This window comes from Colius striatus, chromosome 23 (assembly GCF_028858725.1).
Source record: "Colius striatus isolate bColStr4 chromosome 23, bColStr4.1.hap1, whole genome shotgun sequence".
Lineage (NCBI taxonomy): Eukaryota > Metazoa > Chordata > Aves > Coliiformes > Coliidae > Colius > Colius striatus.
The window spans coordinates 5,556,449-5,818,652 of NC_084781.1; the positions used below are offsets into that span (position 1 = coordinate 5,556,449).

Genomic DNA, 262,204 nt, shown 5'->3' on the forward strand with positions numbered 1-262,204 from the left:
AGAAGCGCGGCTGAAGCCAAGGGCCGAGTCCCGGCCTCCCGCGTCGTTTGGCCCGAGGGCTCCCGCTGCCGCCGTCCCTTGCCCGCGGCCGGCTCGGCCCCGCCGGCGCCCACCCACCTCTCTCCCGCAGCCGACGGATGTTCTCCGCGGCTCGCTCCCGGCCGGACACCTCCTCCTCCCTCTCGTAGCAAGTGGCCACAACGTGTGTCCCCGCGGCTCCGCACAGGGAGGCTGCAAAGGACAAGTTGCCCTCTCCGAGCACCGGCCCCATGATGTTTCCAGCAGACACCACAGCGGCCACGGCCTGTGGGTGGTGTCGGGCCCCAAGTGCCTCCCTGGGTATATTGTGGATATAGCAAATCTCAGTTGAGATGATCACAGGGAACTTCAGCTGTCATGCACACAGGGCATTGTCCTTTCCATCCCCAGCTATGAATGCACCAGAGGTAAGCCTCTCGTGAGCAGCTTCCCCTTCTGCAGCCTGGCTCCTGGTCTTTGCTGCTGCTTCTGAAAAATGCAGGACGGCAGTAAGTCAGCGCTGTGTTCTCTGACGATTGGCCTGAAACAGTTCCACTGCAGGAGTAAAGCTGAGGAATGCTTTTGATTAAACTCATTCTTACTCCTTGTAACTGTGGCTTCAGTCCAGCCCTGATGTTCAGATGGTGAATCAAAAGTCATCACCAAAGCAGACTAATTGGAAAGTAGGAGAGCAACTGCAGATACTTTGGCTTTCCCATAAGATTTAGGATGTTAAGGTCTTTAACCTATATTTAGCCATGTGAAATGTGAGGGGTTTTTCCAGTGTGCTCACTGCTTTTAAACATACTCTTCAGTTTACAACAAAGAGGTGCATGCACAGAACTGAAGCACACTCTGTTGGATCTGCAGTGTAGCTAAAGAGCAGCTTCTAAATGATATTCATGCTTAGAGATGACAAAATTGTTTTCTGTTGTTCCCTCATTGTTGAGTTGTGCTCCTGTGCCACCACAAAACAGGTATTTCGAGTCATTCAGGGAGTGGTATTTGCATTTCAAGTCTTCTTGTCTAGCTAACCTCATCAAATTTACACCCAGTGAGTTCATCCAAAACTCCTATTTCTTGCTCCTGAGTTTGAGCCTAACAAAACCCTGCTCAGAGTTACACTTTCTGTATATGTTCTTACTATTTTGCTACAAGGATACCCTTCAAGCAAAAAGACCCATCACCAGTTAAAGGCAAATGTAACATAATGTAAAAACTATTCTTCCAGCTTTCTAAGGTCTATCATTTGTAACCTGTGTGTATCTCTGACCTTTGTTTTGTCGCGCTGTGCCTTGCCAGTCAAGCCCACCTAATACCTTAACTGGAAGACCTCATTAGAACCAGCTAATGGGAAACTCTAGACCTTGGCAGTTAGGGGGCATTTGGGGTGTTTTACAGTGACTCCACATCCCTGAGTGCTTATTTTAGTTGTCTCAATTAAAGCCATGGAAGAACAATGTCCTCTCAGCTCATTCGAGGTTTAAATGGATCCTTTCTAAAACAGCTTTTGTCTTGGCAAGTCTAAGGAACATAGAAAATAGGTCAGGTCATAACTGAGTCTGATGATGTGTGAAACAGGTCTGTGGTATTCTGTCCTTTTTGGAGATGAATTTTAGAAATTGAGTTATGGTAATGCAGACTTTATGCTCATGTCCCTCTGAAGAGAGATGCGAAACAGACCATGACAGCTGAGAAGAACTTAGTGCTGTTTTGTGTCAGGCAACAGTTACCATAAATCAGATGCATGCTGTAGACCTCAGATGCTGTTCATTGTTTGAAGGACACTGACTGCATAGTTTCAGAGTGATGTGATTTGCAGCATGGGAGCAGGATGGTTTTCTCCTCTTGGGATGTATCTGTGTTTATTGCAGCTAGGCAGTTTTCATCTGCTCTGAATTGGTTGCAGCACTTGGATGCTTCTCTTTAACATCAGCCATTATAGAGATTTAAGATACAGTTGTCTTCCTTTCAGTTGTTATCTAATGGGTTTCAATTGTTGTGCAGTTGTTTTACCAACCTAATCTCCACTGGAGAAGCTTTTCTGTTGCTTCTGAAACGCTCTGGCAAGGAGTGAAAATAGCAAAGTGTTTCTAAACACCAAGACAAGCTCCCCTGGACACACCTCCCAGTCAAGCTGTAAGCAAGAATGATGCCACCTATATTTTGTTGCACAGCAACCTTACACAAGTTTCTTGACCCAACACTTCCCTTGTCCTCAGTGTTCAAAAGAAACAAACAAACGAACAAAAAAACCCCCAAACTGCTTATTCATGTTTTATTTGTTAGTAAACTTACTCAGCATAAATAATAAGCCATTCAGTATAGCTGGCATCCGATGAAAAGCCTCTTGAATGGCCCCCCAGGGTGACTTTAAGTACAGCCTACTTCCTTTGGGTTCCTGCAATGGCAGGCTTCTCTTCACGAGTGATAGGGATAGTGCGCTCAGGGACGTCACTTTGTTTCCTTGGAGCGCTCACAGTCAGGACACCATCCAGAGAAAGTGATGAGGTTATGGTCAGAGGGTCCACATCATCTGGAATCCTGTATTTCCTGATGAATTCCCTGGCAATAAAGCCATGCTCATCCTTCAAAAGGAGAAGAGAAGGAACAGCCCTGGTTAGAAAGGTTTGTGTGGGCCCTTCGCATAAAGTCTGAGATCAGAAAGCTCCAGCTCTCAAAGGAAAACTTTACACAAAGTCAGAAGAGTTTTTATTACAAGATGCCCTTGTTAAAGAGACAAGACCATCTGAAGTGAGATGCTGCCCAGCCTAAGCTGCAGGGGTGTGCTGTCGTTCCTCAGATGAAGCAGCTGGACCTACATGCTGTGCCAACCACTCCTGTTGCTGAGGCGCTCCAGAGCTTTAGGATATACAACTTTCTAGTGAGCTGATCTCTGCTATAGTGCTTGATTATTTTCCTAGACAAAACCAAGAAAATCTGCAGAAGCCATGTCATGATCACAGGCTTCCAGCAGCTACAGGTCATGCTGCATTTCCTGACTGTCAGATCTGTGCTCACAGGAGCTCTTTGAGCTGACAGTTCAGTGACATAGCTGCTCTATCATATGCATTCATTCCTTCTGGCAAGGAGGTAGGGGTAAAGAGTGAGAGGGAGATGGGGACTGGCAAACTCTATTACATATGGCTTTGGACATGGCTTTTGACTTCTGTCTGCTCAGTTGCCACACAGGACTCCAGAGACAGTAGTGTGATGACTACAGCAAAACACAACATGTAAAGATTTTCGGGAGGAGGGAGCCTCATGGTAACAGACCAGGGCCAAGCACTGATTTGTTATGTGGCTTAGCTATTACAGTTCATCCTTAGCTTAGTGAGTGCCTCCCTGCATTCCTGGGCTCTTCCCCGAAAGAGGAAGGCTCAGAGAAGCCCATTTCAAAGATCATTTTCCAGTTCAGTTCACAGTTCATGTATCACCAGCAATAAATCTCCACCCTGTTACTGCCCAGTCTGGAGTGAGCTGGGGGAGGGTTACACAGAGCATCTTCCATTAGCAGTGCTTGATAAAAAAGCATTAGAAGTGTTTGAGATGAGCACAGGAGAGGATTGTTTTGCAGCCTCCTTGTTTAAGGAAGTTCACACTGACTCTATGTGTTGCACAGTTAAAGTACCTGGCGCTCCTCATGTTTCCCATGGATCTCTATCATGTCCCCAAGCACCTTCACTTTTAGTTCCTCAGGAGAGAAATGCTTCACATCGAGATTTACAGAAAACTTGTCCTTCTCCAGCCGCATCTGCAAAACAAGGAGATGGCTTCAGAAAGCAGCAGGTGAGGCTTTCAGCTTAAAAAGGCTCTCGAAATGTAGCAGTTCCAGACTCAGGTTGGTATCCCCATATGCATTGTTTGACCTTCACTCCATCCTGGAATCCTGATCCAGGCAGCTTGGTGCCTTGCTGGCCTGTTAATGCCTATCACTACTGTATCTAACACGTGAATGCTTCCTCGTGGTCACCTGGGGTAAATGTTTTCCTTGGGAGTGAGGGATTGTCCTCATCTGTGTTTGTTAAAAACTGACCCTTTAGTTGCCATACACATTTCACATCCAACCCCTTTCACAAAATGTCTGGAGGTTTCCAGTCGATGTCACTGGATTTTACCAAGTTTTCCAACCCAAAGAAGCCCCGACTGTGCAGATGACTGTGGCTCATGTGCAGCCTTGCAGGCTTCCCCCTGCACCCTCACTCTTCAGGAACCAAATCAGTGTGTCACGGGCGAGCAGTAGTGCCTCGCTGCTCCCCTCTGTTATCTGAGCAACAGGACGTGGCTGAAACTCTGAGTCACCTGCTGTTCATCTCACCTCCCTCCCTTCCATTTTGCACTTTATCACCTCTAACAAACAGTGCTTTTTGCTGCTCCCTGAGGTTGAATTTGCATTTTCCACCTGCCTTGGACATGTTTGTGTAACTTTGTCATATGAGTTGGCTGTCTCTGCCTCCCTTCTGCACTTGTGCATGTGAGCCCTGCTCTGGGCTGTGGAGGCAACCTCTGGGACAGCCCTAGGCTTAGAGGCTTCCACAGTTTGACCTGGGAGACGAAGTGCTTCCTTCTCCTAGATTATTTGTGAAGATTTCTCCACTGAGATAGTCAGATGTTGTTGTCTGTGGTGCTTGTTGTGGCTGTTTCAGTGGACAGACAGACTCTGGTTACTAAATCGAGGGAAATATTATGCAAAGATTAAAAGAAACCCCAACTTTCCTCTCATTCCTTTGGCTCAGAAATGCTCCTCAGATTACTTGTAAATAAGAGCACTGATTGACGCAACAGGCCAGACTGTTTGAGCTCTGCACCTCTTGGCTCAGCTCTTGAAGCAATCAGACAGCTGCTTCATGATCCTTTGCTTTCTGTATCTTAAAATGCTGATCTTCTCAGCAGTGATTCTTTAAAACAGGCTCCTTTTCCCCCAGTAACCATGAGCTACCACATTGTCTGACATGAAGATTCCGCTGCCTCTGCTCGCTACCCCTGTGCTGTTTGCTTCTCAGGAGAGAGGGCGACTGAAAGGTTTTGCACAGCACAGGGAAATTAAAGCTTCCTCCTTTCTTCCATCAGCTCTTACAGTCATTTGCCACACACACTCAGCTCAGTTCGCCTCTGTTCCCAACACTAGGTAATACTTGTGCTCAGTCACAGATGATCAGCAGAGTGCAGAGGCACAAACACCGTGCCTTTCCCTCAGCCTTTTGCTAGTAACTACCTACAGCAGCTTCTAAGCTGTCGGCTCTCACGGGTCTGTAGCTTCAGCCCCTCCAGACCTATCAGGATGTGCACATGGCAATAACAAAGAGCATTAATAAGGGAAGATTACCTCAGAGAGTCCTGTCTCTAGCCAACTGGGCATCCGAAGAAGGGGGGATCTCATCAGGAAGGGACTGAGGCTGGTGGAAGCAGGGAGCAGCTCTGACTCCTGCAGGTGCTCTCCAAAAATCTGGTCAAAGATACGACTCGGTGCCAACCAAGAAAAGAAGGGTCTGCGAATGAGGGGGTTGTGAATGGTGATATCCATGGGAGTGCTGGAGGAGCCTGTCCTGGAGGGTGCTGCAGTGCTCTGCCGGGAGCCTGGGACAGCTTTATACACGCGCAGCTGGCCTGGCCTTCCTCCCCTCCACACCTCCCCCGACGCCTCTTGAATGGTGGTGTCAGGGATTTTATTGTCCCAGTCCTGGGCTGGTCCCTTCAGTGGTGCCCAGTAGCTGTCTGAGGGATTTGAACATGCTGCTGAGGAGGAGGGGGAAGGGGAGAAGAAGAAAAGGAGCCTAATGGGGCAGCAAGAAGCCAAACTGCCCAGGCACCCGCCCTGCTTCCCACGTGCTGTTTGTTTGCAGAGTCTCAGGCAGGCTTGGCTGATGTTCCAGCTGCTTTGGATGCCAGCAGGATCAATGCAGCTTCTATCTTTGGCTCGCAGGGAAAATGACAAGGGACCATTGTTCCCACTGCCTGCACTGAGGCTTCAGCTCCCCACATCACCCTCAGCCCAGGAGGAGCTCTGTCTCTCTCTAAGGCAAAGCAAGCCACGTGCCTGCTTTAGTTGGAGGACAGGAAGGATCCCAGGAGATCTTTGCTGAGATAACCCTGGCAGTGCAGCTCTCTGCAGCCCAGTAAGCTCTCCTGCCTCAGTGCATGCCCATCAGTGTGTGTGTGAATGAGGGATGGCTTTATCCATAGTGCTTCAGCCCAACACCTCTTGTCTTTTGCCTGCTAGAGAAACCACTTTGAAAAGACTTCAGAGTACTCAAGGGGGCTGTGAGCAGAAATAAAGTGAGAACACCAGTGGTCTCCATGGTGCTGCACTGCAACATGCCTTGTCAGGGATGCAAGCTACTTCTGTTTGTCTGTGTCTCTGCAGTAAGCTGATTTCCTATAATTATCTTTCTAATACATCATAATTCACACATTTATTTTAACTCCTGCCTTGCCTCTGAACCATGGGAATGGGTTCAGCCTAGCAACTGTCCTTAAAGGGCAAGAGCTATCCTCTGAGAGCTTGCTAAATAGAGCTATTCTAAATAGAATTACTGGCTCAGAGGCACATCATTCTTACTGCCAGCACCACCAGTCCTTTGCAAAAAGGTCTGACCCTCTTCCTCTCACTTTGCAAGAGCAGGGAGCAGAATTTGCTCTGTGCAGCAGCTCAGGCCATAAATACCTTCTCCAATTCTCCATTACATCAACAGCAGTGCACCTGCTCTCTCATACCACAGCAACCTGGATTCAAGGAAATCTCTGGTTTCAGGGTACAAGGGGCTTAACTGGGCACTAGTGCCCATTGTCTCTCATCCCTCCAGTTCAGTAAAATTGGATCTATGCCAGCTTCAAATCCCTATTTAACTTGTGATCTGTGGTACAAGCATTTCTCTGTGTCTCATCACATTGTGCCAAAGCCCTGGCCAGGGAGCAGTCAGCTTGCAGCAGCACGTTTTGGGATGTGGAGGTGTCAGGAGTGGGATCTGGATCCTATCTAGTCCTGCTAACTATCTGCAGCACTGTACCACATCAGAACAGAAGGCTTGAGCTTCTGGGCAAAGCAAGCTCCTTTGTGTAGGGCACAGGAGGGGTTGATTTGGTCCCTAAGGTGCGGCCTGATGATGACTTCATGTGACTTTGCATGACCTGATCGAGCACCAGCCAGCATTAGCTACTGCCCCATTCCCATGGGGTGCTTCAGGGCCAGCAGGACCAATATCAGGGACTCCATGAACGTGATTCCACTGAGTCTTCTTGCTGGCCCTTGCCTTCAGGAGCACCATAGGCAGCACAGCCTGGGTTCTACTCTGCTTTCTCTTACTTCAGCCTCTCTCAGCTCGCCTCAGTGCCTCCCTGCTGTACTTGACTGCCCAGGAGGCTGGGAGGAGGTGCAGGATTTCCCAAGGTGTCCCTGACTGCAAGCAGTGCCTGCACTCCCTGCTGGAATGCAGCGAGAAGCTTCCCTCGTCACCCTGGCGAGGCATCCCAGGGCCTGTGTGCGTGAGGCTATTTTGGTCCATCTTTTTTCTCACATACTCCTCCCTGTGGAATTCGCCCAATTAAAGCCTTGCAATCTGCAGCCTTCACTCTCAGAGGCACTGAGTGCTCCGAAGGTCTCATTGCCATACGCACCATGGCTGCACGGACTGTTCCCCACGCCTACCCCATGAGTTCGGAGTATGAATTTGCCAACCCTAGCAAGATCTATGACCAGAACTTTGGAGAAGGTAAGAAAGGAGATGAGATCCCCCAGCACCCTTCTCTCCTCTAGTGCAGGAGGACTGGGGGGGTCCCTCTCTCTGGGGAGACTGAGCCTCAGAGCAGGCTGGGGAAGCAGAAACCGAGGACTTTTGAGCAGAAAAGCCAGGCCAAATCAGGAAGGAATATCCAGGGTTTCTCTCTTCAGGTCAACTCCCTCTGTCTATGTCTACTGCTGTGTCTTCTGTACCTCCCTCATGCCCCCAGTGGTCTGGCATTCGTGCATATGCTGTGCAAACATGGAGGGAAGTGCTCCTGGACTGGGGGGAGCTGGGGGGGTCTGGTTTTGCAGCCCGGGGCCATGGAGAAAAGCTGAGCTGCTATGTTCAGCACAAAGCTGGGCAGTGGCTGGCAGAGGGGAAGGAATGTGGGCAGCAGCAGAACCATTCAGCACTAGCACAACAGCATGAAAAGGCAAAAGCTCCAAGGAAAGCCCCCCAGACAATGGCACACAAAAGGCCTTTAGCTCTTCAGGGCGATTTCTTCACCATCAGCACTTTCCCTGCCCATCCCTGGCTGTGGGCTTTGCAGTGCAGAGGGCCCAGTGCACCTACCAGTCCCTCTCTGTCCACCTAGAAGACATGCAAAAGCAGGATGCAAGCCCTTGGCTTGCTGGCAGCTGTATGGTGGGAGGCAGGGGCTGGCAGTCATCTGGCTCTGTCTGTGATTCTGACACAAAGTGGGAACCACAAGAGGTTTCATCTATATTGTGCTGATGTAGTAGCAAGACCAAGGTGTTTGCCAGGTCCCAGCCTTCTCCTGTCACTCTCCTGTACCTGCTGCTGACCATCCTTCTCCGGCTGCTTCCCCTGGAAGCTCCACACTTCTCACCAACTCTCATTTGCAGGTGTGTCCCCATGTGAGATTTTAGCCCCTGCCCTGTACCACGGCTACTACATCAGGCCTCGGATCAACAAGCAGCTGGATCGAGGCACTTCAGAGATCAACCTCAACGAGCACAAATTCCAGGTGTTCCTGGATGTCTGCCACTTCCTACCAGAGGAGCTCACTGTCTGCACCGTGGACAACCTGCTGCAGGTGACGGGGCAGCACCCCCAGAAGGCCGATCGCCACGGCTTCATCGCCCGCGAGTTCACCAGGACCTACATCCTCCCCCTGGATGCCGACCCTTTGCTGGTGAGAGCCACCTTGTCCCACGACGGCATCTTGAGCATCGTGGCTCCCCGCACGGGGAAGGAGGCGAAGGCCAGAGTCAATGAGGTGAAGATAACCCAACAGGAGCCAGTGGGGAAGGAAGAACAGTCTGAAGAAGGGAAAGAAGAGTCCTAAAGGCTTCAGATCTGGGCTTGCACCACAGGGAAGGTCGGGGTGGGGGGGAAGAGGGATGGGGAGTCCACGTTGCCCTGTTTTTCACCATCAGTGTTTAGCAGGGCTGTAAGGCAGTAGTGCAGATGCCAGAGTTCTGCACCTTAAGGCTGATGGCTGGGAAAAGGGACTAGGAACTGAAAAAAGAGGGGGATTAAAGTGTTAGTGTGAGGGACTGCCACACAAGTTTTCTCCTAGGTCAAGTGCTCATTGAGCACCATGCAGGGTACTCTTATCTCACCTCAGATGGCAAGGGTCACTCTTACCCTGAACTGTGGAGCTGTGTAGCAGTGGACTGTTAAACAGCTGCTGTGCTTTAGCCCAGAAGGGTACTGGGAAGAGGGAAGAGATGATCCTAGTACCTCACTTCTGAGCTGGTGGCTGACGTTTGTAGAGATGGAAGGTGCTTGTTGGTCTGGTCTGTAGAGATGGAAGGTGCTTGTTGGTCTGGTCTGTAAAAGCACCTGCAGCTTTCAAGAGGAAAGAGGAATAAATCTGCCTCTGGTCTTCTCTTGTTTGCCTTGGATTCATGTTGCTTCCAGCCAAGCTACTCTGCAGCAGGAAGGATGGACAGTGCCTTAGCTGCTCTGGATGTGGGGAGCAGAGCAGCAGAGAGTTCACACTGCCTCATCTGTGGAAATGGCATCAGTGGGGACATGGAGGGACTCTGTCCATGGGTATCAGAGGGGGACCTCTATGACAGGCCTTCCTGGTGCACCTGGAGTTGCTTGTGTTGTAAGGAGCCCACAGTGGACAGTAGCCTCTAGAAGAAAAGTACAGAGTGATGGGCTCTTGGAGGCTCAGTGTGCGTTTCCAGACCTGCAGCTGGAGTCAGCTCAAGCAAACAAATGCCAGACCATGGTCTGCTTGCTTCAGCCATCTAGTTTATGGTGCATAAGGTCTGTTCAGGCACAAACCTTTTCAGGCACAAACCTTTTCAGCCCTTGTGAGAGGTGTGAAGCCCAAAATGCTGAAGGGAAAGGCTCTGCTCAGATCCCAAGTGCCAGTCTCCAGTCACAGAGGAGACAAATTTGGCACCTTTTGCAGACACTGTGATGCTACTGTCTGAGTGAGAAATGTCTCTGTAGTCTTGTGATGTTAGGCCAAGGATTTGTGTGTGCTGCTGTTGGTGGCAGCTGCCACCTCAGATGGTCCCAACAGCTCAGCGGGTGCTACTCACAATCCTTGTCTTGTCAGAGCCAATTAAAGCAGGCAAAATGCTGTGTCACTGGCCAAATATGGGGGCCCCCAGCATGCCTCAGTCCTCCCAGAGAAGAGACAAAAGGTTTCAAGGTCCCTGTAGACAAAGCTTCTCCCTCTCCCTGTTGGGATGTGACCTGCAGGCTTCTGCATTTTGCCTCCATGAATACATAGAGCCAGAAATGCCCTGCTCAGGAGTCTATCACATACCTCCTTGGTTGCTGAAACACTGATATAAGGCTGCTCTTTCAGCCTTGCCAGAGAAAGTGGGATGCAGACCAAAGTGAACCACTTTGTGCAGCTATTTTCTACTTCTCACGGCCCCTGCCAGCAACGAGGATCAGAGTCAAATTAAGAGCAGCCCTGCCTGTCAGCCTTATGAGTGCAAGCAGGAGGATGGCTCAGCCCCTATTCAGATCAGATACCCACACTCACAGTTCATACTGCTGACTGATGCCCTTACTCAGAAGTAGGACCAGATAAGCTGCTGCCACTAAGTATTTCAGACACTGACAAAAGAAAAATCACCTTTACAACAGGCTTTGTCTAAATTATTATGAATAAATCCAGAGCCAATCCTGCACTAGTGACTTTCAGTCTACTGAAGCAGCTCGTTGTGTGCCTGCAGCACACCTATAACAGAGTTGTGTCCCAGTCCCTTGGTGTCTGAAATACCTTGACAGTATTGCAATAGAGAATGCACAGTGTTAGTAGCCACTACACAGTTCTACTTCCCTTCTGGCTTTTATTAGCCCTATCCTAGCTCTCCAGTGACTTCAGTCTGTATTGCTGGGCACTTGCAGGCTCATCCTGTGCCAGCTGCACAGCTTGTTACCCAGCTGATGTCTCTGTGTGCATGAAGACAGCTGCCCTAAGCAGCGATGCAGTGAGAGGAGCTGGCACTGCCTGGTGTCAGCCACTGGACTGTTCCTCTGCACCTTGGATGGCTTTGCACAAAATCATATAATCATTGTGCTGAGCAGGAGTACTGGAAGCCGTGCTCTCCTTCATCCCAGGCACAGACAGAGACTGAGGAGGGAATGCAGAGTGGCAGCCAAACGCTCTCCAACCCTGCCAATGTTTTTGATGCCTTTCTGTTTCTCTGGTGGAGCTCAAACCAGCAGCTCCAGTATTTTGTAAAGGGGCTGATGGGAACAGGCTCCCAGCCCTTTTCTTCTTTTTCTTCTCCACAAAGCAATAACGCCCAAGTCATGGCAGAAATCAAAACAGACCCTGGCTCGCTACATCAACAGTGTCTGTGGCAAAGCCAGAGACCCACAGCCTGCAGCCTCCCAAGCAGGACAATCTCCTGAGACCACCTGGTCTTCACAGGGCCCCAAGAACATGGTCCTGCTGGGACTAGGACTGAATTGTTCTGCCTGCATGAATACAATCCTGAATTTCCCCCCCTAAATTTGTGGTGCAGGTTGAGCCACGTGATTTCTCCAGACAAGACTCAGGCAAGAATCAGTTTCTGAGCAAGACTCGGGCTCTGCAGGTCACAGTGCAGCTCATCCAGGATTCAGCTAAGAGAGCAGCTGTGCTCTATGCTCCTTCCAAAGTACAATCCTTCTCTGCCACTTCTTAACAGGTACAAGCTTTGCTCTGCACTTGAGCAGAGTCGTGCTGTGAGCCTGGCTGACTGCATGTAGGGGATTAGGGGCACTTCCTGAGATAGACCACCAGAAGGGTGAATTAAAGCTTGCTCAGTTGTCTGCACATCCCATGAGGCATTCTGGCCTGCACAGAACTGAGGCTGCCTGACAAATCAAACTGCAGAGTGCAGTTTCTGCTCCAGGGCTAGATTAACATGGTATCTTTCAGTACTGAGTATCACTTGGAGCTGCCAGGAATCAGCTACTTGTCATTCAGACCAGGAATGACCAGCCACAATCTGAAGGGCTCTCAACAAGGGTAGAGAGGTAAAATGCACATTAATGCTCCTGTTTGATATGCTGAAGGGTGAAGCTAAGAGCTCTGTTGCAGTTCCTTAGTGATGCAAGGTCCTTCATGGGATTCTTTCTCAAAGCACAAGTCTGTACACTTTTGATTAGGTAGGTTTTTTAAAGAAATGGATTCCCAGCAGTGTCCCTGAGGCTTCATGTGCATTTCTGCCTGCAGCAGAGGCAGCAGCACGAGCACTTAGCCAAGAGTAGACCTGCAAGCCTGCTCTCACCTTCACTGGGGCACCACTTCCCTCCCAAGAACACACATTGTCTTTTGCAGGTGATACCAGCCCATGTCACACATTTTTCTGATCTCCTGATTGAGATGCAATGATAAACAGCAGGAACAGCACTGAGAACTCCCACCCTGGAGCTTCTCCCTTTGTTCAGGAAGATTTGCAATCCCTCCTCCATCCTCTTTTGCGTCACTGCTCTCATCAACAAGATGGCCATGGCGGGAGAGAGGGACGGTGGAAGGACATCCATTGTACAGATCATAAAGCAGAATTTCAGCCCCTAGGGCTGGGGCCTTGAGGCATGCTGCTACCTTGCCCTTTGCCCCCTGGGTAGCAAGAGGTGAGCACAGGCCCCGGGGGGATGGAGAGCCCAGGGCAAGCCCTCCAGCAGATGGCACGCACGGCCCTAGCGCTGCGTCACTGCAGATGGAGAGAAATCTGACACTGCCAGACACTCCCTTGCAATAGCCAGGGGCCGAGCAGGAACCAGGAAATACAAGCTCTCCCTGTCCAGAAAACACTTGTGCTTCATGGAGGAAGGAGCGACATGGGCAACCTCTGCAGCTGCGGGCGGCCGTGGTGAGTACGGCGGCAGCGAGGTGTGGCGACGGCAGGCAGAGCTCTGGTCAGCTTGAGCAGAAGTCTGGGTGGACTTTGACAGCGTTGCTGCCTTGTGCTGGGTGTGCCAGAGCTCCCACCTGGCTCCCAGCCCTTGACCAGCTCACGTAGAGAGTGGGAGCAAGCAAGCAGGGGCGTCAGGCTGCGGCTGTGCAGGTGCTGGCGTGGGGCCGGGAGGCTGGGGCTGCCCCTGCCTGCCAAAGGCAGAACAGACGGAGATGAACAGAGTTTGTTGCTTGTGTCCCTCAGCCTGGATGGGCTGTGTCACCTCCTGGGGCTGGCAGCTTGGTTTTCCACAGCCATGCCAGCACCTGAGAATAGCTCCTGTTCTAGGAAGGATCTGGTTAAAATCCCTGTCCTTGTCCCACTACTCTCCAGCCGGGTAGAAACATTAAGGTGTGCCCCTGGCATACTGCAGGGAGGTCCCCTGGGACTGTGCTGGCACTAAGGGCTCAGGGCTCAGCTGTCCCATCCTGCTCTCAGCTCCTCCAGCCTCTCTCCCGACCTGTGTGTGTCTGGGCTTTACTTGTGCTTTGGATGTTGTCCTTTCTCTCTGGGAGGGAGGATGGCAGTTTAGTCCCTCCTGCCTCATGCTGTTCCCTGGCCCTCCTGCTTACAGAAAAAGGGCACAGTGGAGCATCATTTGGTGTCAAGTGGAAATATTTTCAGCTCAGAGTGTGGTACAAAGGGTAGAACCAAGGATATCTGACAAAGCTCCGAGGACACTCTCTCCAACATTGCACTTGTTGGAACGATTAGAAATTCATCAGCGCTTGGCAATAGTTCCAAGAGGCACAGCATCGCCTAGTGGCTGGAGAGGTTGCTTTGGAGGGCAGCCCCCAGGTGTTCCTACCACTTGGCTTAGTGCTCAGGGCCTCTGGTGTGCATGGACAGCAAAAGATGGCAAAATTCAGCAGCCACTGTGAGGAAGGCCAGTGGGGGGCATGAATAAGGCTGGCATTGACACAGGGAAAGGGGGAGACACGATACAGGTAGGTGTGTGCTGTTCTGAAGAACACAACGTGCTTCTAGCAGGCTGTGAGTTAGTTACAACATGTTTGACTGGGTTTTGAGAGGTTTGCCCTGCTCCTGTCTCCCTTGCCACATCCATTCCAATGACCAGAGATCTGAGGCTGGCAGATGCCTCCTCACGCCTGTCTGTGACCAGTGTGCAAAGTCAGAATAGCTCCAGCCCACAGGCTGGCTGCTAATGCTTGCTCTGCAAAGGATGGTAACCAGAACAAGCAAGAGCAGCTTGCAAAGCTGATACTGCAACCCACCTCCCAGGAAAGAGGACAGGGACCCTGCCGATTTTGCCTCAAATGGTGCCATTTTAATGATGTTTCATGATGTGCCTGAATGCTGTAAAACACCAAAATGCTGTAGCTTAGTGCAGGAGGCTTGGCTGGGAGGGCCCAGAGACACTACAAGCTCACAAAGTGCAGGAGGAAGCTGCAGGAGCCAAGTGAGAATCACCACAAGACAAATCAACGCTGCCTTGAGCTAGTCACCCAACTCCTGGGGGCAGTCCCACTGATTTTGTCTGTGGAGGACTGGAGGGCCATTGGTGCCCCTGTGGGACAGCACACAGATCCTTTTGCACAGGCACGTGGCCACGCTGCCTTCCTCAATGCTGCCTTTGCCTTCCCAGGTCTAGCAATGTTGGTTAATGATTAGTGACCATTTTGAAGGTCTCCAAGTTGTTTGCCTGCATTCGTGTTTTGTTTGTTTTGCCATTAGAGTGTCAAAGGCATTACTGCACACACCATCTGGCTCACCTGCCCCCGAAACTGACTCTAAATGCTGCAAATGCAGCTCTGCCACAGTCACTCCATTGTTCCTGCCTGGGGCAGGACTGTCACACAAATGCACATCTTCTGAGACACAAGATGTTTCTTGGGAACCATCTGGTAACCCTGCAGCCCCATTAAAAGTGCTAGCTGCCCCCTTTCAGCTGCTGCCCATGTGAGACCCTCAGCTGCATGCCGTGTGGGATGGAGGCCAGCACCAGATGGACACATGCACACGGAAGGAGCCACACGAAGGCTGGCACCTGCTCCACTCTGGCCCTCAGAGCCTGGTGCAACATTTCCTTCATGCATCTGGCTCAGAATGTGGCACGCCTCTGCCAGACAGCCTGCCAGCACCAGCTTGCAGGAGCTCAGCTCCTAGTTCTGTCGTTACAGCTGCTGGAACAGTTTTTGCTCTTGTTCATTCCATGTCTCGAAGTAGCTGCATTTGGCTTCTGGTCATACAGGTACAGACGAGATTAGGGTTTGGCTTTTCACACATTAAGTGTACAGCTTGTTTGTTTTGCTTGTGTTTTAAGTGGAAAACTGAGAATGGGAAAACTGTCTGAAATATTAAATTAGCATAAGATCAGTGCAGAGCTGCTCCTTGGGCAAGGGGGCCAAAGCACAGAGCACAGGGCTATTGGAGTGTCTGGTCCTGAAAGAAAGGATTCATGCCAATTGTGATCATGCTCTGCACCCTGCATCTTCCATCACACAGCTGTGGAAATGTAGGTGCAAAACTACAGTGCAATTTGTTCTCATTCACTCATACACATATTGGACAGGCAGGCATGACTGAAAGGTAAGACTTGGGGGTGTTTGTGGGTTATGGGAGGTGTGTCACAGATGGAAACACATCCTCACATCTCCCCTTTGGTCCTTCTCCCTGAAAGAGTAACTAGGATTCTGTCTTGGCTCAACAGCTCTTGTCAGAGACACATCCTGGACCTTGCTCATTACTCACAGATGTGGTACCTGGGGTGGTGCATTTGGGTTTGCAGGTTGTAAGAGCAGAGGCTGGGGCTTCTCAGGGCTGACATCTCTCTCTGATTTCAGGAATTGTCCTTCGCCTTTTAAAAGAAAGAAAGAAAAGCAAGGTAAGAATTTGTCAAAATGCTTTAGAAGACAAGAAGAGGCTGAGTAACTGAGCCTCTAGGTAGCTGACATTAGGCAGTGCTGACTCTGAACTGGAGCCCTGAAGCTAAGATGCTCTCCCACACTCTTTTCTACCTAACCTTCCTCAAGGGAAGTTTGGTAGAAGCAAGAGGCAAGACTTCCTTATAACTTAAAGGGGTGTTATGTGCCATGGGACTTGGCAAGGAGGATGGAAGGGTATCTTTAGCAGTATCTTTAAAATACCAGAGACTCTCATCAAAACACATGTGAGTATGCTCAAGTGGCAGCACACCAAAAGCTGCATCAAACTCTTGTAAGAACCACAGACATCCACCTGACATCAGTCCCCCAGAATAAAGTGCATTCCCTAAGCCACCCAGTTGTGTCCTGTGGCCTTTGGACCATGCTGGGCAAAATATGTTTGCCAAGCAGCAAAGGAAAAACAAAGTTAAAACTGGATCTGACTTCTCCAAGGGCCTGACAAGGAAACTCTCTGTGCTGTGTCTGTTCTCTTAGGTCCTGCCAAGAACATTGTGGTCCACAGCATGTTGTCATGCTGGGAAACCTTATTTTTTCCAGAGAAACAAGCCCAGGCTTTCTTCTTGGAGGCAAGCCTCAGAGACATCATTAGGGTGGGAGGGTGGGATGAGATGGAAATGTGATTTCTGCCCAGTGGGGAGAGCCCATGGACCAGACTCTGCATTTTTGCATTCAAAGGTAGAACAATAAACAGTTGTGTTAACCTGATCCACTGATGTTCTTTTTCAGGAACGAATGTGAGACACGAGAGCCAACAGCATCAGCCTGGCAGGACGGTAAACAGCCTCCCAGAGTTGTTTTCCTAACTGTGTATTGAGAAGACAGAGCTGACACCACTTCTTAGGCTAGATGGGTTGGGAGGACACAGGGCAGCTTATTCAAAGCCACGAATTGTCTCATCCTTGTGTAGGCTTTGATGGCTGTGGGAACAATGTGCATTGCTGCATAGTGATATGGGCCCATTTTCTTTCCCCTCAAGTGCAGTGGAAGCAGTAGGATGAAATCTGTCTTTGAGACTGAGGTGTCAGAGGGCTGGATGGTGCTGGGGACAGTGGGCAGGGTGTCTCTGCCTGTTCAGGGGAATGCATGTGTAGCAGCAGCCCAGGGAGCTGACCTGCCAGAGCTCTTTCTCCCCAAAGGCTCCAGCATACGAAGATGTCCCGGAGTTTCCTGTCTATGCCACTGTGAGTAAAGCCAAGGGTGTAAAGCAGGATGACAGCATTCATTACGCAGACATCCAGGTGTTTACCAAGGTCCGGGAGCGCTCCGCAGCAGAAGTGAAGAACTTACAAATACAGAATGCCACGGAGTATGCCACCCTCAACTTCCCCAGGCCTAGGCTGAAATATGACAGTAAGAACGGGACCCTGGTATGAAAGGCTTGATGGCCCTGTCCTCCTTCAGCAGCAAAAGGATTTCACAGCCTCACAGATGCTGTAGATGCAAGCTGACCTCATGGACACATCAAGTCTCCCTGAGACAGTGCAGAGAACTGTGTCTTCCACCTACATTTCTCTTCGGAGGACACATATTTATTTTCACATGATGAGTAGTTTCCTATCTGATTCTGCTGACAAAAAAAAACCCTCTTCCCCTTGGAAGAGCTGCCTCTGAAGCTGGCAACCCATCTTCTCTCAGAACTGTGAGAAGACAGAGCTGCTCCTTGGCTGATGAAGGCTAAAAAGAACAGCTCAGAGCTGCAGTGAGAACGTTCCTGCTGTGGAACAGGACCAGCTGAGTGCTGCCCTGCAGATGGATTGGGGAATATGGCTTAAAGAATTCAGTAATGGGACAAGGGAGATGCTGCCACAGGATTTTATGTCAATGTTAAGAAAATCCTGCAATGTGCAAAATGACATGTGGATGATAACATGAAGAAATGGCATAAAATCTTTATCTACTGCAATGTCTTCCTCCAATACCTGCCGCTCTAACTGCAGTCATGCACTATGTGCATTCCCTTTTCTCATAAAGCAGTGTTCTGTAACCAGGAGCAGCACACTAAAACCAACGTCAGAAATGCAGAATTAAGTGAGGGGTACAGAACAGTTTCTCTCACTGAAGGGTTGTACAGATATGCATCCCCACAACAACATGTACAGAAGTGAGTAGCGAGCTCTTGGCTCTGACTGAAAATGAAACAAGGAAAATTCTCAACTGAACTGTGAGGCAGCCATTTAAAAGCCACTGCCTATATTTAGGGCAGTCACCCAATCCTTTGAGTACAGCAGCTGTCTGTGTGCCTGAGATACTGGGAATGAATCCTGGTCAACTTTAGAGAGAGCTTTGGACTTTTCCTCCATTTTTTTTGTATTTCATACTGTCAGCTTTAGTTGGCAACACAGAGCACACACCTTGTGGTGTTTTTTGCTAATTCTCTCAGGCAGACCTTTGAGAATTTATGGATTTAAAATAGTGTTAATAATGCAATATAGCAGTTGTCCAAAAGGCTTCTGCCACTGGACTGAATTTGTCAGTTGCAGCATTGGCAGTTGAACAGGGCTCCCAAGCAGCATCTTCAGGAATGCTTGGCACATTCTGTTCCCAAATAATGCTAAATGCAGATTGTGGGACAACACTTTTATCGACAGTGTTTAAAAACATATTTCCTGGTACATTTTATAAACACACATCATTTTGCATATTATGTCTCCACTAAATGTAAAAAGCATGAAGGAGTTCATGCTCATTAGAAAAGAATGAAGCTGGTACAGGCAGTGTTTGCTAAGACAGAAGTGTTTTTGAGGACCAATCCTACAATTTTTCTACCTTTTTGCCTGTGTTATCCCATAGACCTCAGCAAGGCTGTTGTAAGGCCAGAGTAACATTTGCAGGAAAAAGCCCCTTTTAAGTAACGGGTACAGTGTGTTTTTCTACCTGAGAAGGGTTTTTTCTGTCCATTCTATCCAGCTGATCTCAATGGGGCTGTCGTACAGTCTGCAGTAGAAGACCCTTCGTTTATAACAGGTATGGGATTATGTTGTTGGAAAGGCTGGTTCTTTCGAGTCCCAGAATTCCTCTTTCTGCTCTTCTAAGTTTCTGTACTCCATGCCTAGCATGAAAACCTGTCCTTTGGACTGAGAAGGATTAAATGGGCACAGGATTTACTTAGAAGAGCGTGTCAGGGAGTTGTGGGACACTCTAGCACTCATGCTGGGCAGCAGTTATGTACCTCCTTGCGCTGAATCCCTGGTACAAGAACTAGAAAGAGATGCTGGCTTCTGTCCTAGTTCTGCATCATGGGGAGAAACTGGATTTTTAAAGAAACACTGTTAAATATGGACTATAGTTCAGGAGATGGGAGGTCTTCCAGAAGGTGCAGACTCCAACAGGTCATTAAAAAAACCCCTATTTAAGTGAAACAGCCCATTGCAATGGTATGCACAGCATGTGGTACTGTTTTTTTCCCTCACCCAGCAGGAGAGCTGGGGTGGGGGACAACAAGCTGCACTAAGGGCATGCTCCTGGGTCTAGAGTGGTGTAACTTTGCACATCCATCAAGTTAAACCAGTTTTGCAGTGGACATAAGTAGGGCTGGGTTTGGCTCTGAGGAAGTTGCTTTCACTCGCTCACCTCACACAGTTCTGCTGGTCTGTGGATCAGCCCTTTTGTAATTCTGAACGAATCTGAGCTATAGTAGATTAACAAGTGCCTCAGAGCCTGGAATGGTTCTTCATCTCCTGCTCCCCAAGGAGCTGGTATTTGGTGTTGTTTCTGGAAGTAAAGCCTATCTTGGAGATAATCAGATGCTCTGCATGGGAACAGGAGTTGTAATTTTGCCTGTTTCCCAAGTCTTGACTAGCTAAAATGTCAGCCATGTGTTTTGAGGTAAGGACTTTTTCTAATGGGTTTGGTTTTGCACTGAGTATTTGACGTTTCTGCCAGCCTGTCTCCTGTGTCCTGAGGTTGTTATGCTCAGGTGTTAAATGAGTGCGAATGTATGAAATGTTCCTTGAACATTAAAGATTCGATTCTTAGTTTTAATTAATAAATCTGCACTTTTTGGGGGAGGCTGCCGCCTGCTTCGCCGCCCAGGGCTGAGGGGCGCGGGAGAGGGCCTGGGGCCCACGAGTCGGAGGAGTCGCCACGCCTCAGCTCCGCGATGCCAGGCCACAAGCCGCGTTCCCGGCGCCTGCCTCCCTGCCCGGCTCCCGCCCTCAGCCCCGGCCGCCCGCCCCCGCTGCGGGCGGGGCTGCTCCGGCCGGGCGGGGCCTCCCCGGCCCGCCCCCGTCCCCATGGCGAGCGGCGACGCGCCGCGGCCGGGCCCCGGGCCCGCACTCTCCCGCCCGCGCCGGCCGCAGGTAGGGCCGCAGGGCGAGGGGCCTCAGCGCTCCCCCTGCCCGGGACCCCCTGTTTTCCCTGGGCCGTCCCCAGGGACTCCTCAGCCCCCGGGACCGCCTTGCTTCTGGGGTTCGTGGCCCATTCCGGAGATCGCGGCCCCTTGCCCGGGGCCTACCATTCCCCATGCCCAGGTCTCCCTCAGCCAGTCCTGCCCCAGGGGACCCCCATGCGCTAGTTCCCCCCAGGCCGACTCCACTTCCAGAGACACCTGGGGCCTCCCAGCCGCTCCCAGGCCTCAGATCCTTGCTCCACACCTCATGGCCTCGCTGCTCACTCTCTCTCAGCCCCACTTTGCAGAACGGGCCCCAAAATGCGTCAGCCTGGGGCAGATTCATTAACTCGCCTTGGTACCTGTCCTGTCCTACCTCTTGGCCGTTGGTCCCTAAGGATGTACCAGGATGACACAGCCAAGATAATGGTGACCATCTGCCTAATCATTACAGTCCTCCCCACCTTTAGATGATTATTAAAGCATGTGATTACTACTGTAATTTAGTCTCCCATTTTCCATTCTGTTGACTCTCCCAGACTCTCCCACCTTTCCTTTCACTTAGAGAGGAAAGCTAAGCAAAGAAAACACAGATTACCAGAATATTCCTAAATATAAATGCAATTATTTGGAATGGTTTCCTAAAATTGTTTATCAATATTTTCTGTCGGGCCTAAATGCACTGAATCAAGTCATAGCTTTAATATTTGCCACTGGGGACCAGCACAGCTTTGGCTGGCGTGTTTGGCTACTGTTAAACTTGGATTCCCTCTCTACAAATGGGGAGAGATAATTAGATCCTATGTGCAGTGTAAGCCAAGGTAATAATGTTTTTTACATGTGTTTCAAGGGAAATTCTGTCCACCAGACATACTTTACATGAGGAAGAAAACACAAAACTATGTAAAATGCCCTGACTGTAGTCCTTGGGTATATTTTTCTGTAGGCAATGAAAGAAGGTAGCAACTTTCCTCCCTTGTTTTAGTTAAAATTCATACACTTTATTGGTTAGTCTGTTCTCCCTCTAAGAAAATTCTCTTTTCTGTTTAATATATTTGCTTCTCCATCTCAGGCTTCAAGGGGGAAGGAGTGCTGGTACATTCCCCTTGACACGGAGCAGAGCTGTGGCATCCAGCATGGGAACTCTGATTGACATGGTGCCCCAACACACATCACAGCCTGCTGCATCCTCTGTGAGTTTCCAGTTTTGTGTCTGACCTCTGTTTTGGATGCTTGATGGGGAGGTTGGGATGGGACACTCAGTGACACAAAGGCATTAGTTGCATTAGGTAGCTCTTTTTGCTGTTAAGGGCAATCATAGCCTCACAGCCTTTGTTTCTGAATCAGCCTCACTTGTTTTTATTTCTCCAACCAAAATGTCGTTAACAAAAGCTGAACTGTGGCCACTGATCTTTCTCTCTTTCTCGAGAGCTGATAAGAGAGACAGAGAATAAAGTGCCTTAAATTTCTTGGATGGAAGTCTTGAAGGAAGGCTTATGTGATGACACTGGTGGTGTTTCTGTGACACAACAGTCTCAGCAACGGGAAATGGAGCAGCAACAGGGCTTTCTCACGCACCTTGCCAGGAATTCAACAGGGGCAAGTACAAGACTTAAAGTTATGCTGAAATTGGCCAGGAGGGGGCAATGGCACCAACCAAACTGTTATCCTAGATGCTTGTTTCGAAGGTCACTTAACACCAGGAACCATTGATATGCACATCCTTTTGGTATCATTGCCCCGTGCCCTTAATGTTGGAATCATCTTCAGAGACAATTATGAAGCATTCGTTTTAGCGAGAGGCTGATTTGTGTACTGCTTGCAAAGGCAACATTCAAAAACATCTATTATGATGTTATAAAGCTGAAAGAAAAATATGCTTCCTGCTACAGAAAGCTTGACATTTAGGAGTGAAGCACAAAGATGGGAGAACTAGCGTTTAATTTTCAAAAGGTATTTTCAGCACACATATGCAGCCCAGATGCACGTGTTACCACAATAAAGAGTGGCTCAGCATGGTCTGCCTCAGCCTAGCAGTCAGAAATGGCCTAGTTTCTATTCTCTGACATTCATATTGTCAAAGTGAGACAGTTCTGCTTCAAAGATAAGAAACCCCATGTCGAAGTAAATCTTTGATGACAAATTCTCAGATGGAAATCGTATTGCCAGCAGGCCTGTACCTGAACCTGCTCAGCCCATGTGGCTGACAGCCCTCTCACCCTCACACTGTGATGTGTCCTGCTGGGAAATGGCACGGGGAGCATTCTGTGACTGAGGGATGTGTTATTTATCTGTTGTGACTGCAAAGCTGTAATTGGGGATAGTGCCACAGAGAGCCTGTACAGGGACTTTGGAATTGGTTTCAGTTTAGATGATCAAATAGCCATGTCTCACTTGTGAAGAAAGCCTGTCTGCATCCTTGACAAATCAGAGATGCCTGCCAAGACTTAACATACAAGGTCTAGAGACAAATGCAGACTGCACTGCAAGCAGTGACTTAATGGCATTCTCTATATCCTGCTGTTGTGCAAAGGTGTTGGAGCCCTTACAGGCTGGAGCACAAGTGCTGAAAATGCTTCATTTTACCTCTTGCTAACACAACAGGGCACCTAATAAATGCCACTGAAGTGCACTGTGATAAACAAACTGGTGTTCTCAGTGTAACTTCTTATGATTTAAACAGCACATTTTTCACAAAAGATCCTGTTTGTGCTGTGCTCTTTATTGATAAAGAATAAAGAATAACTAAAGATATTATCTCTTTTTCTCTTTTAATCCCGTAAATCTGGGTTATGTGTCCAGTGTAAAGTCTGTGGCTGGGAACTGCCTGCCTTTGGCTTCTCCATTTCTCAAAGGACAGGGGTAAATATCTACATCTCACAGGGATTATGAACATAAAATGTTTAATCTACTGTCAAATTCATAAAACACATTATAAAAACAATCAGAGAACACCTAACAGCCACCTGCAACCTCTCTGTGTATTCAGAGTGCATTTGATTTTACTTTGGTACATCTGGAGTTAATTTGTTTTGTTACAGAAATTGAAGTGGTATAGGGAAGGGATGAGCTTGGCATCCTAACCTGTTAATATTAATCCTAACCTGTTAATATTAGAAGTCTTCTATGAATGTATGTTTACTGTCTAGCACTGGAAACCAGTTAACAAATATAACCTTTTTCTTTGTGATTAATGGTCAAGACCAGCATTATAAAGTCCACAGAAAAGGCTCGGAGTGGGTTTTGTGGTTGTTGGTTGTTGGGGTTTTATTTGAATGAGGCCACTTTCTGTCTGATGGGGAAATCACTGCTTCAGTTTTTGTATGAAATATTGTTGAAATGGCAAAAAATACGTGATTGCATCACAAAAAAATGGTGAGAAATATTTATTGCTGTCTATTTAATGGCATTTTGAGTCTCAGGAATAAACTGGATCAAGGTACCAACCACCAGCATTGCCAGTTTACAAGACTTCTGTTGTTTTGCTTAACAGATGTAATACTATAATACATGAAGACATAACATTCTCAGTCACCACTGAATTATGGTAAACATGAATAAATAATTTAAACTTTATGTCATGGAAGTGTGGGGGCTGACTGCTTTCCAACCACTTGTGTGGGGGTTTACAGGGTCATTACCTGCTGCTTGTCTTCCTGTATTTCACCTGTCTCTCCATATATGACAGGGTAAAATGGTAAAATGATGCAATTGTGGGGTTTTTTCCCCAGATGCTTCAATACCTAGACAGGAAAACATGCTTGTTTTCAAATGTGTCTCTCACTTAGGAATGCCTGGCCAGATATTTTGAAACTTGAAGGCACAGTCTGATATCACTGGCCACTCTGTGGGCTGGCAGTCAGAGCCCTTGGCAGAAAAGGTCTTCATCCATTCTGAGAGGGATTTTTTTTTGTGGGTTTCATTTTAGTTTTTTCTGGGCTCTTCCTGTAAGGTGAGATGAAGTTTGAGAGATTGCCTGGAGGTATTTGAGACTTGCCTCTGGAATTAATGCAGTTATTATTAATTTGGAAACTTTGCTGAGGAATGTATTTCATTCCAGTTTGAAAGATTTATGTTTTTTTCTTCTTTTGACTTCACTGCCAGGACAGCTAGAGCAGGGCCAAGTACTGTGCAAATGTTACCAGCTGTATTATTGTCTGGTTTGCAGCTTCCTGTTGTCCCAAGTTGCTGACCACACTGCTGTTTCTTTGGGGCTGCAGAACGCTTGCTGAGAGTTAAAGCTGGCAGCTCTTAACAATCTTTCCTTTCGCTTTTCCAGCTGAGCAAGGCATGTGCTATTTGCCCTTCCTTTTCTCTCTCCCTGCCCCCATGCCATACAGGGCTTGCTGTGTTTGGTGGGTTTGAAAATCTCATCTATGCAGCAGATTTTGCGTGAGTCCAACTGCTGGAAATGGGTTTCAGATGTTTCTCCAACTCAGCCCTGGGCCTGCATCTTGTAAGCTGATGCGTTGCTATAGGAACCGTGTGACATCTCTTCCACTACTCCCCCAGCAGCTCCCTCTCGAGCATGCCCAGTGCAAGCCTTGACTTTGGCTCAACTATCTGTGTGCTGTAACGGGCTGCACATATGAGACTATGAATGCGGTTCCTGATGAGCTCCAACTCTTTGTCTTTGGGAGGAGGAGGAAGAGGTCGTGCCCAGAGCTGGAGGATCTGCCCTGTGTCCTTTGAGACCCTCGCCCATCGGTGGGCTCGTGGAGAATGCTCACGTGTTTGGCCAGGGGGAATTTACTGGATATTCTTCAGGAGGGCTTCACAGAGGTAAAACGCACGTCCCAAGTCTCACACAGACCGTTTCGGGGCAAGCCAGCATGCTTTTGTGCAGCATCTCTCAGGAATTGTTATGTTCCCAGTGCTTTGGGAAACAGAGAAGGATAAAAATGAGCAGGATTTCGGGGCGGGAGAGCTGGGCAGCTCAGCCAGGGGTCTGCAATCAGCTGTAGTTTTTTGAGGAGTCTGTGGCTATTTTACAACTGGTGTTTTTAGCCTGGAGTTTTTATTGTCTTCACAGCACTTTACTGTTGTACCAGTAAATAATGTAAACTCCAGCAAGGTTATGGAGCATAGTTTATTTTCTAGAATGGACTCCTCTCATGAGGAAATGAAATCTCTGTGTCTGAAGGCTGCTGGAAAGCCTGTAAATCTGCTTTGTGGACACACATCTCTTGGGAGAGGCTGACAAAGAGCAAGCTGGCGGGTATTCTTCCCCATCTTGTTCAGTAGGTTGAATTTCTAGGGGATTGAAATTCATCCTGGGCAGGGAAATATAATTTTTGAACTGTTCCTTATTTGCTTATTCTGCTGTTAGGGAGATTAATAAATCATAAAATAAGGAGTGTGAAGTACCAAGAAATTCCAGAGATGAGAATCTTGTAACTGCATGGGGAGTGCAGATTGCTGTCTCCTTCTCTCTTTAGGATGCACAAGGATTAGTTCAGTTGGACTCTTTATGGACTCAAAATGCCAGGGCAACCACTGCCTGGCTGTGCACCATTCAGACTGTGCTGGAGCATGATTTCCCACAAGGAAAATTGTGGAGACTGTGCTGAAACAAAAGAGTCGTTGCTATTTGCTTCCTCACTTGGTGGCAGGGATAGTCTCTTGGTGTGCTTTATTCTTCCTGAGAGTTCATACCTTATTGTTGTTTGTGTTTAGTGGTTCCTTGTCCTTGCAAAGCTCAGCCTCCACCTGACTGTTCTGCCCCCCTACTCCATTCTTCACAGAAAATTAACAGCCTGGGATTAACAGCACCAATCATCACAGGGAAAACAACCGTGGGCATGAAACTTGAGCTTCACTGCTTCAGGCCAGCCACAGGTCTCCTTTGATTGTTCTGTGTAACTGTGTGTAAGTACTCTGTCCCCTCCTCCACAGAGTATCTCAGTGTCAGTTTTAGCTAGCAAAAGTATTGGTTTAGCTCAAGCTTACCCTTCTGTAACAGATCCTTCTCTGACATGAGCTAATAGTAGCCTGTATATTAATAATATAGTTGATAATGGGTGCAAAGAACTGTTTTACGTTCAGTGCTCACCCCACTCTGTCTAGTTTTCCCCTGTGGGCATCACACAACTCCTGTCCCTCCTGTAATTAATGGACTATGCATCCTTGAAGGTGTTTCCCTGCTGTTTATTGAGACTAATCGTACTCTGAGGCAGCTAAATAATTCAGTCCCACAGCTGGATGGTGGCACAGGAACGTATTGATGCTAAGCCCAGTAGTTAATAGTGCAAGGAAACCACAGAGGGCAGGATCTCCTCTGTGGTGACTCTGTCCATGTGGCCTCAGCTTGTTCTTTCTCCTTGAGGAAATGGAATTTATTGAGACAGGCACTCAGACTTCTGTCAGCTCTTTAAAACAGATGGTGTACACAGAAATGTGTCAGAAATGGGCCTGACAGCTCCAAGACTTTCATGTGTCTGCATTTTAACAATAACATACTTCTCTTTTTCAAGTTGCAAGATCATTTTCTCTGGCAATCTTAATTGTGTAGTTATGTCATTTGAAACAGCTATTTGATTGTTGTTTTTTTAAGGCTTGGCCAGAGTGAGAAAGGCTAGGATCTGAAGAACCACCTGAACCTTGCCAGGTAGCCAGTCTGGTCTGCAAGAGACAGCTTGGGCAGCTGCTGCATTGTAGCTCTGCTAAGCCTCAAGTACAGGCATTAGAAAACAGAGATGGGCTTCCCACACCTGGATTTATATGGACATTGACTCACTGTAGCAGGAATTCTTACCAATTCCCAAAGCCCTTGTGCCTGGCCAGCTGTAGGACCATCAGCAAGAGAAGGACCTATTTGCCTGTTATATAGGATTAGAGGTTAGAGCAGTTAAGATTCAATCCCCCACTGAGGTTCACTGTATGTCTAAGCCAGGCTATTGGTTGCATAGTAGTGTCTGTCCTTTGTCACAATGTATTACAGTGCACAGTAACAGTCAAAGATTTATTGTTATTAAAGCATTTTACAAAGAACATAAAAATTAGTGCAGCTGCTTTATAGCTGTAGAACTGAGGCACACAGAGGTAAAGTGCACTGACAGATTCACAGCAAGTCATTGGCAAAGTGAGGAAAATAGGCTGTGTGTGAAATCTGCCTTCAGTGCCCTTCGTCCTGGGCAAGGCAATCTCACTGGGCATCCCTTCCACTTGTCTTCTTATGAAAGGTTCTTGCCTGCAAAAAGCTCTGTTCAGTCATACCGTGTGCTCAGTCTCTGCACAAGGATTCTTTTTCCCTGCCTGTAAAGGGGCTAGTGACTGCATTCTGCTAAATAAGGAACAATGCTCCTTTTCTTTCCTGAAGCATCAGGGAATGTCTCAGTGCAACTTGTTTTGACAGACCTTAGACTTTGTTTGAGTGTAGTGGAACCATGTCATAATTAAGGATGAGTCATGTGCTCTGAAGTACTGGCAGTTTGCAGTAAAGATCTCTTGTGGTTCAGGTTTTTGCCTGTATACTTGCATGGAAACACTGCCTGTGTGAGAAAAGGGCCTCAAAATACCAGACTGAAGAAAATGCCAGCAAGCTGCTCTCTTAGGAGACCAGACACTTGTTCCCTCCCAGTAACAAGTGGTAGTTTATTTAGCCAGGATGTCACAGACAGCTGTCATTTCAACGAAGGCTTGTCTAACTTCAAAATGTGCCATGCCCTAATCTCAGAGGAGGTGTAAATTAACTTTATGCAGTGTAATGTAGATGGCACTGATAATAAAGGGCAGAGAAGTACATCAAGGCATTGTGATCTACCTGTATTCACTGTCAGGCAGACTGGACTGTTGATGGTTGGGGGAGAGAAACGTGAGTCCTAAGCAGTGGGTGCTGAACTGCAATGGTTAAATGAGAATATCAAGGACACCTACAACTGTCAGGAGATTTTCTGTGGAGCTACTGCTTTTCTTCCACCTGCATAAAATACTAGGTAATGACACTTAATTGTAATTATCTGTATGAGATTACAGCCCCTGAGAAAAAACAGCTGACCCTGGAAGGGCATTTTCCTCCTGCATATCACTGTCTGTCACTTGAAAGCACAGAGATAAAGCTATTTTCCTGTATCTGGTAGGTCTGAGGCACTTCTCCAGGGTTTGTGCTGAATAAGTGACACCAAGCAAAATCCTGCTCTGAGATGTGTTGTGCTTATTGAGATGCTAACCTGTAATTTGTCAGCAGAAGTGCCTGCAGATTGGGAACTGCAGGTGGCCCCAAGTACCTTGCTTTGACAATCCTTCCCTGCTGTGCCAAGTCATTTAATGCTTCCAGAGTGACTGGGATATAAACACCCAACAAAGATGTGCCCAGGAGATGAAACCATGTGGGCTCTAACTTTCTTTAGGTAAGGGAGTTGCTCCTCCCATTGCAAGGTACAGGTAAACCTGCCCTTTTTTTGGAACACAAAGCTGTGTTAACTTAAACAGGATTAAGCTTAACTCCACCATAATCCTAACGAGATGTGCTTTGCATAGTAAATCTTAGACTAGACTGGTATGTTTTTCTTCTGAAAAACCTGGGTTTTGAAAGAAATACTGGTACAGGAGTAGAACAGTGTGAGCCCTATCAAGTGTAAGATTTGGCTGAACAAAACCTCCAACCGAAATGTAGGCAGAAACAAAACTGCAGTGCTCAGTGATTAAAGGAGGAATTATTTGGCTAATTATTCAATTATTATGAAGGAAGAGGATAAGCTGGAGAGAACAACAGCTGTTCCCCCTTTGATTGCCCTTAGATGTAGCTGTGAGCCATACCAGTTTATAAACCAAAGGTTTTAAAGGGAGTTAAGGGGAGGGAGTTGTTGAGTTCTGTGAAAGTTGGAAGTTCTGTAGGAAGCTGTAGTACCATAGTTACAGCATCGTAGGAACTGGTGTAATTGGTCTAGTAGGCTCTCTCCCCTCAGCTAGAAAGACTAAAGTTAAACTGGAGGAGTGGTAGGAATTAACTGTCAGTGCAGGGAACCTGAGCAGGTTTAGGGAACTACTGGGTCCAGCCTCCTAGGCACAAAGGCTCACTTTGCTCAGTGTGGTTTGTGTTCTGCTTTGTGTCTGCCTCTTTTTGCTAAGTATTTAGAAGGCACAAAATGTAATGTCCTACACTATTGTTAGGAAGCAGTGTGAAAACTCAGGGGAAACAGCCTTGGAAAAGGAAAGGAGGAGGACTTAGGAGGTGTGTCATTCACCTTCTCCCTTGCTCTTAACCTCCTTTTTCTCCTCTTTGGAATCTTTTTGACTAAAAGGAGCTGAGACTTATGTGTGACTGGCTGGGCCACTTTTATCATTGAGCTGTGATGCCTGAAGCCACAAATGGTGGTAGAGCACTGGGTTTTTGGTTTATTTCTACAGGTAAGTGACAAGCATGGGCTAGGGAGTGTTTTTGTGGGGTGGAATGGGCTGTGTAGAGATGCTGTTCTCATGGCAGCATACATCCTGGCAAATCTTTGTTTCCTCTGTGCTGCAAGATGATACCTGGAGTACTTCAACCAAACAGATGCTGTGAGCGTTGTCCATCTGAGCAGATCATATTGCTGTGGTAATACTTGGGGCTGTTCCACATATTGCTGTGAATTGAGACAGTTGTCTTTGAAACAAGTGTTTTCCTTTTTTTGATGGTTCTGATTCATTAAACTGAATCTGTGGCTACAGATCAAGGCCTTGTGCATCTATTGGAGGTGTAGGACCACAAGTGTGGCCCACAAAATCTTTGTTATTACACAGTTCATGCCAGCTCATGAGGAAGCCAGAAAAAGTGGTGAAGCAGTACATTTTTTTACTTGCTGTCTTAAAAACTGCCATTAGGTTTTCTGCTGAGCAGCTTGGGGGCTTTGTCCCTCCGTGCATTTGATACCACATTCCCATTTTTAGGTCACTTAACTTTTATATCTTTTATATTCTCGGTAAGTTCAGTCACCCACTTACCTCAGCTGCCAGAAGTGACAGCTTACTCTCAGGGTTTCTAGCTTTGCAGTAATCCAAGTCTCTTACTAAAGCAATTACATCTTGTAGTTCTTGAATACAAAATCAGGAAATGCTGATGGTCCAACTGTCTGACCTTCTACGGGAAAACCTTATGCGTTTGTGCGGGGAAAAAAAGGGCAAAGATAACCAGCCACAGTAAGTCTGCTAAGGAACTGTAAGTCTGCAGTATTACAGCAGCTACTGTTGTGGAATGACTTTGGGTGAGATCTATATTGCATTTGCTTATAAACTTGGCTATTTCTATAATGGCACTGTATTACTGTAAATGAACCTCCCTCTTTTCTCTGGTACTTGTTTGAAGACATTAAAGCTTTCTTGAATCTGTAATCGAAGGCATGTGGTCTCTCTGGCTCTGGCATTAGACTTGTGAGACTTAACAGTACCCTACATGATCAGTTAAAAGACAATTGCAAGAATTGGGAATGCTTTTTGCAGGAGGCAAGAGTTAGCACTGCTGTTCTGAAAAGCAGCAGGGAATCATCAGCTTGTGCGAGAGAGGGGAAATCAAGGCTTGTTGATTCTCCACGCTGCCCAGTCACGCTAAGCAGAAAATAAAGACCTCTGAAACAGGGGAGAAAAACTGACATACATGGTTGCCATTACAGCCAAAGAAGAGCATGCAGATGCAGCCTGTGTGACAGGGCAAGTCTGCTCCAGCAAGCATGCATCACATCTGCCACTTCTGCTTTTACTGTTTTTTTTTTCTCCAAAGACACCAGGCAGTCCCCCAAGCTCATTTCCTCTGGTCTGCTCTCCAGCTCTCTGCTGAGTGAGGGGAACTGATTGAATACAGGTCCAGTCACCTTTCTGAAGCAGCAGACCAAACCATGGTGTGATTAAAGCTGGATTTCCTATGTCAGGATAATTAAGAGTCAAGCAGTGATCAGGTTGTGACTTTGATGGGCTGTAAAAGCATAAACTCTGACCGACATTACTCAGATAGTATGGAATGAAGGCTTAAAACCTGCTGCATTGGCAGAATAATGGGAAGCTTAGTGAAAAAGGAGGTAATCCCTTAAATGGATCAGTTTGTTTATCCTCCGTGTACCAAACCAGCCTTGCCCAAAGGGATTTCAGTGTTACCAGCACTCATACTAGCTATGGAAGTGCTTCTGAGAGAGGAATGGAAATGGAAAGGTCACGTGAATCTGCTTTTTGCCTTTCAGTCACTATGCCAGCTGGGTCTTCACACTGACCAGGATTCTGAGTTTCAGTACTCCTCCCCCTGTGGCATCATGCACAGCTATATGAAGCAGGATCATGTATGACCTGCTGGAAAGACAGTGCTCCCTGCTCTCATGTCTTGCAAGTGTTAAGTGCTGTTGCAAGCCAGCTTCCCCATGTACAAAAATAGAAATTGGGTCATTAGAAATGCTGATGCAGCTCCAAGGAAGCGGTGGAAAGGTGTCTCTTCTCTATTACATGAACTGTTACAAATAAGAGATGCTGGAATTGTTAAGGTGGCTGTTGTCCTTTCCAGGAAATCTGTCCTGACTGTTTCTTTCAGTAGATGGCATGGTTTAATGGGAAATAACAGGGTTTCTTGCTTCTGCATTGTAGGTTTTCTACTTTCAAGTTGTGTGAAAGAAAATAATGTGGATGAGACACTAAGTGCTGTGAGGGAACCAGTTCTGGCACCCAAAACTGAGGGGATGACAGCATTTGCTTGGCACAAACCTAAGTTAAATGTAATATAAAACCCTTATCTCAGCTGTGCTTAGGTCATGAGTCCTCTCCTGCTGCCTGATTGCTCTTCCTATCCTGGTGTGATCTGCACCACGGTGTGCAGTGATGTCAGTTAGTGCTCAGCAGGCTTTGGAATGAGACCCTTGGTGTTTGTTTTAAAGGGCAAAAGACTGTGAAGGTGAAAGAGAAAAGGGAGCACTATGCCACTTCCCCCTGAAATGGCAGTGATGTGCAAATGTTTTGTTATCTATTTTCAGCAACAACTACAGGCATATGTGGCCTGGGTGAACTCCCAGCTGAAGAAGAAGCCAACAATAAAGCCGGTCCAAGACTTGAGACAAGATCTCCGAGACGGAGTAATTCTTGCTTTGCTCATTGAGATTTTAGGTCAGTAATGCCATCTGGCACTATTTTTCATCTTGCAGTTCTAGATCTTCTGTAGAAGAGGCTGGCCTTGGCTCTGACATCTGTCAGACGTGCTGGCAGATGTTCATGATGCTGTCGGAGCATGCAGTGGAGACAAAGGAGTGAGTTTAAAAGAAAAATCGTAAAGTAATTCCTAAATGCAATTCTAGTAAAAGCCTCGTGTTTTGGCATATTAAATCCCATGATGCTGGAATGGAGCTATAAAATGATTTACCTTACAGAGGAACAGTGTTAGTGTGTGGCAGTTTTTGCAGAGTAACCTGCTTGCTGAGATACTCCCTTCTTCCTGAGTTCAACAAGGGATATAAGATCAGGCCCTACACCTACAGCAATTTCTCTGATAGCACCAAGTAGCTCAGTTCTTCTCTAACAAAGTTTTCCCATTCTTTTAGCTGGTGAGAAGCTGAATGACATTCAGGTCAATCCCACCAGCCAGCAGGAGATGAGGGAAAATGTGGAGAAAGTCTTACAGTTCGTGGCATCCAAAAAGATCCGCATGCATCAGACATCAGCAAAAGGTGATAACCACAGATGGTTCTGTCTGTTGAAGGCCTGTTTCTGTCTGTTTCATCTCAAACAGATAATGTGTTAGTTTGTGGTAGTCTTCAGTAACTGCTCTACTTTCCCCATGAGCATTCAATAATTATCATGTAATCTACTCGATCGTTAGCTGGAAATGGCTGTAAAAGCTTAGGTCTGTTGAAAGCGTTTAAGCTTCTGGTCTGCAGGTGGCAGTCAGCTTGCTACTCTGTACAAAACAAGCAGAGCTAAGCATCATTACTGTTTTCCTGACAGGGTCCCTGTGGGTTTAATTCCATTCATGCTTGTTGGTCAGAGGCAGCTCTGGTGGGACTTCACGTTAATGGCAATGTCCTTGGCTTTGTTTGCATTTTGCAGATATTGTTGATGGGAACTTGAAATCTATCATGAGATTGATCCTGGCCTTAGCTGCTCATTTCAAACCAGGCTCTGGGAGAGCAGTGAATCATAGCCCAACTGGCACGGTGGGGAAGAGCTTGCCAGTGTCATCTGCCAGTCACAGGCCTCGCTCAGCTGCTGCAGTGGCCCAAGGGGCAGTGGCTGCTCTGGCAGATGTTCGTCAGGATGTCTTGCAGTCCGGCCGAGATGTTTTCCGGCACAGACAGAGGTAATGAGTTTGCCCTGGTTGTGTGAACTTGGGCCATGCTAGCAGATGGACAGTTTATTTTAAAATGAATGCCTTTTTATCTTGACAATTCCTGGTGTAAGGTAGCTCTCCTGTGCAAACAGAGACAAACCACTCTGCTGTCTCACTGAAACCTAAACAGATAGTGGTCTAACAAAGGGACTAGTGGACCTAGCCTGGCTGCCTCATGATGAAGACTGCAGGTATCCCAGTTTTTTATCCAGATTTTACAGCAAAATAAGTGATGAATCTGTTATGTCTCTGGAAAACGACAGTTCTTTATGACCAAGCCAGAGGGAGCTCTGCTGCCTTGTTCTTCCCACTTCAAGCTGAGCACAGTGCCCTTTCTTGTGCTGTTTACTTGGAGACATTCTCATTTCAAGTGAAATAAAATCAAGGTCTTAACTGCAGGTACTATCTACAGATCTAGGAACAGTTAATTCCAGAACTGAGGCATTGAGCCTGTTGTACAAGTCTGTTCTGTCTTATATGTTGCTGTTCACCCCAGCTGTATGCTTACTGCTATGACTATTATCTCCAGAAACAGTGGCATGGATGAGGAGATTGAAAACCCCTACTGGAGTGTCCGGGCATTGGTGCAGCAGTATGAAGGGCAGCAGAACATGCCACTGGAGTCCCACCCTTCCAGGTAAGGAACTTAGTTACTGAGATGTGTCTTCTCATGGTCCTTTGATACTTCCTAAAGTGCCCTTTCTGGTCACTGTGATCTGGTTAGCTCTGATAGAAAAGAGGATTCACAGCATATAGTGGAAAGGAAAATCAAGCCTCAGGAGCCAAAAAGAACAGGTGGAGCCTTTTGAGGGAATGCTGACATGAGGGATGCTGAAATGGAGTTTGTGGCCTGCTTCACAGAAAGCGAGGGGCAGAGTAGCTAGGGTGCAAGGGATGAGTACTCTGAGCTGATAGAAAATATGTGGAAGAAAATAACTTAAACCAACACACCTAGTGCCTGGCAGAGAGATGGAGGTGAGGGGCACGTGGATTTGAGCAGCAGTTACAGAAACACACCAGTCTTTAACGCAGATCTATGGTCCTGGGGAGATCTGCAGCTGTGTCTTAATTGCCATTGTGTTCTCATCTATCACATTTAACAGTATCTAGTTTTACAGATAGCTAATTTATCCTTCCATCCCCCAGATGTTGACCTTCAATCTAAAGTGCAGCATTTAATTATTTTACTGAAAAACCTCCTGGAGGCTGCTGTGAAGCCTACAAGTCAGAGTTCAGTATGGTTTTTGTTGGAGGAGACTTTCACCTTTGAAGTAGGGCTGGGATCCTGAGAAGTATGTGCTTTGTGCTATAAACAACCTGCAGCCTTGACTGGAATTCTTGACCACACAAGTTAAGCAAGGTCAAGCCTGGTGCAAGTGGAGGCTTTCTAAGGAAATGGAAATAATGGATTGGTTAGAATGGCAGCATATCATACATTTACAGATGGAGGTACCACAACTTGCAGCTGCAAACCTGAGCAGCATGTGCCAGTTAAAACACGTTACACTGGTGTCTTACAAGCTAGACATCCACCTTTTTGAAGTGTGGGAACTCCATGTTGAGTCAGTATTGGACTGCTGCTTCCACATGATGTCAGTAGAGAGTGTGCTTTTGAAGCTGTCATTTTAGGGGATTTTAGGGGAGATGCAAAAATTCTGGTCTCTGCAACAGGATTTCATGGCTAATGTCACAGGACTTTGATACTGACTCTTGGATTGTGATTTCAGTAGGACATCAAATGAAACATCCTGCTCCCCCCTTTCATTCTTCAATTTAAGGTAGCCATAGGATTTTATGTACTCTTCTACCCTGTTACAGATTGTCAGGCAACTGCTGTTTGCTTGTATGTGGCTGCATTTTGGTGGTGTGTGAAAATTTCTCTGAACATCCTAAATCACTGTGGCTTTTGCTTTTCCCCATAATATCATGAATTCTCTTACCAGATGGTAATGAGGATGTCTTTTGCTGACACCAGGCTTCATGATGAAAACAAGATGCTTGTTTCTCTTTCCTTCCAGAGAGAAATGTGCTATCTTAGTTATGAGAACTGGCTGGGAGAAACAAGCCACTTTTCTTATGTGGTTAACTGCAGCCATCCCCTCTATGTAATTGTGCTGCTGGCGTGTTTGTCCCAGGGCAGCATCCCTTGCCTAGCATCAGCTCATTTCTGCATGAACTCTTCAGTAAGAGAGCTCACAGCCTGAATAACAGAATTCCCAGAGACAAAAGCTCTAATAAGCAAAGGCAATTTAAATGATTCATGGAAAAATTGCCAAAATCAGATGAATTCCCAGGCCACGGAGCCCCTCACCCATCCATCTCCCTTTCCCCTCCCCTTCCACCAGCCTTCCCTCCCCCACTCTGAGCCAGACATCTCAGAGAAAAGGCTCTGCCTTGCACAGCCTGTGTGACAGCAGGAGGGAGAGGGAGCTGGAGATAGCTAGGAAGAGGAAGCTGTGCATAGAGCTGGGAAGTGCTGCATGCAGTCTTCCGAGACCGCGTCCAAGCCTGGAAGGGCAGGGAATCTACTGCTTGCAGGAGCACCTTCTCTTGGCAGTTTGCTGGCATCTGCAGCAGGTGCTTGGAGTCTGAAGAGGGCAGAATGGGATGAGAAACACCACTGGTAATACAGATCGCAGTCCTTGTGATGAAAACAACTGGATGTGCAGCTGACCAAAATGCAGCAGCAAGAGACAAATAACCTGAGAGGAAAAGCAGCAAAAGCAAATCCCAGGCAGAAGAACTCCTTGGCTCTGGAATCAAATACACGTGTGTGGGCTGCTGATCTGCCATCCTACGGTTTCTTTTAAAGACCCTGAGCTTTGGGGGGTTTTCTGTGAATCTTTCAGCTGATGCAAAACCGTCTGCCTTGCAAATATATTTCTCCAGTAGCTTGACAGGAGCTGGCATCTTCTGCACTGAATTCTGAGCATGTGAAGGGACAAGGCATGCCTGTAGCCAGAATCCCGAGGCTCCCCTGGAAACGGATTTTGTGAAGCAAAAGGTTAAAGTGGGATCATGGGAGGGAAGCAGGTCAAATGGTGAGCAATTGTTGTCGTTGTCATTTGAAATTGAAGGGATGGGGTGTTTATTAAAATTAGGAGAATTCAGACATCACATGGGAATTCAGACATCACTGTTGCCCTAAAGCCTGGACTTTGCAGGCACTGACAATCCTGGGACTCAATGGAGGAAGGATGATATGGGTTAAGAAACCAACTGGTAAAAAGAATAAAACGGAACAGTTTGCATCATAAATCTGTCTTAAATAGCTTTAATTTCCCAGCACTTATTTCTGCATGTGCTAATTGTGAATTGTTCTGTACTTCAAAGAAAAACTTACATCAGGGGGTATTTCATACTCTTAACGGATTTGGTGACCGATACAAAATCCATAGAAATGTTTCCAGCATTAATATGATGACATAATGTATGAGGCAACCTGATGAGTGCTACTGCTTCATGTGACTGCATCTCAACAGCTCTTTCACCATTTGGCATGCTTTCAGAGGATGCCATGTGAATCTACTGGCTGTTTAAAACAGGGAAACTGCCTGGGAAGGGGACTGTGGACATAGGAATGCCTAAGCAATTATCTGTAAAACTGTCTGTGGGGAGGCTTGTTAGTGACCATTTGACCCCACCCCCCTGCCCCAGCTGGGATCCTTTGTATTTGCTTTGGGCTGTGGATCCAGCGCCGAGAGGAGCAGATTTTGGAAGAGGAGAAATATTGTTTCCAAGCTCTGCAGCCCGTTGGTTTTTGTCCTGCTCGTTCTTCATTCCAGGTCCCTGCTCTTGTCCATCCCTCAGTTTTGCTATCCTGTCACCCAGCAGTTTGCTAATACTGTTTTTCTAGGACAACTCTCGTTATTTCATCTTTTGCATGGATGAGGATCAGCCATGCACTTCTCAGTGGGCTTATCAGGATGATGGCACATTCAGAGTATCAGCTGAGAATACGTGGGGGGGAATATCGACCTGTGTTCCTTGAGGGAAGCAGACTCCCTCTCAATTGCTGGATGGGTTAGATCAGCTGGGCTGTACCAATGGCAAAGTTTCACTGTTTCCTCTACCCTAATGGTGCTCTGTGTTATCTTTATTTTTTGCTGTGCATCCATTCAGTGACATGCAGGGAGCTGTTTACAGATGTTGTGCACAAAATGTGCCTAATGAGACTGCTCTAATGGAGTTAGCCTTCCTGAAGGCCAATGCTTGAGCAAAGCCAGATGACCTCGACCCCTTTAACAAGTTAGTGAAGTGGTCCTTTTGAAAGCTGGAGCAAGAAATGAAGCAAGCCAGGGTGGCTTTCTGTTCAGCTTGCAGTATGAACATAAGGCTTGCAGTAAATTGTTTCTGAGCAGACCTTCCAATACAGTGTGGTCTTATCCCTGTGCATGTGAATTCTATGGTGGCAGTCTCAAACTTGTATTCTGCAAAGGAAAGTGAAGGCATACACTGTACTGCTTACCAGTTAGCCTGCTGTGACTTTGATGTAGAGTGATGGAGAAGTTACGTGCCCAGTTTGGCTTCTTTAGAATTCAGGTAATTCTTAGTTTCAACAATCCTGCCTGCATATCCACTTTAATCTTGGATGAGGATGATGTTGACCAGCACTAGAAGTCACTGTTTCTCCTTTTCTCTGCAGTCTTACATCGCCCAGTCCCATCCACAGCGCAAAGAGCGAATCCACTGTAGCCCCGTCGGAGGAGAAGGAAAGACTTGTGATCATCCACACCGAAGAAACAGAAACTAAACCAGGTACCTTGCAGATAATGCTTTACAGCTCACACTTTCATGGAGATTTGTTTGGATTGTGAACTTGCTGAAAAGTTCTGTAGTAGTTGATGCTGATCATCTGTTCACATAACACTAAATCCCCAAATTACAGCGCCCTAACGTGGCAATATCTGTGAGGCTTGAAAGATGATGCAACATCTACATTCCTGGGCTAGACAGTGAGTGATAGTTAACCAGTGATCCAGCCTATGCTATGGGGATCAGAAAAGGCATGCAAGTCTATTAAAGGTCTTTCAGAATTGTGTGTTGTCCACCTTGAGAAAGCCATGTTATTTGGCAAGTCGAAATACTGCTTAATGTTGCCTTCAGTGAGTCAAGTGCAAGTCTTTTCCAGACTCACTTGGCTGTCATGACCACATCCAGCTGCTCTCTCTTCCAGAAGAGACAGAATCTCATTTCCAGACTGAGTGGCATGCCAGGAACCGTGGGTTATATTTAGAGAATTCGTGGGAGGAACAGCTTTTGGAACAACAGGATCATTTGGAAAAGGAAATGGAAGAAGCAAAGAAGATGATCTCAGGTTTGCAGGTAATAGATTTTTCTTCCCAGCCAGCTTTCCCTTCCATGTGCATTTCTTTACCCATCAAATGTAGCTGGAAAACAGATTATCTTGCAGTTGAGACACTGGCCTGTGACTGGAGAGAGCTCAATAAAAATGAGCTGGTGCAGGCTTCTCCAAAACACACTGTTGACATTGAGGCTCTTATGTAGTAGGAAGGGAGAAGGAAAGGTGTGGAGAGAGTGAGGATGATTATATTGCTCTGATTATATTGTTCACTAATAGTAATTTAGGTGGACTGTGAGAGGGCAAAGGGCACACTGGATGCAGGTAACAACATTGCATGGAATCTAAAACAAAGTCTGTGTTTTGAAGGTGATTATGTCTGTGATGTCTTTTGGTTGGAATTCAGATACTAGCTGGGTTCACTGGCTTGGTTTCCTGCCTTGTGATGATAATGCAACTCCTGTATGTGCTGGCACTGTTATGTTACTATGAAAAATAGTAAAGATGCAGCGATGTTTTCCCACATGTTGGGGCTGGGACTCCCCTTCTTCACCAGAGCATTGAGCCTCAGCCTTGAGAGAACACAGCAGGCTTTTCTGTGATTTGTGATTGGAAGTAATGCAGAGAGACAAGAAATGCCAAGGAATTCATCAGGATTCACAGAGCTGATCAGGGGTCACACAGGCTCGCATCAGTCTTCCAGTGAGCTAGGCTGAACTATAATATTTGGCACATTCTCTGTGCAACTGTTTATTTATGGGACTTTTTTCTTGCTGCTCTGTTCCAATCCCTCCCTGACCAAATGATCCTCTGCCCAATGTGCTTGACTCTGCATGGGGAGTAGAGCCCCTGATCCATATGGTAAAGACCCTGAATTCTCTCAGGAATATTCCTTTCTGTTTGTGCTGGGAACCATACTGGCTTTGAATTGTAAATATTTATGTGCCAGTAAACAAAGCATTGATTGTGTGAGAAGCATAGCCGGGACAAGGGTGGAGTGTGGGCTGGCAAGTGTGACAATGGGCAGGAAACAAAAGACTGGGGAGGAAAAAAACCCCTGCTTGGTTCCCTGATAAAATCCGGTTGTGCTACGTGCCCACAGGGAGCAGAGAGAGGTGGCACTGGAGGGACTGGCATGTCCTGTTCCTCCAATCCTGGCTCTTGATTCAGGAGTGAGGGTGAGCAGCTGGCATTGCTGCCCCCGTCCCCCCCCCCCCAACTTCCCTGGGAGTAGGAATAGGCAGCTGATGTTGCTAGCCAAGAAATGGGATTTAATTGATTTTCTCCCTTGTGCTCAATATTTAAGAGCCTCTAGTTCATGAGAGTTTGAAATGGCAGGGACCTGATATATGTCTATCCCATAAGGTGCTAAAACCATGGCAGCTATTTATGTTCCTGTGTGATTCCTGCTCGAGTGTCCTGCTGGGAAGACTTTCAGATACACTCAGAAAACAGTTTTCCAAAGAGCTTATTCATTAACCGAATACAGATTGGTATTCACTATTCAGCAGCACTTACAGCTCTTTGGTGAAAGATTCTGTCAGCATGCAGAATCTGACCTGTCAGCCTTCAAGTCTTCTGGGGCTAGGCTGGGGTATTAATGCAAATAGGACTTTTTTTTGTCTTAGCCATAGAGTTCAAACAGAAATCAGGTAGAAAGCTGAAACATGACTCTTTCTAAGGTGTCCAGTTGTACACAACATCCTGGCACATAACAAGTGTCTGGAGTCCTGGAAGTCAGAGACAGAAAGGTCGGTGTAAAAATCAGCAGCTAGAGAAAACCAATTTGGGCAACAGTTCTGAACATGTCCAGGGTAGAACAGAATTAGGCTTCCCTGAACATCTTGCTCCTAAAGTCTCTTGTAGGTATGTGGTTAGGAGAATAGCTTCTTTCAACATGAGAGTTTCAGTCTCATTCCAGAAGAGAAGCCTTGCAATATAAACCTGGTTCAGTCCCTGCTTTAGACTTCGAACCTGTTACTGTAGTGAAGGCTGCCTTTGGACTGGAGCCTGAAACAGATTTCACTCCCTGAAAGTCTGAGTTGTCCTTGTCTGGTGTTTTTCTGTGGGCAAGAGTGTTGGCTGACAGCTCTCTCTGGGAGAGCTTTTTCAGGGAGTAAAAGTTCTTGTTCATTCCTGAAAAGTTCTGTTCATTTTTGAGGTGAATAAGTCAGCAGAAATGGAGAAGAGAATTGTTTAGAGACTGTTCCTGTGAATGACTGTTAGGCAGAGCTGCAGTGAGCCTGTTTTCCTTTGAAACCCCTCAAGAGGAGGGTTGTTTTTTCTTCACCTTCCCAGGCTTTGTTGCTCAATGGGTCTTTACCAGAGGATGAGCAGGAAGGGTCCTTTGAGCTTTGTGAACGTGGAGCCTGCCCTGAAGAGCAGCTGGTGAGCACATTGCTGTACCTACATTTCTCTGCCCAAGCTACCCTTTGCACTGTTCTGCCACGGGCAGGTGCCTTGCACAATAACATCCATGGTATTTTACATTCAGATTATAATCCGGAGTCGCCTGGACCAGAGTGTGGAAGAAAATCAAGACCTAAAGGTTAGAGGGGGACAGATGAAGAGGAAAGAGGTTTTGGGTCAAGAAATCTTTGCAGATGCTGTCCTAGTTAATGTTGGGGTGGGTGGAGAGGGAAGGAAGCAGGGGCGATGAGGCAGGGACAGGGGGGTGGCCAATACAATGTATGACATGGGGGATATATTATGTTCGGGCTCCAGTTCTGTTCCTATCTTCTCCTGCTCCAGAGGACAGATAGGGGGAGACTAAGCAATCTTTTTCTCTCATGGCTTTGACAGCAGAGGCTTATGGAACTGCTGAACTCGTCATATTTGTAACCCCTTAAAATGGCCCAGGGCCTAACATGCTCTTTGATCTGTGAGCAAAGGTGGGATGTGCTTTCTTCTGAAGCAGGTGTCTGGGGACAGAGAAGACCAACTATGGTTGATCCTGAAGAGGTGACAAGATGCCATTTAATCAAATTGTGTTGCATTTACAGAAGGAGCTATTGAAATACAAACAAGAAGCTCGAAACCTCCAGGGCATAAAGGTAAGGGAAGGGACATTTGATCAAACGAATTAGTAAAGCTTTGAGTCTGCTGCCGCCCACGAGGAAGTCAACAGCAGCCATACACCTCTGAGGAACCTCAGGTTGTGGAGGGAGTTGTATTAGGGAAACTGGAGGTGAGGGATTCTTTGGTCTGTTTCTTGCTCTGTACAGAGACTGTAGTTAAGGCAGGCACAAGGAGTTAGGTCTTCTGAAAATAAGAGGTCTAGGATACCTGCTTCATTCTGTGCCATTTTCCCCCACCCCCACCATCCCCTGTCTTGTGGTACACATGGTAGATTTGGCCCACTGAACTCATTCTCAAAAGCAGAGGAAAAAGAGCACAGGGGTATCTTTGTCCTCTTCAGCTGCAGGTTTTTTTCACAGCTTTTGTTCCTGTTTGCTCAGGTTTTCCCTCTGGAGTTCTGAACTCTAACCTAGTCCTGAGCAGAGGTATTTTTGGAGCTGCATGTTAGGCTTCTGTGAGGGAAGCAAACAGCAGTAGCTGTCACAGGTGGAGCACTAGTCTTCTGGGTAACGCTGAGTGAAAGGTGCAGAATTAGTCCTGACTTTGCCTTCTTCAGAGAGGATTTAATCGCACAATTAGGTCACAAGGAGCCTTGGCGGACGTTGGCCTCTTTCTGCCCTCTGGATACTGCACTTGCATGGCTGGAGACGTGAGCTGTAGGCCACTGAAAGCACCCTCCCAGAGATTGCTGGTTTTTTCCCTAAAAGCAAATTGTCAGACCACTCTGGAACAGGAAGTTCCAGGACGTTAGAAGAACAGAAATCCCTCTGTCTCAGATAGCTAGGATGTTGCCAGGGAAATCACTTGTGGGGAAAAAGAAAAAGGCAGGAGGGCAGATGTCTCTCTGCCTCCTGTACTCTTGGGCCCTTGGCAACACTTAAGCCCTGTGAGCAGTCTGCCTGTGTTCTATTATGGTTACTGGTCTATGTCACTCACTTCCCAGGGAAGGGTCTCTGCCTGTCTTTCACCTTCCTACAGATAACATCTTTTCCTTTTCCTAGGATGCTTTACAGCAAAGGCTGATCCAACAGGATGCTTCAGTTCTTCAGCTAAAGCAGGAACTGCTGAGAGCAAACATGGACAAGGAGGAATTGCACAACCAGAACGTGAGTCACTGTACTGCAGAGGGTTGGATTTTTTCAGAAGGAGGTTGGTGGCCCTGAGGGCTCCAGCAGCCCCAGGGTGGAGCTGCTTGCAGTGTAGTTCTTGGGGTCGTGGGATAGTGACCAACCACCAGCCAAAGGTCTCTGTGTAGTAAAGCAGTCTACTAGCCAGCTGTGAGACTTGCTGGAGTTTCTTGTACTTTGCTCCCATTTCCTGCCCTCAAAGACATTCAGCTGAAACAGAGAGGAACTTCCCATGATGTTTTCAGCATAGTTGCATCCTTCCTTCCTGGCTCTGTTCCCTGAGTTAGCAAGTGTCACTTTGACAGGTGGAGCTGCCTGGAGAGAGACGGGAGAGGAAAGAACTGTCCTGTCCAAAAGGTTGCCATCCTTAGACACCAGCTCCTTTGAACACTGCAGATATTTGGTCCCAGGTCACCCTTTAGCACAAGGGGCAAGAGGCTGTCACTAACTTTTTAGGAGTACTTCTCACCTCTGTTATTTCTGCAGGTTGATCTTCAGAGGAAGGTTGAAGAGAGAAACCGGCTACTGGCAGAATACAAAGTAATGGAACTTCTCTTCACTGGAGGCTTTTCTGGGGGCAGCATCTGGTGGTTATTCAGTTTTGTGAATGTGACTGCTGTCTCCCTGCATTGTCATCTCTGGGAATGGCACCGTGGATAGTGCCTAAGTTGCACCAGGCATGGGTGTTTGTAGTGAGATGGAAGAATCCGATGTTCTTTCTTGTGGGTTTTTTTCCTGTGATGGCTCTCTGAGTATCCAACACTTGTGCAGAAGCCTCTCAGGGTAGGTTGGGTCATCTGGTTGTTCAGTGATCCCTCAGGAATCTGTTTTCTCTGGGGCAGTTGTCTGGCCTCAGTGGTGAATCTTTGCTGGGCAATGTGACTCCAGGCAACAACCTGACTCAATTCTCAAGTCAGTCTCAATTCTAACATCAGCCAGAAGTACACACAATGTGTAGGTCAGCCTGTAGAGGAACCTGATCCTGACAGACAATATAACCTTCCCTGCCATGAGAAGATGACTGTGAGCCTCACTCTCCTGTTGATTCTCTTGATCACTGTGTTGCAGAAAGAACTGTGCCAGAAGGATCGGCATTTACAGCAGCATCAGACCAAACTGGATGAAATGCTTAGGCAGCTTTCTGAGGCCACTTACCAACAGGTATGAAGGTGGGCTACACTGATGCCTTGAAAGCGAGCACTTACCTTGGTGGCTCAGTTTGTGCTGACTCTTCTACTCCCCTCACAGGTAGATTTGGAGAGGGAACTGGAGCACAAAGAGGCCCTGCTAGCTCACTGCATGAAGAGAGAAGATGAAGAGGTATGGGAAACCTTGGTCTAAACATCAGACTGTTGGAGTGATGTTTCTGTCCAGCTACCTCTAGCTGCTGATCTCTAGAACTCATTCACTTCATCCCAGAGAGGCCTGACTCTGCAATCTCATTGTCAGTGCCTTAACCAAGGCAGCCAGACTCCACAAAGCTCTAACTTAGCTTAGGACCCCCTGCATGCTCCTTACTTGAGTGTATTTACCTGGTAGAAGGTGGGAGTTACGTCACTGTTATGGAGTTTTTATGCCCTCTCACCATTTTGAAGTTAACAAATTGAGATCTTTGGGGAGGTCCTAACAGTTTCTTAGTGGCACATGCATCTGTCTTTGAACAGGTGATGGCTTACAGTGGTCACAGTGCTCAGAGCAATGGCTTCCTCCAGACAGCAGGAAAAGGAGCTGCTCCCACAGCTCACAGAGAGGTAGGTGCACCTAGGGGTTCATTTCCCAGCCAGGTACAGGTGAGGACTCCAGATATCCTGAAAGCTATTATTTTGTTAAGAGCTAGTTCCCCTCTCTCTGACCTGTGACTTTAAATAGGAAGAAAGCTGCCTGGAGTTAGTCTGACTGACTTCTGCTCTCTTGGGCAGACAAATGACCTGCAGCTGGTTCGTGATGCCCTTCGCAGCCTGAGGAATAGCTTTAGTGGCCATGACCCACAGCACCACACCATTGACAGCCTGGAGCAGGGCATCTCCAGCCTCATGGAACGGCTCTACCGCATGGAGACACAGAAGCGGCAAGAGAGAAGGGTAAAGGCTTCTTTGGGCACTTGGCTCTTCTCCTCCTCCCATTGCAACCCAGAGCAGCACTGAGAGCTCCAACTGGGAGGTGATACTGTGTTCTCACCCTTTTGGGTTTGCACCCTGACAGACAATATAACCTTCCCTGTCTAGATCCGTGGGAAATCACCGGCAAGCAGAGCAACACCTGAGTGTAGAGACTCCTGGCCTACCAAATCCAGTAAGTGCCTTTTCAGTTCCTGCCCTCCCACTGCAAAATCCATTGCTAACGTTTCCTGAGCAGAGTCCAGGGCATAAGCATCCCTTTGGGAAGCTTCTCTAGCTTCTTGTTTCCTTTACCAGAGCTCACTTTCCTCCCTTCAGTGATTTGCTGTTGAAACTTCACTGCAAAGGGGACGGAGACAACCTACAGGTGCTTGTTTGTAAAGCACCATCACAGTGGGGGTCTGGGGCCATTTTGGTAGTACTGCAGTGCTACTGCAGTATAAATAACTCTGACGCTTCCTCCTGGGATGAGTGGGCGATGTGTTCTTTCAGCTTTCCTGCTGCTTTGCACCATCTAGTGGGCACGGGTAACTGTGCAGTTGCCTGTCATTTCTGCCAGAAAAGTTCTGCTGCTGCTGAGGTAGTGAATAGAGTGTCTGGAGTAGATAGTGGTAGCAAGCCCCTCTGTGGATAGAACAGTAATCCTGAGGTCAGTGCTAGGCAAATCTTCCATGCTAACACAGCTGGATGGTGACCCTACCTTAAAACACGGAGTTTTCCAGGAGGCAGAGGAATACCTGGCTGTTCCCAACAGGGATGATTAGCCACCCTCCTCAGAATTGCATCCCATCACCAGGTTCAAACTTGCAGACATCACCCTTTTTGCCTCCTGCTGTGGCAAGACAGGGGCTGATGGTGCTCTCTTCTTTGCAGAGCTGCCTCATTCTCACAGCACACCTGTGATGAGCACCAGTGCCTGCACCAAAGTGTTGTACTTCACTGACCGCTCCCTCACACCTTTCATGGTCAACATACCAAAGAGGTGAGGTCTGGCATTGCCTTGCTGACACTGATGTGGGAGGTGGGGAAGCGTAAAGCATTAGTGTGATCTCTTCTGGGTGTGGTTGCAACTAGCACAGGTTTGCTGTGCATTAACTTGGGCATTGGATTTCATACCGTTGCCTGGGGAAAAGTGCCTAAAGCGGTCCCCTGGCTGATGTGTTTGGTTTGGCTCCACATCTCTTTTGATTAACTTGGAAGAGCAAGAGAAAGCAGTCAAGCAGCCTTCTTGTTGCATGTTGCAGGACACTCTTACCAAAACAACTGTCATTGTCCATGCAAAAGGGAAAGTGGAAGAGGTTGTTTTGAGGTGGTTCTTAGTAAATCAGGAGGCAATTCTTCCTCTGAAGAGGATCTTGGGGGTGACAAGGCTGTTCCTGTAAGGGTACAGTCTTCACATTCCTGTGGCCAGGGTGCCACATGCCTAGCTAGACCTGTGCTAAAGCTCTGCATGCTGCTTAGTGATGCCTGAGCTAAATCTGGTAAAGGCTTGCTGTGGAATAGTGCCAAATTCTTCCCATGCAGGTTAGGGGAAGTGACTCTGAAGGATTTTAAGGTAGCTATTGATCGTGAAGGAACCCACCGGTACCACTTCAAAGCCTTGGATCCAGAGTTTGGCACAGTGAAGGAGGAGGTAAGTGTGGAATTTGGCTGTCAGCTGCTTTGAGATCAGTGTTGCCACACAACCTTGGACACCTCAGTTCTGAACTAAAGAAGTCTTTGAACTTGCCCCTGAACAGACTATTTTCACAACTGCAGATTAAGCTTCTTTTGTAATGTATGCTAAAATGGGATCTTTTCACTCCCAGCCAGGGTAATTACATGAATGTGATTGCAGAGCCCCTTGGGCAAAGAGCTGGCTGTAGGCAAGGCAGCCTGTGACACAGCATTGCTGAGGGGACACTGGGCAAAATCTCGACTACACTTCTGGCCCTTCAAGTGGCTCTACAAAGCCTGTTGCAATGAGAGAGATCTTGAAACAAACGTGGCTCCTACTTCCTTTTAAAGATTTCCATTTTTGTTGACAATAACTGACTGCATTTCTGACATCCTCTCCTTTGTGTACTGCATTACAGCCCTGTTCATGCTTAGGCTGGTGTCACTGTGGATTGGATTCATTAAGAGTTGTTGGAATAGCTCCTGTTTCATACATTTAGACAAGTGCAAAGGATTACCCTCTCTGGGAGCAGTCAGCTGGCTAGGTAGCCATTCTGCAGAAACAGATGGAGACTTTAGTCTGGGTCAGAAAATGCACGTTTGCTGTCTTTATTTTACCTTTCCTGTCAAAAATATGCTATTATAATCTTGATGATTACTGGTTAAAGGAAAGGCCTAATCTGTACTTTACCTAGAACCTGAAAAGGTCACTCACACATGTGAATGATGGATGAGGTATGCATTCTCTGGGCTGTGTAGTGAAATCTGGGCTAGGATCTTTGACTTGATGCCTGCCCCTTAAGCCATGCACACTGTAGAAAGGTGACGTCCAGACTCCAGACATGTCTTTTTCTTTTTTGTAGATATTCCATGATGATGACATCATTCCTGGTTGGGAAGGGAAAATAGTGGCCTGGGTGGAAGAAGACCATGGGGAGAATTAATCAAGCTTTGAAGTCTTATCACTATGGAAACCTGTAACTGGTTGCTGAGCTCAAAGAATGACCAAAAAGCATGTATGCTGGAAGGAGTCCAGTTCAAGCTGCCAAAAAAGAGGGCTTCTCTGCAAACAACGGGTAGTGCATGTTGTATGCATGGACTCCTGGCATCTGACTTCCCATGCCCAAACACAGACAGTGTTCTGAGACTGAAATGACAGGTCTGTGGGAAATAAACACCTTGCTTTTTTCCTGTCAACTAAACCCTGAAGGCCTTAATGCTGTATTGCTCCCCTCCACCTCCATTCTTGCAATGTGTGGTGCAGACTTTGATCTGGGCATTTCAAGTCTGTGTTTTTGTACATAAATCTGCACTGATGGCAAAAATGTGAAGCTTTGTGTTCAAGAGTCAGAAGAAGCCTGTAGGTTATGTGAAGGTTTGAACAACTTCAGTCCTGGACTTGGACAAGCTGCACAGGAGCACAGTGAACTTTCTGGATGCCCTGGGAAGGGATGACAGTCTTCTGGAGGTTTTACACATGGTCTAAAGCAAAGATCACCAGCTTGGCACAGCTCCCTTTCTCCCAAACTCAGGCTTCCATTTCCTAGTCCTGCTCTTCCCACTTGCTCCCCAAAGTGGTACTCACTTCTGAGCCCCTCTGGGTTTGTTTCATTGCCATGGGGACTGGGGGATCTTGATGCTTGCTTATTTGCTAAAGGGTTTCATTTATGGGGAGCTGAAATCAGCAGCTTCCCCGAGATGCTTATAACCTCTCTCCTTGTTGAGCCCCTTTCCCTGCACTCCTGACCTCTCCTCTTTCAGCAAGGCAGTTTTGTTACTTGTGCACAGGCATCCCTGTGTGCTGCTGTCCACCCATTGTCAGCACCACCAGACACTTATCCACACCAGCAGGATAAACTCAGTCAGTTACACCACCAGTTCACTGCTATGCCTGTCCCTGAGGTGCCTGAAAGATCAGGAAATCAGTGCTTGGGAAAGAACAAGCCCTAAAATCCTTTAGAGTGGGGTTTTCTTGTTGCTTTTTTGGGGTTGTTGTTTGTTTCTGCATTGCCTGTGCCTGTGCTGCTGCTGCCAGTCAGATGTACTTCCAAAATGCTGGCTGCAGTGTACAGCAGACACTGTTGACTAAAGGTGAAATGGCAAGTCAAGGCTGTGCTCACTCTCGGTCCATGTGGCCCTTCCGTGGGCTACCTGTGTGTCTGCTGTTGGCAGGGGGGTCAGGGGGGGTGAGCCTGGTTTTACTGGTTTATATTAACATGTCCTTTTGTAAACATGCTGCTGTTCTTGGAATTATTTTGTACCAGGTTTGTTTGTCTGAGGACTGTGGATATTTTTATACTAGTGCAAGTGCTTTATGTATATTTCTGCACGCATTATACCGTGTTTTACTCATTTTCTAGTGGGATGTTTTGTATCATCTTCTATTAACACAACATGGGGCTCAACTCTGTCTTACTATGGAAATTCAACTAGTTCCTACTGGGTTTTGTGTTCCTGCTGGCTTTAGCACAGGTTTTCTCACTGCTTCACTTTCAGGAAGCAGCTGAAGCTCTTGTGTGGCCATGTGCCACATTGGCACAACACAACATGTCCTCTTCCAGGTGACTTGTGTTGGTGACTTTCTCCTTCGTATGGCAGGAGGCAAGTTCACCACCAGCCTGCCAAGGGGAATACATCTCTCTTGGGAAAGAAACAAATACTTTTTTCCCCCTCCTTGGAAATAGTTTTGCTGTTGCATGATCTCTAGTGGGGTTGCTGAAGTGTGGGGTTGTTACACTGGAACCAGTTGTATTTGAAGGGCACGTTTTTCTCAAGTGCTTCTTTCCTCAGTTCTGTTTTAATCATCAATTTCATTTCAGCAAGAGCCACACACCCAGGCTACAATTTTATGGGGGAAATTCAGACCATTTTCAAGGTCTGTAGTTGCCAGCTCTGTATCCCTCTCTGCTGCTTAAGGAATGAGCAGTTTCTTTTTCTGCCATAGTGATGTTGTGAGTGGATTTATTCTGCACATGTGCTCTTAATATCATACCTGAGGCTTGTGTTTAACTGTTTTGGATCTGTTTATTTCTGCCCAACTTTGCAGGAAGTTGCTTTCCTCTCCCTACACTTGTACCCTGCTTATGTAACAGCCATGCTCTGTGTAAAAATTATATTTTCATAGAAACTCTTCTGTTTGCATTCATCACTCACAAGGGACAATTCTCCTCAAGCTTCTTCTCCAGGAACACGAAGCTTTATCTGTCCATCTACACCCGCTCTACCAACCTCATTAAGCCCTTGGAGGAGCAGGCCAAGCACTTGCCTCGATAAAACAGGGTCTGCAAATGGAGTTTATTCTTGTGAAGTGGAATTTGGCTACTCCTGTGTCACTGAGCATGGCTAAAGCAGGAGTCCTGCCCTGCAATTCCACTGTATAGGCTGCTAGCCCACTCCTGCTCTGCCCTTCGCCTTCTCCACCTTTTCCCGACCAGCGCTGCGTCCGGCCTGTAGGTGACCCTCGCTAGCAGCCACACACAGCTGTGCTCCTGCAGAACCGCAGCCGCCGCGCCAGTGCCGAGGGGAGCGCAGGGAGCGCCCGCTGCAGCGCGGAGCGGCCACTGCGCCAAGGGATGCCGTTACAGCTTTGTCCCCAGCCCTCCTTCCTGGCGCCCGGGCAGCCTCCCGGCGCCGGTGCCAAGCAGGCGGCCCCCGAGGCTTCGCTTGGCCCTCAGGCCGCGGAGCCGCGGCCCAGCGCGCAGCCGCCAGCCCCCGCCCCGCCGCGCAGCGCGGCCCCGCAGCCCCGCCCCGCCGGCCGCGCTTTACGGGAGCGTCGCGCTGCGCTGTGCCCGGACGGAGGTCACCGAGCGCCGGCGGCGCCGCGGCTCCGGCTCCGGCTCCGGCTCCAGCATGTGGCGGCTGGTGGCGCGACGCGTGGCCCGCGGAGCGGCGGAGGCCCCCGGCCTGGCGCGGAGCTGCCGAGCGCTCGGTACCGCCGCGGGGCGGGTCGGGGCTGCGCCGCCCGAGCGCGGCCCGGCGTGGGGCGGCCCCGTGCGCCGGCCCCGCGGGCTCCTGCTGCCGCCGGGCTGGCCCCGGCTCGTCCCGCGCCGCTGCTGCAGCCTCCCGGCACACCAGAAGGTGAGAGGCTTCCCCGGTCCCCGCGGGCGCTGAGCGTGTCCCCGGGAGGACAGAGCCGTGTGCCCTTCCCCGCCTCGCGGGCGGCTGCTTCGTGCTGTCTCCTCGGCTTTCGCGTCCCCTCCCCGGGCAGCTCGGTTCACCCCGGGGAACCGCAGCGCTGTCGCTGCCCCCGCGGTCCCCGCAGCCTTGCCGCCACCCTGCCCGGAGTCCCGGTGCTGTTGCCGGGTGCCACCTTCTTTACCACCAGTCCGCCTCGCTCTCGCTCCCTTTGCTCCCCTGGCGTGACCTCTCCCGTGCTTGGACAGAGCCGTCTCGCCTCCAGCCGGCAGGCTGGAGGCAGTTGTGTGCTGCTGGGGGTTTGCAGACAGGTTGTTCTGTGTGCTCCCCTGGTCTAGCCCGTGCTGATGCTCCTTGTGTGGGGGGGTGCCTGCTGTCAGGGCTCTCGGGGTTGTAACTGCGCTGTTCCTTACAGGTGGCTCTGCCAGCTCTGTCCCCCACGATGCAGATGGGCACCATTGCACGCTGGGAAAAGAAGGAGGGTGACAAGATCGGTGAAGGGGAGCTCATAGCAGAGGTATCCTCGGGGCACAGGCCGTGTCATGTTGTGAATGAGCTGTGTGTGCGTTCTGGGTTCTCTCCCTGGTCGTCCTCGCTTGAACACACACCTTGGGTTCAAGGTCACAGATCCCAACAGATGCTGTTGGAAACAGGTGGCTAACAGCCTTTCAAAGCTGGTTGCTGTTTTTCCTCTCTCTGAGCAGGAGCAGTCCTTAACCTGTTTGCCATACTTTCCTAGAGCTGGGGCCCCAGGGTGATTTTTCCAGGGCTGTGTGTGTTGTGACCTTATGCCATGAGACTGGAAGGCTCTGAATTTCCTGGTCTTTACCATTGCTACGATGATATCCTCTTCTCTCTCAAAGGTGGAGACAGACAAAGCAACAGTTGGCTTTGAGAGCTTGGAGGAGTGCTACTTGGCCAAGATCCTGGTGCCAGAAGGAACAAGAGATGTTCCTATTGGGGCCATAATATGTATCACTGTAGAAAAGTATGTATTCTGCTAACCCTTGAGTTGAGCCTTCTCTCTTGGGGCTTCTTGGGTCCCTTGTGTGAGAGGTTTGGAGGCAATCATCTGTCTTTTTTTCTAGGCCTGAACATGTTGATGCCTTTAAAAATTATACTCTGGATTTGGCAGCTTCTGCCCCTCCTGCAGCCTCAGTGCCTCCCCCTCAAGCTGCAGCTCCCTCACCACCAACTCAGCCTTCTCCTAAGGCTCCTGGCAGCTCTTATCCTCCTCACATGCAGGTAAGAGAGCATTGCTGCTGATAGAGGGCTCATTGCAGTCTTTTTCTGTCCTTAGCATTGCTGGCTCCAGAGCATTCTTTTGTAGATACTGCCTGGAGTGGGATGTTATTAGGTAAAATTGTAGGAGCATGTGCCCCCTGAATTGTTGCCTGCTTAAAGGAGCTGTTCTGGGATGTTCCAGAAAGCCTTTTTTTCAGAGAATTACTTCAGCACCCAGCTGCTAGTAGAGGAGAGACTTATCTCTCCAGGATTTTTACACAGGCTAGAAAAAACCTGCCATGTTGCATTATTTGAACAGTTCTGGTGTAAGAAGAGCTTGTGCTAAGTGTGAATAAGCTCTGAAGGCCTGGCTTACACGTCAGTGCAAACCTCAAGCCTGTGATGCTGTAATAAACACATCACACGTGTTTGTGGGTGGCTAATAGCGAGTTGTGTTTGCAGATAGTCTTCTTAACTTGCTTAGATAATGAAGTGCACTTCCACTGTTGTCGTAGGTGAGCACATTGTGATGGGATATTTCTGTGACACTCCTTTGAAAAACAGCAACTGAAGTTCTAAAGCTCATTCCCCAGCTAATAGCTGTGGAACTGATTATTTAAAGATGTGATTTAGAGAATAATTAAAGACTTCTTATCTGACTTGTGTTCTGGCTGCTAAACTTGCTTGCTTCCCGCTGCTTGCCTTACCTGTGTAGTTTTGCTCTGAAGCAGTACCTGTTGCACAGCAATATGCATTTGCAAGCCTTCTGCATCTTTGAGTGCTTATTGGAAGACAAGTCTGTATAGCTCTTAAAGGGACAAATACATTTGTCACAGTGACTTGGTTCAGTCTCCTTTTGGCTTTGCAGACAGCAGCTGCAAGACACAACCAAGGTGATGGCAGTAATCATTATTTAGATATGTGGATTTCTTGCTCTTTGCTTTCACTTGCTTGCTTAGGCTTTGATGAAAGGTATGGGACAGTACTGTGCTTTGCTGTAACTGAGCCAGATCTAGGAGTGCACTGAAGGCTGGCTACTTCTTTAAAGTACCATGGTTTAGTCAGGAGTTAAAACTATGTTTCTGTTCCTTTGGGGTTACCAGAATCTGATTCTGTTGAATTCTTGGGCTTCACAGGTCACTCTCCCTGCCCTGTCACCTACCATGACAATGGGCACAGTGCAGAGATGGGAGAAAAAGGTTGGGGAGAAACTGAGTGAAGGAGATCTACTGGCAGAAATTGAGACAGATAAAGCTACAATAGGTGAGTCAACTCCAAAGCCAAAAATGGATGAAATGTCCTTAAAAAGGCTAGACCCAGAATAGCCTCTGTGCCAGCTGTTTTACCTGCCCAGGATGTGATGGTGTGGGACAACTGAACCAAGTTCTTTTAGCTTCTTATTCCATCGGAGAGCTAAGAATGGGATCACCTAAAGCCACTTCTGTTTCTTCATCAGTTCTTCTGAGTAATATACAGTGCATGCAGATGTTGCACTGAATGGATTCTCTTACTGAATGTAAGACAGGGCTTTAGCTACCAAAGTCTTTAGAAGCAGTGTTTAGAGGAACTTCAGCTGCACCAAACACCAAACCATGCTTTGTTTCTTTCCCTTACAGGCTTTGAAGTGCAGGAGGAAGGCTACTTGGCAAAAATCTTGGTGCCTGAAGGAACAAGAGATGTGCCATTAGGAACAGCTCTCTGCATCATTGTGGAGAAAGAGTCTGATATTCCAGCCTTTGCTGACTACCAAGACACTGCAGTAACTGACATGAAGGCACAAGCTCCTCCTCCTCCCCTAGTAAGAATCATTCTTAGCGCATGAGAGAAGTTATGGGGACCACTCAGAGGTCTAATCTGAACTGTTCTGCTAGTTTGAAGTGTGAACCTTTAGCTCTAACAGTAATGTTGGTGATTCTGTGAATGTAATGCCAACATGTGTTGATGATAGGTGGCCTAAGAAGTGATCGCTAGTTTGCCCTCAAAAACTGGAGCAGATAGTCCTTCATTACAGTCTCTTCTCCAGTCTGTTTCTTCTGCCAGGTCTAATGTCTTGTCTTTGAAAACTGGGAGCATAAGTTACCTATTTCACCTTATTTTGGTGTATAGTTCAGCAGCTCAGTTGGCCTCCTTCCCAGGAAGCTTCTGATTCAGTTTTTGTCTCTTGAGAAACTTCTCTGAATCTGAAAATACTTTCAGATTAGTGACTGCTCTTGGTACTCTCTTGACCAGTAGTTAGATGGCCTTGTTCTCTTACTGCTTCTTCAAAGCTTTTGCTGAATGATTCTGAAGCTAACAGCTCTGATTCTTCTGTTAAGGTGGTGGCAACTCCTGCTGCTGCTCCTCCTCCTCCCCAGCCTGCTGTTCCTTCCGTACCAGCAGCCCCCACGGCTGGACCTCCTCCCCGGAAAGGAAGGATCCTCGTTAGTCCCCTGGCAAAGAAAATGGCAGCAGAAAAAGGAATTGACCTTGCCCAAGTGAAAGGTAGGTTGTTCATTCACTTCCATGCTCTCACTGTCAAGTGTCTGGCTCTTTAGGTACATACTTGCCTATTCTTTCCTTTCCTGCCTGTCAGGAACATCCTGACGATGCAGCTGTCCTCACGAGAGGCTGTGTGAGTGACTTCTCTAGGCTGAATAAAACTGGTACCTTTAGAAGCAGTGCTCTGTTGCAAGGAATTGAAATTCCCTTGGTTTTTCTTTGACCTTTTTAGGTACTGGACCAGATGGTAGAATCACAAAGAAAGATGTGGAGTCATTTGTGCCACCAAAGGTTGCTCCAGTGAGTAGGCTTGAGATCTGTAAGGATGAATGTTTTATTATAGCTTGTCTTACCTATGAGACAATGAAAGACCTGCTTTATGTACTCCTGAAAGGGATGTGGCTGGGTGCAGTTTGAATGCCCTTTGGTATACCTCTCTGCTGTACATAAAACATCCATCTAGAAGGGCTTATTATTCCAGGAGCTTCATAGCACTGTATATCAGTGTGGCATTTCTAAGTCACTGGAGTACTACGTTTCATAATCAAATGTAGGACTCGTAAAGGACCTAGTGGGTAGCAGAGAAGTGAGACTAGAGAATAGAAATATCTGCAGCTCTTAAGCAAGAGGCAACTTATCCTCAGCACTTGCCCAACATACTGAATTACTCTATACAGTTAATGTTTGCCTGGTGCTGTGGGTTATGCTGTCTTTCTGTGACTGCAGGCTCCAGCACTAGACGCCGTTCCTGCAGCTGCTGCAGTTGCAGCAGCACCAGTGGGAACCTTCACAGATATCCCTGTCAGCAACATCCGGAGGGTAAGAACGTGATTCCTTCTCAAGGTTGTTACTTGCAGTCATGAACTTTTCAGACCAATTTCTTTTCATGGCTCCTGTTGTGTGCCCTCAGGTCATTGCTCAGCGGCTGATGCAGTCCAAACAAACGATACCTCACTATTACCTTTCTATTGATGTAAACATGGGAGAAGTACTGGTGCTAAGGAAAGAGCTCAATCAGGTAAAGCATTTAGGCACAGAGAGAGTGTGTGCATTCTCTCACAGGTTTGCTCACCCTGATTCCTGGCAATAGGCTATTTTGGCTTGGGATAAAAATAGTCTTTTCAGTGTAACTGTTGTGGATTGGTTCTGGACTAGGCCAGAATGAGACTTTCTACCTGGGTACTGTGCACTGATTCCTGACTTCCCTTAGAGAGCTACTTTGTGCTGTACTTGGTGGTGATCAGTTCTTCCAGATGGAAAGTAGGGCAAAAGGATAAAAAGGTTTTTTAAGAATAAAAAGGATAGAAAATGTAAGCAAGATGATGCTTCTGAGCTAAGGTTTGGGAAAAACAGACATTAAAGAAGATTGTACCTTCTTAAGCGATGAAGGAGATGTATTTGCTTCCTACATTACCCTGGCAGTTCAAATATATGTATTTTCTCTAAAGCAGGCTGTATGGCAGTGACTAGCCAAGTTATTGAGGTAACATGAAAGAGACAAACTTGACACTTCAAACCTCTTTGTTTCCAGGAGGTCTCGGATAACGTTAAGCTTTCTGTCAACGACTTCATAATTAAAGCCTCTGCTCTGGCGTGTTTGAAGGTACCTGAAGCAAATTCTTCATGGATGGACACAGTTATTAGGCAGTAAGTTTATGGTATGGTCAAAGCTAGAAACTTTCTTTGTTCAGTCTGGCAAAATGTCAGACCTGCTGCTGCGATTTGGAGGAAGGAGGGGAACAGGTATGGTGCAAAAATGGAGAGGCTTTTGTTGAAGAACCTTGCACTGAGAGCTGGTGTGTAAGGGGAAGTAATTCTTGCAAAATGAGTATTAATTTAGAGCTGTCTGAACAGTTCTGATTGGTTTTTTGTGTTACCATGCTAGAGTAACTGGCATCTCCTTTGTGTCTTGCAGAAATCACGTAGTGGATGTTAGCGTGGCAGTTAGTACTCCCGCAGGGCTTATCACCCCTATTGTGTTCAACGCACACATAAAGGGCCTGGCCTCCATTAGTAAGGATGTGGTTTCTTTGGCAACTAAAGCCCGAGAAGGTAAACTTCAGCCTCACGAATTTCAGGTGAGAAACTCGTATTGGTGTTTGACATTGCTGCCCTTGACTTCTGTTCAGAATGTACAAAGCCTGTTCTGTGATGTTTCAGCCCCATTCATGAATATCCCACGTGAAACAGCTTTTGGGAATTTAACCACAAACCAGTTTTTCTTGTAGGGTGGTACTTTCACAATCTCCAATTTGGGAATGTATGGAATTAAGAATTTCTCTGCCATCATCAATCCACCTCAAGCCTGCATCCTTGCAGTTGGTTCCTCAGAGAAAAGGCTGGTGCCAGCTGATAATGAGAAAGGGTAAGTATCTGTCTGATTCTGCATATACTGAGCTTGTGAATTCAAACTTGGAAGTAATGGCTAATTTTCTAACGTTTCTGTTAGATGATCATTGTTTTAACAAGTGGTTAGTTTTTGACCTACTGCTTTCAGTGTCTCCTGAGGAAGTACAGTGGGATCTGCTACAAAAGGGTTAAGGAGAGGATGTTTCTTTCTTTGAGGAGTAGGGTGAAGCTGTGCAAGAGAGTCAGGGATCCACAACAGTTTAGGCACCTGTTCCTCTTTAACAACTTGCTTAAGTTTGCATTTAAGGAGAGCCTAACAGACGAATTACAATTCACGTGTCCTACACACACCATCACAGTACTTGGGGCTTGAACTAGCATGGACCTCGGAGAATGTTCAGGATTATTCCAACTTGTTAACAGTCCCAGATATTTGTCACTGGCTTACAGGGAAACTAGAAGTTACTGGATAAAATGGCTCCTTTTCTTTGATCCTGTGAGGCTGTTCTTGTGATGCAAAGAAAGACGAGCTTCCTGTCCTAAAGGGAACACACAAATATGCTTCTTAATGGTAGAAAAGGAATGAATGTGATCTGCTGTTGCAAGTTTTGTTGCTTTGTTAGTGGCACTGACTTGCAGGGGATCTCTTTTTCCTCTCAGATTTGATGTGGCCAGCGTGATGTCCGTTACCCTTAGCTGTGACCATCGTGTTGTAGATGGAGCAGTTGGAGCACAGTGGCTCGCCGAGTTCAAGAGTTTCCTGGAGAAGCCAGTAACCATGCTGCTATAATTCAGCCATGCAAGCAAAAATTTCCTGGGTCACACTATTTTGTTTTAAACAAGCTATTTAGACTTCAGTGTTCAGACTTATCCAGAGTTCCTTTTTTATTTTAAATATGTATTATATTATCTGGTAATATTATTACCAGTTTGTACAGGAAAAGTTTGCAAAAGTGCTTTTCAGAGCAATATTACAGCTACACTGTATTTTTATACAGTTAGTTCTAACTTGCAAACTTACAAAATGGAGTTAAGCATCCCAGACTTAAAAAGGATCCAGGCAGTATGCACACTGCCATCTGCTTCTACACTCTAGGGTGAACAGGGGGGTGCATACCCAGCAATTTTATGACCTCAGTGTTCTCAGAGATTGGAATTATAAACATCTCTTCACAGGAGTTCAGATGAGATGGTAACTGAAGTACAGGTTAGTAGAAAGTGAATTCCCTTACTACCCCGTTCTCCTGCAGGGGTGGGTGGGTATGACATGCACTAAGGGACTGAGGCGCCTGGGAAGGGGTTCTCAAGGGCCAAGTGCCAGCATTCCAGAGCTCTGCGAATTTCGCATTGGTCTGGACCTTCTCAGCTATGTGATCCCTTTTGAGCACTTTAAGGTGAAAGAGCACTGATATGTGTGGGGTCACAGCTCTCAGATACCACAGGGAATGTGCTGTCTTCTCGTGGACTTTCACTTACGTGTGCTTTTGTATGAAAACTCTTTAATTGCTGTTCCTTTCGCTGAGTCACTGTCAGTCTTTGATGCCATGGAAGCAACTGTTTTGCAGGATGTTCAAGCGAATCTGTGTGTTGGAACACAACATAGGCAAGTCCCACAGGCTAGCAGTCCCATTGGTGGCTGTTAATCATGTGATGCCTCAGATGTTTGGAGTATTTTTTTGAAGCATTCCAACATGAGAAGCTCTGAGTCAGGAACCAGTACTGTGGTTCTTTCCTGACTTGTCTATGTTGTCCCAGCCTCAGTAAGCTGCAGAACGTGCTATCCATGTATATATTGTATGTAGGATGCTTCACTAGTTGGTTGGACTTGTGTCCAGTTACCCTAGTCATTGTATCCTGAAAGAGGTGCAGTGCTCAACATTCTTAACTTAGGCTTTCCCCATGGACACGTTAATGTAAGGAGGACAACTGTGTAGCAAGTGCAGTGACGAGGAGAATCAAATGGGGAGAAGTTTGAAACAAGAAAAGAACAAGTTAGGGTTGATATTCTGTATATTGCATTAAGTACTGTCTCCTGTAAAGTTCTACAAAATTGACTAAAGATATTGAAAGAAAATACTGTGGAAATTAAATATTTTTGTGGGAATTATTTAATGTCTGGTTGCTGTGGTATTTGGGTTTCCTGCCTGGCTTATGCAAAAAGAAGTTAAGTTTTTGGTCTTTCTTTAATCATCTAAAATACCTTGGTTCCAGACTTGTTCTAGTGAACCTGTTCTATTAAATGTTTGGAATTGACAACTACTAAACCACGTTCCAGTGCTTTTCTGTTCAGTCGTGTGTGGCTTAGTGTACTGCTGTGGCATGCTCAGAGCTGTTGAGTCTCTCAGCTCTGATAGTGAAACTCACCCTATTAACCCTAAATTGTAATCACAAACGCAGAGTAACACATGCTTTATTATTATCATGCAACAGTGAACTCTCCTCTTCCCGGCTTCCTTGCTGCAGCGTTCACCAGAACATCACATTCTGCCTCCAGCAACCTTTCACTTTCCTCCTGCAGCAAGAACACTGAATATTTTATCCTATGGAAGTGCAGGGCAACGGGTACAAACTCTGCTGGTTGTTCCAGCCTTAAATACAAGCAAGAGCTGCTCTAACCACATGAATCTACTCCTCAGTTTATTTAGCAAGAACACTTCACAACTGCTATCACTGTACCTGAAGGCAAAATGAATGATGTAGTACAGCATGTATGTATGTGTGGTCATTTACTGCAGCTCTTCACATATTGAAGCACTCCTTACACTCCTATTTCTTTCCAAAGTCTGGTGATGCTGCTGTTCCTCCAGGCTTCCTTTTCTACACACACCTTCTGAAGGCACTTGAGGTTTTCACCTTTGAAGATTAGAAGGTCGATTAAAAAAAACCTCCTCACCATGTAGAAGTCAGGATTCTCATTCTGGGCTTTTGTCGTGTCAGCTGTGAACATGAACTGGACAGAAGGCAGCCTTTAAGGATCCAGCTTGGCAACTTGCACTGTGATAGACAGCACTCGTTTTCCTCTGTTAAATACTGCTGTAGTTGTTTCTTCATCCACCACTTCTGGCAGGTCTAGCTGTAATTTGTATTTTTCAGGAACTTCAATGACTATGTCATCCTAAACCATGAAAATTGAGATACCTGGTTAACTACTTGACAACAGCTCAGCAGTGAGCATTTCTATTTGACAGAAAGCACAGGGTTATTCTTTCTGCTGTCTTACCTTTGAAATTCTCAGATCACACTCAGAAACGGAGCTGACCTCAGGCAATTCAATTCTGAGTTCGATTTGCAGTGGTTTCTTGTTTGCATCCCTCACAGTGATCATTTCATAGACAGGGGTACTTTCCTTTGCTGGCATTTCAGTACTGCTAATTTCCTCTATCAGAGGCATTTTAGACTGTGTCCTACTTGTTTCCTTCAGCAGCACAGGAGTGTTACTGCAGTCCTCAGCTTCCAGAGTGCGTAGCAGATCATCAAGTGTCAGTTCTGGCAAGAGAAAGAAGTTTTTCCCACATAGCACTCAGTTACTGAGGAGTGAAATGTTAATGGCACTTGACAAATGCATCACAGAAGTTTTAACTGCAATCTATTGTAATTAGCAATTTGGTCAGATGAACACAGTTCCTCCTTTGCCTGTGATTTGGTTTTATTGCCAATGGGTTAAAAGTTGTTGCTTTCAGATTACTACTGACAGCAGGGACAGATCCTCAAAGAAAAGAGAGAGCAGATCTCTACATACCCTTCTTTGTGTCCTGACTGAGATGTGGAGCTGGCAGCTGCCTGCCTTTCAGACGTTGCTGCATCATTTCCAGGCTTCCTTTCAATTTGAATGATTCAATGGTGTACAAGTAAGAAAGAGTAAGGTTGCATCGTTTCTCAATGAATTTAAGAGTCAAATGGATCAAGTGTTTCATTTTGTCTGGGTCTTCTTCTCCCCTCTGAAGAACCTCTGGGTTATATGCAATATCTATAATGCTGTAAAGGTCTAGAAAAATAAGTTATGCATCAGAATGATTACTCAGGTACCACTGTCTTAATAATCACTTGATTTAAAAGCAAAGGCAATGAGTGTGTTGTTCTGGGCAGAGCTAATTCAGCTCCTGTGTGGGGATGACGCGTCTGTGTGTGCTGCTGCAGTCTGAGTGCTCCAGAAGCGTGGGAACACAATGCAAGGCAACACGGGTGTACGTGCAGAAGCCCTTTCCAGGATTTAGGTGCACGTGATTTTGGTGTGTCTCTGGGGTTTTTGGCAACAGGAAAGGCTACTTCGAGTCCCTGTTAGGAGTGGCCTGTTGCATCCCTGCCTTGCTGCCCCCACTGCGAGCCCCGGCACAGCACCACCCCCAGTTAGAGCGGGGCTCTGCGTGCCATGGCCACGCAACGCATTGCCGCAAGAAATGCATCCGGGGCGAGCTGTCGGGACCTACCTCCCTCGCCAGACACTACTTGTAGCGGCCCCGCGCTGACAGGGGTGGGCTCGGTCAGGGTCTTGGGCGCCGCGACTCTTTTCCAGCTGCAGATGTTGATGAACAGCGGCCCTCCGACAGGGTCCTGCAAGAGACCGAGCCGCGGCTGAGCCCCGCTGCGGCGCTCAGCACCCCGGGCTCAGCACCCGGGCGAGCCCCGAGCCCCGGGCACCCACCGCGGGACGGGCCCGCAGGCACAGGTGAGGCTCCGGCGGGGCGCAGAACCGCTCGGCCTCGGCGCGCTGCTGCCGCAGGAGCCTGCGGTAAGCCTGGGGCTCGTTCTCCGCCATCTCGTCCAGCATCGCCCAGAGCCGCGCGGCCTGCGCCGGCGCCGCGCCCGCCATGGCCGCCGCGGTTGCGTAGCGACGGCAACCGGAACGGCCGCGCCCCGCGGGTCCGCCGCCTCTCTCGTCCTCCCGCTTCCGCTCGTCCCGGCCCCGCCGTCCCTCCCGCCCGCCGCTTGTCCCGCGGCGGGGCCCGCTGGCCGCCCGCCTGGCCCCGGAGCCGCCGGCGCCTGCTACCGGGGGAGCCGCTCCCGGCCGGGACCCGCCGACGGGCCGGGCCTCTCGCGTCCCCCTTCGGCCGCGGGGCAGCCTCGGGGAGCGGCCCCCGCACGGTGCCCCCGAGGTGCCGGCGGGGCTGGACCCGCAGGCCCGGGAGGGCGAGAGGATGTCCCGGGTGCCGGTGGGGAAGGTGCTGCTGCGGAACGTCATCCGGCACACGGGCGCGCACAACAAGGTACGGCCGGGGCGGGGGGTTGGCGGCCGCGGCGGCCCCTCGTCCCCTCTCCTTGGGTGGGCTCCTGCGGCGGGCCCTGCCCGTGCAGAGGCTTTCTGCTGGCGGCTTGTGCTCGCGAGTCCGAGCGGAGGTGCCCTGGGCGTCGCCGGGGGGTCGCAGCGCGGCGTGTGCGGTCCCTCCCGGCCGGGAAGCGCCGTGAGCCGAGGGCCCGAGCCGCGATTCGGCGCTGAGGGGGGCAGCGGCGTGTCTCAGCTTGCTGAAATCAGCTCTCTGAACAGCGTCGGTCTCACTTTCAGTTTGACCATTTGCCCCGTGAAAGGCGTGTTCTCTCAGGGCTTCCGTGACAGTTGCAGTTTGCCTTTTGGACAGCAGCAAGCTTCGGAGCGTTTGGGGGCTTTGTTTGTTGTGCTGTGTGTGTGCTTTTAACTCGTGTTACCGGGCAGAGGTGGTGTTTTAGCGCTAGGTTCAGAAACTCCGTTAACTTCAGCAAACTGTTCCATTCTCGACGTAACTCAGCAGCTCAGACTCGTTTATTTCACGTGTTTATAAAATTGCTCACGCACAATCGGTGCCCATGACCACAGATCTCTGCCAGACCACCCAGTAATTTCATGCTGTGCCTTTTCAGCCTGGAGTGTAACTTCTCATTTTGGCTTGGTCCTTCCAGGTGGTATTTTTCTACTGCATTCTCCTGTGGTGATGGATGACAAGGCAGAGAAGCCTGACTGAGACAGTGAAATCAGGCAAACCTGCACTTTCTGGTGCTGTCACCCTTCCATGTTTTGTTAGGGTGTTATCATCAAGAGGTTATGTTTTTTGTTACCTTAGTTATAGCTCCAAATGGTACCCTGTTCCAGTAGGGTAGGAAAGCTTGCTGTGAATTTTGTTAGGAGGAGTGTGGAACTGGGAGCTGATGTTGAATGCCACCCCTCTGTAAAGTTTTCCTAACGTTACATTTGTTTCCTTTCTGTGACTTTCAGATTCAGGAAGAGACAGAAATGTGGAAAATAAGAGAGTGGGAGAAGCAGACAGAAGAGAGTTACTGGAAAAGGCAAAACAGAATGCTGTCGGACACCTCCGGGTGGGTTTTAGTTGCGTGCAGGAGATAACTGTCTTGACCTCCAAGACACCAGTCCTGACCACTGACCGCTGCTTGTATGGTGTCTGTTAAATCATTCAGTGTGCCCGAGGACCAAACAAGCTGGGTTTGAGGGAGGGGATGGGATTTAGGGTGGTGGAGGAGCTTACTACCATGGAGACTTCTGAGAAGCATGAACGTTGCAGGAAGTGGTTTTGATATCTCAGGGGAGAACACCTTTCAGATTTATACTGAGCCCACGGCTGCTGCTTGGCTCAGGAAATGAGGCGCTTCAAGTGAGAAACAAAGCTCGAGCCACGGGTACACGAGGTCACCCAAAACTGATGGGGCTTTCTGTGGTTTTGAGGTCTCAGTCCTGGTACCCAATCAAATTGCGATTCTAGTAAGTCAGTTCTATTCCTTCAGCTTCCCCTTGGCTGCTTTACCAGCCTATGTCTTGCTGCATATTGTTAGTCTTGTCCTGCAGAGTATTCTGGAGGAAGAGAACTGCATTTGTTGCCATAGGCAAGAGAGCTGCTTCCTCTGGCTTTGCACTGAGAGCATCTCTGTTGAGAACTCTGCTGTGCATAGAGGGCTGCAGGAAGTTTGACAACCAGCGTTAGCTACTGAACTGGTTTTGTGACTGTCTGTTAAAGTGATAGCTGGTCTTCTTGCATAGATGGACATCCAAGACTTGCTGGATGAAACCCTTGCTCAGAAAGTTTCTCCATCAGAGCTGAGAGCTGAAGGACAACTGTTCTCTTTCTGCAGCAGCCGGATGCGCAGCGATGGCTTCGATGAGGAGGGTCACAGGGCTGACTGGAAAACAAAGAACTCGCAATTTTTCGACCTAGTCGAAGATGATTTCCTCAGGGCCCGATCCTGGAATAAAAAGCTGTATGAATGTGAAGCCAACATGCCAGACAGGTCTGTGGGGGAATGAATGCTCTGTGATTGTAATTGAAACTCCCATTTGGAGTCCTGTTCCTTGAGCGTGAGTTGGTTAACGCGTGTGCACTTTCAGCGTGTCGCAGGATACCTAATTTGAATTCATCTGTGGAGTTCCCAAGTCACAGTAAGCAACAAAAGCTCAGCCTTAATTAAGCTCTCAGGAACAGGTCCAGGCGGGTTTTGAAAACCTCCAGAGAAGGAGACTTCACTCTCTCCCTGGGCAGCCTGGGCCAGTGTTCCATCAGCCTTGCAGTAAAGAAGTTTTGCTTTAAGTGGAACTTATTGTGTTCCAGCTTTTGTCCATTATCCCTTCTCCTATCACTGGACACTACAGAAGAAAGTGTTTTCCCATCCTCTTGGGGCATATTTCCTTCCTTGGGAAGGTCGTGGTAGCCCTTCTTCTTGGCTCTCTAAACTCATCTTCATTCTGTGGCTCAGTCTTTTCAGAACTGCTTTTTTTTTCCTTAAACACCTTGTCTATTTCTAATGGATGGTTCTGCTTTCTTACAGGTGGGGTCACAGTGGCTATAAAGAGTTGTACCCTGAAGAATTTGATACGGATAGGTAAGGCAAGCAGGCTTACTACTGTGTTCAGAACCTTACTCCTGTCAGGTTAGACCAGGAATTCTACAAACCAAGTTTTCATTTTTGGGTATAAAGCAGCACTGGTTAGTTACAGACACTGAAAACAAATCTAGTGCATTAATGTGGTTCCCCCTCGTCTGAATCTAAGGAAGGCGTCGCACCTTTTACAGTAAGTAGACATTCAGCTGTAGCTTGAGCTACTAAAATGCTATGCTGGAAGGTCTGTCTGGGCCAAGAGAGAGCCAGGGTAGCAGGCTGAACCTAGATCAGCTCAGCATACACCCTCTCAAATATCACCTCGAAATTCTTCTTTCTGTTACAGCACACTTCTGTTTTCTGTGTTTCTTTTGAGTTGGAGAAATTCTTGCAGTATCCTGGAGAGTGGAGACTGAACTGTAAAAGAATATCTTGGGCAGAGTTAGTTATTTTTAAACTACACCTATGAGAGTTGTCAAGTGGGGTGTCTTTCAGGTTTACAGGTTTGAAGTCACCTGCTGTAAATGAGCTTTTGTCACTCAGTGGCTTTCAGTACACATTCTTCTCGATTCTGGCTCAAAGCCCTTAAATGGGGTTATTAGTAACACGTGCACCCAAGCTGTTAGTAAGTACTTGAAGCAAAAATGGAGCTGCTGTGTCTATCAGAGCATCTGCTTCCTTGCTCTAGCCAAGTGCATTGATGGGGTTGCTTAAAACTTTGAGATAGAAAAGCCTCAACTGCTACGTGCCTGCCTGTGTGCTTCCTTTTGGTCATCCCTTGTTCTTTTTACAGTGACCAGCAAGAAGGAGATGAACAAAGAGTTATCAACGGGAAGAAGAAATCTCAGCTGGGGAAGCAAACTGCCCATGAGTCACACAAACGGAGGAAAACAAAGAAATCACACAAGAAGAAGCAAAAAAAGCGATCACACAAAAAGCGAAAGAAAAAGAAAAAGGAGCAGGGGAGAACGTCATCAGAGTCTTCCCAGGAGAGCGAGTGCTCAGGAGAGGAGACCTCCAGCACCCGGAAAGGGAAACAGAAGCGTAAGAAAAAGACTAGAAAAGTGCCTGCCAGAGAACCCACTTCTTCTTCTGGGCAGGAAAGTGACTTTTCTCATGCCAGCAGCTCGACCACCAGCAGCTCTGAGGACAGCGCATCTGAGGGGAAGAGAGAGAAACGGTCCCCAAAAAAGAGGAAAAAACGTCCCAGTTCTGTGTTAGAGCGGCACAGTGAAGTACCGGAGAAGAGGAGCAAGAGGAAGAACTGGAAAGTGGCCGCAGATGAAAAGTCAGAGGACAGCTCAGATGAGGACTGATGAGTCTAGGCTGCAGTTCAAACAACAAGGTAGAGGACAGAGGCAGGTGTTTACCTTTTCTGCACTTCCCTGTGGTACAACTTGTTTCAGCACTGTGGTTTATTTAACATCCTGCCAGCCCACAGGGGAAAAACCGAGGCAGCCTGTAGTAGGTGCCCCCTTGCTTTTCATTGACTTGACATTCAGAAAAGCAGGGGAGCAGTTGCATGTCTCACAGGTTGGCTAATCCTGCCAGATTCTTTTTCTGTGACAAAGCTGACAACCTCTGACGCACAAAACTGTTACAGGCTCTCTGCAGGGGGGAAATGGGCACGTTTGCAGGGGGGAAATGGGCACGTTTGCACTGGTTTTGTTGGGGGGGGGTTTGTTTGGTTGGTTTTTATTAAGTTTGCTCTTTTTTTTTGATTATGAAATCAATGACCAAGAGACAGCTATGTCTGGCAAAACAGGACATGTCACTGGACTCAACTTTCCCATCCTCCAACAAAAGCAGACCTGCGTGGCAACATGTGCATGGTCAGCTGGACAGAGAAGGGAGCGTGAGGGAGTATGCTGGTTGCAGCTGAAGGTGCAGTACTCCTTCCTTAATGATGAAGACAAGACAGCGGTGCATTTGCCTGTTTTAGACTGCTCTCCAAATCCCGGTGTGGGCTGGCCATTGTGTCTGCCTTTCCTTCCTCCTCTCCAGGGGGATGCTGAAATGATTTGTGCTGACAGAGGAGCCTTGGCAGGTGTTTTGTTGTGTCTCTGGTCTGCCCAGTGTATTACCTGAGGAACTGGTAATGGGCCTCTCTCCCTCCAGTTGAACAGCCGAGCCTTTTAACGAAATAAATCAATCCAGACGTGTTTGGTGCTTTTGTCATTGTTTTGGAGTAAAGCTCAGGGACAGAGCACGGGCCTGACAAGTTTAGGTGGTCCTTGTGTTCTCCCTGCGCCATGTGCTTCTGCCTGGTCAAACCAGGTGGCTGTGGAGGGCTTTGAAGAGATGAGCTGAGGGAGACTGGAAGGGAAAGAAGCCATGAGAGTAATGTACTGTTAACTCCAGCTTTAGTCTACACGTGAACAAGGACTAAACAGTGTCAGTGCCCCTAGGTCCTCGTTCACCCTCCTGCTCGCTGTCCCTTCCTTCACTTCAGGAGATGAGACATTCTCTGCATGCCCTTGTCTGCTGGCCAGTAACTCCGAGAGAGCAGGACTGCGCTCGGCGTGCCTGCAGCTGCTTGCTCCCTGCCTGCAGCCGCTCAGTCGGGCGATGACACCGCCACACGAACAGCCGGGGGTAACGCCTACAAACCCGTTTGTTTCGTATCGCTATCCTTGTGTACTGACTGAATCAGCCGGCAGGCAGCTGAGGAGCGCCTGGGTCTGCTGAGGCTGTTGCTGTGGGAGACGCAACCACGCACCCCGGCAGCAGCGCTCCCGCTGCCCCAAGGAGCCGCTCCCTCAGCCCCGCGGCCGCTCCGTGAGCCCCAAGGAGCCGCTCCCGCTGCCCCAAGAAGCCGCTCCGGGAGCCCCAAGGAGCCGCTCCGTGAGCCCCGCGGCCGCCCCTCAGCCCCGCGCCCGCCCGGAAGCGGAAGGACGGCGGCGGCAGCTTCCGGCTCCGGTGCCCTTGGGCCGGCGGGGTGCAATGGCGGCGCTGGGGCTGCTGCGGGCGGGGCTGGTGCGGCCTCACGCCGCTCAGATGGGTGAGTGCCCGCGGCCCCGCTGCCCCGGCGCCGGCCCTGGCCCTGCCCTGCCCTGACACCTCGCCACCCCCTTGTCTCCTCAGCTTTCCTCGGGAGGACCCTTGGTCGCGGCCCCGCGGCCCTGGCGGCCGTCACCGATCGGAGCGCTCCGGCCCGGCAGAGCCACGGTGCCCCGCAGCGGAGCCACGGTACGTCCCGCGCCCCGGTGCAGCTCCCGCCGCCCGCCCGTGTGTGTGTGTGCGCGCGGTGGGACTTCTATCCGTAGCCGGCTCCCAGCACAACGCTTCTCAGCCCGCGCCGGGCCATGTTTCCCCGCCCTCGAAACGATTTCTCTAGGGCAGCCCAAGGGCTCGTTCTTCCGTTGCAGCCGCGGCTGGGCAGGATTGTTCGAGCCAGGAAGGAGGTGCGAGTAAGCACGGGCAGAAGAAATGGATGTGTTCACAGTGTTTTGTAGCGAGTTACTGACATTACCAGAATGGGTTACCGCAGCTCCCACAGCACTGTTCTCAGTGGGTAGCTCGGCTGTGCATTCACGCTCTGCCCGGGTCTGATTTCCAACAAGGTGTGTGTGACTTAACGCTGATGTTGGCATGAAGTGTGTGAACCCTGCAAGTTTTTAAGTAGCAGATATTAACCAAACATTAAAAAACCTTAAATCTCTGCTAAGTAGCAAAGATGGGAGTTTTGCCCAATGTGGAAAAGGTTGAAAGAAATAATCGGGGAGGTTGAACGTTTTGGTCCTGCAGCGGTAAGAAAAGGAAACGCTGCAGTTGTGACTTTCTTGAACAGCAGAGCTTCTGGTTCACAGAGGTTAATCTGAGAAGTCTAGTCTGCAGGCAGAGAGTATTTGTTGGATTGTTTTTTCCTCTCTTCGTGTGGCAAGGCTGATGAAGGCAATGAAAGGTGACTGTGGCGAGACCAAGTTCCGGTCCATCCTTTGCGCAATAAAATATGACAAACGTGACCAGAGGTTCAGGATGTTTTGTAGCCATTACAGAAGAGGAAAGGATGAAGAAACAGTTGTAAAAAAAATCAGCTTAAATGTAGCTGAGCCACTTCTTTCTATTCTGGACTTCACTATAACAGCAGCCTTCAGGCATGTGCTCTGAAGCAGTCTTGGGTATGGAGTTCTACAGGGTCTTAGCCCACAGCCTAGGTCGCTTTCACGTTTTACTTCAGATTCTTTGCTTTCCTTACCTTGTTACTTTTCCATGTTTCTTCTTCCCTGCAAAAACACAAAAGAAAATAAAACCGTTCCCCTTTTGGTTTAAGCGTAGGGATAATATCTGTTGGGCAAGCACTTTGAGGTTACTGTGTTACAAAGGGAATTTCACAGAGTCTTGGTGTTTTTAGCCTGGGCTGATGCTGTTATTCTGATTCAAAATATTGCTTATGATGATTGGGTTTGACTTGCTCTAGAATCTTCTAGATGTTTTTGGATTCTTTTTTACCTCTGTGATAGTATTTGCATGCTTCTAAAAAGCAAGAGTTGGCTGCAGAGCTCCCAAACCCATATTTCTATTTCCAGAGTAATCTGTTAAGTGTCTCAAATTTACCTCGCTGAGTATCAATGTAGGACTGAAATCCTTTGGCCTTCAGATTACTTCTAGGCCCTATATCACTGTGACGGTCTCAGAAGTTTAATCTGCTCTTTACAGTTAAAAATAGCATTAGAGACAGAACTGTGCACAGAGTTATCATGTGCCTTTCACTGGAACTTGTAGTCCTTTCTCAAAAGGTGGGAAGAGTAAATAGTGTGTAACAGTCAGGAAACTCGCTGACAAAAAGGCTCTGCCTTTGGAGACGCTTCTTTCCTGTGGGTTGACTTGGACCTTAGTCTTGAACAAGCAGTTGTGAAAGTAGGATGAGCATTTGTTTTGACTTCACCTGTTGAGCATCTGTTCTTTTGTAACAAACGAAGGTTCTCTTTCTTAGCAGCACCAAAGAGAGAGGAGTATTGAAAATTAACCTGTTAGACATTGTAAAATAAAGAGATATTCTGTAGCAGTAATTCAAAAGTTTTGCTTGGATGAAAGCTTAGTAATCAGGTTGAAGAAAACATTATTGTGTGGTGCTGATCAGGACAAGGTATCTGTTTTTAAGGTTACAGCACTTCAAAGTGGAACTTGGCACTTAAAAATACTTCTCCTTACAGGTGGTTCCAAGGCCGCATCTTTGCACTGGACAGGCGAGCGAGCTGTCAGTGTCCTCCTTCTGGGTCTCCTTCCTGCAGCCTACCTGTATCCTGGACCGGCCATGGACTATTCACTGGCTGCAGCTCTCACTCTCCATGGCCACTGGTAAGGACAATAGATCCCTCAGAATTAAAAGTCCAGTAGTCAGAATGGCTTCAAGCCTTAGGTCTTAAATCTGTATGTGACAGCCTACAGACTTATTTCCTGACCTAGTGTAAAACACCTGGAAAGAGATGCAAGCAAAGACCTTGCTCTCCAGGTTCTGTGATGGTCATGACCTTTGACAAGACTAGTTGTACCTTGGTCTTCCTTTGTCACGCTGTTCTCTCAGTCAGAAGGCAGGATACATGTTACAATTCAGGAATCCATAAGCATTCTCTAGTGTTCTTCTGCGCAGTATCTCACCTCAATTCCTTGTCACTGTCTGTGAGGAAGAACCTTGGGTGTTTTCATCCTGTGGAAGAATCAATGTTGTGTGAACAAAAAGAACGGAATAAAACAAGAAGTTCTACAAGCCAGTGGGCTGGCTTGGCATCTCTCAGTGGTGATGAGATTATGCATAGTAAAGAGATGACGGCAACTCTTCCACTGCAGAAGCTGAGACCTTCATCATTGTTTTCATGCTTCCTGGGAAATGGATGCTTGCTCATGTTCTTCTTAAATGTAGTTCTACTGTGATGGCATTCTTTAGGAAAGGTTGATGATAGAGGGTGAAAAACATGATGTGTTTGAGCCATCTTAGTAGAATGCTCACATAAACTGGGTGGATTTGAGTGAGGAATGCTCTTTCAGCCTTTTTCTCCTTCTTATTCTATAGGGGTCTTGGACAGGTTATAACTGACTACGTCCATGGAGATGTACCCATTAAACTGGCCAATACAGGTCTGTACGTACTGTCGGCCGTTACCTTTGCTGGCCTCTGCTACTTTAACTATTATGATGTTGGTATCTGCAAGGCTGTTGCCATGCTGTGGAGCCTCTAAGATGCAACCAAGTCCCTGACAAACATGATTGTTCACTGCTGCCTCTGCTTCATTGTATTTTTACCAACATGTTTAATGCAAAGCAAATGAATCACCAAGGGTCCATAGTTGGTACATTCTGCAGCGAGTTCAGAGCTAGTCTTTTAGAAGTAAATATCAAACAGCAGTAAAAATGTTAGCAAAGAAGAAGTGGGTTTAAAGTGGATAATGTCCAGTGAGGTGATTCAAGCTACACTGTAAAGTAGAAGGAATTAATTACATCAGTGACAGACTTACATAGCTGAAGGTGATTTTCCTTGTAACAGCAGCTTTACTGATGCTTTTCTAAAATAACTGTTGTGGGTTTCCCATTTTGTAAAACAAACTTGATTGCAGAGAACTGAACTATTATTTATAATGACATCACAACAATTGAACTGTATGTAAGGCACACCTTGTAACTCTTTGGACCCTAAGAGTTGATGTAAAGAAGGCAATATTTTTTTTCTTAATTCATACAATAAAGAATTTACAGAAATTGTGTGTGTGTGCATGAATGATTTTTACTGCTTTTGAGTTACTTAAAATGTATTTTCCTGCAGGTGGGCTTTTTTCTCCTAAAATCAAGTTAAAATACTAAATCATACTGTCATGTTACTGTTCATAGTGTTACTTTGCACGACTTCATTACTAACATTCAGATGTTATAAAACAAAAAACATTTTCATGAACAGGTGTTGTCCTTAACACAGAGGAGACTTAGGCTTAATATTAGAGTAGCATCCCTTAGAAAATGCAGCAATAAAAATGCAGCAATAATTCTCTTAGAAGAAAAAATACTTTCACAGATTCATTTTAGGAGCCATACACAGCTTTTATGATTTCCCTGGAACCTCTGTGTTCATCTGCAACATTTTGGGGGTGGTTGTTTTCTAAGTAAACACAGGTACACATTTTCCTGTGTGACTCAAAAGACAACATACACCTTTTCTGTCATAGCTTAACATGAGACTCATAGCTTAACATGACACCATCCTCTGTTATGTCCTTAGAGCATTTAAGGGGGAGAGATGAGATTCAGGTTTCTTATTTTCATAGCATTAAGGAGTGGTTAACGGTTGCATTCTACTGGTACTCCTGTTGTACTCTTAAAAGAATTGTGTGCTACCATCCATCTGATTATGCAATAAACAAAAGGAACAAGCTGCTGTTTGAACTCTACAAGACTTTTTTTAACATCAGAATTGGAATTTTTATGTATTTATTAATTGCTGTAACCATGTGAAACACCATGTAACAGGGCACTTGTGTTTCGCTGATCTTGTGGTCAGAATTGAGATGGTTGCTGCTGTGTGATGTGGTGTGATTTAGGTTTGCAAGTCACATTCATGAAGAAGAGGCACATCTGTGAGTCAAGGGTAAGTACCTCGCTGCGATCTGAGTATCACAGGAAGTGGTTGACATTTCTTCTTTTGTGACAAAAAGCAAGATGCATCTGTGTGTGGTGTTTGTTCCAGGTATCTTGTGTGAGAAATGAGCTACAGAACAACTCTGGGAATGTAGTAGTCAAAACCTGTGCTGTTAGGGGTTAGCAACTCTAAGACAAGTTCACTGTGTTTGAAGCAGGAATGGAAAAGTAATGACCTGAGCTTTCTCAATGGGAAAACAGCTCTATTAGAACTCTAATTGTTCAGGTAAGTCAACAGTTTTCTAAACCAAGATTTCCAGCGAGTTAAAAATTGTCTGTTATTTCTGCTTCAGTTGAAGGGGCGAAAATGTCAGTGTTTAACTGAGATTCATAAAGATGCTCAAGACATATTCATGATGCAAAAAAGTAGTTTCAAAGTGTTTATTGGCCAGGTGCATGGTCTGTTTATCAAATCTATTCTTTCCAGCGGTGTTCTCTCCCACCCCAAAACAGGTCTTTTGATAACAGCTGTTTGATAACAGGCAGTAAAGATTTTAGGGATCAAACTGTACAGAACTATATACACTTTTGTATTATTATTTCTTCCCTCTAATTCTCTTTCCTCCTGTCTGACTGTAAAACATTCTTCTGCTTCTATTTCCGCTTCTATTGGATTCATTTTCCCTTGTAGGACGCTCATTTCTGTACTGACTTACAGTAGCTAAAAGCATACAGCTGGCTTGTCTCGCATGAAGAAAGAATAAGATGTATTTTATAAAAGCCAAAATATATTTAAAGACTGTTGTGGTTGTGGCTTTCATTCTGGCTGAAGTTAGAGAAGCTCATCTTCATGGTTTCATCCACTTCATCTTCTCTTGGCAGTTTCTTTAGAATTAATTTTCTTAAGGAACCTGCTTCCTCAAAGGCCAAGAACATCCCTTGTTCTAGTGAGGATTCAAACTTAAATGCTTTGGAGCTACAGGATGTAAATGTCTTTTTGAAAAAGATGATGTTGCTTTCTCCAGGAATGTCTTTGGGAACTTCTCCTTCCTGAGGAAGACAAAAGGAATGGGTTAGTCCCACCACAAGACCTGAGCAGTTCCGTTTCAGCTCACATATGTCTAAATACTTCATTTTGCCTGCTACTTATGTATACACAAGGTATGGAAAGCAGATACTTACCCTAAATCTAACTATCGTTTTTCCACATTCTTTATCACAATACATGTAATAGCTTTTATCTTCTACCTTGACACTGAATGCAACAGGCATCCCCGCTGAAGGTGTGGTAGTTTTATAATAGTGAATGGAGAAGTGCATTCCATTGCCTAAATACAAAGTGTTCATTATTAGTAGTCTGCTCAGGAGGGAGCTGCAACAGCTTGGCCATTTTATGTCTTACCATTCCATGGGCAACTGCTGTCTTCCCAGGACACTTTCCCTGTCAGAAGAGCCAAGAATTTTTATGATGCTGGTAGCACAAACTGGACTTTCTGCAATACTTGACTTTTCAACCAAGATTCCGAATTTGCAAGAAAGCTTGTGAAGTTGCCAGTTAGTATGTGTGGGATGTTCAGATCCTTTATGTGCATGCATAAAGTGAGAATGGGAATTGTAATCATCTGTAAATCAGATGGTATCTGTATATAGGTGATCTCTAAATACATGTTCAACAAATACAGTTCTGAATTAATTACTGAGCCCCCCCTCAGAGCTTTTAGTGCTAAATACATTGTTCAAACCTAAGAATGACTGGTTATAATTCAACACAAAAACAAAAAGTGGAAGGGTGTGGGGGAAGAGGGAGAGTAGGAACTCACTTTGTGATCAGAGATAACCAAAAATCTTAGCAGCCTGGTCTGCGTGGGACATCCTGCATGCCTCAGTCTAATCCTGGCATCTAATCCATTGCCAATGCACAAGACAAAATGTCAGCTCAGTTAGCTTTATCCTTACAAATATACTGTCAGTCTTTACTCTCAGTCATCATTTAGAGTCAGTGATTACAAAGAACAAAAGCATATTGAGAGTAAAAAAGCCCCAAGCCAGTGCAATGGTTATAGCATGTATTTAAAACCTGGTGTACCAGATCTCATCTCCTGATCTGTCACATCTTCAAAAGCTGCCACGTTTAAGTCTGGTCGAACCACAAGCAACTGGCTATTGACATTTCGAAGGACATGGTGGAGAATTTTTTCCTTACTAAAGGCATCACATTCCAGCCCTGTAGAAGTATTAAGCAAAGAAAGTCAAGTATTTTAGCTGTCATCTCCTTAAATCTTTAGTTTGCTGCAGGCTTAGTCTTGATGTTTTCATTCTAAGAACTTATTTTGCCTGGTGTTAATCTCAAACAAGACAGAGGCTGTGTCATTATTTTCAACCCAGGCAAGACAGAAGGATTTCCCAGATTACAGCAGTCTGTCTATAAGCAAGAGAAGCTTTTCTGTCTGTTAATGAGAGTTCAGAAGCAACAGCTGCCTGTTTTGTCCAACAACTGCAATTGCATCAAAAGGCCCTTCTGTGGGGGAAGCTGCTACTGTGTACCTTAGGAAGAAATAAAGCAACATGGACTTCAGAAGGAGAAGGTGAGCTGTAGCTCCCCTTTTTACACCAGCCATTGTCAGTTTGAAAACTTTTTTCCCTAAGGCCTGCAAAGCATTTGTGGGTTAGTAAGCGTGAGCAGGTTAGTTCAGCTAACATTGATAACGAAGTTAAGTTCCAGGCTTTCAGCTTACCATCATCATCTTGGTTCCAAATGAGCAATGAAAAACAAAACCCAAAAAAGAAAGAAAAAAACATTAAGCTCTGCCCTCACAAAAGAAACCACTTTCTGCTCAGTTTTGCTCTGCAGGATGGGAACCCAGCCAGCCACCTACACGTTTCCAGTTGTGCTCCCCAGTAGCACTAACTCCCCATGCTGAGCTGCTCTACAGTGTGTTTTATCTGTGAGCATAACAGGCTCAAAAAAACCGATGAAACAACCAGTCATTTGAGAACTGGGAGTTACCACCAAACCAAGAGGTATGCAAAATGTTTTAGGGTTACTTAAGGGTCAGGTGAGTTTAAGATTATAACCAAGGAATAAACAGCATGTAAATTTCTGTTTTGTATTGTATGAAGCAACAAATATTCCAGATACTGGGCAAACAGTACTTCAGACTGAAGCTTATGGGAAAATTAGGTGGAATCAGATGGATAAATGAATTGGTTTTAATCTATATTCAAACAGAGAAGGTTCTTAAATGCTGAATTGTTGAGCAATAATACACTATTGACTTGTTAACACACTTGGACAACTGTGTCAGATTTGCTTTGCAGAGAACAGCTTGGCTCTGTAATCAAGAAACTATCATTCTTCTAAGTGGGTGGGATTGTAAGTGCTTTGAGGATTGCCCAGGTAGCATAGGGCGGGGGAAATGGGATTCCACAAACCAAGGATGCCCAAGGAACGGGTCGAATTGTATCTCAGCTTTTGATCTACGCAGAAAGAAGAAAGTGTCTCTTGCAGCAGTGGGTAGTAATTACCTGCAAAATAGAGGCAGAAATTGTCTCCAAATTGTACTGCACACACAAGAATCTCTTCATCACTCATCTTTACTCTGCCAAAAACAGAGGATTCAGCGTTAAGAAAGTTACTCTAAGGGAGTTCTTGGGCAAGCTCTCTCCTGGTGTGCAGCACTTGTACTAAGGATGGCATGTTCCACTACCTGTTGAAAACCTGCTTTTGAATAATTGCTTTTCTCCTCTGTTGCCTTTTACCATTTAGCATAATCACTCAGAGTAACGTAGAGCGTTCTTCCTGTTATTTTACAGAACTTTTCATTGATTTTCGTTACCATTTTCTCTTTCTATGAGAAGGCCAGTAAGTAGCTCCATGAACACTTCATCAAATTAATTCTCTTGGGCCTACAAAAGTTATCTTACCATCACTTGATTTTTTGTTTCTGATTTTCAGATAGGGACTAGGTTAAGACTGGATTAAGCACCTTGTTACTGGCCATTAAACCATAGAAGTTATTAAGTCTACACTGACTGATCTTTCAAGTTTTTTCTGTAAACGACAGAACTTCCAAAATACCCAAAACTTAGTCCCCCTTTGGCTGCCCCTTGGAAAGGCCCGTGTCTTTTGCATCTTGAGCTAGGATTGTGTAGGTTCCTGGAAAAGTTGGAATAGAGTTTATCTTGCAGTAGCAGTGGTTTGCTTATGGTGGTTTAGCTTTAAGTCAGGTTGAATCCTGAGCTTGATTTCCTAGCTGTTCTCTTTCAAGAGTGACACAGAGAAAAGTGATGAAGAGGTTGGGGATAACAGCAGTCGTTTTATGGAAACCCAAACCGAGCCAACTCCGAACTCCTCCGAACAGACAGCTTCTGTACTCGAGACTTTCCAGCCCTTGTACACACCTCAGGATTCATTTAAAACTAGCTCAGGCCTGCACCCCACCTCTAAGGTCAAGACACAAACCCTTCCAAGAACCCGAGGCAGCGCAGTAACTCACCCGCGATGAAACACGGGTGCAAGCACGCGGAAGCGGGTTAGAGCAGGGCCGGGCCCGGCGATTCGTGCACCCGAGCTGGAGCGGAGCCCGGTACCGCAGCACGGCGGCGAGCCCAGCCCCCGGGCACCCTGCGCCGCGGCTCCTCGGCGGGCTGCAGCCGAACGATGCACCGAACGATGCACCGACCGCAGCCGGCGGAGCCGCGGGGACCGCCACCCCCCGCCGCACGCCTCGCCCCCCGGCCCGCTGCCCACCGCGGATGCACCTGTACGTCGGGAGCCCGGAGCGCTGCCTGCAGAGGCGGTGCCCGGGCAGAGGCGGCCCCGGCGCTCCCGAGCCGGCCCCGGCGCTCCCGAGCCGGCCGTCAGCGCCGCTCCGCCTCCATGCAGCCCCGCGCCGGCCGGGGGGCGCGGGCTCTGCTGCCTCAGGCGTGTGCCGTGGTTTGGCAGAGGCTCGCCTCGCTGTGCGCCAAAATAACCTGACTGAACAAACTGCAGACGGATTTGGAACACTTTCCCTATCTTGATTTCTGTCTACGGTTGCATTTATGCAGCGCCACTTCCCCTTCTCGGTGCAGAGAGAATGCAAGTCACGCAAATCTGAGGTTACAAAGGAAGCTTTTTGCGGCCCCCCTCGCCTTACTTCAGCCAGATGTCGTCAGAGAGCACGTCTTGTTTCCACACCGGCGCGTTGCAGTCTGTTCGCTTGGTCCATAAAGTCTCAAGTGTTAGTGTTGAAACGGGCGTTAGCTGTCAGCGGGTGGACTTCCCCTTCACACGCAGGCTGGCAAGTTGCCTGTAAAGATTGCATCTGCCTGCCAGTTCTAAGGCTGAAAACAGGCTGCCTTGTATCCATCTTCTCACATCAAGAAATACACCACTGGTGTCTGTGGGAAATCCTCGAATGATGTTCCATCCCTTGGCACATAAGTAGCTTCAGGGGAGGAATTCAGTCTCCTCTCAGAAAAAGTACAGCAGAAACTGGCTAGTAGTCTAAACCAGATTGATAGATAGCTCCTAATTTGTCAGCTGTAAATTATTTCCCAAGTGTGCATTAACTGCAAATAAATAAACCGAAAATGCTGCAGCCCCAGGGCATGATGCTTTTGGAATGTAAGTCTTGCTTTGGTGGATGTGGAGTGCTTAATACAACAAATGTTGCTGTAATTGCAGCAGTGAACACTGCAGTGATGGGACAACTGAGGCCATAAAACCCAGGGAAGAGAACTTGGAAATAAATAGTTAACCAGCATTTTAGCATATAGTATTTTTAGTCTGAAGAACTCATCAGTGTAAATTGGAATCTGCATGCCTGGATTTTCTGTTTGGAATGCTGACCAGCAAGGCATTAAGGCATCAGCTGTGGAGCTTACTGGGTAAACTGAAAAGGCTCAAGTTTTATCACTGGACCATGAGGGGGGAAGCACACCAAAATGCCCCCCAAAAACAACCCTCCCAAAAAAAGACCAGCTAAAAAACGAAGACGTTTTCTCACCTGCCTGCATGCCTGCTACTGCTTTTGGGAGAAAACAAGCAAGCAAGCAAATAGAAGAGTACAATACATATCTATAGGGAATGCTTTAATGTCTATATGATGAAACTAAGGAGATAATTTTGAGGCCCATCTTTCAACCTCAACTGAAACAATAATCCTAAAAATAAAAATACTATCCATTTCACTAATAACCGTGGATTTTAACTATTCTACCAACAAGGAACAGTGTCTTTCTCTGACGTGTTAAGAAACAAAACTATGTGCACTACAGAAATTTATCTTCTTCCATTAAAGTTGTTGAAAGAAACTATTGAAATTGCTTCCCAAGAATTTTAAAGAGGAATTCAACAACAGAGGAAAACCTCCTGTTTCTGACAAAGAGAGAAAAAGTCACTTTTGGCAGCTACTGCGTTCAGGTAAGAAGTATATATCCCTATTTACAGATCCTCACTCACACTGGCTGAATTTCTATGGGACAGCAATATTATTTCATCCTCTTTCAACTTCTTGTTTTGCTACCTGGTATTCCGTGTGTGTGGGGAGTGGTGTGTACCTAACCCTGTGTACCAGGGAGATATCCGAGTTTGATTCAAATGCCTACATCTAGCTGATTTCTGTATACAATAACTGTAATTCTACTGTTCCTATTGGAGGTTTATTTGAATGGTTAGTTCTTACAGGAAAATAAATCAACTGTTTTAGACTGAAGTGGTGTCTGGTTCTGGTCACTCGTTTCTGTCCTTTTTCCCGATAGCTATTTCGTAACAAATAGTTCCTTTCTGTGAAGTATGATTAAATTGCTTCTTGGTCTTTTTTCAGCTCAATTAAACAGCTTCAGCCCTCTGACTTTCTACCTCTGAATAATTTTCCTCAGCTTCAAGATAAAATTAATGTCTCTTCTCTTTCCTGCAATTTACTTTTAACATTTTTGGCTTTTAATTGTGCACCAGAGCTTTAATGAGGAGAGTTCCCCTTTTGCTTGTGTTTCAGGTTCCTGGACACCTAACTTTTTTGCTTCCTTGCACAAAGAAATAGATATATTTTTAAATGATGCTCTATGAATTATGTATTATTTAGCCTTTTTTTTTTTCTCATTAGGTTTAAATTTACATCACTAGTGAAATGCCGAATAATATGGCACTTGGTACCAAAACTTGTGCAAAAGTGCCAAAACCAATGCTAGTCAGCCAACATTATTTACATTGTAATAACTGCTGGCACTAATATTTTTGGCTTATTGACATTCTGTATGGAACTGTCAATAAGGAGGTCTTTCTGTCAGCTTTCGAGATACTAAAAATTCAAACAGGTCACTCAGCATGTTGAATAAAAGGAGTTTTCTTCTCTTACTCTGTACACATTTGCATTTATAAGATCTTAACCCATACCAACAACTTCTACTATAAGTTTTAATCTTGCATTTTATTCTTGCATTTTACTGTTTCTGTCTTAAAGGATCTGGAACGACTTTTAGAGTAACAGCTTAGACATCTTGTTTTTTAATCTGAGCTTTCTCCATCCATAAGATACTAAAAGTGATAAAACAGATGTTTCATTTAATCACAGTGTCTGTTCATATCTAACATACTAATGGCAACTCAATTATGTAATCACTTCAGGAACATTTGCCTATAATATTCTTTCATATCCATTTCTTAATGTTTAGATAGTATCAATAATAAGAGAAATACCTGTGTTTTTAAAGAATAATTTAACGAAGTGGGCCCTGGCAGCACATTGAATATTGCTGCTGCTTTGGGGAAGTGTCTAGTTCTTGTTTGCTCATCAGTTTCATTTCTTGTCCAGAGTGTTGACTTTCAGAGCCTATTTGGGTAACATGCTGAAGGTTTTGATCCTTACTTCTCTTAAAACCAGAAATTTAAAGGCAAAATGTGGAGGAAAAATTGTTTACTCAAACGTCACTTGAAATCTTGCTGCGATTTCCTTCGCTGTAGCTAACGAAGCCAGGATTTGAGAAGGTAGGAAAACGTGATGCAGCTTTGAACTTTATTTTGCTGATATTGTGAAGTATAACACTGAAAGAGCTCTCCTGAATGATCCTGTCTCTCACTGCCATAAGCTTTTCTCCCTGTTGAAAGCCTTTCCATGTAATCTAACGCAGTCATTTTTTCCTCTGAAACCAGAGCCAACCTACACAAGTGAAGCACAACAGAAGCACAACAGAATCACGTTTCCCACTGTTTATTTGTTTTAGCGACAGTAACCTCTCCGACTTTGCCAATCCACTGCTTGTGTCTCGAAACGCGTCCACCCCTGAACGGCCCAGTGCCTCCAGAGGTGCCTGGAGCCGCCACAGAGCCATCAGGGGTGAGCCATGACCGGAAGTGTTCGTGTGGCCACGTCGAACTGCCACAAGCAGGGTCACCATGCTCCAACTCAAACACGCGCTTCGCCTGGAAGGCTTCATCCTGCAATGGCCGCGCAGGAGCCGTTTCGGCGGTAAGCCCTTGCAGGCGTTCTCTGTCGCTCGCGTTCCGGGGGGAGCCCGGCCCCCGAAGCCTCGGGAGGAGCGGGCCGGGCGGCCCCCGCCGCCCTTGCCGGGATCCCAGGCCCTCCCTCGGCCGCCTCCCAGGGCCAGGCCTCGCCCCGCGCGCCGGCTGCTAACGGCTGCTAACGGCTGCGGGCGGCCGCGCAGGGCCCTCAGCGCCCCGGGCCCGCGCCGCCTGAGGAGAGCGGGCCGGGACTACGGACACCTCGGCGCGGGGGAGCCCGGTGTCCTTCAGCGTGGGAGGTCCCGGGGAGGCATAGGCGGAGCTGGGGAGGGCAAGGCAAATTGTCGGCCAGCTGTCCCAAGCCGATATTAACGCGCCTTTGGGCCTCAGCCCTGCCCGGGCGGGCCCGGGATCACCGGGGACTCGGGCCCACCGTCTGCGGCTTCCATCGGTGCTCTCGCCGTGCTTTGAGGCTCAGCCTTTCTCCAGTGAGGAGGAGAGCTCCTTTGCAAAGGAGCTTGCAGAGGTACTGGTTACAGGTTTTACACGTTTTCGTGTAGATGTATTCTCCCGTCACGCGAGGTAACTGCTTACCAAATGCTGTTTTGTCAGGCGACGATGACAAGCAACACACAGAAATCTGATGAGAATAGAAGTAAACGTAAAAAAGAGATGGAGGTGAGCAGCAGTTTGTGAGGAAGGGAGGGAAGACCTGGACTTTTTTGGCCCCAGAGGAGCGATGCAACCCCCACGTACCCCCACCCCATGTCGTTCTCTGGCATTGCTGCAGGTTCCCGTCGAGGAGAGAGGGCAGAGATCTCTATTTCAGTTTTGTGTAGGTTAGGGGAAACACATTTGACTTTCTTGTAAGAAGAGAACAAAATTTCTGTTGGTGTTTGAAGATCAACAACATTGGGTATGCACTACAACAGTTAAATAAGACTGCTTGACAGTGAGCTTTTTAAATATAGCAGCTTTTACTCATAGTATGCAAAGTTCTCAAGCTGGTACTTCCCAGCCCCTCTCCCACTCCCTTACACCCACTCCATCAGATGCTGTGCCCACTCCTGATGGTGTTGATGCTGCAAAGCCAACAGCACTTGCACTTTCTCTGCAAACAGTCTCTCCAGATGTTTTAAATTTCTCAGTTAAACTCTTGCCTGTGATAAACTTGCTTTAAATCCTAGAATGTGTATTTTTTTTATGTTCTCTATTATTAGAATGAAGCTTCAGAAAACCCTCAGTTGTCCTCCCATGACAAAGCAGATTTGGCTTTTTCAGAGGGCTCGCAGTCTGTTTACAAACCTGAACCACTGGAAAAAGTTTTGAGCGGTGATGTATTTAATATGCTGGAAGTAACTATGTAATTACCTGTTTGATGTTAAGATGAAAATTGATTCAAATGTTTTTAAAAACCCTACTTTTTTCTTTTAACAGAGATGAACAAAGAAATTACGAACTTGTTATCAAAATATGCTCATATTTTAAGGCAAGTTAACTTTGTCCTATTTGTATGGCACTTTTCTAACCTCTCCAGGTAAAATGGATTAGCTCTGAAAACTATTGAGCGCTGATCCTGAAAGAAAAAATACTGTTTTCTGTTAAAACAGAGAACTAATTGGATCAGAAACTGAGCATAAAAGCAAATCTAAGTAGTGAGAAAGTGAATGGTGTTAGTGTTGATTTTAACAACAGATTTTTTCAATTAAGTGAAAGAGCAGCGATGGATGCTTCTTATGTCCAAGAACTTGATGGAATCTTGAAAGAAGCAAGGACCATAGAAAGCCACTTAAAACAGAAAAGAGAGAGTCTGAAGCAGAGATTCACAGTGATCGCAACTACTCTGCAAAGCTAAATGCAGTTTGTTAGATTGAAGAAATACAGAGAAAAGCTCATAGTATATATTTCATGTGTTGAAATAATAAACATATGATGAATGCTGTGATGAATGTTTGATAAACATCTTAAATTTTTCTAGCAGTTCAGGAGGCTTTCAACAACTTAAGCAGCAACTTATTTTTTTAGTAAGTAGATACACTATGTAGAGTGGTGGGAGTTAGTGAAACAATTACTAAATGTGCATTTAAAATCCTTTGACTCCGAGGGATCCTAGACATTAAAAGGTCTCTTATTTTCATTTGTTGACCCATCACTTTTGCTGTCCCTATGCTTCCATCCATAAGAAGTATTTGAAGCGTTTGAAAAATAAAGAAGATGAATTTTGCATTGCTTGGCCGTGGAAGCTCAGCACAACTGAACTCAGAAACAGACCTGGTATCTCTAATGTCACTGCTAAGGATGGGTTTTTTCCTTCATTGTCACAACCAGTCTTTTGCTCTAAAACACAATGTAGGAACCTTTATATGAAACATTGAATTTGTCAGTGTAAGTGGAAAAGGACCTCAGATTGTTTTGTGTTAACTATTTTCTGGGTTGTTTTCTTTCTACTTCAGAAAATGTTTTGGTGCTAAAATCTCAGTAGACTGTACTTGCAAACTGATTTCCATTTTGTCTTGGAATACAAATAGATTGGAAAAGTCATATTAAAAATAGGAGAGTTCTAAGAAGAGTGCTACTTTGGGGAATGTCTAAGGAGGTATAAAGTCTGAATTTGAAAATATATTGTAATGCTTCTACAGCTTTTCAAACGAAACCAAAGTCATTTTGATATAAAAGCATGTAATCAAAACTTTGCTGGTAATGTCAATAGATAAGTAGGTAATGTTGGCATTACCTGGAATGACACCATTCTCTTTTTCTGTTGTTTAGATCCATCAGCATCATTTGCTGTAAATCCGGTTTATTTAAGGATGCTTGTGGTGTTCTTTGAGCACTTTTTCTTTCTTCTCATTTGACACTGTTAAAAAAGATGAAACACACAATGTGCAAAGTATCATTTGTACAAATTGAGAGGCTGATGTAATAAAAGTGCTAGAAAGTCTTGTTGCTAGCATAAGATATATTTATGTCTTTACCCCAGTTCCGTGTACTAATTTTCCCTTTAAATCCTTTCGGACTTAATCAATCGTACTTTCCTTTAATTAGATAAAAGTTACCAAGCAGATGTGCTACCCATCAAACTGATATGATATAAAACAAATAATGGGAGAAACTCAACATCTAGGGTGAGATTTCTCGAGGTATTTAGATACCTAAACATGCAGATATGTACTTAGTAGGATTTTCAGAGTGCCTAAGCATGTAAGCGCCTTACATGCTTAGGAATTTTGGAAAATCCCATAAGGTGCCTATCTGCATCTTTAGCACCTAAAGACATTCAAAAATCTTGCTGATAGTCTACATAATATTTCCCAGTCTCTTACTTTTTCCTAATAATACCTCATTTTGTAACCAGTCTCGATCGTCCTGTTTAAACAGAAGAAAGAAGGAGAAAAAAGAGGAAACTTTGGAAGTTATTTTTCTAGAATATTGTGCCACGTGGTTCTAAAGTCAACAATTGTCTGTAATGGTAACAACAAGCAGAGTTTTAAATGGTCATCTATGAAGTGTCTGAATTTAGAAGTTTACCTGTAGTTAGTTATTTTTGTAAGGCTTTAAAGAAAAACAACACAAGTTTTGTCGCTGTTAAATATCTCCCTGTTATCAAAGTCAGAAGCTTACTGCCTTTTTATCTGTTTATGCTTTTGAGATCACCAAGATGTAGGTCATCTAGATTTAGCTTTATGTGGCTAATATATCCAACTTGTAAACCTTTGGCTCTAGTGTTAAGTATTACGAAAAAGCAGAAGTTAGAAAGCTATTGGATCACGTAAGCTAAGTTTCTTCCCTTAGGGTATCGAGAGGGCACAGCTGCATGTGTTACTGTTGCAGCAATCTGCTCCATTTAAAAACTTAAAACCAATAAAAACTAGTAAAACTGAGAAGAATGAAGAGCTGCTTAGTCTGGCATTCAAGTGCATTTCAATTCAAGGCATATCTCTCTAGGTAACGACTTGTTTTTCTGCAGTGACTTTCATGTAGTTAGTTGTCATTTATCATTTGGAGGGGGATCTCTCTGGTAGTAAGGGGAGACACCTTGGAAGTGAAGTCACGGTAACCCAGCTGAGATTATGAATAGTGTGGTTATACTTATTAAAGGGAAGTCATTTAGATGTAAAAATAGACACCAAGTACTGTGACATAGTTCTATAAAGTTCCAGCTTGAAATGCTGCGTTCAGAAAGTTTAAAACATCTGTGGAAAAAAACCCAGTTTCTTCTCTAGTGAAGATAAAAACTACTTCAGCAATGGAAATAGCCACTTACTGGGTGCTTTCGTACATAAATATCTCCTAGTTTTTAAAAGGAAGCCTTCCATAATTACTTTGCTGGCTAAAACTGTGGTGTTTTATTGTTGGCTACCCTTCAGTGTTCCACTTAATATCTATAGCTATGGAAGTACTCCTCACTCACTGTACTATTTATTAAAAAACAGTAGAAACCAGAATTTTACTGGGTTTGTATTTGCCTACAGTTTTTTCTACCTTGCTAATGAGTTTCTGCCTTCATCGCTTCCCTGGTGTATGTTGGTATTTGTTGGGAGAAACAACCGTTTTTTTCTGATCTGAAACTAAAAGCTCGTTCATTCTGCCTCTGAGGAATGAGCTACACATGAAATCCAACTGGCACCCATCCCATCACTATCCGCTTTCCAGTTTTACTGAAGGAGGTTTGAACTGAAAATTAATGGGCTTTAAAGCTACCAAATCTGATCAGCAAAGCTCAGCTGGTAGCTACGTTTTCTGTAAGCTTCTCCTGCTGTTTAAGCTTCAGTGCCTTAATAAATGAACAAGAATGTCTAAGGTGACAGATCAATAACAGAATAGAAATGGACTTTTTCTTAAAATGTGGAAACATCTTGGACAAAGTTCTGACCCTCTTGAAGTCAGGGGGATTGTTGACAGTCTGTTGCGTTTCTGAGCGTGCTGTGAGTACCTCCACGGTCTGGAAGGTGTGAGTGATGAAAACCTAATATTCCTCTCATTGTGCTTCTGTTATCAAAAAGCTAAAAAATGGGAGATAACAGATAATGCAGAGACAGCTGAAGTATTCAGCAAAGAGAATTACTCCCCAAGAATAAGCTAATTTTGACTGTCTACTTAAAAAGAAACTACCTTTTGGCGTGAATGTAGGAATGTGGGTGGTAATAGAGTATGACCAAGCTGAGTAGGTAATAGATATGTTTAAAGCTCATGACATACTGTCTAGCACTCATCAGAATTCAGTTTTACTAATTGTGAAATCTTTACATTTTGTCTTTGAATTGTCTTTGGAAGCCTAGTGGTGAAGGTGGGCAGCGTTGAGGAGGAGCAGGGTCGGAGTTTGGTGTCATCAGGGTGAACACTCAGAAGACAGGAGAGCAAAGAGTCATAGATCCATCAGCCTGTCTCCCATCCTGCAGAGTGTGAAGTAAATTTATTCACAGTGACGTTGTAATCAAAGGCCCATCTTAGTTTGGAACAGCAGAGCATGGCCTGTCACTAGTTCTTTCCTCTCTGATTTGATGGGCTAGTCTGGCAAGGCAACCAACATTTCTAAAGCCTGGAGATTCTTTGAGGTGCAAAATGGTCACTTGGGTTTTGAAATGAAATGAAACAAAGAAAAAGTGGTTTTCATGGGTGAAAAGGTGGTAAGAATTTTTAAAAGAATTGCCTTGAAGCCTGGCTACCTCAGTACACAAATACATCTCCTCCTTCTTCCAATTTTCTAGCTACAACAGGCAAATAACGATAGTGTTTCTTTCATGAGTGGTAATGTCTTGGCACTTGAGCAAGAGGCAGGTCTCCCCCACCATGCCCTGCAGCTGCCTGGCCCAATGCAGAGCAGTGCAGGCAGGCTCATTCCTCCTGCCCTGCTAGGGCAGAGGTTCCTGGCTTTTATTCTGAAATGGTGATGTCAGGCAGCTCTTTCCAAGCGATCCATCAGTGCTGGCTGCTCACTAGCACCCTGGCACCGGTACCTTTGCCTGACCATCTCCCATCTGATGCCTTCTTCCCAGCGGAGCATGTTTTCCAAAATCCTTTTGTCTGCCATCAGCCTCCTGCTTGCTAATTTGCGGCATTTCCTCAGCTCTTTGATGCAGTTCATTCCAGGTAAAATGCATAAATGAACATCCTTCTGTGTCTGCGTTTCTGTTGCTGGTAGGAGCTGCTGCTGACAGGTCAGTAGAGCGATTTCATTCCTGTTGATCAGAAATTAGGAACTAAGCAATTTGAAGTGCTTGTCAGAAGCCAGGATTTCTCTCCTATGTATTGAAAAGATAAACAGGAGAGGCAAGTCCATTGCACAGATTCCCTCGGATTACTAGCAGATGCTGATGGTTTAGAGCTGGAAAGCCAGTAGGCAGCAGATTCTCTCTGCAAGGGAGCCACAGTGAGACATGCAAGGGGGCTGTGAGAGAGAGAGAGGAGTGTTTAAAGCAGCCACGTTACTACAGCTTTGAGCTGAGCGAACGAGTGGGAAACTATTCCACGGGATTTTGTGCAATTTGTGCCACCCCTGCACAACTTAAGCTGCACTTCTACCTAAGAGAGTGAAATCTGTTATCACAAAGAAAGACCGTGACTTAATTCACCAGAATCTCTGCTTTGTGATGGTGGTGATGGTGTTTTCCTCTCCTGTAGAATCAGATAGCCAAAGATCAGAAAGGTTCTCAAACCCACCGTGTGTGTGCCCCCAGAACACATCCATGGGTACAAATTCAGGAGTAGTCCAGGAGGTTTCTTTTTCACTGCACTTCACTAAGTTAGTGTAAGGCATATGTCATAAACTACATCTTTGCAATGAAAGACAACACATTCAGGGGTGCAGTAATTAATGCAAACTAAATGACAAAATATTGGGTTTAGCACTGGGTATGTTATATCAAGCAATCCATTATATTAGCATTTCAGGGTGTGAGAGAGTACTGTCCTGCTAGGGAATAAAAAAAGCCCAAATGCATAGATTTATGATGTGCTAGCAAATTGCAGCAACTGTATTAGCTTATTTTAAACTGGGACTCTGCAAACTTGAAGCTCTTGCACACTCCACCTCTGTCGTTATGCTTTAAAACTGAACTGCACAGGAATATAAATAGCTGTGTTTCTTCTCATGGTACCTGAGTGACATGAAAATCCTTGCCCCATTTCCTCAGTCTTTTTGAAAACTAGGGATTTTCCCTGACTTCTACTAAGGTTTTCTTGGAAAACCTTGCCAATATAGAATTGCCTCAGTTTATCTAGAGGTGGGAATGTCGAATCGTGGAAAAAACCCATCCACTTTTCTTCACAGTTCAACAGTTGTTTGTAGTGCCTTTCTAGGGTAAGTGTTCCCAAGACTTTATTGTGGAAATCAATATTTAACACAGAAGTGACGCTTTTTTCCTATCGGCAAAAACAACACCCCCAAAGCATAGAATCTATTTCTACAGGTGGTGTTGGGAAATCAGCATCTGCTTCACATGCAAGAGTATGCAGAGCTCACAGCCACTTTTCTCCCTGACCTCCCTCTCTCAAGTCTTTCTCCACTCCTTTTCTCCATTTCTTTTCCCCTGTGTTTTCTGTCACTTCTTTTGTGCTCTTCTTTGCATCTTTGCCTGTTAGCAAAGAAGTGGGTGGCTGAGCCCCTGACAATGGGAAGTCAACAAGCTAGATGGAACAAGGAGTCCAGTTCGGGGACTTCCCAGCAGACACAAGGCAAGTTCAAGAGCTTCAGTTCGGAAATCAGTGTGGGACACTCAGGTGAGCTGAGGGGTTCAACCCTGGTGACGGCAGAGGATGAAGGCTAGAGTGTGGATGGCAGAGATCGATAGCTCCAGCAGCTTCAGGTGGGGGAGGGGGCAGGGGGAAATGGGGAAAGCTGTTTTCCCTGCCCTGTTGTTTGAAATTTTACAAGTCCATTCATATTGCTCGTGGTCGAAGGTTTTCAAACACCACCAAACCTGCCTGATGGGATCCTTGTGACCTGATCTCGGAGAACCTGCTTTGGCAGGGGGGTTGGACTAGATGATCTCTAAAGGTCCCTTCCAACCCCACCATTCTATGATTCTATGATAATGTGGCCTGTATCTTGTGCCAGAGGATTACCAGATCAGCTCGATGGTTATTCTGAATTTGCTTAAATCCTCAGTGTTCTCGCCTCGCTCTCCCTGCCTGAAAAAGACCAACTGTGAGGATTCTGTTTATTAAACTCTGGCCTCAAGTCTGGTCCTGGGTGGTGTTCTGAGTTAAGCAATTAGTCTGTGCAGTTTCATGTGGAGATATTGGTGGTCCTCGTGCCTTGGATTTGAATAAATAGGTTAAAATCAAAGTGGATTTGCTGTGTCTGATGTTATTTCAATTTCACATCTGTGTTTCAGCCATCTGCCTTTAAGATTTTCTGCTCCACCCATTGCTCTTTAAGTACAATTTAATGTCTGGTTCATTGCTGTCCTCCCCAAAGCAGGTGTGGTAGCTTCTTCTGTGCATAAACTTTTTCAAGATCCTTGTCCTTAGTTCCACTGTTTCTGGATGTAAGGAATGGAACTTTATTACACTTGCTCATGAAAAAGTGCATTCAAGTAGGAACTGTTTGTGTTGCATCTGCTCAGCACATTTCAGAGTGCAGTTTTTAGTATTAAACTATTCTTACAATGAGGAGTTAGACTTTATTCAGACTTGTTTAACAGGGAAGAACTGTAGGATGTGCAGCTGTGGTGTTGAGGGTTTTTAGTCATTAAACACAGCTATGGTCACTCACTGGGTAGCAACAAAACGATTTCCTTTGGTGTGTTTATTCTGTGTTGTACTGGCCTGCATATGTATTGCAGAAGCTTGGTTTTTTATTTTGGGGGGGTGAATGCCCTTCCTTTGTAGATGATGATCACTAAGGAATCTCCTGACATCTTCTTTCCAGATCAGACCAGTGGGCTGCAATAACGGGGGCAGTTTATGTAATGCACATATAAGACACGTAAAAGACACATTTTATTTGTGGTTGTGCTGAGTTTAGAGGAGGTAATTGCTTATTTTTCTCTTCTGTTTGTTGTCATGAATCTCTTCAAGACAAACTCAGTGAAGCAAACCTGATTTCTTTCTTTAATTGGTTGGTTATTTCCTTGCCCTCTTCCCCTGCTCGTTGGCCCTTCAGAGCTGTCCCAGAATAAGTTTTGATGTTTCTGAAACTTCTGTGCTGACTCATCTGGGCATCATGACCTGATTCCATTTTGCATACATTACTGTCAGGATCTTCAGCTCATTTGAGTGATTCTCAGTAGTAATATCTTCCATTAACTTCATGTTGCTATGCTTGTGTCTTTCTGGTGTGATAGGACAGAGCATTAACTTAGACAGTCTTCTTGTACATAGCCTGTTCTCATACCCTTTATAGACTGTATTGACATGAGTTGTAGCTGGATGAGTTCTGATTAGATCAGATTTCAGGAAGGGTTACTAAAATGATTCAGTGAAGGTTAACACAGGAAAAAGAAGACACGAAGAACTTGGCTTGCTTATCTTAGGAGGTGATTCCTCTCTCTAAATACAGCACATGGGAAACACCAGAGAGGGAAAGCTACCAAAGCCACGCAACCGTGCTGACAGAAGAACAAGAGGGACCAACTGCCCTGTGAATAAGCCTTTCTCTGGAAATTCAGAGGATTTTTATAATAATCTGTACAACGAACAGTCTTCCAAAGAGGATAAAAATAAAGTCCATGTATGTATGACTTTCTGGGACAGCAATTAGGAAGAGATGACACAGAAGGTCTTTTCTAGTCCTGTTCAGGCTCTTCTGTGAAGTTTATCTTTCTACATTCCCATGTGCAATTATGTTGCTCTCAAGAAGTTCCAGTGTAGGAGCCATCCTTGGTCATGCCATCTTTATTTCTGCTCAAAATGCAAAAGCATCTCCTTAGGGACATGTTGCTCACATTTTTTCCCTGCTGTTTCTTAACAAACTGTAGCTTGAGGTCTACTAAAGCTGCATTTCTGCAAGTGCTGGTGGCAGTCACTAAACCTGCCAGGTATTGCTTGATATGAAAAACTTCTGCTTCCTTATGTCTAAGGAAATAGTCTGAAGCACTGCTGTTGGGATCAGATTGAGTGCTTCACATAGGATTTAATCAGAACTTAATTGAATTTTAAGAGGGAGAGGATGTTGGTGGTTTGAGGTTAATTGCTTTAGCGCCACAGCCTGAATTCTTTATCTAGCTGACTTACCATATTAGAGATCTAAAGAAGGATTTGAGGATTGGCAAGCCAGAGAACTACAATGAAGGGATCCTGCAATTTACCTTCCTTCAAGCCTGGCATCCCATTCTGTCTGTGGCCATTCTAAAGAAGATTCTAAAGAAGTAAACTTAAGAAAATACCAACTGTCAACTCAGTCATTTCAAATGGTCTGAAGCAGCAAATGTCCCCTGTAGCTGTGAACACATGGTTTCAGGGCCTTGCAGGTAAATTGTGCAACAGCTTCACTTAATCACTGGATTAAAGAATGTGGGCTAGAAGAAGCAGTGGTGAAAGTGACTAGTGTAACCACAACAAATTCAGAATAGAGTTCAGTATCACTGTGGGCTGTTTAGTATGTGATCTTACCTGTATTAGGCTTGGTTCAGGAATGGATTTCTGCATGCCATGCTGTCTTATTTAATCAGCATTTCACTTAGACCTAAAAAACTTCCATTAGTTCTAATTTAGTTCAGGGCTCGATGGTCTTATGGTGAGGATGGAGCAGCATAGCAAAGCAGCTCCACTGACCTGTGGACATGAGGCTAAGGTAGATGAGGTGATACCACTGTGATGGAAGGCAACAGCCTGTGTACTTTCCAGGTAAATCCACCTCTGCAGCTAAATGGATTGCTCAAACAATCCTTGTGTTGATGAGGCTTTGCAAGCCAGGCTACTGGAGCCAATAACTAACTGTGTGGTGTTAGCACACAGCATTCCAATCAGTTCATGCTTTCTTGATGCTTTTATCCTATACCTGTGCCTAATAAAGGGGATGTTGCAGTCAAACAAGAGGCTCCATCAGAAACAATCCCTTTTTGCAATTGCTTATTTACTTACCAAGTAAATCTGTTTAACTTGGTTTGTCCTGTCCTGTAAATCTGTTTCAGGTCAGTTTCATCTGTGTTCTTCCCGACTTCCCTTTTTCCATCTGGTTGGCTCTTTATTTGTGATGGGTTTGGATTGGATTGGGTTGGGAGAAAGGAGAAAATCCAGTGATTGCTTTTTGAACTTCTGTAATCAGTGAGTCTGAGAACTGACATCTTTCAATAGCCTGTAAGCTTCTGGTTTGCTACATTTCAAATAATGCCAATTTATCAGACTCCTCCATGTGCAATGTAGAGGAAACGTGACAACCCGTATCCTACGACTTGGAACAGGCCATGGCTTGCCTGGATTTGGAGTAGTTCACTGGGAATCCTGTGGGTTGTTTCTTCATATCGAGATTAGGGGCCAAACACTAGTGACTGAACAATAGAAAGGCCTGAGGAAGATTTTAAGTGCAGTAGCCTGCCTAAGTAACATGATCTCTTTCTAATGTCTTCTGTGTTGTTTTTCTTATGTTTGGAAACTCTTTGGGTGGAGACTGATTAGATGACAGGTCCTGGGAAAATGTCCCAATAAGTACAGTCTCTTTCATCTCTTTAATTTACCCATGATTGTGATACCAAGGTGGAGTTTGAGAGTGTTTTAGAATGCAGTTTTTCCACCCAAGGTGTGTGCAGCTCTGCCTTGCAACACCCTGGTATAAAGGCCACATGCACTGCTTTACTTGTGTCTAATTACATCTTTCTGCTTGTGGCTTCTCTTTGCAACAGTGAGACTAGCTCCTCTCTGGCACATTCTTCAGCAGACTGCTTGTCTGAAATCACTAGGAGATAATTTTTAGGGCTCCTCTCAGCATTACTCTGTGTATCATCCCAACCTGGAAGGCGTTTCTTTTTGCAGCATCATAGGTTCTTACAATAAATATCCTTATGCTACTTGCTCTCACTTGCTGATTGAAAAAATCAAACTATAAGCTTCTTTAATTAAAGGAAAAGTTCTTTTCTTTGCTGTCATTGCACATTTTATTACCTGCTTGGGACAGCTGAGCAGGTGTCTCAGCATCCCGTGGATGTCTGGGGGTACTGTGGGAACACAGCTTTAGTTTGAACGCCCACTACAGCTTGGCTGCTTGCACAGTGATGAATGCTATTCTCTTAGCTATCCAAGCTCAACTTCTAGCAGTTGTCTGCTTATTCTTGCGAAAGCCTCAGTCACCTGCTTTTTGTTCCTTCTGCCTTCTTTGCAGGTTTAAAGAAGTTTCTGCCCAGCCCATCAAAACAGCAAATCACCTTCCAGAGCCCCAGGGATTTGCAATGCATCTCGCCCTTAGTGCAGACGGTAGAGGAGACCCCGCAGCCCATCGCAGCAAAGATCAAAGGACGTATTCCCAAATGGATTAATGGCAATTTTCTGAGGAATGGGCCTGGGAAGTTTGAGTTTGGTGAGGAGAAGTAAGTCCAGGTTTGGTGAGTTTGTCAAATGATTCCGGCCTGAGCTCTGCCTGAGCCTAAAGGGGACAGCCCCGGGCGTCTCACACTGCTTAGACATTGTGGTTTCTGTGTTTCATCTGGAAACTCCCATTGGGCTCTCTGAAAATAGGAGCACGGTTAATTTATTAAAGCTGAGTCACACACAGGCTGTGACCTACTCAGAATGATATAATGAGGGAACAGAGCTGGGGATTAAAATATCCACACTCCTAGTCCTTTGTCATTAACAAAAGTCCATCCCACAAGCACTCTGAAATCCAGGGCAGGATTTGTGCAGTTGATTGCATTACATTGTGTGAGTTGCTTTAGAAGCAAATCCATCTCATTTTGAAGATAAATAATCTACTCATAAATTTCAAGCAACTGCTGCCTTTGGCTCAGAACCTTCACAAACAATAATAAACCTAAAGGCAAGAGGGAACGGTATAGCAGAACATCATACAGCGCCCAACCTTCTCCTCTTCTTTATCTCTTCCTGAAGATTTAACCATTGGTTTGATGGCATGGCCCTGTTGCATCAATTCCAGTTGAAGAATGGCACAGTGACATATCGGAGCAAGTTCCTGCAGAGCAGCTCCTACCTGACTAACAGGCAGCACAATCGCATCGTGGTCTCAGAGTTTGGAACACTGGCAATGCCGGATCCGTGCAAGAGCGTCTTCGGGCGCTTCATGTCACGCTTTGAGATGCCACGTAAGAGGGTTTCTAAGAAATAAGAGAGTTCTTCTTGGGGAACGTGTGGTAGGTTTAAAAGGAGATGTGAGGAGGCTGGTATGCCTTGATGACCCCTTAAAACTGTCACCAAAAATGCAAGTTGATGTCAGACTTAGCTGGGAGAGTCACATTCAATTTAGTGCTACTTCAGCTCACTTGATTCCAGATCGTGGCAGATTTCCAACAGAAATCTTTCTCCAAAGAACACTCTGTGCAGTCCTGGTAATGAGCATACAATCTGCTCTTCTACCTGAGTCTCAGCATTGCCCTTAAAACACCTTGCCTTGATAAGCTCGTAGGGTAAGTGGGCTAATCCTTCCTTTCCTGTACTAAGGTGCAGGAGATGATATGAGTAGGGTGAGAGATAATATTGCACAGGAATACCATTACCTATATATATTGTATTAGAAATCATTATATATATATATATATATAATATATAGCATTCTGTAATGTCAGGAAATAAGTAGGCTTAAATGCAAGCAAAGTACTTTCCACTGAAAGTTTGCAACTTGTGGCTCGTGTGTCATCATCTTCTGCTTCTCATCTTCCCCCAGGAGACGGCTCCTGTCGTGTCACATGGTCTGTTCTCTTCAAGGGTGCTCATGCCTTCACTCATTGGTGTGCTTAGCACCCCAGCTCCCAGATCTCTGAATAAATTTCGGATCTGCATTCCCCATCTTCTTTTCCAAACTCCAGCAGGTTGTTCCTGCACACTCTTGCCTGTTTGACTCTACACACGTGTAGGCTATTCTCCACTGCAAGAAGGCCTGGCCTCCAGGCTTTTCCTGTACCAACTTTGGGCTTTGTGTTCACCACACACACAGAGCTCAGCTGAGGGACTTGCTTTTTCTTCAGCTCTACTAGCGAGTCTCAGTTCCCCTAGGAGCAGCACAAGCAGTTCTGGCTGTTGTGTGTGTGTGTAGATCTCAGAAGATATCTCCCTGACTCAGTTTTAAAGAGAAAGAGAATAGGGAAGAAGCAGCATCCAAGCACTGTTATGCAAACAGCGTCTCTGCCTTCCCCTCAGCCCAAGTTGTAACTTCAAGTCTTGCCTCTCTTGTTTCCAGTGCTGTAAATTAAAGGTGGCACTCTTCATCTATGGCTGTCAGAAGAGAGGACTTTGGCTTGGGAGGAAAGGGAGAGAGATATGAAGAAATAAGAGGTCAGAAACAAAAAGCATGTGGAAGTATGATTATCTCAGCTTCACTGCAGCGATTTCCACAAGAACCAGTCAGTCCTTGTCCTCTTATTCTGAACTTACCTGTGCAGGCAGTTTCCTGAGTGCCTTTGTAGATTAGTGAGATATTTCTAATCAGTCACAGGGGGATTAATGCCATTGCAAATGGGTTTATTTGTTTAAACATGTCTAGCGAGCTATAATGTGATGGGAGCTTAAACAGAGCTGTGTACAACTGCAGGATTTCGTTTCAGAACCAAGTGACAATGCCAGCGTGAGCTACGTTGTGTACAAAGGAGATTATTATGTCAGCGGTGAGAACATCTTCATGTACAAAGTGGACCCAGAAACGCTTGAAACGAAGGAAAAGGTGCGGGCAGGTGGGATAAGGGTGTTGGTTTATGTACCAGACAATCACCTCTTGCTAAGAGCAGCAAGGGGGAACCCAGATTCTGTTATGCCATGGGCGTAAGCATCTCTTCATGGTTTTCTCAACTTAGCAGTGAGACAGCTCTGATGAGTGAAAATTCAGTCACTGCCCACTGTGGCAAGAGGAGAGAAAGATACAGACTCATTTCCGTTTGGGTACAGCTGGCATTCTTCCAGCTCACCCTCTGCTTGTCTGGACTTGTCTGTATCTACCAGTGTGTGAAGAATAAAAGTGCATACAGGAAGCAGTTAACATCACTGATCTCATATTCCCTTCATCTCCTTCTTACACCCCCAGCTTTAAACGCTCCACACCAGCCCTTCAAAGTCTTCACTAACACCTCTGTGGCAAGTGGGTGGTGAAGTCGATGTAAAGTCAAGCCCAGCTTCAGCTGCCACTTTGGTTTCTCCCATGCTGGCAAATGAACAAAAAACCAGAGTAGAAATCTTCGCATGTGTTCTATGCCTTGTCTCACAGGAGCATGTCTGTACTTTAGGGAGGACTATGACTCATGAAATTACAGCATAAGCTGTGTGTCCCCCTGCCTGTGCTCTTACAGAGGATTTGGGTATTTGCTGGGCTGGACAACTGGACAACATTCCTAAATCTGTGTTAAGTACCATGCCTGTATGTTACTGTGGGCTACTTAATGCCACAAAATACCAGGCATGGTGTACCCTCAGATCTCGAGGGAGGTATTCAAGGAGTCAGTCCCTCCCTACAGGATCAGTTGTGAGTCCCAAACTCATGCAGTTTAGCATGCTACTTGTATATTGAAATGGAGAGTTTGACAATTTGCTGTTTTATCTGCTTTGTAAACTATAAAGCAGTGATGAAAACACATAGGTGTTGTTAACTAGAGTATTCAGCTCTGCTGAGCTGTCTTGTCATTAAAAAAGATCCCCTTCAGCTGCTTTTTAGATGCAGACTGGTGTGTTTTGGCTAAGTGAAGAAATGGAAGGGCTGATTTCACATTTAAACTCTCCAGTCTGACATGCCTTAAAAGGACATGGTTTTCTAAGCTTCTGGTGGTGTGACTCTTCTGCTGAGGCTTTCCAAAGGGTCTCAGGTTGGAGACATGAACAACATTTGCTAAAACTTTTGGTAAAGAAGCATATCTTTTGTGCTTTATCTTTCAGTGCTGCAGAGCAACAGGAGAACTCTGTACTGACTGAAAATCTTTGGTCTTTGCAGGTAGACTGGAGCAAATTTGTTGCAGTGAATGGGGCCACTGCTCATCCTCATTATGAGTCTGATGGGACAACATACAACATGGGCAATTCCTATGGGAAACATGGTAAGATTGGGCATGCCCAAGCCTGATTTGTGAGCAGGGTGGACAGGTTGCTTCTTGCTTCAAAGAGCAGTTGTTGAAGACCTTAAAATTGCTTAAAATTGCTGTTTCTCTTTGTGTTGAAATGATGGTAAACCAGATGAGTTCTTATTTCAGGATGTCAGTCTATCAGCAGTGAGTTTCAGATGCTTCTGACTTTGGCTTGTGAATATCCAGCAGATCCCTCTCTTCCTCTCCTAAGCTTTGATGGAAAACAGGAGAGTGATTTTTAAAGCCCTATTTAGCATTGAAGCCCCATCCAAAGAATTTTCACTATTAGCCACACATTTTCCACTTGCAATAACTGGCTTTTGATAAGGACCATAAGGTTTTAGAAGGGAGAGAAGGTGGAATTTATTACAGTGACCTGGCTACCTTACAGCAAAGCTGAATCTTCTGGAATGTCTTTCTTCTTCCCTAAACGATGACCATTACATCTGGTTGGGATCTAGTTAAGTGTGCATGGCTGCTTAGAGCTACCATTCCCTGTTGGTGACACAAAAGCCTTGTTTTTCAGGTGCCTGAGGTGTGTGTAAACAGCCTCTGCCCTTTATTCTGACGCCTCAGGCTGGTTTCAGTTCACTGAACAGTCGGCCAGTTGTGGTAATTTTTCATTCCTGCAGTTTTCATTTCCCTTTGGCTTTAGCAGTATCTTGCTTTGCAGCACATGCTGCTTTCAGCTGGAGTGACCAAAGTGTAGGTTATTATTCAAACATGCCATTCTTTCCTGCCCACATGCTCACATTCATTCAATAAGCATCAGTCATCACAAAGGCTCAAAGTTTTCATTTTCTTTGATACACAAGCTATGAACTTGGTTTTCTTCTTGATCCTGCCATAGCATACTCTAAGTTAACATGAGGAATGCACTGCAGACAGTAAAACCAGCTGGCAGTCTACCAGCCTGGGAAGATCCTTCAACCACCTTTCAAGTTGCTTTTTGTTTTTCTCCAAAATAGTCTTCTGTAGGTTGTTGTTTTGTCTTTCTGGTTTCTACTCAGTTTAGCTATGACTGTGGTTCCCAGTATTCTAGGGAAACAGAAAGGAGCAGAGCCTGACTTTGGTTTCATCAGTGTGGACAGTCTCACGTCTCAGTGATGTTCAAACACCCTTTTTCCTTTCCAGGCTCTAGGTACAATATCATTCAGGTCCCTCCACAAAAGTCAAACTGTAGTGACACATTAGAGGGAGTGAAAGTGCTGTGCTCCATTGCTCCAATGGATAAGATGAAACCCTCCTACTATCACAGCTTTGGTAAGAATGTTTTCTGCCTCAGATTCTGTGGATTTAGCCTATTGTGAGGCAGAAAGGGCTGATCACTGCCCTGTGCCCCCCAGCTATTAATCATCTCATTTGCCTAACACTCAAGTGATGGCTCCTTCTTGGTTTTTTTCAGGGATGAGTGAAAACTACATCATTTTCATTGAGCAACCCATCAAGCTGAATCTGCTGCAGATTATCACTTCCAAACTCCGTGGGAAAGCCATTTCTGAGGGGATAAGCTGGGAGCCTCAGTACAATACTTGCTTCCATGTGGTCAACAAGCACACTGGGGAGGTAGGTGGACCATTGGCCTTTTCAGCAGCTCTGTAGCTGGAGTCTTAGATCCCAAGAGAAGAGTGCCAGGTAGCAGCCACAGATAGCTGTATGAATCAGTCCAGAAGTTACTGCAATGTAGGCTTTATAAGCAGGGCTGTAGGTTTGTTAAAAGTGGGATTACTTCATGCATTTTCTTCTCTATTGAGTAATTTCTTTGCCAGTCCTAAAAGAACTGCCAGAATTAAGCAGTTTGAGGTGCCTGAGATGAGAGCACGGGGACTGAAATGCAGTTCCCAAGTACTGTGGAGTTCAAAAAGGTCAGTCAGAGCCTGGGAGTGCTGTATAGGGATGGAGTCATGACAGCAAGGGCCTTCTGCTGGGCTGCTTTACATTTTGGCTTTTCTTCATCTGTTTTTTCCTACTCACTGGCTCAAAGCAGGCATCCTGTAGCAACACAAGGACACAAGACACGTACCAAGGAATGAGTGGGGGACAAAAGGAGAGACAGAAAATTCTTTGAGGTGTGGCTGAGGTCCTTAGAGAGGAAATTTAGCCTCTCCTGTGGTCACTGCAGGTGCTGCCAGGGCAGTGGTACAGTAAGCCCTTTGCTACTTTCCATCAAATCAATGCCTTTGAAGACTGTGGCTGTGTGGTCCTTGACCTGTGCTGCCAGGATGATGGCACTACTCTGGCTACTTACAAACTGCAGAACCTGCGGAGGAGTGGGGAAGGTCTGGATCAGGTAAGGTCTGTGTGTGGCACAGGATCCATGCTGGCTGAGGTTAGTAGAATGGAGAGCACTGTAACTGCGAGGCAGAGGGTATGAACCACGACTATAGAGAATTGTAACGATTAACATGTGGATATTTTTCTTTCCCTTTAAGTGGTTTATCATACAATCCCTGTGGAGTGTTTCCTTGAAGCTTTTCAAACTCCATCAGCCTGGCAGAGGGCACTTCTGTTCTAAAATCTCCTTTTTAATGATGCTCATTTTCCATATCCCAGTGTAATCATTTTTTTCCCCCAAGAAAGCATGCAAAATAAATTTTTGCTTAACTTTGAAAGGGCAAAAGAGAAAGAAACCCAGTGGTTAGAGGCACTACTTCAGCCTTGGTTATGCACATCACAGAAATACAGATGGCACAGAAACCCCTGCATTGTTTACCTCACAACACTTATGTCCAGCACAGTTTAAAGCCACGTAAGAGGCATTGCTTTGCATAGGTCATACACTGGAAAAGAGAGTGTGTTCTCAGTTTCCTGTACTGCAGATGCATTCATTGGAAACCCTCTGTATTGGGGGTGAAGGGCAGGTGTCTCTACAACATGTTCAGACAAATCTCAACTTCCTCTGTCTATGTTCTGACCTGTCTGGAAGCAAGTCAGTTCTGATCTGAGAAGTGTATAGTTGAGTCCCTGTAGGGTCATTTTGTTGGGTTTTTTCCCTTTGTTGGTTGTTTTTCCAAAGGTGTGGTGAACATTAATTCAAACACAACATAGTGCTACTGTGACCATTTGCTTTGCAAACTGATCCCAGTTTTTATTCAGCCTTCTCTGAGAACAAAAGAGCTACAATTTGGTTTGTCTGAAGGTGTCCCGATGCCAACACTGGAAATGTGTTTTCAACACCCACATTCTTTAACTGATAAGTAGTATAACCATTAAACTGTTCCACAGACACACGAGGGCAAGTCATTTCAGAACAGATTACATTTGTGATGCACTGAAAGACTTAAGGCACGCCTGAACATGATTTGTCTGTTTTCCCCAAATGAAGCTTAGTGCTTTTGCTTACTGACTAAACCATATTTTGTCTGACAGAGGTCCTCAGCCAGTCAGTTTACTGTGGCTACATAAACCGCTACAGCTTTAAAAACAGAGCTTCGAGATTAACACACGATTAAAGTGAAGTTTCACATTGAACTGATGAGTTACAGATTGAAGTAACAGAAAAACACCAAAGGAGGGTCCTTCCCACTTATTTTGTTTAGAGGGCTTACTATTTGGAAGTATTATGGATTCTAAACTTAGCTTAAACAGAACTTGAGTGGTAATGGGGGCATTATTCCTCTCATGCCACCCACTGAATGTCTGCTATGCTGAGGGCTGCTAGTTTGCTCTCCCCTTTGCTCCCCAAGTAAATCCACCCCTACTCAGGCTTCCCAACCATGAAGTCCGTGTGTACCTCAGAATGGAAGAGGAAAATCATACAGGCTAACTTCAGGGATTGAAGTGAGGTACAGTAGTCTCCTTCTGCTCACCTTATCATACAGAGGAGAGGGAGGCTCCTCCAGGGACTGATGGAGAGCATTTGGTCACATATTTTCAGTCCTCCTCTGGACAAACCTCTCCTTCCATTAATTTCACAGAGAGACATTTCTGCTCTGAGATTAACATCAAGCAGTATGGTCTAGACATTTTGGCTTCAGAATGCTTCCCAAGTCCTTCCCAAAAAGGGCACTTAGCCTGAAATGCCACTCTCCTCTCTCCACCATCATAACTTTCTGTCTCTGCAACAGACTTACGACTCAGTATCCCGAGCTTTCCCCCGTCGCTTTGTTCTCCCACTGAATGTGAATCCAGACACGCCTGTGGGGAAGGATCTGAACCCACTGTCTTATACATTGGCAAAGGCTGTGAAAGATGCAGATGGCAAGGTATGTATTAAAGCCTTACATAACTGCATTTGTGGCTGTGAGGAGATTGCCTGCAACAGTTATCATCCTGTGTTATTATCTCATCAGATCTTGCCCACCAAGCAAGCAAGGATTGGTCATTACTAAGATGGATCTTAGTGTTGCAGTACAAAGACATTGCCTTAAATGAGAGACCAAAGAGAGATTGTGACTTACCAAAAATGCCCGAGTGGATTATGAGTTTTTATTGGCCAAAGCTTCTTCATTGACAAAATCCTTCATGCTTTCACCTGGATACAGAACAGCTCTTTGCTTCCAGCTCTAACAGCCCTACAGAGTGGCATTCAGTGGTATAGAACATGTGTTGTCTGCTACGAGTGGAGTCATCTCTGTGTATGTGGTGCATCAGATTGCTGAGCACTGGACCTGGGATTTTATGAGTTAGCAGTGTAGGAATACGTGAACTTGCTCCTGTTTTTCACATGAGACTGAGTCTTGAAGTTTCCAAGGTCTGTGAGGATTAGACAGTTTGTTGGGTGAAACACACAGGGGTGCTTCCAGCTGCCTCAGTGCAATATCAGGCTTATCTTTAAACCTTTCCATTGGGTTGGTGGGACCAGTCCATTCTTCTGACCAGTCAAAGCTAAACTGATGCTTGTGTAATGCATACCTCTTCTAGGTCTGGTGCACACATGAAAATCTCCACCCTGAGGGCTTTGAAAAGGTTGGGGGCTTGGAGTTCCCCCAGATCAACTACTCTCAGTACAATGGTAGGAGGTACCGTTACTTCTATGGATGTGGCTTTCGGCATTTGGTTGGAGATTCTTTGATCAAAGTCGATGTGGAGACCAAGAATTTCAAGGTGAGGTGAATTGTGATGATCTTTTTTCAGCAACAGCAGTCATTCCCTGGAACTGACCTTGAAGACACATCATTTACTAGGCACTTTTACTCTGTAGGTGTCTGTTTAAATGGGCCTGGGCAAGAAACAAGGTTTAGGATATTTCCAGCTGGAAACACAAGATTATTCCCATGTCTTTAGCAGGGAATAATGATCTCCAAAGCGTTAAATGCTCAGAGGCTTTCCCAGAAGCCAGAGAGAATTAGGAATACTCAGCAAGAGATGCCCATTTTCATTGTTGTGCTCTGGATACTCGTTTTGCAGGAAGAGTGCCCTCCTTCAGCACAGCTTTGAGGTGCTGTGGCTCTGCCTGCAATAGAAGCAGCAACTCTGCCCTCAGGTGGTGATGGGGATGCATCTCCTCTCTGCTGTCCTGGCATCTCTCTCCACACTGCCACGGTCTGCACTATGGCAGTGTGAAGGTGGCTATGCCAGCTGGGATGGTGGTGTTTTCTGAGCTTGCAGCTTATACCTGTGCCAGCGCAAACTGTTGGATTAAATAAGAATAGGAACTCCTTTCACTGCCTGTTTGCATGGTATCTGGCCCAATGAGCATACTGACACAACAGTGGCACCCTCATACTACTGGAATCAAAAGAATTCATTAAAAGGTTGAACTACAGGTTTCTTGTAGCACAGAGTATGCCTGAGTATCCCTGTGGGCAGCACTTCAGCTTGTAACTGCTAACTGTAGTAGACAAGTATTAATGAAATGAAATACATCTATATGTTACTGTGCTTGACAGATTTGGCAAGAGGATGGATCCTACCCATCAGAGCCTGTGTTTGTGCCAGTGCCTAATGCCACAGCAGAAGACAGTGGAGTCATCTTGTCTGTTGTGATCTCCCCTGCTGAGGTAACTCACTGCTACTAGTTTGTGAAAGTCACATAGTATTAGCTGTGCTTCCTAAACCACAAAACTGAACTTGAGGCTCTCTGGCAGAAAGTTCTAGCACCATGCTCCCCAAGGTATGTGCCTCTGCAGCTGCTCAGCACATCCAAGCTTTCAGTAAGGAATGTACCTTGGAATGGCAGTGTTTCTTGAGTGGCATCTCTGACTGTCAGAGCTGTCTCACAGGTTTAGTCTATATGGTACCTGACTGTATGGCCTGGTTGAACACTTGAGCTCCCTTGTGTACAACAAATGTAGTGGGTTGGACAGTGGAATGAGCTTCAACCTAGGCATTCCTTCTGGCCTTTTTTTTCATTCTGCAGAACCAAAGTACTTTCCTGCTTGTCTTGGATGCAGAGACCTTCAGAGAGCTGGGGCGGGCAGAAGTCGCGGTGCAAATGCCTTACGGATTCCACGGCATCTTTACTTCTCGCTGACTGAAGACCTTGTTGTCTCTTGTAACTCAACTCCAAGTCAGGCTAAGAAACAAATTTCTGCTTTCTGTTTCCTCCCATTTTTGCATAAGCCCTGGATGGAGGAGCTGCTTTTTCTCTGTCATAGCCTCCAAGTTACTGCTGTATTCCTAACAATATACAGCAAAGGGTCTGAAGAAGATAGAAGCCCCTTCACTCGAACAGCCTACTGCTTTATCTTCATTTTCTGACTATCCTGGCATGATTAGTTAGCAGCAGGTCACAAAGGCTGCCATGCATAAGGCTTGCAAGGGGGAAAATGGAAACTAAGGTGACCATTACCTTCCTTTGGTAGCAATGTGCCCTGAAGGGAAGAGAATCAGTGCTTAGGGCAGTGACTTTGGCTGAAATGTGTAAAGCAGAAGAGAGGTGTAAAAGCAACTAGTAACAGGTAGGACCACCCACTGCTTAAAGATTGCCTTCAGTGAACTCCAGGAGGTAGATGCAAACACTCACAGAAACTGTACTTGCAGTGCTTTTCTCTGTATGCTAATGGTGCCCTCAAATAAACTTATTTCCTTTATTTCCTTGCCCTCACCAGACCCATGGCCAACTTTGTGCTCTGCTACAAGAGGCATCAGCTGCAACCATGGCACACACATTGTAGACAGGCAGGACATGTCTCCACCATGCTGCTGCTGAAACAGCATAGCTGCACACAGCTCTGCTAATGTGTACCGCCCTCTTCCTAATTCCACTGGTATGAAACACGTAGAACTCCACTGTGGCTTTGCTATCCCTTTGCTCTTGAGCAGATCAGACTCTCATATGCTTGCATGCTCGTTTGGGCTCCTACACTTCGTGAGATGTAGGTGGGTAGGTGTGCTGAGGGAAGCCCTCCATGGGAGTTCACCTGCAGGCTCTGTCTTTAAGGACACTGCAAAAAGTGAAGGCCTCCAAAGGAAAGGATTCTCTTTCTGACCTAGGGACTTTTTATGTTGCTTCATTGTGAGAATCCCTAACCCTAACCACTTCCTTGTGCCCTAGGGTTTGCAGGAAAGCTCTTGCTTCCTATTTGCAAACTTGGGGATTTTTTTGACTCCTGATGTTCTGGAGGCCAGCCCAGACAGAACAGAACCAAATCAGAGCTGCCTCACTATACCCAAACTACCCAGCTTTATCTTCTCTCTGACCTTTCTTCACCTTCCTTACAGATCCTGAGAAAAGATAAAGGAGATACACAAGGATTGTGCACCAGGGCTGCTGCCCTGTGAAGGCAGAAAGAGGCTCATGGCAAGGCTGGGCTCATAAAGCCACTAGATGGCAAACAGCTCCCGTTGCTGATGCTCCAGCCCTGTCAAATGCCTGCCTCCAACGGCAGCAGGGCCTGCCTCTAACTGGCCCGTGTCAGCCAGTGGAATTGCCTTCCTGCAGCCTGTCACTCAGAAGAACCCCCAAGCGAGGTCACATCCCCAGGACTGGGAGCTGAGTGATGCTAAGGAAGTGCTTAATGAGGGCAGACAGAGTTCTGTCACCATTGCTGCTCTTTTCTAAACTACTTTTTTCTTACTGAAGTGGGAAGGGGAAAAGCAGTGTCAGAGGTTCATGTACAACCCTGTGTTAATTGCTGCCAGATGGAGTATCTGAGCAGGGCTGTAGATCAGTAGTGCAGGGGAAGATGCCCTGCAGTGCAAAGTTCATGCCATGTTTATAAAGCTGTTCCTTGACAGCAAGCAAGCAAGCAAGCAAGCAATTCCAGTCCTTGTCTCTGTTGTGTGCACACAGGCTGTACTCCACTACCTTAAGAGCTGTTTTTTCTCCTGTTACACAGAGGATCTGCCCTGAGGCTTGGAGTTTTCTCACTGACAAGCAGACAGCTACAGTCTGTTACCCCTGGGACATCTAGAATTTCCAAGAATTAAGGGAATCAGTCCCCTCCATCCAGACCCTCTGAGCACCGAGAAATCCAGGTTCTATCACCTCTCCCAAAGCTTTCTGAAAATCACCACACTTTATGGATTCTTGTGCTTGAACTCCATCAATTACCAGAGTACACTCCTTCAGGTGCCTCACTATCCCAGAGGTCAAATTGGTTTGCTAGGATAGAATCAGCAGGCTTGCTGTGACTGCTGCAGGGAAGAACTGTGGTGTATCCAAACCATCCAAAATCAGTGGCCATGGAGAAGGGTACTCAAAGGTTCAACTGTAGCTCCTTCAGATACCACAGAGCTCAGCCCTGTATTCCAAGGGGATAGGAATTAGATCCGTGACGTTTTCTCAGGCCCTTCAGGTGAGCAGTGCTTTGTGAAGTGCCTGTCTCTGGATTGCTGTGCAAACACCGTGCTGCTCATCCACAGCCTGCCAGCTGTCCTTTGGCAGGCCCACCCCTGTGCACCACGGCTTTACTTCTTGCAATTGTCACAACACAGGAAAACACCAGGAACTGCCTTGGTCCATGGGCCAAGTCATTAACATTGCTGGACGAATGAGAGGATGAAACACCTCGAAAGAGGAACTGCAAGGAAAAGTCAGAACGTGCAAATGTCACGTCTGTGATGTGGCCTGGCCTGTGGAAAGCTGCTTTGCTCTTTGAGCTGGTGTTGTTTGAGCGATGCACATCCGGGCCCTGCACTGGGGGGAACATGCGGGCTGCAGGGGCAGGGGCTGCAGGGGCTGGGGCTGCAGGGGCAGGAGCTGCAGGGGCTGGGGCTGCAGGGGCAGGGGCTGCAGGGGCTGCACGGTCGCAGAGGCTGCAGGGGCTGGGGCTGCAGGGGCAGGGGTGCAGAGGCGCAGGGGCTGCACGGTCGCAGGGGCTGCACGGTCGCAGAGGCTGCAGGGGCTGCACGGTCGCAGGGGCTGCAGGGGCAGGGGCTGCAGGTGTGCAGGGTCTGCAGGGGCTGGGGCTGCAGGGGCAGGGGTGCAGAGGCGCAGGGGCTGCACGGTCGCAGGGGCTGCAGGGGCTGCACGGTCGCAGGGGCTGCAGGGGTGCAGGGGCTGCAGGGGCTGGGGCTGCAGGGGCTCCAGGGGCTGCAGGGGCAGGGGTGCAGAGGCGCAGGGGCTGCAGGTGTGCAGGGGCTGCAGAGGCCAGCGCAGCCGCCGCTGCAGGGGCCGCGCTCCGCCCCGCTCCGCCCCGGCTGGGGCCCGGATGGAGGCGGCGCCGCGCCCCGCCATGGCTCCCCGCGCTGCCCGCCTGGCGCGCCTGTCCCGCACCGTCAGCTTCAGCGCCTGCCACCGGCTGCACAGGTGAGCAGCGCGGCGCCGCCGCCTCGGCACGGGGGCACGGCCGGCCCGGGAGCCCGGCGGAGCCGCGAGGCGGTGGCGGGACGGCCCCGGAGCCCGGCGGAGCCCGCTCCTCCCGCTCCTCCCGCTCCTCCCGCTCCTCCCGCTCCTCCCGCTCCTCCCGCTCCTCCCGGGCTCGGTCCGGTTCCTGCAGCCCGTAGGGGCCGAAACTGATTTTGGGCATCGGCGCTGAACGAGGGTTAAGGAGCAGTTTTGTTTCCAGAGGGGACGAGGCACACTCGCAGTGTGCAAGCGGCGCTCTGTGCCCCTGCTCTGTCCCTCGCGTTTTTCTCGAAGCTTTTCCTAAGCGGTGTCGTGACCTGAAATGCCTCCTGGAGCAGGCGCTTGGGTTGCTTCAGTGATTCAGAGAGGAAAGTTGTCCTTTGGTACTTGTTGGAGAAGCTCCCTGAGCGTTGTTAGTTAATGACACCTGTTAATATGCACAGCGTGCTCCAGGCTTCTCCTCCCAGGAGCCCAAGTGGTTTTGCCATGTGCACGTGTGAATTGCTGTCAGTGTTCAGGCGGTTGTTAGGAACCCTGTACTCACAACTACAAACCAGCAGTCACAAAATCCCCTTGTCAACAATATCTTTCCACAGGCCAAATGCTCTTCGACTTCCATTTGTGCCTTCAGAGTCAGGGAAGCTGCTGGGTTAAATGTGGGAGAGCAAATAGGTGGAAGAGCTACAACAACAGTGAACGTCTGTTACGGGTCCTGAAATGCCATGTCTGTGTTTCTCACAGTAAATCACTGAGTGATGAAGAAAACCTGAAGCTGTTTGGGAAATGCAACAATCCAAATGGCCATGGGCACAACTATAAAGGTATGGAGTTGATTTCCACCCTTACACGTGTGGTTGTGGACAGAGGCTGCTCTCAGGCTGGTTTGAATGTGGAGTAACTCATGGGAAAGCTGGGCCGTCTGTTGGGCTTTTAGTTGCTGGTTTGGGACTCTTGTGGAATTAGAAGGAATCCTCAGCAGCAGTGGGACTGAACCATGGCATGGCTTTGCAAGCAGGTGCTTGAGAAGTCCTCTAGTCTTATCTCTGCCTGCCAGGGGCACTTCAGGGATAGCACTGTGTGTATCTGGTACCAGACCTTAGAGAATGACGTCTTTGACAACCTGGGTGACTCTGGAGTCGTTACTCTTTATGGAGTGGTTCCCATTTTATCAAACAGTCCCACTTTCAGCTGCTGGGAAGCCTGCACCAGTCCGTGAGGGTTAGTGTCTGTCCCAGTCAGCAGTGTACTTTGTGGTTAGGTTTGCAGTGTCATGGTGTCATTGTGACCTGATGTTTTCTTCTTTCCAGTTATAGTCACAGTTCGTGGAGAGGTAAGTGTGACCAACATGTTTTTGCCCGTTCCTTAGGGTAGATGGGTCTCCACTGAAGTTCTAGCTCAGTTGCTGGATATTCACAGTCTGATTTGTACAGGCTTATGGCAGCCTTGGTAATAAGGATGTGTAGCCAGGCCACTAATCTCCCTCTTATTTTCCCTGCAGATCGACCCAGTGTCAGGAATGGTTATAAACCTGACAGACCTGAAAGAATATATGCAGGTAATAGCATTCCCTGGGAGAATTAGTTAGAGCTTAGCAATCTGTGTTAGTACCAAGGTGGAGACACGGTGAGGTGATGATGGTAGAAAGTAAAGAGGGAATTAAGGACTGATTTAAGACTGAAATGCTTCAGCAATGTGATGTGAGGCATTACCAAGTCTCCAACTAGGAAGTTAACAGGTGGGTGTAGGGCTCTCATCCTTTTATTATATACTCCTGCCTTGCTCCAGTCACATGTGCATGGAAATTTGAACCTCAGGTCCACTGCCCAAGCAGATGAGATTGTCACTGTCCTGTTTCTTCAGGAGGCCATTATGGAACCGCTTGACCACAAAAACCTGGATAAGGATGTGCCGTTCTTTGCTGAGGTTGTGAGGTGGGTGAGATGGACTCCTCATGGCTTTGGTTGCAGGGTCAAGGAATAGTCTTCAAGGCTTAGTCCTACATCTGAAAGAGCAGCCTCGATACCTGTGTGTGTGACACACTTGTGCATGTGAGGTGCTGGGTGCCTTCCAGCCCTGCTGTGACACAGCTTGCCTCACTGTGCCAGCCTGGCTGCAGCCCTGCTGGGGCAGATCCTGACACACATGCCAAGGAGGGCACCTCGTGCTCACACCTGAGGAGCCTTTGCGGACTAGCACTTGTCACATGAGCCTGCTCTGTGGACAGCTTGGGGAGACAGATACGACCTGCTAATTAGACCTTGTTTCATCCCTGTTTGCTGGCAGTGGTTCAAGCCTTACTTATATTCAGGGTAGCATCCTGTGAAAGCTGCCTGCATGGCACCCTGTGGCCTTTAACATACCCACCAGCCCATTTCGGGTCCAGCTTCCTCAAATATCGTTGCTGTCCATTCTGAGTCTGCTCATGTTTCATTCTTAGCACCACAGAGAACGTTGCAGTCTTCATCTGGGAAAACCTCAAGAAGCTCCTGCCCATGGGAACTCTTTATAAAGTGAAAGTGTATGAAACGGACCAGAACATTGTCATTTATAAAGGAGAAGAAACCATCTCTGAGAACTGAGATGATGTTGAGATCAGCTGGTCAGAAACACTGCTGCATAATCCCATCAGTGGGTTATTTCGGCCCTGCTCTCTGTGTTTCCTACACCTGGACGTTGGTTATGTGTTACATAAAGATAAATGCAGATGTTTCATAAGAGTTCGTGGAGCCATCTAGTAAGTCGGGTTCTCAGAATTTGATTTGTCTGCTTTTTCTCAAGACATTCCTGTTTTGCAAACCCAAACCACCAAGCTGATGTGAAATTTACAGTTGTGCCATGGTAAACGAAGCAGCTTCTAGAGAGGAGACAGCCTGGCAAAATGTATGACCTGTCCAGTCACAAAAGGCTTAATTAATTGATTAATTGATGATATTTAATAACCTGGGCTTTAGTGTTGTTCTGCTTCTTGATCAAACAGATAAAGGTTCTTGAGAATGAGAACTACATCGCCTGTCTTACTCATTTTTTCCTGTGGTACAGGCTCATTCCTTCCTGTGGCTTTTCTCTATATAAGGAACTGGTATAGTGAGCAATTCACCTTGTGCTTCAACTACTGTGACCATTTGGTTCTGCCAGCTAGAAGCAAAGCAGAGTTTGAGGCTGCCCAGTTTCAAAGCTGTTTAGCAGGAGCTCTTCCTAATTCATTGTTTCTAGGGATCACTTTCTCATTCTTTCTCACAGCAAGGAGAAAAAGCCTTGTTCTCCTTTCTGTGTTTGAGCACGGTGAGCACGGGGCTGGAGGCTGAGGCACAGCTTTGCCTGTGGGGAGCAGGAGTTGATCCCTTTCCCATGACGCTGGGGACTGTGACACGGCACCGAGCGAGAAGGACACGGCCACAAAAGGATCAGCAAAGAGAAACGGCAGCTTGGGCACAGCCAAGTCCTGCCACTCAGGCTCACATGCCACTCCCATGGCTGTTACTTATAGTTCATTGTAGCCCCAACAATGACTCAGTTAATAAATAATACAGGCTTTGCTTCTGCTGGGGAGCTGTGTGTGGGACATGGACCCCCCCAGCAGGAGCTGTTCTGACCTCAGACAGCTGGCAGTACTGGATTCCTGAGTGGAAGTTTGCCTGTGTAACATGGCTTCTTTGTGTGTGTGCACAGGATCTGGAAGGCAATGAGGGCTGTAGGGGTGTTCACAGGACCTCTGTCTGCTTTGGTGCCCAAGACTGGCAATGCCTTGGGAGGGAACAAGAGGCCAAATAAAGTGGCAGGAGGCCCCTGCTTTGTTCTGCAAAACGGCTGAGAAGGTCACTGTGAAGAGAGCTGCAGGCTGTCAGGAGAGAAGGAGCTGCTCTGAGAGCTGCTGAGCCACCAAGAGAGAGGTGTCAGCCTTGTCTGCCCTAGAGTTCCCAGCTGAGAGCCAGAGACTTGCTGGCTGACATTTTCCTAGCTGCTCACTGCACATTCCTCATTTTCCAAGGGCTTTGCCTGGGCTGGGTGTCTGCAGAGACACAGAGATGGGAAAGCCAAGGCACCCTCATACACAGTTCCCTCCATCTCAGGCAGCCACTGTGTTGTCAGTGATGTATCACTGTGTTGTAGAGCTCATTGGGGTGTTTGCTCCATCCCTGGCTCTAATTACCAGCAATCTCTGTGTGTGCAACAGAGGGGCCAATTTGAACTAGAGCAGAAAGGGGGAGTGATGCTGGTGAAAGGAACAAGGGAGGAGGTTAAGGGGCACTTTGTGACTCTTCCCTTGCAGGGAGCATGATTTGTCCCGTGTACTCTGTGAAGCCAGGACCAGAGTGAGTGCTGCACTTCCCACTGCTGTACCTGGGGTAAGGTATATTAATGAGTAGTGAGCTCTGTAGTCCAAGAAGTTGGGGTTATTTGGGTTTTTTTTGAGGCAGTATCATCTGAGTAGCACAACAGCCATGAAAAGTTCAGGGACTGCGGGAAGTCAGTGGAAGGGTAGGGAAATATTTAATGGAGCTTATCCGATTGCTGTAATCACTCTGTTAATTATTAGCCAATGTTTTCAAGCTAAGTACTTCAAGTAACAAATCCCTATTCATGTTTATCTCAAGATTTCATAGATGTGTCCTGAAGACTTGGGCTTCAGGGCTGCTCTCATACACCCTTTATGTGCTCCTCTGTGGGGTCAAAGTCAAATACCTGACAGGATTCAGGATCATTTCACACACACCCCACCACTCTCCCCATCACACTGAAGCCAGGACGTGATGCTAGGTGCAAGAGCCAACTTTCACTCCTTAATTTATTCAGATTAAGAAAAAAATTACTTCCCAGAAGTTTGAAAGTTCCTAAATAAACACAATGCATATAAAAATACAAACAGTAATAAAATCAGTGGCCCATGCAATCTTGCCCTGCAGTAAAATCAGCTGTTGATTAAAACACAAGAATAAAAAATACCCACCCCACCATTCCAGGAAGCCAGAAGAACACCAGAGAAACTTTGTAAGGCATCAACTGAAATAAACTTTAGGGGATACTGGACCAAATAGCAATATGGAGCATCAATTCCCAAGGCCTGGGCTTTTATGGAGGATACCCTGCCAGCAGGATCCCCAGCTTGTCCTGGGGAGGGGGTCTTCTCCCCAGGTGGAGGATTGTTGAGAGCACTTATTTTCTCTGATTGCACTGGAAGTTTTAAATGACTGAGGCACATAAATCCTCAGCCTGCAATTTCACCTCCCAGGCTCAGTTCTGCATCCATCAGTTTTGGTGAATGTGCTGTGGGGGGCTGTCACTGGGGTGTACATGCACACAGATACACACACACATGCTGGGAGGGCAGATCCCAGGCTGCAAAGCCAAAACAGACCTCTCCTTGAGCTTCTCAGCAGATAACTGGTGCTCTGATGGGCATTTTCCTTCTCAAGCATCTTCATGCTTTTCTGTGCTTCACAGAGCTCCAGGTGACAAGGAACAAATTAGTTCCTGCAGTGTTCTTTTGTTAGATGGGATCTGCTCTTAACCCTGTTATGCTTTTCTAGATGACAAACTAGACCTTGCTATGAAACACTTCATCTTGCTGAGGTTGCTGGCCCTGGGTGAGGGGAGTAAAGGGGAGGATCAGCTCTGTGGTCAAATAGACCTTTATAATTGAATGTAGAAGTGCAGTTATCATCCTAATACACAGAAGAAGTGAATAGTTTTCCTGAGTAGATCTGCTGCCTGCCCTCCCATGCATACCACAGGCAAGGAGGAAAGGTGCAGCACAGCCAGGTCATCTTCTCTTTCTGACTTCTAGGAGAGCAGTTTGCTTGTGACAAGGAGCAGTGGCAACTGTATGACAGCTATGAAGAAGGAGCTGCTCTGAACCATGGAGACAGAGTTGGGAGTGGTGCTTGGTCGTACTGTGGTTGCTTCTGCTTCTGAAATGGAAGGAAACCCACAGGGTTGATTAGAAGTCCAAAGGACCAGCTGAGCTACAGACCTGCTCCAAGAGGCTGCATTTGACTCTGATTTCGTATAAATGAAGGGTCAAACCCATTGTAGAGGAGTGGGATGTCTGAATATATCCTGTGACAGCATCATCAGGATAGGCCTGAGGCTCCTGGGTGGCAGTGGACTCTTTGGAGAGCCAGAAACATTATCTGTGATGGCAGAGCTACAATTTCTGGGTTTTATCTGCATGACAGTGTGGATAGGGGGATGAAGCCTGTGCTGATACCTGCAGAGCTTGTCCTCTCGTTTTTAGCTGTTTAATGTCCCTTAGAGCAAAACAGAAGTTTGAAGAGGTTTTAAGTTCAACATTATAACCTGAAATACCTTTAGCTAGCTCTAGCACTCTGGTGTCAAGTCTCTGCCTAGGCTCCTGACTACTGAAGTGATGGAGGTACACCAAGTCTCCCAAAACACCAGAGCACAAGTGAAGCCCTCGTTTGCTGTGTCATTCACCCAGCTGTTTGAACTGCCCAACTACAACTTACTTTTGCTCAGAGTCACAGTCTTGAACTTGGCAGATTTGTCAGTAAAGATGATGTATGCCCTGTAGAAGAGAGAGGAAAACAAATTGAAAGAGAAGTTCAGTGTCTACTGTACTGTGTGTACAGTGTCAGAAGTTCAGTGTCTCATTTAGGGATAATAAGAGGATGTTAAGAGCAGATAAAGAGACAGGAGCCGTGAAGTCATCCTCAGCTCACTTATGTTGCTCTCCAGCCATATAGCACTTGTTTTCTGTTTTGTTAACACCTAAGACACTGTTTCTTCAGTACACTTTGGCTGCTTTCCTGCCCATCTCTGGTCCAGGTAAGATTGCCTTCTGACAGGGTGACGATTTTGTGTGACCAGGCTCACTCTCTCACTGAACTGTTGCACTCTTCCTTCTCACAGATAAGGCCAATCAGGCTAATGGCTGTGGTTTCCTTTGACAAATATTTCCCACTGATGTGACTCCATTAGCCTTACCAGCAGCAGGAGGGGTGTTCATAGGACTGATTTCCATTCCTACCAGTGTGAGCAAGTGTGTGAGCTCTGCTGCTGTCTGTGGTGTGACCTCTAGATAGGGCTTTGCAGAAAGTGTTTCCTAGGGATTTTCAAGGGGAAAACTGGAGAAGGCTCAAGAGGTTTATTTCAACTCCTGCTCTAGAGGTTGGCTCTTGGTTTTGGGCGTTGCCAAGAGCTTATACAGACAAGTCCCAATTAAATAAAGGTGGAGCAGAGTCGTACCTTATTGTCACGGAAGATGCGTTCGTGTCTGGAGACGTCCAGCTTGCTGCTTCCTGGGTGCCATTTAATACTGCTGTCTCAATAGAAGTGCAGTTTTCCTTGGTTACTGCCTTCCATTCCCCCAAGGAGACATTTTGTGGGGATAAGGCTTGCAGTAAATACCCAGTCACGTTCTTGCTGCCAGTGAGGTTTCCGTTGTCACGTATTGTAACTGGGAACAGAGCGAGTTAGACAGAGTGAGTTGTCTGTTCTGTAGGACAACCAGGCTCCATGCCTTCAGCATTTTCAGCCAAGGAAGTATTTGCTCACACAGTGCTGTCTATGTGATGTGAGTACACCAGAAACCTGCAAAGACAAGGTCCTCTAGTCCTCCTTAATCACAGGAAAAACTTCTGTATGTGCCCTCTCCCCAGTTAGAGGAGGAGGAACTCATCAGTCAGCATAACCAGACCCTGCAATTGTGGGTTCCATATCTGTAAGCAAAACCAGAACTACTTATGTGCAAACCTGGATCCCATGCAAGTGGCAGGGGTGGAAAAGCTAAAGGGAACAAGCTTTTAGGCAGTCAGCTCCTCCTTTCAGCCCACAGCTGAGTGTGCAAGACCTCACCCATTCTTCACTCTGCTCCAAGTTTCATCGCTGTGACCAGTCTGCACAGTGCTGCTGTGTATCATGCTTTTATTGCAAGCAGAAGTTGAACAAGCAAATGAAGCAAGAGTATCTGCTTGCCACGAACAAGTGGCTCCTAAGCTGTGCCTCCCAGCCCAAGTTACTGTGTATGCTGTACTGCCATGGCACTTTTGGCCCCTTGCACCCTTCAGGTCAGGATTTCAGGACTGAATTTTTTCAGGTGAAAGCTGCCAGGACTGTTAGAAGATGCAGGAGCTGATGTGAGGCTGGAGGTAGCATCAAACTTGAATTCCATACCCAAAAAATTGAAACACCAGCAATGAATGAAACACCTCTCCATTAAAAGCAACAAGCAAGTGCAGTGAGTGCAGGTGAGATCTGAAGGAATCTGTGCCAGTTCAGGCCAGCAGAGTCTGCAGGACGGGATCAGGACGTCTTTGGTATTTTCTCAACATTTAGGGTTTTGTTGCCAGGTCTGGGAAGGAGGGTCAGGCTGGCATTTACTCTGCAGCTATGTTCTTTGTAGTATTAAAAGCCATTTTCTATGATTGATGCTGACTATCCATTAACATCAAGTCACCTCCTCACCTTTGTCTTTACAGGCATTGCCGCTGAGATGGGCAAAGTCTCAGGAAGAAGTAAAGGGAACAAAACCACAAAACAACTGCCCCCCAAATTCTGTGCTTTCAAGAACATTCAAGTCCTTCTATGCAAGCTTAGGCAAAAAGATTAAGGGAGAGAAAAGCACTCTAAGGAAGGAAAGAGAATTTGGGAGCAACCTTGTAGATGTGAACATGAAATAGAAACAAAGAGGTAACTAATGCCATTTACCTATCTCCTGCCTGAAAGGGTATTAGACCTCACACAACTTGAACACCACAAGACTCAAGGGAACAGCTGTGTTAGAGGCAGAGGAGACAGAGTTTTGTGCAGTGTGACAGCTCTGAGATCTAGACAGAGGTGGCTTACCTGTGTAGGTTGTGTTTGCCTGGTATGCCTCAGGTGTCATGGTTACAGTGAAATTGCTGGCAGTTGCATTCAGGAGCAAATTACATCCTTCTGTCTCAGTATGTGCTGGGACTATTAGTGTCCCAAGGAAGAGGAGTTGCACCAAGAAGAGGAAAGTTGCCATCATATCTCCGCTTCACGCACCTGCATCTGGGAACTGAGAATGCCTCACACTTCCCAGCCTATTTATACTTCATTTTTGATGAGGTAAATGCATGTATTTTCTCCTCCCCATCCAGCTCACATGTACACGCCCCTGATGGGAGGGTTCACTCATACTTTTTGAGATTACTATCTTCTCCCTCCTTAGCCTCTAACTGAACTGCTTAAAATAAAGGGATGACCAGCTGAGAGGGATTAAAATGGATGATGTGCATGTCACTGAGGAACCCACAGCCTGCAAATCAAGTCTCTGCATTGCTGTATCCCTTGAGCTGCCTTTGGGTGGTGAGCTCTGTAGTGTGTGCTTGCATGCTCGTAGTCCCTGCAACCTTTCACAGAAGCCCACGTTCTGGAAATGTGCAGGAGCACCTGCAGACTCCAGCCCTGGTCCTGGCTTTTCTTAAAGGCCAAACAACTTCAGAAAGTGTGGAAATTCCAGCAGGGCTACATCCTTGTAGAGATGTTCAAATATAGCTTTTACTTCTGCTTGGAGAAAGCTGAGTAGTGAAGGGCCAAGACGTGTGAGATGATGGTCTGTGGACCATAACCTCCTGTCACAGCACTTCACTGATGAATACAGCATGTTCTTCTTAGGGGGCAGATCACTGATGTGATTCTTCTCAAGCAGTACCACGATGTGTAATAGCATGTGAGAAAAAGATGGAGTTTGTCTTTTCACTCCTTCCTCTTTTGCCTGGATTTCCTCATTGTCTCCTGCAAGCCATTGGCTGGGGTTTCCAGAAGCTGATTTGGCAACTGCTTGGTGGCCTTTGGGGTAGTACTGATGTGTGGTGAGTTTTATCAGTGCTGGTGAGAAGGGCAGCACTGCCCCATTTCTGCAAGCAGGACGCATTCCTCCTGCATGCCTTCTGCCTTGTTGGGAGAGGAGCAGCAGGTACACTCCAGAGCGAAACTCTGAGTGTGTGACACCCAGTAATTAGAGATGGTGATGATCCTGAATCAGGTCCCCTGATATGGAGATCACTCCAGTACCTCTTCCCTGTGCTAATTTTGCTGAGGGCAGTTATTTCCAGCAGTCCAAATGAGCAACACACTGAACACACAGGTACTCCAGATGAGCTGGATCCTCAAAAAGGAGAAGGGTACATTCTTTCTTGTCCCTTCATCTGCCTTTACACTTGCAGACATGTCATTGGCAGCCCACAGCTGCAAGCTCCTGGAGGTGTTTTTGGTGTCCTCGTGGTGTAGTTTCATCAAACTCATTTCCTCACTTTTGTTCCAGGCTCTGCTGAGTCACCTGTGTGGCTGGAGGAGTGGGAGCTCTGCATCTCCCTCCCTCTGCTCATCATCTCTTCTTCCAGTCCCAAAACCCCTTGCCCAGGCAGGCATCACCACCCTGCCAGTGGCTTGTGGGTTTAGAAAGAAGCAATAGCTTCAAATAAAAGTTGAACAGAAGTGGGAGAAAAAGGGCAAGTGCAAGGAAAGGAAGGGGTGGGTCCAGGACAAGCAGGGTAAAAGAGAGCAGGGAAGCGCTCAGGGAAAGCGAGGATGTGTTGGAAGAGCTGACACGTGTTCAGTGATGCTAACATTGGCCTGTAGTAAACTTGACCCTAATGCTGAGAGTATGGAGAAAAGGAGAAACTGGACTTTTCTGTGAAGTTCACAGAATCAGACACTCCTACAGGGCCTCGTTTCCTCGTGGTTTTCTTCCTCTCCTTCTGCCCTACTGGAAGCTCCTGTGGGCAGTGTCTGTGACTCTGGTGATTCCCAGCATCAGTTATTCGTCCAGGAACAATCTGCATGTTCCTCCCAAAGCAGGGAAGCAGGAGAAGGTGCTCCAAAGGGACTACAGAGCTCTAAGTCCCCTGGAAAGGGGAAATATTCTCACTTGCTTGTTGCACAACGTTTTCCACAAGCACCTTAAGGAACGTGGAAAAGAAGTCAGTAAAATGAGAGCAAATGGAAAGAGGAAAAACAAGCAGAGAAGGAATGAGAGGGTTTTGCAAGCACATTTTCACTGGTGACACTATGTGCCCCTGGCAGTTTCATCTGAAGTCTCCTTGCAAAAGCTGTGTGTCATCTTTCAAGCAGTGAGGATGACTCCATCTCATGTCACTGGAACAGAGTTTAAATGAGATGTTTGCTCCTCAGAGAATCGCTTTTGGGAAAGAAAAAGCAGGATGGGATCGTGTCACAAGGAAAGCTGCACAAACTTACCCACTGAGACCTTTGTAAGTGATGATGGAAGTGCAAATGCTTGTGACATGGTGCACACTCAATGGGGCTTTTCAGGTTTTGCTCCTGGTTGGCTCTTGAAGTGGCTGAACTTGCTGTGGCAAGGTGAGAGCTGAAGCCTGCCTCTGGGAGGGGACACAGGCAGCAGGCTCTGTGAGGAGCACAGCTATAGAAACAAGAACATTTGTATTTTTAGCTCAAAAGGTGACTTCACAGTCATTAATTTAGGCTGGGACAAGCTCATATAAGGAAGCAAATCAAATGGGTGTGAAGTCCAGTGGAGGAAGGGCAGGGAGTAGGGACTACTGTGGGAAACTCACGTGTGTGTTACAGAGGGGCATTTGAATTGCCTCTCAGCTGTGCTCAGAGCAGCACCAAAAAACACCCTCGAGTTACTGACAACAGCTTAGCACACTTCAGGGCTCCTCTGGCTGTAACAGAAACAGGCCCAGGGTGGAGAAAGCAGGAGCTGGCCTCTTCTAGGGCTAGCAGCTCAAAACTTTGGATTTCAGTTGCCAAGGTAAATAAGGCTCTGGCTAACAAGCAGCCCCTGGGTTCCTGAGCCACACTTCTGACTTGTGATTCCTCCCAAGGATGGTTTGGAAGTGATTTAGGGGTATTTCCCAGTCTCCCACCCACACTACAGGTGTTACCCCATAAGGAATGACTCAGAATGATCCTCTTGTCTATGTTCTTGCTAGACAGGAAGGTGTGGCTTCTTCCCTACCCTGCCTCTTTCTGTGCTTGTGGGCAAAAGTTGAGTTGGGGCTGTAATTTCCTCAAGCTTCTTTCAAGGTCAAGCCATCGTTATTTCTGAGGCCACTCGTGCCACTCTCTGCTTCCTTGCAGCAGGTGGTTTCTGGCACCCACAACTGCCAGGAACAGCCCTTTGGTACAGTGGGGCTGCATGGCACTGAGCATCACTGGGTGTGGCAATGCAGTTTGCCTCAGTTCAGAGCCGTCTGTTCTGACTGGCACAGTGGGTATCTGGTCGCTGCTCCCTTTCCCTGCAGCAAATCTGCTCCTTTTTGCCTTTCCCAGAGTTCAGTTAATCTTCCCTTTTTTAGGGTGGAGCACTGGAGGCCCTGGGCAAACAGCAGTGCTTTGGATTCAAGGCTCTTCTTAGGAATGGAGGTGAAACCCTTGAGTGTGTTGGCTGGCAATAGTCTGAGGAAGACCAGAAGCCAGGAAAGCAAAACCTCCTCCCACATGCCACCCAGTAGGAGGCCGTGGCAAGTGAAGAGGTGTCTTCTTGACAGCACTGCAGCAGTCTTGCAGGGAATAAATAATTGCATGCCACCACCTGCTTTCAGAGCATGGAAACGTGAGTCACAGCTAAGCTGGATCAGGATGATTCTCTGGTCTTGTGGTAGATGAGGAATGCATTTTGCATCAAGAGGGAGCTGGGAGGCTGCCAGTCCCCCCTCATGGCCCAGGTTTGCTGCAGGGAAACGCTTCAGTCCTGGTCCTCTGCCAGCTAGGCTCTCAGATTGTCCCTGGCATGGGATTTCCCACGGACACCAGAAGAAACCTACTGTTTTAAGGTGCTTTATCCTCATCTGTTAGCTCTGGAGGGACTTTATCAAGGCTTGAGAAGGAAAAGGGGGTTGTTGCCTGCATTGGTCTGTGAGAGACAAGGTCCTAAAAGCCTCCTTGTTACTGACAGGTTGGCTGTGGGGAGAGGGCAGGTTTACTCTGCTAGTTTACAAAGAAGGGAGTGGCTTTGAAGGACAAACACTTTGCAAAAGCACATTTCTCTAAAGTGAGCAGTTTAACAAGGGGCTTACCCTGCTTTATGTCCATTGTTCTTTGTACTTTATCAGTGTAAACTTCTAGCCATCTGTCCCCTGCTCCAGTGGGTTTTATAGGTACAGCTCCCTGTCATGCTGGTGTTCTGCCAGCCTGGACACCTCCTCAGCCAGCTCCTGCCCTAAACCTACTAGGTTCTTCCTTTTGGAGGATGGGATTGCCTGGGGAGGCAGGGAAAGATACGCAGACCTTAGTACCTCTCGACCTGTGAGACCTAACATGCATGAAGTAACATCCCATGGTGCTGGAAGGCAGGGCTTGTTGCTGAAAGGTATAGGTAACAAACCCTTGAGAAATGGCCTTGTCAAATCCTTATACAAATTGTCACTGCTTCCTCCTGCAAGCCTGCCTAAGGCAGAAAGGTGAGATAGCTCAGGTGCAGGAGCTATCCTGGCAGGTAGGCAGCAGTCACTGCAAGTCTCTTGTTTTGGACTGTGGACATCACAAGTTTGGTCCTCAAGTCCTTAATCATAAGAAATAGGAGGAATAGCAGCCAGGAGCTTTCTCCCTCTGCAACTTGAAAGTCTGCAGAACAGTGACTGTCCCCCAAATGGTGATGAGGTCTCTGCTGTCACCCCCCTATCCCTAATCATTCCTGTCTTCTTTTTATGTCTGCAGGAAAGCAAGCCCTATTGGTAGTGCCACTACTGCACTCCTTACTGTTCCAACATTTGAATGGTTTCCTGAGGATTCCAGGTGCTTCTCTCCCAAAACCTGTCCATGGGAAACAGAGAGAAATCTGTCTAAAGCAGTGGAGGTGTCTTGAGGAATGTTTTAGCAGGTCTGGTGTGAGGGCAGACATCAGCACTGGGGAGCAAATACTTGTGACACCTCCTTGGGAAGTGTGCCTAGGTGGGATCTGAGCCCTGCACAGCCAAGCAGAGGCTCAGCTGGCACCCTGTCACTGTGTGATGTGGTTTGTTTGCCTTTGCAGAGCAGCATGTTTGCACAGAAGGGTTACCACATGGTGCAGAGGGTTCACTGCTGCTTGAAGCGCTGATGGCTTCTGACTGTGCCACAGGGTGCTGTGGGGAGGCTGCAGGGGAAGGCAGGTAGCCCCGGGGGTAAGGTTTTGGAGCTGAAGCAATAACCCTTGGGAAATGCAGCTGATGGGAAAAGGGTGCCAGATGGAGACAGGCTGCCCAGGAGATGGCAGCAGCTTTCCACCAGCTGTGCCTGGGTTTGCTGTCCTGCTTTTGCTGTGTGCTTGCACCAGGCCAAGAAGATGGGCAAATAAAAACCTGGCTGCCCCACTGCAGAGCCACTCCAGCTGGGCTAGCACACCTGGAAATGTAAGCCCCACTGTCCTGTGGGGAATCAGATGAGGTGACAACATTTCCTTGGTGGCTGTGTGAGGATCCATGAAATTTGTTAAGTTGAATGCTAATCACAAGAGTGAGAAGTCTCTGATGCAGCTCAGTGAGAGGAGGTGTGGGGAAACACCACCAGCCCCCTGGTTTTCCACACACACACTCTCTGCTCCTGCTTTTTCAAGGTGCTGGCAGGGAGTGTGGAGCTGGGCAACATGCAGAGAAGCTGGGTGCCAGGTTGCACGATGGCTCTGATTCAGCCCAGCTGCCTCCCACCTCCTGAAAAGCTATTTTCACCTGTGGTCTGATTTGGGTTTTACTGACATCATGTCCCACAGTGGGAGGAGCAGGCAGCATTGGGCTGGAGGAGGCAGGGATTCTGGCCAGCCCAGCTCTGACTGCACACGAACAACACTTGAGATGGAGCCTGGGAGGTGCTTGATTGAGTGAGCAGCTGAAAGGTTTAAAAGAGCTGAGGCTGAACTTGCTGCTGGGAGTATAAACAGGGCTGAGGCAGAGGGGTGATGTTCTTCAGACAGGGCTGAAGTGGTTTTCTATGTTGTCATAGTCACAAATGAAGGAAGGGGGATGGGGAAAAGCAAGAGGGGGTTTAAATGAGAGGCTGTGACTGTGGTGTTGTGGGAACTGTGGTCTTAAGCTGGAATTTGCCTGGCTCACTCCCCTACTCCAGTCATAAGTAGCTTTGCCTTTTAAGGGCTGGGGACCAGGGTATCTCTGCTGCTCACTGTGGTCTCTCCCCTTCCTACCCCCAAATGTATTCACGTCCCTGATGCTCAGGCTTCAGCTGGAGGGAGCAAAGAAGAGTATGCCCAGGAAAACGTGATGCTGTGGGAATCTGCGTTCACCTGGTTTTCTGCTGAAATAAGCTGTTTCTGACGGTGGTAAGGAAGCATCAAAATGTGCTGGGGACGGTTCAGGTCACGGTTGACAGCTGTGGAGATGCTTTAGGTCCCAGGAGTTGACAGGGCTGGCCTGGGAGGCTGCTTTGAGTCTTGGACTTTGCAGCACGGTTGCGCTGATGGCTTTCACTAGGCAGCAGGGACCTCTTGTGAGAGAAAGGAGGATTACAGGCCACCCTGGCAGCTTCCCAAACACAAGCCCATTCACAGCTCCAGATTTGCCCTCAGTGGGCACAGACGTTTTAAGAACCTGTGAGGTTTTTCCTGCCTTGTTACCTCTCCTGGCAGGACGCCCTAGGGAAGGTGGGACATAAGAAAAGCTGATATCTGAGGCAGGGGATGGCACCTGGAAGGATGCCTGATACTGCTGTTTAGAGCTGCCTAACTCAAGGTGGGCAATAAGCAATTTTCTTGGCTTCAGACCAACCCAAGCCAGTATGTGGAGTCCTGGATGTGGTATGTGGACTTTAAGCCACAGAGGTGGTTTCCAGCTCTTGGGAGAGACTATTTACCACTGTTTCCTCCTATTATATGTTTGTCCTTCTCAACTTTATCAACAGAAAGGTGATTTACAATGAGACTGGAAGGGAGAGAAGATGTAGCCAATCAGCAGTATGTGTTTAATTACTGATTAAATAGGAAATCCCCAGATACCATTAGAAAGTGAAGATTAATGTGCCTGGCAATGGGTTCTTCAGGACTCTTGGTGCCCTCAGCAGTGTGGAGCAGAGTCTGGGCAGTCCTTTGTTTTGGGAAATTCTGAGGAGTAATAACACTGCTGTAATAAATTGCAAAACATAATGATTTTGTTCCTGGTTCTCACAAGTATGAGTCTCATCTCTTTTCAAACCAGGACATGTGCATTTCACTCTTTGCAGGTGATCTGGAAAGGGCATCACAAAGGAAGTGAAAGAGAAAGCTCTGGCATTAAGAGAAGTGGCTATGAGTGGATTTTGTCTTGCATCTCTGCCACGACACTCCCACACTTTTGGGGCACTTCAGAAGATCTTTCTCCCGTTTCCCGCCCCTAAATCTCTAAGTAATGCAGTGTGTGACCTGTGTCTGGTTGTGTAGGGTTGGCCATCTGGGCCATGCTCTGACCTTGCAAGTACTGAGGTTGGTGTGTTACTGAGTAGTGACTAATGAGCAATCTGAGCTGCAGTTTTAGGTGCTAGGAGCCTTTAACAGTCAGCCAGTTAACAGGCACGGAGAAAAGGCTTGTGGGAGAGAGGGCAGTGTCATGCCTACTGAGAAAAGTACATATGTGCAAAAAGGTGCACTGCAGAACTTGGTTGCTTTAATCATGGTTTGATCCAATGCCCCCTTCTGTTTTGTAGCACTGTGGCCTGAGTCGTTTGTGTTTGTGGTTGGCAACTTTGCACTGATCTGGGAGGAGGGAAAAAAATTAAAATGCTTTGCTGGAGCTGGAGATTCAGCACTGTTCTGGCACACTGCCTGCTTCAAACAGCAGCAGAACCTCTTGTGTTTAGCCCCAAAGGAGTCCCTAATTAGTGGAGAAACTGTAGAGCTCTGAACATGTTTGGGAATGCTTTAGTGCAGTGGCCCCCTGAGGTTCATTAAACAAATGAATTCAAAGCAGTCAAATAGCTAGGATCTTCAAAGTGACAAGGACCTCAGTCCCAGAGAAAGCAGCACAGCCATGAAAGCAAGCTGGCATTGCAAGGAAAATGTTTTCTAAAGTGGGTGGAATAAAGGCACCCAGACCTCTGCAGCACACCAGGGGCTCCTGGACTTCCAGGCTTGCCATGCTTCCTGACATGAGAGCATCTATCTAAAGTGTACTTGAAAGATCACTGTTCAGTCTTAGCCTCTCTCTTCTCTGTGCCTCCTGCCCACAGTCCTGTAGCCTGCCCAGCCACAGAGCTGTTTATGTCTAGGTAGAAATGTGACACGGTAATGAAACTAATCCAGGGCTGGGTAAGGGCTTGTTTGGATGCAGATTATACTTAGACACGTGTAGTGACACACATGTACACTTCTGCCCAGGTACTGGAGAACGTCAGGGCTGGCTGTAAGGGGAGACACAATCACTGACAGTCTCTTTCAGCGTGATCTGTGTCTGTCACACCCAAACCTCAGATTATTTGCTCCTGCTTCCTACTAGATGTTTTCACACCCCCAGATCCCCTGAGAAACCACCCTCTTTTCTTTTTTTTTTTGTATATCTGGTTTAGGATTTCTCAGTTTGTTCTGTGTGGGACAAGACAGATGCTGCCAGCAACAAGCTGTCAGTGCTCTGGGACCCACGGCTTGCTCATGATACCAAAAGAATCAGAAGTGTAGCTCTATGTTTGTTCAAGTTAATAAATGATGCTGGAGAATAAATAGATGGTAAATTACATCCTGGCCTGTCAGGACTATGTAATATTAATTATAGCCTGCCTTGGATGCCCTTAGGGAGAGCTGGTAAATGGCTGCAGCACTCAGCTGTGACTCTCCCAGCTCTTAGTCGATTTTTCGTTTAATCAATGCCCAATAATCTGTAATTTCCTGAATCTGAACATCTGTGTTTAATGTATCTGGGGAATGACCTAATTAAATCCATTTTTACACCATCCTATGATGGGACTGGCCACTAATGTTTCTGCTTTTGCAGCATCATGGTAGTGGGGAAATATTCTCATACCTTTATGAAGCCCAGGGATGCCCCAAGAAGAGCATCTAGGGAATAAGGCTTGACAGATCTTTTCAGAAGTGGTTTAGAGGTGGTTTGCTACCCACTGCAGACTGAAAGCCCTTTGCTTGCTAGGAACAACTGCAAAAATACATCCACTGGACAGTTGTCCAAAGAAGAGCTGCTGTTCAGCTGAGCACATCCTATCCTGCAGTGGGAGGCACAGCCCTTTCCTGTGAAGTGTCTGTCCCTTGGGCTCATCAGGGGCTGTGGCTTTGATAGCCTTCCCATTTGTGTAGTGCAGTGAAGATGAGCCATTCCTGCCCTGGTTTTGGATTGAAGCATTGTGTTGGATCTGATGGTCATGTGGCAGAGCAGGTCTGACCGCTGGGCCCTCTCTGCACAGATCAGTAGCATGTTTAAGCAGGAGCTACTCCCAGTGCTTGCAGCATGAGGAGGTTGTTAATCTCTTTGAGGTGACTCACTAAAAGTGGGCATGGCACACACTTTGTTATCACAGCTTATGCAGAGGAATAATGCTGTTAAATGCAGCATTAAGACAGGGATGGATAGGCAATGTTTAGAACTACTGTCCTGTGCTTCACACTTTGTTTCTGGCAGTAGCAGTAGTGAATATTCAGAGGTGAATGCAAAAGCATACAGTATATGTAGTGCTGCTGTCAGACTGTTTGTGTCTTAAGGATTTTCTGTGCTGGAAGGCACTTCTAGACCATCACCTTTAATAGTTACTGATGACTGATAGAATGACAGATGGATTTCCTGCTCTTTGGCAATGTGTTATCAATCCTGACCACAGTGATCTTTGCTTGTGGCCACGTTCCAAGGCATTTTATCTGCAACTAACTTACTCTTCTCAACCTCTTAATCTTCTGAAATGCTTGTTCTGGGTGAAATGGATTAACAGGCCAGTTCTCATTTCAGATGAACAGGCAATAAATTGCTATGCTGAGGAATGAGATTTGCTGTTTGTGTATGGTTGGTAACACGGTTTGTCCTTCTTTTGGGCTGCTTTCTCCACTAAGCATTATTGGCATTGGGAAAAAAAAGATGTAATTATTTTATAGGTTAAGAACCAGACTTGTTTGCTTTGTGGTTCTTTCAGGAAACTTAATTTAATAAACACTAATTGTTCTTAATGCTTTAAACTAATTACCATCACTTTCACTGCCCCTCTGTATCTGTTCTGCATTGCCAAAGGATCACCATGGCAACTTGCTAACCAGGGTGAGCTGCACATTCTGTGTGTCCTTGGGCCTGATGGTTCACGGACAACTTTGACCTGGAGAGAGCACAGGCTGTTCCCTGCCCTCTTGGCTGATGGTTTGCAGGGTGAGAAGCCCAGAAAGTCTCAAAGCAGTGGGGAATGAGGAGCTTGTGGTGTTATAACATGAACTGGGAGTAGTCCCAAGGTCCTCTCCAGCCAGCCAGCTGAGCAATGTTCCTCACTCAGAACCCCAGCTTCCCCTTTGTAAAGGGAGATGAGCACAGATCCCTCAGACATCTCAAATGCTTTGGGATCCACTGATGAAAAGGAAAATTGGTTTACATCTGTGTCTAATTTTGTGGATGGGATTGGTTCTACATGTGCTCAGAGCCCTACAACTTCTCCTACCAAAAGAAGCAGAAACATCCCAGGTTCTAAGACTTTGCTTATATCAGCAAAGGCTCTTGTGTGCAGAGGTCTTGGGCTTCTGGTTGGCACTGCATGGCAGTGAAAGCAAGGCAAAGAGAAGTCTGTGTGCCTGAACTCTGAAGCTTCAGAGAGGAGCAGGGGGCTGCAACGTGCAGGCTGGGGACAGAGCCACTCGAGGGGAGGGAGCATCCTGTCTGCCCCAGGGGAAAAGGATGAACAGCTACAGCATTTAACTTCCCTTCACATGCTGCATTAAAGAAACTGATAGAAACCTAGAGCTGGACTGTGGCTGAAAGACTTTGCAGTGCACATTTCCTCCTTGACTTGCAGTCTGCTCTGTTTCTGCTTAAATTACAGCTGCACTTGGTCAGCTCTTTGGTCTTTCCTCTTTGGGATGTGCACTATTAATTACTGTTGTAGTTCTAGGGAGACCTGGCACATGGGCAGCACCATCAGGTGCCAGGATGCAAGACCTGGAATACTGATGTTGGCCTGGAAGTGCTGCTTAAGGGCTGCTGTAGCCTGAGGATCACTCTGCTTCTGTTGTCCCACAAAGTGGGGTTTGATACCTTCAACACCTACTGTGCAATAAGCCAATCTACACAAAGAGACAAGATACTGCTTTATTGTGTATTTGTGCAAAGATGGGTGCTACCCCTACAGTACCTCCTGTGCTGCACTTGTACACACAAAAATGATCATATTCTATATTCTAATGCATATGTATTGTTATTGTGTTTAGTGATTGGTTAGTAGTCCTTCGCCTGGCATGTAAATGACTATGCATGCTTTGTTTGCTTCCTCTGCCCTCTTCTTTTTAGTCTGGGGTATAAAGTGGGGATGTGGGCTGTGAGTTGGTGGCTGCAATCATTTTTACCTTGCCCCTAGTTACTGCAGATTTTTACTGACTTCAGGCTCGTTAGGCAGCATCCAGCCTTTGGGCTTCCTGAAGCTGGACGTTCCCTACCTATCAGTCTCTAGACTTCTGGAGGAATACAAAGTCAGGTTACATCAATCCCAGCTCTTTGCTGAGGTCTCCATCTGCAGAGGCTGGACTAGATGATCTCTGAAGGTCACTTCCAACTCAGATCACGGGTTGATTCTCTGAACTCTCCCTGCTCACACTCTGCCTGCAGCAAGGGGTCTCTTCTCCCGAGGGGCAGGCGGCGGCGTGGCTGTGCCCATCGCCCGGTGCCAGCAAGAGGCAACTCGCACAGAGCAGTGTGGGGCTGGAGGGCAGCCCTGGGTGCCTGCGAGGGGACAGAGCCAGCAGCACCCAGCCTGAGGGGACAGGGGAGGTACAGCAGCTTCCCAGCAGCCAGAATTGGGTCCCTGCTTAGGCTTGCTGGATGCAGAGCATCCTCACAGCAGCGGTGCAGCAGCTGCGCCATCGCTTCGTTTGGGGTGCTGATGAGAAGAAAGCCAACATCTCTCATCTCTGCCACGGGGAACAAAGCCCTTCTGTTGCCTTCCACCTTCTTCCCTGTCTACACAGATGTGGAGCTGGCGAGATGTGTTCCTCGCATCTCTCAATCTCCACCCCCCAGCGTGTGACAACCCAGATCCGACAACTGGAGCATCTAGTGGCTCCTAAACAAAGGATTCGGTGGGTCCCAAGTAGCGAGGAGATTGGAAAGAGGAAGCTCTGAGATGCACGGTTTTGGGGACGTTTTGGGAAGCAGCTGCCTGAAGCAGGCAGGCAGGAGTACCGAGCAGCAGTGGCAAAGCCCTGCTCCCCCGCGGGGGCTGCAAGGGTTGTGTGCCATGCATAATTTACAGCTTTACTGCACTAAGTCAGTTGGCTTTGAAACATTAATGTGAAGGGAAGAAATGCTGTTATTTTTCCCTCCTCTTGGATGCTTTGGGCAGGAGCCTTAAAGGGACAGAACTGAGATTAATAAACTGTAAAGAGGGAAAATAAACTGAGTGACAGGGATTTTTTTCCCTTTTTTCTTTCTTTCTTTTTTTAAATTAGTGTTGAAGACTGACCTCAAAACAGCTGAGACCCTTCATCATGGAAAACAATCCTTCCCTCAGCTGGAAGTGAACAGCATCCCCACGTATTGCCAGGGAGCCCTTGCTAGGTCTTTGCTTGGGAAACTTAACTGTTGGACCTAAGAGCATCTGGAACGTCCCTTGTATGCAGCATAGACATTGGGTGGTCAGATGGACAGTTTATGCTGTCTGTAAGGCTTCTCTCATCAGTCAGATGTCAAAAACAGGTTAGTACTACTTATTTGTATATAATTCCATCTAAAGAACAGGCAAACAAAAAATCACAGAACCAAAAAGCTTGAAATTTGGCACATCTAAGGCATAAAATGTGCTTGAGTGCATCGTGTAAAGCTACTTTTGCTTTGCTATTTGAGGCTTTCCAGAGCTACCTGTCCTTTAAGCTTAGGAAGAAACTGATGCATAGACTGACCCTTGCTTTGAGAAGACTTCACTGTCAGTCCTGTACTGACTCCACACCTTTTCTTCTCTGTCAATAGATGGGATGGGCTCTTCTCATTATGCACATGCTCTGGTGATGGTGGTCATCCTTTGTTATACTTTACCTACACTAACAGGCTGTGAGTTTTATTATGTTAATTTATTTTAAGTAGCCAGTGCAACTAAAGCAGCAAAGAGCATCTGATTTGCATTAAAAATACCCTACTCATTAAAGCTGCTTGCAATTACCTCTATGATCCACAACTTTGGAAGTCTTTTTTTACCTCCTCAGTCCTATCAGTTAAAACACAATATTTTCTGTCTTGGAGCCTGAGAAATGATCAACAGAGGGAAATTGCTACTCCCAAGAGCCTTATTGCCTATTAATGGAGGTACCTAAATGGATATAACTAAGCTGAGGATAGCATGAAGCTTAAGAGTGTATGTATGTATATGAATACTATGCTTCAGTTAAAAGAATTTATGTAGGCAATGACTGAGGTCTGGGAGTTGCACTTGAGACTGTAATGAAGACAGTTGCTTCCTTTTGCTATAATATAGCTAAAAATAGCCTAGGTTGACACTTGCAATAGAGCAGCTGTTGTGCAACAGCATTAGATGCCACAGAAACACCCAAAATAGATTAAGGGGTGGAGAACCCAAGCTATTACCCTGATCCTGACTTAAAGAAAGGAAAGCAGAAGGAAAGTAAATGGCTGGAACAAAGCACAGACACGAGCTCTGTAGTAGTGCAAAGGAAGAGTTAACTGCATGGGGAGATTAGCACTGCAGGGTGCTGTATCCAGAGCACCTTGGGTGGTGAGATCATCTGGGATGTGAAACAGCCATCTCCCTTGCCCTTCTGTCTGTCTAAAGTAGGTGCTTCTTGGGCTTGAGAACACGAGGCTGGGAATGTAAGATGAGACAAAATCAAGCAAACACAGTGAGTGGCGTTTTCTCTCTTGTCCCTGTGCTAAACCTAGAGGAAGGTTGCTCCCCTGCACCTGAGGAGCAGGACAAGATTTGAGACAGAAATATGAGAGTGTTTGCTTGAGAGATACCTCTGTGTCAATAAAAAGAATATGAAGCATAAATGTCACATTAGTGCCATTTCTGATGAAAGCCTCTGGGGTTTCTGACTTGTTACAGAACAAAATGTCTCGGTGTTTGCACAGCAGTCCCAGGATGCAGCCCAGCCTTGCCTCTCTCCTGCAGTGTACACAGTGGAGCTGTACTTCTGTGGCAATTACAGCCTGGAAGATGGACCTCTCTTTTGCACTTGTTTACTTCATTGCATCTTGGCTCCAGCTCCTGAGTGAGTACTGTGTCACTTGCTACCTCTGTCAGTCCCTCCTTATGGCACAGAGGGAGCCCTGAGTAAAAAAGGCCAGGAGACAACAAGTATCTAACAAATACCCTGTTTGCTAGAGACAAACATTTCTCCTCTTTCTGTGCCCTGGGGCCTGTGCTCTGAGTTCCAACTCAGCCATGCCTTTGTCTGAAGTGTTTATAGTCCAATATACAAGGCAATGGAAAGTGTGGCAATTGCTTTCTGGATAAGTATTGTCTCTTAATGTGTGGAACAGAACAGAAACGTTGCTCTTATTGAGACTGAATACTCCCATCTCTCTCTTCCCATACTTTTGTACCATAATCCACAACTGATTTTTCAGCCTCTCAGTGCTGTAGCTTCTGGCACAGTGACTGATGAGACATCTGCTCTATGATGTGTTCTATAACAAACAATTCATTACTGCAAAATGGACTTGCAGTCATTGGTCCAGGAGCTTTTAATGTGGTATTCTGCAGCCTCACAAATCCTGCTCAGCTCTGAGGTCATGCACTGTGATTTGTATCAGTGGTGAAACCTGAACTGAAAATGACAACAGCTAGTTCACATGTTTAGCCATTTAGTTGACATACTTTTTCTGAATGAGTCTATTTTGGAGACAAATACTAAAGCACACAGGCTTATTAGTAGAAATCAGTGTAGAGAGCTGCACTGGCCAAGGGAATAATCTTCCTGGATGCCTCTGCCCTCACATTCTTATTTGAAACGTCAACACCACTCATTGGGGCTTGGGGAGGGGATGTGTTTGACAGACCTCATGCCAAGAGGTCACCTCTGACTGGATCATAGGTTTTAACAAAAGAGAAGGTAGGCAGCATATGGAGGGAATGTAGTGGTGAGTGGACAGGCCCCGTTGGAGAGGAAGAGAGCAGATGGGGTGATCACTGCTTAAAAATGAGCAGCACCATTCAAAACCAGACACCAGCTCCACTGCCAGCAGGGGAGGCACTGACACAGATGAGGGCTCTCATGCTGGAGCAGGGCTTGCTTTGTGAGATTCCCCTGAGCCTTGTTTTTCTGGTTTTGACCTATCCCTTTAATTCCTCATGGGCACTGTTGAGATCAGCTTTTGGAGATGGTACAGATGAGCCTGCTTTGTCCAGGTGTATGTTCCAGTTATCTGCCAAGATTTCTGACCTTGTGTAATGGGGATGCATTCTGGCATGGAGTAAGAACAGGTCCCCTTCTGGGAGGTGCCTGTTCTCAGCATCTGTGCCAAAATGCAGTGGGGATACACTTGAGGTTCTGGCTTGCTCTCTGGAATGAGCTCTGGGTTTGAGATGGGGCAAACAGGAGTCACATAGCCCAGTCCTTGCTCAAATAGATTTGTGATGCCAAAACAGAGGCTCTTGGGAAATTCTTAGCTCCCATAATTAGAAACATACAATTTTCTAGCCTCAGTGGTCACAGCTTCTCAGTATAATGGGTTTTCCTGAAGTCTTCATCCAGCTTCAGCAATGACAAAGTCAAGAAAAGGAGGGTGCAAGGGAATTATATGATACAAGAGGGCACAGCCTCCCTTCTCTGCCCATCTCATGGCAAAGAACCTGATATTACACCAGCCATCCAGCCATTAGGGCCACAAAAAAGCCATTGGGCTCCTCCCAATGCTAGCAGGTACATGGCCTTCCTTGTGAGAAGTGCCAATTCTGTCACAATAGCTCCCAGATGGTGATGAAATGATCTCCAGGCTTCTGATGGTGGAACAACTTGAGTGGCAGCTGCAGAGATGGGAAGTGCACTGTGCAGATATAGCTGACATTGACGCAGCCCTATGTTATTAAACTCTCCTCTTCTCTATGGGAGCATTCAGACATGCTACTGACACTGCATCAAAACAGAGAGGGAGCACAGGCTGCAGCAGTGCTGGCTCACCACCTACTTGAGTCAAAGCTTGGGAACTGTGTACTCATTAAGCTGTTCCTCCAGCCAGCTTCCAGCGAGATCTGATTCCTTTCCTGTCTGCTAGGTCAGTGCAACAGAAACCAGATCTGGCAGGAGCTGTCACACAACAAAGGCAGGCATAGTGAATACATATTAAAAATACCACCATAAGCAATGAATGTTGGGTCCCACACAGCCATGCCTGCTGCAGTAGCACAGCTCATGGTGTCATAATCTCATCCACTGCTCAGTTAGCAGGTTATGCTACCAAGGATCCCTTTGGGCTTTGCAAAGAAAATAAGGCTGGATTTTCCAAATTGCCTGTCCCCCACAGCAAAATACACACAGAGGCTTGCAGTCACAGCTTGTTCTGTGGTTTGTAATTGCTTTTGTGTCACCTAGGATGCCCTTACTCTGCTTATCCTTTGGATTGTTGTTGGGTCGTGTGTTTGCACAGCAGCTCGTGCAGAGATTGTGATCTCTGAGGCACAGAGAGCAGCGGAGCAATGAGAAATAATCAAGCTCATCTAAGTATTTGAGTAATTCTGGGCACAGAGGAACTGATGGTAGCAGCCATCACTGCTAATTGTGGGCTTGTGAGCAGCCTGCCTGGGTTTGCAGTAGTGGATGGAGAAAGGTGTCAGTGTGAAGGTTCACCACTGCTGAAATGTAATTGACTCTGGTGGTGCCTGGTGTGTTGCCCTATGTTTGGTTGTGAAGTCAGGGTGTCCTGGTTGAGGATGAGTGAAAGACCTGACCTCATACAAGACCCCAATCTTTCACTTCTAAAGCCATGGGTGCTTATCAAAACCAAACATCTTTTACTCCCACTCCAGCCTGTGGTACCTCCTTCCTTTTCCATGCTTTCCCTCCCTCAGGATCTTCTTTTTCTTTTTCACTGTGCCTGACTGTTCAGGGACCTTGTAATCTCAGCCAGGTTTGTGCTGACATTCTTTCTGTACCATGCACAGTCAATGTGTCTTCACAGATGTGTTCACAGCCATGTGCCTCCCTGGGACCATGTGGTTTCTATCTGGACATGAATCACATAAAGAACAGGAGCCCAGAACTTCAACCCTACATGGTCCCTTCATACCAACACATGAAGAAAAATTCTCCAGGTCATGTTTTCAGAAGAAAGCTTTCTCCCCTCCCCCTTTTTTTTCCAGAATGGAAAGCAGATGGAGAGAGTCAATCTAGTAAAAGGACAACACAGGGAAACTGGAGCATAACGCTGGCTGAGGGTAGAGGCTGGAGGTCAACACAGGTGAGCTTTTATATGGGAAAGTAAATGATGTCTCTAAGTGCTGGGCTCACTGTTATTCTTGAGTTATATCTGGTTAGACAGTCCCTCACAGAAGCAGTAATAAAAGGAGAATGGAATAAAAATCTCTCCCACAATAGCTTCCTGACTTAGGTAACAGGTGACTGAGCTGAGATGTGCCTCTGTAGCATGCTTCCAGTGTGTTCATGTCATGCTGGGAATGGCAGGGAGCTGTAGTTGACAGCAGCCTTGGAGTAGAAGGCTACAGGAGGTGTAAATTTGGTTCTTCAGCTGGGACCTGGCTCTCTTACAACTTGGCATTGCATTCAGGATCTCTGATCTGCATCCCCATGAAGCTACCCTGAGGCTGTGCCAGCTTCTCACCCTCGTCCTTGTTGCAGTCCCTGGGCAGAGGCACAAGAGCAGCCCCAGTGCTTTTCCTGGTGCCTCAAGCACGTACCTGATTCTGCTGCACTCCTCATAGTGATGGTCTTATTTCAAAATCAATAGATAGATGTTCCCTGCTGTGTGTTTATGCTGGTGCTGGAGATAAATCTAACTCATTTGGATGAATACACAAGGGGAAGGAATTTAGAAAGGAAAAATGCCTTGATGATGTTCAGCTTAGCTTGTTGCTATGCAACATCATGCTGTAACCATAGCAACTCACAGAGGAGCACCTTGTACAGACCTTTTCTTCTGATATAGCCTGGAAAGGAAATGCAATAGGAGTGCTGGCTGATTCTCCACACTAGGGTAAGTATGGGCTCAGTAGCCCAAATCTGTTCCAGTGGGTTCACTTTTGCAGCTTCTGGTTTTAAGACTGCTTATTTTCAGCAATTACTGCTTCACAAAAAGTTTAGGTTTCACTGCTTTTCAGAATGGGAGCTTGTGCATTAAAGGGCACTGGATAGAACAGTGATAAAAGTGATGGCAACCCAAACAGGCAGTAGCTACTTGGAGCTATGTTGTCCTGCAAGCAAAATAGCAATTTTTTCCTGTGATTATTCCTGATAAAGGAAAGGGAAACATGTCCTAGCCTGAGACTCTAGCTGTTCCTGCAGGGTAAGAGCAATTGAAACTGTCAGAAACAAATATCCTCCAGTTTTAACAGTATCAGATTCTTAGTGCTTCTGGGAAAATGGCCCCAAAGGCAAACTCCAGATGAAAGTGAGGAAAATAGTGGAAAATCAGAGATGGGAATGAGGTCAAAATTAGGTCTTCCTGAACCAGCACAACATGTGAAGCTATGGGAGACTGTCATTCCTGAAGACTAGGAGTGGCTGATTATCCATCTGGAGCGTTACATGGGTATGTGGGTGAAGTGAGCACGTTTCCCTTGGTAGTGCAGATGTGCTGATACCAGGCTGAAATAAGGATATGCATCCTCCAGCCATATTCCCTACTGGGATCCCCAAACCTGTTGAAAGACAGGAACAGTAGCCAATAGGGCCAGTTTAACCAGCCAGATCTGCTGGCTATGTTTATAGTAGCTCACAGATATTATTCTGCTTTAAAGGTCACTGAGGGAAGGTAGCTGTGTAGTTCAGAGCAGTAACTGCCCTCCAGGAAAAAGAAAAAGCCTGAAGTGGTTCTGCAGATGCAGAGCTGCATGGGAGGCCTTGGCTGCTGTCTAGCCACAGGAGCACAGCACTTTGCTTCTGTGTGAGCCCAGATTTGGGCAGTGGAGCTTTATGCTGCTTCACCTCTGACCATGAAGCCTGAAGCTGACGTGACAGAGCTGGTGCCTGAGCAGGACCACAGCGTGGTCACTCCCTGCCCACAAAAGCCCTTTCAAGCTCAGCCTCATCACAGGCTGGGAAACATCCTAATTAAATGAAGTGCAGGTGCAGAGGTTGCTAAGCAACACCATTGTCATGCAGCAGACATCCCATCACCTCCTCACCTGCTGGAGTTGATTCCCCTCCCTTCCCAGGCAGAGTTCTCCACTCACTTGGCTGAGGAAGGGATATTTGGAGGGGCAGGTTTGAAGCTGTTGCTTATATATGGGTAGCTGAGCCCTGTTAGTTTCTGCCTCCTTGAGAAACTCCAAGCAGTGAAACTGCCTTGAGGGTGAGGTAGTTTGTAGGTGTTTTAACAACTATCAGGTAAGCTCAGCATCGGGCTGGGAGGGAGGCAAAAGCTGCCCAGGTACAACAGGACAGCTGCTGACTGTGACCTTGGGTGCAAGATGCTGGCTGGAAGTGAGCCTGGGAAATGCCACAACAAATTCAGACAGTATCTGGAAAGCAATTACCTTTGTCTTTCTCCATGCACTGCACTTAGTTAATTTAATTCTTTCTAATCCTTAAAATTTGTCATAGGTCACTTGTAGTTCATCACCAGGCATTATAGGGCAGCTCTGGCTGAGAAATGGGCTCTCTCTGGGACCTGAGGGTGGGAATTGTGTGGTGTGTGCCCCAAATGCACAGCTCTGCAGCGTTACCCAGGTATCATCATACAGCATCCTTCACTTGTGACCTGGAAGGATTGGGTAGGCAGTAAATTGCATCCTTTTGGTTGCTCCCTGTGCAGTGAAAGCCACATTCCTGACAGCTGTGGGAATAAAGCTTTCTAACCCTTGAGCAAAGAACCAGTGAGTTACCCTGCTGTTGTGAGCACTCATGTTAATTCCTACTACCCTTGAAGGATGGGATGGGAGAGGAATTATCATCTGCCTACAATGTTCCAGAGTTGTAAAGGCTGAACTTCAGCAAAAAAATGAACCCTTTTGGTGTGCCAAGAATGGAGTTCATATCAAAAGGCAGCTTAGAACAGCTGTGAGGTTATGTGGCAGGACTGAGTCAGTGTACTGCTGCTTCTGCTGCTTCTGCTACCTGCAGCAAATTCTCTCTTTCCTTTTCTGTCCACCCTGCCCACCTCCTCATCCCATCTTTTCCTGATTGTTTATTTGCTCAGGACTGGCTCCTAATATTAGGGCTATTTGCTGTTAACCCAAGGATTAGTCAAGGATTTTAAGGAGCTAAAGTCTCAACAATTGCTTCACACTGTCCTCTGAAGTCATAGGCCATGCATTGATCCTGAACAAGGACTATACTTTTAGGTCAGATGTGTAACAAGAGAGGACTAATATTTATCTGCAGTCAAGGCTTTGTCCAGTAAAACCAGTGACACTGACGACACTCTTGCCCTGTGTCCACCTGTGAGGAGAAGCTGGGCTGCTTCTTTGCTGTTAAACACCTTTGTGATAACAATTAACTCATGATGTTTGACAAACTTTTCCATTTTTTTCCTTTTTTACCATAAAGATGGCAAACTAAAAAAAAAATTCCACCACCCATCAGCTCCAGAATGCACAAAAGTGTTTGACAAAGTGCATTTTATCAACAGAATTAAACTGGATACCTGTCAAAATACATTTGTACTCAAAATAACTATCCATATATTTCATTTTCTTGCATAAATAGATCTTCATCTGCTCTCTTCTGCCTGTCATTTGCTGCTCACAATCCAGCACTGACTGTGGGAGGGAAATATTTAAAGACCCTTTCAAAGCAATAGGCAGGCTGGGTTTGTATCATTTCCTCTCTCTTTCTTAGCACCATTCACTTTATTACAAACCAGAAGGGAAACATCTATTTAAAATCAATCCAATAATACTGTGTTCCAACACATTAATTTCTAACTGCAAAACCCCTTTTGGTTTCAAGCAAGCTCTCTGTCAAGTGAACAGTTCGTGTGATTTTGCTTTCCCAGACAGGGCAGAGCTGCTTTTGGTGCAGGGGAGGCAGGGAGACCTGGGGGAAAGGCCTCTGGGGAAAGGACTGTTGGATGGGAGCAAGGGAGAATTTGAAGACCTTTTTATGAAGGCTGGGTGCTCCCAGGTCTGTTACACAACAGTGTGTTTCTGCCATCACAGCTGGAATAGTGAGTACAGCAGAGCTCTAGCAGAGTGCTGATGCTCCCCAGCACCTTGCTGTGATGCAGAGAGGCACAGGGTGGGTAACATGGTGTGGCCACAGGTTTAGTCCTACTGAGCATCTGGCCTTGCTCTGTAGTGGTGGGGGAGCACTGCAGCAAAAGCATCATTAAACATGCAATTTGGAGTTGAAATATACTAGACTAGAAATTTATAACCCATTTAAAATGAATCCATTCAGGGCCTAGTGAGGATTCTGGCTGAGGAAGAAGATAATTCCTGAGGTTTATTTATACAGTTGGATAGTTTTTATGCCAGGTTAGTAAAAGAGTCTGTGCCAGTAAAATACTTTCTCTGCTTGTAAAACCTGAGAGTGTTTTATCTGTGATGCTGAAATTGTGCTGCCCCTTTAGCTTTGTGTAGGAGCTGGTGGAGGCAGTCACCAGCACAGAAGGGATCCCTGGCCCAGGAGCTCTGCATCACTCACAGGTGCCTGTGCTTCAGCCTCTCTCGCCCAGGATCCCAAACTGTCCCTTGGCACGTGCCTTCCTGATGTCTGAGCTATCCTCATTGTCTTTGAGGGCTGCTTATGTGGCTGTAAATTGTGCCTAGACAAATTAATGGAAGGAAAACCCATCAAAGTCTAATTGTTTTCTGACTTGTCAAAAATCCCTCCACCTGTCCAACACAAAGGTATCACATGGAAGGCAGGAAGGAAAGGTGAGATGCCTGGCCCTGGGCAAAGTCTCCTCCTGTATTTGCCCTAGTCTGAGATGCCTTCTACACAGACTGTTGGTCTGTACTGATATGGCCTAGTTAATATTCTTACATTTATCCACTCAACTGCACAGCTGGATGAAGCTCTGCAAGTTTTTGATCTCAGCTAAGAGGTGACAAGCAGCAAAAGTGGTTCCTTTCTGCTTAACACAAAGAAGAAAAACAAGTGGGAAAGAAAGACTGAAAGAACCTGGAATTCCAGACCCCACTGGGCTGATTTAGACTTGGCTTCTTATGCTAAGCCCTCCCCAGACTGAGTTTACTGCTTGTGTAACGAGCACAGTTTTATCATGGTAGTGATCATGGAATAATAACAGCCATAATGACAGTGATGGCATTGTAATAGCATTTCTGCTACAAAAACATTGTTATGAAATTTACTGTGACTGGATTGTGGCTGGGGAAACATTGAATAATCCTCTGCAAAGTGGAGCAGCAGACAAGACAACAGACCTGTCTGCTGCTGCTCAATATTGTGACCATCCCATCACGTCTGGATCAGAGACCCACACCTGACACATACTGCTGTGGCCTCCAGGAACAGGGCTCTTTATTCCTCTGCTGTTGCATCTCTTCACTTGTGCTGAAAACACACATTCTCAGAAAACATTGGGAACTTTTCCCCCCACTTTCAGAGGAGCTTTTCACCTAGGAGAGAATGGCCTGCCCAGCAGCTGCTTTTACCTCTTCTGCTCCTGTTTCCAGTTGATGGACCTGCTTTGGAAGAGGTCTCAAAGGCTTAGCACCAGAATTAGTTTAAGTAGATGAAGGAAGCAGGTGTTTAACAGTAACAGGATCCAAGAAAATGGGTCACAGGGAAATCTGGAATTTGGCATGCTGTTATGTAAGAAGTTTTACTCGTGCTTCACACAGATACACCACTGGAAACAGATGCATTAATGGAAGCATTTATCATTTATACAGAGAAAAATAAGGTCATCAAATGAGAATGAGTTTTCCTTTCCTTAGAGATAGGAGAGCAATTACAGGACAATGTAGTCTGTGAGAAAGGCCATTGTATTCACACAATAGAGAGCAGAAAGAAAACTGAAGGAAAAAAGAGCCAGAGGGGCAGACAGGCATAGAGAAAGAAACAGAAGAAACTGTATTATCTGTGACAAGGACACAATGTAAACTGGCTGCATCAAAGTGACAACAGAGGTTCCACAGAGAGGCAATTTAAGGTGCAGATAAGGGAGAACAAGGAGGTTCTGTGGGTGTGCAGGAGCCTGGACAACACATGGTTCATCCTGCAAAGGAAGGTGCCAGAGAAGAATTAACTTGGTGAAGTGTTTGATGGGTCCTGTGACAGACTTGCAGAGGTTGTAAGGTGCTCATGGTAATTAATGGTGTAACAGCACAGTGGTTTAGATAAACACCATATTTACAGCTCCAGGTTGTTTTGCTGCACGCCTTGAAGCCTTTCTCCAAGTGACCTCTAATTACAGTCTCCTTATTAATGGATGTTATTATTCAGCCTCTTCCCATTATACCAGTCCTCAATTACAGAGGCTTCTGTGTCCCTTGTATTTGCTCATTGCCATTTACCAAGCATTTTCAGGTATAAAAACCACACAGAGCCCCAGATGAGTAGATATTCTGTTCCCTAATTGAAGCCACATGCGATTCCATTATTTTGGGGACTAAAATTGCAGGCCTGTAGAACAACAATGAAGAAATGAGCACTGGGAGTCAATCAGCAAGCTTGGAAGACCATTTCTGTTAATAGCATGCCAACATAGAAATCCCACAGCAGACAAAGTGGCAGGATTTCACTCGTGGGTTGTAATGATGCAATTTTAAAGATTTACCCCCTAAATCAGAAAAAAAAGAGTAGTGAAAAACATCAGCCTCACTCATCTATACACTTACATAATGATCAGAATGCCCTTGAAATCACAGATACATCAACTTTTGTTGTTGTAATAACTTATTACAGTTATGCTTAGCAGCCCTGAGCTCTGGGAGAGGCAAAATGCCAAGACAGTCCTAGCTCTGCAAACTTTAAGACTCATGTAGACAAGAGAGAGATATGAAAAATGATCTGTATTTTACTGACATAGAATTGAGGTGCAAAGAGAAAAACACAACCTGGTGGAAAATGTTGATTGATTTTTTTCTCAGCTGAAGACTGCTGTTTGGATTTCTTGAAGTGTTTTGGAAATGCATGTAAATTTAATTTGTTTGTTTCATAAAGAAGCATAAAAATGAAAGTACTTTGTTTCATCTTTATTTATTTGAGATTAATCACTGCATTTCAAGTTTTGAAATGCTGTTTCATTTTACAGTTCATTTCAGTTGCATTAAAGAAAAAAGCCCCTGAAAAATGAAACATTTGTTTCCAAGTTGAACATGTTCTATTTGACCCAGTTTTCTGTGAGTTTTTCCTTTGCTGGTGATGAATGGAAGATTTGTATAAAAGATTCATATATATTTATAGAAAAGGTTTGTCTTCACTGGGGTGAGAGCTACAGCAAACAGAGAATCAGGCTTTAGTGCCCTTAGACTCTTCACCATTAATTCTGCTGTGTCTCCTCTCATTTCATGGGTATGTGGTAAAGTCCACCAGATGTAGAGCTTAAATCAAACATTGCAATCTAACCAAAGAAAGAAGAGTATTTGAGGCTTGGGCTTCCTGAATGCTCTGTTGTGTGCAGTGCTTGTGGTAAGCAAAGCTATTTCAAAGCAATAAGTGAAAGCTGCCTGACATGAGAGCAGCTTTCCTTTCGTGATGCTGAGCACAGAGACTGGAGACCTTCTATCTGTCTTCTGATATTACCTGAGCAAATGGACTGGCATATCTTCTGCCCTGCTCTCTTTCTCCACTGCAGGGTTATTGGCAACGTGTCATGAATGAAGGCAACAGGTAAACTCTAGGGATTTAGATAACACAATGCATTTCTTAACATGTTTTTTGGAGCTACATGGTTCTATCATTACAGTTCAAGTGACTGTGAGTGAAAGCACATGGTAAGTCAGCATGGAGCACCAACACACTATTTGTAGTTTGCCCCTTCCAACCCCTACCATTCTATGATTCTATGATCTGCTCACTGCCAAGCATAAGGATCCCTGTAAAACCAATTCTCTCAAGTACATGCAACGTAGCCTATGTCAATAGGATAAACATTGCTTTAAATGGCACAGAATGACAATGACACATATATATATTAAAAGACTGCTTATATTTACATCTACCATGACACTGAAGTGTGTAAGCCTCTGAACCTTCAGACAAATGACCTCTAGATACTGCTGAGAAGGCTGCATGGCTCAGGATCTCTGGTAAAGCACCCATGGGCAGCCTGGCCACTGCACAGGCATAGAGGCAAAAGGGCCAATCTCCTGCTACAGCAATGGGAGATGCTGTAGCTTTGCACTCATGTAAATCAGGTAGGAGTTTTGTGCTCTGAGGAAGGAGGATGGTCATGGGGCAGATGGATCACTCCCATGCCCTGTAAAGATATGGATTCTGATGAGGTGACATTTGGGGAACAGTTAATTGGGTGGATTCCACAGCAGATTTTGAAAGAAACAATCTGATGAACTTGCTCAACTTTCTTCAGTAAGAAGCAAATACATCAAATGTGCTGCAGGACAAAGGGAAGGCTGGAGGGAGACATTTCAACATGGTATGATGCATGGTGCCATGCTCAGGGAAGCAGCTCTGCCAACGGTGCTGCTTGCAGGCGAAGGCGGCAGCATGGGCTCGACTTGCCAGCTCGTTCACATCTAAAATTAGAAGTGAAATGAGAGAATATTATGCTTACAATTTCCAGACAATTAAATTTAAATGCAGTCATTTGCTGTGGTGTTCTGCAAGGTGCAGTTCAGCTGAGCTCTGTTAAACAAGCAGGGGTGTTCTTGTCCTGCTCCAGGGGAAGATATCATGTGTGACCCAAAAGCTGCCCAGCCCTGGGGATTAATGACACTGTGTAGTCTGAAAACCAAATTGGGAGGAGAGAGAAAAAACACAGATTTCCCCCCCCCCCCCTTTTTTTTTATTGGGCTGTAAATAATTAACAGGCAAATCCTGAGCTGTGGCTTAACACTGTTTTGCAACCCAAGTGGGCCCTGAAGCAAATGCAATCCATGACTTGCCATTCTCAGTTCCCTAGCAACAAGCCAAAGCACGGAAATGTGCTTGGCCTTATCACCACAAGATGTTAAAGCAATTAATATTCATTGCCAGTGTCTTCCTGCATTGGAAGTGAAGCCCCCTGCTCAGAAAGAGCAGCCCTGGCATAGAGACAGGCTGGAAGAGAGAAAAATCACATCAATCTGAAAAAAAGGGTGCAAATGCCTGCATAGAGAGGCATGTCACAACATGACAGCAGTCACACTTGCCTGTGTGCACTTGTGGAGGCTGCAGCTTTGAGAATCAGGGCTTTCTCTAGCACATGTGTGTCAGAGGGGCTGTTGTGCATGAGAAAACAGACACATTTGAGGCTTAAATCTTGTGGTTCCACATGATTCTGCCATAGCACTTTTTGTTGCCTGCATCTGTTTAATGATGAAAAGCAACTTCCAGGTTCCTTCTGATATAATAAAGATATCTACCTAGTCATGCCAGCAGACTGGGATGCAGGTTAACACACATTTAATTGACCCCTGGCTCACTAATTGCTTACAAGGAGAAATAGCAACAGATTTAGAGTATTTAATTAAATGCTGAATTTTGATAGTAAGTTAATTAACATGTAACATTTCCTTCCCTAACAAACACTTCTTAAGAAAGAGTAGGCAAAGCAATGTTAATTGTAACAATTAATTAGGAATTAAACTGATAATGGGTACAGCTGCTAACAATTAAAAGCTAATTGTGTCAAGCACTTTAACCACTTCAGAGAAGAACTGAAGGTAGGTGGGAGAGGTATAGATAACTGGCTTTAGCCTTCCTGAAGCCTTTATAAGGAACCACTTCCAAGAATATTTGTTCTGTCTGGGTCTTGATGTCTTCACTATATCTAGGGAAACTGCACAAGGGTGAAGTGCTAGTTTGATGTTTATGTCACCCCTAAAATAATGTCTTTGGTATTTGTGCTGTTCAAGTGTGTTTGTTGGTGCATAGCTGTGCTCTAAAATATAGAGTGTGGAGCTTTAACTTGAAGTATAGTATGTCCATAGTGTTGCAGACTGTAACAGAAGAAGCAGCTGAAGGCTTAGAAACTGTCTAACACTGCTGGATTTGGAGCCCAGTGCACTGCTGAATGATTCACATCACCTGAGGAGAGTTTTGCAGTTAGATGGCACCTGGTCCTGCAGATCCCACCCCACTGCTAGAATGATCAGAACAGCAATTGATTTTGCTTTGCACACTCTATTGCTTTTGTAGAGCTGCTGCTGAGGCAGCGAGCAACACATCCAGTCTCTGCTTTACGTGTGTCTCTCCTTCATTTCTTTCCTTCTGCATGAGTGAGTCCACAAACTGCAGAGTACAGAAAGAGCTGTAGTAGTGATCCAGTTACAAAGGGAGAGCAGAGCTTAAAACTCTGTCTGTGCAAACACCAGCACACTGTCTGTTCACACCAACAGGAAAGCAGATGGGAAAGGGTGCAGAAGAGCCACGTAAAAGAAAGCACTGTGGACTAAAGCTGTGCCACCAAGGAGCCCAGCTTGATGGTAATCAAGCATCTCAGTAAAGAGCTGGTCAGCATTGGTCTTGCAGTGAGGGCAGACACAAGCATCTTGGGGTGAGTGGGTTCAGAATCATTGGGCAGGGTTTGGTCAGCAGAAGCATTTTGACCTCTTTTTGGTGAATAAAGCAGATAGAGTGCTATGCTGTGATTATGCTTTCAACCACTTTGCAGATGTTTTGTTGGCACTTTCAATGCAGAGGCTGACCAGGGGTGTCAATGTACAGGCTACAGGTAACTGTCACAGGGCTTTTCAAGTGTCTCACTTTCCTCTGCATGTGATGTGAGCTTTTGGGTTCCTGATGGGGAACAATTTAATGAAGTTGCTTTTCACACCATTGCCAGGCAGGTGTCAGGTGAGATGGTTGTATCCATCCAGTTAATCTACAGTTTCCAGCTGGCAGAGATGGATGGAAGAACCTCTGCTACAGGCTGACCTTTCAGTCCTGTGACAAGGGTCAGAGTTGCCAGGAGGTGACAGAGATGCAGCTCCCCTTCTGGAAGGAAATAAACCAACTCTTGCATGTAACTCTTGGGTAGAGCTTTGTCAGTTGTTCTCAGGTCCTGTGGGACTGGATGTGATCTCCTTACTGATGCCAATTCCCTTTCCCTGTTCTTGCTTGTGTTTGCCCAGCACCTTGTGGTGGCTGTGTCGAGTACCCTGAAAGAGGGAGGAACTTATTCTTTCCAAAGGCTTGTGTGCAGTTTGAGTATGGAAAAGGCTCTGTGCAGGTGCTCAGTCCCTCTGGGAGGACAATGTGTGCTGGGCCCATTTCAGAAGGGAAGCTGGGTCCAGAGCTGCACCCAGCAAGGACCCAGCCACATGCACCAGCAGGCTGTGTTCTGAGTAGCAAATACAGACAGTAATCACAAATGGTGATTGCACCCGAGACTCTAGAGGACACTGACTGATCCTAAAAGACAGTTGCCATTTACCAAGTCATGGACCAAGTCTGCATCCAGCTGACCAAGTCTAAGGAAGTCTGGGGAAAGCCCTGGAGCTGTTTTGAGTATCTCCTGTTGGTCTAAACAGCTTTTCCCTGGATCACCATTGACAAGTGTTTCTTTAATGGTGTCTTGGAAGTTTGTTAGTCTCACAGGGCAGCTAGTTCAGTGCACAGAATATTTACTGCATTGCTTCCAGGCTTCCCCACTTGATTACCCTGTGCGAGGGAGATGGCAGAGGGAAAAGATGAGGCACCCTGAAGAATAAAAGGTGAATAGACAAGAACAAGGCTGGAGGCGTATTCTGAAATGTTTTCAATCTCTTTCTTCCACTTCAAACAGGGAAGAGGGAGTAAAATATGAAATATGGATTCCTGGTCCTCCCAAACCATGTGTGGAAGAATTGAAAACAGGGTAAGGTGCTAAAGTATGATTTTTAGATATGGGACTGAGGGGCATGGTTTAGGGGTGGATGCAGTGCTCAGTTGGGTTGCACTGGAGGACCTTAAAGGTCTTTTCCAACATAAATGATTCTGTGATTTTGACTAGTCTGGGCTCAGGCTGACCTTAGTGCATTGTCTATTGTTGAATAGAATGCCCCACATTGTTATTGCCCAGTTGTTTTTCTCTTGTGAATAACAGCCTGTCAGCAGCCCACAGTTGTTTTTGTATCAGAATGAAGCTTGGACCTTGCCAGAACAAGACAATAAAATGCAATAATTCAAGCTGTAAAATCCATCTGTTTGAGCACACTGTGTTTTTCCATGATGTGGAATTGCTTGTGCTTTCCATTTATATTTAAATTCATGCCTGTGGAGATCCCTTTCTTTGCCAAGGCAGCAGAGTCTCTAGTTGTTACAATGAGGAAATAGCTGTGTACAAGCACTTTTCAGAGCTGAGTTCACTGTGCATCAAGCTTGTTCTGCACCTTGAGAAATGCAAATAACTCGGTCACTGCTGTCTCTTTGAAAGTTTGCAATGAACCTTGGAGATGTCTCGTGGGATTGTGAGGAATTTGACGGCCAAACTGTCACTGGTGTAAAGGTCATCACTTTTGTTTTGTTCACTGAAGTTGTCAAGAGTTGACCTGGAAGTCATGGCAATGGGGGATCAGCTTGCCAGTGCAGGTTTTACGGCTTAGTTCTGCCCCAGCATGGTGCAGTTGAACTCCTTACACTGGCGTTGCTGTGTCTTTCCCATCTCCAATGATGTTGCAATAGGATGTCAAGTCCACAGTGAGGCATGGTCAGTGCTAGGAGATTGATTCTGCAGGGTGGCTAGTTGTGACAGCAGAAGACCTGAGTTTCAGAGCATGGTAAAATAAATACATTCAGCTGCTTTAACGCAGCAAAACACAAGTAGCACTCACTGAAGCAGGAAGGTGGTGTCACGTGGAGACTTCTCTCCTGAGCAGTTACTTGGTTTTGATGATCTGTTAAGGATACAAAGCAGAATCCTGAACACATAACTTTTCACTCCCTGTCATATTTCTTCCTTGCAGTTATCTCTGTCTTACAAGCACTTGAGTTGCTGTGGAGAAACACTTGGCACAGAACAAGGAGAATGGCTTTCAGTCACTCTTCTAATGTTTTCATCAGAGACAGACTAGCTGCCACGTAGGAGAGGGGCAAACTTGCATCTGTCTTTATGAAGTTGGGGGTAGACCTCAAGATAAAGATGAGCAGCTTCCATGTTTCTTGGTGTGCTAATCTATTAAGATGGCTCAAAGTGCTGAAGATCCTAGAATTGGACCAAACAGGATCTACAAAGAACTTCCTCTAGAGAAAAAAACCTCTTGTTGCAAACTTTGTATTCTCTTTTTATGTTGCTGCCTTCAGTCACCAGTGACAAGGCAACAATTCAGTGCAATGGGGCTGAATATCAGAGGGTGACACCGGGCACTGGACAATGTGTAGTTTTGCTTTTATCAGGGGATATCAAAGTGCAAGGTGATACCTTCTATAGTTTCTGCTTCAGAATAAAGCTCATGCTTACTGGGTGCAATTTCTCTCTTTAGAAAGATTGCATCCCACCCACCCCCACTTGTTGCTCACTTTGGACCCCACTTGCTGCCTGTAACAGCAGGAGGGTTTCTGAAGCTGGAGCCACTTGAGAGGCACTTCAGAGCTCACAGTGATGTACAAGGGTTTATTTTTAAAGCTGTGGATGTTTGCAGTTATCTTAAGTGAGAACACATGCTTTCTCCTTGCGAAAAGAAAGCACTAGCCCTTAATGAGATTTATTCTTCCAAGTCTGAAATAAATTAAGCGTGGCAGAATGAGCTTTTTCTGCAGCAATGCAGTGAAGCTGTAAATGGTTCTAAAATGATCTAATTCTTTCATACTTCCAGCAGTAGCACTTCCAAGTGTTTCCCTTTAAAAGCTCCTTCTCCACCCATATTTCTCTTCCATGCAGTTACTGGTGTGGTTTTGGTCCTTTCTGTTGACAAAACCAGGTTAAGAGGGAAGCTTTGAGGCCAAACCTGAGAGAGTAGTTGTGTGATGGCTTTAGGACATGTTGGTTGAATCTAGCCTGAAATTTGTCATACATACAGAGTCACTGTTTCCTGAAATTCATAAGCATAGTCCAGACAGGAGGCAGTGTTGCCTTTTTTTTGCATGCTTTCTGTTATCTCTGGGTTGGCTGAGCTGCAGGCAGGACTCAAGATTGAGGATCAAGTTCTCAGATAATGTTCTCCCCTAAGGCTGCAGCTCCTGGTGGTGGCATATCTTGAGTCTGCTGTGCAAGGCTTAACCTTTTGTGCTCAGGAAAGAAGAGAGTGAAGAAGTTAAGCTGGGAGGCTGAGCATTATTCCTGACCCTGTCATGGCATGTATCACCATCAGGGGTGCCCCTTCAAGCCTGGGCAAACAATTAAATCAGCCTGCACCTCAGTTTCTGGCCAATAACATCTGGTTAAAAGCTTTCCTTTAGTCCCTGTTTCAAACTACTCTAGCTATGTAAACTCCTCAGGGAAAAGAAATTTGTATCCCAAACTAGTGACTTGCTGGGAAGGCGACAAGGCAAGGTGAATGAGCCAGCTAGGGAGTTTGGGAGTTTGACTTGTATTTCTCCTTCAAGTCAGGGTGTCTCAGCTGTTTGCACGCTTGGGGTCTGTGTGTGTGGTTAGGTATGATCATCCTTGTGCGTGAGATGGCTGGAAAAACAGTTGATCTAGAGAGCTCTCTCCCTCCTGCTGAAACCACTGCAGCTGGTTGCTACCTCAAGGCTCAGCTCTTGTCAATAAAAGTTTAGGTTTTCTAAAGAGTAATCATGCCAGGGGGCCTGAGTGCCCCCTGTGACTCTGAGTAGCAGAGATGCTCCTCGTGGACAGTGAGCAGCAATGGAAGCTATGGCAGTATGCAAAGATTTCTTATCAAAGTGAATATTCTATTAATCTTAAAAAGGTAAAAAAAAGGGGAATGGCTGATTCTGGGGTGTTGTGTACAGATTCTGTATATCTTTGTGGCTGTTTTTGCAAACAGGTGCTCATAACTTGTTCCTCCATTTCCATTTAAGTGGAAGCATTAACCTCCAGCTGGAGTGTGAAGTTAAATATAGTCCTTATCACTGTGCTGTTTTACATTGTTGCAGGTAAAGAAATCCTGATATCTCTTAAGAATTTTTCCTCTGTGATACCTTTATCCCTCTCTCTCCTTCCCCCTCATGCCAAGTGGGAGACAAGAGGCTTCGTATGCACTTGCCACCTTTATTTCCTTCTGCTTCTCTGCACTGGTCCCAAATATTATGACAAATGCCGATAGCTGGGGGTGTGATGGTGGTCTAGCTGACCTCAGCAATTCCTCCCAACCCTGTCTGCTGGGGATCTGAGACCCAGCCAGCTCCAAACTTCTCTCCCATGAGGGACTTGTCTCATTCAGGCTCTCTGTGCCTGCAGGAGGCAAGCGGTGCTGACAGCTCCTTCATGGAAAATCCCACGTCTCTAAAGAATACAAGCTAGCATCTGCACTTGGGCTCATCAGAACTCAAGGGATCTTGCCATTCTACTTTTAATCCCTTGGCAGATTTTTTTCTCTAAAAATAAGGCCCTAACTGGAGCCAGCTGTGTGCCTTTTCCATTGGTTTTCTCATTCTGATCAAATTGGCTTTGCTCTGGCACAAAAGCACATCCCATAACTACTGGCTTCCCTGACACAGATGCCATGTAAGGAATTAACAGACCTCTGAGGGAAAAAACCTGACTCCAAACTCAATGGTTGCTTTGAACTGTAAATCAGCCTGAGTGTGTTAGTGGTTTTGGTTACAGAATCACGTGTATTAGTTTTTCCCTTTGCTGTTTTCTTGTACTAGGTATCCAGCAGTGTATTTTACACAGCTGGCTGTGCTCAAGAGTCCTGTAGTGCAGTCACTGAAGTGAGTGCCTGGCACCTGTCTGGATAAGCTGACTCAGAGCCCCAGCTCTTGAGCTCAGTACAAAGCCTGGATCCAAGAGAGACTGCTGCCAGCAAAGTTGGTTACAAAGGGCTGTTCCACAGGGGAGGAGGAGAACATCCCTGTTCTTGGGGGCTGGCCTCGTAGTTTGCCCAAGTAAGGTAACAAACGAGTGTGGAGAGAGTGATGAAAAAGAACAGATATTGTTTCTGTAGGGAAAAGGACTCAAATGATCAACCCCTGCCCTGGCCTAAATAGGAGCAGTCTGAGAAACTGATCCTTCAGGCTGCCAAGGTTGGAGCACAAACCATTTTTTGATCCCTGTAGCCCTGGTGGAAGCTGCCTCCAGTCTGTTCTTTCAGGAGAGTGAAGCCACCCCTCCAGTTTCACTGCCTGCAAATTCTTGGCATGGCCACGCTTCCTGCAGAGGTTTGAGACAGAGCCTTCCAAAACTTTTGCTGTTAAAACCAAAAGACAGCTGGAGCCAGAGCTATGGGGCTGTGCCAGGCCTTTGCTGGGTTTTCATTCTGGTTGCTTGCTTTATTCCAGACTGTAGGTCATGTGTAATGTATTGCATCTCCACATGAACCTCAGGGTATTGGCAGGCAGGAAAAATGCACCCTTGCGCTGTGCAGCTAAGAAAGGAGTGGAGTTCTGAGTCTGCAGCAGAAACAGCAGGGAAGAAAAGTGTCTTGTGAGTTCCTGAGATCTGATGCCTGTGCCTCAATAAAGACCTTGGGAAATTACAGGGTGTTCTTGCTGTGAGGAGCTGAACTGTCCATCACTTTGATGCAAAGAGATTAGTGACTAGCTTAAAACGGAGCCAAGGGAGCCATTGCTGTAACTGCTGCATTTCTTGAGTCAGTAAGATGCAGTGATATGCTTACCTGGAAAATGATGTTGACTGTTATCTTTAGTGCAGCAGCATTCCAAGGCCCAGATGCACCAAGTGTTACACTGAGCCAAAAGACAATCACATTCTCCAAGAATTTATGGTCAGTCCTCACAAATAAAAACCATTTCAGCCCCTTGTGTGCATAGGCTCAGCATATAGCCTGGGCTGTATCAGTCTGCAGGTCTCCACCTTGGCAGTGGTCATCCTCTGGGTAGTATGGCTGGAAGAACTCAGTTAAAGGTATTTCTCAGGAGTCAGAAATGGCTCCATCCTGTCATCCATGGGCATTTCCATTCAACCCTACAAATCTCAGTGAAGGAGCAGATAGCTAATAGAAGCCTCTCCCTGCCTCAGTGAAGTGCTCTTGTTGTAATAGGAAAGGACCTTTTGAACTATGAAGGATTGGAGGAAGACAGGCAGAAGAGGGTATCTCCTCCAGGAGGCATAAGACAGCATTGTATGCTGACATTCATGGAATTCACTGTTACAAATGGGACACTCTAACATCTTCATTTTTAACCAAATATTCAGTGGATCACAGATAAAGCCTTGAGAGCTGAGTATGTAGCGTTGGCTGTGACACTGTAAAATCCATCAGGTAGAAGGGTTTTGGCAGGAAACCTTTAAAAAAGCAACTCCTGAATGGAAATTCTCAGTAGGGTTTTTTTCTTTCTCCTCCCAAAAGCACAAAGGAGCTTTGATGCCAGAGCTGAGGACAAAACAAGCAGGAATGTGTGAAGAATTAAACATCTTGTTGGTGCTCCTGTCTCTCTGCTAGAGGATCCTTGTAGTGCTCCTGCTAGTTGCACCTCTAAGCAGGGCTGCAGCCTGGGAGTCTCTCTGCCTTGCTTTCCAAGTGTTTGTACCACCAGGCATGCCCACGTGCGAGGCTCAGCTCTACTGGTGGTGAGGTTTAACTGGTTTCCAAATGCCATGAGAGGTATATGGGTTGAAGCAGTTCGAGCCTGTGAATGGTTGAGCTCACTCTCATTTCAAGATCATTCTTAGTCTTGGGTACTCTCATCTGAAGTGCTTTCATTGTGATTGCCTCACTGCTGCAAATGCTTGCTCAGTAGCTAGCTCAAACCCACTGTTGTATGAGCAAGTAAAGTATTTGTCACAGGCAATGCTTGAGACAAACTACTTTTCTCTCAGCCTACATGATGCAATTAAATGGGACCATGGCAGTGTGTACCACATACATAACCCACAGTGGCCTTCTGGGAAGAGGCAAATCTAGTTTTATTAGATTCATTATCCTTCACTCAAGAGTTAATGTCTTCTGAGACTCTTGGCCTGAAGTGGATGATTTCCTGCTGTAATTGAAAAGCATGAGGAAAATCACTGTCTTGATCAAAACAATCCCCAAACCCTCCTTACCTGTTAGTGAAGATGCTCTGTGCGTGTATAAAAGTGACTTGACTTTGTACCTGCTCTGGGGGGCTGCTGCTGCTGCCTAGGTTCAGTGTAGAGCACTCTATGAGACAGGACACAACTGTTTCAATGATTTTTAAAGCCTTGTAGGACGACCTGCTTTGTAGCTAAAGAAATTGGGGCACATTATGCTTTGTGTGGAGTATGTGGAAGGAGCAGTTTTCAATGAATTTCCAAGCTGTTGTGTGGTGTTCAGGAGATGTTTCTGGCTACTGCTTGATGTGATGTTTGGCTACTGACAAGACATAAAGAAGTTTCACTATGTGTGGAAGCTTCTCCTGGCTGAAACTGTGTTAGTTGGAACTTTTGGAGCTTCCTTCTCACATTCTGAAAAGCTGTATAGAAGGGTGTGTGTTACCTGACTGGATGTTTCAGACAGGTAGGTGCCTGTGGTAGATGGTGTAGATGCATCTCTTAAAGTTTACTCTTCTCTGAAATAGAAGAAGAGAGGAGGAAGGAATTTACTCTCATTTGAGGTATCTCTGTTCTGTGAGAGGTATTAAAGGTGGGTTTTTTTGGTAGTCTTTGCAGTTGTTTTCCAGACAACACAGCCTCAATGCTACTGGAGCCTGGAACAAGTAGAAAAGAGACTAAAAGTTGAAGGCTGGTGCACTCCCCAGACCAAACTTGCCTGACTCCTACTTCTTGGTGATGAGATGCTTGGGGAGAGATTAAAGTCAGAAAGAGTGTGAACTGGAGGTAGTGAGGGGAAAATACAGTGAAGCTTGGGGCCTTGGCACTTCACAGACCAGCAACATGTGTATTGTCCTAAGGCAAAGCAGTTTGTCAGGTCTGAGACAAGACAAGAATCTGTTCTTAAGTTTCACTAAACAAAACACCACAAGCTGCAATTGGATGTCTGAAATCACATCAGGATGAAGCCAGGCTTTGTATATCTTTAGGGTAGAACCCTGTGAACTGTTTATTAGGTTGAACTCATTTGGGAAGAGCTACTTTGGAGTTTAGAATCCCGCTGTGTGAGTTGCATGAGAGTGAGAGAAGTTGCTGATCATGAAGAAGTTCTCGACTGTTGCATTAGGGACAAATCTCACCAGTGTGCGGTAGAGGAATGACCGCAGCCTGAAAAGTCAAAGCGTGTACCGGGCCGGCATCTCGTTGTGAATGAGTTTTGTAGCTTCAGGAGTTTCGCAGGAGCATCTGTGTGTGAGAGCCCGGAGCGGCGGGGGCGCCGTGCTCGGCTGCGGCGGCCGCTGGGGGGCGGTGCTGCCCCGCACAGCTCCCGCAGCCGCTGCGCGCTCGGCGCCGTGCGGAGGAGCCGCTCGGGCACGGAGCCCGGGTTCCTCCTGTCGCTCATGGAAAGAGGCATTGCAACTGAGCGATCTCCATCGAGGGATGGCACGCAAAGCCTTCAGCGCCGGCACATTTCTTAGGGAACACGAGACTGATTTTCCCAGCCCTCATCTGTCCGAGGTGTGATCAGCCGCCCCTGGAGGCTGCAGAGCAGGAGCTCAAGAGCAGGAGGCAGATGCATTCCAAACACCCCTTGTGTTCTTGGGTGCACCGTGGCTTCATGCCTTGCCTTCTGGCCCATTTTGTTCTGTGCTAGCTACTCAGAGGACAAAGCTGCAAAGACATATTAGCAAGCACTGGACTTAGTTTTTACAGCCTTTTCAAGTCTGAGCTGATTAATGTGAAAGGGAAAGGTCTGAGAAACACCAGGCAGAAGATAACCTGCAGAGAGAATGGGAAACAACACTTCTTTGGACTGTGCTCGAAGTTTGCAGGTCACTGTCCCATAGATTCAGCTTTGGACCTCCTTCGTAGCCTAGATACAGCTGGGGCTGGACTTTGGCCCCTGAGAGACAGAACGATGATGACAAATCCAGAGAGAGATCACCAGGAGTGAGAAATGGATGGAAAAACTTTGTGTGAGATCAGCAAATGAAAAGTCAACTGCTTGACCTTCTTTGAACTTATTTCAAATCCATCAGTTACTGGGAAAATTGAGGCTATAACTCAGGCTGCTCCTGTTGGTCAGATCACCGTTTCTATTATACTGGGCTGTTTGTCTTAATTGAGATGGAGCCTGTCCTATGACTAATTGCCAGGTCATGCTGGCCCTAAATTGAAAAGGCTAACCCTGTTCTTTTTACTATTTAAGAACTTGAAAGTTATTGTTACACTTCCTCCAAAAGTTTGTGTCTCTTTCCAGGCCAAGTATTGTGCCGAGTTCAAACCGATCCACGCTTTTGTTACTCAGATGAAGGAGCTGTGAGAACAAGTTCACTGTGGCAGGGGTTCCTGTGTGATCCTTATCCTTGTAGGATCATCTCCCACAGATTATTCTTCAGGTGAATTGCCTTGGGAAAGCCCCAAATAGAGGTCCAAGAAGAATTCTTGTTGCTTTACATAAGACACAAGCACACTAGCTGTGTATTAACCAGCTCTGCTGTGAAAATGAGGTGGTAGCAGTGAGCTAAGCAAGGGCTGGGCTGTGGAGTTTTGAGAGATTATGCCAGTTTGTATCTGCAGAGCAGTGACACAGCCCATTGGTGTGCTACAGGGATGTCAACACATAGGGTTGGTTCTTGCTGCTTCTCTCCAGCCTGTTTTGTCACTAGTGTGAGTGCTCAGCTGGGGTTATGCTGCTCAAAATAGCCCAGTCAGATGTAGATGCTAATGGATTGACTCAGCTAGGCCTGTGAATAGAAGGGTTCATTTCTATTGAATGTCTGAGCTGCAGGCAGATAGCATTATACTCACATACACCCCAGAGACTCCTGTTAGCACTCCCTCTCACCGCTGTTCATGTGCTTTCCAGTAGAAGAGAAGCTGAGTTTCTTCTGTGGTCTTTGTTTCTGTTTTCTGTGCCAGTACATCTGTCTAGCTATTCCCTTGTTAGATTGAGATGACTGGTAACATCACACCGACTAAGATATGCTAAATCCTTCAGATTGTGAGAGATCAGAAGGGGAATAGCAGTAGTAGTGAAAGAAAGAGCAAACCCCATCTCCAGCAGCAGGCAGGGAAGCAAGGTGGAAATGCAGCTTAAGTATGTGGGTAATATGTGCGGCAACATGAAGTGCTCCTGTAAATCTGCTAGCTGGACTCTCATAGTGAGCAGCTTTCAAAGGCAAACACCCAAAGAATCAAGTAGATGGTGGATCCTGCTCGTAAATTATCTGCCCTGCAAAAAGTCTTCAAAACCAGACAAATGAATAAAGGCCCATCAGGCAAAGGGCAGTGGATGAGGAAAGCTGCTTAGCATGAAAAGAGACTGTTTAATCCAGTGATATGGATTGTTCAGTTCATTAAACAAAGACAGAGCCCCTCAGTTCCCTTGGTGGCATCCTCATGTCCCTGTGGGGGCTTTCTGCACAGAACAGTTACTGGGATGTCTGTCAGAGAACAAGAGAAGCACTGAGAAGAGGGTGTTTGTTAGTGTAGAGGGGACTTGAGCTGGGGTGGGAGAGAAAAGAAAAGGTGCTTCCTTCCCGTTGGTTTTTTCTCTCCTGTCCATGTGCTCTGGGGTAGAGCAGCAAGAGAGCAATATTCTAGTACCTCTTCATCTGCAACTGCAAGCCTCTGGTCATTTAGTTTGCTGTTAGGGAGTGTTCAGTCATTGCTTTAGAAGCTCCAGCCCAGAAGCTGTTAAAGGTTCATGTTTTTGACTTTTCTCCCTTCCTCTAAGGCATTGGTACTGAGGCACTCTGGACTGCATCTTCATCTGCTGCTGCAGTGAGTGGCTCATTACAAACTCTGCCTTCTTCCCAGCTCTCATCTCATGACTGCTGGGACAGCGCTGATAGGAGAAGAGAGGTTTCACTTCCATGTTGACCATAGCTGTAAGACAAGGAGGAATCAGTTCTTACTTCATGGAGTCCCTGTTGTATGAGGTATCTGATAACACTTTGTGGTGTTATTACAGCTTTGAATTGTCTGACACATTCAGTCTCCAGATGTCTCTGAGATGAGCTGATCCTCGCTGCTTTGAGACTTAGCAGACCTGTTTATTATCTTGGAAAGCCTGGTGTTATGTTTGGCCTCAACCTTGCTATCTTTAATCCTCCAACGGGAGAAAACGGGAAGAAATGTGCAACTGAAGATAGCTGGGGGAAAGGTCAAACTTCTTGGCAGGTTAGATGCTGGAGATCTGCCTGAGCTGTCCAGTTCTAGCTGGCACATCTTTCTGGGAGTTACTGTCCTGCAGCAGCTGCCTTCTCCAGCCTTCAAAGGCTGGGAGTCAGGTTGTTACTAGGTTGGGATTGATTCAGTGCTCAGCTTAGTAGCCTGCAAGGTGAAATCCCCACTTGATCTTGGAAGCCAGCCTCTCGGGACTTTGGGCAAAAGCCAGATGAAGGGCCTCACCCTAGTTCAGTGTTCAGAGCTTAGGAGCTGCTTAGAGACTGGCCTTGTCCTTGCAGCTCCCCATTTTGCAGTCACATCTGGTACCAGAGTACTTGTGAGGGCAAGAGGCAGCTATTCTTAGTAAGCTCACGGTCTGTGCAGGCAGCTATTTCCTACCTATGTGCCCCTGAAGGCTTTGCAGTCAGTCCCATTACATTTGTGTTCCTTACCAGAAAGCTTGTCATACCAAGAGAAAAATACAGGCTTCCCCAGGGCAGGATTGAGCCTGTAGGAGTTATCATTATCTGAGTGCATTCATTATGGTTAAAGGGCCTTGTCTCATAATTATTCTCTCTATAAATTACACATTAATTTAGAATTATTATTACAAGACGGCTGGCTAATGATTCTTCCCCTTGGATTATTTATAGGGAATTTACATTAGCTGTAGCTGCTAGGATGGGTTTCAGGCTTAGCAGCTTTGGAGCAAGGACTGACAAGCTCTTTTCTATTGCTTTCAATTAGGGAGGTATTACAATACTTCTGGTGAAAACTCTGAGAGAGGAAAGGAGAGGATGAGCTGCTTCCTGAAACAGGGGGAGAGACTGAATTATTGCTTCACTAAGCAATAATATTCTTCACTAAGCAGCTAATAGGCTTCTGCTAAGCATCCAAAGATGTCCACAGGCAAATAGTCTGTCTAAAAGACACTTAGCAGAAAAAAGGTGAGGTTGCACTCCACTTCCTTTTGGTACAGGCCAAAGGGTCAGCTCTCCTCAGAGAGTGGCCACTGGGTGTGCAGAATACTCTGGTTTGTGAGGCTGAGGCAGGAGGGACCTTGCTGCAGAGAGCCAGAAGCAATCAAGGAGGACAGACAGAGACTGCAGTATCGGGGCAAAACTTTAGTGTTGGTGTCCTTCCCTTGCAGAGATCACAACTTGCTCCTCTCAGTATTAGCATCCTTCTGACAATTCCCAGGGGAAGCCCATGCCAGTCAGACTAGTGCCCAGAGTTTGTGAAGGTCTTCTGCCACAGACCCTGCTGTGTGGGCTCATGCAAAGTATTTAACTCCATAGTGTCTTTGTTTTTTGGTCTATAAAATAAGGATAAAACTCTATCCTATTCTGCAGAAGTGTTGCAAGAAGAGTCTAATTAACATACATGAGGCAAGCTGATATTCCAAGGGAGGGAATGGCTGTGTATGCCTTGACTAATGAACATCTGTCATCTTCAACACTCAGAATGTTAACAGTAATATAAATGTGTAAGATACTAATGCATAGCCAGATACTTAAGAAGCTATCTACCTATTCACACAAACCAAATTAGCACCTGCTGTGTGAAGTGTAGGGGCATTCATTCTGACAAAGAGGGTTTTTTCCATAAAGGATGTTGTTTAATAGATGGATACAGCGATTTTCACAATTAGGTCATTAACTAAGCTATTAAAAGTGAGTTAAGCTGATTGAACCAAAATGAAGAGCACCAAAATATCGGAAATTAGAGATCCCAGACGGGCAGCCCAAGGCAAGGTGTGAGCTTGGTGCTGAGGAAAGCAGAACTTCCCTTTGGGTTCTATTCCTAATTTTCATATCTTTTTCTTCTATCAGGCCAGAAGCCCTGTTTGCTAGGCATGGCTTCCCAGAGCCCAGATCTGTCGCCCCACAACACAGATATTGTGCCAGCTATCCATTAATCGCCTTTCCTCATAACTGTGTCCTCTCACCTCCTTTTGGAGGACCACTGACACAAAGCAGACCCTGAGCTGCAGTATTTACTGAAGAAAAGGCAACTTTTCAGCACTATTACTTAGGCAATTAATCAGACAAGAAACATAAACAAAGACTTTGTTCATAGCAAAGTGATTGTGGCTCCAGCTTAGAAGTTTTCAAGCGCTGGATTTGATTAAAACATTTTATCTTCATTGGCCCAATGCCATCTCTGGGTCTGTCAGTCTGCATTGGAAGATCTCTGCAGATACCAGCTGAAACCTTGTGTGTACTGTGGTGCTTTCTGCTTTAGCAGGAACAAATTAGCCTTTGGAATCTCATGGTTAAAAAGTCAACCATTCCCTTAAGGGAATAATGCACTACTTGTAGAAGTCCTTTCCTTTTCAAGCACCTTTCCCTTGAAAGAGGGAAGCAGCAGTTTGGAGGCATTTCCCCAGAAACTATACAAGGCTCAGCCCACTGGAGTTTACTCCTCTCAACACAAAAACTACAGCAGAAGGATTTGTCTTTCCACACAAAGCAGCTGCCCATCACAGGGAAAAACAGCCTTTGCAGGAAGGAGCTGGTTCTCTGTATAGTTAGGAGATTCTTGTCAGCCCTGTGGCACTGGCTGAAGGGAGCGTCTTGGGCTGACAAATTCATCTACTTGTGTTAATTGCTGGTAAAAGCTGAGTCCCAGTTTTGTGGATTGTGCTTTTACTTGGCTCTGGTTTTGCTGTGTGGGTTTTTTTGGTTGCTTTTTTTCTTGTTTGTTTTTGTGTTTTTAGGGTTTTCTTAGGGGAGGGGTTTCCTTCTCTTGCCTTTGCAGTTTGGTTTTACTTGAAATAGAAACATCTGTGGCTGGTCTCTCTCTCCAGAGAACCAGGCCTGTTTATGCTCTCTTTTCTAGGCTGGATTGAGAAATTGCTGTTCAATCCAGGGCACTAAGTCCTGGCACCTTGGGGGAACTTATGAGTCCACAGACACCAGATTTCTCGGTGACTTCAATGGTACATATGTTTCCTTAAGTGGATTTGATACCTTTTCTAATTCATGCACTTAACTAGTAGAGAAAATAGAGAGAGATACTCTGAAAGAAGTCTCATGCAGCATCAGTGATAGGTTCCTGCTCTGTTTGCTGTCTGGAGGAACTTCTAATTCAAAGTTGTTTCTAGCTGTTGACCTTGAACTCTGCAAAGAATTATGAGAGCATGCAAAATCCTCCCTACCCTGTCTAGGTCTTAATTTTGCAGAATTGTAGCTTTTGGCTTGCCATTTATTTATTTTGGTTTTAAGAAAGGAAAAGCAAAAGATGTGGAAATGGGCTGAGCACATTTTCTTCTTGGGGTTCATTGTTCTGCTTCTGCAGGCAAACTTTTCATCAGAGCAGGAGATTGTACTGTTCCTTCCTTGACAGCTCTCTTCCCTCTTCTCCACATCTCCACCCTTTCCCCTGCATCATATCAAAACTGCCTGGGGAGCTCAAGCCAAGCAAATATTGTTTCCAGAGGATTAGATTAGTTATGTCATTCTTGCTTGTCATGGGTTGATTCTTTCTGAAAGGTCAGCCCAGGAGCTGTTTGTGCAGGCCAGAGATAGTGGAGAGCATCGTGCTGTGAGTTTGCACAGGCTCCCGTGTGGTGACTGTGCCAAATAGCCCTGTGTCAGAAAAAACCCCAATAAACAGCAAAGAAAACAAGCCCCTACTATCACCATGCCTTAGATGCTTCCCAGAGACGTGGTGTGTGTCTATTCCAATGAAGGGTGATGCAGAAAAGGAATATCACAGCATGTCTGTAAGAGCTGTTTGTGCCTTGAAAAAAGCAAGAATGCCATACATTTTGTGTGTCTGTTTGTGCTAATTGGAATTAATTGAGCTATTCTCATCTAACATATATTTTGTCATGTATTTCTTTAAACATTTTTATGATGTCCTGGTCCTGTCTGGGATGCTGATGCCAATAAACATTGTTAAATCAGGAAGGCTAAGTTAGTTAAGGCCAAACTGAAACATTAAGGGAAGATTTGTTCTACATGTTCAGGAACATTAGGATTCCTTCCACACTGACCTAGTGCACAAATGACAGTCCAACAATTGGAAAAAAAGCTGATCTCTTTGGGTCACTTAGGAAAACAAGGGGGAAAGCAGACACTTCAATATATGTTTGTGTGGATGCACATTCTGAGTGCTTCTGCCTCACCAGATGACTCTGAAATCTCTGAGTGACACTGGAAGAGAGACAAATGCACTTTTCAACAGTTGAGCCATGTAACACTTCTTATTTTCTTACTGTTATTTGTTGGAGTCTCAAGACTTTGAGAATTAACTGTTAGGGAAATGATGGTTCATTCTAGAATAACCATCCTTTCATTTCCAGATTTGTAGTATCTTTCCAAAGTGGAGCAACATCCTTTCTTGCTGGTAGAGTGTTCATCCACATCAGAGCACTCACCTGTCTCAGTTTCCTGAGGTACACAAGCTCTGCATGTGGTTTGCAAATACTGTGCATCTGGGTCTTGTGCCTACTCATCATAGCTCAAACACCATGTTTTGCATGCAGAAGCTGTGCATGCAGGGAGGAGGCATTCCTCCTGTGCCCAGTTGCACACTAATTGAGGATCACTTTGTACTGAATCAGAATTGTGTTTCAGCGTTCAAGGCTGTAATGACTTTGCAGGCCAGCTGATGGGAAATTAGAAAAACAAAGTGCAACCAGAACACTGGAATAAAGACTGTGTGTAGGGCTGGGAAGTTTGTCTTGCTTCCTCACAGAAGAGACACCTTTGAGAGAAAGCTGGAGTGTATGATTTACTGTCTCTTGGCCCACCCAGGCAGCTTTGTTACCCAACTCAAACATTACTTTATTGATGTTCAAAGGAAAGCTGTGTATAAATGAAGAAGAGCATTCAGATGAGAGGGGCAAAACGCTGTAGGTGAGGCAGATGACATCAATAAGTTCACTGCAGGTGAGGACTCACAGGTGATTAAGATTAGCACAGATTCACTGGCTTTACTTAAGGGCAGTATGGAGAGGCTGAAGCCTGTGGGTGTCTCTGCAACATGGTTAAAGGTAAGTCAGGGATTTGGAGAACAGAACATAGGCTTTGGACTTCCTAGCACAACACAGATGCTTGGGCCCTGAGTTAGAGACGTTTCTTTAGAATGGGGGATTTTGAGAGAGAGAGAAGAAGAAACTTAACATTCTCTGGTGATCAAAGCTGTGAGTAGAGGTTTCTGAATAATCCTGAATCTTCCTCCTTTTTCTAATCAATTGGTTTACTCAGAGCTGCTGTCCTAAAGACTAATGAGGCAGTGAAGGATTTATGGATGATGTTTTCCTAGCTCTCATGGAACTTTTTTAATGCCTAATTAACTTTGTATTAAGCTATATCAGTCCTCCTGAAATCTGAGCTATTGATTATCGAGTTCTTGGTAATTTACACTCGGGGCCTACGAAAACCAAGCCTTTGCTTTGCAAACTTCTTTCCTGATTATCTTGTCAGAGTTCAGGGATAACCCCAATGTCACTGCTTCAAGAGCTAGGTCATTTGCAAAGATGTGGAGCTCTCTTGATAAGATGTCACCTTAAGATGAAGAGTTAAGAGTACGTGTGAAGTTGGTTATGTGGCTCAGGCTGAGAACAAACAAGTGACTGCTTGGTAGTTTATGTATCTCCCTTTAGTGCAGGGGAGTGAGCCAGACATAAACAACTTTGGGAAGCCGGAAATACTTTCAGTCCCATGAAAGGAACAATATTTGTGGAGAAGCTGGATAGCCACATGCTGTATATAAACTCTGCCCTACCATCTCCAGAGGAACAATGTGAGCATCTCCACACGATTGGATTTTAAACAAAAAGCTCCCAGAGATGTGAGTGGTGCTTTATGGCTTTGGCTTTTCGGATGGAATGTGTCTGTTTTCAAAGCAAGATTATTTCAAAGTATTCTCTGGAGAGAGAGGCTGTTGGACTTTGAAATTGATACTGTAATTAAGGGCATATTTATATAAAAGTAAACATTTGGGATGAGAACTCGGAGCTTCCTCCTTTCCTGCTGCTGATGTACGAGACTGGTGCAGCAACAAGCCTTTTGGTTTTTTTAGTTCTGAGCTTGGCAATTGAGAGACTTCTCTTCAGCAGCATATGCTCAGGGTTAGTATAGATCACTAACGCTCACAAAAAAGCATCTGCCAGAGTAGTTGCTCATGTGGTTCTAGGCATCACTCCTGGTAAATCCCACAACCCTCTGAAGATGCCTGTGAGATGACTCCCAGAGTTCAAGCTACAACCAAGATGGCTGTAGGTAAAGAAATAAAAAATGAGACAGTAAAAAGCCTCAGGGACAGTCTGTTTTCTGTGGTGTTTGTACAGCATGTACAATGATGCTGTTGTGGTTCAGAGCTGTCTGCCTAGGTACCTCCAAAACACAAATAATAACCTTCAGCTGCCCTCAGTGCTGCTTTTCCAGCCCATCTATTTTAATATTGCCCTTCCATGTTTGTCTGTACAGGGATTTCCCTCTATCCACAAACTCACCCCTTCAAAAAGCAGAAAGTAAACCCCTTATTGTAGCACTTCAGTGAATTTTCTGCATCTCCTGACCCTGCTGCTGGGCTGTAGGCTGTCCACTGTGTCCAGCTTGATGATAATAAGCAGTGTGTTTAGCATTGTGATTGAACATCTCCCTGCAGCACTGACTTCCCATGCTGTCTGAGGATACCCAGGTAGTACTGATGCACAGAATAAAAAATGTCTTGCTCCATGGGCTTGGAATTAGAGACTCAGATTGTTACACAGCGCTGAGGACTGCGTTAGCTCCCTTCTGAGACACTCCTTGGAAGGTTTTTGAAGCATTATGTATTAAGGAGCAAACATGGCAGTATCATTTGCTTTAAAATACAAAGTCTGCAAAGAAGGTGGAAAAGGGGGAAGAGCTAAATGGCAACACAGGAATGTTTCAAAGGCAAATACTACTTGAATTGAATGATTTCTGGATTTTTCCATAGGAATTTGAAATGGACCAAATGTTTCTATTTCAACACACCCCTATTTTCTTCTTGCATAGAGTTGGGTTGGGAATAGATGTTAGCTCAGAAAAGACAGGACTACATGTAATAATAGGCATTACAGCTGAAAAGAAACTGCTCGGCCCTGCCCTATTTTATATGCTCTGGCAGAACCAACCCGTAAAAGTGTGATTAGGAAGCCTGGCTTCAAAGCTGCCATACAGCAGATGTGCCCATTGTGAAATTAGATCTTGTTTATTCCCTGCTTGTTGTTTCCTTTCAAGCATATCCATTGCCACAATGCAGACATGCACATGGCACAGCAGACACACTACAGACACCTAGGAGGAATTGAGTAGCCCTTTCTTGTGGTAGAGAAGGGAGCCAGGACAATTCCGTCTGCTTTCCTGGTATCTTGTGGCTGCCCTGTGCTGTGCTGAGCTGCCATTCTTCCCCAAGTAAATATGATTATTCTGAGTGGAGCATTGGTAATAAAGGTCTCTGGTTCTACATGGCAATTGTGCATGTCCTTATTGGCCCCTTTGCATTGATTATTTTCCTGGCCCGACGCCGTGACTTAGTCATCACAAAAATCCTGTGTGGAAGATGCTCTTTCCTTGGCCCTCTGTCTCAGCAGTTCAAACACGAAGGGCTGTATTTTCCTGTAGTAAAACCTGGTATGGTTCCAGTTATTTCACAATCTGTGGTGATTAACATTACCTGGTTTTTTTTCTCTGATGTCTGAGTGGTTTTATTCCCTGAGCAAAAGAAGGGAAAATCCAGCTGTTTTACCATCCATGGGACAGACGTGATGGCCAACGATGTCACTCTCTTCCTCATTTATTTATGAAATGGAGCAGTATTTGCAAATGCCTTTGGTCTTCCTAAAACCAGAAATACCACTTTTTAAAGGAAAAGGGGTTACCTAGCAATATGTACCATGCAGGCCTGGACTACAGCTTGGGCTGCAAAACACTACTGGAGTGCAAAACCTGAAAATCACTAGTCAGTATGAAGTCCCTCTGCCAAGGCTGCACTGGTGAACTGAGCTAATGAAGCTGTCTGTGAAATGATAGCAGCAGGGAAAAGATAATTTCTCCTCATTATTGCTCTGCTTTGCATCTGGCAGCATGTCAAAAAGGCTGTTCTGACGTTGGTTCAGGAATGTGACTGCTGACAGTAGGAATAGCTCTTCAGACCTGCTGGGAAAAGCCTGAACTGTGCACAGGGCTGAGAGTGGGCTCGCAGGTAGCTGTACTGAGCAAGCAACATGCTGTGAGCAATGCTGTCATCCACTTAGGTAGTGAGTTGGACCACTGCAGTGGTAGCCACTACTACTGGGGCACAACGTGGTGCATGCAAACTACAGATGAGGAACTTTAGGCTTAGTTATAATATTTAGCCTACAAGATAAAGCTTTCTCTCTTTCCTGACTCTGGCAACAATCAGAGCAGATTAATTAGCAAGCAAAGCCTATCAATATCGTCAGACACCAGGCTCTAAAGATGCCCTTTGCTATTTTCACTCTCTTTAAGTTTAGGGGACAAAGTAAACAGGTATGAGACAAAAGCAGGTGTCGTTTCACAGCTTTCTGGTGTGTGGAGATATTCCAGTTTCAGTCCTCTGAACGTCAGCTGCCTTATAATTGAGGCTTTGAGCTGTTTTTCTCCGTCCTTCCTCTCCAAGGTCATGTTTACCAAGAGGAGAAGAGAAAATAAGAACTGCTTCCAAGATCCACTCTAAAACTGTATCTTTAGAAAATGCTAGATTTAAAATGACACTGGTCCTAAAGCTCTTCCCAAGGCCCTGCCTTGACTTCAGTTAAGGGCAACACTATGGTGGATCTCTAGGTAGCATGCTCTATCATATACTATAAACTCTGATAAACAGATCCAACTCTTTGGCTGACCCTGTGACCTTTGACTGTTTTTCAGGATAGCAGTGAGTCTTCACTGTTGTGTACCTCTTACTGCTCAGTGTTGAACTTGCTAAATGCCTTAATTTTTGATACTTGATTGTGCTTCCTTTTACTATCAAACACCTTGCTGCTGACTGCAGACAGCTTAGCTGAGAGGGTCAGGAAAAGAGCTTTAGACCCTTCTGCCTCCCAGGTTACTGGTACAGACTGTACAGAAACAGCAGTGACTAAGCCATTTCAGCATTGGTGTGATCTAATAAGCTTTTGTGATGCTCTACTACAAGCCAAAGGTGGGAATCCAGCAGCCAAAGAAACTCAGTATGAGTTCTGGTTTCTATGTGGCAGAGTACTGCAGAGATTTTCATGCAGGACCACTGATGTTGGACTTGCTTAGTCTAGAGACTGGGAAGATGAGGATGGTATTCAGATAAATAAAAGACAACGAATCAAGAGGTGTGAACATTGATGTTTGTGCTAGCAGGAGTACAGCAAGAGCCTTTGGCAGCAGTAACTGACATGTGTATCAGATATTGGGAAAGGATTTGACAATACCAGCACTGGCATGATGCTGCTTTTTTCACTGGAGCATGAAGGTGCTTTGCTACCCACAAATTCACAGGGCTGTGTAAAGAACATGAAAGCTAAACCATGGAGTAGGTAAAGCCAAGTGTATCCTATAGCCTTAAGTTTAATCTACAGGAGCTTATTCTGTGCCATGAGCAATAATTTATTACTGTAAATTACCAAAATAGATGATTAATTGCCTTGTATTAGCACTGCATCCTCTAGTGAAATTATCCATGTAAAAACATATTTCATCTCTTCTTCTCAAGATGAAAACAGCAGCACCTTCTTAGGTGTTAAGCCCTCCATTAATCAGGGTAATGCATCACAATTCTGATTACAGATAGAAATCAATTAATACTCACCTTAAAAGGCAGAGAGGGAAGCAATTAGCATAAGAGAGCCAGCACATCCAAAAGAGGCAAATATTTTTTACAACACTAAAAGTGTACTTTTCATTTTTGTGTATCTCTAAAATGGCACAGAAGCAGACCAGGAAACAAACCTAGGTGTATCTACAGACATTTAGGGCTAAGCAGAAGTGCCTTGGCAAAAGTCCAAGGCCAGTGCATGGTGTGCAGCATATGAACAGTCCCAGGGAATGGCTGTTTCAAGCATCACTATCTGCTCTAGACTTCCTCCCTTGCCCTGGAAATATTATTGTAAGTAGGAGTTCTCTGTAATGGTGCTTTTGGAACTACTGTGCTATGCACAGTGCTCTCAACTAGGCTTCAGCCTTTGGCAGATGACTGTTCGTATGTCTTTAAAGCCCTTCAGTCTCCATGGCATCTCAAGCCCTGTCTTTGTAGTCAAATCGACTTATTTATTGTCTCTTCCTCACTTCAAAAAATTGTGGTGCTGCTTCCAGAACAAACAATTCTGTAACTCAGGGATATAAACATTCCTTAAAGGCAGAGAGATTAGCTTCTGCAGCTATTAGAGTGAAATGTTAAATAAGGGGTTTGTAGCTCCTGAGCCCTGGAACTAATTCTGGTTTTGGCATCCTGCTTCTCTGGTTTCCTGTTCATTTCTGCAGCCTGATGAATGTTCTGATTTTCTAGGCTCAAAATATAACTGAATCTGTCCATTCAATGTAAACATTAGAGGTGCAAAAGAGAAGGACTGGCACTATCAGTATGGTGAGGTTAGGGTGCCACACCACGCTCGAGTCAACGTTTGTGAACTTTATGGTCAATCTTTTTTCCTTCCTCTCCAGACCCCTCAAAGGTTGAGTCACCAAGATGATCCTCCCTATGTATACCCAGCTCTCTTCAGCCTGCTGACAGGTGTGACACACAGTGTGACCACCCAGAGGGTGCAAGAAGTGTGTTCTTCTCTCAGCCCACTGCTGTGGGTGAGTGTGGAGGCAGAACTTTCCGGATGCATCTTTAATTTCTTGGCAAAAGAAGTCTGTAGGAGAAATGCTTAGTGTCCTGTTCTTAGAAGAGATGGGCACTGATGCTCAGCAGCAAGAGGATGTGAACCCACTTCTCTTGCAGGAAGTAACTTTCTGGATGGACTGGCATAGACAGCAGCAGAAATCACTATTTTTCAGCTTGCCAGCTGTGACCACTAATAATTAGGAGTGAGGTTGAGCCTCTTCAGATGCCAGTTTCAGGAGTTACTAGTCTACTTCTCATCCATTTGTCAAACAGATCAGTAAACACTGTGTTATTGTGAGAAATGTGTTCATTCTGCCAAACACAGCACATGAAAACTGATGCATATATACTAGGATTGGCAAATTCTTGTAATGTGAGTAACTTGAGGATGAATCTTTCACCGAGCAGTGAGAAAGACACGATAGCAGAGAAAGATATTGAACTAACCTTTCCCCTCTGGTATTTAAGTTTAGTTCAGCCTCTGACCAAAAGGACTGCAAATCAATTAGAACTGACAAGTTCAACTTTCAGTGCATCAGCAGGGCAAATGGTAATGTCTTGGCATTAAGAAAAATTCTCCAGCATTTCTGACCTTGTGTGAAGTGAAACACCCTTCGCTTGTCAGCGCTCTGAGCTCACCCTGTGTCTGCACAACTGTCTGTGGCTACCAACTGTGTAGCACAGGCAAAATAGGGGAAAAATTGTTAGCTTTTTGCTATAAGTTGATTCCTAGGCTTGAGCTTCCCTAAGGAAGCTTGTATTATCAACCCTCCCCAAAAAAGCAGATGACAGTTTTGGCCTCAATCGAGATGGCAAGTGGGTTTTTTTTTCTTGTTTAAAGTGTTCTAGATCAGCCTGAACTAAAAAGTCATGTGTGCTACCAAATGCAGGAGTAAACAGTGTAAGATGGATTAGCTTCCCCCCAGCCAGGATTAACTGGTCCTTGGATGTTTCTTTTCTCTGTCTCTTTTTTTCTTCTTTTTTTCCTTCCTTTTTTGTTAAGAGTTTTGTGTCCTTTTGAAAAAAAAGAAGCAAGACATTAGTTAACCTCCCAAGCTATTTGGCAGCCTTCCTGGGTCTTCTAAGTCTGGTTTTTAAGTACCTTGAGTCAGAATCACACATGCTTTTCATGTGTTCATGTGTGAAAGTGTTAGTTGCTTCCAATACTCTCTGAAGTACCTGAAGGAATAAAGAGGGGGGGTGGTAGATAGAAAATTATCTACCCTACCAGCACATATTAACAACTATTTTACAGGAAGATATCCCACATTGAAATGACAAAGCCAGCAGGGAAGCAGTTAGCAGTGAGTTGCTGAGCAGAGTGATGTTTTTTTCTAATGATGCTGTAGATCCAAACTCAGAGTCTGTGTGGAGTACTCATGAAGGTTGCCCAAGTGTCAATTAGCCCATGCAATGATATTATCAGTTTAACTAGAGAGTCACAGAAGTCATGGACCTTTCTGGCTGCCTGTTAGAAGCAGTAATTGAGCAAATTAAATCATCATGAGGATACTGCACTATCAGGTAATGCACAATGCAAAAAGTGAGTCATTAGCAATAGCAATTTGGAGATAGAGAAGCAGGACAGAGAAGAGGATTGCATGATGGAAGGAGGAAAAGAGGCCATTATGATGTCTGTTCTGGTATGTGCAGACCTCCTCAGGTCTCGTTCATAAACTGGCCCAGCATCCCACACATTCATTCATATTTGGTCAGCTGCTTCTTGTCACTGGTTTAAATTACCAAGGGGATTTGTAAGAAAGGAGGCAAGCTATACTTCTGATCTAAATGGTAGAAAGAAATGATTCCCATATCAAGATGGGGGCTTTGTGTCTTATTGGGAGCATTACAAAGTCTCAGATTCAATAGAAGACCTGTCTGAGCAGGAAGGTACTGAGATTGCATCCTGCAGACATGTCTTGGCCCCTTCTTCTGGATGTTCTCCTAAGCCTCTGTATCTGGCAGCCTGTCTGAAGGATCTGTCTCTGGCTCTTTGTGGCTCTGGCTCCCCACACTTGATTATGCAGATGTGCAACTGTCAGTGTGTGTGACAAAGACTAGGAAAGAGACTCTGAAATGGAAACCCCTGGTGTTTCAGAGGAAGGAGACAAGCTGTGGAGAGGTCCAGGGCCATCTGAGAGCCTGGCAGGGTGGTCAGAGGGAAAACATCTCTTCACTTTTCAGGGCAAACATTGCATTTGCACTGGAGACACTGGGGCTTTGCAAAACCTCCCAGAGGCTTAACCTCTCAGTCCTTTATTCTCTGCCCTCCCCAAAATGTCATATTTCACAGAGGTATCTCTATCCCTTTGCCCTATATCTTACAGTCCATAACGCTTCTAGGTCCAGAAGGAAAACTGACCTTCAGTATTTCTAAGCCTGCACTTCAAAGTGTGTCTCTGCACACAGAAGTGCAATGCCATATAAACTGACAGTCAGAAGCTTAGCATCCCCTGCTCTGACATCACGTAAATCTACAGACTTTAACAATCAAATTATGGACGCTCAGCATAAAAGACGATGGCTGCTCTGAAGACACCCTGACCCCTGGTGCATCAAGCTTTGGCAGGGGGCCAGCCCACCACTTAGTGTGATGTTTCTGGAAAAAAAGGTGGCTAAATGCCATTTTTCATATCCTATCAATTCATTCCCCTTACCCTAGCATGTTAAATGGAACTTTGCTGTAGGCATGCAAATCCAGGCTTCTCTTGCCCTTTCCTGCTTGAGTTTTGGGATGGTGTATTAACCCAGAAACAATTTAAGTCCCAGTGTTATATCTTAATTATGAGGAAATGAGGAGTCATTTCATTAATCCTACTATTGTGTTCTGGTTTTGCAGCTTCTCTGGCATTGCTGTGGTGCCAGAGATGTTGTTCATAACTTTAGAGTACTCAGAATGCTGAAGTGAATGAGTCAGGAGTCAGCATAACAGGAGTGTACGCGGGACGGACGGCTACATTTGCTCACGGTGTGACAGCACGTTTCATCAGTGAGCTACTCCCCCTGCTTGTGCCTCTTTCCATTCTGCTGCAAGCTGCTGAGCCAAGCACTGGTCCAATGGCCTGATTCCTCACCCGAGGTACCAGCCATTCCTGCAGAGCTGGGGCGTTTGTGAAACACCGACTGAATTGTGCGCCTTCCTATTTGTATGCACCAAAGCAGAGTGGTGAAGGCATATCCCACACTCAAAACTGGGAAGAGAATTCCTTTCCCATGTAAGGAATTTGGAGAGCTAAGTGTTTGGCAGACACTTCTTCTGGCAAAGCAAGTAAAGGAGGATCCAAAGGAAGAATCCATATTCAGAGCCCAGAGCTAGGCATCTCCTCAAAACCTTTCCTCATCGAAGCAGCTTCTGCTTTGCTCTCTGACCAGATGAATGTGCTGTTGTGGTCTTGGTGCTCAGTAGTAAATATCAATATACATAAAGGCTTTGTTCAGATAAAAATAGGAAATTAAGGTGTTTGGAAGAAATCAACAGAAGCCAGGAACTTCCAAACCTGTGGGTCTTTTTTTCTTTGAATTTTGCAACTTTCACAGCTCGTTAGGGCCTCTTGCTTTTATTTTGACTTGGCTGATGAGCACTGTCAAGAGTGGAGAGTCTATTTTGGTACTAATAGAAATTCTAGTGCACAGGCCAGAGCAGATAAACTCTGACCTTTGGATGGTCCTTGAGAATTATGCAACAAAACACATCCTCAGCTGAGAATTAATCTTCACGCTGAGTTACGTAGTGCCTGGCTTTGTAAATGATGCTTTGTCACTGGTCTGGTCTAACAGGAGGTAAAATTGATCACATCAAATTTGTTCACTGATATCCAGCTCTGTAGGGGCTGAGACATCAGGCAAGAGCCCCCTCCCACTTACTTTCCCCATCTATCTTGCTGTGCTTCGAGTGAGCAGCAGGTGGGGTGAATTCTGTCTCCAGACTTAGCAGATGGTGTGGGGATTCCTGTACTGAGAATCTTTTACCTTGACTCAGTACTTTTTTTTTTCAGGGTGAGTTAGGGACAAGGAAGAAAATCCCTTCTCTGTTGGCTGTTTCTTTTGGTCTCTAGTCTCTCTGTGAAGCCACTGCAGTACCTGCATGCTTCTCTAGCACACTCTGCAGTAGGATTTCTCTTTTCTTACCTAAATAGTGATGGATTTCACTGTATTGCTATAGCAGAAGTTGTCAGCACACATTTAAACACTCTCATGTCACCTGCTCTCCCTACACAGGGTTTGAGTCTGTGTGGCTTTTTTCCCTGTGGTCCTTGCACATAGATATTTAATACCCATAATGAAGCAGTGGTAGGGAACCATTCCTTCAATAGGTGAGGTGGGTTTGCAAGACAAAATAAGACTGATAGCTCTGATAAGTGGGACCTGTGATCGTGTCAAAGCCTGCCTGCCTTGCTGTGCAGGGAGGAGAACCCTCTGGGTTCAGTGGCTGCAGTACACAGCGTTGCTGGTGTGAGGTGTCATTGTGGCAGATGGCTCCATGCAGTGTGAGCTGCTGCTCTTCCTTCCACCAAGAGACAAAGCCAATTCATTGAAAATGTAAAGTTTCTCAAGATACTGTTCACAGGGGCTCTGCTGAGTGATCTCAGCTGGACATTGAATGTCCAAAGCAGGTAGGATCTGTTAACTGCAAATGAAGCCAGTTTATTTCCCTCTGAGTCTTAGACTCAAGCTGGTTCAAATCAGGTCACAAAGATGCAGGGGAACCAAGCAATGCACATTTCTAAACATATTACTTCATCAAGAGATATTTGTAAAAAGGAGAAATTATGCCTGCTCTCCCTTGCAAAGCCCAAGCTCTGTCATACTTTGCTGAGTTGTCTATTGCTATTTAAGCATCTTCTAGCTTTGATGCATATTTTAAAGCCTCATGAGAAGCAGGGGCATGTTATTATAAAGGGCACAGAGTTGCTTCTGCAGGGTGGTGCTTTTTCCATCAACTCCATTCTGTTTTCAAAATGTGCTCTCACCCCTCAGGGAAATGTTAAGCCACCTGCAAATGTGCTAGTTTGCTCTACTTCATCGTTCCTAATGTTTCACATCTAGTCTAGCTCCATTGGGGTCTGGAGTGCACTCTCATCATCCAGTTATATAAACGTAGTGGGATGCAAGCAGGCTCCCCTGCATCCCCTGAACACAGTGGTGATGTGCTGGGCTTATTCAAAGGCAAAACGGACAAGACATTTGGGAATGCTTGGCAGAGATCCTCCAAGGATGTGCTAGCACAGCTACGTGGCATTCTGTAATATGCATGTGTGGGTTTTCTGAGGCTTCTGCTAGCTTTGGCTCATGCTACTGAGGCTTTCATCTACAGCTCCTTTGAAACACCACTTGTTGTCATAACACAGAAGACTAAATCAGGCCTCGTAACCTTCTGTAGTTCCTATGGTAACTGGGTGTATCCTTCATTATCATAGGGACTTGCTTCAGTTCTAACACCACAAAACAATGCATACTGTTAAGAAACTTGGCTCATTTCAGTTAACTGCACTGGAAACTGCCCATTACACAAACCCACACAGGTATTTGGTGTTGCTGCTTTCCCAGAGAAAAGGCAGACACATCATCCAGTGATTGTAAAGCCAAGAAATAAAGATATGATATGTAAAGACAGTCTTCTCTGTTTTACAGTGCCTTCCTGAGGAGGCAGAAATTCCCATAGCAAGAATAGAGGTGTGTGGTATATCCAAAACCCCCTCTTCAGTTACAGAGCAAAGGACTTTGTGAAAGCAACTCGCTGGTTTCTACACCAGTCTCTGGAGGTCTGTTGTTGCTGCCATTGCATTGTACTGTGAAATTATTGCTCCAATACCAGTCATGTCTCTACAAGGAGACCACCTAGAAGCAGAAATCAAGATGTGGCCTTCAAGTTACAGAGAGACCATGCAAAAGAGACAGAGATTTGGTTGAGAAAATAAACTGACACCTAACTTCAAGCACAGGCTCAGAGTCTTAGATGAGAGGAAAGCTAACTGCAGGGGAAGGCTAAAGCAAAGCAGAAGCAAAAAATGTGTCTGTGTGAGACCAGGTTGAGCCAATGACTCCAACCCAAGGCTTTGTGTTTCATTAGATGTATCACCAAGCTTGAGAGGCTGGCTTCACAACAAATATTATTTAGATGCAGTTGTTTTATACCTTCAGGAGTTTCAGGAAAGGGTCTGTATTTAGCAGAAAAGGTTATTTCCACAGGGCTGTTTATGCTCCTGTTTTGTACCTATTGCAAGTAGTTGGTAGTTTTCCCCAGGGAGCTCCTTGGTGCTCACTACCACGTTAGTCATGCAGCCACCCCAAGGAGATGCTTTGCATCTGCAGGCAGATTTGGCTGGACTGCAGCAAGGTCTTCCTGCTGGACTTTTATCTTTTCAGCCTTTAGATCAGCCAGAGGTCCTTCTCTCTTCTCTGCAACTTGTGCACAGTCTCTATGACCGACCCTGCTAGGCTGTGGGAACAGTCCATTTCTTGTTCAAACTTTCTGTGGATAACTTATCAGACTCAAAAAGTGTCCACTCCAGCCCCCCTCTTCACTTTTGTTTCTGGATAATGACATCTGACAGCAAGTGAAAACGCATCACACAGTGAACTGTTGCTGTTGCAAAGGTTAAGCAGGCATTTGCCTCACCTCTCTGTGTAATGTAACTTGGAGAGTTCACACACAGAAAGCCCAGCTTATTTACCATGTCTTAGAGCAGCGTCAAGCTGAAAAAATACGCTTTCCAATGCCATGTAATTCATCTGACCACCCTGATGTTCCTTCTGTTTTGAACGTGTGTTAATGACAGGTTGGTTTGTAGCAATTTCCCTTGCCTAGAAGTGGGGAAGCTAAAAGCAGATCAGTTAGGCTTTGAGCAAAGCGAGGTGGAAAAATCCAGAACTTCATGTCTTTTGCCCAATACTTTCTAACAGAGAAAAGAATAGTATGTGTCCAGCTGTAAGGGTGTCAGTGGCCCACCTCAGCCTGGGAAGGGGCTGAGATGACTCTAGGCACAGAGACCCAGCCCAGCTTTTGCCATCAGTCAGGAGGGTCCTGGTTTGTGCAGTATTTGTTGTCAGCCAAGTGCCCAGGGGCTGACACAGCTAATGAGCTGGCTAATCTTGAACAGCATTCTATAATTAGAAGAAAAAGGAAAGGATTCCCTTCCCTATTAAAAAGGCAACACTAGCCTCTTTTATGAACTTTATCTCACTACTTTACTAAGGGCTGCTTTTAAAGTGTTAGTACTGTTGGCATAGGCGTTGTGGTGAGAATTAGCAAGCACTCCCATTGACAACAAGCCATTGTCTACAGCATCTTTATAATGTGATTTAACAGCACTGCCAGCAAGTCAAAATTAATGCAAATGAGTGCAAATTCACATATTCCAAAAGGATTAGAATATCATTAATGTGGGCATTAAATATTTAAACAATATCTCTATGAAAGAACTATGAGCCTTCAAAGCTTGTGTGTGTTTTATGACCACATTAAAGCAGTTGTAATGACAGCTTCTAGGCTGAGACTAGGAATTACCTTTTTTAAATAGCAGGTGGTGATCATGCCCAAAGCCACCCCTCTGCCCATAGGTTCTGATATCCCTATTTGTTGTTAGCTGGATTTCAATTCAAATAGGTGTTTCAGGTTAGATGAAGCAAGGGTAAACCATGTATTACTGTGAATGTGCCCACACTTAATGAAAAGCTAACCAGCATGAGCAGGGCCTGGGCTCGACTGAGGTTTGGAATACTTTGGTTTAAATCTGCTCCTGAGAATTCTGACAGCACAAGAAGGGATTGAGCCACACTGGGGAGTGTTCATGTGCTGACTGATGAAGTCACGAAATGGATTCGAGTCTTACTGAAGACTCAGCCTATCGTGAGCATGTCAGACCTTTCTCTTGCTCTCCACTAATTCTAGGGCTCATCACGATCTTGATTCTTATTCTCTGGGCATTGTGTGATCTAAAAGGATAGCTAAGAAGTCACTTTAAATATCTAGGCTTGTCCTGTTGCCCACTACAGCGTTTCTAAACCCAAGAAGGCTGTGACATAGAAGTCTACAATGGAATCCTTCTACTCCTCATGCAAAGCAGGCTGCTTAACTGCATCATTGTCATTTCAAGCAGTGCCCTGTGTGTAATTAGAAAAAAAGTGAATCAAGAGAGCAGTGAAAATAATCAACTGCATTATTCCTTTCAGCAAAAGAAGAGAGGAGTGAAGAACCCACTTGTCTAGCCTAATGCATTTGTGAAGGAGCTCTGATACTACAGTGGGGAGGATTGTATGGGAGAGAAGAATTGCTGGAAGACACAGATCAAAAGCCTGTTAAAGTCACTGGTAAGATCTTTATTGATGTGATTGTTATTGAGGCCCTTGAATCTTTGCTGGCAAGCCACTTAACTGTAAAATGGTGAGAGCTCTGCGGTGCAGAAAAACACGGTGGGCTGAGATTATTTCAAAACCGACTAAATACGTTGTGCCTTCTGTGCTTCAAACCTTTGCTGCTTCTGACAGCTTGTTTTAAGTGTTTAAAATAAACTGGTTCTTAAGCTGTGGCTGATTAAGTCAAGTATCACTGAAAGGATGCTGGTGAGTGGATAGTTCTAAGTTGTTTGAGACTTGCTCTGCCTAACTATGCAGGGAAGTGGGTGAGGGTTTAGCAGGTATTGTAATAGCCCATATTGGTGATTTTCAAGGATGTTGCTTTACTGCTCAGCTGCAGATGACAGGGACTCTTGTGACTGCAGAGTACTGACTTTGACACTGGCTTTATCATGTGAGTCATCTGTGGTTTTTTACCTGAGGCTGGTAGCTTTTGCTGTTTTCTCCCAAGGACTTGTTAGTCTGCCACGTCACAGTGTGCATGCAACGTGATAGGAGTTGTCTGTGGAAGGCAGAAGTAGGGAGACAACAGTAGGAATTTGGTTGGAATGCATGGAGCTGAATTGTTACCATCTTGGCATGGTCTTTATAAGCCATCCTCTTCCTAAGAAGATAATTTCATAGTGTCATTTTAAAAGCCAGTGTGTGAAGAGCAAAACTTCACAGCTGAAAGCAAGGACAGTCTGGACTGCTCAACCCTATGACTATCAGCAAGAGATGAGCTGCAAGTTTGTGTTTCATGAGCCCTAAATGGTGTCCTTGGAGTAGACAGGAATCCAGGCATTGCAGCCTTGCTTATTTTAGTTTTTGACACTAGTGCAAAACAGTGCAAGTTGTAGAATAACACAACCTGTTCAAGCGTTTCAGCTGCTGAGGTTTTTTTACCTGTTTAAGGATGATCAGATGCTTTAAAAATCAATTATAAGACTAATCTAATAAACTTAGAAATGTCTTCATTTTAATCAGCAATCTCTTTTCTGTAACCATTAAGTGACCAGTACATGATATTAACTAAATGCAGCATAGTAACGATCCCCTGAGTCTGTTTGTGACCCTTTGACCAACGATGGAACTGCACCACAATTCCATTTGATTTGCTTGTGTTTTGGATTTAAAACTTACTTTCTCTGTTTGATAGGCAAATAATTAATGATGAATCCAATGCATGATGCTCCTGTTAAATCCTTGATAAAAAGTGCTGTAGTGCCTAAGAAAGACACCAGGCTCAGCTAAGGTGGCAGAAATGATAATTATTTCAGCTCTTGCATGAATGATGGTTGCTGGGAGGCTAAGCTGTAGATTTCTCATCTTCCTTTGCTGGCTGTAAGTTTCCTGTTCATTAGCATCTCCACAAGTACAGAGGACAACTGGGAATTTGGGGGATAAAGCAGCATTGGCATCTGTAAGCTAGAGACACTTATTTACTGTAATGTCAGCTGTGGGGTTTTTTGTGTGATCTATTGAAACACTTGTAGATAAAGACAGAAAATGAGAAGGTTGGAAACAAAGCTTGATGTAACTTGAAAAAACAACATAAATATTTATTTATGCACGTCTGTTCTTGTGGGTGGCTTGCAGATATGTCCATTAGATCCCTACACCACTGACAATTTCTCTTCTCTTGCTGCTTAGTGCAAGCCCCAGAGCTTGTCAGATTTTTGACCACTGCTGTTTTCTTATCAGTGCAGTGTGCAAATTCAGCAGTGTTTGGTTTCAAGTTAGACATTAGGAAAAGGTTTCTAGGTGTAGGATTGCTCAAGGAATAAACAGAGGAATTGCTAGGATCTTTATCTAATGAAGTAACAGACTTTCTCAGGAGCGGTTCAGGGAAGGCTGATCCTGCCCAGGGGAAGCAAAGAGACCAGATAAGCTCATAAAGCTCCTTCTTGCTCTAGTTCCTAAGAATCTGTCAAATGTTAGTTGTATTTTCTCGGTTGTGTGTGTAAACTGAAAAATCCAGTTTTGAACCTTGATAAATTGTGCAGCCTCACGTGGAAGGCACTGGATGACACCAGAAAAAACCAAGCTTCAACATCTACAGCCCTGATTTCTGTGGGGACAGCAATTTCAGATGCCATAGAGCCAGGAAGTGTATTTAGACAGGTTTGGGGGGTTTTTTTGCTTTGTTAAGTCTAGTAATTGGATTTGGTTAAGTTCTTTATTAATGTTGGCTGATCCAACTGCATAAAATCTTGCTGTGAAATCCTTGATGCTTATTCTTTGCCTCCTGAAACTTGGATTCCAAAATAGTGAGGTGAGCTGCATTTGGTTGGTTCCTGTGTGCCAGGTAGGCAATGACTGCTAATGCAGCTGTGAAACAGAAACAAGTGCAAATCAACACAATGTCATTCCTTCATTTGAAGGAGAGGAGATTGTTCAGATGGTTCCTCTCAATGAATCTATCTCAAGTTGTCCTGCATGTCCCAGAGGGAAATTGCTGGTAGCTCTGTTTCCAGGTTTCCCCAGCTGAGAGGAGACTAAGTGCAGATGATTAGATGGGTTTCCTCTCCCCAATAGGCAGCTGAATTTCCATTACAAAGGTTTTTTGGTGAGTGTGCAGGGAACTTGCTCAGGCTAATTTTATGAACTTGATTTTTCTTATTTGTTTCTTTGCTTTCCTGCTGTTGATGCAAAGTTGTTTTGCTTTGTGCATATGTGTATGTATAAACCCCAAAGTAAATTAGGACACTGCTCTTCCTTTGATCAGGTTGTAGTTTCTCTAGAGCTGTCCTGATTAAATCAGAATGATAATAAATTGAAAGGGCTTGTGTCTAATTTGTAAGGCTTCTTCAGGAGAGAGGAACATGTACAGAACCAGGAAAAGATTTACTCCATTATCAATGTTTGGTATAAATATTCATTATCAATATTATTATTTACTGCATCATTATCAATACTGTCACTGACACAGAGGAGACATTGTCACTAGGGACAGGTGCTGTAGAATTTCATAAAACTGGGTAGGAATTACCAGCTCTTCATCCTCACTGGATCCAAGAAACAAATGAGTGTTTCACAGGGAAATACTGCTGTAGTGGAGAGCTTTGTAGGGAAATGCAGGGCCTGGGACTCCTAACATCAGCATCTCCTGCCCTTTGGCCTTTCTAGGAGAAAGGCATTTTGTTCCTAGCATCCATTTATGGCTCTTGGTAAACGTAAGATGACTGCAGTGAGGATAGATCACTGAGGCACCAGCATCTGGATTGAGCTCTACAATATTGAGAGTGTTTTCTCTGCAGAAATGTTACTGTGTCTTTCACAGTACTGTTTTCTGCCAAGGTCCTTCGTGCACTCTGCTTCCAGTGAGGACACAAGGCTGAGGTGGCAAATGAGGGGAAGAACTTGTCAGAAGAGAATCTGAGGGCTTAAGCGAGTACTAAAAATCAGCTAAAGTCAGAAGCACAATCTCTGCAAGAGCTGCTGCCTGACTGTTGCTATTAATAACCACTGCATCTGCAGAGGAGAAAAATAAATCTGATCCCTCTGAGGCTTTTGATACTGAAAACATCAAATTTTAGTTCTCTGTTATGTCTGTATTCCAAGCAGGAATCCTTGGAGGAGAAGCAGTAAGGCTCTCTGCTTTCATCCTGTAGTGTAGCTCCCCCCAGTTACGTGACCACGTCAGTTCGCCCCTGGTGCCCCCATGCCCAGCCTTTCCATCTGGATGTGACACTGCTGCTCCTTCCCTGATAGAAATGAAGGGAGCAGTGCTGATAACTGAACACCCCTAAAACAGCTCTCTCCCCACACATTGTGAACTGACTCCTCTACTGCTGTCTGCAAGTTCAGGAGTGTTTCTGCTTTAGCCTCTTGGAAAACATGCAAATGTCAGAGCTGGAGATCACAAGGATGTTTTTCTTTCAAAGCTCCAGAGTCTTCTTTGTGGCTCTCAAAGCAACCTGCCTCATTTGTACCTATTAGCTGATTAGAGAGATTGTAACTGGGATTGCTTGTTGAATAGAAATACTCATCCCTCTTTGACCCTCTTTGAAGAGGCATCCCTGGCATCCCTCTTCATCAGGGTTCATGCTTCTGTAGAATTATTGGGTTTTCTCAGGGAAAAAATCCTCCTTTCTTTATCTCCTCTCACCAACCAATTCAGCTGGATCAGTTTCTTGCAGGAGTGGCGCTCCTCACCCATCAGCATGCCCTCATTATGTCTCTGGTAGGGCATCTACGTTACGCCTGTTCCCACCTCGTGCCTTCCCCAGTGTACAACCCCTCCCCCTTGCTCTTCAACATGCTGCTAAATATTTCAGCAAGGTATTACAGGCAGTTAGCAGCAACCCTCAGGACTGCAATGCGCCATGCTCTGGCTCAGCTGCTCCTCAACTTTCCAGTGTGACTGTGGGGAATGGAGAGGAGGGTGTGTGTGAAACAAAGATTTGTTTTGCCTTCAGTTCTCTGCACCAATTGGGAGGACAAAGGCAAAATATCTCTGGTACAAAGTGTAGGGAGTTTGTCCCCACTTCTCTGCACAAAATTGATTGCAACCAGTGCTGGTCCCTTCCTAAGCCTCCAGCTAGCCTTAGGGAACTGCAAAGTTTCTCCTAAACCATGTGTTCTCTAGGAATGAGAATAATCCTGCTACTGGTGTGTCTCAGAGCTAAGTGAGGGTAATTACTCAGTGGCATTGGATCCCATACAAGGAGCTGATTTTACTGAGCTATTCTTTATTAGAATATATCTGCCTGAAGTTAAGGACTCATGAGCTAATAGACCTGGCAGTGATTTCAAGCAGCCAAGACGAGGTAGTATAACCTGCAGCTTGAGTGTCTAGTGGAGGTAATGCTGGCCCCTGTGCTCTTCATGTGCTGACCTGCTGTGCACATAGTTAACCAGCCAGCCCAGTAGGAATCAAACTTCCCCACGAACCAGGAACAGAACCAAGTTTGCTCAAGTGAGGAGACGTCTTGCCGTTTGTTCACTTTGAATCCAGATGCTGTCAGCTCTGCTTTGGAGAAGTGACGGAATGGACTGGGCAGCACACAGTGGGGGCCAAGTGGCCTCAATGCATCTCATTTGTTAACTTGGTAAAGCACCTCTTGTAAATATGCTCAGAACACTGGGTTATGTGGTTTGCTCAGCCAAGAGCTCCAGGAGCCAGAGTGATGTGCAGGGCAAGCTGCCTCAGCTGGCAGCTGGGAAGGTGCAGAAGGGCATCCTGCTGGCAGACAGGTTGTCAGAATGTCTGAGACTTTTCTTTAGCTCCACTCCTCTAGACCTGCCAACCTGTCAGTGCCAGCAGGCCTCCTCTCAGGAGTGAGAGTTTGCAGAGCCAGCCTTGCACAGTAAGATCTGCTCTTCCAAACACTGTCATAATCTTCAGTAGCAGTGCCTTTTGATAAATAGCTTTTCTGGTCAAATAAATGATATGACTGTCAGCTCCCCCAGCAGCTCTGTCTAGGGCTCTCTGTTTCTCTGTAGGAGCACTCTCTGCTATTAATAGAAATAAAAAAGTGTGAATTTCTCCACAATTCTATTCATTCCTGTCCTTGAAATACTAGCACTTCTACAAATTGTAAGTAAACCCAATGCTTTCACTGGTAGCCTTTTTAAAGTTTCTGCTTCTTGCATCAAGCCAGGGACAGACTGGAGTTCTTTGCCAGTTCTTTGTACAAAACATGACTTTTTTAGTCCTTATTTGCACAGTGCTTAACAGGAGTTTCTAGACCCATTGAGGGCTTCCAGGTGCTGCAACTGTACAGGACTGAATTAATTCCAGTGTCCAGGTGGCAAAGAGTGAATTTGCTCAGGAAAATAGTACAGCATCATCAACAGAGAGCTAGAGCAAAGGTAAAAGGGAAGGTAAAAATATTGGTGGGTGACTGAGTAGGAAGGGTATGGATTAGAAGAGATGAGAGAGGAGCTCTGTTCATTTATTGGTGCCTGGAGGGTTTGCAGCCTTGGCAGCAAAATTACTAAAACCTAGAGAAACGCTCAGCTCTGCCCACACTGACAATGGCAGGGATCTGGGTAGGAGTAGATGGGTTGAGTATGTGGGGAAGGGCCTGTTGCTCCCAAAGACACATGAGAAAAATTCTACCCAAGCTTTCGCATGTCTTCTTGAAGCCAGATTCACTCATGTAGCTCTGACCCTCAGTACCACAGAAGGGTCTCCCTCCTGGGGTTTCTTAAGCAGTAGCAGAGGAGGTGTGAGTCTGTGCCTACACTGCCCCACCAGAGCTTTGCACGTGATTGCTTCACTGGCGGCCCCAGCCCCATGGCTTTGTGACATTTACCTGTGCTTTGCTCCATGGAGATGTGCCTGGTTTGCAGAGCGTGCTCTGCCTGCCTCTTGAGCTGTGTTGCCTTGCAGCTCACTCTCTGCAAGGCCCTCTAATCTGACCTGCAGGGCAGTATACAGTGCACCTTGAGAGGTTACATATTCATGAGTGCTGTCTGTGGAGCATTAAAAGCTGGAACTTTGAGGTATGGCTGAAAGACACTTGCTGTTTGGACTGGGCTTCAAGAAGAGGTGAAGACTGGGGTCCAAAAAGGAGGGCCAGGTCTCAGATGAGTAGGTAACATGATGCTTCCAAGACCTAGACTGCAAAAATGCAACAGGGTTCAAAAGCATTGCTGTGGGTACTGGAAGAGTGCTGCTATCTGTGAGAAATGGAGTGAAAGAAAAAAGAGCAAAGCAATTTCCCACGTGACTGAGCTTAGCCAGAGTCAGCTTTAAGGACCATAGGTGAAGTTAATTAGCAAAGTTGCAGTGTGATACTGTAGAACTTTCTATCAGTATTAGTGTGTCTGCCCACAACATGAATATTGAAATCACTGGGGCCACTGGAGTCATTAATCTCACTTCCCCATTGTGGACAAAAGATGTTCTATTCCCAGCCACAAAAAGGCTCTGCGGGGATGATTGAGTTACTAGAGTTGCTTAAAAGCTGCCTGCATCAGTGAAAGCCGACTGACAGGCAGGGAGGGGAGGTCAGAGGTGGAGTTCATCACCTCTCTAACAAAATTAATCAAGGGGAGAAAATCAGAACACGTTTGCTATTGAATGCTGAGTCAATGCTCACCGTGTAAAGCATCTTGGTGTGGTCTCAGTTTAGAATCAAATGGGAATGAGAGAGACTTAAACTTAGGAAAAGCCCAAGGAAGAAGAACCTGTTTGTTTCTAGGAAGGAATGAAAATGAGAGAAGGGGAGAGGAGGTTCAGAAAAGCCACAGATTGCAAAAATTACTGTCAGCTCTCCCTGCTGCTTTAACCTTTCATGAGGTCACTAACAGCTTTTAAATCTAATGGAGAGAATTGGAAAAGGAGAGAAACAAAAAAAGGGGTAAATGATAGAGAAACACAGTCACACTCCTTTTGATGACAGCTCAGACAGGGCTCTTTGCCTGTGCTTTTGGCAGCTGTGGTTTCAGTGAACTCGTACAGGACAGGGCAAGCAGAAAGGCAGAAAGTTTCTTCCCTTCCTCTGTTGTTCACTAACAAGGAAGCTTGAGAGGGTAGATAGGAAATGTTTCCTTCATCTGTCAAGCAGACACTCACACCCTGCTGTCTGGTGAGACTGTCCACTCCTAGAAAGTGTAATAGGATGGAGGTGGCATCGACTTGTCCGCTCCTTAGGAAAGCACACCGCTCAGAGCCGTATGGGCAGAGTTCTCCTTTCATCCACTCAAGTACTTTCTGCACCAAACAGCTGTTGCTGGGATTCAGTCTCCAGCCCCTGACTTGCCCAGCTCTACTCTCACTTCACACAAGGCATGGGATTTACCACTTTTCTGGTTTTATCTTTGTCAGTACAACCAGAGGTGAGATGAAGAGCAGTAAAACAGTACCAAATATTTTCCAGCATTTCTCCTGAGCAAATATGTAAAGCAATATGTTATTGCAGCTGGAGCCAACACCTCTCAGGGGTGTGAGCTTGTGCTTTTTTCTGCTCATGATTCGCAGCATATGTGGGCAGCAGGCACAGAGCACACAGGGCTTCTGTCCATGTGCAGATCAATGGCAGAGGTCAAAATGGTCATCAAGCTTGTAAGTCGGGGACCAGCTTTGACTAGTCTTTGGGAGAAAAGCTCTAACAAAGTCCATTGTAATTATATGTGGACAAAGACTAGACCTAAATCTTGCCTGTGAAGACCCATTGGCTTTTCTTGCTGGAGCTAGAGCAGCAGCTCTGGCAGCTGACAGCAGTGAAACCTCTTACCCCAGTTGTCAGGACACTAGAGGGAGAACAGACCTCACCAAACAAACCTCCCAGGCAGACGGGAATATTTGTGTAAGCTGCTATGTTTGTTTTCCCACAAAGCAGTCTTTGGACCATTGGCTATTATTTCTGCATCTAGGACCAGTAACTGCTGGATGCTCAACAAGTACATTTGGCCATCAGTGATAACAACGTAATAATATATTGTACTAGGACTCAGCACAAACATGCTATTTAATACCACAATAAATGGAAGTCTAGGGAATATGTTTACCAGACAGCCTCTTAGATTACTTCTCCTGTTGCTATGGTTACTATAGTTGTCTGACAATATTGAGAAGAAAATGTTCACATCATTCCCCCTCCCTCTTGTTTTCCTCCTAAAATATGATACCTGAAAGCTAAATGAATCCCTGATCAAGCTGCAGCTTGGCTTCCAGTGTAGCACCTGGAGTTCCCTATTTACTGCTCTCCTTAATGCTTCACCTGCTGTGCATTCCCCAAGAAGGGTCCTGCCAAGTGTAAGGGAAGAAAGATAACCTGAGTGATTTTTTGGGGGTTTTGTATACTGTAAAGTCAATGTGATTTATTTAAAGGCAAAATTTTGAAACAGCGTTGCTTTATTGGTGCTCAAAGGAGCTTCCAATTAGGTTGACTTCTGGTGCAAAGCCCAAAGGCCTCATCTGCCTCCAAGTTAATTTGAGATTCAGTCTCTGCATCAGACCTCACAATCGGTGTGGGAAGAAGCACAGAAGCAAAGTGCAGGGATGGAGGTCCAGGTGGACTGCAGGAGGGGAGGCTGGTGCTGCCTTGAGCGGAGCTCTTGCAGAGGCAATTCTCCCCTGCTCAGAGACTGGGCTCCCACACCAGCAGAAAACAGCAGGCTAAGTTTCTTCCCTTAGCTGGCGAAATCAGTCTTTCCTTTTCTTCTTAGAATCTGATAATCCTAAAAGCTTCAAGCCCTGAACATGGAAGAGAACTTGCTGACTGTAAAAAGGCTATTCCTTGTGATCCATCCCAGCAGCTGCTACTCCTAACCCCTCATTAACAGACTATGAAAGTCACATTTATGCTTCCTTGATCCTTTTCCCTAAATCAGGAGTTTCATTTTTGCAGCTTACTTCTGAATTTGGGGTAAGTGATATTAACAAGCCAAAAAGCTGAGGATGAGGTTGCTTAGCAATACAGCACAAAGATGTCTTTGAATCACTGCTAAGCTCCAACACTTCAGCTCAGATGAACCTAATGTTCCTGTCACAAATTGGCACGTAACTCCTTCAAGCATCACTTTATTGTTAAATTTAAATGTTAAACAGATACAAACATCTTACACTTAAAATTCCCAGGCATTTCTTTTGCTTAATCTTGTCCTTTAACACTGTAAGAGTCTGTTTGACAATTTATTCCTTCCACACACGTTACATATCTGAGGCAGCGACACAAGATTACAAATATATGGCTGTAACTTTTACCTTTGCAAACTGCTGCAGCAAATTAAAATCACTTGCTGGTAATAATCCTCCTAACCTGGGATTAATGATGCCATGAACTCTGCAACTGGAGTTTGTGGTGTTTGATCCAATTATCCACTGCTACAGTGGAAAGAAAAGCAATGTTACTGAAGATGGAGGAAGGTAGACAACAATAAAAAGCATTCAATGCACCATACCTCCTGCTAGGAATCCTTGAACTGCCATCTGCCTCTGTGGTCAAAGTTAGGTTGTTAAAGACAAGTCAAAACCAGCCAAAAAGCCTTCCTCAGTGCTTCGCTTTTTTGTGGCCATGGGAACAAGGTCCAGGACTGAGCAGGTCCTGGTCAGATACACAACCACATAAGATGAAACCTGGAATGTATAATAGACTTTTACTGCAAAATATAAGCTAGATAGGCAAGACTGAAAGTTGGAGAACTAACTTCTCATTCCCTCCCAATGAGAAAATAAAGTTCCCTAACTCCAAAGGGCCTTTAAAAGCCAATGCAGTGACAAGCTCAGCTGGAGGGTGCTGGGATGGCTGGTTTCAATCCTGCCTGCAGAGAGGAGCTTTCTTCTATTACCTCAGTGGCTTCTGCTCTTTCTTTTTTCTTTTAATTGACATTGCACAATTTAGCCATTATTTTAGGCCTTTCAATCTTTTTGTTCTTTGAGGATAAAAGATTAATGGAACAACATGTGCATTCAGACACCAGTCCATTGTGCTGCTGCTCTTTTCTCTTACCTGTTCTGTATCTATCTTGTCAGCTTAGCAAACTCATCTAACACTGTAGTTGGTTCTGCTTTGAGCAGGGGCTTGGGCTAAAGATCTTCAGGGATTCCATCCAGCCTAAATTGTGCTATGAGCCTAGTGATGGTTAGCCTAAGGAACTTCCATGCCAGAGCAGCCTGTGTCTGCACAGGCCCACACCACCAGCTCCATCTCTCTACAAGGAGACCTTCAGGTCCATGCAGATTCCACTTTGCTTTCAGCTCAAGAGATCCAACCTCCAGGGACTCAGTCAAACCTCTTGTGGCTTTTCTTGGCTGATGCCTTCTGACTTTTGCTTCAAAGTGTTCTTAAAGAGGAGCAACACTAAACAAATGTCAAGACCATTTCTTGTAAAAATTCGATGCCCCACCTCAGTGTGAAACCTCACTTAAGAGACAGGCTCTACCAGGGAAAAGGTGCTCTTTGGCCATGTGGAAGTTCTCCTTCAAATGTATCTGAGAAGAATTAGTAAGACAATTCATGGTGTTTTCTCCCATCTTCCTGTGATATTTAAGCTAATATTATTTCTTGAAGCAAAGATAAAGGTGTTTTAATAGGAACACGCTCGGCAGACAGGATTTCAGTGGCTCTGCTGAGCTAATAACTCTCCATCTCTGCCATACTTCTGTGGCATACTTCATAGCCCGACATATTTCTTGTAAACTTTGTAATTTTGCAGCTCTGTGAAATGAAACAATAACATTAATTGATTTGGAAAGTTGCCCACTCACAGCACTAATAAAGGTAGCAAGTGACTTGTGGTGTCAGTAAATGAATGCTGAGAGGAACAGGGAAAATGAAAGCCCTCGATTTCAGTGACAGCCATTAACTCTATGACATCAGCACCAGCCCCCTTGGATCTGGCCAAAACACATCCCCAGAAATCAGGAGCTTTGAATCCTCTAGATGGTTAATTTCAGGAGGGATTTCTAAACCATGAAATATTGGTACAAGCTTGGTTTTTTTTCCTCTGACAATAACAGATGCAAGTGAAGAATACAAAGTGGGGGGTGAAAGCTGTTTTGATGAGTAGACCTCAGAGAATGAAGAGCAGATTTCTGAGTGAGATCACTTGGCCCATATGCTCAGAAGAGAGCATCATTCAGTGCCCAAGCCGATTATATATCCCACAAGACCATTTTCCTTATACTTTCTATCAGCTTTGTAATTAAACAGGAACATATGCTCTATGTCCATACTGTAGCAGCCAGAAACCAGGTGCTTGGCTTGAGTAGAAGATGTCAGCTTTTACAGCAGACAACCCCTTAGCTGCAGGTTTTGTTCAGCCATGCAGCTCAAATAACCTCCTCCATCAGCCAGCCTGGGCAGGGAGAGAGGCAGCCGGGGGACTGGCTGCCGTTTGGAGTGGAATGACACCACCATGTTGCTTAGCCATGCATCACTGAAGCTTTTTATTCAAAGAGAGGCTGTCAACACTGAGGCAGAAGCATTAGTAAGGCCTCATCATCACCAGCATCGCTCCATAAGACCTTTCCCTTGCCCTCTGTAGCTCTCCCAGCCCTGACCTGCAGCTCAGTGTAGGGATGGGAGCCCATCATCCGATTTGGGCAGCTGCTGTGAAGCAGAGTACAGATGCTGGGCTCCATAATTGATTTCTTTCTCCTCAGCATGTCTCATGAAGGCTCACAGTGTAGTCCTAAGTTGTGAGGGGAATCTGCTGGCCCTCTTGACAACTGACATGATGGAGAAAATTGCCATGTCACCACTTATTAGGGACAGCATATCTCCTTGCTGCTAGAACAGACTGAGCAGGTCCCATCTGCAGACCAGAGAAGCTGGGATTCACCTGGAGCTGGTGGCTCTGAGCTGGATGGTGAATGTTGGGAGAGATAGTTCTGCAGGCAGGGGAGTCTGCTGGGCCATGAGAGGTATTACAGCATGTTTGCATGCTTGACCTGCTTCTCACCTTTCTCTTTGCTGAGACACATGAGGAACAATAAGCCCCTTTCTAAGTAAAGATGCCTCGGTGTTTTTGGCTGCTTCACAAGGGATGAGATCACAGAGGACAGGAAACTTATAAAAAGCAATTCCTTTTCCTCCTAATTAGAAAGCATCACCATCTTTCACTCCAACTAGATGTTTCTCTAAGTCTATTAAAAAAACCCTTTGCTGACTCTTGCAAAGCCTGTTACAAAAGTCCTGGTTTTAGAGAGACAGGACTGGGGTAAGCTGGCATCAGTTGCAGCCTCTGCAGCTCTCTTCCAGTGACTGTGAGGGCATCATCTCTCTGTTTATCAGCTCCAGTGCACCCACCACTACTCCCTTCTATTAACTTAAGCTTCTAATACCTCCACATGCCATCTCTTCACTTTATTAGACAGGAAGCACATTGGAAACAGGGGAGCAGGGGCAAATGGCACATTGAAGTCTGCATCTCAATTAGCCTAGAAAGCATTCCCATAACAGTATAGTAACATTCCACCTGACTAGCACCATAGGCACTTGCAACACTGATTACTCACAGAAATCTATTTTGACAGTTTTTGGTTAACTTACTTAGCTACATTAATTTTTTCTCTGGGAGCCTGTAGCAAGGTTAATATCTGTCTTAAGGAAAAGAAAGCATCTGTCATCAAAACTGTCTGTAAACAGTGTTACTTTAGCTATGCACTTTAATATCCAGATTACTCCTCCACAGCTCCTGTTACTAGGGCAGGCAGAGCCAATATGACTGTTGCTGAATGATGTTGGAAATAACCATTGTTCTTCAAAATTAGTTTAAGTCTCTCTCGTAGGCTCCTAACAACAGTGCTGAGCAGAGTTGATGAAGAATCTCCTTGGGGTTAAAAGAGAGGGAAAGGGGCATTTCCATAATTTTTCATTTACCCCAGTTTTCATGGTTCCCAGAGTCTACTTACTTGATAGGCAAATGTATTTGTCAGAAATCAGGACTCAGCTTCTGCAACAGATGAAAACATAACAATGCAATTGAGGGCTCTCCCTAAATCCCTCCCTTCCTTGCTAAGGTGAAGATTGCTCCTGCAGTGCAAGCTGTGTGAGGTTGGGTTGACTCTGGCCACACTTTAGACAAAGAATAGCACCTCTCACTCTGTGTACAAGGTACCTGAAAGCTAGAGGGGACCTGCATGCTGAAGCATAGTGGATGTGCTGATCACACCTAGCTGGGGTTGATGGAAGGGCTGTGTGCAAGGCTCCTAGAGGGAGGAGAGGGAGGTTAGAGCATGCATCCTGCCTCTAGCTGTCTAGGGAAGAGCTTTCTTGATACTAGAGACACTGCTGATTTGTCCTTGTATGCATCTGCTCTCCTCTGTACTTAGCTGCTCACAGACTACAGAGGCAATAATGATCATCAGGATGAGTGATGGCTACAGAGAACCTCAGCAAAGGAGCAGCTGGAAAGTGTTTATATTATCAACAGCTGTCACTGAGAGACCTGATTTTGCTTTTCCTTCCCTCTGTATCTTCTCTTAGCTTGTGCCATAGAACCCCTCGGGACAATATAGCCAATTTTCTTGTTTCCATGGGCCCAGCCTTTGGAAAGGAATAATCACCATTAACAGACCAAACAGATTTAAAAGAGTCTTTAGTACCTGGAAGCAACACTGACAATCTTTGCCATTAGGATGGGATGACTCCTCGAGGAAGACTGGTGGCAGACTAAGTGCTGACAGTCAGACATTGTATCTGTGGTGAAGAGAGAGCTTTACAAAGAGATTGCCCTGGGAAGAAGTATTTGCATAAATATTTTACTTCTAGCTGATATCACATGTCCCCAAATCCAGCCCTGCCTGGGAAATGAAACAAGATTGTTTACATGCTGTACACAGCTGAGGTGATGGGAGATTTTCTGCTCTCAATGGTGACAGCAGGATCGTATTCGACAGGTGAAAAACTGCCTCTCACTTTCCTATAGCCAGTTTCACCATCATGATTCTTAACCAGGGAGGGTGGGTTTGTACAGAGAAAGGGTCCTTCTCCTCAGGAAAGCGTGACAGCACTTTCCATGGGAGGTGTGGAAGGACAGGTAACTCATGTGTAAGAGGAGTGCAATACAACATACCAAATTCAGGTTAATATCAAGCAGGAGCATCTACTATAACAAACTCTATTTGTGTATTTCCCCCAGAATATTCTTTTCTCCACTTTCAGCTCGTTTTGAATCCTTTGAGAACAACTTGGATGATTGCAGGTGATTCTTTACAGACAAAAGAAATGATAGACCTTTTCCACACGTACCTTTGTACAGGTGCACCTGACAGAGCAGACTGCCCTGTTGGGACAGGTGTAGTTCTGAAATCCTTCCAGATAATCGTGGTTTTTGAAGGAGCCATTATGAAGTTTGTCATTCATACTGCACATTTGTTGGAGTTTCAATTCTTTCTAAGGTTTGGTGGGTTTTTAAGGGATTTCAGCCGTTTGAATTCCAGTGTTTAACAAAGTTGACGGCATGCAAGTGTTCAGACAAGCCATAACTTCCCCTGTGACTCTCCTAAAGAAGGAAACTACATCAGGTTGCAGCTTGTGGCTTTACTTCAAAATACACTGTGATGTTCTCCTGTTTTATTTCTTCAGTCTTGCTTTTGGAAGAGACTGAGACTGGATGTTATCCTCACAGAGAAACTTTAGTTGTCAAAACCTGTTGTCTGAGAGTAAAACAGGCCAGTAAATAGGAGTTCTGTATCACCATGTTAAAGTGCTCATTCCTATATAGGTATGACAAAGGAAGCATAAGGAAATTGCAATCAATGTGCCAACACATCTGCTGTCATTTGAGACTGGGTTTATATTTTTTGCTGTGGTCAAAGAGAACTCTTCTGTCATTGCAGGAGTATCATCACTTGGCATCAATAACATATTAATACATTCCTGTGTACAAAGCAGCTCTCAGTAATTACTGTAAAGCTGATTTTGCTGAGACTGAATTACACTAGCAGCTCATTGACATTGTTAAGGTTAATAACTCACTGATTCATAAGACAGGGCGTGTTACAAATCAAATTGATTGTTGTATCGAATCACATGAGCAACAGGCTGTGTGTTCCGCAGCAACACTGCAGGAACAGCTTTCCCCACCACTGGAGTCTCTTGGGAGAGCTGCAATGGTCTGCAGCCTGCTGCTAAAAGTAGGTGCTGTTACAATGACACTCAGGCAGCTTTGAATATGAGTCTTTCCTGCATCACAGAGAGTTTTGCAGCCTAGCCCTTGTCTTTGTGCAGGAAGACCCAGATTCTGAATCTCAGCTGTATTCTCCGAGAGAGGCAACTCTAGGCACCGTAAGAGTGTCTCAGATCTGTCCTCTGTGCTGTAATTACAAATCTCAAGAGAACACAGGCAGCCAGTGCTGGTGAGCTGGTAACAAATAGTGACTTTTCTCACCTCAGCCCTGTTTGTCTGTACTGTGGCCTTTCTGCAATGAATTCCTTGGTGGGAAAAATCACACAGATTATCAGTGGAGACGCCCCAGCTGTGGCTCGAGCTGCTGTATGTGCAGCAGAAAATAGGAGGGCAAAGTTCTAAGCTTTACATAACCATTTCTAATGTTGTGGTGAATTAGCACTTCCCCTTTAACTTCAGGTAGATAAAGAAACCAACAAAACGTGCTGCGAATTTGAGGAGACAAGATGCTTAAATGCTGCAAGGGCTTGTGGTGACTGGGATCTTCTGGGTAACACAAAGGGATTTTGTGTCTTGGCGAGTTCTGCATCAGATTGAACCCAAGCAGGCTTATTTACAGGGCAGAAAGGGATGGAGTTTCTGCAGCCTGCCTTAATCTGCTCTGTTGCTGTCAGTGCTAGAAAGATGTGGCTTCTTTCCTAGCTGTATTAATGGCAAAGGTGTATATCCCTGCTTACCACTGTGGCTTCCCTCTTATTTCACTGTGTACTTTACCCTTCAACAGTACTGAAGTTACTTTTGGAGGGCAGAGAAGTACTGGCTTCCCTTTTTGACACGTGCAAGCTCTCAGCAGACGTGTACTTCCCTGTGTGAAGCCTTACTTGGACTGAAAACTAGGACATGTTGCACCTTAAGAGGAAGCTCATTTAATTTGAGATGCATGTAGTTGGCAGGTGAAGTCAAGGTATGCTTTCAAGACAAAAACAGATGCACTTTTCATGCAGGCTGAACCTTAAGCCATGTCTCCCACATTGCTTAGCTTCTGATCCCATCTGGACTTCTGGCTTGAAGCATTGCTAATGAGTGCTTCCCCTCCCATTCTTTGCTAGCTTGCTTGCCAAGGAGGGTCTGGGAAGGCAGGGCTGTGTGCAAGGGCTTATGCAAAGTGTATGCATTTCTTCAGGCAAAACAGTCTGAGCCCTGTTATATGATCATTTGAATAACACTTTTCATACATTTCTAAATGCTTTAGAGGCAAAGCATTACTACAGGTTCACGGGGCACTAGCTTGGGACACTAATCACATTTTCAACCCATTTATTCTTAACTACAGTTTATAAAACTCGCTTCAAAGTGAAATGAATTAAATCTGATTCCTTCTCACTTCCTCTTAAACTTCTCCATGCAAGGGCCTGGCTTGGTGCTCAGGGTTGCACACAAAGGCTGAGGTACAGGCATTGATTACATCTCTGTGGGAGAGCAAATACTGGTATGGCGGTATTTTCTTACCCTTGTTACAAGGTAAGGAAGCTCCCAGGACAGTCTGATAACTTTGTGTGTGTCAAAGAAGTGCCAGAAATCCCAACAGAGATCAGGCAGACAAGGCCACGTGAGAACTCCCTGCAGGGCTACAACTAAGGGGCAGAGGGCAGCTCCTTTGTCAGCCTCTTGTGGTGCAGCCTCCCTTTACACCCACTGCTCATGTTACAGACACAACTCTTTCTGGTGTTTCAGACAGACACCTTCTTAGTATGGCTATGTCCTGCACTAACCAGCCTGAGAAACCTTCAGTGACTTAGGTCTCCTGGAGGAGAAGTGATTCTTACAAGAACTGAGCACCAAGAAACGTTGACAGCAGTACAAAGGGAATATGAATAATGAGAACAAGTGGCACCTCTCTCCCCAGCTAGAGAACCACTTTTCTGTCGTGTTCTCTTTCTAGGCTCAGTGTAGCTGCCAGCTAATATTCCTACTTGCCTCCCCAAAAGTAACGTGACTACAGACCTCTTGCTTCTCCTTGACTCATGGGAACTTTTCCAATGAACACATTTCTTTCCACATTGGTACCTTTGCCTAATATTGTTAGTTTCCCACCTTTATTCTGGAATTCCCACCTTTATTCCAGTGAGGACAGTTTAACCAAAATGCTCTACAGGCCAGCCCACTTAGAGGGTTTTTTCCTCTGCAGCTCTTTTAGATGCCAGGAACTTCCTCATTGCCTGGTGCCTAAAATAGCTAAGTATAGCTCACAGAGCAGAAACAGATTCTGCCAGTTGCTACTAGAAACTCTCTGGCATCCAAACGAGCAGCTAGTGCCTTCATCAAGGGCATTGGCTCACAACCGTGCCTGCCTGATGGATCACTTTCAAGCCTTGGTTGTGTTTAAGAGTCCTCTCGCTCTGCTTCCAAAGCAAAGCTGAGAGGATGAACATGCTAACAGCGTGTGCCTCCTTATGTTGGAACATAGTGTAAGAAAACTCAGTTCAAGATCTTATGGAAGGGGAAGGTGATTTGTTTTTTACAGAAAATCACTAAGCAGGTTGATCTCACTTTCACAGCCTCATGTGCCAAAATGCACGTGCCCAAGTGGTCTGGGCAGGAGCTTACGTGCAGCAGAGAGGTTGGGATGTAGGCTGCCAAGTCCACACTGTGTCCTTCCATGTTTCTCTTAACTTCTGATGACAGACTAATTCTCTGAGATTTATGTGTTGTTTCTTATGTTCTAGGGAGCTCTTGAGAATTTGCCACAAAATAATTTGAGAGGTTGCTTTCTCAGCCAATTTGGTTTTGTACTGTACAACACCTCAATTTAACTTTCCCTTGGATGCAACTTTTCTTTTTGCAGACTCCAGTGAAGGATGATGTTGTCACAGACCACATCTCTGATATGTCCCAGATTTCAAAGCACTTTATGAAGGAGATGAGTAGCTCTTTTCCAGCGGTGTAATTAGGCACAGACTAGCAAAGTGATTGACTCCTCATTTCCCTTCCCTCCAGCTCTTATAATGAATCTTCAGTGTTTCTGCTCAAGCCCTATCTAGGATGGTAGGCACAAGCTAGGAATTAAGTGCTGTTGAAGACCTTTAACCTCTAAAATACACGCTGTACTTTACTATCAAAACCCCTCAATTAAATAGCAATGTAGACTCATGTTAGCACCACTAAGAGACATCCCAAATGATGCCCTCAGCAGCAATAGTGTTGAGTCTAGGGAGGATTTTGGCCTTAATTTCCACAAGAGTTGTCTTCCCAGCCGCTGTACTGAAGCCACTGCAGCTGCTCGTTCTATCAGTGCATTTCAGGAGGGAGACCAAGGACAGTGAAGTTCTGGTTCTGGGGCTTTGCAAATCTGCAGTACTTGTGTCAAACAAGCTTATCTGGGAATTGAGTAGCTTGAAAACAGTGTGAATTTGCCAGTTTTAGGTTTATGGTTGGACTTTGCAATCCTAAGGGTATTCTCCAACCCAAGTGATTCTGTGAAAATCTGTTCATGTATCTTCTATGTAAACGTGCTGCTGAAAACATGGTCAGCTGCCATGTGTCAGCTACAACTGTGTGTGTGCCCTGGCTGGATTTTGGATCTTCAAATCGTTTAGTTCCCCATCATTGTCCCACTGCACCAACTCTCCCTGTAGCAGTTACAGGTCAAACAAGAAGTGCAGCATTAATGTATGTGAAATAAAAGCAATCCCGGTGCCCATGTCCCTACAGAACTCAGTTCATACCCAGCCCGATGGAGAGATAATTTATCCTAGAAATGATGACTTAAAGGTTGTGCATTTGGTGTAGCTCCAAGAGGCACACAGTACATTTGGCTTGGAATTAATGTAGGAAAGGACTTTCAGACATTTTAACAGGGCAGAACACTTGAAGGAACTGGAAGGTATTCTGGAGAAAACTCAATGTCGCCCTAATTGAGACCATAAAAAGTAAGTGCTTTTTAAAAGCAATTTTGCACAGTAGAGTCTGCATTGGCAGAGCTTCCTGGTGATTTAGAGATTCTCCTTCCTTGTGACTCTTGCAAAAATTCAGGAAATGGAAGTTTAGCTGCTGTGAAAAATACCCTTGTCTTTAAGTTTGGAGGAAAAGCTGTATATAAATATATATGACAGATAACAGTAAACCAAACTAATCAGACTACTGTGTGTGGAGCAGGTTTGAGTATTTTTGCTAGCACAGAAGATGCTTTTCCTGATAAGTGAATAAATGACCCTGTGAACTTATCCTGAAAGTATATATCCTCATCCTGAAAGTATATATCCTCATCTCTGCTTTTGCTTCTAGGCACTCTCTACATCTCCAGCTTTTCTCTCCCTCGACTTCCTCAGGTGTTTTAGCTATTCCAACCCTTGGCTTGTGCTCACTGCCTTGTTTGATCAGCCATGCAGATTGCAGAAAGCAATCAAAACATTTTCTTGACAGGCTGAGAAATTGTATCCCTAGCAACTTTATCCGAAAATAGCCAGGAGGACACTTGGTGAATGAAACATCATGAAGAATCTCTGTAAGAGGAAATATAAAGCTTTTCTACACCAGTCTTGTGGGAGAACATGCTATTAGATGCGACTTTGTAGCTGATCAGTCCTTGGATGACTCTGTTGCTCCTTGTTGGAGAGTGGTAGCGTGTTCACTGCTGATCCACACGCCCACATGTGCCTCCTTTCCATTCTTGCCTTCACCTCCTCTCTCCAGAGCTGCCGAAGGAAGCGATAGGAGTGCTGTGGTTCACTGAGTGCCCTGCCAGAGCCTGCTTTAAAGTACTGTAACTGTGAAACCCCTGCCTTGCCACCTTCATTCATGCAGCTGCAGATACAGCCCGTTCCTGCTGACTGGCAGCTGGACTCTGGCAACGTTGAAGAATCTGTGCCGTGCTGCATGCCAAATATGTAAGCTAGGAGCTCTGGATCTCCTTCACTTCCCCTCTGTTGCTGCCTTGGTGCTCTCTAGAATCGAAGGAAATCATCAGTAGCAACTCACTTTTGTATTTCTGAAACTTCTGTTATTTTTCTTCTCCACAAAAGTAAGTGGAGACCATTACAACCTCATGTCCTTACACTTTGTTGTTAAACAGAAGAGTTTGTCTCCCTTGATATCAGGGCTTTATTCAAATACATTATTATAAGCAAATAAGTTGTCCTATTTAATCTAGTCACAGCTGCCTAAAGCACCCTCTGTGCCAGCATCTCTGTCCCACTGCCTTTCACACAGTTTTCTTATCCCCTTAAGTTCTCTGGTGTTTGGCCCACTCCTGGCCATCAACTTCAACCTGCTCTTGCCTCCCTTGTCTTTGGGTCAGCTCTTATTAGCTAGTGTGCCACCTCCCTTGCTGTTTATGGGATACTAATATGAATGGGAACTGTCTCATGCATGGGACAATGCTAAGGCTAAGCTCAGCAGAGGCTTCAGTGGGTTAAGAAAACAATGTGGAGAGGAATTAGTGCAGGGCAACAAGATGCTGGCCTTTCCCAGAGTCTGGATGAAAAGCCCTTTCAGAGCCGTTTAATTTCCTCTGTCAGTGGACAGACTGGATGACCCAAGGGACAAGAGACCTCTTAGTTCTAGTGTATACCTTGTTCCTCTGGGTCAGTTTACAGGGTTTAAACTTCTCTGAAAATGTGCACACAGATAAAATTATGGGGGGAGGGAGGGGGAAATAAGCCTGGTAAATCACACTCCTTTCCCCATCAAGCGCTTAATGGGGAAGGGCAAGACACAGGCACAGCTCCAAAAGCCTTATTCTAATCTCTAATGACACACCAAGCCAACAACAGGCAGAGGAGGAGCTTCTAAGTGCAACAGCCAAGAGCAAAAGACTACAGGGCAGTTTTATATCTCTAGTACTTTTGTCATGTCTATTAAGGGTGGCTCTTACTTGTTCCAGTAGTATCTTACAGTGCCTTACAGCTCTGCTACTGATTCAGGATCTTTTCTGACTGAATCTATAAGTCCCAGCTACAGTTGGTGTGTGGGCTTTGTAGCAACACAGCTAAACTAGTGCAAACTGGAAGTGTACATTCATGCTTTACATGACTAGCTCAGGACTCAGGTAACCAGACAGTCTGAAAACAGCTCCAGCAATTAAGTGCTTTGCAAAGCACTGGCTTGTTGCTGATCTCCTGTCCCTCTGCCAAAGGATCATCAGTGTGAGTGCTCCCCAGGCACGCGAGCCAGGACGAGCTGAGTTGGCAAAACCCTGGTAGTAAATGCTTTAAGCATATCCAGAGAGTGAGAGTGCCCTGGGTACAGCCTTGCTGTTACTCCTCTTCAGGCTCTTTTATGATGCAAGGTGCCCTTGGTGTTTGCTTTCTCTCTTGCACTCAGTAGGGAAAAAAAATCTGCAAGAGACAGAGAGCAGAAGGCAGGGAAGGTACTGCACACATCTGGGCTAGGAAGCAACCCTGCTGAGGAGTAACTTCATAGCTTCATTGAACCGTGTGTTGCTGAACTCCATCTGCAAAAATCATTGGGTAAAATTTTCTGGCCTAAGCTACTGCATGTCAAGATCTAAGAGTAAAATGACTGCAGTTGCCCAGTCTGTCTAAAGTCTCTTAGGGAAAACGATGAAGCGAGACAGCATCCAGTCTCTGATTTGTGAGTGAGCCCGAGAGCTGTAAGCAGACGTGGGGAGCTGTCTGGCATTAACAGCCTGCTCTGCTCCTACCAGCCGTACAGGAAAACCATCCCATTGACAAGTTATTTTAACAAGGTGGTGAAGGGTAGGCAGAGACTCAGCAATTCGCATACAAAGTATTGAGATAATGAGAAAGTCAAATTAAAACCATAAATCAGGTCCCTCATGGCTTAATCATGAGGCCTGAGAGAACTACAGTGTCCTTTACAACAGCAGATGCAAGACCTTGAAGGATCTTTTTGCTGGAGGAATCAGGATGAATTCTGATACCTCAGACAAATCTTTGCAAGGCTTTTACTGCTTCCTCTCTTGTTGGCTTTTGTGAACATCTTAGATCAGAGTCAGCCCATGTTTCCATATCAGGAATGAGTCCAAAGATGGTGTCAGTGGTTTGTGTTTTCTCCCAGCTTTGCAATATCTTGACTGCAAAAGCAACTCTTTCCCCAGCTTCCTAGATCTTTGGTTCTGGAGCTTTTCATTAGAGATGCTCAAAGTAATCAATGGGCATTTTGCCTTCCTTGTGAGAGGTCTTTTACTAGAGGATGGACTTGGCAACATGTGGCAGCATGGCCTGCAGTCAGGTGCTGAAGGCTGAATACTTCCATTAAGGGAGAGGAAGGTCAAGTTTTTTGAAGCTGTCATCAGAAACCACTCCAGAGAAATGTGCAAACAAATCTCTCTGCTGAAAGGTGCTGATTAGTAGCAAACACACTGTGCATGTGAGAGAGATCTTCAGAGCACGTCTGCAAGGAGGAGAAGAAATGAGTGCCATTTGAGGCTGGATTAGAACATGAGTTCAGGGCCCACTGAGGGACCTGTAGAGAGTGACTAGGTCTTCAGAAACAAAAGGAGTACATATACTGCTAAGAGCCTTGCAAAATGGTGACTGTGTTCTTATGGTAGAGAATATGAGTTTGATAAAAAACTGATCGCTTGGAAGTGGTGCAAAACTGATTTTTGGCTTTATAAACTGTTGTTCTGGGGACAGTGTCAGAATCTTTCAAATCAATCTGGTTGGATATGGCTTCTAAAACACCACACAAGCTACCAAACCTGCCACCCCCAGCAGATGTAATGCAACTTTCAGTTGCATTATTGTGGTTAAGCACCCAATGATAGACATGTTGGATGAGGTCCCTCCTTCCTCATCAGAACATCAAAAAACGAATGATAACCATTTAATGCATCACATCCTGCAGTATGAGGTACATTTAAGAGCCATTTATGAGGAACTCCCATCCTTCATACCTAATACTCTGAAGAGGGACCAGCCAGCCCGGTGCCACGGGCACTGGTGAGCTGTATCACCATACAGTGTAGGACGGGCTTCAACACCTGGCAAACCCTGAACTGCAGATTCAGACATAGCTGACATCAGAGCAGGGAAGAGAGGTAAATACTGAGGTGTCAGGCTGCTCCACTGAGACCTAGGGTGACCCTCTTGACCTCGCCTGTCTGTGGGAAGCCTGTTACTCCTCACACCAAATGTTTGTTGTACTGAAGGTGCAACAGAAAATTCAGCTCTTGGGAGAAAGAACATGGGTTTACACCAGGGAGGAGCTCTCTCTTACAGCTGCCCTTTTCTCTATACTATTTATTATCATATTATTTAATGTGAAAGTCTACTTCAGCCCCAGGCTCCAGCAATTAGCACTAATAGGTGATTACACAGCAGAGGCAGTACACAAAGACAGGGTTCATTATGTGTGGACATGTGCGCCACCGATTTATCTGCTGGCTGCCAACCTGCCACTGCCGATGGACAGTCACTGCTGGTGCCTTGCTGCAGGGCCATTAGACACCTCAGACACTCCTACTCAGCGCTTTGTGTGCAGCCACTGGGAACAGTCAGCTCTTTTGAAATATGCCTGTATATTTTGCCTGTCACACACACATGCATGAGCACACACACAAAGTGCTAGGCAGCCCTAACCCAGGCATAGCTGGATTCCAGATAGCGTTTATTGATTCTAGCCAATGAATAAGGCTACCAAAACATGGCAAGCCTTGCTTTTCATGCTGATCTGCCACCAGGGAGGCTCAGAAAAATATTTTAAGTGCTAATACCCTCATTCTAGGCAGAATGGGCTGGAAAACAGATGGAAAACATATGGAAAAGGGAAGGAGTGCTAACAACTGCATGTACTTGCATTGCCTACCAAAGTATGGCAATCTTCACGTTTTTTACTTGATATTTTGTCTGGGATCTGCTCTCCTCTTTGCTTTCATACATCTACCCCTCTACAGAGAAAACACAATAGAGAGCAGCCTAGGAGAAAAAAAACCCAAAAGGAGTATTCAGTGATTTGGGAATGCTGAGAGCATCTCTCTGCTTTAGCTGCAGAGTCATCACCAGAAAAGCATGTAAATAATTTCTTCTCTACCTTCCTCTCAATGTCTGTCTATTTAAAAATGTAATTAGATCTGCATGTTCCTTGTTTTTAATACTAACTGTGTGTCTGGAAGCGCATTGTTCAGGTTGTTTGTCAGTTTCTAAATGAAACTAACTGTTCTGTTCTAAATATCACTGCACCTTAGTCACAGAATCACAGAATTTTGTCCATTTTTGATCAGGGAAAGGTTTTTTTTAAAGAAAAACTTTGAAGACATTTAATACTTTTATTTTTATCTGGACATTTTCCTGCAGATTTGTACCTAGGTTAAAGAAGTTCATATTATTTACAGAGAGTTTGCTAACAGACAGACTTAGCTATCCTCAAAATTTCCAGTGTTTAGAAAGAATGGAAGATACTAAAGCTGAGCAAAGCATTTAGTTTGGTAATTTAGTTTCTTGCTGTGCAGTGGGTTTTCACACCAACAACAGTGACCTGAGAGTGCACAGTATGAGAAGCTGCAGAAGCACAGGAGGAAAACACATTCAATTCTTGCCTACATATAAAGGGCATAAAGTGTAGCAAACTACAGATATTACAGGTATATCCAAAGATACTTCCAGAAAAGCTACCTTGCAGACTTCTTATTTCTTTATTTAGATGTATTGATAGAGACTTCAAAAGTTTCTGACAGAGGAAAACTGCTTTGAAGTAATCTGTATGTGTATTACACATCAGTAAAGCTGTGATTCCAAAAGAGCAAGAAGCAAGGAAGGAAAGGCAGCCACAGTGTTTTGCAGATGTCACACCAGAGGCAGCTTTTAAGGAGGAGCAAAGGAATCTGTTCTGTACTTTTAATTTTTGTCTGTGGTGGTCTGGACTGAGTTTGGATGCTGTGCTGGGATCCATTGCTCTGGATATGGAAGCGAGCAGAGGAGATAGGTTGATATAGCTGATGGCCAAGAGAGATCTACCATCTTCTCATCACACTTTTCTCCAATTCTTAAGTCCCTTGCCTGTCTTCAGTCCTGGCCTTATCGCTCTCCCCACCACTGTTCTCTGAAACAACACCAGGCTCCAGGCTTGCCTGTCGCAGTCTGAGCCCCTCCATGGTTCAGTAGGCTTAGCTCTCCGAGTTCTGTGCTAGACTTCATTTGTTTTATGCTCCCTAATGGAGTTCAAGCCAGGTCAGTGGCTACACCCAGAATTAAATGCTACAGAGTTCAGGTCACCGTGGGGAGTTCTAATTCTTGATGAAATACCGCTCGGTACAGGGCGCCTTTGGACGCGGCACACGCAGCTCCCTGGCCATCTGCTCACTGCTGCCTGCAGATGCTGAATAACAAATATAGGCTGCACATTTATTGTTAAACTGATAGCACACATGCCTCTGTATATAACTGCAGCTCCCTGAGGGCCAGAGATGGAGCTGGAGACAGTGCTGGTGGCTCTGCAGCTTCCAGACACTGTTGACAGATATCCAGCAAGACCTCAGTCTTACTGAGCTGCTGCACTCCTATATAAAGCATCAGCCTTTGCATCCCCATGGATAAAACATGTTACAGAAATGCTAATCTCTTAACTTGTAAAAACAGGTTCTCCTCAATTGCATGCACTAGAAAATACAGAGCTACTGTATTCCCTAAAAGCATGACTGTGGTACTGTTACAACTCGAGGAGAGCTGCCAGGGCCCTTTTTGATGCATGAGTACAAGCACATAGCAAAACACTGTGATTCTTGCCCGTGGGAACTTTCACTGCAACATCCCAGTGTCTTTCAGGAGTTAGGAACTCTATTAGTGTTGCAAGAAAACAGTATAAAGAAGCCTGCTTATATCTTAAGCTTTCTGTAATACACAATTTCTGTGTATTAATCTCAGACTGCAGTGCCAGTTGAATCACGTTTAACTCCAAGTACAGTGAGAGAGGTAAAAGCTAGGAACTTTAAAAATAAGTAGACTGATTAATAAAACCTCCAGACCTGTCAAGTAAGTACTGGATCCATGTACCAAAAGCCTTGCCCTCTGCTTTTCCATTCCTCACTGTCACTTCACAAGTCCCCATGCTCATCTAACCCTCTTTCTTATGCAGCTGGCACATCTAGACTAATAAACAGAGAAGTGTTTTATTCCTTTAAATGATTGTTGCTCCACCTGCTCATCTAGAGGAGTGTCCCCTCTGAAGCACATCATGATTTGCAGGGAGATAGATGGCACTTTGTAACTATTAACTTAATGAGCTCTTTCCAACATCATCTAAGGAAGGTAAAATTTACATCACTTATCTTGTGAGAGCCCAAGGAATCTGAGGTGGTAAGTGCCTCAACACAGCAAAAGTCTTTCAACATGGGTCTGACTTCAAGAGATTTGAAGAGACTGTTTTAGAACAAAGGATGTAATAAAGGAGTAAATGAACTGCACTGCATGCTCAAGGATCTTTTATTCTTTGCTGCTGGCAGTGGTGTAGGGTTTTAAAACCCCAAACTCACAAAAGCAGCCCAACCCCACACAAAAAAACCCCCACAAAACCCAGTCAAATAGGTAGGGGTTTTTTCCAGCGAAATGGATATTTGCCATTAACTGCAAACATTGTTACAGGCTTTGTTTGGATTAAACTACTTTTTGGTCTCCAAGGGGCCTATTCTCCTCCCTTTGCTCTGTGATGCAAGAAGCAGAAATGCTGGTCACGCACTGGTGGACTGTAGGACCAAAATAAACCCTATAGACAATTTAGTTTTCAGCTCTGGTGGAAGAAGAACACGGGATCCTGGTGTGAGCTTCCTGCACAGTTTCAAATCTGGGACCATTTTCAGGTTAAGCAACAGCAACCTCTTAAGTGGCAGAGCCAAGCTGGGCTTTGGAGAGACCAAAGAAAAGCTCATTTCTCATCTACATAGCTTCAGCCTCTTTGCCTTATGATTTTGATCTAAGCCTTTATCATTGTGATCAGTGCTCTGATGCAGCTGTCCAATCTCTCTTTGTCCTCCCATGTGTCTGCCTTGCTCTAGACTTCCCAGCAGGCTATTTTAAGCACATACATCTTAAATGTTTTCCTATACATGACCCCAGTATTGTCTCAGTTCTTTTTATTGCCCTGTGATCCTGGGTATTTGCAAAGCCCTTTGTTACACCTTGTAGACTTCACAGCTTGGTGAGTTTTCTGAATTTGTCTGTGGACTTGGCAAGTGAGGGGACATCCTCTGACTGCCTTTCTCTTCAGTCTTCTGTCTTTACAGAGAAACATATGAAGACATCTTTCTCCTCAAGAAAACATGGCATAGAAGACAGAATAATAGTTGCAGGAGGTGTTACAGGAACATGCAGGTGGAAAGCTAGTAGCAGTCTCCATAAAATGTTCTTTGCTTTGTTTGGGCAAGAAGGAAATGGGCGAGATCACTTCTGGGGCAGTGGTTATGTTATCTCCTGCCTTGAGGGTTGCTCCTTGGAGCTTGGTCTAAGCCTTTTCCTAAAGCTGGACCTAAAGTGTAATCCAAACAGAGAGTTGCATTGAGTTTGCAGCATTTACCCCGTGCAACAAGCGTTGAATGTGTCTGTGTGTCTGTAAGGTCATGGAGCAGTGCAGTTCCTGGTAACTGATACCAAAAGAGAGCAGTATAGGGGAAGCTTCTCCAGCTGCTCTGAGCTCGTTTGGAAATAGCACTGTTAAATTTGATCTGTCAGGTAGCACTGACACTTTCCCTCCTCCCTGATGTTTTTTGATTCCTCCCCTCCTCTCCTAACATCTGTCTGCCAGAACCTCTGTGACAGCTATTGAGCCTGTGGAGATTTATGAACAACAAGGTCAGAGGGAGAGGAGAAGAAGAAAAATTATTGTAACCTGCTCTCATCACACTTACAGACTAGGGCTATATTTTGGGGCCTGGTTCAGGTGTCAGACATTCTTAGTAAATGCGAAATGTTACTAAATCAGTGGAACTGAGGGTGAGGCATTTGCAGAGCTACTCTCCTCCTGGAAAGTATGAAACTCCCCCGATTGACAGTTGACAAACTAGCTGGTAGTTTTCTCTGCAGAATGACACATATGAAGTTTTCAATCACAGGCAAGGGACCTAACACTTTCCCCTCTGGACGTGTCACAGCAGCTGAATAATTTGATATGTCTTCTTGTAACACTTCTTTCCCCAGTTTGTTTTTCCTCCTTTCTCACCATCCCAGTGCTGAAGGCAACTTTTCTTCCTTTTTGTGATGAAAATAGTTGGGATCAGATTCTAAGTTTTCCCAAGGAAGGCCAAACCTGAGAAGAATGGGAAAGAGGAATACCTTCCCAGGTCTGGATGTTGGTTTACCAAGCTGTCTTGTTAAGGAAGGAGACTCCACAGGACAACCTCTGAAATGTCAAAGGTTATCTTGTGGTGTCTCCTTCCTTAACAAGATGCATCTGAAAAACACAGAACAAGATCTTAGTCTCGGTAGTGGAAAATCAAGCACTAGCAGTTGCTGCTTCTCTTTGGGCAGAAAGACAGACCTTCTGAGTTCACATTCTCTGTGCCACAGGTTAGTCTGAGGGGCAGACAGGGCTTGAACAGGCTTTTGCTGCAGTTGGTCAGGCTGGAATCTGCCTACACTGAAGAAGAAAATCCTAATCTCTTAATGTTTTCTTCCCAGCTTTCTGTAACACGAGGGCAAGGAAGGAGGAGCTTGAAGATACTCATGTCTGTGTGCTGCTATTATTGACTTATTTATGTGTTTACATTGTGGCTTTATTTTACCAAATATTGCTTGGCGGCTCCAATTTATCCGACAGCTGCAACAGGGACTTGCAAAGGCTTTATCATTTAATTTTGCTAACATCCTCCATTTCTAATTTGTACAGCCAGCTCTATGACAAATTGAATTTGTATAACACAGTAAACAAAAGGGCTTCTAACTCTGGTTTCCTCTGATGGTCTAACGTTGTTGGAAACACACATCAAGTGGAACAAACAGACCTGGGGAAAGGGCTCAGCTTCGCAGCTGTAATTCACGTAGGGTCCAGCCTGGTTATCTTGCACTAAAGCTAATAGGAATTTGCAGCTGGTGTAATTATTCCTAATGATATTAGCTATTTCCTAAGCTTTATACAGCGTTCTGAAAGGAAATGAGGAAACCCCCTATATATACAGTGACAAACTAACAGGCAACTTGGTCTCATTCTCAGCACCACTGAGCAGAAAGGCAGGTATAAGGAGTTGTTGGTCTCTACTGAAAACCAGTTGCTATGACTATCCCTGTTAGCTGTGCTGTTTGTCAACGTGGCTGGGTATTTAACACAGCAGCAGTCTACTGAGGGCATGGTGTTAGCCACTGGCACAAGAACACTGCAAAAATACAGTTATCTTGCATAATTTGCTGTAGATGCAGCCCAGCTTGGATTGCTGCAAGAGGAGGCAATCACAGGCTTGTCTTTCCCACTGAAACATAAGCCTGTGGTCACTTCCCCAGGAAAAGGCCATTAAAGCAAATCCTCAGTGTCTCTCTCTTTTCCCTAAGTGAAAAATTGCTATGAAATGAAAATAGATGTCTCTGAAGAGAAGTTCACAGCAGGCTTTAATCTGACTCCCTTCAACTCTACTAACAAAGAGCTGATTCTTTACAAAGTCCTAACAGCTGTCAGTCTCCAAAATGTGCTTGTATGCCTCCTGACACCAGTGTCCACCCGACTGGCCTCTCAAACCCACGCACTCGGGTACTGCTGTGAGGAGCATACTTGTTTCAGGCTCTGAAAAGTTCCTTGGGAACATTATTTGATGCCAGGTGGGTTGAGGAAGGTTGAGGCTGGTCTGTAGTTGTTGGAGGTGAGTAAAGTGTCTTTCTGCAAAAAAATGCAGACTGCCACTTGGATGCAGCCGTGTGGCTTTTGGGCACCAAACACTCTCTTCCCTGCTCCCTCCACACTCGTTGCCCAACTGCAATTCGTGCTGCTGTTCCATTTATCTTTCCTCACCAGTATGTTTTCACCCCCCTCCTGTGCTCAGCCTTTTAATAATCCCTCTGTTTATTATTATGCTCTCCCTTGGGGACAGCCTGGTGGTGGCTCAGTTTCCTTAGAGTGGATGGGAGTAGCTCTGCTGGCTTCCTGATTTAGCACCTGGAAACAGGGTCTGGCTGAAAGCCCATGTCAGTGACAGCCCAGTCCAGAGCAGCCCCTGCTGATACTTTTGATTAAGCTGGCAACTGTGACCTTAGGATGCATTTCTTTCCCAGTCTTCATCCCATTTCTGTCAAAAACCCGCTCCCGGCCTCTAAATGTAAATTATACACAAAAGAGAGAGAAACACTTCTCATTTCTTTGCATTCAAATACAGAATCCAGGGAGACAAAGTCTAAAATTAGAGTGCATCACAGGCAGCAGCATCTGAGTAAACTCATTTAATGTTGCTCCAGCAATGGCCCCTGGGGAGGCTCTAAATATACCTGGAAGCAACTGATAATAAATAACATATGAAAGCAGAAACAAAAATAAGCAAAAGATTCCTTTCTATTCATGCCTGGCTGCAGCTTTCTCCAGGGGCAGTCACATTTGCAAGTTTTTTGGTGACTGAGGACAGCACACAACTTATCCTCTTGAAGTGATATTTAAAGAAGTGAAAACTTACGTGCTGCCTGCAAACAGAAAGGGCATCATTTTGATGGCATGTTTCTGTGCTGGATTAGGAGAGCATCACTAATGATACTGCCTCTGAATTTCCTCTTCTGCACCTCTTGGCTGACATTCTGCTTCTCTAGTGAACTATTTAACATCACACACAGGGTTAAAGTTGTCCTTTATCCATGCTTCATCTTCCATCTGCTACTGGAGGATGCTGAAGCATCCCACCTAGCCAGTCCAGCCCTGAACAGTAGCAGCTCTCAGATGTCAAATGCTCAACTTTAGAGGTATCACCCACATAGGAAGAGGAGCAAAGGAAGGAGGATGAGAGTGTGGTACAAATTACTGAAAACTCTCAGAAGCAGATGCAAACATGCTTTGACAAATCTAATTCTTAAAGCCAAGCACAGGTGGTTTAAAACTACTTGTCTGCACCCTAAATCCATGTTGTTCCTGTTAAATGGACTGACATCACCCCATAATTGAATCTCTTCACAATGCAGTCTGCAACTGCAGTCGTTACAGAGAAGATAAGGTTCTAACCAAGTTATGCTTGAAAGATGTAATTATTGATGTGACATTGCTTCTTGAAGTAAGAGAGAGGATTTTTCCTCCTCTCTTTCCTCTGGGATTTGCAAAAAGCAATCACCTTGTGTCAGACACACAGGCTTTGAAGCACAAAAGCAAAACAGTTTTGGGTTGCAGTTAGCACACATTCACTGCCCACAAGCTCCTTCTGAGGTGGGTCATGGTCCCTGATTCCTCCTTTATTACATTACTCTGGCTTGTTTTAGCAGATCTGACAGCTGCAGATGATAGCAGTCCAATTAACACGTGACAGGAATTAAAACTGAGCTGTTCTTACAGCCTTTCTGTCTTTCTGGTTGAAAAATGTTTCCCCTGAAGTTACTTGGTTATCTCTCTGCCAGAGGAAATCCACTATTAAGAGAAAGCAGCAAAATTGCACCACAAGACTGAGACTGAGGCATGATTTATGTACAGAAACCCATGGAAGAGTTTCTTACAGCCTGAGTGAATGTGAAGCAGCTGATAGCTGTTTGCCAGGTAGAGTCTGAACTGCAGTTGTGCTCACTCCTCAGTGATGTAGTTCATTCCTGGCAGGAGTATAATCTGCAGCCAACCTGGGGCGTGCCAGCTCCACACCCCTTCCCTCATATCTATTGACTGGATGTGAGTTACTAGTGTCATTAGAACCAATACATGGTAAATTGCAGTGAGTCAATGACACAGTGCTTGTTCCTGCAGCAAAAGACAGTTATAGCCAAATCCAAATGTCAAGCCAAATGCTAGCTTCAGAAAAACATCTGCCAGGAGCATTAGGTACAATGGCTAATTTAAACCAGGATTGCATTATCTCCATTATTATCTCTGCATGACACTTGGAAGAAGAGGACTTTTCTCCTTTCCTTAGAGTGAGGTTTTGCTCTTGGGATAGGTAGAAGGAGTTTCTGGTTTTGGAGACATAAAAAATCTGTTGCTTTAGATAATGTTAGCAGAGCTGGCTTATCAGGCCTACTGCATTTGCTGCCTTTTTGCTGCTGTACAGGCAGTTGGGACTTTCAACACAGGCTCTGGAATGAATTTTACTATTGTCAATTGGTTGTGGAAAATCCTCAGTGTTACTAAGCTCCTGTTACCACCAACCTGGAAATCTTGGAGGATTTGCTTTATGTAAGAGGTTCCTGAGCCTACATAAAGAAACAATATGGTCACAGGGTGCATGCAGAAACTCCCAGAGACATACACACCAGGACAGGAATAGGTTTCCAGAAATGGCTTTAGGAAAAGGTTTGTACCATCTACTTCTCAATGTTTTCTTTTCTTAAAGAACCTGTTCTCAGCCAGACAAGTTTTACCTGGTTCTCTAAAGGGTGACTAAAACACTTTGGGGAATTAAAACAACTTTACACTGCTGGCAAGTTCAGGGAAGTTCTGCTGAATGTCAAGAAACAAGAGAGAAGCACTGGCTAAGGCCTTGCAGCTCATTTTCCATCTGTCACAACCGACTAGGGCAAAGGGTTAGCGGGAACTGCTTGTAATTGCAGCTTTCCAAGGGTGTGATTACAATTTGTCTCTATTGTGAAAGTTCAAGTTTGGAAATAATTGCTTTGTTTGCTTCAGCTCTGTTCCTTTTGCACTGCATTTAAAAACACTCAAGAATATCTTTAGATCTGCATATTCATCACTAACTGGCAGAATGACCCCATTCATAGGGCTGGCACCCTCAGACTATTTGCTCTAAGTCAAACACAACCAAAACGGGTGCCATTGAAAGCTGAAATGTATGGACATCAAACAGCCCATCATCAGCAACACAGGAGAGCTAAGCTAAAGGTAGAAATAGAATTAACAGCCCCAATGCAGCATTGTGTCTGCTGAGCTCTCCTCTCACATTTACTGGCTTTTAAGAAGGTGGAGGTTTTAGCTCTAACAGTTACTAGTGGTTTCTGCAAGCATTGGTTTGTTCTGATGGGTAGAAGGAACTTGCTGTGTATCTTTCTGAGGTATGCCTGAGGTATTTTCTCCTGAAACCTCGTTCTGGCTTAAAAAAAACAGAGCAGTTATTCTTCTCTCAAGCTCAGTTTGCATTCCCTTTATGCTAAAGCAATAAATACATAATTCAGTGATTATTTTTTGTTACTCTTGCTGCTGACTGAATATTCACCTGTGAATTTTGCTTTCTACCTCCACAGTTTACCATTCCACTGTATGTCAGTAAGGCAGTTCACTCTGAGAGTCGCTCCTGTTCACACACACAGCATAAGGCCTGCATAGTACAAGTGCACAGTCCATAAATACCCACTATAAGTAATATGACTTAAACCTTCCACTTATATTTGCTTAGTGGAAGAATAAAAATAGATAAATCACTGCCCTTCAGTTTTAAAAGAGCCAGTGCAAGCTATTCCACTGCATGTGATGCAGTACCCCAGCATGAGATAACAGCCAAGTTCTGCTGTCACAGAGATTTCATGCAGATTTATGCTCTGCATGAAAGTAGTTTATGCACCTACTTCACATGTGCCTCTAGAAGCCTGGAGTCTGTTTAAAATCCTGGTCTAAGCTGCCATTAGAGTTTGCAGTTCTGGTAATAGCCTTTATTCTCTCCCTCTGTTTTTCATGACACACCTGGGAACCCAGATTTTATTGTTATATGTCTCCTGCATGCCAATGTCTCCTGACTCAGTACCTTGGCCCTTTACCCATCTGTCTGCATTCAGCTCTGTGCAAAGAGATTTTGCTTAGGGGCACAGCAGCCAGGTGCAAATGACTGCAGCCCTAGCAGCTGGCTCAGTGGATTTATCTGTTTTCTTTGCTGTTGGGGTTGTTCTCAACATCAAGGACTCTTTGGTGCTGCTGCAGCACTCGCCTTTGGGAATTTAAATCCCATTCTCCAGACAAGTATCTGAAGCAGTGTGAAAACACAGTTCTGTAGAATGAACTCTGGTTGTATAGTGCAGAATGAATGTTTAAGGCAGAGGCTGAACCCCAGCCCTCGTCTTCTGCTGCTGACAGCCTTTACAGCAGGATGAGTGGCTCACAAACAGGCTCAGGAAGCTGGGCTATGACCAGTGCAATGGGCTGTGCAACTAAAGGTTTGCTGCTGGTGTCTGGGGCCACCAGTGGCTCTGCTGCAGTGTTAGCTGCTCGGCAGTGCAGTGCACTGCACGCTCCAAAGTACTTCTGCCTATATTAATGGAGGCTCAGGAGGCACCTCTTGTTTATCTCTGTTTTGCAGGTGGGTAGGATAGAATGAGACCTTTAACAGACTCCCTCAGGGCTGCACTGAGGCTCTGCAGCATAATCAAGATGAATACACTTGCAGTCATGTCAGTCTGAAACTGTACTGCCCCAGGGACCACGGGGCTCCAGCTCTTCAGGGCTTACTCCTTACTTGTAATCAAGGGTAATTAACTAAACTCAGATTTGTAGTTTATTGCTCTCTTGGACCATTTCTTTTCTCAGAGTGGGGGAATTTATGAAGACTGTTTCATGCTTAGTGTTTGTGCCATTGTCCCTACTTGGCTTCTGCTCCTGTCACCCGTGCCTGACAACCTTTAATGTTCCATCTTTTTTGACATCAGCGTTTTTGTTGGTTCTGTTTTGTGTTCAGAAGGAAAACATGTGCTTCTGTAGGACCTATGGAAAGTAACCACGTGCATTTGCAGCACCTAGGAATGCCATATATCCCTAGAGAGCTGCCTAATTAAACATGAACTTGCTCCCTAACCCAGGCTCCACGGCTCAGCTACTGTCACCTTGCTGTACCATCCCCAGACAGTGTCTACTGCATCACAGAGCAGCTGGGCAGAGATGAAGAGGCTTTGTTGCCTTTGATGTTCACACATCACAGCTGCCACTCTTAGACAACTTATTATTTCTCTTTTTTGTGGATTAGGACCATCAGGGCAGTGCAGTTTCTTTACATATTTTCATGTTCATGTCCTGATTGCATTTGGGGACACACCTATGGAAGTGGCTCTGTTGAAAACACAGATGCTGACAGCAAGTTCACAAGGGCAGGCTACGAGTTGTGCAATATTTTCTGCTGCATTTGCCATGGGCTACAAAACTATGGTCCACCATTATATATCTCAAAAGATTAGATTAATCCTATATTTATTTTCATACCCTTGTTGTTCTGCCCTCTTAAACCTTAGATTGCAAGGTGCCTAACAAGAAATTTGTACTTTCTGCACTCTATTCCATCTATTTGCAAGAAAGATAGCAGTGAAACACTGCAGCTGTATCATAAGCCACAGGGAATTATATCTGAAGCATGCAAAGTTGCATTCCAAAGTGAATGGTCTATTGATCCTAAGCTTTTTCAATTCCTTTCAAGGAATCTCTCCTGCTTTCTTCCTGCTGTTATAGCTGTACCTTTCAGTTTATTATGACAGTTCTTAACCCTACAAGAGGGCCCTTTGTGTTCATCATTCCAGTCACTTGCATACCAAAGGAATCATTTGCTCTATGTGACTGTCTTGAAACAAAGGTGGGGAACCATCTGCAGTATGCTGAAGTACATAGTCCAGCTCCAGGAAGGTTTGTGGCTAAAATGCTGAAGGTCTCCAGTGCTGCATCTCCATGTAACGTTGTGAGGTCTGCTCAGTGGCTTTGGAGGACTCAACTTGACATCCTTGTGGGGACTGTTTTGTTTTTTCTCCTGTTCTTCACCCACTGCACAGCTGTATGTGCCCACACATTGCAGGTTCAGCAGACACAAAAGATGGAAGAGCCATTTAAAACTTTCTCTGCTAAAGGCAAAACCTGCCATCACAGCAGGTCCACCAGGAGGTTGTCATAATCTACATGCCTAGCAGAAGTATGTGCTGCTTTTGCCTACATTCCTCTTATCCACAATTCAGGTAGAGCATTTAAATCTCTAAGACTGATAAATCCATCACAAAACTCCCTGGAAATATGCTAATGAGAGAAAATCCAAGGAGCAAGTAAACAGCTGAATAGTACTGAATGGTGCAAAAGCAGCAACTGCTTTTTGACATATTAATCAAATTATCAGGCATGAGTTTCTGTTTGAACTAAGGAAAAGAAATACTCTTAACCCAGAAACACTTAGGAGAAAACATGCCAAGAGACTCATAAAACAATCACTGCAGTATTTGCATTAATAATTTTAACTGGCACTTTACAGTGTGGCATTTCATTCATGTGCTGAAAGCAAAAAATCCATCCCCAAGTCAAAAAACATTAAAGTAAAAAATGGATTTCAATAAAGTAGGATATAAAAACAGGACACAACTGTAAATGGAATTTAAAGCAGACCATATAAAGCTCCAGAGTGAGCTTTCCATTCCAGAAAGTCTACCTCTTGCAATGGCAATGTGATTAGTATTCATGCCTACTTTCCTAAAAATAGACTGCTTATGGTAATAGACAGTTGTCCTTCAGTCATAGACATTTGTCTATTCTTTTCCATATCTCCCAAAAATTAACCAAGAGCAGGTATTAAGCCTTCCTCTGCTCACCATCTGATGCACCGATGCTGGAATGAGCAGAGCAACAATTCCTAGATTGCACAAGAGGTGAAGTGTGGCAAGTGGTATCAGAGGAGCAGAACAGGTAAGGGAGAAAAAATCCCTCACTGAAGACAGAAAACACAAAATGATTTGCATTCCAGCCAGGAGTTTTCTCCCCACAGACACAAGTGTTGGCGTTCACATGACTGCAAAAACCCTACTATCACGTCAAAGTTGGCTCTGCTATGAAAAATAGGCACAACTGGTCTTGGTGCTTCCTCACCAGGTAACATGACTTATAGGCACAGGCACCAGAGCCTGTTTGTGCTTGGGCAAAGGTTTGAGCTGGACAGAGGGCTGCAGGTTCTTGCCATTCCAGCATGTTCACAGAGGAATTGTTTTCTTCCTGCCTTCCCCACGCCATTCTATATTTAACTTCCCAAGGCTCATTAACCACAGGCCTGTACCTTGTTGCTACATCAGCTCAGTGGAGTTATTTTTTGGCTGCAGTTGTGCTTCAATTTGGAGTATTAATTTCCTTTAACACTTGCCCTATTAATCACTTTAACAATCAAATTAAGACAATTATTTTAATGAGTTAATGGATTCTACAGAGCAGACAGTACACATTTATAACCACTTATGCCAGAGCATTTTATAAAAGTCATCCTCGTCAATAATATATTAGACCATAAATGTACTGCTGTAGGGTTGGGGGAAGGCATGGGAAAGTGTTCTGTTTGACTGAGTTAAATATGTCTGCCTCCTCTCTCTGGGAGCTTTTGTGTGCTCTGGGCCTATTAAAATGAAGTGCCAGCCATTGAAAGGAAGAGCTGTTGGGTTGTTTTGGTATGTCAGTGCTAGATGTCAGGGTGTTCTCTTTAGGTTGCCTCTAACCTGGCTACTTTGGATGTGTCATGAAAATGAAGTGCTTTTTTACCATGTTTTCCACATATTTTCTCATGTAGAGGTTGCAAGACAAAATTCCTCTGTCTGTCCATTTGGTTCACGACTCTACTCCTCATGGAAGTTTTGGGCTGAGGAAGTGGGGAAATACTCAAGTATTGAGTGCTGACACTTTTCATATTTCTCTGATTTAAAGCAAGATTTCTTGTGGGTTTCCACTGCCAAGTCACCAAGGTTAAGAGTAGACTCCAACCTGTGCAAGAATATATGGACATGCTTTCATGCACAAGTCAGGGCGGGTTTGTGCAGGCTGTGCGCTAGAAAATGGTGCCCTCATCACAATAAGCCCTCATCAGCCCTCCTGTGGCTGAACTAGGAAAGCACTTGCATCAGGATTTCCACACTCATGACACTCGAGATGGAAAGCAACTGTTTAAAATGTCTTTCTAATGGCAGAGATACATCAACAAGGCTTTGCTTTCTGCAGCTGAATCCTATGATTGATCATACAATTTCATTGCACAAAAATCCATCTATATTCCCAAAGCAGTTTCTGCTGAGATAATACTTCAGTTATGTGACCATCCATACCAATAAACTCCAGGGCTTACAGATCTATTGGAATCTTTACAAGGGATGTGTCACAATGCTATTGAGATAAATTACCTCCTCCCAGTTTAAAGCATCAATTTCCAGAATGAAGGTATAGGCTTGTGGGTGGGATAAGAATATACATGAGGAAAACTTAATCAAAATGACCAGGATGGGTTGGGAGGAGCTGAAATATATATGTTACTGTGACTGTAGCTAGAGAGACTGGCTTTTTCATGGTGATTGTACAAGCACTCTGTTAAGCACACGAAACAGAGGCCTTCAGGCTCTCTCCCATATTATTCTTCCTTGTGATTAAATGTGTAATAAAAAAAGATATTAAATGGACATAAATTTTATACAGGCCTATGTAAATGGCAGGCCATTATAACTACAACAGTCAACAAGGACCATATTTTTGTGGAGTGTTTAAATGTGGTGTGCATATGCACTGTGACTGTTCCAACTCCACTGTTTCCTCCCAAGTCAACAAGCTGCCAGGAGAACTGGACATGCTCAGCTTCCAGCTGTATGTGTATACTAGTGCTGGCAGCTCCCTACATAGGACTCACTCCCTCTTGCTTTTCATTTGCAGGATTCAGCATTCTCAGGGATCAAAATTAAAAGCAGCACTGTAAACAAAGCTCCAGCCAAGGAGTTTTGTTCCTAGATCTTGCTGCAAAACAAGGATGGATCTTTTTGGTACTGATATCATTTCTGTTCCTATGATCTGGTTCTGTTTTTCTAGAAGTGAGGACAAATGAACAAACTGAACAACGTTAGCAAGGCTTGATGCTCTTACAGTTCTGGCAGCACAGAAGGCTATTTGAAAAAGCTGATAAATGTAGGTACAGAGGATTCTTTTTGTCCAAGGTCCAGAGGTTAAAGCAGGCATCTGTCACAACGTGTCTGCCAGCAAATACGTGTTTGCATTAAAAAGGAAAAATATCCCCAGTAGCATCCTGGAGCTGTACATTTATAAGGACACATTAGAGTTCATTTCATCTTATTCACACAGGAGCTCTGTCCTGCCCAGTGACCAAGAACCATTAATACAATAAAATGGGCTCTCTTTGTGAGAGTTATGCTTGCCATGGCCAGTACTATGGAAATTCTGTGAGTTTAATGTTCATGGCTCATTATCAGATTCCAAACAGGAAAGTTGTGACCAAATCCTGTGCACATGCAGACCTCATAGTGATTTTAGAGAACCTGATTGAATCCAGTCATAAATTTTGGAGGGAGAAGTCACTAACCTTTAGAGTAAAATCCAGCACTGAAATTCATTTCTGCAGTTGTCTGCAGCAGGTAGCCTAAGGCAAAGAGCTACTGAGAGTGGAGGATTTCTCTCTCAAGCCCACCCGCATCAACACTTGTGGTTATATCTCAGTCAAGTCAACCAAGCTATTCTAGCTAGTATATTGAGTGCTGGATTATTTTCACTAAAGCTTGTATTTTCTTTTAAGCTGTTGAAGCCAGAAATCAGCTGCAGAAATAATGCCTCTGCCTATAGGATGACTTATGGAAAGTTAGTAGAATGGAAAGGTTTTGTTGAGCTGATGAGCAACGTGCATCCATCGTACAAAGATCAGCATGCAAGAAACAGTACTGGAAATAAGGACACATTTATCCAGAATTTCTCCTTGAAAAGGAGCAAGTTTTCTTGTTATTCCTGTTGCTGTTATAGTCTGCATGCATGCTGCTGACCCATGCTGACCATGTTATAAAAAATAAACTTGTGGTCTGAAAATATGCCAAGTCACCCTCTCCCCCTGCTTCAGAGGAGACCTTGGCTGTTGTGCTTGGAGACACTTGTATAGATCTTGTTGTAATTTCATTAAGACTGCAATATCTTGTTATCAGTTTCTCATTTAGTGCAATTTACAGAAAAGCATGAGTTAGTCTAAAATCAAGTGAATAACTTTTTTCTCTGTTCTTTTCTGAAGTTTCCAATCAGAGTTCACAGTTCAAGCCAAGCTGTTTGACTGAGTGCTTGCTCATCTGTAACAGATCAGACTGTTGATGAGTGTATCCCCACTGGGAAAAAGCTTCCCAGAAAGGCACTGCTGGAGACAGTCATTCATAGAAATGTCTCAAAAAGGTCATTTTGGCTGAATACCACCTCATAAACTACAAGTGTAATCATCCTACACCACCCCTATATATGGTCCTAGGGAGTGAGCCTCCATGAAGCAAGGGGCTACCTTTCGTGTTCTTTTATGGGCTCAGCCTGAGATGCTTGATGCAGAGTTTAGTAGCTAACAGCTTTTCAGGGAATCTTATGATAGTTAAGATCCTCTGGGAAAGGGCTTGCCTCTGAGGTTCTAAAACATTAATTTTGTATCAGAGATGTGGGAAAGGGAAAAAGAAAAGAAGCCAAAGTAAAAAGTGAAGCATGTTAACGTTCTCAGCTTTCACAGCATTTACAGGAGATAGTCTACAGTCTGCTAAGACAAATGGGCTTTGGTCTAAAGAATAAAGCATAGCTTTCCTTCAGTATACTGCTGTTGCTAGCTCCTGATATTTCTATGTGGTCTGTAAGATGAAAAATCATTAAGGCACTTTGCAAATCACCCGAGATGTCCCCGTGAAACACGCTCTGATACAGTCAAGGATTAATACAGAACTGGAACATAAATACCAGATAATTCTTGTATTAGAAGTCACTTACATTTTGGCTGTGAATCCTCTTTTTCAGATAACTTAGATATCATCTATTTCCAGCAAAATTACTGGTCTGGAAGAACCCAGTCTGACTAAGCAAATGTTCTCTCTGGTGTGGTGCAGCATCCACAGCAAATTCGGAGAGATAAAAAAATCACAAGGCAGACTCAAATTTTGAGAGTAAGACTATAGCAGAAAACAAGCTCTTCTCAACATGCTCCAGAATTTAGGTTGATGTTTACTTGCTTGCACATGTGTGAGATGATGAAGTTTCTAACAGCAGGTGAGGGGCTTTCCTGCAATTGGTAGAAGCACAGAGGAGGCAGAAAGAAACAAGTTTCACTGTGATGCTGAAAAGCATTTTACCAGACAAATTCTGGTAGTGAGTGTCCAGGCTAAGAAATAATCTTATGTCTGATGATGGTGCTTGAAATCAGATGACTATATACTGTGGGAAAATACAGCTACTGATTCAACAGGATTTGTACAGCTGCTTTCTTGCCTTTTTTAAATCATATTTTAAGGAAAGTGTGTGTTTCTGTTCTGATGGCCTTGCAGAATTGTCCCACTGTTCATGTTTGCCCTTTTGAGGGAAAAGAGAAATCCTTGAACTCTGGATATGCTCCATTCCCTCCAGGAACTGGCAATAGGTCAGCTCTTGCTGCCAAGCCAACACAGGTTTGTCAGGGCACACGTTTCCAGCTGGGACCAGAAGTTGCCAAACTGTTGTGCTGGTTTTTTCACTTGCCAGAATAATGTCAGGCTGCTGATGAGACCATCTACAGTAGCAGCTCAGGAGTAATTTCTGTCTTCCTTTAGATCTGCAACAGTGTGGCTGCTTTGCTGTATTTATCTCAAATTCTATGGTTAGAGATTGGAAAGAGATTTCTAAGAGTTTCTGTAGCTCCAACAGCTGGGCTCATTCTCTGGATAAACCCCATCCTGGTCCCATTACATAAGCTGAGCTGTAGTTGGGCTCTGAGGAGCTGTCCCAGGGGAGATGGGAGGGCATGGGTTAAGCAGCATGTATCAGATAATTTGAGAGGAGTAATACTTCTTCATTGCTTTGGGATTTTGAAGCTTAGATCACGTTAGTTAAGCTTCCATATTAAGAATAGTAATGTATAAGTAAGAACAGAAATGCTCTGAAGGACTTTTTACTCACAGGAGAAGTGTGACTTGATACAATCCTAATATTCCATGAAGATAGTTTCATTCATTAAAGGCCCCCAGGAAAGTGGGCAGGTTCACCTGTCTGATCCCTTAGTGAAGCCAAGAGCCTGATAGATGTGTGCAGTACAGATGAGTGCACAAAGCACTTAGAGGTACCTTCATATGGCTGATAATCACAACATAACGTCATCCTGGAATGGGCATAACGCTTTCCCTTCTGGATAAGTGTGCTTCTGTGCATCTAAAGTGTGCATCTTTCATTCTTTACTATCTCTTTATGAATGAGAGCTGTCAGTTGAAATTGTGTAGGACAAACTGTATATAAAGGCTAGCAGTAAGTGCTGGGAGTATGTGATAGTCAGTGGTAGAGGAAACATGGACAGGACTGCTTAGCTAGAGATGCTTTCCAGATTACATTCCAGATTACATCATGGACCCCATATTATGCATTGGAAGAAAATTATTGTCTCCTGCAAGAGATTTGCCTGGGGATTCATCAGCAGAACCATGTTTGTTCCTGCTGATCCTAGGGAGCTGTTCTCTCCAGTGCTACCGTGGATTGCTCAGCACGCAGAAATAAAACCTGCTCTGTTTGTCATCTTGCCAAACCTCACTGAAATCAAGGTTAGCAGGTCATCTGCAGGCAACCTACTTCCTTCCCTCAGCCAACCTGAGTCATTAATTAAATGTACAGCAAGCAGATTAGCTCTTGTCTTTGAGAGCTGAAGGACTAATCTATTACTCAGACAAGCCATCAGCCACAACGATGCCAAGAACGTACCTGAAATTGTAGTTCTGTCATGTTGCACACCCTGTTCCACTATAGCTAACCCCAATAGCTAATAGGTCATTCTCTGGCAGAATGACCTCCTGCCTTAAAGGATCCTGCCTTGCCTTTATTGTAATGCCCTCTGGTTTTGTTTCTGACTGTAGCTAATTATATCTTCGTAAAGGTTGATTGTTCCAGTGAGTTGAAGGAGAGTCAGGAAATACCCTTGGGAAAGTAAGTGCTAAATTCATAACACTTTGGAGAACCACTCACACAAAGTCCTATGAACTCCCCTAGGCCTGTGTTTGTCGTTTCCCTGGCATTTCTGGTTTCGCCCTGTTGCTCTCCCTGTGCCTCTGCAGGTCTGTCTCTGCTCTCAGGATGCACTACGTGTTTTCCTGTTATTTTTCTCTGTTCTTCAATTTCAAAAAAGAAACAAAAACCCTTCCCACTCCAGGGCTGTGCATCAGAAGCCTGTCCTGGGTGGGCTTCTACCCCACCCTTGTGTGTCAGCAGCCAATTCTCCATAGGTTGTCTTTTTTGTCCTTGGATTGCACCAGGGGAGATTTCAATTGGATGTTAGGAAAAAATTCTTCACTGAAAGGGTTATTGGGTATTGGAGCAGGCTGCCCTGGGCAGTGGTTGGGTCACTGTCCCTAGAGATATTTAAAAGATTTGCAGCTCTAGGGACATAGTTTTGTGGTGGGTTTGGCAGTGTGAGGTTTGTGGTTGGACTCAATTATCTTAAGCGTCTTTTTCAACCTAAATTATTCTGTGATGTCCCATCTGAGGAAAAGATTTCTTCAAGTAGTGAGAATACAATTAGCACTCTCCCTGTTTGTGGTTGGGGTGAGGTGGTTTTCCTTGAGGGAGATGGGGGGTGCTGTTCATAATCTGCTTTTTGACTCTTTCCTATGACAAGCACAGCTTACTAGAGCACAAACAACACAGTTTTCTAGACCTTTTGGCAGCAGTAACTATGTGGAGAGAAAGGACTCCTCCAAGTGTGTGAAGAAGTGGGATTGAGATGCACATAACAGCAGGGTGGGGTTTTTAAAACCATTTCCAGTGAACTTAAGTATTTTTAAAGATAGCTTCTGGTGGTGAGAAATGTACAGTTAAAAGCAACTGTGAGGGAGTGGGTAACAGGAAAGAAAAAACCCCAAACACACAAGAAGGGGACACCACAAATGTGTCAAACTTTCATTAGCATGAAAGCTCTGTGTAAAGCAAGGATTACTTTAAACTGTTCTGAGAAAAGACCAACAACCTTTTAATTTCCAAGTGTCTTCTGTGGCTGGCTGAAAGCTTTTTTTTACTTCCACTTTATGAAAGAGAGATCTAAAAAATCCATTAATGACATGGGCAGGAATTGGGAACTGTTATTTACACTTAGCTGTTAACTCATTTTTTGGGATGTTTTAGGATGCTTCCCTGTGACCAAGGGTACCCTTCTGGAAACTGGGGCTAATCATTCCACTTCAAACAGTTTTGTGGCTTAATCATCCCATCAGAATATTTCTTACCAAAGTTTGTTCCATTCAACTTCTAATCTTTAACTGGTTTAGGAGAATGTTTCGTTTTCATTAAATATAATGGAAATCAAGAAGGGTTGAATAGAAAACTAGTCTTGTATCATGTGAATAATCTGCAGCTCAGTCAGATAGGAGCTTGGAAACTTCAAGGCCAAAATAACAATGCCAGAGCTATCAGTTTCTCACTAGCCCAGATTTCTTTCCATGAAACCTGTGCTTCAAACAAACTAGAAACAAACAACCCCTTCAAACACCACCCTGTCCCCCAAAAGCTAAATCAGAGTGTCCCAGTAAGTTCTGCAAGTGAAAAGCTCCAGTTCAGCACAAAACTCAGTAATCAGTACGTTTTCATTTCATTATCTTAGCATTTCAGAGTTGCTATGGAAAGGGGAATTCTGTCTTCCACCTACCTCTATTCATACATTTGTCTCAACAACTTCATGGATGTTGCATCAAAGGGGCTATAAAAGCACTGTAAAAGTGCTGGGTGCATATTTTTTATTCACATGTTGAATACCAAATGTCACACCAAGTGAAGTGCTCACTTAACCTCAGATTGGATTAGTACCACAAAGGTAGCAGGCACTTGGGTGTATTTATATTTGCCACAAGGCAAAAAAGTACAGACATTAAAGGAAAGTACAATATGTTCAGGCTTTCATCTGTCACAAAGCACCAGGTAAACTGTGTTGACAAAAAGGTAAGGATCAATGGAAAAGGTAAAGTGGACCATCTGCAGCCATTCTAGGCTTGGGTTGCTATGGTGACTTGAACCCAAAGCTCCTGGATGTATTTGATTTCAATTACAAAGACTCTGAGTTGAGCAGAGCAATTCTGATTGATTTGTGGCCTGTAGAACAGCAAAACTTCTCAAAACTCTGCTGCCTTTATAAGCAGGGTACATGTTGGTGTCCTCAGTTTTCCTCCTCTCTTTATTCCTAGTTTGAAACTGTTGCTGGGCCACCAGCAGGCAATTACTATTGTTACTCAAATGGTGTGCAAACTGATGTCAGGAGTGGCTAGCACAAAACACCCCTGCAGCAGTGTGTGCCAGGTGTTATTTCAGGGGGTCCATTCCACAAGAGAGGGCACAGAGGAAAGGAGGTGATGTGTCTGATACGCTACTGAGCAGCTGACAAAAGCTGGTACCATGGGGCTGGCATAATGTAAGGGGGAAAACCTACATCACAGGTAAGAGAGGGAGAGAATGGGAAGAAATTCATAGAAGCAGCAGCAGCAGCTTGTTAAACTATGATGCAATTCCTGCAACAGCTGCAGCATGAATAAACTACTGCCAAGGAGATCTGTAACTACCAGGAATGCACTTAAGAGCCAGCATGACCTGGGTTTCTATGCATGCTCTGCTTGCTGTGCTCAGAAGCTTTCCCCACACTGTCCAGTGTTGCCCAGGGCTTGAGTTGTATAGAGGTTTCCAAGCAACCAGGTCTGCATAGCACCCTGCAGCCCCTTACAGAGATGCCACCCTGAGTCCTGGCAGTAGTACAGTTTAATTAGTGCTGCTTCTCTCTGAAGTTAATTAGGGTAAGTGATAGAACAGGTTGCAGATCTAACTCTCTGCTTACTCGCATCTGTACTGCTCTGACTCTACAGGGTGGTGACAGCTGACATACGAAGGAAAAGTGGCAAGTTGCATATGTTCCAGCTCACTTTTGGCTTCAGAAAGGCTTGTGATTCCAATGCACCTCCTACACCAGCCACTCAGAGTAGACAAAGCTCACCTCTCATAAGGTAATGTATCTGGAAGGATCTGTAGTCACAATAACAGGCAGATGAGGATGATTTACCTGCATTGCAACAATCCATTTCTGTCTTCTGCATGACAGTTTCCATCTTGCTCTGTCTCTTTCTTTCAGCTCTTGCTGATGTGAGATGCTTGTTTGTTTTGTGTCCCAGACAACATCTGTTTTATAATGAGATGAAACAATAATGATGTCCTAGTAGCTGGGGTAGATTGATTGGTGTTACAAATGAAACACCACTGCATCATCATCTGCTCCCCTCCAAATTCTTGTTAGTGAGACTATTGCATTGGAGAGGATGGGGGATGCTGTCATTGTTGAGCATGCTCTGATGGGTTTAGAAGGTTACTTCTGGTTTTAGCTTAATGCCAACAGAAGGGTTTTCTTCATGGTATCTTCTTTGTCTTGGACTACTGTGCTCATGGGTGACTTTCAGCAGCCTACAGAGAACAGCTGCTCATGCCACTAATGGCCAGGAAGATCCTTGGGCTGTGGCAGGTTTTACTTCTGTCAGTTCATTGCAGCAGCAAAGGCTATTCATTCTGCCTCCAAAGCAACAAGGGAACCAGGATATGGACAAATCTCATGTCAAGAAAGGTGACTGAAAGGTATACCTTAGGTTTCTTCTTTGCTGAAATGATGGCAAGTGCTGCTAAGTTTGAAGGGAGCACTGATACCTGGCATTACTATGTATAAAAGCCCATGCCTAGAGTTTGGGTTCCTGGAGTTTCTTGTGATTATACTAGATTTCAACTCTTCTGACCAAAAAAGTAAAAAATTGAAGAAAGAAACAGAAGGGAAGTTGTTTCTGGCTTCCAGGACTTGGAAGAAAATCCCAGATGATGTAGGACACATTTCATCTGCATTACAGCTGCTCTCTTTTTCCTATTTAGAGGTCAAGAAGATACGTTTCTGAATCCAGGAGCTGAGACAGTTGCCAAGGGAAACTCAATATTTAAGGGAAAATTATTACATTTGCAAAACTTGAAGTTTCTGTAACAAATAAATGTAAAACAAATGTGTCATAAGGAGGAGGAAAGAGTAGGTGGGAAAACGAGGAATGAAGAAGAAAGTCAAGTGAGGGTTTAGCAAGAAGTCGTGAAATCAGCTACATCCCTTTACAGCACTGAATTTACAAGGCTGAGTTCCACAGAACACACTCAGGGAGCTCCGTGCTGGAGAACTCCCAGGGCATGAACTGCGTGTTGGTCTGGTTGTACGTGGTGCAAATGTGCTTGCCTCTGCTGTTACTGACAGTAAGTCATAACGAGAAGCTATGATAAAGTAATATTGGGTGTCACAGACTGAGACAAGGGGGTATTTCAGGTCAAAGTTCTCAAACTATGCTGAGTTTCTAAATATACTAAGTGCATTTACACACTGTTTTGCAGGCAGACATGAGCTCATGCTGCTCAGTTCCAGATTATGAGCCTGCCTCAATGCACAAATTAAACAGCTACATTCAGAGGTGCTGAGCTCACACCAGTATTCTTCATATGCAATTCTTGTTCTGTGAACCATTTCAGGAAATGTTGTCCCTGCTATTTATAGAATGATTGTTAGATTTGGATTCCCAAACAAAATTTGAGACGCAAGAAATGGAAAACAGATCTAAAGCTGCCACAAGGCAGTCTGTAATTTGCTCTTCTTTTAACCTATGTGCCAATAACAATGCTGTTCAGAGCAAGCGTGCAGCAAGGCTAGAATGATGCATTACTGAGCAGCCACCCACAAGTCATGGCAACCCCAAAGGAGTAACCTGCCCCAGCTGGCTTTGGCAGCAGCCGTTGCCTGGGATCAGGTCCAGTGGCACACTGCTGTCCCAAATTGTAACTCTTACTTTTTGCAGAGAAGTGATCCTCTCTCATGGTTAGATTCCAGAGCCTGGGAGCTGGGGCAGTCTTTACCCAAAGGCAATATACCAAATGCACAGTAGTTTCCATTCTGTCACTTGCCTCTCCATTGATTTTTGCTGTCCACAATCGCTCTGCTTGGGAGTCGTCATTAGCTGCAAATGGATTGGTCTGAACGTCATCAGGGTTAGATGCTGCTTTTGCCCACCCTTGGCCTGTTCTAACTCACTAGTGGTCATGCATGCATTTCACAATTTGCCACCCTTAGCCTGTCTTGAACTGGTTGTCATGACCTCCTTGGCAAAGATGGCCATTCCCACAGTGTCAGCTCCCTGGCAGAGCCTTCTTACTGAACACATCTGATAGAAATGCTTTGGGAAGGGCTGATGTGAACACTAATGCTGGCAAGTAAAAACGGGCCCTTCTCCTGCAGTAGATTCCATGGCACAACATAGACTGTAGGACCCGCTCCTGTGTCCTTGGATGCTCCTCCTTCTGACATGAAAAGTCTGAGATTTTAAATGGTTTTGTTTCCATTTTAGTGTGCAGTTAGATATCGAATTCTAAGAGTTACCTGTGAGAAACTCACCTAAGGCTTACCTGAATTCTTAGGTACTTAAATGCTTCTAAATAAACGTTTTGAAATCCTGAATTCTGCAGTCAGAACAATTGAGATGTCATTTACAAATCCAGTGGTTTTCCTAGTCATGGGATTACTGGAGGAGTTTTGCAGTAGCTTTGAGAAAAGTCAATCTTTTGTATGTATTTTCATCTCTTAGATTGGGGGAGGGATGTACCAAAAAATCTGTCTCACTAGATCAAATGAAGCCTGTTTGTGTGAAGAAATGGAATAAATTCTAATCACCATCTTTGTCCTGTTGTGACAAAGGGATTCATACAACTCAGTCATGTTCAGGTGACATGGGTTGGTGTGCTGCTCTGTGGATTGAATGCAACTTCAGGGGCTGTGTTTGCTTAGTTTGGGTTAATGGCAATTTAAGTAACTTTGTTTTTTCTGTGGTTGCTTTTATACCTAAAACATTTGCAGCACCTGAGGCAACATCATCTGACAAGTGCCTAGAAACATTGGTTAATTCTGTTAGGGCACATGGTGGCATTAAACAGCAGCAGAGTTCACCAGGGAAAAGAAACAGATTGCAGTTTGCAAAAGGGGGTTGCAAAATGGCTTGCTAGGTGAGGAACTCTTCACAGGGAGATGTGGCTGGACTAGCTTTCCTGGGCAATGCTGAAGGACTAGGCTGAGATTGTGGATAGAAGAATCAGCTCCATTCAATGTCTCTGTGAGCTGTAAAGGAAAGCTTTGCCAGAGAGAGGCAGAGTGGTCTGGGAATGAGAGAGGAATTAGTACAAGGAAAGCTGTGAGGGTTTTCTCAGGTCAAAAGATGGGTTCCCAAGGAAACTCTACCACGTGACCTTGTGACAAATCTCCTGGGATATACCTGGCATGAGCAGTCTGATGTCTTCACTTGCAAGCCTGGAACATGTGGCCAGAAATTGCTCGTGCTGCTCCAGCGCAGCAGGAGCTGAGATTAGCCAGTGCTTCCCAAAGCTGTTTCTCCAGCAAGCCCTGGCTCCTTCCCTGACAGAGCTTCACAGATCAAGGAGGCAGTGTGCCTCACTCTTCAGTGCCAGAAGGATTCACGTGAGGGAGAAACAAGCGAACTGTCTTGCCAAAGAGAAAAGCAAGATCAGAGAAGTTATTTCCAATCTGTGTTTTTGCAAGTGCAGCGGGAGGCTCTCACTGCTCCCTTTCCATGGCATTGCTCACTGCCCAGTTTGAGCCAGCTTCTCAAACTGCTGGTTGGCACATTCAGCCAAAAATAATTTTAAACATCTTGTAAAACCCTTCTCTGAAGGAGAAAGAAGTGTTTTGCTTTCTCCTGTCAAAGTGTAACCATATCTCAGGAGAGAAAGAAATGTGTTTTGGCATCCAGAGGGGTCAGGCTGCATTTTGATGGCTCTGTTCACACTTCGTCCCTGAACCAGGCTGAGCATTTGGAAGAGCAACACAATTTATTGTTGAATGAGAAAACATAAATGACATCTGGGATTAACCTCTCCACTAACAGACATGTTAAAATGCTTCTGTCAAGCTCTTTGTCTCTGATGGCAAAATACTATCAGGAGTTAATGTTAACGTTGCACTTTCCAGGATCTAGTCACTGCAGGCTGGGGTGCCTTGATAGAGGACGATAGCTGATGGTGATGTGTCCCACAGAATGACTGTGTACACTGTGAAAATCACTGTTCACCCCTTGCCCAGTAAGTTGGCATGAGGAATTGCAGTACCCTGTTTTAGGGCATGAACCCCAGATAGCAGCCTGCAGGTGATTTACTGACGCCTGTAGGAGGCTCCTGCACATGCACCAGTGGTCTGAAAACAGGCCTGTTCCTTCATCCCCTCCCCAGCCTCCCTCCCCATCCCATCCACATTACTGAAAACAGAAACTTTTGTCCTTACATGGGTGCAGGGGTGCATGGAGCCTGGTGGGAGTCAGGCTCAGCATCCTGCCCTGCTCAGCAACAGAGCACTCGCACCACAACCCACAAAGCTAATATGCCTCGTGTGGCACCATGCCTTGGGCTTTGCTCAGTTGAGCTTGTGCCTGAAAGGAAAAAACATGGAATCATCAGAGGAAGTGTGCAGAAATCTCTGTTTTCTTTTGTTTCTTGTCACCTCCCTTTAACACACCCAAGCTGTCCTCAGGAAACCTGTCTTCTCCTCCACCACCCTGCACAGTGTGGGGAGCAAACAGGGCACCAACTCTTAACTCCAAAGGTAAGGAAAAAGCCACAACATGTGGGATTTCTAATTATTTAGAGCCTGGAACAAAAGCTTGACATTTTCAGGCATGGCTGAGGGCAAGGTGGATGCCTGCTCACCCTCATGTCTCTTGGGATTTTTAGTTGCAGACCATGGCATGTACTTCTAATGTCACTGGACTATAAAAAGAAGGGTGTGCATCACCCCATGGCTCCCTAGGAGTGAATGAGTGATCAGATTGGAAGTGTCATCCAAGACAGACTCATGTGGCCAGACATCACTGCTGCTTCAACACCACCACAGATCCTACAGCACTGAAGAGGTGACATATCTGCTATTTGTAGATGGGCAGGAGGCGTTTCCAGGCTGCCTTAGTGTTTCAGTGGCAATAATGCCATGGCCTCCCTGAGCCAGACAGTGTTGCTGGTTTCTGCCAACATCGTGCCTTTGGGAACTCACCCAAGGCCTGCTTCAGAAGCAGAGGGACTAGAGAAGGTCGGTGGACATGTCTGTGTCTCATGTAGCTCAGGAAGTGCATTAAGTGAGCTCTATGTCTATTAAACACAATTTCATGTGTTTTGGGACCACTTAGGGCTCTGTTATGTATCCTACTGTCCTGGATCTTCAAAGCCCAGTTCCAGAAGGCATAATGTGAATTTCAGCTAGAGACACAGATAGAAGCCTCTTGAACCATATTGCTTTGAGGTCTTTCTCCCACAGCTGTCTTTCAGAGGAACTAGAAGATGGAGCTAGGATTTAATCTGAAAACGGTAGGGTAGGAACGCCCAGGTCACCGTTGCAGAGCTCAGCAGGTGGGAAATCAGTACATTGCTTTCTCTGTAGCAAGCTGAGTTGTGTTTTATCCTCTCTGACTGCAGAAGAGATACTTCCCCTCCTCCTCCTTCCAGCCCATCCTTCTCAGTAGTGCACTGTAACCCATGACCCCTTGGATAAAAGATGAGAATACTAATTGCTTGGAAACACTCCACAGAAAAGGGATGTTAAGTGGGCTAATGCTGAACAGCAATGGAAATTACAACATGGGCACCATCAGGATCCATCACAGCTAATGAGATTAGAGCAGATACTGCAAGAATTCTTGATAATGTACTCTGTGCCCCAACATTTTTGTCAGTGCATCTAAGCCATACTTTGCTCATCTCCTGCCCTCTGCTTGCACACTTGGGGGAGGACCCCAGGAGCCTTTCATCCTACTCTGTACCTCTCTTACACAACCCTTGTTTCTAATTGTATGCAGCTACAGCAGCAATGGCAATGACTTCATAGCAAACCCCCTAATGAATAAATCATCCCAATTTCAAGGCGAAGTTAGCACAGCCATCCACTGTGTCATTTCCATGAATCACAGTGATAAAGGGCCATGCTTGTTGAGACATTGCTTATGCAAATGCAGTACAGCACTGATGAATGTAAGCAAAGTCCTACAGTGCCAGGACAAGGCAGGCTTGTGCCAAAACTCCTAGGAAGCGGCTGTTGCCTTGTTCAAAGGAATAAGGGATGGGCTGGGGCAGAGATACTCTTAGGAGCCTGGGACTGTACTAGTCAGTTATTTCAGATCCAGGATTATGGTCTTTATTCTTTAGGGACATACTTTCATACCAAATATTTCAGCAAGGCTTCTCTCTGAGTTCCTGGAAATCGTGAGAGGGGAGGGGGTGTTCTGAGCCAGAGTGATCCAAAGATCAGCTCCTTTGTGATGAGATAACAGCACTTTCAGAGCGCAGTGTAAGCTGGAAGGGACCTTTGGATTGCCTTCATTGTTCTCCAAATCCTACTCTAACACCTCAGCAGGGCTTTGCTGAGGAGGTATGTCTATTTTCAAGCAGATCTCGTTGTTCCCGTGTCTGTGCCGATATTCGATACCTTGTTCGTGTTCTCTAGAAGGATATAAAAGAGGTCTAGAGCCAAATAAGGGTTAGTCCTGTGGCACTAGATGATTTATGGGTAAAGGGCAGAGAAAAGGCCCTGTCACAAGCAGCCAGCAGGGCAAAAGGAGGGATAGGATAGCAGAGAAAGGCAGAATGATTTCCTCAGGGTCACACAAGTCAGAGCACAAAGCTGGGAATAGGCTTGGTGACTCGCAGGGAAGTGCCAGATATTGCCCCAGTGATGCACAAGTCTCTGTTATCCCAGACTAACACACCACGGGGAGAAATTATTTCATGCTCTGGAGTTCTCTGACACCAAGTATCAGCCAAAAAAAAGTCTAAAACAATGAATGGAACTCAATAAGTGCCACCAAAGTTCTTCTGTTCTAAGCAGGTGCCAAACACAAATGATTTTCATTTTGCTTTCTGTGTTAGTTGTTGTCGTGGGTTATTTATCTCTGAAAGCATTAAATGATACAAAGCACATGATGACTCCTTGGGAAAAATAGTCTTCAAATCTAGCTAATCCAAGAAGAAAGGACCATAAATTCCCTAGCGTCAGTGTTTCCAAGGCTTGAAAGCAACTGCATTGCTCTCACCTGGTGAATGCAAGGACAGCTCTCCTACCGTTCCCAAGTCATGCAGCTGGTACTTCACTGCTTGGTATTGGAGATGAAGCTGATGTGAAATGCAAGTTTGAGGAAGAGATTATGTCATTGAGCCATCAGTTATATCATTATCAGATCCCCCAGCAATTGACCCCAGCTTGCTGATGGGGTGAGAGATTTAGGCAGGTGAAAACCCTCATCTCAACCAATTACAGCAGAGCAGCAGAACCACTCCCCAAGGGGCAGCAGGGTGACCATCCTCCAGAAAGTAGTGTCCTTGCTTTCTCCTGAGCCTCAAGCACCTGGTAGAACCAATGGAGCCCTGCAGCTTCCCAGGTTTCTGCTAGTGGGATGTGTGGCAGGATATTCCTGGAGGAGGAAGGGATATCAATATCTGGCTCCAGGACTGATGCCTCTGCCAGGACTTTGGATTTTTAAACCATGGGAGAGCCTGAGATGCAAGGTATGCTGGGGCTTGATGGGATGCACAAAACATCTCTTTGGGTGTACTCTGACAGGACTGATGGAGAGAGCTTTAAATTACAGCTGATGGGAGAAGGGGATACCAACAATATTGCAGTAGGTAAGCCAAGGGTTGGTATGGCAATGTTAGTGGGAATATTTACTCTGGTCTTAGGAGCACAGAGAGCTCAGGAGTATATCTGAAACATTTGTACACCAATGCATGTGGTATGAGAGACAAACAGGATGAACTGGTTATGTTGGTCATCTTCCAGAGCTGTGATGCTGTTTGTGTTAGTAGAGCTTGTTGGAATGAGTCTCTTTCTCTGATGGAGGGGTACAGGCTGCTCAGGAGGGCAGATGACGTAGAGATGTGCTGTATATAGAAAAGTACTGTTGGGCCCAGGTATAAACTGGGAGAGGAGTGGCTGGAGAGCAGCTCTGCTGAAAAGGGTCTGGAGATGCTGGCTGGTGGCAGGCTGGTGTTTGGATGCTGCTTGTAATAACGTGCTTTAACTTTTAATCATCCCTGAATTGGTCAGGCAGTCAGACTAGATTATTGTTGATGATTGTAGGTCCTTTCCAACTGAAATACTCTATTCTATGCTTATTTCTTTGAGTAAAGGCACTACAGTCCTGAAAGAGGCTATTTTATTGAGACAAGCGCTCTTCACATGGGAGTGACAGCTGAGCTAAATGCAGGTTAAATTGATGGCCGCCTCTGCTAAGAGTAATGGCAACTACTTTACCTCTATCACTCGTTAAGCCAGAAGCCTCTTCATAAATGCACAGCATTGCATTTTTCTCAGACTTGGAATAAAGTGTTGTAGCTCTTCAGTTCTTTTTCGCTTCTCCAAAGCTTTGTGTGATCTCTGGAAAGAAAAAACTGAGCAAAACTATATCTGATGTACTGTTTCCAAGGGCCTAGATACCAATGCAAACAGGCCTATTTATTTTACAAGTACCTGTACACATAATATTAAAATCAAATATTGGTTCTGGAGTAGGGACTTATAATGGGATAGGTTTTTTTACTTGATAAATAGCCAGGTTTGTGTGGGGATTCATATCAGGCTCCATACAAACGAGCCTAAAGTAAATATTTGCCCATCTGTAGTAGGTTGACCCTGGCAGGATGCCAGGTGCCTGCCAAAGCTGCTCCATTACTCCCCCTCCTCAGCTGGACAGGGGAAAGAAAATGTAATGAAAGACTTAAGGGTCAAGATAAAGGCAGGGAGCTCATTTGGTGATTACCATCATGGGCAAAGCAGACTTGATGTAGGGAAATTAGTTTAATTTACCCCTTCTTCACTGACCTTGTTGCCTACAGAGGTGTTTCTCTCATGCTCTCACTCCTTTCTTTGGCTGCAGTAGTGCAGAGTCTTTCCCCCTTTATCACAGAGGAGCTACCAACGTGGCCACTGAGCTCTGCCTTGGCCAGTGGTCAGTTTATGTTGGAGCTGTCTGGCATTGCCTGTATTTGGGAATGTCACCCCTATAGCACACCCCCCAAAACCTTGCCATGCAAATCCAATACACTTTCTCACTTGGGATTTTGCCTGCTCCTGCAGCACCTCTTGAAATGAGACAACTCAGGCAACCTGTTGTGGTCTTCACTTTGAGAGTTTGTACCCTCAGGCAGGCATGGATAGCAACAGTCTGAGGCAAGGAGGGAATACAGCTCATTCCTGTGCTTTATCAATGTAAATCAAAGAGCAAAAATAGAAAACAGGCAAGACTGAAACCACCAACTCAGCTGCCTAGAATAGCATGATTCCAAAATACTCCAGTTCCTCTTTGAGCCAGGGCTGACATGCTTTTGCTGTTCTCTTAGTACCCAGAAATTTCACTCATCCTCACACTGACTTGCACTTTGTTTGATTCCTTTGTGTAAAAGTTAGCAGCAAACCAGCTCTATAATTGTCTTAATATACTAACTTACTAAAACGAATGGCCCTTCATGTTAATAAAAATACATGGCTTAAAAGCCACTTAGCCTTTCTTTAAGGATCACTGTATCACTTGCTCTAAGTCAAAGAACGAGTCCCTAGGGGCATCTGAAGTCTGAAAAGAAATGGGCTGGAATTTAACTACAGGAGGTTGCAAAGGGAATCTGTTGCTGCCCTAAAACTGAATTTTTTGGTGCTTCATTTCTAAAGATTCCATCCATTAGGTGCTCTGCTTCCACTCTGCATCTATTTTCCTATACATGAATATATAAATACAGTTACTATTTCAGCTGCCTCTTAAACACAAATGTTGCTAATTAGCCAATGTTTTGCACAATGCCTGGAAAACATAAACCCAAAATATTAATCCAAATCCACATATGGCCAGATTTTTAGTTGGTGTCAATGCTTGCAGCTCTGCTAATGCTTTTGGAGCTGGGCCACTTTATGTCTGCTAAGGATATGGCTCTGTAGAATCCAACTGAAAGAGACTCTTTGGCTTCTCTGAGATACAGATCTGAAGCATTGTTATTACAAATACTTTGGAAAACCTGGAGTAGGTTAGATGTTGGGACTGCTACTCTGGCAAACATCACGTGTTGGAATATTTCCCTACTACCTCAAAGGCCATGAAGCAGAAAGTGCAAAGCCTGTTCTCTTTCTTCATGTTTATATTGGGACCAATCGTGCTAATTTTCAAATTAAATTTAACATATGTCTGCAAGTCGCCTGATTGCTCAGCCAGAAACTGCAATTGGCAGCTCCAGTTTCTGGCATGACTGAATTCAGAGTGGACTCTCTATGCAGATCAAATTATAGAGCAGCACTACTGGTGAGGCCTGGAATACAAGTTGTTCCCAGAAACGTGCCCAAATCTTTGATGTTTGCTCACAGCGTAGGTCAGGAAAGTGTGAAAGGAGCAAATTGTGCCACATATTTACCAGCAAATGAGAAACCACCCTCAAATATGTGACATTACAGGGCTCAATAGAAATAGGAGTTTAACAAAAGATTAAATCTGTGGAAGCTGAGATCAGTCCATCAAACACCTGGTCAATTCACATGCTCTGTGTCTTTCATTAAAAAGAATACTCTTAAGGCAGAATAATTGGAGAGAGCTTGTTACTAGATCATAAAGTGAAACTATTCCTGCCTGGCTTCAAACATAGGTTTTTCAATCCTAGGCATAAATGAAGTTGAACAATAGCTCAACTCCCCAAACATTTTAAAACCAAGAGAGGAGGGAAAAGGAGACATAAAAAACAAACAGAAGGACAGCAGTACAAGTGCTGATGGAGCGTGAGCAGCCACACAGCGACAGGTGCTCCCTTGCAACACCACCACCAATGCAGGTGATCCATCTCCAGAAATTCCTGCACACAGAAGCTGATGTGAGCATACCAGGGGAGGAGGAGCACCACATTGCACCAGATCTCATAAGTTAAGAGAGCCCTCTTAGAAAATCCCTCTTCTGCTGGCTGCAGAATAACCCCAGGGGTCACCGGGCTGTCACGCAGAGTGGCAAATGAAATGCAGATGAGTTTGCTCAACATGAAGCTGTCACATCTAAGGGCTTTTAGTAATTAGTCTATGACTCAGTTGCTACTGTGAAGTAAATGCAGCCTGCTCTTGTTTTTCTGGAAGTATCTTTGAGTAGAATTGCACGGCCTCTTTCACTGACAATTTTGTGTCTCAATTGTGTTTTCCTGTAGCCACTGAAGTTAAGGGGAGCTAATAGTCCCGGATGTCGTGGTGAATCTTGCTCTCTTAATAGACACATCCACAACTCTTACATATGTGAGGTTTTTCAGATTCTTCAGTAGAAGTTCCCTAATACCATCCCTGCAAATAGGGCAGGTTTAGTAGCAGAGCTGGTGCTAACAAGATGTCATTGGGAAGAGGGGAGGAGAGAAGCCCACAGTGATCTATGTGAAATATACTGTGGTCTCAAGGATCCCTGGCTGAGTTCTTGTTCAACTGCCTCCAGATTTATCTGGACAACAGGATGTCTGACTTCTTATTTCCATGCCCCAGCTGGAGCTCAGTGTGCTTGATTTTTCTTACTGATGTTCCAGTTTAACTGAGGAAATTAAACTACCTTTGCAAGTAAAAAATGACTCCCCTCTGTAGAGTTAATAACGAGCTCTATCAACTTCTTTATATTTGGGTAGAGTCATAATTTGGAAACTGATTAGAGAAAAGCAGAGTTGCATGGGGAAAAAAGGGTCATGTCTTCAGCAAGAGTAAATCAGTACAGCTCTTGGGTCAGGGAACCCGTATTGATTCATGCCTGCTGCAAACCAAGGCATAGCTTCTTTCAATGCATGAATGCACTGTTTGTAAGCAGCAAATAAAACTCCATTTAAAGAGCAGCCTAATTCCTATGAAGCAAGAATGTATGTGGCATTGAAAACTTGCTTTTTTGTTAAGTTCCAATCTTCATTATTTGGAAAGCACAAAAATTAGACTGCACACAATGTATCATTTATTAAAGCGATTTTTGCTGACTATGCACGTTGGTCTCAGGGACAATAATGTTGGAATGAGAGGTAATGGCAGCTCTGAGAGGGAAAAACATATGTGAAGAAGGGAGAAAATATAGACAAGCACCCCTTTATCAAGTTCTATGGAGATGCTTCGTGACTCTTGTGGATTACACAGGGACCACCACAGGCAGCTGCACTTGTTTTTGCCCAGAAGGGCTCAGTCTGGGCCTTTGCAGAGGTTTTGGGGTGGAGAGTTTGATGAAAATCTATGCTATGTGTTTGTGACTCAGGAAGGGCAGATACTGGTATTGTTTCTATTATAAAGGACTCTCCACAACTGTTAGTGTGGGCATAGGCACAAGAGAGTGCTGCGATGCTTGCTCACCATTTTACAGTTGGAAAGATCAGGAGCTACCAGAAGCAGTTCTTGGCTCAGGTGGAAAGGGAGTGGGAGACAAATCAGTGCTAGAGGAGGAGTAGTGGCTCTAAACCCCCTGATGCTCATTTCTTAATGCTGCCACTTTGGGTTGGGGTTTGAAGAATCAAACTGTATTGTACTGCAAATGCATCCGTGTTTTGTGATTCGGGCTCCTTGTATGTGCATATTTATTATTTATATGCCACCAGGAATGTACATGGCACTCCAGAGACACATAAAACAAGCTGTTACCTCCTGTGAAGTGCTCCCAAACTAAGTGCTTTGTAAGGCTCTTTAAGCAACTAATTTACAAATCCAGCTTTTTAGTGCCACTTTTTAAGGACAGATGTGCTGATGCAGCAGAAATCATTTGTTTTCCCATTGCAGTTCTGTGGTGGCCACCACAGACGAGTGAGAGCAGGGTTCAGGATGAAGTATTTTGATAGAGTCTTCATTGTAGGAAAACTTTGTCTTTTTTTTCTATCCACATGACTTATTTATATTACCAAAGACCTTGAAAGCCGACAACAGAGATGGGTTCCTGTTGTGTGACGTGCCAAACACGCACGGCGTAAAGACGGCTGCGGTACCCAGCAGCACAGAGTGTAGAATGCATTTCTGTTTCTGCTGGACTGAGTCACTAAGATGACCCTGTCTGCCTAGGTCCAACCATATCACACATCAGCTAGAACATGAACAATAGATCAACCATTTGCAGATTAAAAGTGGTGAAAGAAAACGCCTACACAGAGTGTGTGTCAGAGTGGTTCCATCAGGACGCAGAGCCGTCAGATCCCCAGGAGCACTGCTGCTGCACATGCAATATCAATTATACAAGCCACCAGCCAGACAACTTGGAGACACTTCAAATAGCTGTAGCTGCAAACCTCATTTCTACTTCCTTAAAGTCCTGGCTGGAAGTCTAAGAGAGGGACTGCAAAGTGGTGGATTCAGCCCCTGGTCCTACCGCAAGAGCTTACAGAGCCCTTGGGTAAAGCAGTAACAGCGTGAGGGAGCACAGAGCTCCGGGCAGCAGCCTAGGAAATCACCACAGAGAGGAGGAGGGGAGGCAGAGCTCGCTGGTGCACATTTTCCCTGAGCATTTTGGGGGATGTTTCAGAAGCAGTGTAACAGAGGCAGCTCGAGGAGATTTGACGGCTCCAGCCCTGAAAGAAAAGGAATTTCCAGTGCATTCAGCAAAATGCTGGCAATTCCTATTTTGAGACAAGCTAAACAAATAGGGGACACCAAGCAGATCTGCAGCCAGTGCATCTGACTGAACGGTGTGTGCTTGCCACTCCTCTCCCTGGCATTGCATCAGGCTCACACTGGTGATGTCACTGCGTTTACGGCAGCCCCAAAGAGAAAACCAAGCAAGCTGGTTTCAATAAATGATGCATCCTCATCAGCTCTTATCAACTTGCTTTAACAAGTTTAATTTGGCTTATAAAGACAGTGGCATTCACAATACACAGGGCAGGATTGGGCAGTGAGGGTTTTTAGGAGATAACAAGTCAAAGCTGTGTTCCCACAACATAAATCCTGTCACAGACACCAGCCTGTTTTTACTGTCAGTTGCTGATTAATGCTGTGGTTGCTGTGGCTCCCTGAGCATTGTCCACTCACAGCCTACTGCAGTGGGAGCTGGGCAAGAAGGGGAAGGTATTTTTTGCCTTTGCTTCTGAGAAGGTTTTAAATGAGCTCTTAGGGAAACGCTTGCACCAATTTTCCACCTCTTTCAGTGGGGAAAAAGAAAAAAACCAAATCACCTCTCCAGCCCAAAGCAATTGAGTTGTCATTGAGAAAAACTGAGTCATTTCAGAGGCAAAATTATGTCAAGGCAGAAGTCAGCTTTCAGTGAAATGTTCAACCTCCCTTCTCCAAGCAGCCAGGCTTCTGTAAACACACTGTCTGTCCTTCTGTGTGTTGGTGCCTGTCTGCTCCCCCTTTCCAGGGCATGGAAGGGAGCTTACATTACTGGGACCTAAAGAGGTTACACTGGAGGCAGGTGTGAGTGTTCCTCTCTTTTAGCTAATGGATGAAGAAATCCATCTGACTCTGAAAACTGGAGGAGAAGGAAAACCAGCTTTATGGGACATCAGACTTAAATCTGAAGGCTGTTTATAAATAATTTCTCTAAATCTTCTCTAGCTCTCAGCTTCAGGGAGACATTTAAACCTAGAGTGCCCATGCTGCTGCTGCTATATGAAGCAGGGAAGGCAGCACAGAGCTGTGCCAGGCACAGCAGAGCTGCCATGGGAATAGAGGAGCCACGAGGGGCTACGGCAAAAGCAGAGATCCAGGTGCTTTTTGGGAAGACCTGGAAGAGCTTGAGAGGAGTTGTGACAGCACTGAAAGAAGTCTCTTGAGTGTGACAGAGTGGAGGGTGCAGGGTTGGAGAGTGCATTTTGGAGCAGTGTTTCTCCACAGTGGGAGCAAAAGTGCTGACTGTCATGGTGCCATTCCTGCCCATCATGGAAGGCAGCAACTGGTGAATGGACAAGAGGCAACGATGAAGTTCTGTCTGTCTCAGTCTGAGCTTATCATCCTGATTTAGGCCAAATGAAACCCCCTGGTGGGATGCCTGATGTGGTTCTGTTTCACAGGTTCCATGACTCAAGCTGTCCCAGGAATAGAAACTAGCACAGGGCCCTCGGATCCCACAGCTGTCTGACATTATGCCTCAGAAATACCGAGGTGTTTTTTACCAGTGGTACAGTGCTGCAGCCTCCAGAGAGACAATCCACAGCCTGGGAGACCTGAATCCTGCCAGGGCCCAGGGGTCACAGGCTTCCTTGGCAGGGCTGTTTAGCTAGAGATTTCAACGATGGACATCTGTCCTGTCGGGTACAGAGCTTCTAGCAGGGGTGGTGCTGTTACTCTTGGCTGATGCCTGATGCCATGGTGGTGGGCAGTAATGTGAGCCCAGCTCCACTGGGGCAACAAGCCTAGAGCCCTGGAAAGGGAGCTGCAAGGTCTGCAGCGTCACTAGTCCAATGTATTCAGACACGCAGGTATAGTCAGGTGGGGTTGCTCCTGTTCTGCTGCTGGGGAGGAACGTGGAGAGCAGATTGTACTCGGAATTGGTCCCTTTTTCTGTCTGCTGGTATCCTCTGGCCGAGCCAGATCTTTGCCATGCCTGGGCTGAGGTCAGAGGTTCTCGGCAAGCAAGAGGGAGGACGCTATCTCTTGGGATATGGTCCAGCACACTCTCCTCATTTACTACCCCTCCAAGCAGCCATCTCAGGAATCTGGCTGGCAGCACAATGACTGGCTGCAGAAGCGAGTTTTAATGGGGCCAAATGAGAGCTAATTGTGTCTCTGCTACAAAGCACAGGAGGATCCAGCGGAAAGGTCAGGCTGTTAAAGGCTCCAGCACGCCGGGTAGGTAGCAGCTATTTTCAGACAGATACAGAGATTCCAGCACATCTCTTGCTGCCTTCTTGTTTCTATAGCAATGCTGGGGCCAGGCTGTGCAGGGACTCAGCAAACGGAAAGGTAGCCCCATACAAATCAGAGTAGCACTGCTCCAGACTACCTGGCCTGGGGTGCAAGAAGATAATGAAGAGACACTGCACACTCCCTGCTGAAGGTTTGATGCAGAGAGCTGTGCTGAGTAAAGAAAAATCCTTCATTCACCTACTTGCCACGTTACAGAAATGAATAGAAGGCAGGAAGGGAATCCAGGGAGGGTCCCAGAATGGAATTTGAAATGTTAACTGCAAATACTACAATCCCTTCTAAGGTGCTTTCCTTCTAAAGATAATGATTCATTTGATGCTGAAGATTTCATTCTCTGAATGATTTTCTAGGAAGGTCTAAACAGCCCATAGAAATCAGCTACAGTATTCCCAGAAAATATCTTTGTTTTCTCTTGCCTGCTTTCCTCTCCTCTCCCTTTTTTTTGGGTTTGTTTTCTGGTGTGACTCAGCAGCTGCATAATGTGACAGCACCCAAGCATCACTTGGGAAACTTGAAAGGAAATCAGGAAAGCTGACGTTTCCTTGGATATGTGGAGACCAAAAAATCTGCTCTGCTACCACAGAAAATTCAAACTCTGCTGGGTGTTGTGTATTTACATAATATGAGGCAGTCTGTGGCATGCAACTTAGCAAGATCAAGTAAGACTAGGTGGAAAGAAGCGCTGCTATCTCTGCTTTTTCAGTGGGGGAAGTGAGATACACAGGGACTAAAGCATACTACAGGAATGCCACATAACCCTTGAGAGCACAGATCCCCATCCCCCAGAAGCAGAGGAATAAGGCCCCCAGTTTCAGGGGTGCCCCCACCCCCTCTGACCTCCATGAGTTACCTTCCTGCAAGCTGCAGTCCCCGTGCTTGGTGTATTTTGTTAGGATTGTACCATTGCCTTCCGAAAGCGAACTGATGTCTGAGTTCTCAGGCACAACTGGTGCTTCCCTGGCATTAGGTGCTCCAGGTAGGAATTCAATGAAATCCTCAGAGTTTACTTGGGTGTTAGATGAAGAATGTACTTACAGGGTTTTTTGAGGGTTGGTGTTGATTTTGTTGGGTTTTTTGGGGTTTTTTTTGCCCTGACAGTTATTTCCTATTCAGTGAGGGAACTGGCACTGCTCTCCCAGCCTGACAGCACTGTAGTCTCTGTTCTCACATGGCTTTCTTATCACCTCTCTCTTTCCTCCTCTCCCTCCTGTCATAAACTGTCACATTATGTTTTGTCACTTGTCAGCAATTCAGCCTTAAAGTCCAAACATATCCACACAGCTAAGGACCTTAGAAGTCAAAGAGAGATTTATTGAAAGGTCTGACTTAGATGAACATGTATCACCAGACTGATCACTCCAGGTTCAAACTAGCCTCCTCCTAGCCTTGTGGCTGCACTCAGAGAAAGTTCTCAAGGAATCCTGAGTAGTGATATTTATTCTGCTTTAAGTTAACAGTCTGAAACCAACCCTAGCCAGTGTTTCCAGCTCCTGCATCCTCAGTTGCTGCAGCTGGTCCCTAAGGTCAGAAAGGCATGAAAACAGGGGCCTTCATTACAGATGCTGGTTAATTACATGCCCCCTGTTATATCCCTGAGTCTTGAAATAAATGTTTCTCTCTCCCTGGAAAGCTAAGCATAGCATTGTATTCTGTTTTCAGCTCAGTCCCATTTTATTCTCTCCTTCAACACCACTTTTCTGTTTCTTTTGCTTGTAAACACACCAAGTACTTGAGTTGATTGTATAGAGGAAGTTCACTGATGTTAGAATAACCTTCCTTCCTCTGGCTTCATTTCCCAGGGGATCACAAGCAGTGCTCCAGGGCAAGCACTGGACAATTTGATTAATACGAGCAACAGAGGAAGGTTTTGGCCATAACTAGTGTGCATGACATACTGGAAGAACAAGGTCTGTTGAGTAGTTCCCTTGCCTTACTCTTTCCTTGCACCAAATGCTACCCATCATATGTCTAGCAATACAGACAAGTTCCACCTATGTGAGAATAACAAACATTTTATGGGGCAACACATCAGCAGCTTTTCTTTCTCACCCCTCTTAAAATCCTCCAAGCATGACGTTTGACAGCCCTTTTCATTCTCTGGGGTGTAGATGCCAGCATTTCTCATCAGACTGTCTTCTCAGGAATGTGTGTTTGCTTTGCTTTGTATTTGGTGCAGTTAGAGTACCAAACTTACCAGCTTTTTGAACACTTAACTGTAAAATCATTAAGAATATGAGATCAGCCCAGCTGGTCTGGTAGCATGGTTGAGACAAAAGATGGCTCTTTGCTTTCCTCTTCACTTGGCTCTTTGCTTTCCTCTTCACTTGGCTCTTTGCTTTCCTCTTCACTTTCCTCTTTGCTTTCCTTTCAGGAGAAGACAAGCTGAGTAACATGGGCTTCTAGTTGCTTTTTTCCTAATGCATATACAAAGTGCAGTCATCACCAGGAGGTAATTCCATTAGGTAAGATCAGCTGTCAGGCTTAAAGGACCTGTACAAAAATGAGCTTGCACTAGCCATCAGCTAAACCAGATGAGAGGGTAGCTCCTACCCTGTTAATTACTTTAAGCAAATGTACATTTGTGTGTCCCTGGTGTGAAACTGATGCTGGGCAACTCTTCTCTGAGCAAGGCATCCCTCTGCCAACCCCATGGGGCTCACCCTGAGCTCTCCAGCCACTCGCCAGATGCAGCTGCATCTATCTGCCTGCTCAGCCAGCCTGTCGTTCAGCAGTGCCTGGGCTGCTCTTTCACCCCACAGCCCTGCCTTTGTTCTCCTTGAAAGCAGATTTTTATTTATGGTGGGTGCTAAAGCAATATTGAATCCCTGCAGGGGCTCATCTCCAGCTCAAGGAGAGGAGTTATGTGGAAAGAGAGGAAGAGGAATTTCCATCTGCCAGTAGTGAATACAGTCAGAAGCAGCAGAAATCAGTTCTGCCTTCTAAAGCATTTGCAGAGCCATGCCTTCTGGGGTTTGATTTTACAAAGTAAAACCCAGAGCTGGGTCAGTTTAAGGCACCAGCATGCAGCACACAAGTGCAGGGATGTTAAAGAAGCATTTATGCTTTTGACCTGCATTTACACTTTCACATAGCAGTGTCTAAAATAGGCATCAGCAACTGCCCAGAAATGCAAAATACTCCAAGAAACAACAGAGTAGAAAATCCAGTTGCACTGCTGTGGTTCCCTTTCCCCAGAATAAGGTAACTTGGGTCACTTAATAAATATTGTTATTGATACAAATGAACCTGCAGGATCCCAGGCAAAGGAGAAAGCACCCTCTGGGAGAATGTAGCAGATGGGGGCCATGGGTAAGGTGAAGCTGCTTTTCATCCTTAGGTCTCTGACAAGACGGTTTTCATTACCTGGGCTCTCTAGGTGAGAAATAAGGAGGTTTTAAGGTTCTTGTTCCTTGCTTATTTATATCCCTCCTCAGCTCGTGGGTCTGCTCCTTTGTGGAAAAGAGCAAGTCTACTCCTTTTCATCTCCCACATCACCAATAAGAGCTAGGGGGGAGAGGGAGTGCCTCAGATGCTTGAAAATGAGGCAAAAAGCAGCAACTGGGCAAGGAAAAATCCACAAGCCTATATTATAAGCAGGAACACAGCAATTCTGATACAGCTTCCTCAGCAAGGAAATGAGGGGAAAACATCTCAGCCCTAGGGGGATCTTTATCAGCAATGAGGTAGGAACAACAAGTCAGCCCAAAGCCTGTTGGAGAAGGCAGTGGTCTCCATTAGCCTGAGGGTCACAGATGCCAAACAATTCTTTCTCCCATTAACAAAGTCAGATTTGGGCCATATGTGGGAGAGTGCTTGTAGTTCTCATGTTGCTCAATACCAGGGCAGATCCCTGAGCATTCCCCTCCTGCTGCTTAAAAACTCAGCAACCAGCACTGATTGTGTCCTAGGCACCTATTCTTAATCTTGAGAACCTTGCATGTCCAAGGTGCAGCTGTCTTTGCCAGGAAGCAAAATCCCCACAGATCTGAGCTTAGAGGAGCAACAGTAAGTTGTTTAATTGAGCCTCTGTAGGCTGCAACATAAAGGTGAAAATATTACAAGGCGACAGAATTTCTCAGGAAAAGGCCAGTGCCTGCAGACTTAGATAGTAATATTAATGAGCAGAGTGCTGCCTAGAAGGTCAGAGCAACAGCCATAAGGGGTGAAAGTAGCCAGTATCACTCCACCTGGCTTTCTTTTCCAGCCTGGACTAAACTGCTTTTCAACAGGTAAAAGCTGAATCCAAAGGCAATGCAACATCCCCAGGGGCACTAGGAAACTTCTGGGAAATTTCCTCCATTTTGCAGAGTGCAGTTTGATAGAATGCAGATGATTCCTCAGCTGGGAAACAGTGTCTATCACTATAACAATTCAATTGAAAGAAGAATGCCCTTATCAACTTGGCTGTTCTTTAGTCACAGGCATGGGAAATTGGCAATGTTGATTTATTTAGCTCAGGCACATTCAGGTCAAAATCAATCAGGTCAAAAATACATCACTTCCATGCAACAAGGTTTTTAAAAAGGAAAGAGAGCTGTAGACTACAGGAATAAATCCCAGCAGAATGGGGCTTGGTTTGAAACAAACCTATCACTTGTTCGAAAGGGTGGAGATGATCTTCACACACATGTCTTGGCAAAGAGACTAGGCTTAGTTTTGAAATGACTGTATCTCGAGGTCAAAGAAATGGGATAGAGAAATCAGGAGGCCAGGACCAGGGCTGCCCCTTTTCCAGACGTATAGCTGCCTCCTAATGCTTCTTGAAGAGTCTTGTAATGGCAATTTTTAGTGGGCAAGGCTTGGAACTGGACAGAAGGAGGGTTATTTCCTCTAACACTGCATAGAAACGATTGCTTGTATAAAGTAGTCTCTCTTGAATATCAGCAGCCTGGTCCTGCAAAGACCCAAAGCACCTGCTCCAGTGATTACTTCCCAGTGTCAGTGAGTGTGTCTCACCACAAGGATCAGTTTCCAGGCCAAAATAGCTGTAGTGTGATTCAGATCTGCATATCTCCATTACACAGCAGCCATGCTATCAGAAATTGAACCAATGTGTTGAAAGCACGTTCTTTTCCTTACCAAAGCAATGGATGCAAAGCCGTGGCCACAAAGCATCCAGCAGAATGAAACAGTAAGAGATTGTAGATACTTGTGTTTGGTCAGAACTGAGACAGTGTGAATCATCCCAGCTCTGCTGATAATGCTGCAGTTCACCCAGTCTAGAACAAAAGAAAATCCATCTCATTTTCCTTAGATGAGCACAACATTATGGAACCTCAAGAGGGTAAAAAAGCAACTGATACAGGGATACAACAGAAGAGGATCCCTCTGAGGCAGGAGTGTTGAAGTTAAAGTGTGAGAACTGAGACAGAGGTTGTGGGAATACAAGCTGAGAAACCAAGTCCAACCAAAGTGAAGTAAGAGATAAGGAGAGTAATAATCTGTGTTTTATTGATAAGAAACTGGGGTGCAAACACATGAAATAACTTCCCCCCTAACTTATGTGGAAAATTTGTGACAGGCACATGAAAAGAACACTGCCTTCCTAAAAGCCCAGCTCAGGGCCTTAGTCAGACACCACCCTTCTGATAAACCTGGCTGGTGAAAAGCACCGATTGCCTGCTGTGAGGTGACATGTTACATAACTACTACTGCCAGCAAATAAAGAATGGGAGCATTTTCTTGTCAGCTCACACGAAGTCTAGGGCACACCAGCCAGGTTTGTATAGACTGAATGTCAGCACAGACTCCAAGTGAGCCTCCAAGCTTGGGAAACTGATCTCATCCACAGCTGTCTGACAACCAGGCACCAAAATCAACAGGGGGAGGGATATTTGCTTTAAGAGTGGCCTTCAGGTATTTAAGGAATCTTTTTGGTAGCTTTGCAATTTTGAAACATTTTCAGTGATGCAAAGACATCCCCCTCTTGCCTGAACTCTTCACTTGAGCTGCACTGTATTAAATATCGTTTTAGCCTGACCTGATTTGAAATAGAAGAGGTTTTAAGTCATGAAATACATAGAGAAAAGCCCTAGCAAGCCTCTCTGGCAGCACAGTGGTAATGCTTTAATGATGCATGCTCTTGAGTGAATTGTGCCCGTGGTTTCTAGAGGCTCCCATCATTTTCCGTTGCCTTTCACAGTAGCCGATGCTGTGGGAAGTGGAGCAGCCTAGCTGCTTGGATGATGTTGTTTGGGTGATGCAACTAGCATTGCCACACATCATTTTCTTCCCTGGGGACCAATTTGTTTGGCTCCAGCTTCAAAGCACTGTTTCATTTAGACAGGCAAGGGCATTAATTAGCACCATGAGTCACCTGAAGCCACCTAGATCCGAGTCAAAGGCAGTTAATAGCAAGGCTACTGCAAGGTTAGACAGCTGCTGGTGAGTTGCAGCTGAGTTACACCTGCCCTCTCCTGTGACTTTTTAAATGTTAAAACCAAAACAAAAGGAAACACCTAACCTGGAAGAGCTGTGCTTATGCCCTGCCTTTTGTTATAACTTTTGTGACAGACAAGCTGGAAATCCTTGTACAAAAGCTGAGTCTGAGTTCACCTGGAAAAGAGGAGAATCAGTGCAAGGGTAGCATCAATGGTGAGGAAAATGAATGCAGATCCTTTGTGTCTGCTTTGTGGCACTTAAACATGCCTCTCTTCTAGAGCCCTTCCTCATACACTCACAGTTCATAAGCATCTGTAAAAGTTCCCAACACCCTTTGGGAGCACACATTTTGCTCCCTGTGGATAGAGATAATTGCTGGCCTCAAAGGTCTGCAAGTTTGCAGAAGTATTGTGCCAGAAATAACCATGTGCTGGTTATTTCAAAGGTGAGATCCTTCTTTTTGTATTGCTGGGAGGTCTGTTCTTTTATGTTGTTGATCAGCAAGTATACAAAAGTGTTGTGTGAAGTCCTGCCTCTTGTTTCAGAGGGAATCACTTGGATTGTATCTTTCATAGGATCTCTTTCTCATTATTACTTTGTCTGTAGGCTGCAAGTTACACCCTGGCTCCTTAGGGTACTAGACACACACAAAAAGATAAGTATTCCTACAGAAATAGACTGATCCTTATTTATGTTTTTGAAACCCTAACACAATTAGAACTGTTTCTTCCAAGAACCCATGAAGTGCAGAGTTCACAGGTACATGCAGCTGACTATTCAGGTTTCTTTGAAGGTTCAGTGGGCCATGGAACAAGTTGTGGAGCCTTATGGGCCTCACTGGAGGCTACACTGCTGTCTTTTTCTTTTTTTCCTATTTAAAGCTCAGATTCTGTATATGAGCTACAGTGGTTCATCCTGGCCAAAAATACATTAAACTTCATGAAGCAGCCCTCTAATTTAGTGCATTCTGCAGGCACAGTCTGTAAGTGGAGCATGTCTGGAGGTCTCCAGCAAACTGGAACAAAATGAAGAATAGAAAGCAGACATTTACCAGCTCAGCTCATTCCTAATAAAGTATCCAGCCAAGTACATCATGTACCACTCTCTGCAAAGCAAGCTTTTCCCCCTTCCTTTCTCATGATGAAAGGGCCCACCCACCAAAACAAAACCAAATGCTGCCTTGTTTGAGCACTAGCAGGCAGCAGGGAATGACCCTTCTGCCTGATTTGACTGCATCTTTGTGATGGGAAGCACAGGGGAAGGCTTGGGAAGGTAGAACTGTATGTGGTATCCAGGCTTTTTTTCCTAGCCAAGAGATTTCTTGCCCTCCACACACTGACAGCCACAAAGTTGGTGGGACTCTGCCTGAGTCTGTAGTGAGTTGTTGTGTGGGGAAGATGCTGGCTGGCTTTTCTTATACAACTGACAGCTCAGGCTCTTCCAGGGGTCTCCTGAGGACTGAGCACTGGGATAGAATCCACAGGGCAAAATCAAAGGCATGAACAGCTTTTTTTCTTAAAAAAAGCAGGATCCTGCTTGAAGCTGTGTTTAGACATGGGTGCCAGGCAAAGGTCCAAACCCAGTCAGGAATGCCAGAGAAGTCTGCAGGACAGTGTAGGCTGAGGAAGCTTTAGTTGCACTTACTTGTTCATCTGTTACCTGAACAGTTCAGGGTGGAACAAAGACTGAAGGTGACTGCTGAATTGATGTGAACTGGATCTGCCAGAATACCTGTCTTTGTGTTCACTTGGAGAAAAGAATAAGTGTTATGGAACCTCATAAACAAGCCTGACCAGCTCTAAAGCCGGCAGAGTGACTCGGGTACCAGCAGTCCTGCTCAGACACAAACCAGAAGACTGTCAAGCTGATTAGAGTTTCAGGAAAAGGAGCCCTTTAAAATAGTCCAAAGTACAGGAAGAAGATTCTTGAGCAGCAAATCTTTCCTTGCAGTTACCTGCTGAAAACGTCCTTTCCTAACACCCACCCGTCTGAGTCTGCGTTTCTCCATGGCAGCTATGCCAGAGCCCCAGAACCCTGATGAAAAGTTAGTGCAGCAGGACCAGGTCAGGACAGACTTTCAGCAGCTACTGACAAGGTAACAAACTGCACAGTGTGAAGTGATGACCCTCTCACCCCTCCAGGAGAGAAAGCAAGATAGCTGTTTTGCCTGGCATCTGTGCTGCTGGCCTGGGAAAATGTTCAGTGGCTCTTACTGCGCTTGTCTCAGGGAAGTGCCTGGCAAACTACAGGGTTAGAAGGGCTTTCATCCCTTGTGGAAGTTCATCCATCCTGCCCTGGGCCAGGCAGATCAAATTTGCACCAAACAAAATTCTTTCAGCAAACAGGGGCATTTCTGACCTGGTCTGAGTGGAAACTACTGCCCTGTGTGTGCATTACAGTCTTGTAGAGTTACTCTGAGCCAACAAGACTATCCCTGGCTGAGCCAACACGAATGGTCTTCAGCTCCTATTTTCAGCTTGGACCTATTGCTGACATGGAAAAGGTGATTCAGCTCAGCCTAAGAACAGGAAGGGAATGGAAGCTGCAGCCTCTGAACTGGGCTGTGCCCAGAGCTATATAGCACAGCGTCTGTCTGTTGATACACACACAGTGTGCACACAGGCCCCCGTGTGCACATATGTTTTGATCCTAGCTTTGTACTGTCGGCTGCAGGAGCTGGTCCAACAAGCCCTGGCAGTGTTTCCATTCAAATGCTGCACAAGACAGATTCTAGTACAAAGTCTGCGTTTACCACAGGAAGATGAAAAGCCAGGGGTAGTTTTCATCTCCTTTCTGCCTGTCAGTATCATCATTAATTTGGGTGCTGAAAACAGATCAAGTGTTTCTTTCCTCCAGGAAGAAGCAACTCAGACTTTTTCTTCTGTCTCAGTTTTCCAGGCACCCAAGGCCCATGCTCAAGGTCTCTTGTTTTCACCTTAGCTTTGGGTTATGTGCCAGCATTTCTGTGCCTTATTGATGGGAATTATTTTTGCTCTCCCATGCTACAATGAAGTGAGTTGCCACTGGTGTGTTGTGCTCCTGGGATCTGAGTATAGAATCTTGACCCAGCCTGCAACAATTTGGCTCTTCTATGGTGTCTGCAATTGTTTTAGAGCAATTCTGCTCCAAAGATCACCTTCCAATCCTGTCCTGGTTTTCCTCTCCCCCAGATTTTGTTTGCAGACTGCAGTAAGCTTGTCTTCCTTTAAGCCTGAGATAATTGCACCAGTGCAGACTTCACCCATATCACCTTGTATATTCCTTCTTTTTCTTTCCTTTGGGTTTTTTCTTTTGCCATAACTTCTCATTAGAGAAAACAGAGAAACTGGGACAATGAGAGACTTAAGTCCCATGTTTACCTACTGGTTGCTTGCTTTTCTGACTGTTCTGAAGCCTACTGTCTGGCACCTCTCCTGCAGCTGGTTCCTCACTGGACTTTGATTTAATCAGAACATGTCACTATTGCTGGGAGTTATTAGCCATTTCACCTTCTTGAAAGCAAGAGCTTCCTTGACAAGAACCTAGTAGAGCCACATTTCAAAGGCCCTTCAAACAGTCTTTAGTCCAGATAAGACTTGAAGGGTGAAGAGGCAACAAAAACCAGCTAATCCACTTAGCTGCCAGCAAAAACTTCACCAGCCAAAAGAGCAAGTTATATTTTGGAGAGACTGCAGTCAGATCCTAGGGATTTCCAGCAGCTGCACAGTCCTCCCTGCCTGTGTTTCCTAATAATGAATACTAACGATCCTTCACTTCTATTTTAATTGCCTGCCTATCAAGCTTTGTTAATCTTCCTCATTTTCCTTAATCTTTCATCAAGTGTCACTTTTTTTCTGTGTTTCTTCTGTGTTGACAAGACATTCAAACGTTTCACTAAGCGGAAAAAAAGAATGAAGGAGAAAGAAAGAAAGGAATCCTCCCCTTTGCATCTGGAATGCTCATTTTCCAGATTAGAAAATAAGTGTTCTGTAGTACCTAATCAAAACTAATAGGTTAATTAGAGAATATTTAGATCCCCATCCTTCCAAGCCAAAGAGACTGTAGACTGCTTCGAAGTCAGACTCTGTGATCTAAACAGTTTTTGCAGCTGAGACGGGGTCTCTCCCAGAGAGAAGCTAACAGCACCTTAGCCAGAAATTCACCAAGAGTTTGATCTGTGTTTTGCTGAATGAGAAATGTTTTTGTAGTAAATGGTGCCCACTTCTCCTGATGTTTCTTAAAGCTATTGTTTTTACCCAATAATCAGCCTTTGAGAGTTAACTCCTCTTGAATGTCCCTTAACCTCTCGAGGCTCTGCAGACCGCTCTGGTTGATGAAACTGCTGCCTTGAAAGTGTATGAAAAGTGGAAATGTGAATTGGTTCATTGCAGCAAAGCTCAAGATGAGTTCTGATAACAGAGGTATCTAGCAGGAGAGAAATGGCCTCTAGCAGAACCAATTTTGAGCATCTGAGGCCCCCATCGTTGCTGGCTAAAGCTGTAAGCAGTCACAGGTCCCCGTGATTCTTGCCTCAGCCCTTTGGTTGGAGTTTCCAGGTCAGTGCAATGGCTGTGGTCATGTAGTCCTTGTTCATTGCATAGGCAGCCAGCCTTCCCTAAGTCTCCATTCTTCTGTGAAAACCAGCAGCTGTTACATGTAATATAACTTTTTCTGTTTACTTGCAACTCTAATGTTGAACATTAGGGCTTGGTCTGGACAGAGCAGTTCTCCCTTGTTGATTTACTGTTCTAACGGGCACATCCTAATGTGTAGCATATGAGGAGGTCAACTCAGTTTGTTTAAATGCAGCTGAGCCTACATGAACTGCTCCAAAGAAAAGCATGAGAGTCCTCATTTTGGAAGAATGTGAGATAACAGATGCTGCATGTCAGGTCTGTTCATATTTTCTAGAAGTCAGACAATGTCTTTAAATGGGACACTAAATACTCCTCCTCAAATGTGGGATTATCTGTTCCCTTGCTGAACCTTGCTGTATTCTGGACTTGCTGTGATGAGTTCCACAGTTTATTGTGTGAAAACAATATTTCAGTCTACAACTTAGACCTCTGAATTTCTTCACTGTGCTCTTCCAGAAAGAAAGTAACAAAGATTCTCGGGGCTCTCAGGCTGAGGCACTGCGTTGCCGGCCAAGCAAGCTTGATTTTGAGCCATGCAGAAACCGAGGGTTACTTTGGAGACGGGCGTTCAATAGCAACAATTATGCAGATACTGGCAAGAATTAAAGTTACAAATCCTGATTGCAACTGACCCTCTCTTCCCCCTTATGAAGGCTTGCCAAAAAGTCCTTGCAGGAAAAGGACCAAGGAAGGGAGGGAACTGAAGAACACCCAGTGTGCATCCCCCTGCCAGTAATCAGTGGGAAAACAAACTAACCCTCCTTCTCCTCTCTCGTCCTTGCCTTTGTCTGCACTTGAGCTTGCTACAGCGACCGTTCAGACTAACGAGCTGCATTTCAGCTGTGACTGAACAACCTGCCTCCTTCAGCATCAAATCATCTGCTGCCTCGGTGTTTACATTGCACTTATAGTTATGTTGCATCAACAGCCGGTCTCGGCTCCCGCTGTGTGTTCACATGGATGTGCTCCCTTTCTGCACAAATGCTATGGATAGCTTGGTTTTCCACTCTTTGTAAAGCATTGGGAATTAACCCAAGAAGAAAGAGGCTCACAGAGGAAGTGGGTCAGCAGGCTCTGCGTTGGCAGCAGCTGGGAGAGGAGTAAAGCAGCACAATGAGGAGTTGTGGGCGACTGCTATTAAGGACTCTCCATGGAGGAATTTGTTGAATGCTGCTAGCAAGGCTGCTGGGGAAGTTTGCGCCGTCCCTCCCCGCTCTGGCAGCAGAGGAGAGAAAGCAGCCGCGCAGAGGAGGAACTCCATGCAAAAGTGAGAAATGGAAGCTTTTTAAATCCCTCAGCTACATATTTAGAGGGAGGTTTTTTGAGGGGTTTTTTTTAGCAGAGAAATGTGAAGGAGTGTTTGTGGCCAAATCCCTAGTGTGCAGAGTTTGAGCACACGCAATGGGGTCTGCTGTGTGTTGATACAGCGTGGACTGAGCACATGGTGTGGTGCTGACAAGCTGCTGGCTTCTACTCACAGGGAGATCTCAGTGGTGAGAGTGAAGCATACGGGAGAAAACCCACCACCTCAGGATCCCACAAGGAGGCCTGTGGGGAGCAGTGGCTTGGTGTTTGCACATCTAGCCTGCCCTGAAAGGCTTTAGGCCCCCCAGGTACCAGGGATGTATTCTGAAAACTCCCACTACTTGTTGCCAACACTGGGAGCCTTTCAGTCGACAGGCAGCTGCTGCTGTCTTGATTAAACCCTCTTTGACCAGCTCTTTAAGGAGGAGTTTAAAGCAACAGCAATTTCAAGCTCTTAATCCAATGCAAGTGGGAGTGGAAGACTGTTTGGTTACAAAAATAGTTCTGCAAACTGGGCCACAAAACAGTGAAAGGAGAACCTTGGGGAGACCAAAGAAACAGAGTAATTGATAAGGATATGCAGGGGGCTGGGAGATTAACACAGCAGAGGGGAGAGCCTTCATCTCGGAGTGCAAAGGGTCAGGGGCAGTAGTAGGAACTGGTTCAGATCTTTTCATCTGCTGTAGGTCAGTGGAGTCTCAGCTAGTCCAGAAATTGAACCGTGATCATCTATCAATGAAAGCCTCTGTTTGGTGCAAGTTGATAAATGGGCAAGATCTGTGATGTCCCTAAAGAAAGGATTGACTGTTTACATGGGACAAGTGGCCTGTGGAACTTATCCTTCGTGTCTGTCTTCTCTGAACTGGGTGGTGGTCCAGCTCATCTGGTGCTCTTCCACCTTTCTGCCGTTTAAGCACGAATACAAAAAAATCTGCCGTCAAACATTAACAGAATTCTCGCCTTGTCTGGGGGACAATGTGTGATGGTAGCCAGAAGCTTTTATGAGGCTATGAAGGCAGAAATAATTATTTGCTCTATGATTTGCATAGTTTATACTTAGGACTGAAAAACGCAGGCACAAGTTAATCTGCCAAACTTCAAACACACACAGTACTTCACCAGGGATCCAGTTTTGAGCTGTCAGCTGAAGAGACAGCGTTCAGGACACACTAAAAAGAAAGAGGAGAGAGTTTGCCTTGCTTTGGAGACTTTTCTAAAATTGTTGTGAGGCCATAATGGTACAGGAAAGCAAACAGAGGACACAGAGGAAGTCTGAAAAGCATGAGCTCACGGTGAAAGAAAAGCATCTGAAAGATAGTACTTCTGCCTTGGCTCTCTCTGTCCACCCTTTGTTACAGACCCACTTTCTCCCCATAAAACTTTGGAAATCTTCCCCCCTCTCCTCACATGGAGGCAGCAGCTCTCTGTGTACCTGTAGGAAACAAAAGACCAGAGAGATTTGGGCAGGAGTCATGCACAGGTAATGTAGAACAAAATCCAGTCTCCAGGAGAGAAGCAAGCTCAAAACTGAAACAGTTTTGCTTTTTTCCCAGTTCCATCATCCATGAGTTCTTACTTCATGTTTTCTTTCCTGGAATATGGGGACAGAATGTCTTTTTACTATTTTTTCTATATATTTCTGGGACTTGGGCCACCAATCAGCAAAGCAATAAAGCACATGTGTAATTTGACATAGAAGGTTTAAGTTGTAGTGACTTCGCTTTAATCTTCTTTTCTCTCCAAGAATGGGAGAAGGGATCTGGCAATTTCTATGATTTATTAAATTACTTCCTCTAGTCTTTAAAGTTTGTTTTACCTGAAAATACACAGCATGGATTTCTCCACTGGCTTGCCTTCTGGATGATAGCTCTGGCTTTATTTTTTTTAGCCATCACTTGCAGCACCTAGAAGTGTTTTCCTAACTAGAGTTACTTAGTGACTATTAATCTATAACCAAGCCATTGTGTCAAGTGCCTCCTTCACAAAACCAGGTCAATATGACATTCAACAGGCCAAGCGTGTTAGTTTCTGGGAGAGGTAAGAAACTCAGAGCAGTTAACGATGATTTAGTATTTCAGATATTTAGGCAACATCCAGAATGTGTTTGTGCTGATATTTGAACTCTCTACCACAGACTTTCCCAACATTTCCAGGATTGGGGGAGAAAGGATTTGACTGTGTGTTTGCTTATCTCTGCTTGATATGAAACAAAAGCTGTTTCATTTTATCTTCTTGACACATCATATTTTAATAGACTAATGCACTCAGATGAAAAGACATATAAAGATAGTGCATATAAAGACTTAATGGATTAATCTCTGTTGCACCCAAATTGAGAAATTAAAGAAAAAGACAATGGTCTTAAATCCTGTTAGATATGAGAGAGGTCATGAGTGACCTGTGAGATACCTTCACTATGTATGCCCATACACATGCTGCTTTATTTCTGGCCCAGTATATAAACCAAAACCCAAATTTAATTGGAGATAGGGATCAAGTTGTAATTTTTAGTACAATTTTTGTACTAGATATCATATCTCCTAGGGTTTACTGTTTCAAAGGCTAGTTTGCTACTTCTGCTGAAAGTATAAAACAAAGGTGAGGGAGGCTACATCCTCCTCCAAGCTCCCAGCAAACGTCATACGATATAGCACAGGGTTAACTCGTTTCAAAGGCAGAAAAAATGCAATTTGCTACTGGCCCCTGCCAGAGGTAGAGAAGTCTAATAGATGGAGCTTTGTTCTGACCCAGCAAGGGCACTGTAACATGCAGTTATGTGCATGTTCTCATCAAAGTCTGCTCTCTCCAAGAACACTTGGGTGGCCTGAGTTAGAGGCTTGTTGTTTAGAATAACTGGCACTAGATATAGATGAATATAGATATATATTAGACTATTTCCCTCAACATTTGCATCGAAATGCAGTCTATGAGCTCTTGAACAACTGCCCTTTGCTGTTCAGCAAGTACCTTGCTTTATAGGATAGGGTTTAAAGGAAATAGTGTGGCTCTTATTTTAAATACTACCATCTGACTCCTGCTAAAGGTGTCACATCTCTGCAACAAAGGGGTTTATGGTTCATTCCCTGGGGATTATGAGAAATATCACAAAATGGAAATCTCCTGAAGTACTGCCATCATTACTGATGAGAGATTTGTTAACTCCCTGCTAGTGTAAATCAACCTGTGTCACCAAGGCAATCAAAAAGTTTTGTGCTTTTAAGACAATGGGTACTGTAAGGGTAAAACTCTCCCACAAAGTCCGGAGCTCAAAACAGCAAAGGTTAAATTGAAAAGGCAAAAAGTCACCTTTCTGTTTTTCTCACAACAGCTGAATGTCAGCAAAGGTCTTAATGTGATACTCGCTCTGCTAACCTGCTCCACTTCAGTTCCTAATGCTCTATATCAGATAAATTACTTGTGCTACAATTAAATCCTTATTGGCCCCGTTGGGGCCTGTGTCATAGTCACTTTAGGAAAAAGGGAAAGTTACTTTAAGCTCTTCTTTAAAAACTAAATTGCATGAGGAATTACAGAATGGACTTGATGCAGTCACCAAGTCTTGCTACAGCCAGGAATCACGTCTTGTGGTCCCTAGCCATGAATTTATGAGCTCTGCAGTAGGGCACACCATGAAATAACTAAAGAAACAAAAATGAGGTATTGTTGCCAAGTCCTTTCTGACTTCACTTGTATTATGGAGATAAATTAAAGCATGGGAAGATAGAGCTTTCTGCCTGCCTGACAGCATGCACACAGGACAGACTGAGAGAGATACGGCGCATCGAGTCACTTGTACAACTGCATTTGCTTCATAAATCCACGCTAGAGTGTGGATAAGGAAAAATTATAATTGCACAAGCCACACAGAGACACGAGCACATCACTCAGTAAGTGCTGCTTCATTGCAGCCAAAGTGCCGTGTGTTTATCATGACCATAATTCCCAGATACAAACGCTGTCCATGCAGAGCAGTTCTATCCACTCTGTCACTTTCCTTGTATAAAAGTATTCTCAACATTAACTCCAAAGAAACTGTGGCTCTGTAATTTCTTTACTGAGACTGATACCAAGGAAAGCACTAAGCATCAGACAGCAGGCGTTGCTGGAAGCCAGGTTCACTGAGAGCTACCTAATAACACTGTCGTGGGTTTGAAATGCTTGTACCCATCTCAGCTTGCAAAAGGCAGCTATAGTGTTTTCCCATGATAACTATTTGCCAGACATAAGAAAATAAAGCTTTATCAAGTCAGCATCTCTCTGTGCAGATGAAAAAAGTCCAAGTCTGAAAGGTGTGGGGAGTCATTAATCAAGTATTTGAAACGTTTAAGGTGTGGAGGATTAAGTGGGTCATAAACACAATCTTTCTCCCGCTTTCACAGGTATTTCTTACAAAGGTTGGTACTAGTAAACATCTTCCAGTTCACTAATGTCTATTCTAGCACCTACAGCTTTGGGGTTATAGTCCAACAAGTTATTCTCTGAGAGAGGTCAAATGGGACACATATTCCTCCAGATGCTACATGGTTCTGCTAGTTACTTCTGTGTTTATTTGTTTGTAAACAAAGAGTTGTATTCCTTTGATTCTTTAAAGTAATAGTAATTTCTAACCATTTAGTTTGCCAAGGGCATTATTCTCAGCACTATAAAATTCCCAGATACCTTTCTGCCTCCCCCACTGCTCCTGCAGCTGTTGCAGATGGCAATTCAGCTCTGACTCAGGCAAGATTTCAGTGCACCAGTGGATTTTGGCAAGTGGATTAATCCTTGCGATACTTACAATGTGGAACTCATCATCTGAGGCTGCAAAGAACAGTTAAACACCCATCCTGCAAGCGAGGATGTGAGTGGAGGTGAGACTGTTTTAAACAGATCTCATCCCACTATTTGTGTGTGAGCAACAGTTTTCCCTTTGGAGCTGTATATTGATATTAGTGAAGTGTGCTTTTTACCCAAGCTGTGCCATTTTTCTTGCTCCAAAAGCAGCAGATACTTTTCATTCCTCCACTCTTACCTGTTAGTGTTTCATTTTAAAATGTATTCAGCCCATTCTTGTGGTGGCCACATCATTTCAGAAGACATCTGACTCTTTCTGATCCCCTGTCAGTTACAAATGCTGTGCAGTAAGAAACAGAGACATTTTTGTACAAGCTGTCACTTCCCTGATAACTGCAGATAGGTAGCTCCAAAGGGAGCCTGCTGCTGCACTTCAGATGTGTTTTTCCCTGCATACTATGGAAGCACCTTAGATCTGGCAGAAAAGAGGAACAGTCATGTCATAGTATTGCCCTTTTTGTGTCAAAACACTTTCCTGGTGCCCTTGAACACTTTTTAAAGGCTTCATATGAGGATATTGACACATTTCATGTGCCATGATGTTCTGAGAGATTCTGCAGCGTCTCTGATTAGCCTGTGGCTCACAGCCCAAAATGATCAATAAACCAGTAATGACATAAATCCACAGCTAGCAGCACGTTCCTCTGAAGGGAGGAATGCTGTGGAAGACTTGGATGATGATGCACATGTCAGCAGTCCCATTCCTAGCTCTGCCACTGGTTTCTGCAGACTCTTGGTAAAGCATCCAGTTCCTCTGAGAGCGTCCCGTTTTGTAACGTGGCACGGCTCCTTCCTCCGCCTGCCTAACGTTCAGGACAAGAGCTCTCACATGTAGATGTTCCAGTAAAAGGGGCCTGGCCTGTTGTGGCTGCCAAGAGTAACTGTAATATGGGAAATAGTAATGAGCCTGCCTTTCTCCACTGCCTGGGAACTAGGTGAGGGACATCATCCCACTTGACATTAAAAGAAAAAAGCAGTCACAAAAAGGAGATGGGATTTGCTCCAGGTCACACAGCAGATCAGTGGCCAGGAACAGAAGCCAGCTCCCACTTCCCTTCTCAGACCCTTCTTCCTCCTGCTTTTTGGGAATCTCTTCAGTGTGTACTTTAATCACCAGACCATGTTTGTTTTCATGGTCATGCATTCCTCCCATAAAGCACGCCCACATGATATTGGATCTTCTTTGCCCTGGTGAAGCAGGTGGGTGGATAGCAAGGAGAAAATTATCAGTTCCCCAAGTCCTTTCCAAGTTAGGGATCCTGCTGAACTCTAGCACTGTGAATTTCATAGGTGGGTTTCTAGACTTTCTGACTCTTTGTCCCCCTAACACTCCCTTGTCTTGGAGGAAAGGAAGCACTGAGAACAATTTAAGCCTGAGCTGGCAGACAGGAATTGCAGTGCACTGTCTGAAGCACACATAAAGCGATAAGGGACTGAAATGTGCAGAGTCCTGAAGGAAGGGAAGAGAATAAAACCCTCTTTGCAATGTGAAGATGCATCTACATGTCACTGCAGTTCAGCATGATGCATGCTGGAAAGGCCCATGCACTCATTTGTTAGCCCGTATTTGAGCTCTAGTGAAAGTGAGTTGACAGCCTTCCTGGACTTTTTGCTGGGTTTCAAGGAGAACTTTTTATTATAAAACATAGCACCTTGTGCAAACAGGCTTCCTTTAGCTCCAGCATGAGGGAGTGGAGAGGGCTGTGTTTTATTTTGACACGCAGCTTGCAGGAGCAGAAGGCTCCAGAGAACAGACTACCAAAAACAACTGGCTTCAGCCAAACAAAGGAAATTGTGTTTTAGAAGCAGGAGGCCTGAGAACAGCCACACTGCAGCAGAGGTAACAGAGCAGGGCAATACATTTCAGTGTGTGACAGAAGCTCTGCTGCTTCACTTTTCAAGGAAGGTGTGTGTGACAAGACCAGCCCAAGGAGCAGACGGTGACGTGTCCCACAGGGAGGGGGCCTGGACAGAAGAGGCAGGCAATGCTTGACTCTTATTTGTAAACATTTCAAGTTTTGACCCTTTAAAAACTCAGGTGTTTGAGTCAATACCTTTTCAATGTAAGAATGGAATGGTTTTTAATAATAAATACTGTCTCCTTCCCTGTCACTCCTTTCAGACACTGTGTTTACTTCACCTCTTCCAGATTTATCTTGCAACTATAAAGGCTGATTTACACTGCCAGCTGCACAGCTCCTGCAAGAGTGCCAGGACAAGTGTGTCTTCCCACAAGCAGGGGAGAAATAGAGCCCCAACTATCATTTCACTACAGTTCACTGGTCAGAGATTGTGAGAAGGAAGAAGTCTGCTTTTGGGGAGTCACGGTTCAGCAAGAGAGCACTCTGCAAGAGTTGTGCCATGACCACATCTGCAAGGGCAGCTCTGCCTATGGGAATGAGGAGTTTCATGATCCAAAGGGCAATGTAAGGCAGTGGTGCCTGTTAGCCAGAAACTAGATGCATACAATAGTTGTGTTTCAGCACTGGTGGGAAATCTTGGGTCCTTACTTCATCTGCATATGGGTGAGACTTCTGTTGTCTTCAGCAGTGTCTTTCCTGCTACTCCTTGGCAATCAGACATCCAGCACCTCACAAGAAGATTGAACGGGCTTTGTTACCAGTGAATAACAAACTGGAGAAAGAAAACCCAGATTTAGCTCAGCTGAGATGAACTTTATCTCTGTGACCAATGCCTCCTGTGACACATTGCCATAGCAACAGGAAGATTTAGGCTTCAGGTTGCCAAGTGCTTTCTGCCCTTCATCTTTGCTGGTTTAAACCATCACTTTTCACCAAAGGCAAACTTTTCTGGGAAAATAAGATGGGATAAGGACTTGGAAAGAAATGTATTTGAAGAGGAAAGGAGATAACATGTGCTGCCCACAGCAGTCCTGCACGTTCCTGTCTGTAAGGTGTCATTTGCACAGTGGTACTTTGCTTGCTGTAAGTTTTGGACTTTCTTTTAAAAAATTCCTCAGGTAACTTGTAATTCAGAAGGTCTGAGTGAGGATGAAACTCTTGTCATCACACACCATTGCTATTCACTGTGCATCCTACTTTGTTTTCATTTTTATCATAGACATAATGTGGGAAGAAAATGCCACAGGTGGACCTCTTCAAGGGCTCGGTATTTTACCCTGAGTAAAACACAGTAAAATACTCTGAGTATCTTGCTCTGAGTGTTGCAAGTTTACTGTGAAGAATTTATACCAGTCAGCCAATGAAGCAGTGAATGCTACTGGAAACATCTTAGATGTACAATGAGATGGCAAGACAGACAGACAGCCCACATAGCAATCTCCTTCCTTCAGTAAATTGGTGGGAATAATATGTTAACAGTTCACAGAGTAAGCTGTGTTTCTGTGGGCAGCACAGACTGAATGCACCCCTGCCCGCTGGCAGCAGCATGTTTTGAGTTGCCACCCTGTCTACTCTTGCAAGTGAAACAGTCAGACAAAGCTCATACCTGAACAGGGAATATTTCTTCAGTGCAAAATGTTTTGGTAGTGATGTGAGTGGCACATTTTGCTGCCACATGTTGAACTGCTGTCACACTGATGGGGCAAGAGGTGTCAGCCTATAGAGAAGTAGAAATCCTGTTAAGTGACTATAATAATGACGTTAAAGATCCTACAGTGTTAACCATGACAAGTATAGTTTGCTCCTGGCAAAGGCCCAAGCCAGGTGATTATCCTCCACCTCATTCCATTTGCTCTGTGTGGGCAGTGGCTTGAACATTTCTTCTTAGGCGATGCTGTTAGGAATTATCAGCTATTAGTACCCTTGCAAGCGACCCCAAAGACAAACAGAATGTCTTTAATGTTTGTTCTCTTTCCTTCTTTATAAAAACATGTTTGATTTCAAGTGACATCTTTCATTAAAGATTGGCATTCAAAGGAGAAATGTGTTGGAGCACTCATCTGTGATTGTTTACACCAAGCAGTGACCAAACCGATGACAAGCGCTCTTTGTAATGCTGGAGATGGGAGAGGGCAGCATGGAAAGTGATGCCTCTGTTCATATGTAAGCAGCAATTTAAACCTAGAATATTACTCAAGTATCTACAGAGACATCCAGAAATATCAAATTATTTCTTTTCTGAGGCCAGTTAAGAAGCTGGAAATTGGTCTAGATGTGTACAAGAGGAAAACTTGGGCAAAATGCTTGTGGCTGCATTGCAAAAACAATACGGTGACTTTTGCTTTTAGACTAAATTTCAGATGAAACCGATTTACAACTAAAATCCCAAGTGAAGGTCCTGGGACAAACTACAGAAATTATTGCTGGAATTTATTTTTTTTCTCATGAAGTCTGGAAAGAGAGAGAGCAAAACAAAATAGCCTCAGCTAACAATGCTGTCATTTGGCTAATCATAAGTTTGATTCCGTCTTCCAGCTCTAGGAAGATGTCTAAATGTCAGCTCACCACATCTAAGTCTGTGTAATTACCAAAGTATTTAATGACAAATTAATCTCAGAGTACAAATCAGCATAAAGATCTTCTACCCATCTAAGGTTACAGATGTATGTTCTGTGTTAATTAGTTAATATTTGTGTTGTTGTAATAGCTAAAGGCTTCTACCAGTAAACCATTTGATTAAATACTCCAACACCAGTCAAGATTTAGTTCCTGCAGTGTATGTACACCATGAGACCAATCACTAAGCCACAAGATGAAGAGTAACCATAAGCGAAATGAAAAACAAGGCTGAGGTATCACCCTTGAATTTTACTCTGTTAGTTCCTCTGTATTATTCCTTTACTATTATTGCCTTACAGATTGTGCTGCAGTTTCATGCTCTGAATGTAAGACACCAGAGTCAAAGCAGCACCTCAACAACAGGACTCAATACTTAGTGCTTAAGCAATATCTGTCAAAAAATAACTTTTGCTAAATCAGAGGTAAAAGATTTTATCTTTTATGAGTTTCTATTTATTTAAAATGTAATAAACATTCATTTCACTGGCTAAAAGAGAATCTCACAGGGCAAGAAATGAATGCTTATCTTGAAGGAAAAGTCTGCTTATCCTGTGCCATTCATCCTCTGCGGATTTGTTAGAAACACAAACTGAGAACTCCTGCATGATCAACTTGCATTTCATCTTGTGAGTCTAGTTTTTGAAGCTAATGGCATTTGTGATGAGCAGTATAGCATGTAAGGTCATTTGTAAATACAATCCCACAAGCATCAGAAATAACAAATAGCAAGACTTTGACTACATGCCCATTTTCTAGCCTGCAAGCGTGGCCTTCATCTTGTTTTCAGTCTGAAGAGCTGTGAACTGGAAACAGGCCAAAGAAATGTGAAACAGAATCCTCTGCTGTTGTATTTTTCTTTCATTTGCTCAATTTGTTACGTGGTTTATATGGAGAATGCAATTTGGAAGATTGCATTGTTGTGCTAGCAGTAAGAACACACAGTGTTCTTTGATTCTTACACCAAGACAAAGTATTTCACAACTTTGTCCACAATATGAACTCATGAAATGGGGCAGTGGGCAGAAAATGGATCTCTGATTAAACTGCATTTCCTGCTTCATGGAGATTTCCAAATTTTGAAATAGTTTGGATTACATTATAGAAAGCACTTTAGAAAAAAGCAGTAATTTATTACATAAATAGAATTTCTGAGTAAAGAAAGAAAGCATTCGGATTTTAGGGGGCGTGAGTTCCCTTCTATTCCCTCCATTCAGAGTGAGGCAGAGATGAGTACCTGGCTTTGCTGCCTCAGTACATTACATTAACCTTGGTGAGCTGAATCCAGCAGGTCACAGACCATGAATGACAGTATTCAATTCTTCAGATACCACTGTTATTGATAAAGAGCAGAAATTAATTATATAAGGAGTTGAAAGTATATGTCTATTGATGGTTAGAGTCTGGATAATTTTCCAAAGTGAAGGCATGGCCTGCTTTCTAAAACAACTTCTACATTAACCTGCACAGTGATAAAAGCCAAGGTGTATCTGAAAGCTAAAGCTGAAGTGGTTCAAGATTTGAAACTCTACTCCCCATGTCCTCTGACAAGTGTCGGTATTTGACCTATTGTTGACACCTGCTTTAGAATGAGATTAACCCAGCTGAAATGCATCCCACCCTTAGTGTGCTCTGTTGAGGACTTTAGGTTCTTCTATGTAAATGTCAGGTTTGAGTCCTGCTGTCTCCCTAATGCTGCCTGGTAGTTACCCATATACAGAGAAAGCATGTAAAGTGGTGTAATGGCTTCAGCCCAGATCTGCTGCTTTGACGCTCGTCTCGGGAGAAATGTGAAGAACAGCAGTTGACAAACAAATGTCTGTAAAGACGGGGCAAGAGCAATGCTGATGGGCAGAGCAAGAACATGAGGGAAGCCAAATATTGTGAGAAGTTTTAGAAGATCAGCAGTTTCCTGAGCTTTCACCTAGCACTGTAAGGTGAGATTATTCCAAAGTGAAATACGTCAGTGTTCAATTTCCTACTGCTACTTTACAAAACTCTTGGTAGAAAATCGTTGGTAGCTGCAAAATCCAACTATGCTTTGAGCCTTAGAGCGTCTCTACAAGGTATTTTCTTGCAGGCCCCAGGGAAGAGTTTCCTTGGAGGAGTCAGACATGCTGCAGCTGTTCCTCCTGCTCTCAGCAGCAGCTGTAGAGAAGGGAGCACTTCAGTGAGTCATGCAGGATTTAAAACCCATCTTGTTTTTAAGTCATCAGGATCACTGTCTGCAGTAAAGGCAAAAATGTAACACTTCTTGACCTCGGTTGGTAAGCTATTTCTTAATAACATGACTCTAGACAGATTAATGCTTCCTCACCATGGCTCAGTAGCTTTCAGATATGTTCACATACTAAGGTCTGCTGGTGGATAGAGAGGCTATAGGAACAGATAGACACTGTTAGGAGGTGGCAGTGTTCCCTTCAAGCCAACAAGGCAAGCACAGAAACAACATGAAATCTTCCCTGACAGTTTCATACCCCCAGCACACTCTTAAAGCTGTGCTGAAAAAGGTAGCTATGCCAAAACACCCATCAAATGATGTTAGAGCATTGTTTGTATGGTAGGCAAAATAGGAAAGGGCTTGGATGGATTTAAGTTCTCCTGAGGCTTGCAAGATGACATCCAGGCAAACTATTAACCCAAAGCAAAACAGTATGGTATAACCTGTGAGAGGTGAAAGGCAGTGGTAATCTCTTCCTGACCTCAGAGATGTTCTTGAGGCTCTGCCCTTTTGGGTTTTTTTTAGTATCTCAAGGCTTGGATAATGGTGAAAATAACTTCATACATGTTGCACAGACCTTACAGAAGAGGGAGAGGAACAAGAGCTCTAGAATGGAAGATGTTAGTTTACAGTTTAAATGTGCAACAAGTATTCTCAAGGAAGATGCATGTTCCATATGTAATGTTAAAGGTGCTATAAATAATTCTGCTCCCTCTGCTGAATATTTTGATCTTTTAAGCAAAAAATAGGAGGTGCTACTTGAACCAGATTCAGAGTGTTGCTTAGCAATGGGAAAGGGTCAGCTTCTGCTCTGTCCAGAATAATAAAGCAAAGCTCTCTCTTAATTCCTTAAGCAACACACGGGAGCATGAAGCAGTTTTGAGGAAGCATAGGTTCCTACCTGAATACCCAAGCAGAAGAGAATTAAGGGTAAAATTGTCATACCACTAACATTACTGGATTTTTTTTAGTATTGGCCAAAATGGTGCAAGGATCTGACCTTGGAAGTAGTGTTACAAGACAGCTGTCATTCTCCTTGGGCTTTCTCTGAATGGAACTGAGACGGTTATTTTCTTCCTGGTAAGACATTCTGTTTCGTGAGGATTCTTCAGATTTTCTTATTATGTAGATAGTTACTCCAATTCATGGGGAAAATGAATGCAGGAAAGTAATCAGCTTACTGATAGCTGGGTTGTACCAAAAGAGTTTAGGGTGTACTGGCTACTATAACAAGTCCTATCTTGTCCACCCCTGTTGTAGGCCATCCACACGTAGCTGTTAGTGAATGGCTGCACTGTAATCTGCAAGCAGAGTTTGGCTCAGTTTTTAAGCTCAAGTAGATGCATCTTTGGAAGGAGTGTGCACACCTATTATTCATGTCACTTGTTATCTACAGTATCATACCACAGATGCAGCTGCAGTGTTTTGAAAGCTAGATGGTAAATTCAGGTAGACTTCAACAATTTATTTCATTTTCCACAGGAGAAACTCACAGCAACTATGTTAGTGGGTAAGTGCCCTGCAGAATGCTGGCATAGTTGGAATTATGATTGTGTAAATGTGGCTCTTTAGTATTTGCTGCCACGTGGCTGATTTGTTAATACTTTCAGC

General features: G+C 45.3%; 12 protein-coding genes across 20 annotated transcripts; 9 read left to right on the top strand and 3 right to left on the bottom strand.

Annotated features, from left to right (window-relative positions):
* Positions 1-2,324: 2,324 nt before the first annotated feature.
* Positions 2,325-5,734, bottom strand: CRYAB (crystallin alpha B). 2 transcript variants are annotated; one of them, XM_010205235.2, is made up of 3 exons: positions 5,345-5,734; positions 3,650-3,772; positions 2,325-2,606 (listed from the first exon to the last, which is right to left on the bottom strand). In XM_010205235.2, the coding sequence occupies exons 1-3, from the start codon at positions 5,540-5,542 to the stop codon at positions 2,403-2,405; spliced, it is 525 nt and encodes a 174-aa protein (XP_010203537.1). In that variant the 5' UTR covers positions 5,543-5,734; the 3' UTR covers positions 2,325-2,402. The 2 variants fall into 2 exon arrangements, with proteins under 2 accessions (XP_010203537.1, XP_061870152.1); XM_062014168.1 differs by lacking the exon at positions 5,345-5,734 and adding an exon at positions 3,888-3,903.
* Positions 5,735-7,633: 1,899 nt separating this feature from the next.
* On the top strand, positions 7,634-9,048 carry HSPB2 (heat shock protein family B (small) member 2). Its single transcript, XM_010205236.2, has 2 exons — positions 7,634-7,727; positions 8,606-9,048. Exons 1-2 carry the CDS (start codon positions 7,634-7,636, stop codon positions 9,046-9,048), a joined length of 537 nt encoding a protein of 178 aa, XP_010203538.1.
* Positions 9,049-12,848: 3,800 nt separating this feature from the next.
* C23H11orf52 (chromosome 23 C11orf52 homolog) lies at positions 12,849-17,408 on the top strand. The gene is made up of 4 exons (XM_010205237.2): positions 12,849-13,045; positions 15,934-15,974; positions 16,762-16,808; positions 17,172-17,408. Exons 1-4 carry the CDS (start codon positions 13,014-13,016, stop codon positions 17,406-17,408), a joined length of 357 nt encoding a protein of 118 aa, XP_010203539.2. The 5' UTR covers positions 12,849-13,013.
* A 573-nt stretch (positions 17,409-17,981) lies between these two features.
* Positions 17,982-49,967, top strand: DIXDC1 (DIX domain containing 1). 6 transcript variants are annotated; one of them, XM_062014148.1, is made up of 21 exons: positions 17,982-18,136; positions 21,435-21,555; positions 32,287-32,416; positions 32,848-32,973; positions 33,353-33,602; positions 34,162-34,269; positions 38,278-38,390; positions 38,809-38,957; positions 41,233-41,322; positions 41,429-41,482; positions 41,937-41,987; positions 43,014-43,118; positions 43,626-43,679; positions 44,208-44,300; positions 44,388-44,459; positions 44,804-44,890; positions 45,059-45,220; positions 45,365-45,431; positions 46,130-46,238; positions 46,781-46,889; positions 47,776-49,967. In XM_062014148.1, exons 1-21 carry the CDS (start codon positions 17,982-17,984, stop codon positions 47,854-47,856), a joined length of 2,286 nt encoding a protein of 761 aa, XP_061870132.1. In that variant the 3' UTR covers positions 47,857-49,967. The 6 variants fall into 6 exon arrangements, with proteins under 6 accessions (XP_061870132.1, XP_061870136.1, XP_061870133.1 ...); XM_062014149.1 differs by having other exon boundaries at positions 18,050-18,999; XM_062014151.1 differs by lacking the exon at positions 17,982-18,136 and adding an exon at positions 20,276-20,333.
* A 734-nt stretch (positions 49,968-50,701) lies between these two features.
* On the top strand, positions 50,702-59,361 carry DLAT (dihydrolipoamide S-acetyltransferase). Its single transcript, XM_062014242.1, has 14 exons — positions 50,702-50,989; positions 51,462-51,563; positions 51,910-52,034; positions 52,135-52,291; positions 53,407-53,533; positions 53,887-54,068; positions 54,586-54,751; positions 54,981-55,048; positions 55,475-55,567; positions 55,659-55,766; positions 56,280-56,395; positions 56,664-56,826; positions 56,977-57,113; positions 57,758-59,361. The coding sequence occupies exons 1-14, from the start codon at positions 50,762-50,764 to the stop codon at positions 57,885-57,887; spliced, it is 1,902 nt and encodes a 633-aa protein (XP_061870226.1). The 5' UTR covers positions 50,702-50,761; the 3' UTR covers positions 57,888-59,361.
* Positions 59,362-59,493: 132 nt separating this feature from the next.
* PIH1D2 (PIH1 domain containing 2) lies at positions 59,494-61,952 on the bottom strand. The gene is made up of 5 exons (XM_062014243.1): positions 61,740-61,952; positions 61,525-61,648; positions 60,837-61,082; positions 60,318-60,583; positions 59,494-60,212 (listed from the first exon to the last, which is right to left on the bottom strand). Exons 1-5 carry the CDS (start codon positions 61,905-61,907, stop codon positions 60,066-60,068), a joined length of 951 nt encoding a protein of 316 aa, XP_061870227.1. The 5' UTR covers positions 61,908-61,952; the 3' UTR covers positions 59,494-60,065.
* Positions 61,953-61,991: 39 nt separating this feature from the next.
* NKAPD1 (NKAP domain containing 1) lies at positions 61,992-67,053 on the top strand. 2 transcript variants are annotated; one of them, XM_062014244.1, is made up of 6 exons: positions 61,992-62,301; positions 63,282-63,382; positions 64,151-64,306; positions 64,841-64,894; positions 65,685-66,236; positions 66,633-67,053. In XM_062014244.1, the coding sequence occupies exons 1-5, from the start codon at positions 62,233-62,235 to the stop codon at positions 66,205-66,207; spliced, it is 903 nt and encodes a 300-aa protein (XP_061870228.1). In that variant the 5' UTR covers positions 61,992-62,232; the 3' UTR covers positions 66,208-66,236; positions 66,633-67,053. The 2 variants fall into 2 exon arrangements, with proteins under 2 accessions (XP_061870228.1, XP_061870229.1); XM_062014245.1 differs by having other exon boundaries at positions 66,657-67,053.
* Positions 67,054-67,584: 531 nt separating this feature from the next.
* Positions 67,585-71,587, top strand: SDHD (succinate dehydrogenase complex subunit D). Its single transcript, XM_062014246.1, has 4 exons — positions 67,585-67,892; positions 67,976-68,080; positions 70,048-70,192; positions 70,905-71,587. Exons 1-4 carry the CDS (start codon positions 67,835-67,837, stop codon positions 71,068-71,070), a joined length of 474 nt encoding a protein of 157 aa, XP_061870230.1. The 5' UTR covers positions 67,585-67,834; the 3' UTR covers positions 71,071-71,587.
* A 1,280-nt stretch (positions 71,588-72,867) lies between these two features.
* On the bottom strand, positions 72,868-77,585 carry IL18 (interleukin 18). The gene is made up of 6 exons (XM_062014249.1): positions 77,219-77,585; positions 75,983-76,056; positions 75,193-75,201; positions 74,544-74,681; positions 73,640-73,785; positions 72,868-73,507 (listed from the first exon to the last, which is right to left on the bottom strand). Exons 2-6 carry the CDS (start codon positions 76,047-76,049, stop codon positions 73,250-73,252), a joined length of 618 nt encoding a protein of 205 aa, XP_061870233.1. The 5' UTR covers positions 76,050-76,056; positions 77,219-77,585; the 3' UTR covers positions 72,868-73,249.
* A 3,194-nt stretch (positions 77,586-80,779) lies between these two features.
* Positions 80,780-104,025, top strand: BCO2 (beta-carotene oxygenase 2). The gene is made up of 12 exons (XM_062014231.1): positions 80,780-80,907; positions 93,160-93,364; positions 93,885-94,096; positions 95,552-95,667; positions 96,922-97,024; positions 98,186-98,314; positions 98,457-98,617; positions 99,174-99,341; positions 101,119-101,256; positions 101,915-102,097; positions 102,883-102,993; positions 103,353-104,025. The coding sequence occupies exons 1-12, from the start codon at positions 80,835-80,837 to the stop codon at positions 103,464-103,466; spliced, it is 1,713 nt and encodes a 570-aa protein (XP_061870215.1). The 5' UTR covers positions 80,780-80,834; the 3' UTR covers positions 103,467-104,025.
* Positions 80,828-84,058, top strand: TEX12 (testis expressed 12). 2 transcript variants are annotated; one of them, XM_062014233.1, is made up of 5 exons: positions 80,828-80,907; positions 81,513-81,578; positions 82,121-82,232; positions 82,338-82,389; positions 82,611-84,058. In XM_062014233.1, the coding sequence occupies exons 2-5, from the start codon at positions 81,519-81,521 to the stop codon at positions 82,753-82,755; spliced, it is 369 nt and encodes a 122-aa protein (XP_061870217.1). In that variant the 5' UTR covers positions 80,828-80,907; positions 81,513-81,518; the 3' UTR covers positions 82,756-84,058. The 2 variants fall into 2 exon arrangements, with proteins under 2 accessions (XP_061870217.1, XP_061870216.1); XM_062014232.1 differs by lacking the exon at positions 80,828-80,907 and adding an exon at positions 80,916-81,426.
* A 2,570-nt stretch (positions 104,026-106,595) lies between the features above and the next one.
* Positions 106,596-109,724, top strand: PTS (6-pyruvoyltetrahydropterin synthase). Its single transcript, XM_062014147.1, has 6 exons — positions 106,596-106,685; positions 107,466-107,545; positions 108,032-108,054; positions 108,223-108,279; positions 108,585-108,655; positions 109,162-109,724. Exons 1-6 carry the CDS (start codon positions 106,612-106,614, stop codon positions 109,301-109,303), a joined length of 447 nt encoding a protein of 148 aa, XP_061870131.1. The 5' UTR covers positions 106,596-106,611; the 3' UTR covers positions 109,304-109,724.
* Positions 109,725-262,204: the final 152,480 nt, after the last annotated feature.

Bases quoted from the DNA above. Each gene is read 5' to 3' on its own strand.
- CRYAB (XM_010205235.2), bottom strand. From the start codon at position 5,542: ATGGATATCACCATTCACAACCCCCTCATTCGCAGACCCTTCTTTTCT. The intron at 3,773-5,344 runs GTAATCTTCCCT...CTTGTTTTGCAG, and splicing joins TAGAGACAGGACTCTCTGAG to ATGCGGCTGGAGAAGGACAA. The intron at 2,607-3,649 runs GTACTTTAACTG...CTCCTTTTGAAG, and splicing joins GGAAACATGAGGAGCGCCAG to GATGAGCATGGCTTTATTGC.
- HSPB2 (XM_010205236.2), top strand. From the start codon at position 7,634: ATGGCTGCACGGACTGTTCCCCACGCCTACCCCATGAGTTCGGAGTAT. The intron at 7,728-8,605 runs GTAAGAAAGGAG...TCTCATTTGCAG, and splicing joins TGACCAGAACTTTGGAGAAG to GTGTGTCCCCATGTGAGATT.
- C23H11orf52 (XM_010205237.2), top strand. From the start codon at position 13,014: ATGGGCAACCTCTGCAGCTGCGGGCGGCCGTG. The intron at 15,975-16,761 runs GTAAGAATTTGT...GTTCTTTTTCAG, and splicing joins AAGAAAGAAAGAAAAGCAAG to GAACGAATGTGAGACACGAG. The intron at 16,809-17,171 runs GTAAACAGCCTC...TTCTCCCCAAAG, and splicing joins AGCATCAGCCTGGCAGGACG to GCTCCAGCATACGAAGATGT.
- DIXDC1 (XM_062014148.1), top strand. From the start codon at position 17,982: ATGTGCATTCCCTTTTCTCATAAAGCAGTGTTCTGTAACCAGGAGCAG. The intron at 32,974-33,352 runs GTGATAACCACA...TGCATTTTGCAG, and splicing joins GCATCAGACATCAGCAAAAG to ATATTGTTGATGGGAACTTG. The intron at 43,119-43,625 runs GTGAGTCACTGT...TTATTTCTGCAG, and splicing joins AGGAATTGCACAACCAGAAC to GTTGATCTTCAGAGGAAGGT.
- DLAT (XM_062014242.1), top strand. From the start codon at position 50,762: ATGTGGCGGCTGGTGGCGCGACGCGTGGCCCGCGGAGCGGCGGAGGCC. The intron at 52,035-52,134 runs GTATGTATTCTG...CTTTTTTTCTAG, and splicing joins ATATGTATCACTGTAGAAAA to GCCTGAACATGTTGATGCCT. The intron at 55,568-55,658 runs GTAAGAACGTGA...GTGTGCCCTCAG, and splicing joins CTGTCAGCAACATCCGGAGG to GTCATTGCTCAGCGGCTGAT.
- PIH1D2 (XM_062014243.1), bottom strand. From the start codon at position 61,907: ATGGCGGGCGCGGCGCCGGCGCAGGCCGCGCGGCTCTGGGCGATGCTG. The intron at 61,083-61,524 runs GTAGGTCCCGAC...TTATTTTTCTAG, and splicing joins AGTAGTGTCTGGCGAGGGAG to ACCTTTACAGCATTATAGAT. The intron at 60,584-60,836 runs GTATGTAGAGAT...TTCTCTTGCCAG, and splicing joins CAGTCAGGACACAAAGAAGG to AACTGACACTTGATGATCTG.
- NKAPD1 (XM_062014244.1), top strand. From the start codon at position 62,233: ATGTCCCGGGTGCCGGTGGGGAAGGTGCTGCTGCGGAACGTCATCCGG. The intron at 63,383-64,150 runs GTGGGTTTTAGT...CTCTTTCTGCAG, and splicing joins ATGCTGTCGGACACCTCCGG to CAGCCGGATGCGCAGCGATG. The intron at 64,307-64,840 runs GTCTGTGGGGGA...GCTTTCTTACAG, and splicing joins GAAGCCAACATGCCAGACAG to GTGGGGTCACAGTGGCTATA.
- SDHD (XM_062014246.1), top strand. From the start codon at position 67,835: ATGGCGGCGCTGGGGCTGCTGCGGGCGGGGCTGGTGCGGCCTCACGCC. The intron at 67,893-67,975 runs GTGAGTGCCCGC...TTGTCTCCTCAG, and splicing joins GCCTCACGCCGCTCAGATGG to CTTTCCTCGGGAGGACCCTT. The intron at 68,081-70,047 runs GTACGTCCCGCG...TTCTCCTTACAG, and splicing joins TGCCCCGCAGCGGAGCCACG to GTGGTTCCAAGGCCGCATCT.
- IL18 (XM_062014249.1), bottom strand. From the start codon at position 76,049: ATGAGTGATGAAGAGATTCTTGTGTGTGCAGTACAATTTGGAGACAAT. The intron at 73,786-74,543 runs GTACACCAGGTT...CTTTGTATTTAG, and splicing joins AGATCAGGAGATGAGATCTG to GCAATGGAATGCACTTCTCC. The intron at 73,508-73,639 runs GTAAGTATCTGC...TGTCTTCCTCAG, and splicing joins AAACGATAGTTAGATTTAGG to GAAGGAGAAGTTCCCAAAGA.
- BCO2 (XM_062014231.1), top strand. From the start codon at position 80,835: ATGCTCCAACTCAAACACGCGCTTCGCCTGGAAGGCTTCATCCTGCAA. The intron at 99,342-101,118 runs GTAAGGTCTGTG...TCTCTGCAACAG, and splicing joins GTGGGGAAGGTCTGGATCAG to ACTTACGACTCAGTATCCCG. The intron at 102,098-102,882 runs GTGAGGTGAATT...TGTGCTTGACAG, and splicing joins TGGAGACCAAGAATTTCAAG to ATTTGGCAAGAGGATGGATC.
- TEX12 (XM_062014233.1), top strand. From the start codon at position 81,519: ATGACAAGCAACACACAGAAATCTGATGAGAATAGAAGTAAACGTAAA. The intron at 81,579-82,120 runs GTGAGCAGCAGT...CTCTATTATTAG, and splicing joins AACGTAAAAAAGAGATGGAG to AATGAAGCTTCAGAAAACCC. The intron at 82,390-82,610 runs GCAAGTTAACTT...TTTTCAATTAAG, and splicing joins AAATATGCTCATATTTTAAG to TGAAAGAGCAGCGATGGATG.
- PTS (XM_062014147.1), top strand. From the start codon at position 106,612: ATGGCTCCCCGCGCTGCCCGCCTGGCGCGCCTGTCCCGCACCGTCAGC. The intron at 106,686-107,465 runs GTGAGCAGCGCG...TGTTTCTCACAG, and splicing joins GCCTGCCACCGGCTGCACAG to TAAATCACTGAGTGATGAAG. The intron at 108,055-108,222 runs GTAAGTGTGACC...TTTTCCCTGCAG, and splicing joins TAGTCACAGTTCGTGGAGAG to ATCGACCCAGTGTCAGGAAT.